Source organism: Xiphophorus maculatus, chromosome 19 (assembly GCF_002775205.1).
Source record: "Xiphophorus maculatus strain JP 163 A chromosome 19, X_maculatus-5.0-male, whole genome shotgun sequence".
NCBI classification, from domain to species: Eukaryota; Metazoa; Chordata; class Actinopteri; order Cyprinodontiformes; family Poeciliidae; genus Xiphophorus; species Xiphophorus maculatus.
In genome coordinates, this window is record NC_036461.1 from 18,602,612 (window position 1) to 18,843,684 (window position 241,073).

The following is a 241,073-nucleotide window of genomic DNA, read 5'->3' on the forward strand; positions in this document are numbered from 1 at the left end:
TTTTTGATTCATCTGTTCTGGCTGCATATATAGCTTACCTTGGCCACTTGGTTTAATGTAGTGTTAGAGTTAAACTTCACCACAGGCTAGAGGGAATATAAATTGACAGGAGTTTTTTGTTGTCAATTTCATTCCTGGCAACCTTTTAAAACATTCCTGGCCCCACATGTCTGGCAGACCGCATTTTTTTAGCGCACTGATTTATTGACTTTTTGATCCTTGCCTGGTAGATACATCATGAATAAATCCAAGAAAAGGAAACATTCTGAAGATGGCAGAACATTTAATGCTACGTGGACAGATCATTTTGCTTTCACCGCTGATGAAACTGGTTCACCAGTCTGCTTAATATGTGGCGAAAGACTGGCAAACAACAAGAAGTCAAATGTTGAAAGACATTTCAAGAGCAAACACTCTGTCTTTGCTAAAAAATATCCCGAGGGAGAGGAGAGAAAAAAGGCCGTTTCGGAGCTGATGCGAAAGGCTGAAGCGTTCGGAGCCCCCTAGAGGGCATGGGGGATTTTTTTTCTTTTGCGTTACCTCGCAAAACTTTTGCGTTACCTCGCAATACTGTACTGGTCAGTTATGCAGCATAATTGAATACTGTAAGCCTTTCTTATGGTGGGTGCCGTACTCTATGCTTTAATATAAGGTTATGTGAGGTTTTTCCATGAATGTTAGTATCTTTTTGTGAAATATCTGAAGTTTTATATCTTTCTTTAGGATAGAAAGGCACCACATACCTACGATATAAACAGAAACCTTCCGTAAGTAGGAAAGAAATAAAAATACATCCTAATTTGGACTATTTCTAAGTTATTATCGCGGGTAATAAATCATCTGACAGTTTGTAGGATGTATTTTTATTTCTTTCCTACTTACGGAAGGTTTCTGTTTATTTCGTAGGTTTGTGGTGCCTTTCTATCCTAAAGAAAGATATAAAACTTCAGATATTTCACAAAAAGATAGGCTACTAACATTTATGGAAAAACCTCACATAACCATTAAAGCAGAAAATACGGCGCCCACCATAAGAAAGGCTTACAGTATTCAATTATGCTGCATAACTGACCAGTACAGTATTGCGAGGTAACGCAAAAGGTTTTGCGAGGGAACGCAAAAGAAAAAAATTCCCCATGTCCCCTACAGGGCTCCGTACCGTACTACGGGACACAGAAGCAGACTGCGCATTTTTTGGTTTGCTTGGTTCGTTCAGTGCCGGTGGATAATATTTGGATAAGTTTTGATTTTTATCTCCTGAATAAGAGGAGGACAGGTGACTGCATTCTGTTTCTATTTTTCCTTCAGTGCGGGTTGGGTAAGTTTCGATTTTTATTTCTTAAATACAAAGACCCAAATAGACAGAGGGTATTTTGTTTGAAATTGAGCATCAACAAAGTGTAAAATGTGTTCTGTTACATGCAGAAATAAAATTTTTTATTCTCTGCAGCAGTTCATTGATTTCATAAACGCAACATAGTATCGATTTTTGTACATAGCATATAGGTTTTATATATATGACGTCAAAATGGGTTGTGGCTCCAAGTGCTTTCTTTGCTCCAAGGGAGGCGGTCCCAAATGGCTCTTTGAATAGAAAAGGTTGCCGACCCCTGGTCTAGACCACCTCTTGTGATGCCGTGCATGGGACTGGAACGAAGGACTGCAGCTAAAGCAATAGAGCAATTGCAAACAGAAGAGGGGAGAGTGGGCAGCCCTGACGGGTTCCACTGCCTAGATGAAAATATTCTGAGTGGTAATTATTTGTGTGAACACTGGCTAATGGAGAAGTATATAACAGTTTGATCCAAGAAATAAAGGAACAGCCAAAATCAAAACGTCGTAAGGTGTAAAATAAATAGGACCATTCTACTCGGTCAAAAGCCTTTTCGGCATCCATCGAGATAATCACTTCTGGGGTATCAGCTGATGTAGGTGAATATATTATATTTAGCTACTGCCTAATATTATGAAAGAAGTGTCTGTTTTTAATGAAGCCTGTCTGGTCAGGGTTGATGATTTTGGTCATGATTACCTCTAGACGTTTTATCAACATCTTTGCCAAAATCTTGACATCTGTAGAGAGCAATGAAATTGGCCGGTAGTTGTTGCAGACTCGTGGATCTTTATCTTTCTTTAGGATAAGGGGGATAGTAGCTTGTAGCATTGTGAGAGGGAGAACACCAAATTCATATGCTTCTTTAAGCATGTTAAGCAGAAGGGGAGATAGTTTGTCTGAAAAGACCTTATAGAATTCTGATGGAAAGCCATCAGGTCCAGGGCATTTTCCACTCTGCATTGATAATATAGCACTCTTGACCTCAGCGAGTGTAAAGGGCTTGTCTAAATCAGAGGCTGTTTCTGAATCAATTGTAGGGATAGTAAAACTATCAAAGAAACTTCCATAATGAGCTTGATTGGGTGATCACTCTGAGGTGTATAAAGCAGAATAGAAGTCTCTAAACTGATTGTTGATAATTTGTGGATTAATAGAAGTCCCATTGGAGATGTTAATTTCAGCGATGTGCTGGTTTGACTCTCTCTGCCTAATCTGATGAGCAAGAATTTTGCTAGGCTTGTCACCAAACTCATAATAACTATAACAGGTTTTTAATAATAGTGCCGCAGCTGCTTCAGAAGCTAGAGTGTCAAATTCAGCCTTTTTTTTATCAACAAACTTTTTATAAAGTCTGGAGCAGGGGACTCTGCACATTTTGTTTGCAGGTCAGATGTGGTTGTTTTTCTAAAATATGCTGAATAAGCTATTATCTCCCCTCGTAAATATGCTTTACATGTCTCCCAAATCGTTGCAGCAGATATATCTGGAGTAACATTAGAGGAGACAAACATGTCTAAACAGGATCATCGAGTAAAACTGAATTAAAACGCCATGGAGATCTGTGGAGGTTCCTCCCTTGATTCCCCAGTGTTAGTATTTATTTCAATGTTTTCACACATTTATAATTTCACTCTTTTTGTGTTTGTTGCATTAGGTTGTATACTATTATGGGTGCACACATTTAGTAAACTCCTTTTGTTTATTTGAATTATTAACTATTTTGTTTTGCTGAATTTGAAGGACTGGCTGAGTGAGAGGACTGGTTGAAAGGCAAACCAGGAAGTGGAACAAACCATCAGGCTGCTGGAAACAGGGGACTTGATGTTAAAGGACCTGCCTCTCTCTCTATTAATAGCATAACTCCTTACACAATTTTGGTGTTAGGTTGTTTTGTTTTTATAGTTGTTTTGTAGTCAAAATGTGTTGGTTTGAATTACTTATTTATGTTTATGCCTTGTCTGTCTTTGTCTCATTTCCCACCCCTCCTCGTTTGTGTAGGCTAGCCTTTGTGTATAAATTCCCCTGTGTGTTCATTGTGTGAGGTCAGTTTTTGGTTTGTTGTCCTGAGGTAGGTATGCCTTAGTTGATTTCTTTTGGGCCCATTTGGGCGTGCATCAGAAGCAGTTGCATTATCTTCCAAAGAGCAATGACCGTGATCCGTCATAGTAGAGTTGATGCTGTCCAGTATGGACTTCAGAGACTCAAAAGACAATTTGAACTCCACAGATAGGGCCTCTTTATGATTGCTAAGGAGCGAGCTAATGTCCGCCATTGTTATGCTAGCAGTAGCCGGGGGCACGTCTTTTTTTCATTCAGAGGATTTCCCTTTGGCCTTGGACATGACAAAGTAAGTTTATGAGAAACAATAACTACAACAAAAAAAAAAAAACAACTTTAATCTTTACGAAGGAGATGGGGTTTCAAGGAAGTATATAAAGCACAAATACAGCAGCAGTCCAATCGTGCATCTACCCCTCACGCATTCTACCCGGAAGTCCGAGCTGCAGTAATCTTTGGCTATGTCTGCTCCTCAGGCTGCCCACCATGCTGTAGAGGGGATGAAAGATAAAATTGTTATCTGCACATTAGATTTCATAGATACATCAAAGTCCTGTTTGTTTTTTTCTATTATAAAGGTAAAAATAATAAATTACCTTGCTTCAATATTTTGATTGATGTTTGGTTTTTGTAAATCAAATGGCAGTGATGGGGCAGCACAGAAGCCAGTTATCATTCAAATTCAAAGTGCTGGTCAGCTGACATCAGTGATTTAGACTAAAAATATGCAGTTGAGGTGATTATTTTTGATGTGCCATCTGAGATTCAGCCAAGTCAGATAAATTAGCTTATTTTTGATCCTGTGTGCTTTTACAAGCCAGGCTGTTTAACCCAACCTGATCAAGCCTCTTTTGTTTCTAACCCTAAACATATCCTCCATCTGTCTGTCGTCTGCAGACAAGCTAATCCAATCTAAGCTAATTAACAAAAAAGTGGATGTTTTCAGAAAGTAAAGGACAATGGGTTTAATTTGCCTCTCATTATAAAGAAAATTAACCCTCAAAGATCCTATCATGCTGACTTGATATCTTTATTTCACACCTCTTTGTTTTAGAACTGGGATTATTGTGTGGCTGGAATAGCAGACTGCATGTTGCAGCTGAATGCGATTAAGACTAGACTGAACCAATTGATGCCAGAATGTGATGCTGACCTGCAAAATACAGTGAGATTCTCTGAGGTGATTTCTACAAACATGAAGGAATCAATATATATACAGTGACGTGCGGTCAGGGGAGGCAGGTGAGGCAGTGCCTCACCAGCCATCATGGAAAGAAAGAAAATATATAATCATAAAGTAATTTAAATTGTTATATTCATCCGGTGGTTTGTACTAAAAAATATTTATTTTTCATGTAGCTTCACCAATTTCGATTTTTATTTGTTCAAAATCGCTGAATTTTCTTATTTTCCCATTCAAATGCTTGGAAGCGATGCCGGTGAGGCAGCAGCGAGCTCTGCCTCACCTTGGATTGGGCAACCCCTGGCTCTGCACTGGCTGCTAAGCGGAGAGAGCATGTTGCTGTACGGCGTCAATAAAATGGTTTAAACAAATTTAATATGTGAACTTATTTCCAATAATTTAGCTTATGTATATAATGTACAGTGCTTTTTGTCACCAACTGTGTTTGTGTAACGTGTTTCGTGTAATGAGCGATTATAAACGGCAGAGAACAGGTTCGAGGTGAGGCAGGCAGTTCTCTTGCCTCATGGCAGGGGGCGCTCAAGATCCCAGACGTTCGTCTTGTTCACTCCTCAACTGCCGAGTAAGTGACAGCGAGCTAGGCTTCTATCGCAAAGTGACGGATGTTTTTGTGCAGAAGGAGCGACGCATGGACTTCATTTATAAGTAAAGGTAAGACAGTAATAACATTTATTTTGTTTTTTAAGGAAATGTGTGTTTTGTGAGCTACAGTTTGTATGTGTAAGGATGCAGAAGTGAAACATAACCTGTAAACTGCTGTCAATCTATGCATCTATTTGCAAATCTGATTCTGATGACGTCAGTGCCTCACCAGCTATGAACCTCACCGCACGTCACTGTATATATATATATATGTAACATACAGTACACTGCTCTTTTACTGTCCTGGTAAAATCCAGCCCCTTGTTCTACACGTTGCTTCTTCCAGAAGGTCTGGGCTCTTGGCTGTTGAGAAACGATTGCTTCCTGGAGGAGTGAACTGTGTTGAGGTTTTACATTTTACCCAATCGCTGTGTTTGCCTGTGACGAATGTAATGCCACCCTAAGAAGCTTACTGGAAACTGACTGCACTCACTGTGAAGAGAGAAGAGCCAATCCAAATGGGGCGGCTATCAATGTTAATTCAGTATTTGAAAGCGTGGCCGACATGAACTTAACGGCTTCCTTCACTTCCTCTGCTGCCATTGCTAAAACTACAGGCAGACTAACATTTTTAAACGTTGTAGAAAACTGTCATCATCGTTCACAACTTCCCCTTCTGTCCGCTGATTGTCCTGATCAAAAATCTACAAGAGACAATCCGAGTTAAGGGAAGAAAGCCCAGATTGTGCTGGAAGCAAGAACTTTTTTGAGTGGAATTACACAGGAAGGCAATGGCCAGGCTACTCTTTTGCAGACAGACTTCTGTTTTCTACACATCTCCAGTGGCTGTTAGTCACATACTGTTACTCTATAATTCTCACAACACAGATCTTCTAACTTTGAGCACATAAAAATTAATAGTGAAAAACTCTTAAATCCAAGTAAAGCTGAGTCAAGCCGCACTGAATAGGCACTAGTGGAAAAGGGCCATAAACCTGTTTTAATTTTTTTTTCTCTTTTCAGTAATAGAATTTTACAGAAACAAACTATAGAAAATGTATTTAATTTGTTTACCAATTATTTTAATTTGTTTGCCTGTTAACCTAGTTTGGAGGTGGTTGGGTGCCGGCGTCACTTAAGTTTTTTTTTTTTCTTCTTTTTTTCTTACTGTATGGTATTGGGCCCATACACAGGCTTTTTTTCTAGTGTGAGCATCTTCTACACGTCACTGTTTACATCATTATGGCTTATATTGTATTAATAAACATGGCTTTTTATTTGAAAGGTTGCATAAATGTTTATGTACATTTATATTAATTTAAAAGCTTGTTTACTGTACCTCCCAGCTAAATTCCTCTCTAGATGGGTCTGGATTTGGAGTGTCCTCTCAGTCTCTCAGTGTCTGAAACTACACAGAGAAAAAATCTTGCAAATGCATAAACGAGGTCTGTGCAACCAAATGACCCCATCTCTTATGACCGGTGGAAGGCTAAACATGCCAAATTTTGTTTTAATTGCAGCAGCTTGGTTGTAAGTAGCAGGAGGAATAACTGTTATTATTGCTGTTAGTATAAGACACTAAGGGTGCACATATTGCAGCATTCTGGCAGATCACTGATATTTAAAAAGCCTGACTGAACATGTTTGGATTCTCTTTACTAATGGCCTAAAAACCTATGATTTGTTGTGTTGTTGTGACAAAGGAGACTAATTACGCAGATGAGCCTCCTAAGGGCAGCAGCTAAAAGTAGTAAGATTTGTAAATGTATTGGCTGATCTAAATGCATCAACCATAGATTTTTGACTTTCATGTAAACAATATTTATTTATTTTTGTCTATAAACTTCATCATTCAGTGCTCAGTTGTGGCACTGACACTGTACATTATGACCAATAAATAGAAATCAGTAAATGTCCAACAATAGTTTGATGGAAAGGGAAGAAAAACGACACTTGAGCAGCACAGAGTATAGTGGTAGAGTCTGTGCCTCGTAGGCAGGAGGCTATACTTCTTGATGTAGTCAACTGGGTTCAATTCCCAACCTTGGGAGCTTTGCAGTATATCTTTCTCTAATCTCTTTCTTAGAGTTTCTAGTCTTATCTATGTCGATAAATGCTAATCTTGCTAATCTCCATACACAAGATGAGACACCATCTTGTGGAGAAGATGGTATCTTGTGGATGGGCTTGGGCCCATTTGGTTCCGTCTTTGGCAAAGCCAAGTCTGAAGCATCAACTCTGAGCCATTGGCGAGTTTATCCTCTGATGGCTCCCTTCCCCCCAGCAGTCACTCTTCCACCAGCTCATCCTGCAGCCTGTGACTCTTAATCCCCTCGTGGGGCAGGCAGTAAAGAAAAGAGGGACGGGAGAGAGGGAGAAAGAGAAAAAGAGCAGCAGAGAGGGACAGTGTATGAGACAGGAAGGCCAACGCTTTGGTGTGGTTTTCTGTATGTTATGGTATGCAGGAGAATGAGGACTCCCTGGAGGACTGGGCTGAGAACCTGACGGAGCTGAGCACCATGAAGACGGATCTGTCCCAGTACATCATCGCTGATGATGTCCTGCTGCTGCAGGAGCAGGTGGAGCAGCTGCACAGCCAGTGGGAGGAACTCTGTTTCAAGGTTAGTCAAGTCACTCCTGCCTGAGGAACCATGGATGGACCGAGTGTTCGACCATTAACATCATCCAGTGCTTTGAAAATATATGCTACTTAGGTTTCCCAAGTCTTTCAAGAAAATTAGCCTCAAATACACTTTAAATAATCAATAAACCCTTAAAACATTTAAACTTTGATTGATTAGTGGCCAAGAGATTCGTCAGAAGTGTACAGAAACTTGTAAAAGTTTTTGCGTTAGATTTACTCTGTATGGAAGGAAGTTTAATTTTGGGACATGTTTTTCTGATCATGCCCTGAAAAGAGCAGAAATTTGTGTACAAAAGACAATAGGTATCAGAATTTAAATATTTCTAAGAGAGGTTCTGTGCTTTTAATGTTGCAGCATATTGTAGGCAATGCATCACTACTGCATACAATCTGACCTTGGGTTTAACAGGCACATTGGGTGTTTCAAGTGAGTCTCAGCTAGGCCTGTCGCCGATAAACAAATCAATTAATCGCACGATAAATGAAAGTCATCGACCTAATTTTAATTTATCGACTTTATCGTTTCTTCCGGCCTTTTTCTCTTTCTATTGATGACACTGGATGAAAAAAAGGCTCAACTCCGGTGCTCTCCACTGACCCTTCCCTTCCTCATTTCCTTATAGCCCAGTTCACACTACACGATTTTAGAATTGTCGGCCGATCGTCACCCATTTTCAAAACCTGAGACCACAAACTAGCAGACAAAAAAACGTAGGTGTAACAGGTCCGTTTGGGTTTTACCGTGCAGTGTGTCCCGCCACACGGCAAGAGCAACAGACCACACACGAACTGATTTCTCTCACCGACATTCACATTTCAGACAGAAAATCCTGTAAAAGTCCACAATATCACACGTGAATTTAGTGTAAAATTAATTGCTATATTCCATAAAACATTTCTCAGGAATAATTCAAATGAATTTTAAATTACAGATCAAATTAAAGTTACAGATCAAAGTAAAGTTACAGATCGAAGTAAAGTGCACTTTCAAGTTAAAATCAATTAAACTTAATTGACTTAAGTACTGTTTCAGTAAACAATGAATTGTTTTTTTGTTTTGTTGCACAACTCCAAATAAATGAACCAATTCCAGAGTTCTATAGGCCATGAACAAAATCAATGAAAAGTAACTAAAAGTATCCTAAAAAGGACAAATTTACAAAAATCAGGGCTTATGTTAATACTTTGAGGATATATCTTCTATTCGGCCACAAAATTAACAAAAAAAGAGAATGATCTTTTACTCTATAAGACCATTTCTTTAGTTACAACACATGGATTTTGAGTGGGTGTGTCGCTACCGCATTTCTACTATATAAAAAAACAAAGTACATAAAATAAATGACTTACAGTCGAGTGGTTGCTAGAAAACACACGATATAATTCTTCGGCTGTGTTAATTTGGCTCGATCTAGCAGTATTCTTCAGTGATTTTAGGAAAAGCCAAACACAATCAGTTAGCAACAGCAGCAACAGCAATGGAGGAGATCCGAGTTCACCTCTAACCCAGAACTTAAAGTGTGCTGTCAGTTTGATCTGCCAAAATAAAACACGGGTTGATTATTTTGTGCAGGTTACACTTTCATTGACATTTTTTATTTTTTCCAAAATGTTATTCCTGTCTTTCTGCGGGGAAAAAAAAATTGCTATTTTTGGTCATTTCACATCATGAAGGTCACATGAGTAAGCAAGCACGCATATATTAGGACCTCCTGCACCTTGTTTATCACTGTGGAGTTAGAGTTGAAGACGCTATCATACACCTGCTTCAACAAACCCACCGTCATCTGGACAAAGCAGCCAGCACTATGAGGATCATGTTCTTTGATTTCTCCAGTGCATTTAACACAATTTAACCTGAAGTGCTTTGTCAGAAACTCCAGAAAATACAGGTCGAGGCATCAACAATGACTACCTGACAAACAGACCATAGTTTGTGAGCCTGAAAGACTGTTTGTCTAACCAGGTGGCAAGCAACACAGGAGCACCACGAGACACTGTACTCTCACCATTCCTTTTCACTCAGACTTCCAGCACAAGTCTGACTTCTGTCATCTACAGAAATACTCAGATGACTCTTCAGTTGTCTGGTGTATCAGAGATAAATAAGAGGCTGAGTACATAGCTGGTGGACCACTTTGTGGCAACAGTGGTAGGGGTTTGTCCTACAATCTCCTACCACCTCAGGGGAGATGGTCCCCTGAGGATGTAGATACACTCCGTGGTGCATTAGAAGCCACTGACTGGGAAATATTTTATAAAACCCAAGGAGAGGACATCCACAGCTTAGCTGTGTGCATCTCTGAATACATTAGTTTCTTTGTGAAAACTAATGAAGTTGACACTTCACTCCAGTAGCTTGCAACTAAACTTTATGATTGAATGACTGAATGTAGAGTGAAGCACTTTGGGGTCTTCTGGACTTGATAAGCCCTGTACAGGCCATGGTGTGGAAACAATTATCTCATCATGAATATAAACAAAACAAAGGAGATAATTGTAGATTTCAGGAGAAACAGGGGTTAGATCAAACCTTATTTCCATCATGGGAAAAGAAATGGAAGTGATTGAGGACTATAAAACTTAGGTTTTCATTTGGACAACAGACTGGGCCATAGAGGTGCAACAGTGAAGCATCTATAAGAAGGGACAGAGCAGGATATACTTCTCGAAGTTAAGCTAAGGTATTTGAAGGCTTGTAGCAAGATGCTGCACATCGTCTACAAGTTTATTGTAGAGAGCGTCTTCTCTTCTGCCATCATATGTTGGGGTAACATTTAGTTTCCTTTTGGGATCAATAAAGTATTTTTGACTTTGAAATGAATTTGAATACACTCTGTAAGAAAAGGCAGGTAAACAGTGAGTCCTACAGGTATAGAGGGCCCCCTCTCAATTCTTCAGATTTCCTTCTACCAATGTCTCAGTTGCTCTTGTAATATTGTATACACATGTCAGGTACTACTACTTCTGGCTAGCTGTAGGTCTTTCATTTATTGCTCTTCACCTAAGTTCAGTCCAATAGCAGATAATTTTCAAAAGCTATATTTTTGGTTTGGTAAAGCTCCAGATTCAGATCTGTTAATCACTAAAATAGAAAAACAGAAAATAACCTTTCAAGCAGACATAGAATATCTAATTATCGCTTAAACATGGGAAATATTTTTAGAACTGACCAGGTGAATCACCTACTGGGACCTTCAACATATAAAATAATACAGCTAACACAATATGATAAAAGAAGCAATTCCTACATAAGGGAATACTCAACTTGCTCTTTATATTCTCTTGCTCTTGCTCTTATACTCAACTTGCTCTGGTTATATCTCAGAGACTTTATCTTTTAAGAAGACCTAGTGATCTTAGGGTGTACAACCTCTAGTTAGGTAGAGGTTGTTGAGTTAAAATGTTAAAACTTAACATTCTAACTTGAGTTTTAACTCAACTCAAGTTAAAACAACATTTTAACTCAAGTTTTAACTTTTCATCTCTTCAGCTGGTTTGGTCACATGAGCAGCAGACTGACAGACAATCTTCTAAGAATACTTTCAATGGCAGGTATAACAGCAGGTAAATAGTGGTGAAAACAAAAACAACTCTGTCTCAACTGTTTGCTGAAAGAACATGAAAGACGGCAAGAAATATTTTAGCAGATAGCATACATCCTCTTTATTCATCAGTTTGAACCTCTGAGTTCATGAAAGCATTACTCTGGGAACTAAGAAGATCTATTAGAAGTCATTATTGACAGTGCAATAATTATTCTTACCCAAACTAAATGATAACATTTACCTATAGCGTGCTAAGTGTTTTTGCTCTATTAACAAATTGAAAATGAAGATATATCACAGATTTCAAAAGAAAATAAAAATGGAAAACCGTGGATAATATAGGAAATAGGGCCCCCTTCATTTCCGGAGTGCAATGGCCCCATTTCCAAATAAGGTATGAGACTGACAGTGGTCTGTCCACGCCCCTTTCTGTTTGCTGCAGAGAGGTGTACTTGAACTGAGGTGGGCAGCACGAACACACAGGATGTGATGTGAAAACAGGAAATAAGAAAATAAAAGCTTCTTCACTAAAATAAAATACATTTCATAAACCAAGAAAAACAAATATACATAGATAATGAGGATGGATTTGGGGTGAAATATAATTTTTTTACACACTTGCTACATGAGGATGAAGAAGAGTTAGTGAGTTGAATTCATGAATTCCATTTATTAATACCAAATTACAGTTGGTCAATTTCTTATGCTACCTTTAGGAGTTAGCAGGACAAAATGGCACCCAAAGACAGATAGTAATTCCCTTTGTTAGCCTCTGTCTATGCTCTGCCCTAAATAGGGTGTTCCCTAGTGTGTCATTTCCTTTAACCCTAGCTTTAAAGGCATTTCCTAACATGTCATTTCCTTTAACTTCAGCTTTGCAACTAGCTAAAAGAGAGAAGGAAAAACACAGAATTATTTATTCTCAACAAATGACAGCAGTCCACTTGGCAATGTTTGCTAAATCTGTTGTGGAAACTTTGCCCAAAAATAAATCCAAACTAACCTGTGAATTTTTTTTAAAATGTGTCTTTTGAACAGGTATGACCAACACCTTCATTTGAGCTTCTTGTGATGCTCAAAAGAAAGGTGTTGGTCATACCTGTTCATCAGATAATGGTTGAAAACAAGGAATTTTGCTTACATCTGAATTCCTCATTCATATGTGAGCCCAAACAGGAGTGTCAAAGCATCAAGCCGTCACACTTTCACAGAGTGTCGAAAATATGATTCCTTGCCGCTTTTGGTTTGTAGAAGTTCTCTAATAAGACCTGTGTAGGTAAAATGAAGAATGCCTATAATCTGTAACTTTGTCACGCAATGGCTTTTCAGATACAGAAAAAGAATTCAGATAAATCCTGAAACTGGTCCTTCTACCCATATTTTAGAATATGCATTAAGTCATGAAGCCTGTTTCCTTTCTACCCTGTGGTAGGTGTCCCTGCGCAAACAGGAGATTGCTGACCGTCTCAATGCGTGGATAATCTTCAATGAGAAGAACAAAGAGCTGTGTGAGTGGCTCACACAGATGGAGAACAAGGCGGCTCACAACTCTGACCTTAACATTGAAGTGGAAAAACTAAAGAAGGTGAGAGGCTTCACCAAAAACACATTCACAGTCAATACTGTGAATGTATAAACCTAAATTAGTGATCATTACTAAAGCCACACACATTAAGTGATTGAGCTGGGAAAATCAAACCCTAAACAAATTAGGCTCGGTTTCCAAGATAATCCATTACTAAAACACTCAAGGTTTCATGACTAATGTTTACGAATAACTGACTGAACCATTATACCATACCATACCATACCATACCAACTTTATTTATAAAGCACTTTAAAACAACCACAGCTGATACAAAGTGCTGTACATCAAAACACAACATAACAATGAAAAACATAAAATAAAAACTTACAATTTAAAAACAAAACATACAATTTAAAACTAGATCCCGCTAGAGTTGAAAGCCAAATAAAATAGATGGGTTTTAAGACGAGCTTTAAAAGTGGACAGTGAAGGGGCCTCCCTGGCCTGCAAAGGTAAGTTGTTCCATAATTTGGGGCCCATGACAGAGAAAGCTCTGTCCCCTCTGAGCTTCCTTCTTGATCTCGGTACCTCCAAAAGCAGCTGATCTGCGGACCTAAGAGACCGATAAGGTATGTATGGGTGAAGAAGCTCAGAGAGGTAAGCCGGGGCAAGATTATGTAGTGATTTAAAAACAAACATAAGAATTTTAAAATGAATCCTAAAATATACCGGCAGCCAGTGAAGTGAGGCCAGGACAGGGGTCACGTGTTCCCTCTTTCGAGTTCCTGTCAGCAGTCGTGCAGCAGCATTCTGTACTAGCTGCAGACGTGAGAGCAGCGACTGACTAACTCCCAGATAAAGTGCGTTACAGTAATCCAATCGAGTTGAAATAAAAGCATGGATCACTGTTTCAAAATGCTGCCTGGAAAGAAAATTTATTCATGTTTTATCAGTATTTGTTTCTCATATTTATCAGTAGTCGTTTCTCATGTTTATTAGTTATTCTTGTAATCTTGGTCATACTAGTATTGTATTGCTGTTAACATAATTTGTCTAAAAGAATTAAATGACAGAAAAAGACATTCAAAACGACTCGACTACACTCACGTGGTTCTCTCATGCTGCTCCTATCTGAGGGGAGGCGACTGCTCAGAGGGGAGTTCCGCTTTGGAATTCCCAAAGACACCAGGGGATCTATGGGTGGAGCACCTGGCATCTGTGGAGCATGGCTGTCTTGGGGTAGTGTCTTGTGTCTCACATCCTGAGGCAGCTGCTGCCTTTCAGACTCAAGTCCATCTCTTCTTTGCTGCTCTTGCCTGATGTATTGCTGACCTTATACTGCCCTTGCCATTCGCGGAACTATCCCTTCCCTGGTGACAAACTTGCTTATGTACACCCTTTACATTAGCTTACTTATTTCTACACTTACGCTCGCCCACCACCCCCCTACACATACTGTACATGCACATTTTGAATGCCCAAGCAAAGTCCAGAGATAAATCCAACTGAGAATCTGTTGCAGGACTTAAAACACTATGGATCAGAGATGAATGGGTTGGAACTGTGTAATATACAGTTTCTGCTCAGATGAGGCTGTAAAGTCTGGACTGCTTTGTACTGGTGGGGTTGTGGTATGAAGAAAGGTATCAATTTCCTCTCAAACTCTTAGTTATAAAACAATTGGTTTTGTTTGAGCAACAACCAATGTTTGGTGTTTTGGTCATGGTCATTTCTATTTTTTGTGGTGCCGGTGGAAGGAACTGGAACGAGGGTGCCAGTTGAATTTTGTTATTGCTTGCAGCGGTATGGCTTGATACAACTTTGTCACTTTTTGTATAAAAGCACAGTGCTCCTTTCCTCCCCACCTCTTTGACCCCACGCCTACCCAGTAGCTAGTCAGGAGTTGGAGTAAGAGGCGTTGCCATGGCTATCATTGAGTGGCAACCGGGCATTTATTAATAGCATTATTCAGCTTTACAAATGTGTGATTTGTTTGCATTGAGGACATAGAGAGAAAGGCATCTGCTCTGAATATTGGTGAAGGTATGGTGTTGAACGGTTGACTGAGTGAGTCTAGCTGCAGTGCTGAGGAAACGGGAGAAGTTAATGGCTAATGGCAACAATGTTGCCATAAACATCTCCAACAACATAGAAAAAGAGTCGATAGATATATTACTAATTGTTGTTTTGATAAAGTAACTAGAGTAGTCTAAAAAATTAATAAATATAGCAACAAAATGAATAAATTGACAACCGTGCTTCTTTCATCCTGATCACAACCCTGCTCACTCTCTTTACTCATTCCCACGCTTGATTGTGTCTCTTGACTCCGCCCACTTTTCTGAAATTTTTTAAAATTTGCCAGGGAGGTGCTTAGCTTACAAACGTGGGTTATTTACACTTTAACCATTTTCAGTAGTCTCTCCATGATATACAGCCTGTCCATAAAGACTCTAAGGAAACTTAACAAGTGGAGCAAACAAAAAGAAATCATAAGTCTCCTCAGTATGAGCAGCATCTGAAAGACTCTTCATTATTAGATACACAGGTCTAGGACAGGCCTAGTGTGTGACCATTTTTTTGGATTTCACTTCTTTTCTTCATCCACTTCTTTGTTTTTTAATCAGGATTGTATGGAGGAGATCAACCTGTTCAGTGAAAATAAGACACACCTGAAGCAGCTTGGAGAACAGCTTATCACAGCTAGCAACAAGGCCAAGGAGACAGAGATCAACGATAAGCTGAAGGATGTCAACGACCGCTGGCAGCATCTGTTTGACCACATAGAGGCTAGGTAGGAACAAAATGAAATGATGATGGAAGGAAAATACTGATGGTCATATCTCAATGAAGCAGAAGCCGTTCATTTTGACATCTAATTGTAACTGTAGTTATGACTGGAGAGTGAGAGGATGTCTCTACTGTAAAAAGCTACAGTAATGTAATGTAACAACTGCTGCTGATGTTGTTCCACACTGGTCATACAACAGTTATAACTGGGTAAAGTGAGCAGGGGTTGCCTCTTTATGACTCTCACTGTGTTTAACAAGCCAAACATTATCTGTTGCTCAGTCATATCCCAGACATTAATTTACTGCTGATGTTGAGCTTCATCAGTGTTATATTGGAGCACAGCTGTTACTCTGCAGCAAAGTACCTGCAAATATTAAAATAAAAACATTTTTTGATAGAGATGAAACAGGTCAGCACTGGGTCAAAATTGATGTTCCAACTAACGCTTCATATATTTTTACATGGCAAAACACAGAAGGGTTTATTGAGTCATCAGCACTGTAGTGAGCTCAGTCATGTGCATACTACAGTGAGGACGGTTGTTGCACTCTCAGGAGGGGTACAATATACATACAAACTCAGTCACTGATGTAGCACTGTGTTATCAGAGTGCTCCGGAACCAGAGCTGAACCTCAAATTAGAATATTTGGTTTTCCACACTGATAAAGGAGTACCACAGCTGTGTCTCTCCACAACATGGTCAGGATTGGTCACCTGCAATCAGAATTGTATTATGTGTGCTCCAATGGGCCTCTGCTGATACAACATTTTACACATTTTATAACTGTGTGTTATAAAATACATAAATTCTCACAGGAGAAGACAGATGAGACATTTGTGGTTAAACTATCACCATATTGTGACAGTTTGCTGTCATGATCTCTGAAAAGATCTTTTCCAACTGAGCTGCTATTGCCTTCTGAAGAAACTCACTATTCCCCACCAAGAACATCTAGGAGAAGGGTCTTAATGTTGTCACTCAACCTCATGTGCTCACCGCTAGATGTGTTAATAGCAGATAGATGACATCGTTACAAGAAAATGCTAACAAGCCCAGCATTGACAACAGGATCTTCTGACAGGGAAATGTGTAGCAGAAGCAGAGATCAAGGGGGAGGGGAAGGAGATGAGCAATGACTGACAACACTTAGACCTGCCGCCAGGCTCTGATTGGTTATATCTAGATAGCACACACTAGAAGAAGGCAGAGGAGTTCAATTTTGTCAAAGATTATCTGTCTCATACCATACTGTTATGACATTGTGATAGTTTCAACAAATATTATGAAAGTTACATCTTGTTCCTCACAGTGGTGCAGTTGGTAGCACTGTTGCCTTGCAGCAAGAAGGTCCTGGGTCCTGATAATAACCTAAACAGCATTAACAGAAAACATATCCCGGCCTGGGATCTTTCTGCATGGAGTTTGCATGTTCTCCCTGTGCATGCATGGTTTTTCTCTCCGAGTACTCCGGGTTCCTCCCACAGTCCAAAAACATGACTGTTAGGTTAATTGGTCTTTCTAAATTCTCCTTAGGTGTGAGTGTGTGTGTGCATGGTTGTTTGTCCTGTGTGTCTCTGTGTTGCCCAAAATGTGTCACTGGAGATAGGCACCAGCACCCCTTCTGATCTCACTAGGGAAAAGGGTTTAAGAAAATGGATGGATGAAGTTACATCCTTTACATCAAGGCTAAACACTAGTTAGTTGTGTATTTGCTTGATGATTTGATGATGGAATTTGATAAAATGTAATTGTTTCATAATTGGTGATTTTATGATATTTTTATGAGGTAAAGCACTTTGAACTGCATTGTTGCTGAAATGTGCTATACAAATATACTTGACTTGTTTTGCCTGTATGTTTTAGATTTTGCCTTTGTTCATCACACCAAAATCAAATGAATGTGTCGTTAGCTTGTTCCTGGAGTGCTGAAGAGCTAATTTAGCCATATGAATCTGCTGGAATGCAGCTAAAATATCCAGGATGTCAGCAAAAACAGAAAACAGTTGTTTTTACTTATTTATAACCTAAATATGTTTCATCTGTATAATTTTATTCCTTAATTTATTTTCTGGATCCCAGGATCTCAAGACCCCATACTCATTGATCTATGACCCCAATTAGGCTCCTGACCCCATCTTTATGAAACAGTGACCTACAGCATTTGATAATGTTTGTCATTTTCAAACGAAACTCAGCTCAGGATCTGGGACTGGGTAGTGAAGGGGCAAAAACCCACTAAGCTGATAAATCTAGGGATTGTCAGTCCACATTAGTCTACTCAAGCTGCTTAACCAGAGCAGAAAACCATTTGCGTATAGCCAACGTTTTCCTACTGTAAACATTTTCCATTTTGTGGGCCTTTTGGGAGCTACATTACCTTCCAAAGGTATTAAAGCCTTTATTGGTTTTCACATTTTCTCACATTAGAACCACAAAACTTGGGTGAACTTTGTCTGGATGTTATGTGATAAACCACAGGCTATAGGGTGATCCTCCAGCAGCAAGGTAAACCTTCACCCCTGTCGGAAGTCTCCTGCAGAATCTAGCAGGATTTCTTCCAGAAAACATGTCACCAACATGTTTCAGTTATGGGAGATTGTTGAGTGAGATGTGGCATTTTAAATTTACACAGCTGCATCAGCTAATTGCTCTAATTCAACATATCTATTGACTGTCTCTTGAGCTTGTTTTTACTTCAAAGTAGAAGTTTGGTTAAAGTGGGTTTTAACTGTTGCTCTAAGAACAACTTAATGTTTTGAAGATGGTTTTGTAAAACCATCTTTCAAACATGTATCTCTGTCACCTGATTTACTCATTTAAACCTTCTTTTTAAAGCTCTAGTTAAGCAACCTCATTAGTGGACGGCTCAATCTAACTGACCCCATCTTTACGAAACAGTAAAGATGGGTCACGCTTTGCCTCAAGGAAGGATTGGAGGGAAAATGGGAATGGATTGATGGATAGAAAACATGTCTGTAAAAACATTCATGTTGCTAGAACCAAAATCTCATAGCCAAACAATCATCCAGATATCATAACAATGATTGCTATGACAATCAACCATGTGAGATGTTGAAAGGAGCTGAGAGGTAGCGTCTTTCTATCTTGTTAAAGATAAACAGCTACATGTCATGATTTGCCAAACATCCGCACCATGTGCCTCTAATTTAAACAAAGAGTAAAGTGGATGGTGAACCCCTCTCTGCCCCTGAGGATAGGGGACCTCTTGGTACAATGCTTTGTGTCAGCAAAAGCCAGCTGTTTTACTGGGTGATAAAGCACTGGGTTTGGTTTAGAGGGATAAAGGCAAATACTGGGGCAGTGTCAACGCTACTAATCCCTCTGCAAATCAGACCTCAGCAGTCATCCCACTGAACCAAGTGAAGCAAGCTGCAGACAAAAACAGGGATGACGTAGGCATGGCTGACTGAATCAGCTCCACCTGAAAACTCCAACCCTGTTTATCCAAACATGTGACACAAGACTGCTGGAAACTGACCAGCAACACTAAGTACCATCTCTTTGCAGCTCTATCAACATTTCACTATATCAATAATCCAGGGCAGGGGTGTCGAACTCCAGTCCTCAAGGGCCACTATCCTGCAGTTTTTAGATGTGCCACAGGTACAAAACACTGGAATAAAATGGGTTAATTGCCTCCTTCTTGTGTAGATAGAGCTTTGCTAATGACCTAATTATTCTATTCAGGTGTGGTGCAGCAGAGGCACATCTAAAAGTTGCAGGGCAGTGGCCCTCCAGAACTGGAGTTTGATACCTGTGATCCAGGGAAATATGTTGTCCACGGCTTCAGGGTTTACAAATAGTACCTGGTGGTTGAGCTTGTGGAGTTAACAAGCTCTAAACATGTACTGGATGCCCCCTTCACATGGATTCCCCATCTGTGGGGAGGGTTGTTATGGTTGGATGCTCTTGAAGCCTTTCGCAGGTGAGGACAGGGATCTGGACAGGCTTCTTCCAAGCATAACAATCTGGGTCCGTAAGCATTTATTCCTTTGCTTTTTTTATATATACTTTATTTTTATTCATTTTTAAACATGCAAGTACATACAATCAAACATGAGGGCTAGGGCAAGTAGCAATCAGTCACACTGATGAACATTACAATTTTACAGACATTTCACTGTATGGAGTCACAAAAAGTAAACAAAGAGGAAAACTCTCAGGTGTCTGTCCGAGTGATGTGGAGTCACAAAAATTAACTGTTACACACCTTTGGCAATAAAATAATCCCATTTTCCCCATTTCCCTTTCTCCTTCTTGAGCCGTATTGTAAAAGTCAACATTTCCATATTGTGGATCACGTTTATAATGTTCACAAGAAGCTTCAGAGTAGGGGTCTAGGTTGGAGCCAACACTTAGTAATCGCTTTCTTGCTTGCAATCAGAAATATCTTCAACAAGTATGTGTCCCCATTACTAAATCCCTCAGGAAGTATTCCAAGGTACATAGCAGGTAATGAAAAGACTAAAGTTATACCCAGAATTTCATAGATTACTTGATTAACGTCCTCCCAGAAGGTCTTTTACATTTTTTTTCAGTTTCCTCACTTAAAATTTTGTGAATCTCCTGCCTCATTTGTTAATAGAATGCAGCTGCTCCAATCTTTTTAAATTTTCTTGCAAGTCCGTTAGTTTTTTCGCTCTAATCTTATTCAAATTAGCACATTTTGCAATTATTTTACCCCAATATATGTTTTAGCCGCATCCCACAGAATTGTAGGGCTAACTGTTCCATTATCATTAAGTATCTCCTCGTTAGTATAGTGGTGAGTATCCTCGCCTGTCACGCGGGAGCACTGGGTTCGATTCCCCGATGGGGAGTGAAGTTTGTTTCAGGTCCCTCTTGAAAATGAGATCTAGATCTCAACGGGGTTTACCTTATTAAATAGAGGAATTTATAAATTCTAAGTAATTTTTAAACTCCTCTTTCATTTACGTTTTGAATGCAGTACCATTTAATAAACATGTGTTGAGCCTCCATATAGTGTTTTTAGGATTTCTAATTACCGTATTTTCTGCACTATAAGGCGCACCTAAAAACCTTCAATTTTCTCAAAAGCCGAGAGTGCGCCTTATAATCCGGTGCGCCTTATACTGTATATGGACCAATATTGAGCCACAACAGGTCTCGCAACTATGGTAAGCAGCCGCCGACTTCATTTTCCCCCGTAGAAGAAGAAGCACGCGGTGCACGCTGGGTTTTGTGTAAAGACCCCAAAATGGCTCCTATTAAGGGATATGCTTACGATGCAGAGTTTAAGCTCAAGGCAATCAGTCACGCAGTAGAACACGGGAATAGAGCAGCAGCGAGAGAATTTAACATGAACGAATCAATGATGCGGAAGTGGATATATATTGTGATTGCGCAAACGTTTGATTTACCGTAACAGTATCAGACTGTTTTTTACGTGTTTATTGAATCGAGGAAAAGTTCCCCTCCACTCTATGCTATACCTTGCTGTTGTTAAAAGATAAACTGTGTCACGAAAAAACCACGTCACTTACTTTACCTTGGGGAAAATAATAAAGCAGCTATTTATTAATTTTGGGAATGAACAGAGTTTTCAGAACGCTGGTTTGTAATCTATTAATAAAGTTTGACTGACCTGACTGTTTTGTTAACATTCCCTTTAGTTCCATCTAATGGATGCATAACGTAACCCCAGCCTCTACTGTAGCATCTATTCTATGCGCCTTATAATGCGGTGTGCCTTATATATGAAAAAAGTTTTAAAATAGGCCATTCATTGAAGGTGCGCCTTATAGTGCGGAAAATACGGTAAGTTAGTTTTCATATATAAACCGGAGTGATCAGAAATGTCTCAATATCCATTGGGTGGGTGGCGCCTGGGAACCCCTCGCTTTTTTTAGCAGGAAACTCCGGGATGCCAAAAAAAATATAGCACCTTTGATAGGGAACTGCTTCCCACTTTTCTGGCAACACGCCATTTCCGCTTCATGTTGGAGGGCAGAGATTTTACTGCTTTTATTGACCACAAGCCTCTCACTTTTGCTATGGCAAAAATTTCTGAACCGTGGTCGGCTCAGCAACAACAGCATTTGTCTACAATTTCAGAGTTCACCACAGACATTCAGCATGTGGCTGGCAAGAATAATCTGGTGGCTGACTGTCTGTCCAGAGCAAAGGTTGCTTCTGTGATTTTATTTGTGAACTACCTCGCCATGGCCACAGACCAGGATATTCTGACCTTTAAAGCAGCTGAATCCAGTTTGCATTTAGAGGAGGTCTCCAACTCTTCTTTGCGATGTCTTGACTGGCAAACCTTGGCCTTTGGTCCCTACTAGTTGGCGTCGGCGGGTTTTTGATGCAGTTTATTCCCTTTCACACCTGGACGTTAAAGCTTCTGTTAAACTGGTAGGGGCAAAGTTTGTGTGGCCGGGACTCTGTAAAGATGTACGGACATGGACGGCTTCCTGTTTGGCTTGCCAGCATGCAAAGGTGCAACGGCACCCTAAGGCTCCACTGGAGCACTTTCCTGTTCCGCCACAGAAGTTTGAACATGTGCATGTGGACTTAGTGGGGCCTCTTCCACTTTCCAGAGGTTTTACCTATCTCCTGACGATAGGACAGAACTACTTGGTGGCCAGAGGCAGTTCTGCTGTCATCAACCACTTCGGTTGATGTGACAAATGTTGATGTGGCATTTGTCTCCTCCTGGGTGTCCTGGTTTGGTGTGCCATTGGACTTGACCTCTGACAGAGGTCCCCAGTTCACTTCAGAGTTGTGGCTCAGCCACCTCGCCGTGGTCGTCCCCCAGTTTCTTTACCCACTCTTCCGGGTCCTTCCCTTACGTCTGGTTTGTCCCCCTTAGGTGGACAGTTTGGTAGCAGTTGATCTGGAGAGTCTTTATCAATTCCAACCCCTGTTCCTGTGAAAAGAAGCCGTGGTGGCCGACTTAAACTCCCTACTTGTTACCGTTGGGTAGTTTAATTGTTTTGTCTCTGCTGTTTAGTTTTTCCTTGTGTGTTTGTGATGTTGTTTCACGTGTTATGTGTTTTTGTGTTTGTGACATTCTGTGTGTTCAGGGGGGGCCCTGTGTAGCCATAGGCGTAAATCCCAGTGGTTCCGGGGGGTCCGGACCCCCCCAATCTTGGAAAAATCTAGAATTACCCCCTCCAATAAAAAATTTACTGAAGAAACGTTTGCATTTAATAATATCAATATGAAAAGACAAAAGAAACAAATAAACTAAATCTTCCATTTATCGCAGAAAAAATAAGAATACATTTTTAGGTCCCCCCACCATTGTTAGAACAATGGTTCAGTCCAACTTGAAGGAGGAGCAACAGCAGCTCAACGCACAGGCTCTATCAGAGCCGCTGAAGTGAAGAGTTAGCTGTTAGCTGTGGCTCTGCAGCACAAACAAAAAACCCTCCAGTAAGTAAATACTTAAAGCAAAAGACATGTAATACTTTTTATTTACTTTCATTGCTCAATAGGAAGAAACACATTTACAATAAAAATCTGACTGCAGTTTGTTATTTCATTACTTCGGCTGAATCTTCATGAGCTGCCTCATTAGAAAAACTGCTACACTGCTTTCATAGACTTACGTTTTTTTGTCAAAGGTAGCAAACATCTCATTCATATTTAACTCTTTAACTTTTAGTTAATTAGAAGAGTTTGAAACTACAGTAGAGGTCGAAGGTCCGACAGCTCTGTGTGTGGGAGTCGAGAACAGAAGAGAGAACAGATAGCAAAAAGAGAAAGCTGTGCTTTCATTTCTCACTGTCTTCAATGTAGAGCCTTTTAAACCACAAAATAAAATCTGAATATTTTTCTATATAAACTCTGGTGCTTTAAGAGTTACGTTTAAGTTATAATGCCCCCCGATATTCATTTCTATACCTGCTGGTTCTCAGTCATCCAGGACATGACAATTCAATCTGGAGAGACTCAGACGGAGATAAGAAGACAATTAGAAGAGTTTATTGACAAATAGAATTTAAAGTCTTTGGCGCTCGGGCCCCGGCTGGGGATAACGGTTATCGCAGCGTTAGCGATAGGCTTCAGATGAGCATCCCCGATGCTGTTAGGAACGTCATCCCCCCAGGGCCCGGCACTGGTGGTGGAGGTTGAAGAAGGGTGCGGGCCTCAGGACCGGGCGAATGGAGGAGAAGGGGTGGTGGTGGGTTGAGCTCGGCTGGAGAGCGAAGGACACCATGAATGAAGGTCCTTATCAGCTGGGACTTGGTCGATGATTGGACGTGACGTGGCTTGGTCCGGCGTTGATAGGTCGACGATTGTGGGCAGGTCGCTTCAATTAACGGGTCCCGGTGGGGATAAAAGAGTCTTCCAGTTTGAATTTGCGCCTAGGCTTCATAACTAAAAAAGGCTTAAAAATAAAGCAACTTAAGTTATAATTTAAATAGTCCATGACTTGTATTGGGAGCCATTACAATAAATCAATGTTTATGAGGAATTTTATTAAGAGCAGTTACTCATTAAAGCTTTTTTTATTTAGAACCTTAAATTTTTGTAAAGGTGTAGCAGATATGAGATCAATGAGACTGAACAAAACTCATATCTAAGCAACATTTAAATTTTAGTTTACTTCTCAACAGTTTGCTTACTTAGAAAGACATGTTTGATGTGCATTACTAGTCATTTTTGGTCCTGCAAATTGAATGTGGTTTAAAAACTCTTTAAACCACATTTTACATTACATTTAACTGTAACTTTGCTGACCCCCCCAAAATTGGTCTTAAGAAATTTTCCTGTTTATGGTTCCCCCAATAATGAGATGGGATTTACGCCCTTGTGTGCGGCATATACAACGTATATATTTCACACCCGAATGTATACATTTACTGTGAAGGGGAGAAGGTGAGATGAGAAGACACCAAGGTTTGTACTTCATTCTATTTTTGGTTTTGATTGGAAGACATTGAGACTCAAATTATATTTTCATCTTTTTCTTCTGATTTCCACAACCTGGTATAAATTCAATTTTAGCTATTGGAGTAACGCTTAAGAGAAATTTATTTAATCAAAGGATGTCATGAATGTGTGGAGCACAATTGCAGTTTTCTGGCCGATGCCTGGTTACGGATCTTTGAAAGCCTGACCTGCTGGTTTTTATTTGGGCTGATATGAATTTTTTTTGTCTGAAATGTCGCGAAATATAGCAAAAAAGTCACTGAGTTGCTAACACTGGAGTGAATATTGTCAACTCCAAACATGCAGACCTGACCTGGTGGACTGGTTTGTCAGTCAAACCTTTTCCTGCAGAGGAGAAGAGGACAGAGGCCGATTTTTAAACTTTTGCTGACGAAGGTAAAATTATGGGATAAGATGGGCTTCACGTGTAAGTATCAGCCAATCACGATCCCCCAAAATTAAGGAAATCGGCGCCCAGAAATCAACTTATCGATAAATCAGTTGGCCAATAAATGTATCCTATATTATACATATATATAATGTAAACAGTACTGTCAGAAATGCAATAAGTTTATAGCAGGTGTGTGAATAGAATAGAATAGAATTCAACTTTATTGTCATTGCACTGTCACAAGTACAAGCAACGAGATGTAGTTTGCATCTATCCAGAAGTGCTCTACGAGATATAAATATTTATTTACAGATGTACAAGACTTTGTATGTATGGACTATAAGGGGTTATAGCAAAGAGATATAGATATTGTGTATAAATATAAATATGGGAGCTATATGCACATATTATACAGAATATACAAGAATGTTAGGGAATGGATTATATATGTATATAATATAATACAAGACAAATAATGGCATATAAAATTTACAGGTTGTATGTGTGTGTGAAGAAAACAGTCCGTGATGTGTGTGTGTGAGGATAGTCCATGTGTTATTGTTGTATGAGAGGATAGGGGAGTACAGTCCTTATAGTTCATGTTTTATGTCAGGAGGCATTCAAAAGCGTGACAGCTGTGGGAAAGAAGCTATTCCGGTGCCTGGTGGTTCTGGTCTGTAGGCTTCTGTAACGCCTCCCAGAGGGCAGGAGGGAAAAGAGTGTGTGTGCTGGGTGAGTGGAGTCCTTTGTGATTTTCCTGGCCCTTTTCAAACACCGCTTCCTGTAGATGTCCTTGATGGCAGGGAGCGGTGCCCCGGCGATATACTGGGCAGTTTTCACCACCCTCTGCAGCGCCTGCCGGTCGGAGACAGAGCAGTTCCCGTACCAAGCTGTAATACAGTTGGTGAGGATACTCTCAATGGTACAGCGGTAGAAGTTCATGAGGATCTCTGAGGACAGGTGGTTCTTCCTCAGGGTCCTCATGAAGAAGAGGCGCTGATGCGCCTTCTTAATGAGTTTGGAGCAGCCGATTGTCCAAGTCAGGTCCTCGGAGATGTGGACTTCCAGGAACTTAAAGGTGTCCACACGCTCCACCACTGTCCCCTTAATGTGGATGGGTGGATGTGGGTCAGCGTTCCTCCTGAAGTCCACGATAAGCTCCTTGGTCTTCTCGGTGTTCAGCTGCAGGTTGTTTTTGTCGCACCACTCAGCCAGACGGTCTACCTCCTCCCTGTAAGCGGTCTCGTCATTATCTCTGATGAGGCTGATCACCGTGGTGTCATCTGCAAACTTGATGATGGCATTAGAGCCATGGACAGGTCTGCAGTCGTAGGTGAAGAGGGAGTAAAGGAAGGGACTCATCACATAGCCTTGTGGCACTCCGGTGTTTATGATGATGGTGGATGAGAAGTGGTTGTCCAGCCGGACATGTTGAGGTCGACTGGTCAGGAAGTCGAGCAACCAGTTACACATGAGTGGACTGATGCCGAGGTCTGTGAGTTTGGTAATGAGTTATGATGGGATGACAGTGTTGAATGCTGAACTAAAATCTAAGAACAGCAGTCTGGTGTAAGTGTTCTTACTGTCCAGGTGAGAAAGGACAGAGTGCAGCGCTATAGAGACTGCATCCTCTGTGCTCCTGTTCTGCCTGTATGCAAATTGGTGGGGGTCTGGTGAGAGGGGGTTGAAAATGTTGTAATGATCGGGCTGCTAATTGCAGCCAGTCCACAATCTTAGCAGAACTAGAGGGCCCCAAACCCACATTTCGCTTAGGGCTCCGTGGAGGCTTGGGCCGGCCCTGCATTTACAGAAGCAGAACTAAGGAAGGCTCTAACAGGTGATCGTTACCTTAACGAGCTAAAAATGAATGCAGTCCTGCTGTGCTGAGATAGGCAGAGCTGGCCGCTCTTTGAGATGCTAACAGGAGCTACACTGCCTGCGGTACTGACATCACCGATCCAACCGGATCCGTGGAGGTCCGGTGTCGGTGTGGCTGTTACCACCACACCAGACTCTACACAGCACAGTTGATGCCGAACTGGACACAGTGCTACAGATGCTAGGAGAAATGTCAAAGGCAAGCAGTCCTAATGGAGCTATTACTACTGGAAATGCTAATAGAGCTAGAACACCACTACTGAATGTGAAACCACTACCAACACCGAACACATTTCGGACCCTAAACCACTGTTGCCTAACTGGACACTGTCATGAGGTATGGTAGTGGAAGCGGTGAGGGAAACGCAGCAGACCCAGATGAGATGTATGATGAAGATTTAATGGTGACAATATTCCTGAACAGTCCAAAAACCTGGCAGCACAGCTGAGCGGAAGCTAAGGCTCAACACTGGTAGCGACAGGCTACACGAATGGACCAAAAGACAGACAGAGCACACTTCACACGACTGCTTAGACAAACGACAAGGACCCAACGAGGATGCAAACACACAGTTGACATTAAATACACAGAGGGTAATCACAGAAACGAGACACAGGTGGGAATGATCAAGGGGAGACAGGACAACACGGAGACTCAGACACAGGAAACTCAGAATAAACACACAGAAAAACACGGAACATGACAGTCACAGAGCAACTGAAGTACAAGTACTTCTGGTAAATTTACCAGATTGCGCAGTCCAACAAGAGGTGCCCGTCATTCATTGTTTCATTTATGAAGTTGAAGGCAGCAGCAGCAAAACACCAGCTCCTACAGTCAACTCTGTCCTCTTCCTCTGTTTGGTCCTCCTTCTCATCATCACCTCTTCTGATTTCAACATTCCGATCGATTTCAACGTGCCCCGGTTCAAATTAAAAAGGCTTAATAACGTTACTCATCACTGTTTGGGCTGGAGGAGAGAGGCAGTTGGAACATTACACGTCATTTACCCAGAATTCATTACAGCGTGAACAACATGGCAACATTCCTGTGAAAATATTTTATTAAAATTTATAAAAACTAAATAACCTACAGTTTTGTTTTTACATCTAAAATAAATATTTCCCAAATAAGGTCTATTTTTATAACTAATCGTGGTTCTCTTTAAAGTGAAATCTCAGCTTTATGTATCTTCATATATGTCCCTGCACTCAGTTGTTTAAAACTATTGGAGGAGAGAAAATGGATATAGAAGGAACAGGGAGACTGCAGAGCAGGATGGTGGCTGTTAGGATATGAGCCACCGTGGTGGAGTCACCTACTCAGCAGCCTGTAAGCACTTCTCACTCTGTTCTCTCTTTATGCTGTGGTGCAGCTGGCCAACATGAGGCTCCGAAGCCAGATCGGCTGTTTTGTTACAATCAAGGAAGGTGAGGGTGGATGGTGCTTGTCTCTCTCTGGGAACGTAGACACATCATCATTGGTAGTGTTGAGGAAAAATGATTATTTTTAGTGCTTAATACAGTTAATCTTACGGCATGTGTAAAAGGTATATTCAACACTCTTATTTTGAACAAATTTCTTTATTTTGAACAGGTTTGTGTTAAGCATTCAAAATTAAACCAGATGACCAAGAATTCAGACAACAGGGGCCAAATGCAGATCTCTCAATGGGGCCTCCCGCTGTGCGGCCAGAGCACAGGAGGCCATAAAATTAGCATATCCTGCAGGGCAGAATCACTGGAGCTTGGGGGAGAGAAGCCTGTTCTGTTCACAGCAGATCAAAAGCCTGTCAGAAACCAACATCTGGGATGGTGTGAAACTTAATACAACATAGAAGATTGAAACCGCTAACATTTAATTTCTAAGACATTTTTCTAAGTATTAATACCATGTTTTTACTGAAGATTGTATTATCTCATTTTAAAACTACTAATCTAGTAAATGATGAATGTATTTGAAAATTGTACTATCTGTGACTATATCGGAATCAAATGGAAATTGTTTGAATGAAAATGTTTTGTTTAGTATTAGAAAATTGCTCAGGAATTATACCTCATTTTGTTCTGTTGATTTTATGTGTTATTTTTGGCAGGACTCAGTCTTTTGAGGTGCTGAGTGCAGAGGAGCAAAACTGGGGTTTGTAAAGATAACCTTTCCTTAAACCAAAATTACTGGATGTAAGTCTCTTTGAGAATTTATGTAAGCAGAGATAATGGGAGAAACTTCGGGTTTCACAGGTATCTATGAAATCTTATCTCATGCTTCTCTGTACCCAAAATGATCGTAGAACCACAGGGGGTCAGGACGCAGCTGTTGACTCTTTTGTATTTAGCAGAGAGCAAATGGTCTTTGATCTTTGGCGTAAATTAGGGGGAGTTTCTAAGTTTCTCTGAGTGTCCAAGGTAGCTTCCAGTTGGTCAACTAGAGGAACGCCTTAAGTGAATATATTAAAGAGACAAGACACACCTTCAGTATAAGACTTAGTGTCAGGAGTAAAAAATTCAGAAAGCTGCCACTATTTTGCTTTTTTGCATCAGCTATCTCCAAAGACGCGTCTTTGCCTTTTCTTTGTTTTTTTTCCTTTCTCTATTTTTCCTGTCTCAAGGTAAAAATGTATATCTGTCCCTCTGCAGTTCTGTTGTTAATTAATGCGTTGTATGGGATTAAACTCTGTGATTCTGTGACGTCAACGCGTAGTGTCTTCCCTGTGGCGGCACGTCGCCCGCTGAGAGGAACCGGAAGATTGAGGAAGAGAGAGCCAAACGTTTTGTCCAAAGTTAATTTATAAAATTATTCTTCCTTAATATTAGCAAAGCTGGGGTTGTCTGGAATGTGATGGTATATCTGGATTGAAGCAGATTATACTTGCATATAGTTGGGAACATTTGATCACTGCACCTTGGGGCTGTTTTTACTGAGGCTTTTTTCTGCCCCTTCCTACCAAGCACCCTGTTGTGTCTACCACTAGGTGGTGTACAAGAATAGGGTAGAGAGGAGAAAGAAGAAGAAGAGATAAGATGGAGGAAAGGAATACCTGATGTTCCTGTACTGCTGAGCGAGTTATGAATAAACGCTGTTAAGAGTTCTTTGTCTACTTGAGCTTCTACCTCGTCCTAGCTTCCAAACATAATGCACCCGATTGACCCAGTAAAGCATCACTCCATTTGCAAACACAAGCACATCCATGCAGTGGTATCAGCTGCCAGAAGGAGGACAGAGACAGGCTTGTTACACTCCTGCTCTCTGAATTAATAATGTGTTACCCCACAAAGGGCAAAAATGGCAGCAGAAGGAAAGCAATGTTGTTGCTGCATGGTCACTATCTATATAGCAGAATTATTGATCTCTCTGTATTTTAGAAATTATTGATTTTATTTATATCCATGACCAATTTCATATATTCATATAGTCTTTGTGTGTCATTCAGATGACATTGAACATTTTGATATGATCAAACCAGTATTGTTTATATGCTTTCTATTACATTTTTGGCTCATTCTATCATCTAACACACCAATAGACTGAACTCATCAACTGTGTCAGGAGGAGTGTTTCTGTTTGGACGTGAGAGGTCGTTTAAATAATAAAAAAAAGTTTTTTGTTTGACTGAGCCGTAATCCTGTAAAACATTTTGTTTTTGTTTTTTGGGGGGGGGTTTTAGTGTAATGAAGGTCTTCATTACTTAGCCGGAAAACATTTAAAATGTGTGTTGAATGATAAAAGAAACAGGTACAAACAAAGTATTTTGAAGTATTTTATTGATTGTGTGTTTTTTATGCAGTGTCAGCTGAAACTGATGGTGTCTTGTTAAAATAAAACAAAAAAATAATTGGATTACATAAGCATTGTGACTGAAATGCACTGAAATGTTTAAAGACTTTCTGTAGATGTGGCTTACCTCTGACTCTTCCTCTGCAGGGTGTTCAGGCTAAAAGATTCCCTGGGGGCCTGAACATCTTTTAAAGGTTCTGGAAGAGACCATTGCAGATGAAGGGGGCAGCAACAGAACTATGCACTTTAGAAGTTTAATGTTAAATTTATTTTCATAGAAATGTGTTTTTAGAGGTGCTTAAAAGGAATAGTATTTGGCAAAGGCATCAGTTCATCTGTCCAGTCCACTCTACATCTGAGTGGATTCTCCCCCGCTCGTCTCCAACTGTGGCTGTTGTAATGTCGGAATAAATGTGAAAACAGTTTCTCCAAGCAATTGCACACTTCTCCAACAGCAAATAGACATTCTGTGAAAACCATGAGCAACTCCTCATGTGAAGCCTTATATAATGCATGTCCAGTTTTCTAATTTCTGTACATTATAGTGGACGTAATTACTTCTGTCTACATTTTATTTATAGTACACCACCAACAAATGGAAGACTCAGACACCTGTAGCCATCTGATTCACAAACTTATTGACATGGTTCAAATTAATATTGTCTTTTTAATGTTAAGTATATGCAAATTCCTTCAATCATTAGCTTGTTCTTATTTCTACTTCATTTTAAACAAATCTTGTAATAAAAAACAAAACAATAACAAAAAGATTAAAGATCAAATGTAATTGGAAAAACTACATTTAACGTCAAACAAAAAGTGTGAATTAACAGTCCAGTCTAAATTACTTTTACAAAACAAACTAGATCCTACTGGTTGTTTATCTAAAATATTCTATATAAATTTCCTACACAAAGTTTCCATAAAAGAATTAGACCTGAGTACTTCTACTGATTACTGTATAACTTAATCAATAACAGATATTTTGTCTACAGCTTGTCTGTTTTATTCAAAACATTTCTTAATCCATTAAATTAGTGCTCTGAAAATGGCTAGTATATTTTAAATTTCTATAATTTTTTCCCAAATTAATTAATCAAAATGTGCTTCATTATCGCTATAAATTTATTCAAATACACCATATACATTGGAATTATCTTTTTCAAAATACTTTTAGCCCATTGCCAGAACATCTTTTAATGGAGAACAACTCAAATTCATTTAAAATAAGCATATATTTTCACCAAACAATATCTTTCCTTTCACTTTTTGATTTAGTCCTATAACAATCCATATGCATCACTTAAAAAGACATGCAAGTTCTAGTAACTTTCTTCTTCTTGGTCTTAAATTTCCCTGTGGGTTATATTTAGCACAGATCAGACATGTTCTTCAAAAAATGTTATTTGTTGAAGTAATTTAACTTTCAGTAATCTAATTAAGTAATATAAAAGGTAAATCCATAACGTATTCTCCCCCGATGATGCATTACCTGCTAATGTATCACAATTTCTACTACTTTAAATAAAGATTTCAATGAAACAGGTTTATTATTGTCGTGGAAAAAAACTAATTCCAAGCACTGTTCAGGTAAAATCACTCAATCAGGTTTATTCATGAATTGTGCACAACTCAGAGAGCTCACAGGACAATCAATAATGAAGCAAGTCTGAAACGGAAACTCTGCCAGGCAGAGACAACACATGAGTTTTGTACCAAGGGATAAGGGATCCAAAGCCTGGGAATCAGACTGGTTCCCATGCAGCTGGGGAAAAATAACGTCCAAAACAGCTTTAACTTGGTAGGAATATACAGAACTTAGAATAAACATATAGCAATACAACTAGCAGGTGTGACCTAACTGTAATTTTTCCACATCAATTATTTTAGCTGAAAAAATTCTAAATGTATTCAATGCTGCCCTTCTAGTTATCCACAATCATTTTTCCAATTTAAGCCTTTGCTGTTGCATATCACTAAATATCTTTTTGTGTATAATAGTTTATTCTTTTATTTCTAACACTTTTATTTCTGCTGATGCTGCCGCTTCTATTCAAATCAGTTAACCTATTTCCATTAAAGACCTCATTGGTCTTTAACCCATTAAAGACCCATGGGTCTTTAACCCATTAACCCACACAGTTTGTAAGTGTGTACTACACACTTACAAACTACTAGGTTAACTGTCAGTTGTTTAGCTTATAGTAGATCTATTAGCAAAGAGGCGTTTTGTTACAGGTTTACCTGTAAATATTGACAGCTTTATCAAGGTAAAACACTTCTATTTAAATCCTGCCAAATGGCCATAGTTGGTTCTTCTTGCAAAACATTGTTCTTACTTTCTCAATGAAAATTAACCATTCCAAAATTAAATCAAGATCTCAAATTGCCTAATTCACCTGAATTTTATTAATTTCATTATTAATCAATTAATCCCAGATTAAAGATTTCTAAATTCCAGTCTAGAAAACACATTACTTTATCCACACTTTTTGCTTTTCAATTCAGAGTAACTAGTTACATTTGCTAGGATAGCTTAAAGTATCAAATTACACTTTATTTTTAGATATCAAAAGATTAATTTTATCAGTTACTCAGTTTCTATATACAATTTGTTTGCTATTTTTATTTTTCAAATTTTCTTTTCTGTTATAATCACACATATTCATACTATGTAATCACAAATAAACAACACAACAAACAAAACATGAAACATTTAGTCTAGTTGTGGTCAGTCACAAACTGTCAGTCTATTCACCTCATTTTTTTTCTTGCTCAAATTGTTCATCAAATTTTACTATAGCTACAAGAATTTTCCAAATGTTTTAGCATTTTTAATGTTTTAATATTTTAAACTTTAATCTCCAAAATCTTATATTAATTAACGTGCACATTCTAAAAGGATATCTCTCAAACTCATGTTAGGACCTAATAATTAATAATTTCTGCTGCAGAAACTTGTCACCAGTTTCAATAACATGTAGATTCATTACTTAGAATTAAACTCTAATTTAAATATTCAATTGAGATGCAGCAAATACTTCAATGATCTACAAAACACTATTGTATAACTCTATAATTATCAACACTTAGAGATTTTTAATTTAATTCTAAACAAACTTCTTCAATCAGGAAAACCCTAAGTGTCAGCTTATTTGCAAAACCTTATAGTCCAAAGACCTCTTTCCTTTTTATTTCCTTTTCGGGATTATTTTAATAATTTTCATAGTTAACTTTTATCTTTATTATTTTGTTTCGTTTTGTCAAAGATTACTGCCCCTTTTCCTAAAAGGTAAACTTTCAAAACAAACAGAATTAAAGCTGCGAGCAGCCTTGTGCGGCCCTCGCCAAGCGCCGCTCCGGCCTATTTGCCACAGCAGGGTTCCAGCCACCGCAGAAGCTCTCGCACAGTTTCCAGGATGACCACGTGCTTGCCACCGCAGAAGCTGTCACGCATTTTGCCCGCCTGTCCACCAGGCGATTCACATGAATGCGTTTGGCAGCGCTCCCCGACGACTCACAAAAAATCTGGTGCAGATCAGTCGATGCAGCGAGGAGATGTAGCTGATGTATTAACTTAGGGGGCGCAGTGGAGTCAAATTACATTTCAATACTGTTGGGCTGTTTAGAGATGAACAAAGGTCTTACATATCGAGTTTGGTGCCAATCGGATCATCCATGTGTGATTTAAAGACAATCGTATGAATATGGGGAGGGACTGATATTCGCCATTTTTACCATGTGCACACAGTTCAGCCAGCAGCGAGCATTGACAGAGTTCATCATCGGAATCATCTTGATTAGGTCAAGCGAGCCATAGATGGAACTTTCCAAAGAAAAAAATAGCACTTCCTGTTCTGAGGGGGCGGGGTTTAGATGACGTCAAACTATGACGATATAGGATTGTCAGGCATCCCACCAGGATCACTCATGCCAAGTTTGGTGTAGCTCGGTCAAAATATGTGGAATCTAGAGGCAAACGTATGGCAACAACGTTACAGGTCACTTCGCCACGACGCCATGGACACGCCCATCATTGAAAACTCTTGGCACTTTAAAGCAAGTGAGACCAACTTAATATCTGTCATCCAACACAGAATCACCTTGTACTTTTATTTTGAAAACGGCCACCAAAATGAGGCAGTCCCAGGTGATGCGAGGCGTTGTTTGTTGCCAGTCACGTGGTTCTCGACACAAGCATCGAAGCAGGGCTTCATTGGACACGCCCCCTTTTTACTCGGTATATGCCTCAAAGCCTGGCTTCAGATGGCCCATCTCTACATGTTAGCCACATTGGATTGTTGCTGCTGAGACCCTAGGCCTAGACCATTGTGAAGCAGGGTTGTCTGTTAAATGTTGGTGAATAAACACTAGAGATGGTCAAATGAAGACTTGTGAAGCAATGAAGCTTCCCAGCCCATTACTTTGCCCAAAGTTTCTTTACTGGGTGGTTCATTCATTTCTCACTAGTGACATCTGCTGTTCAAACTGTGATAGCCTTGTCACTCAGATAGACATACTTAAAAAAATTGTAAATGCAATATTGTCACAAAGTTTTTGTCAAACTCATGTATAGTAATAGGAGACAATTACATCCAATTTAACAAATCTTTTTTAGTTATTAAAATTATTTGTAGCCAATGCTGGTAAATGTTGACTGTCAGTGGCTGTTTTCTTTTGTCATCAACTGATTTGACAATGGGTATTTGTTTTAGTACTGGGTGTGCAGTGCCTGTTGGGGCAGACAGTATTCTTTGAGTTTTGATTTGCCTCCTAAAAACTAAAATTCTTCAAAAATTTTCTTTTTCTTGGATTTCTAGTTGGCTCTCTGGTCCCTTATATTTTTACTCATCAGGCCAGAATTTTACTCTTCCAACAACTTTAGTCTGTTTCTGCTGTGCAAGACTGAGATATCTATGCAGAACAAAGAAATAGTGGAAATTTCAAGAAGGTGAGAATTTTGGAGGTGAAGGGTTTAATTATTTTTATTTAAGAATCTTGTGAGTGATCATCTCAAGTATTCCCAGATGTCAGATTTTTTCTTCTTGCTGGCTCCATTTCAATCAAGTTTATTTGTGCAGCACATTTCAGCAACAATGCAGTTTCAAAGTGATGTACATAATAAAAACACACAAATATAAAGTCATAAAATATACCATGATCAACAATTGAGAAAATCGGTAACAAACATTACATTTTGATGAGTGCCATCATCAAAGTCATTAATACACATGAACTATGTTGGTCAAGGTTCCTTTTATTTTGGCCACTGCTGAAAACAAATACTTCTCTGATGCAGGTCAAATACAATAACCCCCAGTGGTCAAACTCCAGTCTTGGAGGGCCATTGCCCTGCAACTTTTAGATGTGCCTCTGCTGCACCACACCTGAATAGAATAATTAGGTATTTAGCAAGTGTCACGTAATGGTGGTGTTGAGGTGGTGAGGCAGACGCAGATGACCCAGGTGAGATGATAGATAGTTGTTTTAATAATAAATAAATGTCAAAACAGTCCAAAAACACAGGCAGCACGACTGAGCGGAAGCCAGGGCTCAACACCTGTAGCAACTGGTTTTACCAATGGACACACGAAGGACTCAGAGCACATTAGACAAGGACCCAACAAAGACACAGACACACAGGTGACACTAAATACACAGGAGGTAATCAGGGAATGAGAAACACCTGGGAGTAATCAAAGGGAGACAGGACAACACGGAGACACAGATACACAGGAAACTCAAAATAAACACAGAAAAACACGGAACATGACAGCAAGGCTCTGGAGAACTTATCTACAGAAAAGGGAGGTAATTAAGCCATTTCATTAAAGTGTTTTGTACCTGTGGCACATCTAAAAACTGCAGGACAGTGGCCCTCTGGGACTGGTGTTTGACACCCCTGCAATAACCCATGAAGCGGCACGGCTCATCACACTTTTATTTTGAAAACCGACACGCAAAACAAAGCAGTCACGTGACTAATGCAATGCGAGGCATCGTTTGTTGCCAGTCACGTGGTTTTCAGCAAGACGACACAAGCATTGGAGCGGGGCTTCATCTGACACGCCCCCTTGGTACAAGCCTCGAAACCTGGCTTCAGTTGGCCCATCACTAATAAACACCCATTGGGATTGCATTGTTTCTCTTCCTCAAGTCTCCTACTTAATCCAGCTGCTAAGGGCCATACTAACATTTTGTTTGGACAATTCTGAACTGACTGCATCTCATTGATCCTTTAGCTCAGTGGTCCCCAACCCCCGAGCCGCAGACCGGTACCGTCCGTGGACCAATTGGTACCGGGCCGCCCAAGAAATAATTTAATATTTCCGTTTTATGTATTATTTGAGTTTGGAGGATCTTTTATTTTGAAAATCCTTAAACCGGATTCTCTGTTTACGTCTTGTGCTCCAACATTGAGCCCACAAGAAGCAAAATGAGTAAGAAACAGATCCGATGTCTTTGGAAAGTTTCTTTGCGAAGGGAAAAAGGCCCAGAGAAGAGACAGGAGAATGGATTTATCTCGGCAGGTGATTCCCACATTCCAAGCCCGCTCTGCATGATATGGTGACTGGCTCGCTAATGAGGCAACCCTTCAAACTGCTTCGGCACAGTAGAGACCAAGCACCCTGTGCATAAGCAACACTTCGGGTGTTATTGTCTCTCATCACTCCCAGATGGGACCGTTTCATTGCAAGAAACAAGCTCAAGGCTCCCATTAGTTGTTATTGTGAGTTAAAATTTTCACGAAAGTAAAATGTTCGTTTTTGTGCCGCATCTGTATCTTATTTTGAAGGGATATGTAAATATTACCATAGCGACCAGAGTCAGAGAGCGTTGGGGCAGTGGTCGAGATGAGATGAGAGGAGTGGAGCTTGTGAGTTTTAGGTCGGGTTCACACGGCACGATTTAAGGATTATCGGCCGATTTTCGAAACTTCTGTGACCACAAAGCCGATAAAAGTACAACAGGTTCCATCGGTTCGTGTGTCCAGCCACACGGCAGTGCTCACACACGAACCGATTCTACTCATGAACATCCCGATTCCAGAAGAAAATCAAGTAAAACCCTCAACATATCATATGTGAATTTAGAATAATCAAACACGGATGACGATGTAGAAGCAGTAGTGATAGTTTGTGCACTCATTTTAAGCGATAAAAGACATAACAAAAAGAAAAGGCATTTGACAAAAGACGGCGGGAGCAGCCGCTCTATTTGCTGCACAGATTTGGAGGTGAATTATGTTTTTTCATAGTTAACATTTTTAACTGAGTGAACATAACCACATATAATAAACATATATAAAAATGACAATTACATATAGTAATAAACATTTCCACATTTCACCTCCGATGTACACAGGACTCTCAGTTGCGCCATGTCAACTGTTTGGGATTCCCCTCCGTGCTTATGTCACCGCACTTTCTGATTGGCTACCTGTCACATTCAACAGGCTCGCTCCCAGTCAGGAAAAACCCCACAGGCTGCGATAATTGGGCCAAGACAATGTTGAATATGCTCGATTTTAGATCGGGCATATTCAACACACAACCACGTAACACACAACACACTGCAGGAGGTCGTAAAATTGTCATAAAGGGAAAATCGTTGCAAAAAATATAAATAAATGTTTTAGCGGGAACATAAACATGCAGAAGCATTATCTGACGGTGCCCGCCCCCACCCGAGCTGCAGCAAAATTGCCAAGTCTTGACCGGTCCGCGGTAATAAAAAGGTTGGGCACCACTGCTTTAGCTCACTACAAAATAGAAGAGATTTATGTTGTTTCCAAATATTAGATTAATAGCTTCAATGTGTGCAATTTCTAACAAATAGCATTTATACAGAAACTTGTAAGCAGTGATATGAAAATGCCCAAGTATAACAAGCTTACTTCAACTTCACAGATTGTCTTCTGTGTAGCTAGTTACTTTTTCCCAATCTAATATAACCTCCATGTAAGATACTAATGTAAGGTAGTTCTCATCTATATTTCAGAATACTTCAACTACACCCAGTGTCTTCAGTAAATGAGTCAGTAAATGCCACTGATGTTGATGCTTTATATATAAATTAAATAAAATATGTTTTTTATCTGTATTTTATAGGATAAATATCATTGAGCAAATTCTCAGTAGGCAGCTGTTAATCAGTGCAGTAAAAAGTGTCCGTTTCTTTGCAGGGTGAGGAAGCTGAAGGAGACGTTGGTCACAATTCAGCAGCTTGATAAGAACATGAGCAACCTGCGAACATGGCTGTCCTGCATTGAGGCAGAGCTGACCAAGCCCGTGATATACAACATGTGCCACAGTGAGGAGATCCACAAGAAGCTTGCTGAGCAGCAGGTGGGGAAAGAAGAGGTGTACCGTGACCTTTAAATGACCTTTCAGATGTGTCAACAATACATACCTTTCTTACCCCAAATAGAATGACGATAAGAAATGTGCAATCACATGTCAGAAAGTTATTTGAAGTCTACAGTTATTGTTCTGACTTGAACTGATGTAGTAGATGTTGTCAAAAGAAACAGCTTTGTGAAATAAGAAAAGTGCCAGCAGTTGGAGCCTCCTGAGTATAGACTTTATTGAGCAGCTTTTAGAATATCTAGAAAAACATTGTATAAAAGGAAACTTTTTCATGGTCTGGAAAAAAGGTTAAAGGGTGGGAATACTTTTTCACAGTTCTGGAATAAGTCTTCCAGGCAAGCACTTCAGAGAAAAAACATATGCTCATCAAATGCGCTAAAGCAGATTCTCGTTGGTCTCAGAAGCAAAATGGTCCCGAGACCAATAGGTTTATATTGATCATTTCCAATATAAACCTAGCCTTTCAGCTATCAATAAACCACCATAAGACCGGTGTGCATGGTGTCATCTGGACACGTCGTAATTAGGTTAGTCAGGCCAAATAGATTCCCTAATGAGAATTAATTCTTAAATATCCCCAATATCCTGTTGTGAGGTATAAATGTGTTATCTTGTGACTGTTAATTTAATAAATGTTCCTAATTTCCTCAGATGAGGACAATATAAATCCAGAAAGGGTTTAAGAGGAAGACTAAACTAAAGTGGAGTTTCATACTGCACAGTGGCACAGTTGGTAGTACTGGTGCCTTGAAGCAAGAAGGTCCGGGGTCAATTACCGGCCTGTGGTCTTTCTCATGGAGTCTGCATTTTCTCACTGTGCATGCGTGGGTTCTTTCCAGGTACTCCGGCTTCTTCCCACAGTGAAAAAACATGATTTCTAGGTTGATTGGTCTCACTAAATTCTATATAGAGAGACATGCTTAATTTTTTGTCCTGTCTGTCTCTGTGTTGCACTCCGATGGACTGGCAACCCGTTCAGGATGACTCCACCTCTTGCTCATTGACCGCAGGAGATAGGCACCAGGGGTCTGGTGGGTTCACTAGACTCCTGGTGAACCCCTGGTCAATAGGAACCTGGTGCGTTCCTGTGAAGTCGTGAGCACCCCTCACAAATGATATGGAAATGGATATCATAATATGATTGATAGCAACATATTCAGAGAGTTTTAATCAAATTAAAATCAGCAGAATCAAATGGCCTGATGCCAATCTGAATATAGTTACAATCTGGAAGTAAATAATATGGTCTTGGACCTGACATGGATGGCAGAGTCTGGTGTGGATAAACTGGACTGGCCTGCACAGAGTCGTGACCTCAATCCGATAAAACACCTTTGGGATGAATTAGAAAGGAGACTGAGAGCCAGGCCTTCTAGTCCAACATCAGTATGTGACCTCAGAAATGTGCTTCTGGAAGAATGGTCAAAAATCCACTTAAAGTGGACCAAGGTTTAGGTCCACTCCTAAACTCTTGTGGACAGCCTTCCCACAAGAGTTGAAGTGGTTCTATCTGCAAAAAGTGGACCAACGTCATACTGAACCCTATGGATAGGAATTTCACTTAAGCTCATATGTGAGTCAAGGCAGGGGAGCCAATACTTTTGGCTGTACACTGTATTTCAATAGTAGGAAACAGTTTTAAACACAGTTGTGTTAGACATGATGATCAAAGATTACACACATGAGCCAACAGATCTAATGACAATCTGTGTCACTTTGACCGGTGGAGGCTCTGCATTTAGGAAGGAGGCAAGGCAACAAAATGCAATCGAGGTATCTTTATTTGGAGTTGCAGGTCACATTTACACCAACACCCATTTCACAGTGAGACAAAGAAGCTGCCTTTTATACTTTGGGCAATTCCAACACTCATACCAGGTAAAGGGGTGATAAAACAAAACAAGAAATAATTATTTACATAAACCTAACACAAAACAATAAATTGTACCAATAAATACACTGCCTGGCCAAAAAAAAAGTCGCCACCTGGATTTAACTAAGCAAATACAGTAGGTACAAGCCTCCTATTGGATAAGTACTGCATAGGCGATTATCTTTCAGCTGGCAACAAGTTATTTAACCCCAGCTGATGCAATGAGTAACTCCTCATTTCTTAAACAACCATGGCAAAAGACACATCCTGTGGTCGTGGAAAAGACGTTAGTCTGTTTAAGAAGGGTCAAATCATTGGCATGCATCAAGCAGAGAAAACATCTAAGGAGATTACAGAAACTACTAGAATTGGGTTAAGAACTGTCCAACGCATTATTTAAAACTGGGAGGATGGTGGGGAACCATCGTCTTCCAGGAAGAAATGTGGTCGGAAAAAAATCCTGAATGATCGTGATCGGCGATTACTTAAACGTTTGGTCAAATCAAATCGAAGAAAAACAACAGCAGAACTCAGGAGTATGTTTAATTGTGAACGCAAAAGCATTTCCACACGCATAATGCGAAGGGAACTCAAGGGGTTGGGATTGAACAGCTGTGTAGCCGTAAGAAAACCTCTAATCAGTAAGGCTAACCAGAAAAAAAGGCTTCAGTTTGGACTCTGGAGGAATGGAAGAGGGTCATGTGGTCTGATGAGTCCAGATTTACCCTGTTCCAGAGTGATGGGCGCATCAGGGTAAGAAGAGAGGCAGGTGAAGTGATGCACCCATCATGCCTAGTGCCTACTGTACAAGCCTTGTGGGGGCAGTGCTATGATCTGGGGTTGCTGCAGTTGGTCAGGTCTAGGTTCAGCAACATTGTGTGCCCAAAGAATGAGGTCAGCTGACTACCTGAATATGCTGAATGACCAAGTTATTCCATCAATGGATTTTGTCTTCCCAAATGGAACGGGCATATTCCAAGATGACAATGCCAGGATTCATCGGGCTCACATTGTGAAAGAGTGGTTCAGGGAGCATGAGACATCTTTTTCACACATGGATTGGCCACCACAGAGTCCAGACCTTAACCCCATTGAGAATCGTTGGGATGTGCTGGAGAAGGCTTTGCGCAGTGGTCAGACTCTCCGATCATCAATACAAGATCTTGGTGAAAGATTAATGCAACACTGGATGGAAATAAATCTTGTGACACTGCAGAAGCTTATTGAAACAATGCCACAGCGAATGCGGGCTGTAATCAAAGCTAAAGGCGGTCCAACAAAATATTTTTGGTGGCGACTTTTTTTTTTGGCCAGGCAGTGTATTTATATGCATGCAAATCAATAGAAGTAAACTAATCTAAGGTAAATCAAAAAATAAATTCAACTTAATATAACTTCTCAGAGCAGGGGCGCTGCCAGGAATCTTGGGCCCCCTGACAAAAAATTTGATTGCCCCCCCCCCCCCCCCCGCAGCTGCTGTTACAATTTCTTGAGTTTTTTGACCCATCAAAAGCATCACAATTTTAAAGGCTTGCAACTTGCTTTCTTTGGTTCAATGCCGATACTAGCACAATATTTACTGCTCATGAATTTTACATCCAACAGTGTGCATACAGTATACAAGTAGGTTGCTTAATTCTTTTCTATTAGTTTTAGATTACTGAAATATCTCTCCTCATGAGCAGCAGTCAAAAGCAATGTGCAAAATACACAGAAAGCAATCCAGACTTTTCAAGAAATGCTATGTAAGTGCATTTATTCAAGCAGCAGTACATAACTTTAATAAAAAAATATGTTTTCTCCATATTTGTTAAAGCTGTCACCATGTTGTGACAGTTTGTTATGAGACAGATAACCTGTGAAAAGATCAATCTCTTCCACCTGCTCCCTGAACTACTATTACTGGTAATGCAACGTTCCAGTCAAAACAACCAATCAGAACCAGGAGGAGGGTCTTAGTGCTGTCAATCAACTTCATTCACTCACTGCTAAATGTGCTAATAGCAGAGAAACAACTTATAATTACAAGAAAAATGTTTATCTGCAGATAATCTGCAGAGAGATCATCTACAACAGGCTACACTAGCTACAGCATAGCACAAAGCAAGAGGAGGGAGGATGAGCAGCCACATGAGACTGTAATTGACAACACTAAAACTCTCCTTCACTGACTGGTCGTTTCTAGAGAGCACTGGGAGAAAGCAGAGGAAATAGATTTTTCACAAATTGTCTCTCATGCTATACTGTCACAACATAATGACAGTTTTAACAAATATGTGATATTTCTTTTTTTTTAATGAAAGTTACGTACTGCAGCTTTAATTTCACTTAGGAGAGGCTGGTCAGGAGGGACATGGGTTAGAGCTGCTGCTGACTGACTCCTCTGTTAAGTGTGGTAAAAGGTAAAAGGGACAAGTTAAATATATTAATATGTTGATAATTTTTTTCCTTAATTCATTAAATCCTAGTGAAAAGGAGGCAAACAGTATTCTGTAGCTAAGCTAATTATGCTAAATGGTTGATAATCTCACACAGTCTACCCACCCCTTGGAGAAAAACTGGGTTACAAATTGACACTCTTGTCTTTCTCTCTCCCTCTCTCTATTTTTTTGAAAACCTTTTTTTATAATTTTTCTTAGCAACATAATAAGCGCCACAATCGTTCTTGTCTTCTACTGACTGCTGCATAACACCATGACCATCAAGTGCACCAAGTAGGAACGAACCATTTCATGCAGAACCAGGGGGGTGCTTAGGGCAAATATGGATGTTTGTTTTTTGGTCTCGGAGTGGGAACATACAATTTTTACTGATAAAAACAATCTTAGAAAACACAATATAATTCATTTTGTTATTGACAGGGCCCCACATTTTTTTATTTTAATTTTATGAACAAAAAATAAATAAATTGTGGAGGGCCCCCTGTCGATCAGGGGCCCTTAGAATTGTCCTAATTTTCTCCCCTAGGGGCCCCTGCCTCAGAGCATTACCCCTCTTAATTGAGATGGGGGTTCCAATCTTTAACAAAAGTTGCCACCAGGGTCCAGAGGTGAGCCAAGAAATAAAGTCAAAAGGCTGTGACCCCTGAGTTGCACTATCCACATAATTTTTAAGCTCTTCCAATTCATGCAGGGCGTCATGTATAGTTCCTCTAGTTCATGTTTCGTCAGGGACGAAATGTGTAGCATGCTGAGCATATGATCTTGCAGACACCTCCTTGAGAGGCTCTGAGAAGATCTAACATAACACAGTTTTGCAGAACTATGTCTCTCAATGCAGTCATCTCTTTTGCGATGCCATTGGCTAGCTGGCACGCATTGTTGATCAGACACAGCTGTTGAGATTATCTCAACATGGTCTCGAACTTCAGCTATTCTCACCCATGGGAATAGGCCTTGTAAACTTTTCTCTGCCACTCCAGATCCTGAGTTTCCAAGAAACTCCAGTTTTTGTAGTACAGCGTCCCCACCTTTGGACTTTCGGCATGACGTCTCTCCTAGTGCGGTAGCGTCCATGGCTGTGAGCATCCTGGACCTTTTCAGGAAAGTCACTGGGTTGGAGAGAGAACCAGGGTGCACAGTCCTCCCCAATTTCTGGGAAGAAAAACATAAGCAGTGTGTCCACATAGAAAGTACCAGTCTGCCATTGTCCTGGATCCTCTGTTCCCTGGAACGATGGTGCTGCACAAGGTTATAGCTGGTACAGTTGCGGTCAGACTTCCATCTTTTGGAACAGGCAGTACTGATGTGGTTCGTCGCTTGGCAGTCATCACAGTCGAAAAAGTCTGCCTTCTTGTCACAGAAAGTATAGATTTTGTTACACAGGTTCCATGGGACAGTCCCCAGAAGGGTTGTGCCATTATTATACACACAGACACCAAGGGCTCCTGGCTTAAGGCTAGCCAATGTGATTACTTCTGGTAGTCGAAGGTCCATCTGTGGCAGAGGCATAGTGTCACCTATAGGGGAACACAGAGCTGTAGCCAGTGGTGTTGTGTGTAGATACTCATTTGGAAATGATTTGGAATAGTTTCGGTTTTCCCAAACACCCCTGTATGTAGACGATTTGTTGTAGCCTGGATGAGTGCTTGCTCCATACAAACAAAATTGTTGTAGTTCAGTTATGTTTTCCGGTCTCAAACCAGAATTGTGTGTGGAGTAGGGTAGTTGTGCAACATACGTAGCAGTTTTATCTCATTCCCCTCATATGCAGTCCTGTTCATCAGTTGCCACCACAAATTTGCTGTAGTCATGTGGATGAATCTGGGGGGAGGATGTGTCTGCTTCTCTCCTTATCTTGTTGAGGGTGAAGACAACCCCCACTCTAAAACAATAGACATGCTGCAGTCACAGCATAGCAGGGATTCCACCTGGCTTGTGAGAAACCCATTGCTGCTAGGATTACAGAGATGTCAGAACTTCTAGGCTAAAAGAGTGAGGATCTGTTGATTGCTTCGCTGGCATTGAGACAATTTACTTCTAAATTAGTAAATTCCCTTTGTAGCCAAAACTTCCCCATCACTCAATCTAGAAGTCTAACACTTTCTGTACCTTACAGTGACTGAGATGTATCCATCTGGGTCTTTCAGCAATCTTTACAGCAGTTGGAGTAGTTATCAGCACTTGACCTGATATACACCCAGTCTCCTGGCTTGATGAGAGTGGTTTCCTGTGGGGGAGTTAAGTCAGAGGACAGTAAATTTGCATTTGACATCTCTTTCTGCTTCAGAGTCATGATCATGTACTCTGTCAGTGTTTGCTCCTCATCTGCTTTCTGCAAATCTTTAGAAAATATTGGCAATCTGTATGGTCTTCCATGAATTATTTCAAATGGTTAATCCTTCTTGTGTGGGTGTAACTTTCATCTACAACTTCACCAAATCTAAACATTCTGGTCACAGTCTGTTAGTTGTTTCCATACATTTTCTTAATCTAGTTTTCACTATAAAAAGTTTGTGGTATGCCATGTGATGGAATAATAGTTTTACATATAGCCTTAGCTACTGTCAAAGCATCTGTGTGCTTTGCTGGGACTATATCAACCCATTCAGAAAATGCATCAATCATTACCAAACAATATTTATATGGTCCACTTTGTGTAAGTTCAATAAAATCAATATGTATTGTCTGGAATGGATAAGAAGGTTTAGGGAAACTTCCTCTTTTTGGTCTCACGTTTCCCTGAGGATTGTTTTTAACACAAACCAGTCATGCAGTACAAAACAATTTTTAAGTAAGAATTTAATTTTTAATTCATTTCATTTTAATCCATATTTGGTAGTAATATAGTAGTCATCCTCCCTGTTGACACATTAACAAATATCCATGAGTCAAAATTGCAGCTGCCTTAAAGGGATTTCGGTAGAATAGGTTTGTCTATTTACTTGAAAAATTTTATCATCATTCAATGTTGCCCCTTTAATTATTCACATTTGTTTTCTTGCTGTTGGAGCATTTTCCTGCATGTCAGCTAGAACAATTTTATCTTTTGTTCTTCTTAATCTTATTTTAGGAAGTTTCCAGTTCCACGTTATCATGTTGCTGCTTCTTTTAACATTTGATCAGCTGACCTGTTTTCATTATTAAACCTCATCCTTTCTTGTGGTGTGCACTGCACACTTACAAACTGCCATTTTTAGCTGGCAGTTATATTATTTATAGGAGAGCTGTTAGCAAAGAGGCAATTTATTTATTAGAGATCTTACATGTGGATCTTGTCAAATCCATCAAAGGAACACTTCTGTTTACTCCTGACAGATGGCACAACCCAGAGTTTACTTTTCTGCAGAACATTGTCTTTCTCTTCCTAACTAATATGACCATCCCGAAATTAAACCAAAATCTCAAATCCTCTAATTCAGTATTTCTTTATGAATTTAATAAGCATCAATCAATCAAACCTAGATTAAAAGTTTTAAACTTAGTGTAGAAATTATTATTCTTATTCACAATCATCAATTTGGAGTAACAAGTTACTTAATATCAAAGTTTCTTTTAACCATACATTTCAAACCAGCTGACAGTTTATTAATTATTATTATTATTATTATTATTATTATTATTATTATTATTATTATTATTATCATCAGTAATTTGATCAGTCACTCAGTTCTTGAGTACAGTTTGTTTGTTCACTTGATCACACTCATGTCCATCAACGCAAAGAGACAACAGAAATATAAAAATTAGTCCGATTTTTCAATTAGACACAAATTTTCAGTCTGCTTTCATTGTTTTTCTGTGCTCAAATTATTATCAAATTTTCTGAAGCTTTAAGAGTTTTCCAATGTTTGTTAACATTTTTAATGTGTTAATATTTATCTTTAGTTGTCAGGATCCTGTTTTAGGTAACATGCACATTTAAAAAAGCTATCTCAGACATGTGTTAGAATCCAGCAGTAACTGATTTTCCTTCTGCTGTAACACTTCACCCCTTTCAATAAAATGTAGATTCATTTAAAGAATTAAACTCTAAATTAACTGCTTGATTTAAATGCAACAAATACTTCATGGTCTGTGAACACTGCAGTATCAATTATTTTCAACACTTAGAGATATTTAATTTAATTCCCAAACTACCATTTCCTTTAAAAAAAAGGAAAAAGAAAATTTTGCAAATCATTATTAGCTTAAAATCTTTGATAATTTTTAGAGATTTAAAATTGGTGTAATTTTGTGGCATAATTTTCATTAATTCTTTGCTCAGCTTTTAGTGATTTCAGTTTTCCCTTCACGGTTTCCCAACCTATGGCTTGTGGGCCCTAAGAGAACCTTTAGCATTGGTCCTGCTGTTCAGGACTCAGAGTTAACAGGGACAACTGAGAGAATTTGTCTATTGTTGAAAATAAAAGTCTCTAAGACTTCCTTTTCTGGCTAGATAATACATGTGCAGGGTTAGCAAGCAAGCACATCTTAAATGCAATAACAGTGTATAACAGCTGTGTGTGTGATACACTTATCTTTGGATGTCTCCTTTCTGTCTCACTTCTTCATCCTCCTCCTGGTGGTGGCGTCACTGAGGTGTAATCCTCCCTCCTCCCTCCAACTCTTTCTGCAGTTTCCTGTAAGTCCAACTGCTCTGGTGCTGGATCTTGAGTTGTCCAGACTGTCCCTCTGTCAATGTCCAAACAGTTCACAAATGAAACAATCATCAAATAGTTCAGTTTGTTGTCTTTGTCTCTGAAGCACATTATCCTTTTATTCTCCACGCTGATGTCAGAGAATAGATCAGCGGAGGTTGTAAGAGTTCAGTTGTATCCAAACACAGGAATGTAGTTTCAGTTCAATGTCCAGCAGGACACCATGCAGGAGTTTGCTGAATGGCAGTTCCCAGGTGTCAATGAATAAAAATCAGCAGATTCTTCAGTGTCTGGAGGTTATGGAACTCTTCTTTGTCTTCTTGATTGCCGTCATTAGCTAGTGACGAAGAAGGGACTTCATCTCGGCCATGGCAAGACAGGTTTGAGTTGAGGTCAGAGATCAGATGCACCACAGCGAGGCTCAGACAGAGGAAAAGGAGCAAATAGGAGTTGATTAGTTTGTTTTTCTTTTTGTGTTTTTTTATATATTTCTAAATATATATATATATATATATATATATATATATATATATATATATATATATATATATATATATATATATATATATATTCTCTCTTTAGATTATATAGTTTTAGCCACTTATTACCCAACATTGTTTATATTTTATAATTATAAATCACTTAGAACACATATAAACATGTTAGATTTTAAAATGTAGAATGTAAGTTAATTTACATTTAAATTAACTTAATCTGTGTAAACATTTTATCAGAGATCAATGAATTACTTTAAGTTTGTTGATCCTTAATGCTGAGGCTGTGAAGTGAGCGACATACAACCAAAGGATCATAGCACCAAGTTGGTGTTTTAATCTTTTGTAATTATTCTACCCAATAATCAATACATAAAAACAACATTGTTCTCTGAGGAAAATGTTATTTTCTTTTTATTACCATATTTATATATTGTTTCTTTCTATTTCTCATTTTTGGTGTATTTGTGTTTTGTTGGGGTGTGACAGGATGTACTCATGCTGAGGAATTTGACCTCGGTCTTCTTTTTCTTCCACCACCTCTTCTATTGTCTAATTTATTCTTTGGACATTCTCTTATCCAATGGTCGAAAGCACCACACTTCCTGCAACCATCTGAATTTTGTGGTGGATTACTTGAAAAGGATCTTCACCCCCTATAACCTCTTCTGCCTCTTCCTCGTCCCCTGTAGGGGCCTTGGGAGAGGGCAGAGGTTTCTGATTCTTCAAGATTACCCAGATGAAAAACATCCGGTCCTGTTTTAGTCTTTTTGACTCCTTTTTCAGCATGGCATGCCCATGTCATCAATTGTGAGACTGGGGCAGTTTCAACTTCAACAAAATGTTTCCTTACCCAGCCTCCAATTTCAGGCCAAAAACTTGACAGTAAAGCATTTTTCAACTGTTGTTGATATGCATTGTTTGGGTCGTCGTTAAACGTGGTCCCACTATGAATTTTGAATTCTTTTTCAAATCTAAAACAAAAATCATCTACCTCTTCTCCAACATTTTGTTTGATTCCTGACAGATGACTATAAACTGCTCCTTGAGGGTATGGAATTAGAACCAGACTAATGTTATCAATTACTTTCCCTAATGAGGACATGTATTTTTCATCCCCTTTGGAATCCTCAGCAGGAGAGGAATTACAACAATTCTTATTTCCCATATTATAGTACTCTGCGGTTTAGCTTAATACAGGTATTTTGTGCTTTTTCTTCAAAGAGAGTGCTCTAAATGAGCGCTTAGTGTCCCCTGAAGAACAGGCTTCTAGGTCAAACTAATTTTGACCCGGTTCTTCACTTTGGATTCTAATTCCGAGGACAGAAAGTTTTACTCTTATTGAATTAAGCACCATTCATTCAAACACACACACAAATTTCCTACCGGCTTGAGGGTCTTTCTTTTAGTACTCTGCGATTTAGTTCAATATGATCTGTTATTTTGTGCTTCGTCGTGGAAAGTGCCCCACGCGAGCACCTATTGTCCACTGGAGAGCAGGAAGCCAAAACTATGTTTTGGTCCGGTTCCCCACCTAGGATTCTGATTCCGAGGACAATAAGTTGTACTTTCAAGGAATTCAGCACCAGTCACACTTCACATTTGCATTCCTACAAAAATTTTGGACCTCATCCAGAACGGGACACGCACAAATTCAAACATACTCTGCCGGCTCAAAAGGGAGGGGACTCAAACCTGCTCTTCACTATTATTTGATGTTATTTTTTTAAGCCTCCTCCTATGTTCCGTGTCAAATTGACCTATTTTAAATAAATTATTTATTATTATTATTATTATTATTATTATTTATTTATTTTTAAATTGTTTGGAAATATTTATTTATTTATTTATTTTTTAATACTGTTTGGGTCAATTTGACCCACGAACATTATTGCTGTACCTCAGAAATGAACATAACAGGAGGGTTAATCAAATTGGGACGTCAACCCAAATTATTTTTTATTTTATATGGGACTTCAACCCGATTTAATAGCGCTTATCAACTCACGTTTCTGTCGGTCTGTCTTGTCTGCTCGGATCTCTTCAATCCGCTGCTGACAAACAAAGCCGGACCTAACCGTTGGCCCAGCGAAGAAGTTACTTCCCGGGATTTTGTTTCCAAGTCCTGACTCTGGCCGTGCACGATTTCAGCGCGTCGTTCTTTGTCTGTCAGCAAGCGGGTATGTTGAAAATCCGGGTCACGGCACCAAAATGATAGGTATTTTTGTGTACCTAAAATACAAAAAAAGAACCACAGACAACGTTTGAGTTTTCAACCAAGCTTTTGCAAAAGGAGAAGACACAGCGAACTGCTCCTCTGAACTCACCATGTGTTCTGAAACTCTGCAGTAGAACTTGCCTTTTATAAACGCAAAACAAAAGAAAGGTTAGGAGCCCCCAGGAACTAACACAAACAAAAGCAGTTTTACGACTAAGGAAACTCTCAGAAGACCATCTTCAAAGAACATGTTTTAAGGCAGGGGTCCCCAAACTTTCTCCTGTGAGGGCCACATAACTTGTCCCTTCTCTGATGGGGGGCCGGGGTCAGTTTGTAACAGAAAAAGTGTGACGATTGTAAGAGTGCTAAACATAAAAATGTATTGTTTTTCAGAAAGCACAATCAAATAACCTTTTCTGGATTCTTCAGACAACAAAAGTCAGGAAATAACACTATTTATGAAATAAATAATAACCAAATAACACTGGGTTCTCCACATAAAAAAAAGGGTTAGGGTCAATTATATGCATGTATAAAATAGTTACTAACTAGTAGTTAATAATAAATAAAGTTCATTACTAAGGAACATTTATTTTATTGCAAAAGTCCAACTTATCAAATAAAAATGCACATATATGAAAATACTCTGGTATTGTTCAGGGGGCCGGACCAAATGTGGAGGCGGGCCGCATCTGGCCCGCGGGCCGTAGTTTGGGGACCACTGTTTTAAGGGTTAAAGAAAGGTTAGCTCTGTCTCACACACATGTTCACTTTAACCAATAGATGACCCTAGTAACACTACTAATGTAACAATGATAATAAAATTATTCTAACAACAGCAGATACATTCTGGTAAGTTTTCAATGGAACTGACATTCCTCACTTCACTAATACAGGTATTACAGGTAACCTGTATTGATATCTGTTTAATTCACTACAATCAAGTGTATTTATTTAGACCAAATTCATAAAATATTTATATCATAAGATAAATCTTTATTGTCATTGTCACAAGGACAACGAAATTTAAAAGGTGCCATCAGTCAGTGTATAAGCTTAAAACAAAAAATAACTGTCTCACAATTCACACACAATGTAAGAATTAACAAATAACTGGTAAACCCCCCCAAAAAAACTAATAAATAAGAACAGCCATCCATTCAGTCCAATCAAACAGACAGATTAAAAGTCATTTACATACATCCCAGTGTGATTCTGGTTATTATTTTTGGTTATTTTGAGCTGACTACTGACCAGTTCTCTGTCTAACAGGTCCGGAATATCTCTAAGACCTGGGTCTTACCCTATAGGAGATCTATGAGAGATAGTCTGTTTAAACTGGTGGCGAGAGAGACTCGTCTAGCTGTAACTACCTTCGATCCAGAAGTTACGACCCTCTACAGTTAAGGAACAGTCAACTGAGTAGCCCTCACAGCTGCGTAGTCCCAATAACCACTTCTGTTAACGGTAGCCCCCTCTCTTAAATAACCTGCACTTGGGAACGGCTAGATTAGATTTAGTGACTTAGATTTAAGTCCCAGGGTCATTATTTTTACACTCACTAAAGGTAAGTCCGAAGCCACCACATTACTGGAATCATGTACACTAATTTTACTTAAATTGGAGAAACTAAAATAATCAATGACTCAATTAATTTCAATGTCCACCAACCTCTATAAAATTTTATAAAGATATATTTATTAAGCAAGCTTTAGCAGGGGCAAGTGACATACAGATTAATTATTAAAGATTACAATACTAATTCAATATAATAAAATCAACATAACCCAACCATCTTATCCTAACCTCCTTCCCTGACCTGTGTCACTAATGAACTGCTCCCCAAAAGCCTGAGAGAGGCTTTTGGGGAGCAGTTCAACTCATACCCAGTTGGCAGCTTATCTTGGCAACAGAAGTCTTTAATTCCTTGGTCCAGAATCTTTGTCTTTGTGCAGCAAAATCCTCTTTAGAATAGAAGCAACGCTGAATTGGTCCTTGTCCTTCGAACATCCAATTTTTCATCCCTCCAGGGATCTTTGTCTCTTCTCCAAGTCTGTTGCGGTTGGTTTGAGATCGTTGGGTTGAGGCAGAGTCGGCGGTAGAATCAGGAGCCAGGGCTGGGGGCTGATGGATCTTGTCCCTTCTTGGCGGCGTGAAGTCTCAATTTCCCCGTGGCTCCAGGGTGCGGTCCTCTGCTGATGTTTCCTCTGCGTCCTCTTGTTGAGTCGTCTTGGCGCCGTGGACTAAGAGTGCTCTCTTCCTCTTTCTGCCATCTTTTATACTATCTCAGCCCATGGTTGTGTATGGGGGAGATGTTGTACGTGACTTCTCGCATGTTCGATGAGTCGGTGGAAAGTCCCAACCTTTCCCAACCGTCAGCCCTTGCGTGACTCACAGCGCTAACATCATGTGAACTTCCCCTTTTCTACAAGGCCATCTGTTTGTACTTCCTTAAAATTCCCCTGAGTCTCTGCTCTGCTCAGCTTGCCTATTACTACACAGCCTGAGAACAGGGCCTCACCCATCACTTTAATTTCATCTGTTTAAATCATTACATTTCTGTTAATTCATTATAAATCATTAACACCATCATCTTATCATTTATCATTTACATTCATCATAACTTTAAGTATGTTTTTAAATCCACACGTTCTTATAATCCATTATTAATTATCAACCATGACTGTAAATCACATACATAATTATCAATCATAATCATCATGTTCTCATCAGTATTACAGATTAAAATACAAAGATACATTTCAGAAAATCATTCAGTGTTTAATTGTGCACATGTGTATTTATGTATCTTTAATTAAACTTAAATCAAACTGCAAGATTACTTTATTTTTCCCAGGCCTTTATGCTCTGTTTTCTGCGTGTACCTAGAAAGATCTCACACCCCTATGCCAGTTTTCACGACAATGCAGAGGAAAGGAAAACTCCCTTTCAACAAGAAGAAGCCTCCAGTAGAACTAGAATATGGCTTAAAACTTTCTATGTTGAAGTAAAGTAAAAGGTTAATGGCTGTTGTTATTCTTTTAGTAGCTTCATCAAAGACAGAAACTTAAATGAAATGGTGCTTCTTTAAACAGAATTCCTACATCCATACTCTACTAGTATAGGCAGACTTTCTCCGTACTGACATCTGACAAAATCGTTTCCTCATTTCAGACATTTTTTCTCTGGTCCTAAAGCTGAAATATGTCAATGAAGACTTTACCTGTAAAATGGGCAAAAAGACTTTCACAGACCAGATTGCACAAAGTCAATTTCAGACCAAGCAGTAAGAATTTGTTGACAAAAGCAGAGTTTGGAGGTTTGGACAAAAATTCCATTTGATAATATCTACTGTTTCCCAAAGACAGATATATTTTTAATCCACATCATATGTCATATTGACCTGTAGGATCTGCAATGGGACATTGAGCAGCATGCTGACAGCGTGGCATTGGTGCTAACGCTGTGTGATGTATTGCTCCACGATGCTGATGCATGTGGCAATGACTCAGCAAGTGACTTGATCCAGCAGACTGCTCGCAGCCTGGACTGTCGCTGGAGGAACATTTGCTCCATGTCCATGGAGCGGAGGCTGAGGTGAGACTCCAAAGAAAATTCTTTGAAAATGTCTTAAAATGTTCATAAAAAGGTGAAGGAACTTGTTTGGTGTACTCAGGATTGAGGAGACTGGGCATCTTTGGTGTAAGTTCTTGGATGATTATTCTCATTTTGAAGACTGGTTGAAAGCATCTGAGCTCACTGGAGCCAACCCCAATTCCTCTGATGTCCTCTACACCTGTGCCAAAGAAGAGCTTAAGAAGTTTGAGGTTAGACAATTATGCTTACTTCTCTGTCTTTTCTTCAGCAACATCCACTTTTGAGGAGAACTGGATGGGGTTTTTAATTAGAATTGTGGATTCTGAACAGCAGTAGTGTCTTTCAGATATTCCTCAAAGGTTTATCAAGATTCTGCTTTTGATGTACCAAGTTTCAATAGTTCCCGAAATATCACAAAAGATGTTAGCCACACTATAAATGCAAACATGGTATTTAATTGAAAAAGTGAGTTGACTTAAATGTTCAGCATCATGGGTTGAATGGTGCCAGACAATTTTGTTTACTTCTCGCTCTTGGAGTCTTCTGGACTTGATAAAGCACTGTGCAAGTACAAGTCATTTACTATTTACCATTTTTAAATATTTGATGTAATTACGGTAGTAATTCTGTGAAGTGAGAGAGAGCAGTACTGTGGTGGCACAGGGGCCTGTACAAGGCCTTAGTCCTTGATGCGGCTGTCACAGGTTCAAGTCCTGGCCTAGTGACCTTTGCGACATCTCTTCCCCCTCTCTCACCCATTTTGCTCTCTGACCACTCTCAAATAAAGACCTCTGAGCCAATAAAACCGTAAAAATTGAAAGTGGGATAGAGAGAGGAAAATTGGTTTGTTTAATTTAAGTGAAAAGTAGTAAGTCGTAGGTATTTAGTAATTCTTTTTTTTTTTATATTAACATTTTTATTGAGAAAGCACATTACAATACAATTATATAATTACACCGATTACATTCACATTTTTACATGCTTCCTCTGTTTTCTAATTTAGACAAGAGAGAGAGAAAAAAAAAAAAAAAAAAAACTTGAATGGGAGCGGCGGGGCGGCCTGAGTACCAACCCATAATTGACATATCAAATTAGAGCATAAATCTGAATGACAGCAAGGTTTACGAAAAATCAGACACAACAGGTTTGACATATTCTGTCCACTTTGACCATATCTTGTAGAAAGTATCTCTCTGCACATTAATGGAAAAAGATAGTCTCTCCAGTACATAGATCTCTTTCACTACATTTATCCAGTCATCAGTTGTTGGAGGTTCCCGTTTAAGCCATTTCCTTGTAAGGGCCTTTTTGCTCCCGGCCAGTAAAATGAACAGAAGTTTTTGATCGTTGTGGTTCAGTTTGTCAACCGGTATGTTACATAAAAATATGCATTCAAAAGTTAAAGGAAAATTAGCAGTGAAGATGTTCTGTAAATGATTATGGATTTGAGACCAATATTGCTGGATGGTTTGGCAGTCCCAGAAAATATGGAAATGATTGGCATCATCCCTTCCACATCTCCAGCAGGTAAAACCCCTTCCCTGGTATCGTTTCTGCTTTGGGGTTATGAAAAATCTTATAATATTTTTCCAGCAGAATTCACGCCAAACCTTCGATCTTGTTGTTGTCCATGGTATCTTACAGATGTGGCCCCAATCATCTTCTGAGATTGTCAGGCTGGCTTCTTTTTCCCACTTCACTTTAATATAAACAGTGCTGTCTTTCTTACACCGCAGGATGGCGTCATATAACCTGGAAATAGTTTTACCTGGTTTTGATTTAGTTAGTAATATAAACGTTTCCACAAATCTCAAATTATGTAAATGTACTTTTAGCTCTTTATTAAAATAATTTCTGACCTGTAAAAATCTAAAAAAGTCATCTGCACATAAATCATGTTTTCTTTTCAGGGTTTCAAAACATTGGAACGTCCCTTTATGGACAAAAGAATAGTAATTAGTTAGGCCTTTTGAAATCCACTTCTTGAATCTATCGTCATGTTGATTTGGGAGGAAATCCGAATCATAAGCGCACCATCTTAAGAGTTTAGAGGCATTTTCTAAACCACAGATTCTAATTGCTTCATTCCATGCAGATATCATTACTTGTGATATAGGTTCATCTGCCAAATTAATTTTACTCTGTAATTTTGTGTCAGCTATTATGGCTTTAATCGGCATTGTTTTGACCGTTTCCCCTTCCACATTTTTCCATCCTGCAGTGTAATCCGGACAGCACAAACATATCAAAGGTCTCAACTGAGCTGCACAAAAATATTCTTGTAAACATGGAAGCCCACAACCCCCTTTTTCCTTTTTTAATTGTAGAGTTTTGTATTTGACTCTGGCTTTTTTCCCTTTCCAAATGTATTTGGACAGCATCTTATCCCATTCTACAAATTGTTTTGACGGTACGGGAACTGGTAGGGATTGAAATAAATACAAAAATCGGGGGAGAATGTTTAATTTAACTGACTCAATCCTGGAGTGTAGGTCTAAGAAAGGTATGGCGTTCCATCTTTGGATATCTGACTTTATGGCTATGTTCAAGGGGGCATAATTGGCTTCAAACATTTCATTAGGGTCACGATGGATCACCACCCCCAGATACCTAATACTATTTGCCTCCCATTCCCATTTATAGCAATTTTTAATTTCAGCTGGTGGGTCATAATTCACCGTTAGTACCTGTGTTTTGTTCACATTGACCTTGTACCCTGAGTATAAACCGAAATCTGATAAGATTTTCATTAATTTGGGGAGAACCAGATTAGGATGAGACATAACAAGCAACAAGTCATCAGCAAATAATGCCAATTTTTGCTCGCCTCCTATGGTCCTTATTCCAATTATATCCCGTCTTTGTCTGATCCATTGGCTCAATGGTTCTATAAACAAGGCGAAGAGGAGTGGCGACAAACAGCAACCCTGTCGAGTACCTCGCTCGAGTATGAATGATTCAGTAAGGTCTCCATTAATTTTGATTTTGGCTGTTGGTTTATCATACAACCCAGATATAGTATTTATTATAGATTTATCAAATCCAAATCTCTCAAGAACCTGATATAAAAAGGACCACCTCACAGAATCAAATGCCTTTTCGGCGTCTAAACTTAGCACTAAAGTCTCTATTTTTTGTCTGTGAACCTGGTTCATAATATGTAAAACTTTCCTAATGTTATCTTGAGTTTGTCGATGTTTAATAAAGCCTGTTTGATCATTATGTATTAGTCCTGGTAGGATAGTTTCAAGTCTCTTAGAGATGATGGAAGTGAACAGCTTATAATCAATATTTAATACACTGATTGGGCGGTAGTTGCTACAATTTAGGTTATCTTTTCCTTCTTTCTTAATTATAGAGATTATTGCTTCTTTCCATGACGGGGGTACAATTTTTCCCTTCATTACCCAATTAAATGTTTTCTGCAAGGTGGGAGTCAAATGATCCTGCATTATTTTATACCATTCTGGGCCAAATCCATCTGACCCTGCCATTTTACCCCCTTTTAGTCTTTTAATTGCCGAGTGAATTTCTTCACTGGTTATTGTGGATACTAACAATTTATTTTGTTCCTCCGTCACTGTTGGTAGCTCCAATTTAGACAGAAAAGTATTAACTTCTTGATTATTATCTACATGGGTTTGGGAGTAAAGTTTTCTGTAATAGTTCTGAAAACATTGTTGAATTTTCTCCTCTTCGGTTTCTAATTGGCCATCTAAAGGATTTCTTATTTTGTGTATAGTCCTCTCTGCTTGCTGCTTTCTGAGTTTATATGAAAGAAGTTTTAATGATTTCCCGCCAACATCACAATACTGCTGTTTGTTAAAAATTATTTTTTTCTGTACTTCAACCATGTTTAGGTCATCTAATTCTTTTTTAAATTTTACCATATCCGATTTAATGCTGTCGTTCATAGTCACAGAGTGTTCGTGTTGCAGTTTTAACAATTTATCTTCCAGGTATGGTATTTAGTAATTCTAAGCAGGGTTAAATTTATATCAAGCAGTCCACATAAATAGAAAATGTAAGTTAACATGATGCACTAATGTGAAACTTACTTTGCTTATTTTGTTTGAGGCAAATAGTTTGCATAATTTTTTTAAGTAAGGAGAACTAATTAGATTTTACAGGACAAAGATTCTAGCAGCAGATAATGGGAATTCTCTCCAGAAGTGGACTTTTACTTCCATTTATAAAGGTCTAATGATTGCTCAAACGAGAAGGTATCTAAACTTTCTGGTGGAGATTATGTATTGTTGGAGGTGGAGGTTACATTTACTTGCAATTCTCCACATGACATGTAGTTAGACGTAATCTGGTAAAAAAAAACAACAACCCCTTGTTCTATCCTTTGCTTTGTACAGGGGATTTGGCCTCTTGGCTGTTGAGAAACCATTGCTTGCTGGAGGTGTGGACTCTATTAAAGTTTAAGTTTTAGCCGATCACTAATGTTTATCAGTGACTGATGTAATGCGGCAGTTTACCGCTGTGAACCTTATCGGAAATTGCCTGTGCTGTAAACAACCATCCACCACTGTCAGGACAGAAGTGAGTGAGATGCCTGTTAATGTTAATTCAATATTTGGAATCTTATCCAACACACACCGAAAGGTTTTGTCCATTTGCTCCACTTCCATTGCTAAAACTACAAGCAGAGTACAATTCTAAAACAGTGCAGAAAATTAATATTATCATTCACAACTTGTCTTTCTGTTCACTGATTGGCCTGGTTGAAATTCTACCAGAGGGATCCAAGAAAATGAGAGAAAGCCCACACATATACACGGTGTCAGACAGTTTAGTGTTTGTCATACTAGAGTTGTCTTGAGTTTCCATCCGTAATTCATGTTTTTCGTTATTGCCTTATCACTTCAAGACATTCCAGCGGCAGGTTCATGAGCGGCTAACACAGCTGGAGCTTGTTAATAAACAATATCGCCACCTGGCCCGGGAGAACTGCACAGATGCTGCTTGCAAGCTTAAGCTCTTGGTTCATGATGGAAACCAGCGATGGGACTTCCTACAGAGAAGGGTGGCAGCTGTTCTCCGCAGGCTAAAGGTGAGAACCAAGTTTAGGTCCAAGAGCTGATCAGATGTAACTTTTGAGAAACAAAAGAATGTCAATGTGGATGTTTTTATATTGCACATTAAAAATGTCAAATTCTAACCAATGACCTTTTCAAATCAGTCAAGCAAATCAGATACCAGCATAATGAATAAAATAAAAGAGGCAACAAAAACTACAAAGTATATAAAATAGCACCTCAAGCTATCAGATACATCTTCTGCTTCAGTGAAATGCCATGAAGAAAGAGTTTTGAATAACTGTACTTTCCCTCAGGGAGCACACACATTAAACTGGCTGTAGCAGAAGAAAACATTCCCATATAAACAGAAAGACTTCTGTCTTGGGAATATAAACAGAAAGTCATCTCTTTGAAAGGTAAAGTGCTGCAGTCAGAGTCCCATTTCTCTGTTGGTCAAAGAGAAATGGGATTGGGATAAAACTGTTGGGGAGTTATGTTGAGAAATGTATGAGGAACTGTTGTGCAGTTTACCCATCATAGGTAGCTATGATGGGTAATCATAATGGGTACTGTTGCAACATTACAACATTACTCATTAATGTTGTAATGAGTACAACAGGGTGTTACTTACATTGGCTCCTTAAATATAAGGAACCAAGGGGCTCAGTTTTGACCACTTATCCCTTTCTTCAGGACATGTTGACTGAAAGAAAGAACTGCTGGACCATGAGTGGAAAATACTTCTTGAATTTGAAAGAATTAGAAGAGATATTTGACATACAATGTTCTTTAAAACAAAAAGAAGCACCAGCTCAAATTGAACTAATAAGAATGAAGGATGTAAAGAGGTACCTTTGGCATAGACTGCAGTGTGTTTCAGAGCACATATTTTCTGTGAGGAATCTTACAGATACTTAAGGATTCAGCAACATGACCAGTACCACGTGGATGCACAAGTGAATTAAACACATTAAAAAGAACTTGTGAAGCAAGGCAATGGACAGGAAGCTGCAATTAACCATTGGCATCACCCTTCTACCTGATATTAACTCTTAGATTGATGTGATTTCCTTTTTGTTGTTTCACAAGGGATGTCATTATTATGACCATGTCATGAGATGGGGGTGAAGATGGTGTGGATTAACGAGGTAGGTAGTTGAAGATGATGGTGGTTTAATGATGAAAAACACAAAAATGCAGGCAGCACAGAGGAGCAAAAGCAAGAAACTAGTCTCTGGTAGCAACTGGTAAACAGTAACCAATAGACAGCAGACAAGCGACAACTAGACAGTCTAGACAAGGACCTGACAGAGAACAAGAAATAATGGTAGGTATAAATACACAGGGGGTAATCAAGGGAACTAGACACAGCTGGGATCAATCAAGGGTAGACAGGACAACACGTAAACTCAATTGACACAGAAAACTAAATAAACACAGAAAAACTGAAATCCTTACAGAGCATTTGTGTTTTACCTAACTTTCTTTCCATTTCCATTTCAAAATATATATTTCCTGAATTTTCCAGCAGCTTTTGCTGTAATTGGCTGATTACAGCAAATCAGCCCAGTTCTATTCCTGTCCCAATCACCTTCTTTCAGACACACATCTTAAAACTCTGGTGTTACTCCTGAAATGTTTATCTTTCTCATATGCAGCACTTTACCTTTCAAAGAGAGGACTTTGAAGGAACCCGTGAAGGGATTCTTGTCTGGCTTACAGAGATGGACCTGCAGCTCACCAACGTGGAGCACTTCTCTGAGAGTGACATCGAAGACAAGACTAGGCAGCTGAGAGTAAGACTACTTCCTGTTTGTTTATACAAATCTTCTTGATTCAAATTCAAAAATACTTTATTAATCCCAAAGGGAAATTAAATGTTACTGTAGCTCATTAAATCAGATTCTTGAAAGAATTATTGAAGATGGTGATGGCTGTTGGTAGGAAAGAAAGATAGAGGTAACCCTGCAGATGTTAAAACTTTTCAAAGGTTAGTCTTCAGTTCTACCCACATCTTCTTGACATTTTGCAGTCTAATTTTTGTTCTTATCAAAATATTGATAAATCACACAAAAAATGATCAATATCAAAAAAAAGTATTGTCTTGCATATGGAGTAGGAGAAAACGGTATCTGTGAATTGGCAGATCCACTGTAGATTCCCTGACCAATCTTTGCTGTTTGGCCCAATATGTCAAGCCGGTTATTACAAATTTAGGGGTCAAGATGGATGCTGGTCTTAAGCGGGAAGCACACATTAGAGCCATTGTAAAATCCAGCTTTTTCCACTTTAGGCACTAGCCTTAAGTAAAACCTATTCTTTCCAGACAGCACCTTGAAATAGTGATCCATTCATTTGTGACCACAAGACTGGATTACTGTAATGCACTTTATATAGGAGTCAATGATTTATATATTTCCCAGCTTCAGAGAGTACAAAATGCTGCTGCACGTCTTTTAACAGGTACACGAAAACTTGACCATATTTCCCCTATTTTCCTTTGGGCATAAGACAAAGGAAGTTTTCTCGCTGTTTTTAAGTCCCTTCTTGAGACCCATCTTTTTTTTTTGGCTTTTGGCACAATCTGAGAGGTTTCACTTTGTTTTATTGTGTCTGTATATTAATATCTATTTTATATTCAATCTTTTCTATTTTATAATTGCATTGTATTTTATGATTGTGTATAGCACTTTGGTCCTGTTGGTGTATAAAGTGCTTCATAAATAAAGTTCGTAAGGTATGGTAATAATGATGGAATATTGGCAGTAGTCGATTTAAAAATGCCTACACCCAAGTAACATGCCTAAAACAACGTAACAAAATACAAAGCAAACAGGCTGTAAGGCTATTTAAAGCAAAACTTTTCACTTTTCAGTGCTATCAGGTGTTGTGGTTTAAACTCGACGGACCCAAAATCTGTGAGCACACGAACAGGAAATCAGCCAACACAGAACAATCAGAGTTTACTTATTTTATTCTTTTTAGCGCTAAAAAGAAAGAGATGCTTACCCTTACAGGCTTATGTGGATGTCAAGTGTAAAGGCCCGAATCTATACAGCATCTGCTCAAACACGGAAGACACCTTGCTTATATCCTAAAGTCCGCCTCCTGGTCTGCTGGTGTGTTACGTCACTGCCTAGTGGTCAGACGATGAGCTGAAGTTAAGTTTCGTTTCTACAGAAAGTGTCCGTATGAAACAAAAGGCTTTTGTGCAGAATCTTTGTGTCCGTTGTTGAGTGTGCGTGCATGTATGGTGCGTGTCTGGAGTAAACGTCTCAACACAAGTTAGCAAAGCGAACCCACAGTCAGAAAATACAGGAGTTCTTCCACGACACCAGCAACACCAGGAGTATGTGGCAAGGCATAAAGTCGATCACAGATTACAATCCATCCTCCCCCTCAGGGGGTGAAGTTGATGCTGACTTTCTAAATGGACTCAATAACTTCTCTGGGAGGTTCGAGGCACTGAACAGTACTCCGGCAAAGAAAACTGTTCCCCACCAGGAAGAGGAGGCACTCTGCCTGGACACAGCCGATGTGTTGAAGACTCTGAAAAGAGTCAACTCACAGAAGGCCCCGACAACATACCTGGGCGGGTGTTCAGGGAATGCGCAGGTCAGCTGGCTGGTGTCCTAACAGACATTTTTAACACCTCACTGGACCAAGCCACAGTGCCAGCCTGTCTCAAAACTGCTTCCATCATTCTGGTGCCAAAGAAACCTCAAGTCACCTCTTTCAACGATTACCGGCCTGTGGCACTGACTCCCATCATGATGAAGTGCTTTGAAAGGCTGGTAAAAGAACACATCGTCTCCAGACTCCCCCCCACATTCGACCCATTCCAGTTTGCCTACCGCCGAAACTGCTCCACTGAGGACGCTATCTCCTCCGCCCTACACCTGAGCCTGGCTCACCTGGAGGAGAAGAACACTCATGTGCTGATGTTGTTCCTGGACTTCAGCTCAGCATTCAACACCATCATCCCACAGCATCCGGCAGAAAAACTGGGACACCTGGGCTTCAGCACCCCCCTGCGCAACTGGCAGGGGGGTACAGACTTCCTCACCGACAGACCTCAGTCAGTCCGGATCGGACAACACACCTCCGATGTCATCACCCTCAACACAGGCTCCCCTCAGGGCTGCGTCCTGAGCCCTCTGCTGTTCACTCTGATGACACACGACTGCGTCCCCAGGTTCACCACCAACCACATCGTGAAGTTTGCGGACGACACAACGGTGGTGGGCCTCATCAGAGACGACAACGACCTGGACTACAGAGAGGAGGTGGAGCAGCTGGTGGACTGGTGCAGAGACAACAGCCTGATCCTGAACATTGACAAGACGAAGGAGATGATCGTCGACTTCAGGAAGAACCGGCCCAGCCACGCTCCACTGCTCATCAACAGCTCGGCTGTGGAGGTGGTCAGCAGCACCAAATTCCTGGGGGTGCACATCACAAACCACCTCACCTGGACTGGGAACACCACGTCTCTGGTCAAGAGGGCACAGAAACGCTTGTATTTCCTGCGGAGGATGAGAAGAGCACACCTGCCCCCGCCCATCCTCAAGACGTTCTACAGAAGCACCATAGAGAGCATTCTGACCAGCTGCCTCTCTGTGTGGTGTGGAGGCTGCAGCGCCTCCGACTGGAAGAACGTGAGGAGAGTGGTATGGACAGCAGAGAGGATCATCGGGGCCCCCCTTCCCTCCATTCAGGACATTTCATCCCAGCTCTGCGTGTCCCGAGGCTGAAACATCGTCAGTGACCCCTCACACCCCCACCATGGACTGTTCTCCCTGCTGCCCTCTGGAAAGAGGTTCCGCAGCATCCGGTGCAAGTCCACCAGGTTCCGAAACAGCTTTTTCCCACTTACCATCAGACTGCTGAACTCTTAACTGGACTGCACTCAAAAACTGGTCTCCACTTTATACCTTGCACATATACATAGCTAAATAACTTCCATTTTACTGTCAGTCCTGCACTTTATATTTTATATTCATATTTATGTTCATATTTTATACGGTATTTTATTTTATTCTGGAGTAACCTCACAACATTGGCACCTCAAAACATTGTCCTGAGCCGTATGCAACGAAATTTCGTTCTGTATACACTTTGTGCATGCAAAATGACAATAAAGTCAGTCTAAGTCTAAGTCTAAGTTAATTGGCGATTTTATTGGTCAAGAAGCTTGCATTGATACAAGAGCTGTTGCTTTTTATAGTGCTTACACCCCTCTCTCCCACTTCACAGAATTACTAATTACATCAAATATTCTAAATACATAATGTATTCAAAAATATTCTGCTGACAATAAAGATGAATTTACTCTCGCTCTCGACTATCACTGTCTGTTTCAGGTGTCTCTTGTGAAACAGATTTACAGGAATACCAGAAATACAATACAAATGTTCTGGCTTGGGACTTTTGCATGTAGATAAAAATGTGTTAATTGTGTCAATACCCTCTTTCCCCCCTCCAAAAAAAATCCTAAGAATTAAGTTAGTTGACTGCAGTCTACCTTAAGATAATATGATACATAGAGACTTGTTCTGATGTTATGTGAAGCAATTCTGTTCATGGAAACACCGGGATTATCTCTTTATCATGAGTCAGATTAGATAAATTAATGGCTCCAGAAAAGGAACAAAACCTCAAATAAAGCATTTGTACTTGGATGCCTTCAGTATTGACTCAAAAGTACTTGGAAAAAAAGCACAATTATCAAAAACTTACTTTTTCTAGAGTGCAGAGTGAGTTGAAGAGACTTTTTAACCACAAATTCCAAGTAATGTACTAAAAGTGAGGATGGCATCTTGTTGGTAGCAACATGATCAACACCCTCCTGCCCCCATTTTTAGTGTCGCCCCCCATATTCCTCAAAATCTCTCTACCCCCTCCACACCCCTCCTCCCACTTTGATAAACAAATAATCTTAATGTCAACAGTGCCTAATGTAGAGCACCAATGCTTCCATCCCTGCCCCTGCTCAACAAATTTGTGAAGGGGGGCCAGGTGCCATAAGAAAGGTGGTTCGTCCAAGGCGTCAAACAGGCTAGGACCGCCTCTGGTCAGTGGTCAAGGTTAGTCAAGCTGATAATTGGCCAGTTTGAGTAAACAATTTCTTGATGCATCTCTAATCTCAATATGCCAAATAAAGATCCTTCTTTGCTTGTAGCAAAGAGGTAAAAACCTTAGCGATAGCGACCTACCTTAGAGTTGCAAAGTTTCATTGCTTGTTTGTTCTATTTTGTGTAGGCTCCGCCCTTTAAGGCTATCACTACTGGGCTTATCTCTCCCGTGCAACACTGGAAAACCTTTAGTCCAAGCTACTGGGTGGGCCCAACCTCGGTCTGTATACATAACTGTCACACAGGACAATCAGCTTCCATTTTTTTCTTCAGTGAGTAAGAAGCACTAAAAGCAAAGATGCCAGGGGCACCGCCAGGAATCTTGGGCCCCATGACAAAAATTTTAATTGTGCTACCTAATTTGAGGACACTTAATCAAGATCTAACAGACAGCCTTTTTTGCCCAAGCCCTTGCATGCTCCATGCTGATGAAGGGGTTTCTGAGAGGTGTACGCAGACAAAGACCTGTGTCATGCACACTTGTTGCTCAGTGGAATTTGGTGCTAGTCCTGCGCGCACTGGTTAAATCTCCATCTGAGTCTTTAGATTAAGCTCCACTTAAGTCTTTATCTTTCCAACAGTTCTAGTGTTAGCCCTGAAATCTGCAGAGTTTGCCTTTCATGTCTCAAGAAATGAGCCGACGGCAGCTAAGCTGTTCTGCGTCCTAACCCTGCTTTTACTCCTAAAAGCATCACAGATTGAGAGATAATTCTGACTGGCTTTTGCCCTCAGAACTCTGAGAAGTGAAGTGTTAATCTTAAGTGCCACACACAACTGCACTGTTGCTCTCATTGTCTGTCTGTGCATTACAGAGATAACTCTGCGGGACATTTCTATCTGTCCAGCACCTTTCATACTGGTTGTGTAAGGCTACATTTACTCTGGATTGGATCCCCCAGAGAATCCAGAACTCACTCCACCACCAGGATTTCATCCTTCACCGTTCTGCATGGAGGGATGCAGAACGGTGAAGGACATTTGCGGTCTCCTGGTCATGTCTGTGCTCAATTACTGTATGTGTTTTTACCTGCATGACAATTCCACATTATCTATGATCCATTTTGTTCTCTGGGTTCTGACAGAATGATTATTTTTTGGTACTCTTTAATACATGATCCAACTGATGTTTTATGTTCCTCTTGGAGAGTTCTATGTTGATTTACAAAGCACTTTGAAAACAACACAGTTGGCCAAAGTGCTATACAATATGTTGTTGACTTTATTGTTCATTGTTACGCTCTTATAGTTCATAACCTTCATTTTGCTTATTCACAGCAGCAGGTCTGTTATTTTAATCAGTCTTTCTCTGGCCAGAGTCTTATATCCTCTCTGGTCTTCTAGTACGCTGGACACCTTGGAGTGCGTACACAAAGCAGGGTTTTTGAGTTTCTGTCAATGTGCTGGCACGGTAGAGTGAGAGACGTGGTGAGACAGCAGTTCTGGAGAGAGTTTTGGAGACAAGAAGAGAACGGAGCGAAGTGACATTTTTGATTTTACTAGAAGTGTTTAAGGCGAGTTTTTTGAACTATAAGTGTGTTAGTTAGAGTTCGTGAATGTATGTGCAGAGTGGTTTGCTTCTAAAATATTTTCCTGCTCTAAACTTGCTCTCTGTAGGGCTTCCAGCAGGAGATCACTCTGAACACCAACAAGATTGATGCCCTGATTGTTTTAGGGGAGAATCTAATCCAGAAGAGTGCTCCACTGGATGCTGTGCTGATCGAGGATGAGCTGGAGGAGCTTCACTCCTACTGCCAGGAGGTGTTCGGCAGGGTGGCTCGCTTCCATCACCGCCTCATCAACAGAAGACCGGTGAGTAGTAGTAGTCAAAATTACATGAAACTATGTAGAGAGTGAGCATCTGATGCAGGATGTCTGAGCTCCCTCAAAGCTCAGATGTCTGAGTTCCCTCACAGCTCAGATGATGCTGATTAGCTGATGGTGTTGACGTGTTTATTAGCTGATGGCTGGTGGTTGAAGGCTGAAGGCTGAACTGACGTCCACCAACAGGACTATGGCGTACAATCTTGGGTGGTTTATCCCCGGGTTTATCTACAAAGATATTTGATCAGTCTGAGGTCAAGCTGCAGGGAGACCAGCTACTGGCCTGTGATGTAATTCAGAGATAGTACTTGATGTACGTATATGCAACAGGCCTGTAGTCATTTAATTCTGTGATGGTATGTTTTTGGGAATGGGGACGATGGTGGAGGAGAGACCTGAAGATGGAGGCCAATTGATCAGCACAGATTTTTAAGCATGAGGAGGAGACACCTTCAGGTCCTGCAGCTCTCCTGGTCTTCTGATGCTGAAAGAGTTTATTTACATCTTCCTCAGTGATCTTTAGAGGTTATAGAGTTGTTGATGAAGAGTGTAAGTAGTCATTTTGTATGGGTGTGGTGTGAGGTGTAAATAGATGGTTTTCAAACCTTGGAGAAGAGATGAGGTTCTTTAGGTCACCTTCCAGTCGAAGGGGTCTCCAAGGCGTGGTCTTCTTTAGTTAGTGATATTGCTAGGACTCTGCATTAGCTGTGAAGCTGTTCTTTAGCTTGTCACTGTAGCCTCTCTCAGCTGCCTGCTTATGCAGGATTCAGTTCCTGCTGCTGTAAGCTTCTTCCTTGGTGTAATGCAACTTCCTGAAATGTGAAGTGAACCATAGTTTCTTGTTGTTGCATCCACTGGATGTATGTGGACACATAGTCCATGTGCTGGATGATGTATGCAAATTTGTTTGCCTCCAAACCTTTAAAATCTGTGCAGCCAAAGCAGGCCAGGAAACATCTGCTTTGACTCATCAGTCCACTTCCAGACATTGCGTACCTTTGACTTGGAGGTTTTCAGTTTTTAAATGTAAGTTGGAGTGAGATGAATTACAGTTATCAGAGAGTCCTAAAGCTCCACAGGGGCAATGTCGTAGGCAGGACTGGACTGGCTCTCTGGCGTACCGGGAAACGCCCAGTGGACTGATGTCCATATATGAGCTGGCCTGAGATTGTCAGAATTTATCCCAAAAAATATAATAAAAAGCCAAAAATTTATCGATCGTGATGGCCCATTGGTTGATTTTCTTGCAGGACATTGGGCTAATCCAATTAAATCCTTAACTGGTTCATGTCCTCCGAGGTTATATATTCTGTTGACTGGAGTGACACAAGTGAGTGGATACATGGTGGCACTGATTAGCTCATAAAACCAAAATCGTCACTGACCCATTAATGACTAAAAAGCGGTGGAGGCAGAAAAATGTGCCAAACCAACTGATATGTTTACCTCACAGTTTGACCTCTGGAGCAGTTTCATCGCCGAAAGAGAGAGAATTAGCGTGACCCATGTGAGAAAGGGTCAGATTCAGGATGTGTGTGTGATAATAATAATAATAATAATAATAATAATAATAATAATAATAATAGTAAATGTTGTTTAACTGCAGGTTCTGGATGAGGATAGGGAGATATCAAACCATGAAACAGACCTGGACCAATCCTCCTGTGAGACCAATAGGATAGTTCCAGTTTTGGGTGGAGTCTCAGCTGGACGGCAGGCCATGTCCCACCTGCTGATACCTCCGCTAGAACGATCAGGAAGAGAAACCCCCGTCAGCGTGGACTCCATTCCCCTAGAGTGGGACCACACTGTTGACGTAGGAGAGTCAACATCGCACGAGGATGAAGAGGATGCCTCATTGTTCAGTGCTTTGTCAGGTGATCAGCAAATATGAATCATCCCTTTCTTTGTGAATCTTTTCCCTTTGGGTCTCCTACACATAGTTAACCTCCACTCTTCACCACAGATATGAGGAAGACGGAGAGTTCAGATTAATTAGTGAAAACCACAGTGAGCCTCTGGCTGGCCCTCTGTTTGCTGTTTGTGCCTGAATTACTGTGCTATTCCTTTTTGTTATTGGTTAGTTTTGATTATTAATATAATTACACTTTCCCCAACATGAAAAGTATGATAATTCAGCAACCCCTGAATAATCCAAGTTTCCAATTTATTAATCTCTTTGCATTATTCCTCTATTGAGTTTCACCTGATTGTACAGTTTTAGATTGAACAATTTTCTGGAATTTATGTCAACATGCCAATAGAATTTGCACTGTGATGTGCTTGTAATAGATGTTGTTCATTAATGGATAGTGATACTTCGTATTTTAATTTTTTTTATTTGTTTTGGATTTTTTTTTATTTTTATTTTTTACCAAAGTTACTCTGTTTCCCTCAGTGAAGTCAGTTACGCAGCGTCCCAGCTGGCACCACCCCAGCTTCCTAGAGAGGAAACGTGTCTGCAGAGAAATCCATAGTCTGAGCACCATGCCAGCTCACAACAGCAGCTCTTCACGACATCAGGGAGGCTATGTAAGAGTCTTCCTATAACCCAAATGTTAATGTTATTAGAGGTCAGAGCTCAGCTAGACTTAGGAAGCTGAAGTGTACAGATGAACTGTTTGCAGCTGACCTATAACACTGCAGACTCTGTCAGGAGACAGAGAGATTTAAATGCTTGATGAAGGTTTATAATTCACTGAATGCTATTGGACAAAAATTCCTCTTGGTCCAATAGCTCTTGAACACAGTTAACTTCCACTTTTCCCCACAGATATGAGGTGACGAAGATTTCATTTTAATTAGTGAAAATTACTTGTTAATTTAAGTTAGGTCCTTAGGTATTTGCAGCAAACAAGATGGTGTATCAGTTAGGATACAGGAAGGAGGACATGAGACCGAAACTTAAACTGTAGATGTGAGCTGGTTTATTTCATCTTGATACTCAGTGTTGCCGGCAGTCTGCAATAACAAATAAATAAAAGTTCAACTAATACAAACTAAAAAAAAATATCACATAATAAATAAACTCAACCATCCATGTGCATATAAATCCACAACATACACAAATAACCCAATTCACTTAAAGATTACATCATTAGGCACAACCTCAGTAATAAAACCACAAACAGACAGCCTTTTGGCTCAATTTAACATAAGAATCACTTTGGCGCCATCATGTGGCCAGATAAAATCCCTACTCAATGGTGGCAGCTGGCGCCACATGCCCTTAATCACTATATCTGCCGCAATAACTCAACGGAAAGCAATAACAGATGCAGCCGAAATGCAGTTACAAATAATGGGATTTAAGGTAAACCTACAAAGGCGGAGCAGGCTCAAATGAGTTCCCAGTGCTCAGAGAGCCCCACAACGTCACATACCCACTCTCCCATAGTTTACACATATAACAAACTGAATCTCGATTAAACAAACAGCACGCTAAATGCGATAACTTACTTTCTGACATCAACTTAACACTCGGAGCATCACTTCTCAGGACTGCACCACTCGCATGCAGAAAATGCAGCTAACTGACCCGGAAGTATATTAGATTGCTCTCATGAGCGGTAGTGCAGCACTAAAACTCAGGCTTACATCACTTCCTAGGATAATCTCTAAACCAATATTACAAAATAAAATACAGAAATGTCAGTGCCTTTTATACAGTCGCCCCCAAATGTGGTTACACATTTGCTAAACATAAAAGGCTTTACTAATTTTTGGGCTGTGACTGGCTGCTTTTCTCAGTGTCCTTTCCTTCAGCTGGCACAGCTGGTAAAACGACCAACCGAGCAACTGGCCTAGTGTAGACATGTCCACTAACTTTCACATCCGTTGATCTGATAAGTCCATCATCACTAAGATGAATCTTGATCACATGATCTATCAGCCATAAGGCTCGAGGCAACTGGGAATTCACAACCATAACGATTGCATTCTGCAGAAGTCCAGAAGGGTTTGATTGCCATTTGTGTCTTGTCTGTAAGCCAGGAAGATGATGAACCTTGCCCAGAAGTGATCAGGAAGAATCTGTGAGGGCTGCCAACGTCTTCGACTGAGGTTTTCTATGGGGTAGGGATCCATCCGGCCGCCCCATGAGGAGACTATTTGGAGTCACAGGGTCCACGTCTGCCACATCAGTTCATACATACCCCAAAGGCTTTGAGTTCAGTATTGATTCTACCTCCAGAAGAACTGTAAGAAGTACTTCCATCTGAAGAGGTTGGGAACCCACACAGGTCCGGAGAGCTGACTTCACTGAATCTCTCGCTCCCACACTCTGCCAAAGTGTGAGGCTGCTGGGGGATTAAACTGAAACTTAATCTTCTGGGAGGCTAGTTGCCCCTGCAGCATCTCTGACATGTTCGCAAAGGCTTCCCAATCCCCTCCCTTAAAATTGGTCCCACAATCAGACCATAGCTCTGCAGGCTTTCCTCTTCTGGCAATAAGTCGTCTCAGGGCCATAAGGAAAGCATCTGCATTCAGGCTACTTAGGAGATCCAAGTGTACTTCCCTCGTTGTCAGACACTTGAAAATGGTTCCCCAGCGTTTCTCCTGCCGTCTTCCTATTTTCACAATCATGGGCCCAAAACAGTCCCCACCAGTGGCGTAAAAGGCTGGCTTATATAACCTAAGCCGAGCAGCAGGAAGGTGAGTCATCTTCGGAATTGAGGGTTGAGCCCTCCATCGCTGGCACTCAGGACAGGTGTGCTGGTATTTGCTTATCACTTCTCTTCCATGGAGTATCCAGTAAGATCTCCGCAGCTCTGCAAAGACCCGTTCAGGGCCTGGATAATGGAGATCGATGTCATATTTTTGGATGAGAAGATGTGTGAAGGGGTGAGTAGCAGAAGTGGGGACTCGAGTCACATGAGTTGGACTCTAGTTAGACTCGAGTCATTAAAATCAAGACTTGAGACTTGACTTGAAAAAATGCTCAGACATTTTTGAGCATTTTTGACTGACTTTCACACCATTGACTTGGGACTTGACTTGAAGCTCTTTACTTGAAGAGATTTGATATTTTACTCAAGTCAAAAGTTTAAAACACATTATTTATAAAGTGGCCCCATTAATTCATTTCAGTCATTAACAGGCACAGACCGTCCCTCTGTTCGTTCACACTCCGTATGTATGTGTGCGTAGCTGCAGCACACCTAATCAAATTAACAGGATTTTAAAATAACAGCAGGGGGGAAAAACGAGAGACAAATAAACACTCGAAGCAGATATGATCCTGTTAGTAATTTCTTTTGGGTACATCAATCATGAAATATCCAACTAAAAACGGAGTGAAACATGCAAAACCTGCAAGACCAGGATCTCACATGGATATACAACAACTTCCAACTGTTTGGCATTTGAAGTTTCACAAAGAGGTAAGCGGTACTTTTCTTTTACTATGAGACAACTGACTAGCTAACGTCGTGTTAGCAACTCTGGGTTACGTTGGTGATACCGCTTATCTTTAACTTGTATGCTATGTTTAGTCATGCTGTATAAATCCGGTGATTCAAACGCATCCGCATTAATGTGCAGCATGTTAACTCAGGAAGCCGGTGGACAGTGAGCGGGGCTCTGGATCAGAAAGCAGGTTCTGGACCTGAACTCAGGGAAAAGAGTTTCTCTCTGTCCCTTCATAATGATGAACCGGGTCCAGTTCCATCACAGGATGGATGGTGTATTCATAAGGGAAACTATGGTTTCTTACACCCCTTTCCCACCCTGCTCACGTATTAGTATTTTCCCATAAAAATCCCATCATCCCCCCACTGCTCTTACGTTAGTTTTACGTAAGAGCCCTCCGCTGACAGTAGTACCGGACAGAGACATTTCCCATATTCTCAAATCCAAAAATTTGACAGCTATGGATGTATTTGAAGAAATCTATGTTGGGAAATTATATTGACAATAAATAGATTGTTTACTGCAGTCAGTGTATTAAGTCTTCTGTTTTTGCAGTTGTAACTCTTCAAATGGCGGTGTGATGGTCGTTGAAATACCATCTCCAAGTGGTATAATTTTGCTAGAAAACAAATCAAAATCCAGTAATTTTGCTATCCTTCAGAAATTGCTGTAAAAATAAAAAATTGTACAATTGTAAGGATCCTGAACGTAACGCTGTGGGGTAGTTCTGAGAGTTTCTGGATAATAATGCAGCATGTTATTTTGTGTATTGGTTAGTGATTCTGGCAAGCTTGATTCAGGCAACATGTTTTTATCAATACAGAGAGATGTGAAATTGGCTGTAGATTTAACCCCACTTGGACTGATGGAATATTTATTTTACCATCACATCCAAATTCAATACCACTGTGCTTTATTTGCAATGAGTGCATTTTGTGTTTGATTTTTAAAAGAACACATAGTCTATTATTTACATTTGGCATAATTAGAACATTGTTTTAAAGAAAACACAAAAAAGGACTCGAAAGGACTTGAAATTCCAAGCTCCCTACTTGAGACTTGACTCGACTTTTGCCTGTCTTGACTTGAGACTTGACTTGACTTGACCGTCAAGTTACTTCAGACTTGAGGACAAAGACTTGAGACTTGCAAAACAGTGACTTGGTCCCACCTCTGGTGAGTCCAGGACAATAGGATGCAGTGTCAATCCATCAAGACCTCCTATCGATTATAACGTTATAATCGACCTCCTACTCTGATAAGGCATGCTGAGGTATCCAGTTCAGGTGCCAATGTGAGTAAGTGACTTCTGGATAAAACCAAACAGATTTTGCTCTGGCAAGCAAACGACATTCCTCTGGAAGTGATTCCTGTTGAGCTCGCCTAAGGATGGCCTGTTTCGTAGCCTGATATTTCTTAGCACTAGGTGGAAAAGTTGAGAGCGTTTGCCTTTGAATTTCCTTAACAATAACATCCAAGAGCTCCTGGCATGTCTTGTACTCTATTCCATCCTGACAGGAGGGTGTGACCACCTGGTAATTGTTCCACAGAAGACAGTCTTTCGGAGCTCTGATTTCTTGTTAAAGGGCTCAGAGTTTGGCTTTCCTGGCTATGTGTTGGAGCTGTGGAGCAGAAAGGGGGGTCCATGTGACCACCTGTTTGGCACTTTGAGTTTTGCCAGAGCCTTCCCCCTTGTCAGGTCATCCGCTGGATTGCTTTCGGAGTCTACATAGCACCAGGTACAGTTTTCTGTCAACTCCTGTATCTCAGCTATCCTGGCTCCTACAAAGATTTTATAGCGACAGGACTGCGAGCTCAACCAGTTGAGGACATTTGTCGAGTCTGACCACAGGACTGTCCTTCTCATAGCCGAGGTGAGTTTTTTCTTCAGGATACTGCCCAACTGTGCTGCCACCAAAGCTCCACAAAGCTCCAGGAGAAGGATAGAGAGGGTCCGTTTTGGAGGTACACGGGAACGAGCTAGGATGAAGGTGTGATGAACCTGACTGCCACACTCTTCAGTCCTCATATAAGCTACAGCTCCATAGAGTTTCTCAGATGCATCTGCATGTGCACTTCACGGATGTCCTCTTCTAAGTTGGCTTGGGTAGGAGCGTAAACACATGGGAAGGTAAGCCGAGGTATAAAGTGTGTTAAGAGTGTTAAGTTGGGAAGCTTCCCAACTTAACACTCGGAGCATCACTTCTCAGGACTGCACCAGGAACGCGGTCTCACATGCGAAAAATGCAGCGAACTGACCCGGAAGTATATTAGATTGCTCTCATGAATGGTAGCACAGTCCTAAAACTCAGGCTTACGTCACTTCCTAGGATAATCTCTAAACCAATATTACGAAATAAAATACAGAAATGTCAGCACCTTTTACACATTACTAATTAATCTGAATTAATTTGTGGTTCATTAAACTCAGTATCAGAGATGTGGAATTGAATGATGGGAATTAGATTCAAGTCACAAATTTAATGACTTTAGACTCAATTTATTAATGTCAAAAATTACTTTTGGCATGTCTTGGACTTTCACTCCGATGACTTCACTTCCACTTGACCCCTTTGACTTGAAAATACATTTGATATCTTTACACCAAACAGAAAGTGTGTTTCAATGAAACAATGACGATGCAAGCATGCACAATCCTGCCTACTGTGTCCCTCAACCTTTGCCAATATGTTGTCTTCCTTTTGCTACAACACACACTGTGCATCTCCCGAATTGTTTTCATGCATTTCTCCTACTTCCTAAAATGATAGCAACAAAACAGAAAGAGGTGGAACAATCCTGTGTTCCAATGCTTTCAAAAAGGTTTAAGTTGGAAAAAGAAAAAACAAAACAAAAATCATCATCCATACAGGATGTAGGCTACCATGCAGCACAATGCATTACAATAATGTTAATCCACTTCCAGTGAGATCTTAGATACAGACAAAAACATGTTCAGACACATCCTTAACGACTGCATCTGTCATAAATATTAATATTATGTTGAATAATAGATTGAGAGGAAAAAGTTCTAAAGTAGAGAGAAGTGTGACATCTTTGCTGAGCTCGTAACGGTGAATAAGTGCTGTTTTTTTCAAAAAAAAAAAAAGAAAATTAAATAAAAGTAAGAAAATACTGTATATCTCTCTTGTCCCCCCTCTCCTTTATATTAAGCAGGTGGATCACCCTAAAAAAAATTGTTCTTTGTCTTAATTATTTAGGGTTAATTAATATGCTTCAGTGTCATTGTTTGGGCTTAGTGACACTATAATGCTCAGTATTACTTTGGTTTCTTTCTATCTGCCTTTATCGTCTTTTTCCCATGATACATGCCTGTTTAAACGAAAAAGTATTATCAAATGGCCAAAAAAAAGGTCAAATTATTTAAGATTCAAAGTGAAACGTGAAATGTTTAGGACTTTGACTCGACTTGAGATTTGTCTGCCTAGACTTTGTACTTGACTTGGAGTAAAAGTTATGTCCTTACTTGGGACATAACTTTTATGTCCCAAGTAAGGACATATGTCTCAATTCTTGAGGAAAGACTTGAGATATGTGACTTGGCTTCATTCACACTACAGCCTGAAGTGACCCAATTCCGATTTTTTGTCAAATTGGATTGTTTTGAAAAGGTCGTTCATACTGCCACAGCCACACATATGCGACCTGTATGCGTTCTGCAGTCTGAACGAGCAAACAACCTGAGAGTGTCCCGCATGCGCAGTAGAGGACGCAGTAGAGGACACAGTAGAGGACGCAGTAGCGTCAGCAGTAGTGTCAGCGTTCTCAGTGTTCTGCCAACAGCCATAAAAAGAAGTGCTCTGTGTTTGCGGAAGTAAAAATGGATGCTAACGGTGGAGCATAGCTTACATATTTAAAATTGTTGTCCGGCCGGAGTCAACATTTTAACAACTTAGTCCTCATTATAATCCATCATGGTTGTTGTTATTCTTTCCACTTGCGCGTATCAGGATGCAGAATAGTGATATTTGTTGAGTATTAGTGACGTTCAGTTCGAATGAATGCGACCCAAACGTTATTTTGCTTTTGAATCGGATACGTATCGGATATTCAAGTGGCTTGGGTCGCATTCGAAACAAATCCGACCTGTGCTGTTCAGACTGTCATGGAAAGATCGGATACAGGTCGCATTACGTCAAAAAAAAAAAATCGGAATTGGGTCACTTCATCCTGCACTCATTAGGTCCGAGCCTCAGAGGCCGCTTGAAATGAGGTCTAACAGTACTACAGTGCAATGCATTTTATTACTTTTTATACATTTTTTGCTGTTTAGATGTAGATATTTAGTTTTATATGATTAATACAATTTAATGCAATTCACCTGATGTAGTCAGTTTTTTTTAAATGCTTTCTTTTAATGTACTTAAAAGAAAGCTGTTCTGAAAAGCTTTATGATTTGCGTATAATAAGTGCAGAAAAAACATAGAAAAAAACTTCTCCCTGTCAAACATAAGGTATGAAGGCGCATCATTAATTCTGAATGTAACTCTGGTTCTGCTCATGTGTGTATTGGTGTTCAGACAAAGTTCATGTCAGACTGCAGTGGGAGCATTAACAATGTGAAAAGAGTCAAACTGATCCTCAATGATGACCAGGAAGTCGAGGAGGCAGGTCTGAGCAGCAGCACAGCCAGCGGCACAGGTATGTTGACCCAGTAACAAGGGTTGCATTTAAAGGAATGTCTGGTCACAAGTGAGACAATAATATTTTAATTATTCGAATAAACATACAAATTAAATGCTATTAATGAATAAATGCAATATTTTGTCACAATTCAGCTATTAATGTATGTTACTGAGATTTTATCTAGATACAGTCTACATAGAGCAGGGGACGTCATCTATATTTATGATAGTACAAGAAGACCCATATCCATTATGCAGGTTGAATCACAACAGTTGAGGGAATTGAAAGCATATTTTGTAAATAAATAACGTGAGTGTGGCTTAAGAAATTATGTGAGGTCATTATAGCTGCTTGTTTCTCAGCTTTATATTAAACTGAATGATACGTTTCCAATATTTAACTTTTTCATAGTTTGAAATTTTCTGAGACACGGAAGTTGGGATTTTTATTGTCTGTTAGCTTCTTAAATAAAGGTTTGACATATTTTACTCTATGCTTAATTAATATATATAAGTTTAACTCTCTGAGATGACTGAAATGATTGAACTTTTTTCATATTAGCCAGTTTTTTAAAGATGTTCGTGTAAGAACTGTGTTTTGATTCATCTACAATTCATGAAGCTAAATAGTTTCATCCAACTATTTAGCTGGATGCGTTCCAGCTAAATATATCCGAGCTATATCTGCTAACTGCAGATGTATTCATGATGAGATTGAATATAGATATATTTACCTTTTCACATGACCCTTGTATGAAGGACCAAAACTGACATAATAAGAAATAAAAGCATAATTACATATTTAGTTTTTCCATGTCCTTACACACGAGTTTCCGTCAAGAAATGTATATATTTTCTTTTTCATTTCCCCCAAACACGGGTTTTTGTCACGAAAGTAGATATTTTGTTTTGTCTTTTCCTTATACAAGCCCTCCTTCTTTTGTCATTGCCTCCTCTCCTTTTTCTGTTTGTCCTTTTTTGACTTGTCCTTTTTCTGCTTCTCCGTGTGCATCTTTATGTTAATGAGGAGAGCTGCCTTCTATGTCCATCTCCTCTACTATTGGCCAAAAGAGCTTTAGAACCAACGTCACTGCGTAAGGCGTTGACGGGTGTTTATATCTCCCGCAGTTGCTCGGTGCCATCTTTACAGGCCACAGACCAAAACAAACTTTATCCCGGGGTTTATATTGTGTGACCGACTTCAGTGAAGTTAGTTTCGAGTTGGATATTGGATATCCCAATATCCGCCAAGCAAGCGGCATTTAGCTCAAGGTTGATCCGATTTATGAACGCTAATGTCAGCCAGCCGTTCTCAAGCTCCCTCCTCAAGCGCTCAGAGGTTCACTTAGGGACTGTCAACTGTCAACAGGAGTGTTTGGTATTTTCCAAACCAAACAATCAAATGTTAATAAATGCCTTGCCTTGTGACTTTATGAATTCATGCTTTTATATGAGACACACTACCCTCTATTAAAATGTCAAGTCATATTCAATATTTTAAATAATTTTAATATTAAATAATTAAATAACCTATTTTTTTAGTTTAAATTTAGTATTTCTCTTCAATAGCTTCTAGGTCATGTGACCTATTGAGTCAAAATCTGTGTGAAATTGTTCTACCAGTCTGTACAGATGAGGTACACTCATTTTTCCCCATTTTAGATGTTTTTATATTTTTTACATTATTTTATATCAAAAAATATATGTGTTTAATAGGTCACGTCATGTGACCCACTAACAATCAATCAATCAAATTTCATTTGTATAGCACAATTCAGCAGCAAGGCATTTCAAAGTGCTTCACATTATCAAAAACATAAAGTCATGTTCCATAGTCATGTAACATTACATTAAGTCATTAAATTCGTAATTGATTACGTTTCAAATACAACTCAAAACAGGTGGGTCTTTAGTTAAGATTTAAAGGAAGTCAGTGTTTCAGCTATTTTACAGTTTTCTAGAAGTTTGTTCCAGATCTGTGGTGCATAGAAGCTGAATGCTGCTTCTCCTTGTTGGGTTCTGGTTCTGGAGATGCAGAGCAGAACCAGAACCAGAATCTGAGGGGTCTGGAAGGTTGATACAACAACAGCAGACCTTTACTGTATTGTGGTGCTAAGCTGTTCAGTAATTTATAAACTAACAGTATTTTAAAATCTATTCTCCGAGCTACAGGGAGTCAGGGTAGGGAAGTTAGAACTGGGTTTATGTGCTCTAACTTCTTGCTTTTAGTGAGAACGCGAGCAGGAGTGTCCTGGATCAACTGCAGGTGGAGGATTGATTTATTAGGCAGACCTGTGAAGACGCTGTTGCAGTAATTGTTAGGTAAATTGTATATACAGGTCCTTCTCAAAATATTAGCATATTGTGATAAAGTTCATTATTTTCCATAATGTAATGATAAAAATTGAACATTCATATATTTTAGATTCATTGCACACTACCTGAAATATTTCAGGTCTTTTATTGTCTTAATACAGATGAATTTGGCATACAGCTCATGAAAACCCAAAATTCCTATCTCACAAAATTAGCATATCATGAAAAGGGTCTCTAAACGAGCTATGAACCTAATCATCTGAAACAACGAATTAACTCTAAACACCTGCAAAAGATTCCTGAGGCCTTTAAAACTCCCAGCCTGGTTCATCACTCAAAACCCCAATCATGGGTAAGACTGCCAACCTGATTGCTGTCCAGAAGGCCATCATTGACACCCTCAAGCAAGAGGGTATGACACAGAAAGATATTTCTGAACAAATGTGCTGTATCAAGGCACCTCAGTGGGAAGTCTGTGGGAAGGAAAAAGTGTGGCAGAAAACGCTGCACAATGAGAAGAGGTGACCGGACACTGAGGAAGATTGTGGAGAAGGGCCGATTCCAGACCTTGGGGGACCTGCAGAAGCAGTGGACTGAGTCTGGAGTAGAAACATCCAGAGCCACCGTGCACAGGCGTGTGCAGGAACTGGGCTACAGGTGCCGCATTCCCCAGGTCAAGCCACTTTTGAACCAGAAACAGCGGCAGAGACGCCTGACCTGGGCTACAGAGAAGCAGCACTGAACTGTTGCTCAGTGGTCCAAAGTACTTTTTTGGATGAAAGCAAATTTTGCATGTTATTCGGAAATCTAGGTGCCAGAGTCTGGAGGAAGACTGGGGAGAAGGAAATGCCAAAATGCCAGAAGTCCAGTGTCAAGTACCCACAGTCAGTGATGGTCTGGGGTGCCATGTCAGCTGCTGGTGTTGGTCCACTGTGTTTTATCAAGGGCAGGGTCAATGCAGCTAGCTATCAGGAGATTTTGGAGCACTTCATGCTTTAGCTTTATGGAGATGAAGATTTCATTTTTCAGCACGACCTGGCACCTGCTCACAGTGCCAAAACCACTGGTTTACTGACCATGGTATCACTGTGCTCAATTGGCCTGCCAACTCTCCTGACCTGAACCCCATAGAGAATCTGTGGGATATTGTGAAGAGAAAGTTGAGAGACGCAAGACCCAACACTCTGGATGAGCTAAAGGCCGCTATCGAAGCATCCTGGGCCTCCATAACGCCTCAGCAGTGCCACAGGCTGATTGCCTCCATGCCACGCCGCATTCAAGCAGTCATTTCTGCAAAAGTATTCCCAACCAAGTATTGGGTGCATAACTGTACGTAATTATTTGAAGGTTTACTTTTTTTGTATTAAAAACACTTTTCTTTTATTGGTCGGATGAAATATGCTAATTTTGTGAGATAGGAATTTTGGGTTTTCATGAACTGTATGCCAAAATCATCTGTATTAAGACAATAAAAGACCTGAAATATTTCAGTTAGTGTGCAATGAATCTAAAATATATGAATGTTCAATTTTTATCATTACATTATGGAAAATAATGAACTTTATCACAATATGTTAATATTTTGAGAAGGACCTGTATTATTATCAAATATTTGTTGTTTCATGCGCCTTTATAATGTTCTTGTCTGATATGCCTTTATTTGTTTCATCTTAGCATAAAGAATGTTTCTTTGTTGATGAATTACTTTGATTCCTTTCTCAGAAGGCCTCTCTGAGGAAGAGCAGAGAACCGTTTTCAACAGGGTTATCGTTCAGCCGAAACCTCTGCATCCTTGACCTGTTAGATAGCTATAAAACTGTTGCCATGAAGCAAGTGTTGTATAAAGTACTGAAATCTCAGAGTCAAGTAAAAGTACAAGTACCTCTCCAAAATATGACTTTGGTAAAAGTCCAAGTCACTGACTGAAATGTTATTTGAGTTAAAGTCTTAAAGTATCTGAAACTTCTTGTACTTAAGTATGGAAATTACTGTAAAATGGATGTACTCAAGTAATGTAATGAAAAGTACAAGTAAAAAGTAAAACAAAGCAAATGCAGTTTGAATGACATTTTTTATATTTTGGTAAACTTGTCAAATACACTTAAAATAATGTACACAACCAAGTGCAGGCAAAATTAAACCTGCTAATAGATATACATGCAGGCATCATTTGGTTAAGAAAATTAGGTGCTTTACCTATAGCACAAGGTTAACTTAACCTGCTTTACAACTGAACCAGCTTCTTAGTATACCCTCCAGGACAGAAAATACAAAGTTTTTGTAAGCCTTAAGTTTTCCCTTCAAGTAAGGTCAGTGCTGAAAATGAGAAAAATAAATAGTACAGAAAATGCGGCCAACATGAAGAAAAAGAGCTGTTACGATTACTCTACTTCACAAATCAGTGAATCAGTCAATGCTACAGTCAGTAGGTGGTGCACACAACTGGTCACTATGGAAAAGAAAAAAAGAATTGGGAGGGAAATGCAGCTTATTGGCATCTGTAAACCTGGTTTTGAACTTGTATGCCTTTCCTATATTCGTTAAATTTAGTCTAAATTGCTATCGCTATGGCTTCTGTCCCCCCTTGAACAGAGGAGTCTAGGTAGCCTGCTACAGTCAACATTAGACCTAAGCTAAATACACCAAGTATGGAACTGAAACAATGCCAAACAAAGTTCATTTATGGTCAACGTTTCACAATACAGTAGTGCCTAGTGACCAAGCTATAGTTACTGAAACAGGAGGATTATAACCATTTCATAAGAAGTTACCTCGATGTGTTTCTTCAAGTTGGACGGGGAGTTTTTGTAAGATAGAATTTCCACATCTTCGGGCAGGAATAACATAAACTGCATCTTTAACACCCATGAAAGCGTGTATTGTGTTTAAATAAGGCCATGGGCTCTCATCACCAGCTGGTGGTTCCCCTGGAGCCGTGTCCGACGTAGTTGCAGTCGTTGTGGTCTCCGTCTCCAGCTCCATGTGACTGCTGCTGATTGCGAGACTTGCTTTGTGTTTAATGGGAGAAGCGAAACAGGTGTATCCTATTGGTGGTGATGAACAAGCACAGGCAAGCAGGCTACGGACTTTGTTCGGTAGCCTACTTGCTACTTGCTAATCAGTAGGTGGGGTCAAAACACTTTGTTTCTCTCTCTCGCTTTTTTGTAACGAGTAACTAAACCACACATTGAAAATGTATCGGAGTAAAAGTACGCAATTAAGTTCGGAAATATAGTGAAGTAAAAGTGAAAGTCATCAAAAATTTTTATACTCGAGGAAAGTATGAAGTACTCCAAAATATACTTAAGTAAAGTAGTGAAGTATTTTTACTTCGTTACTATACAACACTGTGAAGACGTACAACTTGCTCTGTGTTATCCTGTGTCTGGAACAGAATAATCTAGTGTGTAGATACCATGTGTTTTGTTAGTGACTAGCATTTGCGTTGCAATTATGTGATTGAAGTGTTTTCCCCACCCCTTTGAGACGCTCTCTGTAACAGGGATCCTAACAGCAATAAAAAGGGAGAACGGACACATATGTTTTCAGAACGGAAGAGATGTGTGACTGAAAACATCTCTGGCTGTTCTCCTCGTGAGTGCAAAAGAATCTAACTCTATTGTCTTTCTTGTGTGTGTTAAATCTGTCTCAGTAGGTGTTTAAACCTGACAGTAATCAATACGACTAAAGATAAACATGGATGAGTTTCTCTAGATCTCGCTGAAACATAAGTCCTCTAATGTTCTTCAGGTGATAGAAGGCCAACTTTGTGACTGTCTTAATGTGGCTCTGAAGGTTCAGGTCAGAGTCCATCACTACTCCCAGGTTTCAGTAACTGAAGTAATAACTGAAGTTTAAGTTTAAGTTCAGCTACATTCCTGGCATTGTTTCTTTGGTTTTAAAGCTCTTCATTTACAACAATTCAACTCATCTGACCTCTAGGTGGGATTGAATGCTGGGAGTTGCAGCAAACCCGAAAGCCCACTGCTGAGACAAAGGTTAAATGTCATGACCTTGAGCACTGGCACAAACTCAACTCTGACCTCTGTGATGTCACCTCCTGGCTGGGCAGGGTGCTCCCTGAGCTGGAGAGACTGCAGCACATTGCTCCATCCCCCAGCATCCAAGACATTGAGGTCAACATCAAGAAACTCAAAGTAAGGTCATGTGAATGCTGACCACTGCGTCACAAAACCTTTAATAAAAAACATTAATCTAAAATTAAAATGTTTCCTTTGTTCACATCTGTGAAGGAGATGCGGAGGACCTTTAACACCTACAAGTGTCTGATGATCTCTGCCAACTTGAGCAGCCATTACTTCCTGCAGGCTGACGATGCTGAGCTCCAGGAGCTGCAAGAGGCTCTGTGCTCGACCAATCACAGCTGGACTCAGGCCTGCAGCACTCTACAGAGCTGGGAGAGGAAGCTACATTCTGCTCTCATGCAATGTCAGGTCAGCCCCACACATTTCCATTAGTATCTAGAAGAATTTCACTTGAACATGACATATTTCTAAAATGTGGCCTCACACTGTTGATCTGTTCCTGCAGGAGTTTCATGAAGCATTGCACTCACTGCTATTGTTGCTCTCTCAAGCTGAGAACAAGTTGCATGCTGTAAACATTTTCAAGCTGTCAATTCCACCGTCTAACCTGATCCAGCAGCAACACACGCTGATGGTAAGAAGGCTCAAATTCAGTTAATCACAAAGTGGGGCTGCCCTGATCAGGCTTTTTGTGATTTGAGGGTTGCTGCTGTGACAGGCACCGACAACCTTGTGGTCACAGCTCCGATAAGCCACCTTGACAATGGAGGCATGGAACACAGTCCACTCAGAGTCAATGTCCCTCATCTCTCCCGGAACGTGTTTGAAGTTCTGCCGGAGATGGGAGTTAAAGCTCCATCTCACGGGGGACTCCGCCAGACATTCCCAGCAGACCCTCACAACACGTTTGGGCCTGCCAGGTCTGACCGGCATCCTCCACCACCACCGGAGCCAACTCACCACCAGGTATTGGTCAGTGGAAAGCTCCGCACCTCTCTTCACCCAAGTGTCCAAGACATATGGTCGCAGATCCGATGAAACGATGACAAAGTCGAACGTCGAACTGCGGCCATATGCTTGAACATTGTGTTCGTTATAGACAACAACGGAACACTGCTCGAGTTCAGATCGGGGGGGTCGTTCCTCCTAACCACTCCCCTCCAGGTCTCACTGTCATTGCACTATGTGCAATGAGGGCAGTGAAGTCCCCCAGCAGAACAAGGGAGTCCCCAGGAGGGGCACTCTCCAGTACCCCCTCTAAGGACTCCAAGAAGGGTGGGTAATCTGAACTGTCATTCGGCCCGTAAGCACAAACGACAGTCAGGACCCGTACCCCCAACCGTAGGCGGAGGGAGGCTACCCTCTCATTCACAGGGGTAAACCCCAACGTACAGGCGCCAAGATGGAGAGCAACAAGTATGCCCACTCCTGCCCGACGCCTCTCACCGTATGCAACTCCAGAGTGGAAGTATGTCCAGCCCCTCTCAAGGAGACTGGTTCCAGAACCAGAGCCATGCGTCGAAGTGAGACCGACTATTTCTAGCCGGAACCTCTCAACCTCACACACTCCGGCTCCTTCCCCACCAGAGAGGTGACATTCCACCTCCCAAGAGCCAGCTTCTGCAACCGAGGATTGGACCTTCCCTCGGCCGCCACCCATCTCACATTGCACCCGACCCCTTTAGCCCCTCTCATAGGTGGTGGGTCCATGGGAGGGGGGACCCACATTTCCTCTTCGGGCTGAGCCTGACTCCAAAGTGGAGCCCCGGTGACCCGCGTCCAGGCAAAGGAACATGAAGTCCAAAGGTCATTTCCATCATCGGGGCCTTCGGGCTGCGCTTTGTCTGGTCCCTCACCTAGGACCTGTCTACCTACCAGGGGCATAAAGCCCCAGACAGCATAGCTCCTAGGATCATTGGGGCACTCAAACTCCTCCACCACGATAAGGTGGCAGCCCGAGGAGAGTAGAGCATTGAAACTATCAATGCTGTTAAATTTGAGTTAATGGTTTCAGCATCGGTAAATGAAAAGATTTTAAATAGTCTAAAATGAAATTCAAGATTTTAGGTATCTAGTAAGTATATTTTTTAAAATTTCAAAGAGCAATCTTCATAGTTAGATTGTTTGGTTACCATAGCAATAATCAACTAAGCATGGATCCCTCTTGAAAGTCCACTTAGGTGGTACATTTTTATCTTTCTATTATTTTAATTTTGCTATTCTGTGCCTTGAAACTTCAAGTGCTGAAGGAAGCTGAACTTATCTCAGGTCATAACTTGACCTGAGATTTTCAACAAACTCCCAGACAGGATTTCACAGTCTTGTGTCACCCTCTGTTGCAGACTCTGCAGGAGGAGCTTCATTCCAGACATCGTCAGGTTTCAGCTTTGCAGGAGATCTCTTCCCAGCTCCTGTTGGAAGCCACTTCTGAGGAGAGTATAGAGGCCAAGGAGAAAATTCATGTCATTGGCAACAAGCTTCATGTGTTGCTGCAGAAGGTAGCTGCAGCCCTGTGTTCACTGCAGGAAATAGTGGTAGGTTCATGTTTATTTTCTGGGCATTTTATTTACTCATTTTTCATTTTCTGCATAAACACAAATAAAAGCTTTGAATAAATAAACTGGTCTGTTATGTAGAGCTAAAACAATCTCAATATTCACAAATGCAGAGAATGCATAAACTGCTGGCCCATTAACATACTAAGTGGGCCGGCAGGTTCACATGTTCACAGGATAATTCAGGGTTTCCGCAGTGTACTATAGGCCTGGCGGCCCGCCATAATTTACTAGCCCCACCACCAGGTTAAGTCTTTCTTGTTTGTTTTCACAAAAATGATCATAAAAAAAAGTTGTTGTTTTTTTTTTTTGAATCCGGTGTTCTGTTTGTCTGTGCTACCTGTAAATCCGTCCTACCTTGTGGTAATGCACATGCACACATTGATGCTACGTCACATACTGCTTAATCAGCAGATTTCTTATAAATACGTCCTACCTGTGGAAGTGTCGTTTCATGTGTTTTATTTCATCAAAGATTACGGTAAGCTTTATTTAATTTATTTTATACCTGGCTTTCATTAAGCTGATGTATTACTTCATGATTTTAGTTTACATGGCAGCAGCTTATAAATATATTTATGGCTTTAAACAAGTCATTGTTTAGCGGTTAATCAGGACAAAATATGTTGTTTTGTGGGCTATTTTGTCCCTATATTTTAAAAATATTTTAGTTTAATTACACCTTTTTTTATTTTTCTAAATAGATATTGGTAGCAATACTATGTGGGATTGAAGCTGTCTAATAGCAGTGTAATATTAGTGTATATTAATCATATCCCATCATTTCAGTGCCCTGCACAGTTTGGTGGACGCATTGTGGCTGTGCTGCATCTGATAGCAGACATACAACGTATTAATGCTCAAAAAAGATCTGCGGTGATCTGCATATGTCTGTGTTTAATTTAATTCCAAGAAAAATGTGTTTCCCCTGTTTGATACTGTTTTATTCTTACAAACACCTCTGTATTCATAATATTTTTTAACAAGTAGGATATTCTTGTAAAAGGATTAGTGCTTTTCATTTTAAACAGGTAGAACATTCAGATGAAGGAAGTGATCTTCTTGTGGTTTCGTCATGTATAGAAATTGTTCCAATGCTAAGCTAAGCATAACTCCTAAGCTTCCACTTCAGTCCCGTCACTCAAATAATGTTATCCAATATATTTAACATTACCACAACCCGCTATAGTTTTCTGTTTGTAAACATGACCGTAGCAGCTTTGGACGCATAGCACCGACAGACAGACTTAGCTGTCTATCCATCCTACGGTAGGAAAATTTGAGGAGGTAGCAATGATAGTCAGAACACCTGTCTTGTGCGAAATTCTGTTCCCCTGTGTTTTTGTTTTTACAGAGAAATTGGTCAGAAGCACTGTGAAAATGGTCACATCTGTCTCTCTGGCTGCAATGCGCGGTCCCGACACAGGGGGAACAGATTTTCACAGGGGAATAGAATTTCATACAATACTGGTAGTCTTTCTTTCTCTCTTTCTCTCTCTGTCTCTCTCTCTCTCTATTTTTTAAGAATTTTTTTGGCACTAGTTGCCTTTATTTGACAGCAATCTGACAGGAAGGGGCAGGGGGAGGGGAACTGGAAGAGTGAGGAATGGGCCAAACTAACCAAGTAAGGGAGTCAGACTCTAGACACTGCGGTCTACAGTCTCTTTATGCGGGCGCTCTCTAAGCACTGTGCCACGCAAACACCCGTATTCCGGTAGCTCTTGCTGGAATTTTCAGTTTCTTTTTGGTAAATTATTTACATTTTTACACAAGTTGGGCTGTCTGACAAACTCACCTAGTTTGCCTTCTTTCATTTTCTTGAAAACATTAGTTTTGTCACGTGATTATGACTAGTCGGTGCAACCCCTAGAATATACAAATATTGACTTCTACCCATATTGAGGTAGGAAGCAATAAAGGTAAAAGTGGCAATAAAGGTAACTGAGGTGTTAGTGAGAAGCTAACAGAGCCTTCACCTGATTAAACCTGATGTGTTCAAAGTGATTAAGATTTATCTGTTTGTCTTTACTTCAGGAGGAGGCTGGTTTTCAGGCAGCTACACCTGTTAGGTAATGTCTTTATTTTTCTCCATCCACTGACATGTAGTCATGTAAGCAGAATGTTGACATGATGAATGTCAACATTCTAAAATAATGACATTCATCATTTAACTTAAACGAAATACATGTTGTTTGAAAAAAGAGAAATTAATGCAACTGTAAATCTGGAAATTGCTAATGTTTTTAATTGAACAAGTCTATGAGCATATATTTCTAGGTGTAATTTTGGATCACAAGTTGGGAAACGGTATATCTAACATGTATGTAATAATATTAGGAAAAACAAGGCATATGTTGAACAACTAAACTTTGCACACTCCAACGTTATCGTATTGACACAATGCAAAAAAGAGTATTAAGAAAGATATTCAATGTTTGAGATCGGGAGCATACGAATCTTTTTTTTTTCTTCAAATCACAACTTCTGAAATGTATGTATTAAGTACAATTTAAAGCAGCACATAATATGTTCAAAGCCAGAAAGAATATGCTTCCAAAGAATATTCAAAATTTATTTAAAAGTAAAGATTGAAGGTATGATCTGAGAGGAAAATATAATTTAATAAACCATGTGTAATAAATTACACATTGTGACCTGCACATACTCTTAAAAATATGTGCAGTTCAGCTTGGATGATAAAATTAAGCAAAGTAAAAATGTTGCACAATTCAAGAGCAAAATTAGCATAAATAATGTTTATAAAAATGAAAGTGATAGAATGCTATTTTATTTCTAAGCTGTGTGTATATGTGTATTAAGCTTTGATCAGTAGATGATAGAGGAAAATTTTAACAAACTAATTTAAGAACTTGTATTAAAACTCGGAGCATGAAGAAGCAATGGCTTATCCAGTCCTCTCCCCCATACTGAAAATGTTAGTTGCTGCTAATGTTTATTTTCCTGTATTTGATGTAATTTAATGTTTATATACATTAACACACATACAATGTTTATATACATTTTATGTATATAAACTAAATGTTTATATACATATATATAAACATGTATATATTTATATACATGCTTACTGTATATAAGCATGTGTATAAACAGAAATTAGTATGCATACTAACTTCTGTTTCTGCTAATTACTGTTAACAAAAAGACCTTCAAAAGAGAATAGCAATGCAGTTGATGTTAGAGCAATCAATAAGCTACTTAAGGACCACTTGTCAGGTTCTGTCTAACCACTGATAGAAGCAGTGCAGGAGACAGTGCTAGGTAGGAGACATTCTCCAGAAGAGTTTCTCTGGTTCCATTAGTGCGTTGTAGGAACTGCTAGCTGACCACTGTGATTAGGTTCCAGCACTTCCTAAGCTGACTTGAATTTGACGTAAGCAGCTACGGGTTTGAGAAGTATTTATATTTCTTTATCTTTTTATATTTTGTTAAATTACATTAAAGACAAACATGTCTATCTCTGTCTGCTTGCAGGGGAGAGAGAAGAGATCTGTCCCTCCATCGACCTTTGCTCTGCTGGATCATACGAGCTGCCTTCTCCCTCCACATGCTGTTCCTGGTGCTGCTGGTCCTAGTCTTTCTGGTACCGCTGTCTGACCAGGACCACAGCTGTAGTCTGTCCAACAACTTTGCCCGATCCTTCTACCCAATGCTGCACTACACCAATGGCCCTCCACCAACATAAGAGCTGCCAACCCAAGACACCTGTGTCAGAGATCTCAGCCATACTCTTTACTATATCGTAGTTAGAACTACCGTTCTCCTACACAGAACAAGTGATGTGTTTTTTGTTATAATTATTCCCTCGGGATTTAAAATAGATTGTTTATTATTTTAATCTAAAGCCATATTGGTTTATTTTGAAATTTTGTAATTTTTAAACCAACATTTTTCCACATGAAGACCCTGCTGCAATAAACTATATGACACAAATAAAGTCCCAAAATACATTCTAATATATTATAATATATATATACAGTATATAATATATAAACAAATGGGGTGCAACTTAGAAATATTCTAATATTTCTAAGTTGCACCCCGTTTGTTTTTCAATAACTGCCCTTCATCCTTTTCCACAAACAACACAAAGTGTCAGCAGAGGAAGAGGAGTAGCACCCTTTTATATCACTGCCAGTTTGTTTTGTTTCAGAAGGCACAAACTTTTTATACACTATTAAAATGAATGTTCTTTGCTTATAATATTGCTGTTTCAAAAGATGACAAAGTGGAGATGTTTTTTAAATGCACAGAATCCTCTAGAGACAACAAGTAGCATAACTGTAGATGCAATAATTCTGAATGTGGATTATGATGGTTAAAATGCATTTTAAAGCCATTGCATTATTTTCTTTTGAAAAATACAAAAAGACACACATTTGTTCTGATTGTCATTTTTGAAAATTTTCCTGTTAAGCAGATTGTTGACTCTAATTTGACAACCAAAGAGTTGAAGAGTTATGCTTTGGCCATAGTTGACCTTTTTGAGGATTTTAGTCAAGTTATGCTCCATTTTATTGTCTGATGCTTTCAGTAAACATAGACAGGAAGTGTTAGGTTGAAGCTGACATTTCAACCTGACTGAAGATGGCTTACCCCCTTTTTGTGAAGGCTAACAGGGGAATATGGGCTATTTAGATAACAAAGCAAGAGCTGACCTCATTTTCTACAACATTTACATTCTAGCCATCAGGTAGAAGTCATGGTCAGGATTAGGAAAAGGAGAGCCCAGATATTACCAGCTGTTATCTGGGCCCCCAACAGAGAACTGTTGGGGGCCCAGTCCATCAACCTGGAGGTGTCAGAGTAGAGGTACACATCCATCTAGCCTTAGGAGAAGGTTTGGCTATTTCCTGGACGTATTTTAGAACTGAGTTTTCCTGCTTTGAAGCCCAGCCAACAAAAATGGAAGGGGGTGTTGAGCATCCCTGTGTAGCAGGATGGTGTTCATTTGTTCTGGTTGCAAAAACATCTGGAACTGACCTGACAAAACAAGTATAATTTAAGAGTTGTCTTGAATGTTGCTGTGAAGATAAACCAACAAAGTTCCCCCAAAACATAAATCTGTTTAGATAAAAGCATCTCACAGACATTCTGTAAATATAAATAGAAGGTTTGAATGTAGCCACTCTAAAGGCAGACAGAATTGAAACAGACAAGAATTGTAAAGTTGTTTTATTTTAGGATCTTTTATTTATGAGATGCAGAGATTGTCATTTTTACCCGATAATAAACTGCTATTTTGCTGTTCTATGCTTGCAGTGATTCTGGGTTTAAGAAAAAGTTTTCCTGACAGACAAGTTTGACAGACATTAACATTAGCAAGACCTGATATTTTCAGTAATTGTAGACAAGGTGATCTCAGCATCTGATCTGGTCATATGTGTCCGTGCGTGTGCAAGCTAAAGACAGGATAGAAATAAACCATGACACAAAGGCTGAATTTACACATTTCATGGATAAACATATAAAAAGCACCTTAATGTTACATATTCAAGATATTTGGAAACAGCAGCTGTTCAGTATACACACAATCCCAAAAGTTTTATATCTGTGAGCTATGAGTTTATGAACAACTCTCATAATATCCTTATTTTCTACAGAAGGCACAACACAAGAACTTTAATTTTAAAATAAAAGTGAAAAAGATTTCAAACCAGTATGAAATTCCTGGCATTTTTTACAACACATAAAGTTAATTAAAGCAAACCCATGTTTACTCACAGCAAGAGAGCTTGCTATGAGTAGAAGATCATCTGCATATCATCAAAGGACAATGAATTAGGGATGAGCACTTATATTGTTTATCATAATAATTTTTTATAAGACTTTTATGTATCATTGTCATGATATAATTAATGTTTAAAAGCCCCTAAATCTGTCTGCATTGTCAGATTTACTATTTTTCACAGCTTGTTCATTAAAGGTGTATTAATAAAATGCTGTTACTGTGTGCAGTTTCGTGATACAAATCACGCTTCTCTATGTAACGGTAACCTAAAGAAACGCATTACAGATAAGTTGTTTTTTGCAAGAGCAGTATTTGTTTGTGGGTATGACATACAATTAGCTAATTGTACTTTTAACTCTTCTTCCACAAAATAACAAATTGTTCTTATCGTTACTTTTGGCAACCACAATAGTTGCCACAAAATATAAAACTTTAAGTCCAAATTGTCCACCCTACATTGATGCTGTGAGGCTCAATGTAGGGCCTCACCCCGTTAGTCAGACACTTCTGAATAACAAGGTCTCGCTAAAGTGCTGGGCTTTTTTTTTTTTAAGGTTTTAGTGACTCTAGTGGTCTTTATTTGATTGTTAATTGACACGACGAGAGAAGGGTGAAGACATGCGGCAAAAGGTCGCCAGGCCAGGAATCTAAACTGCGACAGCCGCGTCAAGAACTACGGCCTCCTTATGTGGGTTGTGCAACCTCAGCACATCCCTGTGCTTGTTCTTTTTGAACTTTTTCACATTGTTACCTTTTGACACCAAACTCCCTCGCCACCCTGCAAGAAGAAGCATGATATGAAATGCCAATTCTGAACTGCTGCTGCTGTAGAGATTTTTTTTCTTTTGCAGAAGATGGTCCGAGCTGATGGAAAAATAGATGCAGCTAAATCCAGGACAATCCTGGTAGAAAATATTTGAAAGTGGGGTTGAGGTTCATCTTCCAATGACCCTAGACATACAGCCAGAGGTACAATGGAATAGTTTAGTTCAAAGCATATTCATATTTTAACATACCCCAAAGTCCAGACCTAAGTCTGTGATAACTATATGGACATCCTGGTCACCAAAGCACTCTATCCAATCTGACTGAGCTTGAGCTGTGTTGAAACAGAGTCTCTCAATACTGCCAGAGACATATCCCCAAAAAACTTACCTTAAAAATCTTTTAAATATGTTTACTGATCAGACTGGCAGAAAGCAATTTACTAGGTTAAATACATTGTGAAATTAAACACATTTCACGATGTGGGGCACACTGTCCCCCAAAACACTGATATGGCTGGAAACGTAGTTGGTGAGGGCTCCACCCACTCCTTCAACATATTGGGAGACAGGAATTTTTTTGGAGGCCTTGTCTCATCAAGGCCTGGATGGCTCATCAGAAATGTTATCACCTTAACGTAGATAGATCGTCAATTTTAGTTAGGTACTTCTCCCCTGAGCGTCCAAAAAGCATGTGTCATGGATAAAATGAACAAGTAGCTAGTTCAAACTATATTTCATCAAAACACCTGGCTCTGATTCCCCAGATTTCTCACCACCACCTCTGTTGGTCAGAGGTCTGACACTGGGGTTCAGATTTTAGTTCTTCACTCCAGAATGCGTCTGGCCCTCCAGCAGTACAGGACACTACCTGTCCGGCTTACTAACAAAAAGCAGAAACACTAAATGCAGCAAAATCAAACTTCATGAACTACCTGAAATCAAGTCACTTTATCACAGAGCGAATACTGATACGTTTCTGATAGAAACATGATTGGATGTGTGACGATCCCCTTCTGTCCATTAGGTGTCTCTCTTTTTCTTCTTTTCAGGAAGCAGGCGGATGGACTGCTAATTGAACACACCGGGCTGATGATAAAAACTGATGTTCAGCCAGTTACCAACCTGCTTAGTTGGCCTCTGGATCAGACCGGAATGGGCAGCAGCATTGGTTCACACTCCTGTTAGACTGGCTGTGCACTCCTCCCAGAGCCATATCATTTTGTAAATCAATTATTGTTTGTATAGATTTGCTCGTCTGTCTCCCATTTTTGTCATGCCTTTGGGCTAGGCATGACAGATGACAATAATGAATCACCTGTACTAATTGAATCAGCACCTCCTAATTATAATTTTATATGTGAAAATAGAAAAGATAGAGGAAGAAGGGTTGCTACAATTTTTCACGAGTCAGAAACAGAAAATAAGATTAGCTATCATAACTACACAGATGATATACAACTCTACATTACAATGTCACTCTGAACCCATTCAAGCAATGAACAGATACTTAGAACAGACAAATGTGCGGATGTGTCATAACTTTCTCCAGCTGAACAGAAACAAAACGGAAGTTATTTTAGACCCTAAAGAGGGTGTTGTTTATCTGACACCCTATGAATGCATCACTAGTCTCTCCTCCCTCCCAGCCTGAAAATGTCCTACCTGACATGCTGCTCAGAGAAAAAAATATGGCCACAAAGAGACTTTCAGGTGAGTGGGTGAATGAAAATTTGTTAGTTGTGCTTTTGAAAGCTGGCTTTGAGCGAGGCAAGGCAAGACAACGATATGGCATTTATAGTTAACGTGTACGTTGGAGCCCTATTCTCAAATGCAAGTGCAAAGAGAGCTGCTCTGCAAGAGCATTTTCCAAATCGTCCGGTTTGTGTGAATGGTGGCACGTGAGAGCCGAGTTACAAAACTTCAGAGGCGCACTACCAGGCGCTGCAACAACATTGCCTGAACTTGGCACTGTTTACCATTTTTGCACTTGTGTGGTTGTTCAAATTTGGCAGCATGTGACTTGTTCTGGGTCTGCCAGTTTGATAGTCATTTAATCTTTTGTTTCTTTAATCTGTTTTTTTTTATTACTATTTTTGCCAGGCATGAGGAGGGGCAAAGGGAGCTTGAGCCCCTGCCCCTTTTATCCTTGATGTCCCCAGTGCCCTTTTTTTTTTACCCCACCAGGGGGTCTTTTTGTGGGCTCTAGAGTCCCTTTCTACGAAGGAAAGGGGGAAGGAGAGGAGGGAAGACATGCGGTAAACGTCGCCGGGTCCGGGAGTCAAACCCACGACAGCCGCGTCGAGGACTTGAGGCCTCCAAATGTGGGTCGCGCTATCCCCTACGCCACCACGGCACGACCCCCCAGTGCCCTTTTTGAGTTTTTTTTTTTTTTAATTTTTCAAATTTTTATCTATATGTCAGAAGGCCTGCTTGTGCCCCTCAACAATAATATTTTGCCAAAATAAACTAGTCTGGCTGCCCTCAGTGTAATAATGACTCTCAGTTTCTCTGCCTCCATGTTGTTCAGACAACAGGTCCATGGTGGGGGGGGGGGGGGGGATCTGTACCCTCTAACTATCAAATTATGGGCAAGAATTTGTTCATACATTGGTTTGTAAATAAAAACGTAGGTCTGATGTTGACGTTAGAAAAACTGTTTCTGTTCATATTTTCACAATTGTCCTCGCAATAGCGGGAAAAAACCTGCCTCACCCCTAAACACAGAAATGCTTCAGCTGCAGAGAAAACTTCTGACTTTAACTTGGCTACAGGCCCGGTTGGCTACAGGCAGTCTGAGTTGGTCCCCCCGACAGATATAAAGAATGTCTACCTTTATATCAGACATCCTGATATAAGACACTGACTGTCACCACCAGTCGTGACGCAGCTCAAAGCGCCGGTACCACCTGCTGACTGTTCGCTCTGCTTCTCCCTAACGTTACTACCAGGCTAGTTAAAGCCACTCCTGGTGGGACTTGGGCTGGTGGTGAGCGGCTGTAAATAGAAGTTATTGCAGAACCTCAAGTGTTAAAGGAATTGCCCATGGACCTTACCAAGCTCCGCCCACAACCGACCTAGAAAATCCCACCTGGCCGCAAGTCTCAAACAAAGCCTTGCGGCACTTTGTTTCTATGTAAACATGGCGTCTTCCACTTCGACTGATTCTCTGCAGTGTATTTCTGACTCGATTAGTGCATCATTTCTACCGGATTTTCACAATATATAAGCTACTACAATGGACAGAAGAACTAAGAAGTTCATGTCATCTTTTTTGGATGAAATCAAGGTGTTTGAACCACGCGATGCCTCCAATATTGTGCACGTCACATCAAACTGCTTTCGCTCGATGAGGAAAATGGCAGATCCACACACTCTCTACATCAATATAGCTGTGGACAAGATCACTGATGCCTATTGTTCTTGCAAGGCTGGGCATTCATTGTTTTGTAGGTTACTTTTGAAATCAGTGGGTGATTCCTGTGGTTCGTTGGCAAATGTTTGAGTGTGCCTAGGCCTGATACACTGTACGTGTTGCTAGAGTGGCTAACATGAGTAACAGGGGCTACCAGGGGATTCCAGGTAGATTCCAGAGATGCACAATGCAGAGGCTGTTCATGCAGGGCCGGCCCAAGGTAATATAGACAAAATCCTCTGTCCCCTCACCCCCAAAACCTGTCCTACTAAGAACCTTAGCATCACTAACATGTTTAAATATAGATAAGGTGAAGTCTGTGAGAGGGAGACCAGGTTTATTGCCGAGTTTAAAATCAATCACTGATTATTGGTTATTTGCTGTGATGTATTTGTGAACAAACCCAACTCAAACACAAAGATTACACCATATTGTAGCCATGGTAACACAACAATTGTTTGACTGTCATCAAATCATCTTGATAGTTTTATCAAGGTGATTCTTTAAACTTTTACAAAGTAAACTACCTAATTAAATCCCAAATGTATTTTTTCCCCTCAGCTTAATGCATTAAATAAAATATATAACATTGTCATTCTCTATGAATGAATGCTACAGGTTTAGATCTATAGTCTGTGTTACAATTCAACCATTTCTAGGGGGCCCTGAATGCCTGGAGGGCCCCTACCAGCAGCTACCGAGTTTTCTTTGCCTTGATATCCCAGTCTTATAATTCTAGACCTCAGAGGTGCTAACATCAAAAAATTATATATTGTTCACCCCTTTGAGCTTTTTTTGATCTATAAATCAGTCTGCAGCCAAGTTGTTGTAGAGGTTACATAGATATTATTAGGGCTTAATTAGTAAAATGGCAGCAAATTTTCTTATTTCATAACTTCATAACCAGCGACCTTCTCTCCGATGGTCGGAGAGAAGTCTGAGACCTACAGTCTCAGACGAACTCAGCCCTGACGGACTGTCAGCAGCAGAAACGGCAACAATATACCTGTTGGGGAAAATATACTACATTTGCTTTGCATTGTCCCCACGTGATGGCAATGACGTGGGGACGTAGGATCCAATTAAATTCTTGATTAATATGGGTTGTTGCTATGTTGCTGTACAGTGTTTTAAGATCTTGTTCAATATGCCCTTTTTAACTTTGAGACCCTGCCCCTCCAAAGGTCTCTGCACAGCCCTGATGTTTGCAATAGTTATATTAAAAGCACTAAAGGACTCCTTTTTATATTTCCTTGTCCATTCTTGCTTGGTGATTTATTTATTTTTTTGCTGTGGTATTGTTTATTAAAGGTCTAGTGTTGACCAAAGAAAACTAATGAAGTTAATGTTTCACTAACTTTATTAGTGAAAAACATCTTTGTGCAACTGATGGCTACATTAATAAATATTTAAATTTTGCAGTGCCAAAGTGTGATTTTGTATGCAAATTAGAAAAACATTATCAGTCCATTTCAAAAGAGTACACCAGTGACAATTTACATGCTGTATAGTTCAAAATAACATTGGAGAAAAATATTGTCATATATCTCATGTATCGTGATATATTAAAAAAATTAATAAATAAATAAAATACTGGTTGACGGGGTGCTGATGCATTTCAATCATTGAACAAGAGGCAGGTACAGATTACCAATCCATGGAAAGTAACAAGATAAGCAAGCACACAGGCTTTCTCACATAGGGCCAGTTAACTTAACCTAAAACAACTCTCATGGCTACTCTGCAAGGAGAAGCCAGGGTAGCCAGAGAAAACTCATACATGCATGGGAGAAAATGCAAACCCCATCCAGAAAGAAGCAAGGCTGGGATTAGAACCCAGGACCTAAGTGCTCCAAGGCAACAGTGAAAAGTGTTAAGAAGTGTTTTAGATTGATTTTATTTTTACAGTATCAACCTACTTTAGTCTTGGCATCTTTACATAAAGATGCCAAGAGAGTCATTTCTACAGGCAATATGGTTAGATGGTTCCAATAGAACCTCACTTCAAGAATCCAGCCCTATTCCTTTAACGTTTAACAAGTTCTGATTAACTCGTGGAACATTTATCATACTATTGCTAATTGTTGTGAAATGGAATAAAGTGAATCTAAATACTTTAGTAAAGAAAGGTTTCTAGGTTAAAGATACAACACTTCAAAACATTTTACTTAGTTTTGTAGTCAGCTTCTGTTCACATTTTATATGGATGTAAATGAGACAATGATTAAATACAAATTTTAAATAAAAAGTCTTTACAACACATAGGAATTTAGGAATTTTGCATCCCAATTAGCAAAATTATGCATAATTGGGCGGAACTCCAACCAGAAGATGGCAGCAAATGGCTTCCAGTACCAGGATTGTCAAAACTACCCAGTAACAAGCTGCAAAAAATAAATGAATATTAAGAATGTCTCTGCATTCATTGAGTACTTCTTGAAAGTACTTGTAAGTATTATAAATTAAATATTAAACAGTTTTTTCACATTTATGTAATTTGGAAGAATACAGATAAAACTGCTGTGATTTGATAGCTAGAAGAATATTCTATTCAACAATTTTATCTCTAGAGTATAGAGGGCCACATAAAATTTTTGGCAGGCTGGATTTGTGCTTTACATGACCAACTAATGCCTGCCATAGTTGATTGCATACATTACCTTTTCTTTGTGGTGGTGTGATCCACGTTTTTTTCCTAATGTGCCGCTAAGACAGAAAAACTGGCACTACTCAGGTCTCAGCATCAGGAAATGGCTTTGTACTTTTTTGGCGCCTTATCAAGAGTAGAGGACCCCAAAGTGCTTCACACTATAGTCATTCACGCACACACTCACACACTGTTGGCAAGCTGCCCTTGGGCAGTCTGACAGAGGCCAGGCTGCTTCCAGGTCCACCTGAAGCACCCTGGCCTCTGACCTCCACCAGCAGATAAGTCAGGTGAAGTGTCTTGGCCAAAGACAGAACGACAGAGGCAGGTGAAGCGGGGATCGAACCAGCAGCCTGCTGAATGCGGAGCGAACTCCTACCATTGTTGGAACCCAAAATATGGGATTTTGTGTAATTTCGAATCCTTTCACATCTTTGAAATATATGTATAACATTCTCCTGCCCTAGAGCTTGTGTCTTGGAATCATATGTAAAATTCACACACTTGTTCTTCATTAAGAACAATACTGTGCACTAGGTGCACAGGGTAGAGCTTTTCTTGCTAAGTTTTTCTCATGTTGAAGAACCTCTGAGTGCCTCCATGTGGTAGATAATTACTAGCCAATTCATTCAGAAAACAGAAAAAGCTGTCAGCTTTCAGTTTTTAATGCTGCAGTGCCAAAGTCCATACTTTCTAAGTTCACACTTAGAATGATTATAGTTGGTGGTTAATGTTTTTGGATTGCATTTTAAGCTGTGGCTTCAAACATAAACTTTAATTGTATAAATTCAGCCTTAGGTGAAGCAAGCAAACAGAGAAATCTTTAACAGTCACTTTGGTAAAAGGCCACGTAGCATAGTCCTGCTCCACTGACAACTTGCACAAAAGTAGAAAAACACTGAATGAACAGGCACCAATGAGACACCAAAGTACGCAAAGTATAGCATTAGTGCAAGAGGAAATTTTCACTGCAGAGCGACAAAAACAGTACCTTGTCCTCAGAGTAACAGTCCTCATGGAAATCATAAATGTTAGTTTTGTGGTCTACATGCACCTTTAGATATCAGAAGAGATGTTTGGATATGACTTGTTCTGAATATTACATCAAGATGAAGAGAAAGGATACCAATACTGCACATTGAACTGCTGGGTAGAAGTTAGACGACATTCTCATGAACACTTGACATAGTGCACAATCACAAAAAATACTTACACAGACGAAGCCTGGTACAATCAAAATGACCAGAAAGATCTAAAAAAAGAAGAAAAAGAAAATTTCACAACAGCACCTGGTGCTTTTTTTGTGTTTGCTTCTTTTTAAAGTCAGTTTTCTTTTTCTGATCTTTTAATCATCTTCCAAGGTGGTTTCCATGACAACTTGATCAGCGATTATGTAACCAGGTGGTTCCACTGAAGAACTGGCATCCCTTCCATCCATAGACCAGTGTTCAGGAGCGGTGTAGCTGTGGGAGAAGTGTATGTGGTCACTTATAGTTCTGACAAATAAAACCCAGGATACTCACCCAAAGCTTATCTCGAAAATGGATAAGCAACAAGAAAAACATGACAACACATGCAGGAGCATCGGAGACAGCTAGTATTAGAAGCAGTTATGAGGCCAAGTTATGGAGGTTTTCAAAGAAAGTTTGAATCTTAAGGACCATTTGGCAAAAAAAAGTCCAAATTCAAAATTCTTATAGGGGCAGTAGTCTGTTTTCCAGCCACATAGCACAATCAAGTAACTGGTAGTAGTTATGTTACTTTAAAATGTTATAAAAATGCCCTATATATCAAATATGACTTTAAAGAAATTTGACTTTATAATCTAACATATTTAAATTGAGCCACAGTCTCTTTAAGAATGTTCTGCTCCTTCCAACACTACACCTACAGAAAGTCATCACAGCATCGCTCCTCTTTAACAATGTTTTAGGCCAAAAAAAATGTCGCCACCTGGATTTAACTAAGCAAATAGGTACAAGCCTCCTATTGGATAAGTAGTGCATAGGCGATTATCTTTCAGCTGACAACAAGTTATTTAACCCCAGCTGATGCAATGAGTAACTCCTCATTTCTTAAACAACCATGGCAAAAGACACATCCTGTGGTCGTGGAAAAGACATTAGTCTGTTTAAGAAGGGTCAAATCATTGGCATGCATCAAGCAGAGAAAACATCTAAGGAGATTGCAGAAACTACTAGAATTGGGTTAAGAACTGTCCAACGCATCATTAAAAACTGGAAGGATGGTGGGGAACCATCGTCTTCCAGGAAGAAATGTGGTCGGAAAAAAATCCTGAATGATCGTGATCGGCGATTACTTAAATGTTTGGTCAAATCAAATCGAAGAAAAACAACAGCAGAACTCAGGAGTATGTTTAATTGTGAACGCAAAAGCATTTCCACACGCACAATGCGAAGGGAACTCAAGGGGTTGGGATTGAACAGCTGTGTAGCCGTAAGAAAACCTCTAATCAGTAAGGCTAACCAGAAAAAAAGGCTTCAGTTTGCTAGGGAGCATAAAGATTGGACTCTGGAGGAATGGAAGAGGGTCATGTGGTCTGATGAGTCCAGATTTACCCTGTTCCAGAGTGATGGGCGCATCAGGGTAAGAAGAGAGGCAGGTGAAGTGATGCACCCATCATGCCTGGTATAGAATAGAATAGAATTACTTTATTCATCCGAGCAGGGAAATTATTTAGCAGTTACAGCAGCATAGAGGCAAGACACACAACAACCACCACTGAGTAGCAATTGTAGACAAAATAAAAATTAAACAGTAGTGCCTACTGTACAAGCCTGTGGGGGCAGTGCTATGATCTGGGGTTGCTGCAGTTGGTCAGGTCTAGGTTCAGCAACATTGTGTGCCCAAAGAATGAGGTCAGCTGACTACCTGAATATACTGAATGACCAGGTTATTCCATCAGTGGATTTTGTCTTCCCAAATGGAACGGGCATATTCCAAGATGACAATGCCAGGATTCATGGGGCTCACATTGTGAAAGAGTGGTTCAGGGAGCATGAGACATCTTTTTCACACATGGATTGGCCACCACAGAGTCCAGACCTTAACCCCATTGAGAATCGTTGGGATGTGCTGGAGAAGGCTTTGCACAGTGGTCAGGCTCTCCTATCATCAATACAAGATCTTGGTGAAAGATTCATGCAACACTGGATGGAAATAAATCTTGTGACACTGCAGAAGCTTATTGAAACAATGCCACAGCGAATGCAGGCTGTAATCAAAGCTAAAAGCGGTCCAACAAAATATTAGAGAGTGTGACCATTTTTTGGTGGCGACTTTTTTTTTGGCCAGGCAGTGTATTTGCTAATTGCTGCTGGCTAGTCTGAAGGAGCTGAGAGTGGGGGAAGGCAGAGGGGTGGAAAGTAGGAAGTAAGAACCTTGGAAACTGCAGCTCTGAAGTGGACGTTTGTCCTTGAAAGCAGTGCTCAGTTCCTCCAAGCGTTTTGTACAGGATTCTCTTGCCACAAGAGATTAAAGGATTTCTCAAACATGCTATAATCAAGGCTATATTTATAAATCAAAAACATCCAGGTATGTTCTTGATAATGGAATAACATTACAAGGAAAAGCTAAAACAATCAATTATGCATAGTACTACCCCTTTAAGGTATGAAAAATGGTAAATGACTTCTACTTGTACAGCACTTTATCAGGTCCAGAAAACCTGATAAAGCGATTTTCTTTCCAGAAAATCTGACTGAACAGAGTCCAGTCAATAAAAACAGGATGCTAAGATAACCTAGTCTAACAGATGATTGAAGGTTCCCCACTAAAGAAAGAGCTTCACTGACCATTCCACTCTCCTGTTGCTTAAACACAGTTCAGATCAAGGTAAGCATTGGGAAATTTACTGTCCTTTGGTCCAAAATAGCATTTTATCTAAATTACTGTTCAAGCTTGTTTCTGGGCATTTGCTCTGGGTGGGGGTTTGGTGGGATGGGGGTACACCACAGGTTAGAATCAAATCTTGTAGTGTGGCTGTTGTGTGAAGACACTACATTCAGTCATTCACACATTATATCACAGCTACCCTTGCCCCCCTTACCACCACCACCAGTAAGAAGGATGAAGTGCCTTGCCCAAGGACACTTTGGGGGCTCAAACCAGAAACCCACACAGTTGCAGGACAAACTCCTACCACAGTCGCCATGGCTACCCCATGTAAAAAATATTGATGTATATCCAACATGTCATGTTAGTATTATGTGAAAGCACATTACATTAATGTTGAATGACACGAGTGCTAGACTTCTGAAACTTACTCCTCACTTTTCATTTGAAATCCTATTATAGGTAGAGGAGAGGACAAGAGGCCTTGAGACTGCATGTGTCTAACCATCATATGGTCTTCAACTTGTTCCCCTGGAGGCACCATAGAATTATCATTACTGGAACTGGTGGTGAAGGTCTGATCTACATCAGCCTGCAGGTAAAATGGAGGGGGAGGGTGGTCACAGTAGGTCTCAGAGGTCGGCGAGGACGCAGCAGTTTGATTGCTGCTGCTGGATGTGTTGGCATCCAGCATTTCCAGGAGAAGGTTGTACACCAGAACCACGTTCTTCTTCTTCATGGTCGACAAGTGGTCCATGCCTTTGTTGCTGTGGAGAGAGAAGGTGAAGAACTGAAAAAGCCATGTTCACTATGTCTTCTCTGAAACTCAAAAGAAACTGTCTCATGTTTCATTTGATGTATTTCAGTGTATTGTAATGGAATTCTATGTTACAAATTACATGGGAGGTGTTAAAAGTTTGAATATTGTTTTAGAACTTAAGCCTGCTTTAAACTTCTCCATAGCCATTTCCCTGACCTATCTGCAGTGTTTATGATAACGGTTGATTGCTAGTGTTCCCAAATACACTAACACTAAAATTAGTGTTAGTGTTCCAGCTGGTGGAGTTTAGGTATCACTTACATAAACCAGTAAGTGAAACATTTTGATGTTAAACTTAGAAACCAAGTTAGACATACGATCACACATTTCCCCTCTCATTACAACCACAGAGTGGTCAAAAAATTCTACAATTTAAACTAACTGGAGAAAGTAATTAAAACATTAAAATACTTTGTAGCAGTTATACTTGAAAAGCTCCCACTCCAAACTGTGAGGAAATGGGATGGTAGAATGCATTCTACTTTGCTGAGCTTGACAACAGGGGAAAGAAACAGCAGAAATCTGATTGGAATTACAACATGCTAAGATGTTAAGACAATGTTAAGACATGGTAAGATATCATCACAATAAATGGGTGAAAACAGAATGGCACACTATTTGTGAAAAAAGTTCAATTGTGAACAATTTTGTGTTGGTCTGTTACATAAATCTCAGTGATATACACTAAGGATTGTGGTTGGAATGTGACAGAATGGAAAGTTCAATGAGTGAGAGATTCTGTCATATATGGATGCTTCTTCATTATGTCATTTTCAGACGTGTGCACCTGACATGACGAATGTGGGAGAGCAGCATGGTGAGGTGGCCAAGGCGAAGAGTTTGCTGCTGCGTGGACAATCCCAGTTTGGAAATGGCCCAAACTAGAGCATCAATGACTGAGTCCAGAAGGTGCAGCAGCTTGTTCCTGCTCTCTAGTTCCTCCGTAGTCTGTGGGGAGTTTGTACATAGATCTGAAAAAACAAACAAACATATTTTACATACATTTTTAACTCAACAACACTGTCCTTGGCAGCCCTATCCCAGTAAATTCAACCCAAAGTCAAACTCATAAAACCTACAATATTGTCAAAGATTTACTGACCTAAGCATGCTAAATACTGCCATCAGTGGCTCCAACTGATAGCAGCTTGACTTACCTTCTCAATTACTCAGCATTTTTAATTGCCTACTTTGGGGCACACACAGTTGATCTTAAAACATAGAAAAACATTAATAAGTACAAGTTAATATCATGGTCATCTTGATAGAATTGATCATTGTGGATACCTCTCGCTTCATATTTGTTTGTGCATACATCAAAGCAACACACACAAACAATTCCTCATTTCCTTTCCTCACATTTAGATCTAGATTTGTTAGATCTAGATCTGTTTGATCTAGATCTGATTTCCATAGAAACAGTTAACAGTCTTCCTTTGCTGGAGACCATGTCTCTGGTCCCTCCGCCCAAGCTGCTTCTCCACCTACATCTGCCATCTTCAAACCTCTGAACTGTTTCCCCCTGATTTTATCAAAAGATGTTTTTTCTCATGATGTTTTGACATCATGAGAAAGATGAAACCCTCCACTTGTGAGCCTTACCCAGCCTCCTTCGAAAAATCACAAATCACCGCCTCAAGTTCTCCGATACCTCTCTTAAAAACCACTCTCTCTAATCTGGTCATGACCCCTTCATCTTAAAGATAGCCAAAATCAGATCATGCTTCAAAAAATCCACTCTTGACCCAGAAGTCCTTTCAAATTACAGACCTATATCCAATCTGCCCTTCATATCATACAGCACAGAGACCGCGCTTGTGAGTCGGAAATGACCTCCTGATGTAATATGATGCTGACTCTCCCTCCCTCCTCATCCTCCTGCTGCTTTCAACAGTCGATCATGGCATCTTATTCAACCAGCTTCAACTCAACACAAGATGCACTGACATTGCCCTCCATTGGTTCCAGTACTTACCTCCCAAATCAGATAAAATTAATCGCCATGAGTTAGTCCACATCAAATCCAAACACAGTCATCCTCAGTATTCCTCAGGGTTCAATCCTTGGTCCCAACCTCTTTATTCTTTACCTCCTTCCCAATTGGTTAAGTCATCAACCGTCATGGTTTGTCCATTCACTGCTATTTCTGATGACACGCAGCTTTATGTGAATGCCACTGCTGTAACCAGGATAGATAAAGTATAAAGCATCCTCATCAAAACTTGTCTAGAGAAGATAAGGTCATAGACAGCGCACTATTTTCTCCAACTCAACAGCTCCAAAACTGAAGCCATTCTAGTGGGTACATCTCATCATCCACAAACAGCAAGAGACATGTTGTCTAAACATTGTTTTTCAAATCCATTAATCTTGAATTTCGAGTTTTAACTTAATACTGCAATTTAAACTAAATAATTATTTCACAATATAAAATAAAAAAATATCCTGACCTAGTTAAAGAGCACACATTTCTTTATTTTTTCACTCACAATATAAAGATAAAATGAGTACTTAATTTACTATAGAATAATTTCAATTTTTGTTTCAAATTGCATTAACAAAACGTCTGACTAAATAAAGAATTATATTAAACATCACAATGAATTCTGGAATGCCCTCCCTGACGCCACAATGCACTGACTATTTTACAAAAGGCATTTCTTTTTAGCAAAATTTTGGTTCATTTTCTTAGATATTGGCTTTAATCTCTTTTATTTATTTATTTAATAATTATTCATGTTTGAGAAATCCTTTAATCTCCTGTGGCAACCATTCACCTGTGCAAAATGCCTGGGTGGACCTTGGAATCTGAGGCTCCTCCTCGGAGTTACTAACAAAAGTCTGAATTACAGCCATATAGTAGAAAAAAACAGCTATAGTAAGATACTACAGCCTCATGAAGTGTGAGGTTTGCATGTTTCTACAGAGCCTTTATTCTGATCATCTGGCTCATCAACAAACCCAAAGACTGTTTGTTTGTAACAAACACTCAGGATGAAAAATTAGACAATGGACGAGAGGATAAGCTATAAATCAACCTGTCCACCTATAATGAGTACAGAGGACACATGAAAGAGGAGAGACACAACTTTCTTCTTATCTAAATTCATCATTCCCGTTACCTCCGGATTTTTCCTCCACCTTTCACCATATCTCTTCTTGCACAATTTGTCCTCTTTTGGAAGACCAGCCAAGCTGCAGCAGAGCAGAATCAATAGAGAGCAGACCCTGGCAGAGTGGTGTGTTCTGTTGGGAGGAGGAAACTTTGTTCGAAAAGGTCAGTCACCTCCATGAAACCTGTAACATGTCTGCTGGTCAGGAGGAGGGGCAGGAAGAGGGTGCTGTGACCACTGGAAACCACTGCATCCTGTACTGGCAGGTCATTTCATCCACATATTCCTACAAATCAGTAGAAAAAAGCTCTCTGCATGGGTGTTTACCCAAACCTAACCATGACTTGTGGTGATTGCTGCTAAATAGTGCTGCAGCCAACAAATGAGCCACTACTCCTTAAAATACTGAATTTTATTCAGCAATATTGTAATTCGATATGGGAATTCCATATGGTGCATAATCTGTACTTGTATAATACATTATGAAGTCCAGAGGACACCAAAGCTCCCCACACTATGTTCAGTCATTCACACACTGATAGTGGCAAGTTACTGGAAAGTAGCCTGACCCCCACCAGCAGACAAGGCGGTGAAGTAACTTGCTCAAGGACACAAGGGCAGAGATGGCTAGAGAGTGGACTGAGCCAGTGACCCATTCCTGCCACCAATGTTTCATGATTGTTGTTCCTTGTGGTAATAAAATAATGCCACAGCCACCATTTTCTTTGTTGTCAAATGGGGAGGGAAAGTAAAATATTCTTTCAATAAGCTAGCTTAGCAAATCATCTTATTAAAAGAATATTTCATTTTCCCTTATGCTTTGCACTGTGAACAAGTTGTTTGAACACCAAATACAAAAAACAAATATGTTTTTTTGTTAGCTTTCAGAGCTAATCATGCCTCATTTCAGTTAATCAAAACAAACCTCAGTACATATTTACATTGAACTGTGATATTATTGCATTGTTTATTAGTTATTGGTTTCAGTTTATCTTGATTGGTTCCTTTTTATAATTTTTTCCCTCCACAGTTTATTAGTTTTTCTTAATTTTTTCATTTTCCTTGGTATTTTAGCATGCTGTTTGAGTACATCAGTTCACAAGTTCCCCTTTTCATTCAATGTTCATACCACATCTTACCATGCAGTTTTTCATAAAACAACAGTTGAAAGAGACTGAAAGTTGTTTAGCTATTATTTCCCAATAATCAGGTGGTTCCCCTGCTTGATAATTTCTTTCAAATTATTAACTTTGTTAGTAATTGCCTTTAGCACATATTAACAGTTATTTATAGCCAAACCAATCTATCGTTGCACAATACTAGCAGACTGCTAAAAGTCCTGCTTTTAGAGAGGCAGTCACACTAATGATGATCAGTTGATCTTTTCATTCTTTTTTCTTCAAATTATACTATTGAGAGAGTCTTGTGCTTATGCTGGGGGTAAAACAATATTTTACCAATTTAGTCAAATGTTGTTTTCCCCCAGCATAATAGTCTTGTTTCTGAATAGTCTTGTTTTCATTTTAGAAAATGTTGTTTTGTGTTTCAGCCTTTTATAATGTATGTGAACCAGAGATGTGGTGACTGTCACTAACCCTCCATGTTCAAGATTATGACAGTAACAACAACAAAGCTGAGGGTCAAACTTATCTAGGTTATGTAAGGACCTAAAGCACACATTGCTTTACTGATTACACAGCACCAAACACACTTTGTATCTTCACGCAACCTTGGTACAGATTTGTTGTCATGATGTTTTTTTGTGTGTGTGTGTTGGTGATACTCACTAGAGTTGAGCAGGATCATGGCCTTGAGGCAGACATACTCCTCCCTCTGCAACTTGAGCTCCCGAAAGCGAGAGGTTGCTGCAAGAAGCATGTCGAAAATCTCCATGATGCCCTCCACACACTGTCCCTCCTCCCTGAAGAGACACAAAGTAAGAAATAGTAAATTACTGGGATAGCACTCTATCAAATCCATAAGACCCCAAAGCGCCTTACTCTACATTCAGTAATTCACACATTGAAGTAGTCACAGATGTCTGGCGCCACCTGTCTCTGACCACCACTACCAGGCAAGGCACCTTGCCCAACGACACAACGACAGAGGCAGTCAGAGCGTGAATCGAACCAGCAACCCACCAATTGTGAGGTAAATTCCTACTACCGTTGACGAAGAAACAAAAAAAGATAGATGCTTGGTTTGTCCAACAAGATGGCGATCGGGAAAAAAAGCATTAATAAACCAAAATAATCCCAGCACTTCATAAACACCGACTAGTTGGCCCGATTGCAAGACTGATTTATAAGGTTGAACATATTGGGGAATTTTTCTGCTATAATCCAAGAGCACACATTTTCAGTCTGGAAGTTTTGAGAGCAAGTTTTGAGAACAAAAGACATGAAATCAGGATTTCATGCCCATGAAATCCTGATTTCATGTCTTTCTTCTCAAAACTTGTAATGAGTGTACTCAAAACTTCTCCTTGCACTCAGACTTAGTCTCTGCTCGGAGAAAATCTTCACTTGCAAAACTCTCTGCTTGCTTGGTCGATTTTTCCTGCCATAATCCCAGAGCACACATTTTTATTTTGAAAGCAGGACTTCATGTCTTTCTTCTCGAAACTTGTAACGCTTGTACTCAAAATCTCTCCTCACGCTCACACCTAGTCTCTGCTCGCTTATGAAAGACGGAACTGCCTTTTGGCACAATCACCTGGCAATCTCTCAGCCAATAGAATGGAAATGTTGTCCTGGGTGCGCTTATTTCCTTCTAGCAGGTGTGGCTGTGTGGCTATTATCAAGTGTAGCAACCAGCACCACCCACTGGATGTGGGTTTCTGCTCCGTGCTACACTATACATCTGCCAGCAGTGTGCTACTAATCGCTAACAGCTACTGATCTTAGGCAGGATTTTGTTCACCCAACCAAAGGCAACATAGTCATAACATAATAGATAGATAGATAGATAGATAGATAGATAGATAGATAGATAGATAGATAGATAGATAGATAGATAGATAGATAGATAGATAGATAGATAGATAGATAGATAGATAGATAGATAGATAGATAGATAGATAAAGGAGAAGTTTTGAATACAAGTTACAAGTTTTGAGAAGAAAGACAAAGTCCTGCTTTCAAAATGAAAATGTAAGCAAAAGTATTAAGAGTTCTGAGAATAAATAACATGAAATCCTGCTTTCAGACTGAAAATATGTGCTTTTGGTTTATGGAAGGAAAATTCCACCAAGTAAGCAGAGAGTTTTGCAAGCAAAGATTTGCTCCAAGGAGAGACTAAGTCTTAGTGCAAGGAAAGGTTTTGAGTGCAATCATTATAAGTTTTGAGAAGAAAGACATGAATCCTGCTTTCAAAATAAAAATGTAAGCAACAGTATTAAAAGTTTTGAGAGCAAAAGACATTAAATCCTGCTTTCAGACTGAAAATGTGTGCTCGTAAACTTTTAGTCGTCTGCTTCTACAGTCAGAGCGAGGTGGGTAGAGTGAACCGAAGAGCGAGAATGGGGGGCCAAGGGAATGGTGGCGTGGGAGGAAAGAGGGGAGGAGGATTTGAAGAAGAAGGAGAGACGGTGGGGGAGACCTGGTGGGGCTAGCATATCGTTAGAAAGGGGGGTATGGGGGGGGGAAGAAGAATGGGGCCCTGGGGATTGAAGGAGAGATGGTGGGGGGGGCTAGCATACCATTGAGTGCTGGAGGTGGAGGTGGACGGACGGACAGCGTGTTGCAAGAAGGAGGAGGAGGTCTGAATGTATGCTAACCCCTTTGACTCCCCAGATATGCTATTTTATTTATATAATTATAAGTAATTTCCACCATCTGGTCATTATCCTCTGATAATGACCACCCTTACAAAAAAATCCCATGAAAATCACATGTGACTTTCATATGTTATCACATGTGACTTTCACATGTGACCACATGAAAACTCCACATGTGGTTCACACAACTTTTTCATGTGAATGATGTGTGAAAGATGTGAATCATATGTGAAAGCACATGTATACGTGTGATTTTGGAACGTTTCGTGGTGAAATCACGTGATTCACATGCAATTCATATGCAACATCTTCATGCATTTCAACATAAATTAGTGTTGTCACAAGTTAGGATGCATAATCATATTGGTTGACCTACAAAGTTTGGAAGTGAGATGAGCACAATATAATCCAATCACTGTTGCAAGTATTTATTTGGTACAGAAAGAAAGTCTGTAGTTCAGTCTGATTAGTGCATCCAAATCTGACATTGTAGGAATTCTCTTTCACTTTCAGAGGGGATCTTCCTGCAGATGTCCTTGTTTTCTTTAGAGTGGTTGTTTGCTTTTGAAAGAAATTGCAGACGCATTCAAATTGCATTCAGTCTCCGTGGACGGGGTTTGTAATCTGGCAGTTTTGTCATCCATCAATGCTATGAAATCACAGTTAATCTGTAAACAGATATAAAAAGCAATTATTTTCTTCAATGCACTGTAGAACAATAATAAGATCACCCAAAATAATGTACCTTTAGTTCACTGCTTATGGTAGTAAGAAAATACTGATAATACTGATATTGCAACATAAATGCAATCTCCTATATTGGGGAGAAAGGAAGTTTGCCTTTAAACAATAAAAGACCGGATTGATTAGGATATTGGTACCAACACCGGTTTATAAATGCAGTTTAGTTATAGTAAAAGGTATTACACATGGCACACAAAAAGAAACATTGTATGTAACAACAATGGGGTAATTTTGCTATTTTCATTATTTATCTATTTACTTGCCTATTTATTTACATCCATCCATCTATCACAACATTCTGCTTTTCTATTGGTTGTGCAGACAACATCACATCACCCTGTGGTCAAAGTTCAAGGCGGGAGTGATCCTAACGAGCACTTTTTATTTTACAAATAACTTTAAACATTAATTTTGATTTAGTGAATTACAACTGCAGCCTATAACATTTCCGCACCTGGACGATAACTGTACTATTTGCACTGGGTATGTGATGAAATTTCAATCTTGAGATGATATATCATACAGTGCAGGTAAATGATTTTGTGATTATGAAACAGTTTCCATTTTTTTCCGACATTGTACCACTAACATAGCAGTGCACATCAGTTGATGTTAGCTAAACGGTGAGGACGTCCCACGATCAGAACAACCAATTAACCTTTCTCTCTTTCGCAGAAGTAAAAGTTATTGGCACGCCAATCATATTGATCGCTATATCTGTAATACAGCCTCTGCTATAATTTTTCCTTGGAAAACTTTCAAATGAAAAAAGAAAACAACCCCATCAGGGATAATTCCGGCAAACAGCTGTTTACAACCTTTATTAAACGCATGTGATGTAACATTGCGAGACACATCCTCCGTTGATGTCAGCTAAAAACATGCTAACAGCTAGCTGTAGCCATTACACTAGACATTAAACTATCCATCTTGTTTCACCCACCTTTTGTTCTTTAATTTAAAAATGGCATCTTCGAAGACTACGGAGCCCCCTGGGGGACATGGGGAATTTTTTTTTCTTTTGCGTTACCTCGCAAAACCTTTTGCGTTACCTCGCAAAACTTTTGCGTTCCCTCGCAATACTGTACTGGTCAGTTATGCAGCATAATTGAATACTGAAAGCCTTTCTTACGGTGGGCGCCGTACTTTATGCTTTAATTTATAAGGTTATGTGGGGTTTTTCCTTAAATGTTAGTATCTTTTTGTGAAATATCTGAAGTTTTATATCTTTCTTTAGGATAGAAAGGCACCACAAACCTACAATATAAACAGAAACTTTCCGTAAGTAGGAAAGAAATAAAAACACATTATAATTTGTATTATTTCTGAGTTATTATTGCGGGTAATAAGTCATCTGACAGTTTTGATTGTCTCTCTGTTGTGTTCGTAGTCTGAATGGTTTAAAGAGCTGCTTTCAGTGCCGCTCCATCTTAGCCTTAACAGACATAAACATACAATAAAAAATAAATCGATTTTCAATCAGTGTTTTGCACCAAACAGTTTTTACTATTAACAAGTTTTTATTGTTAAAAACACGACAAACGAATGATGGTAAAGGACCGCACTGGGTTAACTTGGGAAATCTCATCTGTCCGTGTATCAATCAACTCCAAACCCAAATCGATTTTTTTACTGTATGTTTATGTCTGTTAAGGCTAAGATGGAGCGGAACTGAAAGCAGCTCTTTAAACCATTCAGACTACGAACACAACAAAGACACAATCAAAACTGTCAGATGATTTATTACCCGCGATAATAACTCAGAAATAGTCCAAATTAGAATGTATTTTTATTTCTTTCCTACTTACGGAAGGTTTCTGTTTATATCGTAGGTTTGTGGTACCTTTCTATCCTAAAGAAAGATATAAAACTTCAGATATTTCACAAAAAGGTACTAACATTTAAGGAAAAACCTCACATAACCTTATATTAAAGCATAAAGTACGGCGCCCACCGTAAGAAAGGCTTTCAGTATTCAATTATGCTGCACAACTGACCAGTACAGTATTGCGAGGGAACGCAAAAGTTTTGCGAGGTAACTAACGCAAAAGGTTTTGCGAGGGAACACAAAAGTATTGCGAGGGAACGCAAAAGAAAAAAAAATCCTGATGTCCCCTAGAGGGCTCCGTACTAATCCTCTTCTGTATTTTGGAATGTATGAGCAGCAAAAAAGAAAAGGAGGTGGATTAGCAGTGTTTATGAACAACAGATGGAGTCATTCAGCACATGTTACTGTGAAGTGTCGTCTCTGTAGCCCAGATTGGCAGTAAATTTCTGACCATATTATTAACCAAGAGAGGTCACCAGTGTTGCTTACATTCCACTCTCAGCTGTTGCTAATGATACATGTGAAATCATCAGTTCCATTGTAATCATCAGGTTCTTTGATTCTCCAGTGCATTCCGACTGGAAGAACGTGAGGAGAGTGGTGCGGACAGCAGAGAGGATCATCGGGGCCCCCCTTCCCTCCATTCAGGACATTTCATCCCAGCGCTGCGTGTCCTGAGGCCGAAACATCATCAGTGACCCCTCACACCCCCACCATAGACTGTTCTCCCTGCTGCCCTCTGGAAAGAGGTTCCGCAGCATCCGGTGCAGGTCCACCAGGTTCCGAAACAGCTTTTTCCCACTTGCCATCAGACTGCTGAACTCTTAACTGGACTGCACTCAAAATCTGGTCTCCACTTTATACCTTGCACATGTACAGAGCTAAATAACTTCTATTTTACTGTCAGTCCTGCACTTTATATTTTATATTTAGATTTATATTCATATTTTATACTGTATTTTATTCTGGAGTAACCTCACAACATTGGGAGCTCAAAACACTGTCCTGAGCCGTATGCAATGAAATTTCGTTCTGTATACACCCTGTGCATGCAAAATGACAATAAAGTCAGTCTAAGTCTAAGTCTACTTCAACAAACCCACTACCATCTGGATAAAGACAGGAAGCACTGTGAGGATCAGGTTCTTTGATTCTCCAGTGCATTGAAATACAATTTAGCCTGATCTGCTCTGTGAGAAACTCAAGAAAAAACAGGTGGAGGCCTCAGTAATCACCTGGAGATATGACACCATCACAAACAGACCACAATTTGTGAGACTGAAGGGCTGTGTGTCTAAGCAGGTGGTTTACAGCACAGGAGCACCACTCTTCTCCTCCAAGTCGAGACTATGATCTTAGGGCCATGGTCTTGAGATGGAAAATGTTTCTTTTTCTGGGTTTGGGATGAGCTCCTGTCCCAAGTGGAGGTGTTCAAGTATGTTGGGTTCTTGTTCATGAATGAGTGCAATGTTGCAACTTGGTTGCCTAAATAAAAAGGGATTGAAAGTTAACTAAAATATGTGGACTGGATAGAACAAATGCATAGATCTTTAAATGCTCAAGAACTAACAGAGTCAAGGAAAGTAGACATTTTTATAGGGGCTCTAGCTGGAGAACCAAGACCAGGTCTACAAGATTTTCAATCATTTGGACACATTGTATGGTGACAATACTCCACTTGCTGTATTAAGGTCACACATTTTTGGTTGCATTCAGAAGGTTGATGAATCTGTAAAGTCCTTTACTTTAAGGTTGAGAGAATTGTGCTGCAGGTTGCGGCAGCACAGCCCTGCTGATGCACCTACCGACAAAAGCTTATTGGACCAGATGCTACTTGGCCTGTGAGAGGGTCCCGTGTCCCACATGCTCGGAGCATGATGTTCTGAGACTATGTGTGGCACAACCCTCAAGAGGACTTTGCCGCCGTCCATCAAGAGGCACTGCGGCTTGAAGAGGAACATGACAGCTCACAAAGACTACAGATTATGGGTTTTGCAGAAAGTGAGTCGACACAGAAGCGATGTTTGTCTGACTCCAACTGGAAAGAAGACTTTAAAAGAGAAATAATGCATAATGTTAAAGAACAAATGAAAGATTTGGCAAAAGAAGTAATTAATGATATCAGACCTCTTTTACAACAAAATCAGGGGGATGTTGTTGCTCCAGGGGTGTCAAGACTTCCACAAAGACGGCCCAGGTATTCCAATGGCTGGACCAGAAATGGACAAAATATTTGCAGGCAGTGTAAGTGGGCAGGTCATATTGCCAGGTTTTACCAAGCACCAGATGGGGAACAGCCACCTTTAAACTAAGTAACCCTACTGCTGAGACCCAGGCATTGGGGATGGGTTAAAAAGCAAATGACCTAGGGGCCACTGCACCATCCATTGATATATAGAGTTATATATTGGTGGGGTGAGAATGAAAGTTTTGTTGTATACTGGTTCTCAAGTTACATGGATTCAACAACAAGGAATGGATTCTTATTTTCCTCAAATGACAAGAGACAGATATTTCTCTGCAAATGGCCACACCATCCCATACTCTGGATATGTTATCATGGACTTTGAAGTTGAAGGGCTTAAAATACCTGAAAAAGGTGTTGTGATTGTAAAAGATGACTGTTCTGCTCACCCACTTATTATGGGCATATTTTGTGACATATTATTGGTGTAACAGAAGCTGTGAATATGGACAGCAGGTGAATGAATTTCTAACTTCTGTGTATTTACCCCCACAGCAGACCTCAGACCTCTTTTACAACAAGAGGTCTGAGCCTTTCTGCAGAGGTGGAAAAAAGTGTTTTCTGTGGATGAAGAAGATTTTGGCAGAACAGACTAGGTCCAGCATAGCATACACACAGGTAACACAACACCCATCAAGGAGATGTATCGACCCTTGCCCCCTTTAATGTACAAAGAAATGAAGACACGTTAGGCAGATATGCTGAACAAAGGAGTTATCTGTGAGAGTAAGAGCCAGTGGGTGGTACCTATTGTTCTGGTGAGAAAGAAAGACGGGAGCCTATCATTTTGTTTAGACTACAGGAAGCTTATTACTTCCTGAAGCTTATTACAAAAGGATGCTTTTCCGTTTTCGAGGAGTTCGAGGAGACCTTGACATCCTTAACAAAGGCAGAAACCATTCTGCCTGAATTGAAAACCATTTCAATGCTGGATCTGGCCAGTAGCCGCTGGCCACCTGCCAGAGATAAACCCTAAAGACCAAGAGAAGACTTGGACTTTACCACACCAGTTGGCCTTTTTGAGTTTGTATGTATGCCGTTTGAGCTCTCTATTGCTCCTGCCACATTTCAGCGTTTAATGCAGCAAAACTTAAGTGGCCAACTTACAGATTCTGCCTTGGAACCTGGCATCATTATATTTGGATTACATCATTATATACTCACCAGACTTTTCCTCCCATCTGCAACACCTAGAAACTGTTTTCCAGAGACTTTGGCAGCATGGGCTGAAACTCAGATTGGACAAATGCAAGTTGTTTAAGTCTCAGGTAAAGTTTCTTGGCCATATTGTTGACAAGAATGGGGTGAGACGTAATCCTGAAAAAAATTTGTGATTTTAAGAAATACCCTGTTCCAAATACCATTTGCCAGGTCAGAGCTTTTCTGGGCCTGGCTGGGTACCATAGGAGGTTTGTCCCTGGTTTTGCCAAAATAGCCCACCCTTTAAACTCTCTGTTGATTGGGGTACCTGCTAATAAGAGATCAAAAATAAAGATTACTTGGACAGCTGATTGTCAGGAAGCATTTGAATAGTTCAGGTGTGCACTTACACAAGCCCCTGTTCTTGCTTATGTTGACTTCTCCCTACCATTTGTTTATACTGATGCACGGAATCATGGGTGGAGGCCCAGGTGCAAAGTGGGAGAGAACATGTGATCACCTACACTAGTTGAAGTTTGCATCCTGCTGAAAGGAACAATGCAAATTACAGTTCTTTCAAGCTGGAGCTGTTGGCCTTAAAGTGGGCCATCACTGAAAAGTTTAAAGATTACCTGATAGGAGCCAAGTTTACAGTCTTTATAGATAATCACCCAGTGCCACACCTTCAAACTTCTCACCTGGGGTCAACAGAACAACACTGGGTAGTGCAGTTAGTCTCCTTTGATTTTGTTGTGAAATATCAGGCAGGGAAGGAAAACATTAATGCAGATGCTTTGTCCAGATTTCCTGCTCCCCATCATCAGAGGTTCAAAATGCCTATGTAACCAATGTAGCAACTTCTCCAAATCCTCAGGAGCCTGGACTACAGACACAGGATTTTAAGACTGCTCAAGAGTCAGATATGGACCTGAACGTTGAGACTTTGGCAATGTTCAGGTCAAAGTATGTGAGACAGGGGACTTTACCTGAAGCACAAAGTGCAGAAAGGACTTGTCACATGCAAAATTTTGAAAAAGTGAGGGAAATTCGTGCTCCAGGATGGTGTTCTTTGTCAAAAAAATGACAGACTGCAAAACTATTGAAACTCTTCTCCAAGTTGTGTGCCCCTCAAGCAAGCACAGAGAGGTGTGCATGGACAGAGAACTTTGTCCAGAATTCATCAGTTCTTCTATTGGCCCAATATGGAGAAATAAGTGCATCAGTTTCGGTTGGGCTTTGTTGCCTGTAGCCTGCAAAACAGGGTGGGGCCTAAGGCCCCACTGCACCCCAGCCCAGCTAGATTTCATACAGAGAGAGGACCAAATTTTGAGTCTGCATTAATGCAAGACCTTTGTAAGTGCTATGGTATCACTAAAAGCAGGACCACTCCATATCACCCCTCTGGGAACAGTAGTGTGAATATATTGCAGTCTCTTCGAGCAGAGAGATAACATAGGTGGCCAGAATATTTACCTGAACTGTTGCCGGTTTATAACAACACTATCCATGGCTCTACAGGTTATGCCCCTTCATTTTTGGTGTTTGGTAGACACTTGAGGCAACCAGTGGATGTGGGTTTGGGAGTGGGACAACTCCAGTATCAGCATGACATGGGAGGATGAGTTAAAGACAATAATTCAAAGCTGTCCTTTGCCTATGAACTTGCTAAATGGCACATGACAAAATCTGTTTTTTACAGCAAGAAGGTATATGAGAAGAAAGCGCAAACCCTGCCTTTGGCACCTGGTGGGAGGGTGAGGGTGAGAGACAGAAATGGGATAGGACAAGGTAAATTGCACCCAGGACGGAAAGTTGAACCTCATGTTACACTGGAGCAAGTAACAGAAACGGGGGTGGTGTACAAAGTGCAGCCAGAGAAGAGAGGCCGTGAAAAGATGTTGCACCGCAATTCACTGAAATTGCTTCTTTAAGGGAGGAACCTCAGCTGGTAGCTAGCAAGGAGAGTGTAGTAGGGACTAGTAGAGGTCCCCCATTTTATGGTGTCATGCCTACCCCCTCAGCTCCTTTTCAGAAAGAGTTTTTAGGACCTCAGCGCTCTGCAAGAGAAAACCTAGGACAACTTCATGCTTGATATAGACCGGAAGAATAGTGCTAGGGATTGTCATTGTAAAAGTGTGGGGGGATGTTGCACAGGGGAAAATGTGATTGTATGGTATTTATTTATTTTTTGTTGTACTTTGCATGTTTAGATTGTGTTGGCTTTTGTTTATTTTTCCATTTAACAACCCAAACACATTGTACGGAAGGTGGAGCGCAATAATTGACCGCCGATATAGCTCCTTTTATTGGAGGTGCTCGAAATAAAAGGAGCTGTAATAGAAGGAGGGGACTAACTAATTCTGCATGCTACAGAGATGGACAGGCTACAGAATGAGGGGCGGACGGAATCCCCATGCCAGGCGCAAGATACCGGAAGGTAGAGAGTCGGCCCAGTATGGAGGATTAGGCGTGTAAATAGCGCTTTGTCTCGATCAGAGATTATCAGCAGAAACATGTCCTCCGACAAAGTCTTGGTGTGGGGACGCTGGTGTTTTCCTGCTTCTTCCTTTTAGCTGGATCGGGCTGAAAGGAGTTTCACAGCTGAGGGTCAGCAAAAAAGAATGCGCTGCAGAAGGATCGCCTCCACCAGAAGCAGTATAGTAAGCGGGGGCCAACTTGTGGCTCTGGTTACCAAAAGGCTCTTAACTGGTGACTTTTAAAGACAATTATTGAATCCTGGACTTTATTGGGGAAAAAAACTGTTTTATTGGGTCACCACTAAGGTGATTTTAAGTGGTCATCTTGAACTTGACTGTTTTGCTCCCTGTATTTTTGAGTTGGTTGCTCCCCCTTGTGCCAAAGATAGAGTGCGAGGCCATACTAGCCACACTCATCAGCAGAACCAGCTCTTGGAGGAAACTGACATGTTATGTTTGTTTTTATCAAACAAATATGATGAAAAATGATGAAAAGCTACTAAATGTCAAGAATTTCACTGCCATCCACCAGAAAACTTAAACCTCTTGTTTATATTTTCAGGACAAAAATGGTGAATACCAGAGGCAGACACAGACTGCACAAAGTTGAATGTCTGTGTGGAAGAGAATAGAGAGATAAAAGAGTTATTGTAAGGTGAACAGCTTAATTTAGAAATGAGAGGTAAACTATTTATTTTTTTTCCTTTATCTGCTTTATAGTAACAAATTGCTTACTTATATATGTTTTAAGTAAATTCTGAACCTAAAAACAAGGACCATTCCTGACAAGACTTCACAAATCCCAAAGTCTTTTTTGAAAGTAAGTTCAATAAGCCCACCTTCCAATGTTTTACAGCAGTGGTGCCCAAAGTTGGTCCTTGAAGCCTGGCATCCTCCATGTTTTAGTTCTATCCCTGGTTTAACACACCTGGATCAAATGATGGCTCATTAGAAGGCCTCAGAACACTGACATGATGAAAAGGTTGTTACTACCACCAGGGAGAGAACTAAAACATGCAGAATGTCGACTCTCGAGCACCAACTTTGGGGTCCACTGTTTTAGAGTGTGTTGCTTAAGTGTGTCCCTTTGCATCTTTTACACCAGTACATCTCTTCCCAAACAGTCATTTAAAAATAGCAAAAAAAATTATGTTCCATCTATTCTTTGTTAATGTTTTATGCAAATGTACGTCTTATGGTTAGCTTAGTTTCTAGTCTGCAATGTTAATAGCTGGTATATATAGTATACAGGAAACAAATCAAGTCATGTGATGTATACAATAGAAAAGATTGCATTTGCAGGCAATGTGGCTCAAGCAGAAGTCACACAGAGAGTTGTGTAGATGACTGATCTTACTTGTGATACCAGATGATAGAAAGTTTTCTGACCTGCTGAGTTTGAAATCTGGAGAGAAGATGAGTTTCCCAGGATGATCCACAGACCTCCACATAAGACCGAGCATCAGGATCTCCAGCCAGCAGCACTTCAGCAGGTGGATTTGGTCTGCTAGACTTAACTCCACAAAGCCTGTGGAAAATCATGCAAAGTAAAAAAATTAAATAAAAGACCAGTTATGACCTAAAACAACTCAAAATATAGTTAGGGTCAAAATTGTTATCCTCCCAAGAAAATGTAAGATTTTAAAAAAAATTCCCCAAGTGTTGTTAAGCAGATCAACAATTTTCTAATGCAGCTTTAATTTTTGAAAAAAATATCCTAGTTTTATTTTGAGTGGTTACATTACAGTTTTTCTCAATTACTTTAACCTGCTTGAAGGAACTGGAATCCACTCAGTTGTCATCATCACTGCTTCAGCAGAGCAGAAGACAACTCTCTCAAATGTATGAACTATTTCTCACTACTTTGACACATTACCCGTACCCTTCTGCCAGTAAACACAGATGTCATTCAAGCAGTCCAGACTCCATTGTTTAATGGTAACCAAACAGAAAACACCTGTTCCTGACCGAACAGGTAGAAGCTACCTATATCAGTATGAATCCACTAAAGCACCTGTTTAACTCCACATCCCAAATGTTCTTATATTTGACTGCAGGCCTTTACCTGCTTGTTGGTCTCTGTTGGAATCAGCAACCAAAAATATGTTGTTCTTTACCAGTATGTTAACTTTCTTATTCCGTTTTTTTTTTATTCAAGTCAAGCAAATCTCAATCTCGTTGTAATCTGTTGATGACCATGACAATAAATCTTATCTTATCTTATATCTCTGTTTACATTTATAGTATTTTCTGTAATATATGCAGTATTTCAGTTTTCAGTAAAGGTTTGAAAAAATGTTGTACAATCAATACTTTTTTTTAGATTGTTTACACACATTTTCTGAAAGCATGCCCCAAACTTTCAGAACCCTACACACAAATCAAAAAACCCACAATGGGCAAAATGTTTCTATAATACATGACTTGCATGTTGTGGTCATTGTGTCTCAAGTTCCAATAAACACTCAAGAAAAACTGTAAAATTTGCATCAGAGCATTTCTGATTTTGGATCAAATCCTTTTCAGAAAGGATAATCTGACACAGCTTATGTAGAAAGATAACAAATGGTATTCGCATGAAAGCAATGTAATGGATTACACTAGGAATTTTCAAAGTGTGAGCCATTTCTTTACAGGGCTGTCTTATTTGACACTACATTTTCGTGACAGAGTCCTTTACAGTGAGTTAGGAATGTAGAAGTTTGTTCTAAATAGAGGAATCATGTGTATAAGTTGCACATGATTCCTCTATCATGCACAGCTTATACACATGATAAAGAAATCATGTGTATAAAATTATGCACATCTTATAAAGATGTGTATTCTGTATAAGATGAATCTCAGCTGATTCCTGATTCACAGGAAAGGTGTCTGATCACCTTGTTGTTTGAATGCTCTGCGGTTCAAACATGGATTTTCACTTGGATTTATTTTTTTCCTTTAAAATTTATTATGTTTATTTATTTTTTGTGAGGTAACCTTGGGTACCTTAAAAGCAACTTTGAAATAAAATATATAAGAATTATTATGATAAGCATTTCTAATGCTACAAGCAAGAACCGTTGCCATAGTTATTGCTTCATGTAGTGGCAGTCATGCGAGGTATTTATGCTAATTTAACATGTCACCTATTTAAGGGTGGCGACATAGCGGACCAGCAGCTGCCCTCTATTTCGAAAAATTGGGATTCATAAAGGAAACATGCGCAGGTATATGCAGGGCTTTATACATCAGAATTTTTTTGTGTGCCGCACTTTTCTAAATTTGTCTATGCGCCAATTTTATTACTATGAAAAGAACTCTTTTATACATGAAACCCTTAATCTTTTCAAATGTGACCTGCATCTTGATATGTGCAAGAAGGAAGGAAAACAACAATGATAATGCAGATTAAGCTGTTAATGTCCTGGCTCCAGTCAGACAACAGTTTTAAAATCATAGGATGGCCAACAGGTGCAAACGCACAGCAAACAAGTGGAGAACAAATTCAACAAAAAAGAGATGCAAACAAAAAAGACTATAACCACAAATGAAATACAGCAAACGACGGAAGGAGATTTTTTTGTTTGCATCTCTTCTTTGTTGCATTTGTTTTTGACTTGTTTGTTGCGTGTTTGCACCTGTCGGCCACTGTAGGATATGCTCCACAATAAGCGTCCATGTTTATTTCAGCAAACACTGAGCGTGCTTGCAATATGTGACATTACTGTGTGCACATGCTCTTCTTCAACATTTTTTAGGTTGTTCGCAGTTCACACAGTATATCATGTTCAAGTCACATACACTCACCGGCCACTTTATTAGGTACACCTGTCCAACTGCTCATTGATGCAATTGTTATATCAGTCAGTCACATGGCAGCAACTCAATGCATTTAGGCATGTAGCCATGGCCAAGACTGCTGCAGTTCAAACCAAGCATCAGAACAGAAGGAAGGTGATTTTAGTGACTTTGAACATGGCATGGCTGAATACGGGCTGGTCTGAGTATTTCAGAAACTGCTGATCTACTGGGATTTTCACACATAACCATCTCTAGGGTTCAGAGAGAATGGTTCGAAAAAGAGAAAATATGCAGTGAGCGGCAATTCTGTGGGCACAAATGCCTTGTTGATGCCAAAGGTCAGAGGAGAATGGTCAGAGGAGAATGGTCAGAATGGTCGTACTGATAGAACGGCAACAGTAACTCAAATAACCGCTCATTACAATCCAGGTATGCAGAAGAGCATGTCTGAATGCATAACATGTCAAACCTTGAGGCGGATGGGCTACAGCAGCAGAAGACCACACTGGGTGCCACTCCTGTCAGTCAAGAACAGGAAACTGAGGCTACAATTCGTGCAGGCTCACCAAAATTGGACAATAGTAGATTGGAAAACTGTTGCCTGCTCTGATGAGTCTCGAATTCTGCTGCGACATTCGAATGGTAGGATCAGAATTTGGTGTCAACAACATGAAAGCATGGATCCATCCTGCCTTGTACAAACAGTTCAGGTGGTGGTGCAATGGTTTGGGGGATATTTTCCTGGCCCACTTTGGGCCCATTAGTACCAATTGAGCATCGTGTCGACACCACAGCCTATTCGATTATTGTTGCTGACCATAACCATCCCTTTATAACCACAGTGTACCCATTTTCTGATGGCTACTTCCAGCAGGATAACATGTCATGTCATAAAGTGTGAATTATCTTGGACTTGTTTCTCAAACACGACAATGAGTTCACTGTACTTAAATGGCCTCCACAGTCACCAGATCTCAATCCAATAGAGTACCTTTGGGATGTGGAGATTTGCATCATGGATGTGCAGCCAAGAAATCTGCAGCAACTGCATGATGCTATAATGTCAATATGGACCAGACTCTTTGAGGAATGTTTCCAGTACCTTATTGATTCTATGCCACCAAGGATTAAGGCAGTTCTGAAGACAAAAGGGGATCCAACCCAGTACCATCAAAGTCTACCTAATAAAGAGGCTGGTGAATGTATATTAATAAATGTGAACAAACATGCAAAAATATTTGAATTTCACAAAAAATCAGAACCTAATATTAAAGCCTGTAGTTTGAACATAGTCAATGGGAATTTTATACTGCGTATAAAGTATAGCACAAACCTTAGATTTACCTTGATTTATTGATTACAAACGGTGATCATAACAAAGTGAAAGCACACTTTGTTATGTGTGCTCAAAGCAGTGGTTTGAATTGTTCAATAAAAATGTCAGTTATTACGGTGACATTAAGTTCATTATTTATTGTCAGCTATTATTTTGACCTGGGTAGCTTTTGTGAAATAATTTGGTTTTTGTGTGCAAAGTGCGTCCAAAATAAAAAACTAGGATTTTTGTAAAAGTGCCACTGGCCCCAAAGGAGCTGGCCCAAGTGGCTGGGAAGAGAGATATCTGGCCTTCCTGCTTCAATCAGACCCCAGATAAGTGGAAGAAGATGGATCTGTTTAACAGTGCTTGAGAAATTTTTGAAAAACCTCAACATTTTTATTTATTTTTACCTCAACTGTACATACAGATACAGTATACAACCTCTGATAACCAATAACATGGTTGAAATCAGGCAGATGATTTCAAGACCACTTGCTGAAGTTCAAAGTGAGCATATGAATGAAGAAGGTGGATTTAGTTGACATTCAACATGGAGTGGTCATTGGTTCCAGGTCAGAGGATTTAATAACCTGCTGATCTCCTTCAGCAGATTTTCACAACAACTATCTTTCATCTTTATCTGTTTACAGATAATGGTCTGGCAAACAGAAAATATGCAGTAACCAGCAGCTGTACAGATAAATATACCTTGTCAAAGATCACATAGGAATGGGTGACTGTTTTAGGTTATGGAGGAGCAACAATGGCTCTAAGAACCATTGGCAGAGCACCAACTGTAAACCTACAATATGTAAAACCTTGAAGTAGATGATTGACAGCAGCAGAGCACCAACTCAGCTGCCATCCTCAGCTAACATGGACTTGATGATACTATTCACAAAGACTAGTCATGTTAACAGCAACATTCAGATGACAAGGTCAGAACCTTGTGCTAAAGGGACAGTATTATGTAAAATTGACTTTTTTAAGCTTTACATCATGTTACAATGTTATTCCCTCATCAAAAATATATCTAGAATGTTGCCTTGATTCTTTTATGCATGTTTAAGAAATCTTCTAATTTACATGGCAACCATTCAGCTGTGCAAAATGGTTGGGTGGACCTAGTGCCTCCATAAGTGAAGAAGCTCTTCCTGGAATCTGCAATTTCCAAGTTTCTGAGCTTCCACCTCACAGAGCTACGCTCTCCCCGTGATGCCCCTACTCAAGTCCTTCAGACTAGCCAGCAGCAACTAGCAAACACCTGGTGGAACTGTACATCTGCTGAGCTCATCATAGGATAGGGTGACCATATTTTAATTTGGGAAAACAAGGACAACCTGGAGTGGAGCGTGGTGGGGGGGGTTGCGAAAACCAGAACACCTTGGAGCGGGGGGTGCTCTAAAAGCGGGGAAACTCCATACATTTGCGCTTTGGCATGTTGTTGGCGTACTGATAGCCACACTATCTATCTTCTGATTAAGAACAGGATTGCCCGCACTGACGCGTCGCACGTACGTCACACGCAGCGCAGTGCGCAGTGCCCTAGTGCCTGTAAATTTAATGGTCCAATGAAGGAAATTTTAAAAAACAGGACATTTCCTCACTTTCTAAAAAAAACCCGGGACGCCTGGGACAGGACGTGAAATACGGACATGTCCCGGGAAATACGGACGTTTGGTCACCCTATCATAGGAGCTACTTCTTAGAGCAACACTGATAAAATGTTTTTAAAGGTTAAATAGATAAGCGATGTTGTGATGACTTCCTGAACCCAGAGTGTTGGAAAGAGGAGGAGCTGCTTAAAGAGAGACCCAATTTTAAGATATCAAATTTTTTTAAGTCATTTGTTACTGAAGGTAACAGCGTTACTTGATTGTGCTATGAAATGATATACTATGTGGTTGGAAAACACATAAGACTGCCCCTTTAAACAAGACAAAAGCCTAGATTCTGTCTTGTATCAATGACTGGTGGTGGTGGTTTTATGGTTTGAGTGATATTTGTTGGCATTTTTGGGCAAAAAATATTAAGCTTCCCAACTTTTTTCAAATAGGATTGTTTTCTTAGTCTACCTTCACCATTGTGTTTCCACAGCAGGGTAAAAACAAATGGCAGTTCAGTTAGAGGCCCTGGCAGCAAGGTAATAGGTTTTTATTTAGTCCTGTGAACTACTTTGAAAGTAGTATTGTGGGAGAGTACTTGCAATTTAAATCTTGTTCAAAATTTTCAGCACTATAATTCAGCCAGGTCAGCTATAGGTTAAAATGGTGTAGTTCAAAGATTGTTTAGCTGTAAAAGATATTCAATCATCTACAGCTGTTCACAAAGAGGGAAGACATCCTGCAATCGAACTAGTATTTTAACTGTGGCCACATTTGAACTTCTACGCCCAAAGAAGCTCTCTGTTAAATCAGACAGAGCTACAGCTGTTACACAAAGGAGATTGGGCAATATCAGTCTCTTTGTTTGAGATTTGTCTCTACCAGCTGATCAAAGCTATTAGAAACAAATGGCAAATAGCCAGTACTTGTATAGCGCTTTCATAAAGTCCAGAGGAGCCCACAGTGCTTCACACTACATCCAGTCATTCACCCATTCACATGCTGGTAGTGGTAAGATCCAGTGTGCCCCATGGTTTGAGTGTGGCTACTAAGCCACAGTTGCTCTGGGGCACACTGACAAGAAGCAATGCTGCCATGCACCAGCACCACCCGTTGGGCTCTCTGACCACCCACCAGCATGTTGGTGGAACATGGTTTTATAAAGTTCTCACTTGGAGCCTGAAAACAGTGACAATTTCTTTATATAAAAAACTGAAAACCATGTATCATATTCCTTTTACTTTACACCTGAAGAAAAGGAGGCATTACTTAGTCTTCGTCTGTCACATAAAATGCTAATAAAATACATTGAAACTTGTGGTTATTACATCACAAAATGGGAAACAGTTTAATGGGAGGGAATACTTGATGTTAACTGCAGAAACATCTACATATAATTTATGCTCTCCTCATAACCAATTAAACTTTTCTTAGTGCATCAATGTTTAAAACAAGGAGAGACCAACAAGAAATAATTACAATTTAAAAATAAAAAACTGAACAACAGTTCTGCATTTTACTTGACAGACAGTACCTAGATCACTTGTAGCTGGCTGTTAGTCCTTGTCAGAGCAGAAAATGTGCACTCATTTTCACTTCAGAGGGAAGGTACAAAATCACACAAATCAAGTAAAAAAAAAAACTTCTGGCAAGATTATTTTTATTCAAAACCACTGGTTTGTAAGCTACCTGCTGGGCTGAACTGTGACTGAGGGGGAGGATGAGAGAGAATATGGGGAGAGAAAAGAAACAGGGAGAACACAGAGCAGAATGAAAGCAGAACAGAAAAAAGATACAAATGTGAAGTGATCTGGACTAAAAGCCAGCTTGATGGAAAGATCAAGAAACAGGGAAAGGAAGCCTCCAGCCTTAATGTTTTATGTGCTTCCATGTTAGAGGTGAAATGATAAAGTCAGGATTTTCCACCTAGAAACCTTTAAGTTTCTATCTAGCTAAAGACGAGCAGCAGTAAATAATCTGAAGACATTTGAGCCATCTCACCAGGAATCTTTTTGGCCCAGCTGATCATGAGTACCAGCTCCTTGTCCGCCAGGTTGGTAAGAGACATCATCATGCTAGCCTGAGTGAAAGGTTTCTTCAGGTCCTCCATGAGGTAGATCTCAGGGGGCTCTGCCTCCATGATTCGGGAGATGAACTCTGCTGGGCTCATGAATGGCTGGTTACCTTGGCTTGGCTGAGCCAGAGGGGGAAGGGACAGTTCCATCGGGGGGAGGCGCTGAACCTGTGGAGCCATCCCGACCCTTACCAAACTCCTGCCTGCTGCATCTCGAAGGTGGAGTCCACTACGGCGATGTCGGGTCCCTCGATAGCTGCAGCGTTCACGCCTGACACCTAAATAATGTAGTGGGGCAAGGGAAATGCTTCTCCTTTAATCTAGCAAATATATATTTTAAAAGAAGGTCATATTTGCGAAAAAAAATGTCAGCTGCTCGACTTCACATCATGGCACACTGGCCTGAAGAGAAACAGACTCCTCAGTTTGAATTAATAGCGTTATAAATGTGCGTTAGATCTGCGTCTTCAGTGGTTGTGATAGTTGTTCAGAGCTTCATTCATGAGGAAAAGCGTTCCTACATTCTTTCAACAATAGGTTTCCACATGCCAATTACCCACAAAGGCCCCAAAATATCCACGTAAATAAATGTCCTGAGTTGTGTAGCTGATGTCATTAGATGAAAGAATCAATATGATGTTCCTGTAGAACTTTATAACATACTGAGTTTGTAGATATGGAATCACCCAGCCTGATATTGTACTCCTTAAGCCTCTTTAACACAAATGTTAACACTACCGCAAGATGGCAAAATGAAAAGAATATTAGTAAAATTATGCTTACCACACTTCATCATGCCTACTTCGTAGCATTTCCGTAAGCGGCAGGCCTGGCAGCTTTTACGTCGGTTCTTGTCAATAGTGCATTGATTTGTGGCAGGGCAAATGTAGTCATTGTGTCCTGGGAAAAGAGGAACAAGACCTGATAAAGTTTTTTTTATAGTTAGAAAACAAATAAATTCATAGACAGGAGGTTCAGAAAGAGTTAATACCCTGAATACTTCTCTTGAAAAAAGCTTTGCAACCTTCACATGACCACACACCGTAGTGGTACCCAGAGGCATAGTCATGGCAGACAGCGCAGAAGTGCATGTCAGCTTTCCCTACAGCAGATGAACATGCAGAGGACTTTATTCCTTCTCCTGCTTCTTCTGATTTCTTCCTCTGCAGCTTGTTACAGCTGATGACAGAGCTGCAGGAAGAAGCACAGACTCAGTGAAAAGGACAACTTGACATCATGGACTTTTGCCTCATCATTCCTTGGTGATTTATCCTCCACCAAACTCTATTACCTGAGAAACTGCATATATCATTGGTACATATGAAATCACCATTGCAGTGGTCATGTTGTCTGATATATGTAATGACTGATTACATTACTTTGCAAAACCATTTCTACCCATTAAAGTCAACAAATTTTATATACAGTATGCTATAGACCAGCACAAAGTGGTCCATATTTTAATGTGGATAGTAAATTATTCTTTTGAGACTAAAAGTGGGAAGTGGAGATATATTCAAAACCCATTTTATTGAATATAACAGAGAAACTAAATCACCATTTTTAAAGTTGTACAGCAGAATGCAGAATTCCTCACTTTATTTCTAGATGTCTAGGTTCTTTATGGGTTCAGGTTTAAGACAACTCAGCATTTGTGTCAAACACTTTCAAAAACAAATCCATCCAATATTACACCATTAATCAGTGTATTTTTTTCATCCTACCTGTTGGGGTTCATGCCATGGGATTTTGACTCAAGCCAGGGTCCTTGTGGGTTTGGTTCATTGTAGACAAGAGGTTGGGTGCAGTGCAGAGTCAAAGAAGGTATGCTGTGGTGATTGTGAGAGGGCCAAAAGGAAGGGGGACTCATAGGGGGACACATGGATGGTGGGCTGTCAGTGATAGGTGCTCTGGTATAGCTCAGCACCGAAGGACTGTAGAAAGTTAAGGGAGGATGTCCATGGTAGTCATGACTACTGTCTGTGTATGGAGAGGGTATGCAAACGGTGTGGCTCTCTATGCCCATTGGAGGACTGTACATAGTAGGGTGAAGTACTGGTGAGGTCGGCCTCTCTGAAGCTTTGCTGTAGTCCTCGTCGTGGAGCTGAAGCACGAGTAAAGGGTCAACACTTAACCCAGGGGAAGACGCCATGCTGAGCGGATAATGATGCCTTTATTGATCTGTATGACTTTGCAGCTCGTTGCTCTACATGTTCTGCTGGACATAAATCCTGTAGCAGAAACAGAAAAAAATGTGAAATAGAGTAAATGATATAGCTTTTATTCTCTCTATTTGAGAGAAAACTTTTTTAGCCACTTTCACCTAGTAACTCATCAACTTTGTCATATTAATTCTAATTCATCTTAACTATGCTCAACTAAAATGATAATAAATAACAATACATTTTATTGGCACATTTTCTAACACCCAATGTCACCTTACATCATTTAACATAAAAACACAATATAATAGACACAATAAAAATAACTACAAAATGAATGAGATGATAGAAGAAGAGGATCTGAGGGTGGGGGCAGGTGTAGCAATGTGAAGGAAATCCAAAAAATATGGAGGAGTGAGGGTTGTGGACAGCTTTGAAGGTAAGGAGGAGTAGTTTCTACACTGTAAAATACAACTTATAGTATTTATCCATAAAAAGATTTGCAAACAATCCGCTTGGGTAAATTTGACCAAAACATTTTTGTAAAGAGTATCTACTATGCCAGCAGCTCTGAAACACTAAAGGAAATTTGGTCAAATCTATCTAACATTTCTGGTAATATTTCAAATCAAATTACCTTAAAAATCTGAGTAATAGTTTTCCTTATTCTTCATTGTTAATGTAGTTAATAATTGTACCTATTTATTAATAAAGATAATTTACTGTTACTGACTTGAAAAGTTACATAGAAATGCAATACAAGGTCAGACCAACCTTTATTTAATAAACTACATGCTTAACAAATAAACATCATAAATAATTATACATGCTAAATTTCACGCAGCTTTAACCTGCCACATTTTAGTAAGTAAAATAATTGTAAAGATACATATCTCTTGAACAGTTTTTTTACAGTGCTACGCAATCATTGGCAATCAAAAAAATAAAAAATCTTTGGTTCGGATTCTACACAAGTTTCCATTTCCCTCAATCACAACTGATATTTCTGCTGGATCAATTAAGTTCAATTCAAAAATACTTTATTGATCCAATAAAGAAATTTAAATGTTGTTGCAACTCATTTAATTAAATAGTTATTGTAGTTAGTGATGGGTTTAGGAAGGAAAGATCTCCTGTAGCGGTCTGTATTACAGCAAATTTGAAGAAGCTTCTGGCTGAAAACACTGTTTTCCCAAGTCAGTCTCATGAAGAGGATGGTCAGGGTTGTCCATAATTTTCTTGATTTTTTTTAAGAATCCTTTTTTGCATCATGATCTCCAGAGGTTCCACAGTCGTCCCAAGAAGAGAAACAAACAGAATCAACCTTCTTTATCCAATTGTTGAAGCTTTTTAGCCCCCTGACTCTGATGCTGCTGCCTCAACAGATGACAAGAAGTCCAGTCTGTTCTGTCCCTTCTTATAGACAGCTTCACTGTTATGTCTCCAGACCAGTCTGTTGACCAGATGAACACGGAGGGATCCACCTCAGCCGTAGGATTATGAACCACAAGTACCTTCATGGTGTGATCTGTCTTGTCGGCCTGTTCGTCCATGACATTAAGGGTGTAAAAAAAAAAAGCAGGGACAATTTTAAATACAGTATTGATTTGTATTTGTTAACTTTATGTGATAGGTACAGAGCCCCTTAGGGGACATGGAGGATTTTTTTTAACTGTTGAGTTTCCTCACAATGCTTTTGCGTTCCCTTGAAATAGTCTTTGCATTTAACTCGCAATAATGTACTGATCTAACTAATCCCAGCTGTCATATAGTGAAGTTTGCCGACGACACAGCAGTAGTGGGATGCATCATGAATAGTGATGAGTCCATATACGGAGAGGAGGTGGTACAGAGAAAATAACCTGTGCATTTGTGTTGCACATAATGCTAGCTGAGAAATAACCAAAGTTAGCTTTAGCAAACAAGCGAGAGTAGCTCAATATAACCACATAAAATATATTTTCGTACACAAACACAAAACTGCAATACAATGTTTCTTAAAAAGTACTTACCTGGTGAAAGTCATTGTTGGCCTGCCCTCTAGCCGCCTCCAGCCGTTAAAAATCCCACAATGCAACTGTACATTAAAAATTTACAGTACAGCTGTAAATTTCCGCACGTGATCCAACGGTCCAATCACGTCCCATATACTTTCCATGCGCATTTCAGATCACAGTAAAGAACTGTATTTTCAAAACCCATCAACCATTCTGTATTTTCATTCTGTAGTTTTTACAGCCAGTGTAGGAGAATGTAAAATGTATATTTCTTTTATATTTCAGATACCCAAGAAGATGCGTTTGACAAAAGAGCAAAGAATTGAAATCATACTGACAGCTGGATTAGGAAGCAGTCACATGGTTGCATGAAACTTTAACAGAAAACATGGAACAAGCATCACACACACAACACTGTGGCAAAACATATTTGCAAGTTTTAGTAAACTGGAAATGTTGCAGATCAATCACGAAGTGGTCCAAGACGTGCAGCGATTACACAGTCTCACACAAAAAAAAGGTTGCCCAATATGAAATGTTTATTTTCTCTATGTATGGAAACTGATGACCCACCCTGCAGATTTTAAATTGACACGAAGTAAGTTTCAAACTCCAGTCTTCTCACAGAAAGAGCACTTTGAGCAAAAGTGCTTCTGATGTTCTAAGGGAACCTTAAAATTGCTGTTTAAATTTACTCTGGTAGATCTATTGTTACCCTTCAATTTCTTTATAAAATAGCTTAATAGTTTAGGTGCAATTCCTCTTAGACATTTAAAAATTTATTTTAAAAAGTTGAGACTCATAAAATTGGAAAAAAAAGATCCAGAATACCAAAATTAGCCAAGATATGACAGTGATTAAATCTGATTGGCTTTTGCTATAAAACCTTTAGCCGTTATACTCCATTGGTTTAGTTAGTCTGTGACGAAACAATAGCTCTGTAAGAAAGCATGAAGCATGACCGATGATTGAGTGGAAGGACATCTCTTTATCTAACAATTAATGTTAACAAAAATGTTTTTTAACTTCTTCCAAGCGTTTAATCTTTCTTCGCTGCTCTTCAATTGCTTGCTGCCTTTCCAAATTCTCACGTTCCAGTTTTTGTAACTCAATTGTTTCCTTTTCTTGCTCTTCCATAACTGCTAATATTTCTTGTGATGCAGTCTCTTGGTTGTTTGTGAGCTTCCTGAGCTACTTTTAGACCTTCTGGATTTTGACCTTGATGTCATACTTTCAGATCCTAAGCATGACCCAAAATCTGGCCATGGCTCTTCGTTGCCTTCTGCAAAGTCTCCTTGCAATTGTTTCTCAGCTCTTCTGACAATGAATGCAGAAAGTGATGTACATACATCTACTTTGCGCCTTGCGTCTGCATCAGGAATTTGTATTTGTCGTATTTCTTCATAAATGGTTTGCATATCTCTGCAGGTGATGTTTACATTGTTAATCAGTTCCTTTAATTCACTGTCTGAAGCTTCTTTTCTTAGTATTACTTTGCTCAGTCTTGCTTCATATCTCCATTTTTCAAAGCCAACTGCATATCTGTGTTGAAGCGTTTTAAGTTTCTCCTCTTGAAGCTCTTTACCTTTTTTGGTTAATGTTCTAACTCTTTCACTTCTTCAAACAGTCTGTGGTTCTGAGATTTGCTCAGTATCATTTTCCTCCACTTCAGTACATGATACAGCATAGAGCTCTTTATGATCTTTGTCAGTCATCTTATAAGTCTGGTTAAATGTCACTCAATGCTCTATTTAAATTGCAAAACACTCCTTACAAATTCTAACTTAGGTGACTTGAATATTACTTTTTACTATACCTGTAATGAGCTTCACTCTTAATACAGATGTATTTCAACTTAAAGAACTTTGTTAACTTCACAATTAATTTGACCTCAAGATAAATACACAACACTCTTTTCTTAACAACAACACATCACTTCGAAGTTCAGTAGAAAATAAGTAACCTTTTGACAAATGTTATAGAAACTTATTGTGGCTTTAAACATCACTTAAACCACCCTTATTTTACTCTTAACACTGTCCTTTCTTTATTTTCACCTTACTTCAGTTGTACAAGGTTGTTGCTGCTGTGCTTGACTTCTTGTGAACGGTGAGCTTGTCAAATGGCGCCCTCTTGTGTTACACCACGGTACCGTCACTCACTGCAGCTGCCGTCTTCTTAATGAGCTTCCTACAGGCGCTGGCTGGGCGAGTTTTCACTGTAGCTCCAAAGTGACAACTCTGGCACGGCTTTCTTAAGACGGGCTCTTTATTAAATGCCGTGAAAACTACAGAAATAAAAGACAAAGCTTTAGACATAGATACATTCACAGACAGACACTTGACACGTGCTTTGACAAAGGTTACCTCGTGGCCGCCTGCCACTTCAGAGGTCTTTAACGATTAATTTGTCGTTGTTCACTCTAAACCAAAATATTAAGTAATTAAAACAACATTAAAACACCATAACCAATAAATTCACAAAACATTACAAACATAACTACAAAACACCTTGACAACAGGACATGAGGCTGCTACACATAGCTCTGGCACAGGCTTCTGCTTCTATGCTTATTTAAGTGCTGCAGCCTCACACATGCACACAAATCTCGCGATAACGTTCGACAAAAAATAATTTGACACGAACTAAAATACAATCATTTAACACAAATCTTAAAACGTGAACCAAACAACTTAAAATACATTATTCTGTCTTTTAGAAATAAACATACATTTTTTCAAGAAATAAACTATTTTATTGACACTTACAATCGGTAACACTTTGATCACCAGTGTAGACCAGATATGCATTTCCTGACACATATGCACGATGTGATGTATACATCACATCGTGTACATTTGGATAAATATTATGATATTTTGTTATGTTGCGATTTTTACTGTCTACTACTGTTAGACAGTAAATAGTGTTAATAGTATTTTGCCATTATAATAAAGTTTATTTGATGTCTAATATATTAATATAGTCTTATATGAATTACATTGTATTTACAATCCTCCAAAATTGTTTCGTGTAGTGTAGTTGATGCAATATAGGATTGAAAACCATTGGAACTGTTGTAAAATAGGTGTAATTTAGTGGATTGAAGTTTAAACCAATTGTAATTTATGGAGGATTTTCTGTGGTAGTCCAGAAAGAAGGGAATTGCAGTAATTTAAGCAGGACAAGACCTCACTGGGGAGCAGAACAGCAGTGGAGTGAGGAGTAAGAGAAGAATGAAGATAGAAGTTGGCAGATAAAGTAAAAACTGATTTATACTATCTTGTTTCCTAAACAAGATAGTGTAAATCTTGTTTAAGATTTATAGGGCTACACCAGACTGTATCCATTTTGTGAATGGAGGAGAATATGTGAAAATTATACACTACATTAAATATATCTTAACACAAATGCTACATTGACATGGTGATACCATTGAGCAGCCTCAATGGTTCACTGATGACATCAACATCTGTAAGTTTCCATTAATATGTTATTGGTTTAGACAAATATATTTTCAATATTTCATTAGCTTGTAAGTTGTCATAAATGACCAAAACTTGAGGGTTACAACACATCAATGCAAATACAGTATATATTTTTGAGACGACCAAAGGCCAGGAATTGTCTTTGTGGAGTAAAATGTGTCCTTTGAAAAATTCCTCAAAAAAGGTTTGAATAAAACTTCCTGAAAGTTGTTTTTTCTGATGGTCTTCCCTGACAGATTTATATTTAAAAATATTTTCATTTAGTCAAGAAGTAATTGTTTAATCACCCAAAACTATGGAAATGAGGAAGTTAGAAAGACATCACTCAAAATACAGTACATAAAGAGCAATATTTAGTGGTAATTAATTATTATTGGTAATTATATATTGGTAATATACATATATTTAATGATACCTCTCAAACTATTAAAAACAGTCACTGTTAATAATGTATTGTTGGTTATGAGATCAAGGTTACTGAGTTTGGAAGGACTCCTTACCATCACCCTAATCTAAAGCTTCCTCATATTCTCTATCAGATTAAAGTCAGCACTGTAGCGGGGCTGCTCCACAACATTAATACTGCTTCCAGGAGAAACATGCTGGTCAAATTAAAAGATTGCCTTAACCCTAAACCTGACAGGTGTATGAATAATTGTGGGTTTAACTCTAAAAAAAGAGTGCAATTACATATAGGCCCACGTTGGTTTAGATAGCTTACCTCCTTTACAGCTGTTTGTACATATTTGTATAGCCTGAAACGTTAAAGAGTGATAAAAAATCTAAAACAAAACCAATCAGTATGTAAGCTTTTTTCAGCACTCTACATATCGAATTACTGAGAAAAGGATTGCTGAGAACAGATATTTGTCTTTTTCTACCTCTGAGTTTTCTTGTTGTGAAATGGATCTCAGTGATGGTTTAGTCACAGAAGAAAACTGAGGGAAAATGTTCCTTTAATGCTCAGTGAGCTCAACTATGAAGAGCCTGAACAAAGAAAAAAATATATTTTTGCAAGGAACAGACAAAACAACACCCTGGTTCTGCAAGCAGTATTATTCAAGGACACAACACTTTGCAGCATGTTCAGACAAGTTTGGACAAGTGGTTTAAAGGAACTAATTGGAAGTGCTTCACTGTGTCTGATACTACATAAGAAAAGCATTTTTAACACTTTTGTCACATTTTCTTATATTATAATCACAACCTTTAATGTGTTTCATTGGGATCTTATGTGGCGGACACCAAACAGTTCATCATGATTACGTAGAAGGCAAATGATACAAAACTTTTTTCTCCTTATAGTATATACATAAAAAGCTGAAAAGTGAGGTTAACATGAGCTGCAACTAGGCTTGTCATGATAAATTTTGCTGGATGATAAATTGTCCCAGAACTTATTGTGATAATGTTGTTTTGAGATCATTTCCAAGCATTAGGTTGAAAATGAGAAAATACAAAAATTATTTTCTCATTTTCTCAATGGTTTAATAATGCAAGAGCACATTCTCAAAGATCAGTAAACTTAAAATTATAATGAACATTTAAACACGGGAACTTTAAGATATTTGAAATATCCAAAATAAAACAGAAACAACAAATGAACTATTTAGTCTATGTAAACAAAATTATATTTTTAAAAAATGGACAGTTGAGACCAAAACCCCAGATTGATAACTTGTATCAATCAGTTTTTGGTAAAAAGAGAGAGAAAAGATAAAAACAATAAATCAAGCAAATGAAAATTATTGAGTTTCTTTTCATTTATCATGTGATTAAATGATTTACCGTTTATTGTGACAGGCCTAGCTACAATAATATTTAATTTCCCTTTTGGGGACATTTCTGTCTGTGATGGCCAAATCCATGGCCACACTCTGATGTCAGTAACTCTTTTTTTTATGCACAGTTTATTTTTTCATATAAACATAACAACACTTTAGTTTCAATAAAAACATTTATTAGTTGATTTGAATGCATTTGTTCTATTTGTCAGTGCACACATTTAGTTAGCATATGTATTTATATCAACTTAAAGTTAATTTTGTTTGCTTAAGATTAACTCTGTATGTTTTCCCACCGGTACTTACCTGCCTTGGAGTTGCCAGACAAAAGATGGGGGCCAGGGCTCAACAGGCTTAAATGCTGATTGGACTGCACCACTAGTTCCTGCTGGCAGGGGGAATTTGTAGTTTCTTTGTTTAGGTAAGTTTTCTATTTAAGTAAATAATAGTATTTAAAGTTTAATATTTTTGATTTTCAGTTTTGGGTCTTTAGTTTAGCTACACTTAGCTGTACTGTTATTTGTTTTTGTGTTATTTGTAATTGTATTCTGTTTAGTTACCCCTATTGTGTCTTAATTGGTCTGATCAGCCAGTATATAAACCCCTGTGTGTCATTTCTTTGTTAGGTTAGTTATGTTTGTTTGTGCAGCCAGTTTGTTTACATTTTTTGCCTGAGTTCAGTTTTGTTTCTTTGACCTCTTTTATGAGCTCAGTTTATCTTTTATTTATAATCTTTGGGTTAAAAATAAAAAACTCTATTTTTCTAATATGTCCTGTGACTCCTCCTGTTTTTAACTCGGTCCATCACACTGTCCATTCTTCATTGTAAAAGGCCGGTCTGACTGGATGGACAACATCTGTGAACATTAATCTTCCAGTCTTGCAACAGATTCGCAGCTGTATTTATTATCTGGCATAACACCATGAATGAGGGGCGCCGCTGTTGCTTATGTCGCCCATATCAGTCACTGGCCCCAGGTCTTTAACATTGGGAGGTCTCCTTACATCTCCCTAATTTGTAGCATCCTCCACAGATTCTCTATCAACTTCGAGTCTAGTCTCTGACTGGGCCGCTCGACAGCAATATTGCTTTCTTGAGTGAAAAACGTCAGTAAAATGTATAACATTTACTTAAGCTGAAATCTACCTGGGAGGTAAATTAAGCTAAACTTTTTGAGCTTAAATGTTGTGGTAATCCATTGTTGTTCACATAACAGCTGAACTGCACTTCTCAGCATTTCTTGTATTGGAGAGCCAAAGTTCCCATCCTGCAAAATAACTCTGATAAGAACTGATCCCCAGAACATAAAAAGTTGCACCTTTGGAGCCAGCCTCCAAACAGCTCTGTGCAGCTTAGAAGAACCTGGCCAGAAAAGAGGACTTTTAAAATCTTCAAAGGGTTCACTGGAGAACTTTAAAGAAGCTGGCCATGCATCCACCTCAGTTCTTTAGATGTACAGAACCATTTTGATGCCTATTTTCAGAGACCTCTGAACCAGGCCTCTACATCCGTCGACGAGAAGGTGCCTCCTTAGTTTTTTCCCTTTTCATCATCATTTTTTTTTTTTTTACTTCTAGACATTGCTTTGACTCGACTGACCGATTGACTCAAAGTAAGACTGTTCCATTATCTGGGCTGCTGCAAGCTTGAAGGGAGACTGAGTTTGACTTATTATTCCAGAAGTACTGGATGGTGCCCTGATTAAGCTAAAAAAATTATTATATATTATTATTTTATTTTAATAATTATTACATATTATTTTATTAATATTTTAATTAATAATGAATTGTTAATTACAATTCTAAATAATTAAATAAGCCAAAACACTGATTCACAACAGCAAAAATAGTGCAGTCTGTGTATGTGCATGGTTTGTACAACAGCTTAGCTCAAGCAGACCCAGAAACAGTCGACTAGTTAATCAGTAGCAGAATAGAAGACACAGCAGCTGGCGTAGAGGCTCAAACTCCTCCACCATGGACTAAAAAAATGGAAAAATAAATCTAAAATGTCTTGGAAATGTGTTACATGTCTGTGGAGAATCAGTTTTTGTCTACAGTGATATACCATCAGGTCAGGGTTAAAATGATAAATTTTGTATTTTCTCATCCAGTGTTGACATTGGAAACCATTTGGTTTCCGATGTCAACACAATGACCCATGGGTCAAAAATAAATTTCAATTATCACAAGTAATTACAGAAAAAACATTGTATCAGCATTGGGCATCAGACCACAAACTAATCAATCCCTGGTCAACATGTGTTTCATGTGGGTCAGGTTGAAGTGACCCTGAGCAGAACAATGCTCGCTCTTTGGATCACCACTGCAGTGCCCTAATTTAGAGGCTAGGCCCTTCAATCCAGATTGCCAGTTCTCTTCCACTTTGTATTGCCTTGTTGCTGAAAATGTGCTATATAAATAAAATTACCTTTATCTTTTACCTTTACCTTCCAAGACACAATATACAGCCCCACAACACTGCTTCTTGTGTCTTCACTTGGAAAGATGAATTGCTCAAAATTTAATTTAAATCAGTTCTGATTTATAGATTGTTGGTAAAATCAGCACAAAGAATAAGGAAATGTTTTTATTCAACACATTTTTAACATGTCGCTAAGTTTTAGAAAGAGTAATTGCCTGGGGTTTATTATAAGTAAATCAAGCTTTTAATAAGTCAGTTTTAAATAACAGACTCCTAATGTTCAAGTGAATAATATGCATACCTTTAATAGAATCCATTATTACAATGTGAGGTCAATACAAAAATGCAAGTGCATGCATACAATTTATCGCCAGGGAAAACATAACACACATACAAAATAAATAAAGTAGAAATGAAAGGATGGGAAAATTTAACTCAAATGTAAATAGTAAATTTCCTCAGATTTTGTGTCATAAAAATGTAATTGGTCTGTGCGCCGCCAAAGCACGTGATGCATGCATTTGTTTTGTGAGGTAATTTCATTCTCACAGAAAAAGAAAATGGGGTTGGATCAGCAGATTAACTCCAATCAGGTCAGTTTTGATTATTCTTAAAGTGCCCAAGGTATGTAGAAAATCATGAGTATATAAGTAGCTGCTCAAAGAAGTACTGTGCAATCATGGAACTCTTGAGAAGTGATGGAGAACATTGGCAATTGAAGGATTTATAGGGAATGTGTGTTCAGAGAATATATTGATCTGCTGGGACATGTTGTTGATGGTGTCATGCTGTGTGGATGGTGATGTAGGAACGAAATGCAGGAGATGGAGGTGGCCAATGAATTTGAAGATTTAATAAAAGCATATGGAGAAGCAAACTTACTAAAATATCAAAGGAAGCCACTTCAAAAACAAAAATCCATAGAAAGAAAACAGCCAGGGAGAACATGAGGAGAACTTGGGGCAGAACAAGAAAAAGACCAGGAGCTGCAATCTATTTCCCGCAAATTGGGATTTATAAAGGAAAGGTGTGCAGCCATGTGCGTGCACACAGTTTTATACATCTGAATGTTTTTATGTGGCATACTTTTCTAAATTTGTTTGTACGCTAATTTTTAGAGTGAAAGCTACACACTCTTTTCTACATGAGACCCGGGATCTTTAATTCCTTTAGATCTGGATATATGTTGCTTTTTTCAATGTTTCAGACTACTTCACATTGTCAAACAGATTCTACCGGAGTGGTTTCTTGACTCTACAGGTTTGACAGGTTTGTGGCTGAGAAAATTCACGTTGCTTCTCTAAAAAATTTGGTCATATATCAATAATTAAAGACTTACCAATTGGGCGATCACTTCTTCAATTAACTTTGTTCACTTCCTAAATGAAATCATCATTTGAGAACAGCAGAAAAAAGTGTCTAAAGTTTGGTTAATCAAGTGTGATTATTGACTGTCTTAGGCATAATTTCTCATGAAAGCAAATCGTCAGGTGGGAGCTTGAGCTGGTAGCTATTAGTTGTTCAATGAGACACGCTGAGCCAACTCTTCCCCTGACCAAAAATGACTCAAAACACATATGAAGTAGTGTGACATTCTCTGGGAAGATTGTCCAAAGTGTCTGTAGATGCAACAAACCTAAGCATAAAAGTAGTAATGCGCAATATACGTATACGGTATTACTATTATTACGTTTATTTGCTAGGGACAAACACACATCGACATAGATAAACTGAACAAAACAGCAGTCCCATGTTTGCCTCATAGTGCAATAGCAACAGCTAATTCACAGTATTTGTCCCTAGATAGGCTTTTAAACAGTACCTCTAAAAAAATTTAAGTGATAATCATTTAAAGTAACACAACATAATGTTGACAACATCTACAGACAAATAATGAAACATAAAACATCAAAAATGGATACAGTTCTGTTTTTGACATAACCAGAGTTTTGTTTGTGTTTTTGAACATACTAAACTGGTTACGGACTTCAAATCAACAGGAAGTGAGTTCCAAACTGCAGATCCTCTCACATACAGAGCACTTTGAACAAAAGTGGTTCTTTGAAAGGGGACCTTACAATTTCCATCTAAAGCCGCTCTAGTAGATCTGCTATTGCCCTGCAGTCTCTGTATGCAATCACTTCATTTTGTAGGTGCATATCCATTTAAACACTTAAAAATCCATTTTAAAAGATTATAATTTATAAAATTAGGAAAGTCCAAAATGCCAAATATAGCCAGAATATGACAATGATGGAATCTGATTGGCCTTTAAAGCCCGATTATAGAGACTTGCTAATGGTTTGAGTATAGTTTGACTAGTCTGAGAAAGACTAGTAGCTCTATAGGGAAAATGTGAGACGATCATTGAGTTCAAAAACATCTCTGCAAAGTGAAAGTGTTTAACAATTTCTAATAATTTTATAACAGTTTATATTTCATCTAACAGTTTTGCTGATTTTATCAGCATGGCTCCTAAAATTTAACTGAGCATCCAGAATTATTCCTAAATATTTTTCAAGTGATACTTGTTCGATAGAGTCCCCATTGATCTGGATATTCAAGGACTGTAATGATGCTTTCTTGATTGAAAAGCAAATGCACTTTGTTTTCTTTGTATTGAGTGTTAACCAAGAATCCTTTAGCCATGATGTTAATATCTGCAGGCTGTTCTGAAGTTTTTCACTGACTACAATACTGCTTTTGTCCGATGTGTAAACAATGGTGTCATCAACATACATTAGAAGGTTAACTTCAGGACAAATTTCAGAAAGACTGTTAACATACAAACTTAAAAGGACCGCACCTAAGATAGTTCCTTATGGAATCCCTGTTACAATTTAGCAGAAGACAGATTTACTATTATTAATGACAACACATTGTTCACAATCTTTCAAAAATGATTGAAACCAAGACAATGACCATCCTGAGAAATTAAATAATGAAAGCCTTGAGATCAGTAAATTGTGACTCACATATCAAAAGCCTTTTTCAAGTTAAGGAAAACTGTACCAGTGATTTGTCCCCTGTCAAGTGATTATTTAACCTTTTCAAGCAGCAGACTTATAGCAGTCTCTGTGGAATGATTATGTCTGAAGCCAAACCAAAGAGGATGCAGAAGATTGATACTTTTGAAATACAATAGTAGTTGTTCTAGAATAATTTTCTCCAGCACTTTTGACATGACTGGAACAAGACTTATTGGGGGACTTCCTGTTTTAGAAATCGGTTTCACCAAAGCTTTTTTCCATGCAATGGGAAATTGCCCTGTTCTGATGGAAATATTAACTATGTGAGTTAAAGGTTCTACTAAAATATTGCTGTATTTTAAAAAAAAAAAACATAGTGTCTAAATTACACATGTCCTTTGCGTAAGAATTGCTTAAGATATTGATAGCTTTTTGAACGTCAGAGTAATGAATTTCCTTTATCTCAAACAAATCAGAACACTTTTTGGATGGTTTTGTACCGTGTATATCCATTGGAGCTGGTAGGAACTTTGATGCCAAGTCGTTAACTGAAGAGAGAAAAAAAACATTAAACATTGTTGCTAGCTGAGCAGGATCATTTATGATTTTTCTTGCTACTGCAAGTTCATATTTGTAATTAGTATGTGCATTGGGATTCAGTAAACTGTTTAACTGTTTCCAGATCGTCTTACTATTCCCTCCTGTTTCTGAGAAAACATTTATGTAATATTTAGATTTAGATTTGTACATTTCTTTAACTACTCCATTCCTCAAACTTTTAAAAAGCAGCCAATCTGTGGTCCGTTTGTTTTTAAGAAAAGATTTTACGGCATAGTCTCTCTTTTTCATTAGCAGCCGAATGTCATCCGATACCCAAGATAGCTGTATTTTTCTTTGTCCCTTCATTTGAGTTTCAAGAAACTAATTCATAGTATTACAAACATGGAGAATATACAGTATGTATTGCAGCAATAATTTATTTGATTCTACCTTGAAACGTCATCCCAATTAACCCTTGCTAATTTAGCCTCAAATTTGGGTCCATCCTTTCTTGGAATTTGTATTACAATCTGTTTCTGTGTATTTTAGCGACTGACAAAACGATTTTGAGGTAATTTTCTTCCAATGAGAGTGGTATTGTGGTCAGATAAGCCACACACTAAGTTATAGGATTTTATGACTCGACCAGGTTTATTTGAAAAAATTAAATCTATTACGGTTTGACTGTTTTTGGTGATACGAGAGGGACCTTTGATTAACTGGTGAAAATCGAATTTTCCTGTCAGTTCTCTAAGTGGTTTTTTCAATTTATTGTCCATCCAGTTGATATTAAAAGTTCCCAAAATGATTACTTCACTGTTGTATTTAAATCCTATACGGTAAAAACAATAGAAATTTGGCCTATGTTAGAGATCTGTAGTCTACTGGCTAACCACAGTAATGCTTGTTAATGACATAATTGGCTGGCATCAAAACAGAGCAAGCGGAAAGCAGCATGGAGGAGAGCACAAAGCAAGAGCTCATTAAAAAGACAGGTGCAAAAATGTCAATTATCCGGACATGGTCCGAGTTTAAACTAGGACATTAACGCATGCAATTGATCTAAGAGGTTTGACTTGTTTCTATTACATAATGCAGATTAATTATACTACCTATTTTGATCTCAAGGCCTTGCTCCCACAGATGGTTAACTAGTTCACAACAGTATGGTCTTGCAAATGGCAGTGGAAAATGAGTGGAGAGAGTCAGACTGATGTGCTCAGTGGCAAATTTCACTTTAAAAATATAGTGATGGCAAAAAACAAGCTAGTATGTAGCCAGCTTATTGCAGTGATGAATTAAAGTATTACTCCACCAAAGCACAACCAGTTTATATCTAATATTTCTAAATAATTTTTTAAACAAAATAACTTATTTTATACAGTCCTGAATATAAAATAGGAAATGGAAAATTGAGATGTTTGGTTTTAGACAAAAAACATTTTTTCAACATTTTTTTTACATTTCATGCAATAGAGATTAATAGTAATTAATCACGGTGCTAGAGTGTGATTAAAATGATCAAGTTTTTTCAATTGCTTGACAGAACTAATCAAGTCCAGCACCCACAGAAACACATTAACATTTGAAACCTGCAGTCAATGTATTGATAGATTGGCAGTTCTGCTGCAGAAGCTGTGTAGTCTGCCATCTTCCATTGTGCAATGTAACAGGAGTTAGTCTCATGAAGCACTCACACAGTGTGACCCTTTGTGCATATAGCTTTTCAGGGCAATGTCAGGGAGTGTAAAAATCTGTCAATATTTTTCACTTGAACTGATTTGGTATTTCTGCTTTTCAGACTGCTTTGCTTTTATATCAAAAAGGTATGGCCCTTTCTCAGTAAGTTTCACACAAGGCGACACAATTAGTGGAATACTACCTCCTCCCTGCAGTTTACATGCAGGGTTATTTACACAAGCATTTTGTAAATAACCTCCAGTGTAAACATGGTGGTGGTTTAAAGGCTCAGAAAAAAATATTAATAAATATCACTACAATATTTTCTAGATTTCTAGTTGTCCACTTAGGACTTAGCCCCTCTCAGATTAGTTGTTATCTTTGATTTTTGAACAAACTAATCTGGATTTAGAGAAAAGTTCAGAGTTAAATATCTTCCCAATGTAGGAATCATCTCATGGTGTTTTTTTGTTCTTTTGTTCTTTTGTTAGACTGTCTGAAAGATAAGAATGTTGTTGCAAAGAAGCAGAACAAAAAGATGTCTCTGTTATTGTGTCCATGAAAATTAAACTCTGAGAGAAAAACATGATCAGTTCAAGGTTTCAGAAAGAGATGGGGGTGGGGGGTGAACCACTGACAATTAACATGAAACTTTGAGCCAGTTTGTATTTTCTCAGACTGGATACAACTGAACATTTACAACATTTTGTCTACTAGTAACAGCCAGGCAATTTAGAACTAAGTTGGGACAACAGTATAAGCTACAGGACAATATAGACACTCCAAAAGCTGTCCAAATAAGATTTAATAGTGCACTTACTTTGTGGGCTGTGCAGACCAAGAGCTAGGGTTTCAGCAGCAATTACCAAAATGCTGCTTTGTTGAAACATGCACCCGAAGGTTGAGCTTTGAACAGATTAGTGTTGATGGCAGCCACCCATGGTAAATCACAGCACAAGCAGCAAAGCGTCAAAGGGCATAATCTCAATACACATTGAATTCCACTGTTCATGGCATCAATGATCTGTCAAACTGGCTTACGTTGCGTTCAGATAGAATACGATTTAAGTGTCAGGGGCATCTGGTTTACATGCAATCTCTATGTGGATAAGTGTCAAAGTCTTGCGGCACATTTTGCGCATCTTTTGTGCTCCGTGTTTGAAGCATTTTGAGCATTTCAGGTGTTCGACATGAGTCAAGCGCATCCAACGCGGCTGACGCTGGACTTGGAAAATCTGAACTTTTGCCACTGGACGCAGAGCATCAACCAATGAGGGAGTACTCCACTATGTGATGTAATGGCCTATAGCTGGCCAGGAGATGCAATGACCATTCATCAGCCCCCAGCTAGGATGTGAAACACACAAAATTCACAGCACCTTTGAACTATCAGCTGAATAAGGTGATAATTCATTCTCTTTCTTTCTGTAAATAAAACCAAAACACTCTGTCAATACTTAATTTGCCATTGTTCAAAATGGGGGAGGGGAAAAGAAGGTCAAGAGGCTCTTCCTGGCACACATCTACAGCAAAATGTCAAGCGTCTGAATTCAAATTCTGCAAGCATCCAACTTGAGGCATTAAACACGTTTTTGACGCCAAACGTGTTCAGTTTGAACACAGCTGTAAGAGCCAGTTAATGGGGAATTCATATAGAATAATAATTTAGATTAAAAATGTATAAATATGCTTAATTTAATTTTAAGAAATTCATGATGAGTATATTTTTTGGAATGTATAACTTAGTTAATATAAAGGGATACTTTTATTGTGAAAAGTAATTTTGGCTTCCACTACGTAATGCATAACATTAACATTGCCCGTATGCACGTTTGAGGTCAGATTGCAGTTGGATACGGTGGAAGCAACACAATTTTTTGACCGATCTGGACCGAGCCTTTCATTTTTTCTGTAAGTGTACTTTTGGAGTTCTTTAAGTAAACATCATAAAAGAAGACTTGGTTTCAGTCGAGTGATTCAAATATTTGTTGTTAGACAAACTGCAAAGGTGGTACAACGAACTTTTGGGACGCAGAGTGCCACTACAACAGCATTAAAGTAGAGCAGCTTTGTTTGTACAAAAATAAGAAAATGTTGAAAAAGCCCAGATTCAGAAACTTTTCTTCACAAACAAAACATAGCAAATTATTGGTATCATCATCTAAATGTCTAAAAATTTTAAAATACACTAATTGAAATAGATAACTTTCCTCTCATGGTGATTTTAGGTTGTGCTGGTCTGTTTTCTATTTCCAAGATGCCTGGCTCAGATTTTTTGTGGTACAACAACCAGAATAAAACCAGTTTCATGTTTCCACAGCATTACCATAAAATTTTACAACAAAAGTGTAGAACATGATCAAATTTATTTTTATTAAAACAGAAAAGCCACAATTAGTACTATTAGTATGATTGCTGCAAAATTATTATAGCTGTTGGAGTTCTACGGACGTCATTATATTTATTTATTTTAATTGTGATAGGAGGAAGTCCAAACCATCTCTTCTATCAATCCTAATGGAAAAGGATCATATCACAAACTCCAACTCAACGTCTAACCATGCAGAATCAACTGACATGAAGACACCTGATCCTCTGACAAAGTGTTGGGGTTTATCATTACAAACTCACTGCATTCATAAAGGCTGGTTGAAAATAATCCGAAAAAAATGCTTAAACATTGTCAGTGTGGAACATGCACTTAAAAAATGCTTTATCCTTAGAGTGCGGAGTAGAGTTTATTCTATTACCAAAACCCAAACGAAGTCTGGAAAACAGAAAAGACGGATAAATGTCTGCAGAAGAACTCATGAATAACTGAATACTACTGTGATCAACAGCATAACTACACCATGTTCACATGAAGGTTTTTGTCACAGTGTATGCTTAATGGTTAAATCATAGATTAATGTACCAAGCCGGGTCCAAAACAATAAATGTGTGATGTGTCTGGGTACAATTTCTTTGTAAAGTAGTAACTTTTCAGGCATGTGGTACAAATATTCCTACATCACTTGACAGACACGATCAAAACATAGTTCAGATATGTACCACTAAGTTGTTACTCACCTGCTTTTTGCAAATGCGCCTGAAATAAGTAGGCTGATAAGGACCCATAGGAACATGACTGGTCAGATACTTGCAAAGTTAAATGAATTATTATTATTATTGTTATTATTATTATTAATGAGAATAATAATACTACAATATATTGACCAATATTCCCCAGCAATGCCAATTCTGAGCAGAAGAACAACCTAATAATTCCAGCGCATCTTCATGTAATGGCATAACACCGTTATGTCTGGGTGGTCTGGATCTAAAGCCAGAAAAGATTTGGGACTGCTGTCCATATTTATGTAATAAAAACAAAAATGAAAAAGACCATGGTTAAACTTTAATTGTACCACGCTATTTAACAAACAAAAATTTATTTCAACCACTATCAGATATTAATAATAATATTGGCTGATTAGACAAACATGCCTCATCAAATGTCCCAGGTAATGGAGAAAGCTTCAGTGCCATCATCCTTATAACTGTGTTTTTTTTGTCGGTGGTTTGCTTTACTTCTGCATGGGAGGAGCAGTCTTGTATTGACTTCATGCTAAGTAGTGTGGGAATGATGTAAACCATTTCAGAAGAGAAGCGTCTGGGAATCTTATTTGTTCTGTTTTATATACATAAATCAGACAAGATATCATACTCTTCATATGATGAATAAACTTTGTGAAGACATGTATTCATGTAGTATTTTGTTCTACTAGATGAGAATGGGCTCCTTTATTTCAGCATCTCATTCAAACCATCCAGACTTTAGGAAGTATTCAGTAGACAGTTTATAACAAACTCATACTGGGAAGAAAAAACACCCACAAGGCTCTATCAATGTCAGGGCGATCTGCTCTGACAAACAGCACATTTTTCTCTTGTCGCAGATAATTTCACTCTGAATTACGCTACAACTACAGTTTGGGATGGACAGATGTGGCCAGAGCTACTTTCCCCTCCATTTTCTTGGTTAGCAGAGTGATAATCCCTTTGGGAAAAAATGTAAGCAATGACAGAAAAAAGTTTGACGGTCAGCAGGTTTCTGGTGCACACTAAGTTTAATAGTCTTCACTTTTTAAACTAAAAGATCAAAAAGTGTTAATTTATTCTAAGACTATGAGATGATTAAAGGAATACATTTGACAGTGGTTAAGCACAAGTTTTCTCTGAACTATATTTGCACACAAGCATTGTCACAGTGATGTTCCTCCACAAAGCCATTTTGATGTGCTTTTTCTGATGCCTGGGGGAATGATTATTTCTGATGGATTTTAAAAAATATCTTGCAGTACATTAGCTAATTGCAAGGTATTTTTACATTTATTAAATTTCTTTGTAATAAATGTGTTTTTCCAGTTTTTCTTCATGTTCATGACAGGTGCCATGTCATGTTTATGACAGTGTCATGTCAATCTTATGTACAACTCGTCAAACAAAGTGTTATCCTCTGCATATCAATGAAGGTATTTCAGACAAAGTCTACATTTTAAGGGATAGGATGTCAAATAATTGTGGATAATGAGTAAAACAAAGTGAATTTAAGGTTTTAGCCAGTAATTAAGTCCCTTTCTTAAAAAAGCAAAAACAATAAGAGTACTCTATGATACATTTCTTGGTAAAGAACTGCATTTTTAATAGGGTGTCAAAATTGTTTCCTCACAACTGTAAAGGATTTCTGATTTTTTTTTTTTAAAAAGATATAAGAAATGATCCTTCCTCATTCTGACACTAAGACAAATAGAAATAATCTTGGTAATCCTAACTGAGTAAGGTTGAAATTCATTGAACTAAATTGACCCAGTGTTCAAATCAATAAAACATGAGAACAATTTAGACTTAGGAGCCTCAATGAAGAAAAGGAAAAACTGCCTAAAAATATTCCCTCAGTGGAAGATAGAAGATGGAAGATTTGATCTTTTATGGCAGCAGTGATATCAATAGCTTTGTGTTTCTGATAACACCCATAGCTGAGACTTCTCTAATTTCAAATCTAAAAACTTTTTCAACATTTCAATTTGTGTAAAGTTCCAAAGAGCACACACTGCTATTACACTTCAACAAAGCATCTGTCAGCAAGAGGAAATATCTAAAAACTTTACCATGAATGGAAGAAAACATTTTGTTTGGAGAGCATCTTACACTGGCTTCCACATTACAAGCATGTTTATGTTGTGAATAAAAGAAGCCTGGACCTTTCTCCCTTCAGCTGTCAGCCAGAACCACATACCAAAGCACAATGAGAACCCTTATAACCATTACACAGCCTCTATTCCTGCATTCTCTCAGACTCACAAAGCCAACAAGGAGTTGCTGGAAGAGAAAAGTTGAGCTGAACTGTAGAGGTGGACGGATTACATGGGAGAAAAAGCTGCTGGACGGAGGTGCTTCTGGCTCCTGGGGATGCTTAGCAGTGAGAGGCGCTAACAGAACAGACAGCCTAAATACAGTGTCAGGATATAGAGTCATTTAGCCTGTCACCTGGAACTGCTGTGGCTCCATCTACCTGCCACACACCTCGCTTCCTTCCATTACTGGACTCTCCTCCAAATTTGGGGGCACATCCTCTGGAAGTCAATTCCTGTCATCTGAGCCTTTTGAGCAGCTATACTATAACAGAAAATAACTGCAGATTGAAGGATTGCTGATGTCAGACAACTTTATCTGTTAAAATGTTCTCATCAGACACAGCAATAAAATTCACCAAGCAAATGATCACAACTCTAAACTAATATAGAACTGTTAATGGCTGGTGTGAAAGTCTTCTGGTATGATAGTCTTAAGTAAAAATATTGCAGTTTTCACAATATTCTAAAACTGCACACATTTAGTACAATAAGGCAGAATACGATCTAGAAAGGAAATAAATATTTTTACTGATTTCCAAAAAAGTTTGTTTTTGCCATTTGTACTGTCATTATTGACTACAAAGTCAATATTTTAGAATGGCTGCAGGAAAACCCAGCGTGTAAATGTGGGAGATGCTGAAAATTTGTGTGTGAAAGAGGTGTCCAACAAATCTCATTTAGTTCCATGTGGAACTAAATGAGATTTGTTTGAAATCCAGAACATCAGACCCAACTCAAGACATATCTACCATGTGTTGAGTCCCTTACAGAAAAAAGAAACCATACCTTCTTACCCATGTTTCTGGGTGGTAATCATATCTTTGTGCCTGCAGTCAACTGTAGACAAAACTGTGACAAAACGTGCAGACAAATTTTCTCCTGCACTGAGCTTCGAGTTAATTCATTTTCTGGGGAAGATGTCTGTCTTTCACAGATTTTTTTCACCATGGCTGACAGCTGAATCAGGTGAAGGTGTGGAGAGGAGAGCCAAGCAGACGCAGAGCCCAGGGTACAGGAGCTGCTGTATATCCTTCTGCAGGCCTCAATTAAAGACAGTGAGGCCTGCATTTTTAAAAATCATACTGACAATAAAACATCGTGGTGGCAGAGTGATAATCTGTGGTAGATTTTGCTGCTTTAGGACCTGGAGGAGGCACTGTAGTTCATCGTGCATAAAATCACGAAGGAGAATGTCCAGCGAACAGTTTGTGACCTTAAGCTTACATTTACTTCAGTTATGCAGCGAGGCAATAATCTAAAGAGCCCAAACAAATCCACTTTTGAATGGAGCAAAAAACAAAATGAAGCTTTTGGTCAGAGATAGTCAAAGTTTTGACCTAAATCTGAGTGAGATGCTACAATAACCTTGAACAGATGTTTCTCATTTTCACTGCAGTGAAGCAAGCAAATCTCACAAACTACACCAAAATGGTAAATGATGCTTATTACTTTTTGGATAAAGTACAGAAACAAGATATGGAATTATTTGCAAAAAAAGAAAAACATAATTTATGACTTTGTTGGCACCAGCTTTCCTCCAGAATTCTTTGAGAGATGAACTTCAATACTTATCATCAATCAGGTTTCAGATCAGCAGCCTAACTCCAGCATTATGATTTTTCTTACTTCTTACTTCACAAGTGTGCAGAGCTCAGCGGCTAGAGACGAAAAAGATTCCTGTGAAGTCCATAAAACACATGCGGTGTGTAAAACTGGATTACAAAGAAAAATTTTATGTTCATTTTACAACAAATATCAGAAAGAACAGCAGCTGGTTTAACCTGGTGTACAGAAGCCAGCGGGAGCCATCAGCTCAGAAATAAAAAGGTGCTATGAAACTTTACTCTCACCCCCTGAGAGAGGAAAAGTATCATTAACGCTGAGCTGAGCTACTGCTGCCAGCAACTTTATCTTCTCTTTCAGGAGAAGACTGTAGGACCTGTCTTTCTGGGTTTAACTTTCACTCTCGTCTACACAATTTAACTGAATTGCATTTAAATAAAGGAACTATTGCTATGTATTCTATTTTCGTTTACTTAGAAAGTACTCTTGGATCCATTCTTGTGAGGTTTCTTTGTGTTTTTGCTCTATTGTCTCAAGCCTTCAATCAGGTGAAGCAGATGGCTGTTAACATCGATTAGATTCTGCTGGAGGTTAGCATTTTTTATTATCTTTAAGCCATAATCACCAAAATTATTACTTTATTTTTTATTTGCTAAAAAGGAACATTGTGCATTAATAAATGTTTTGAACAGCACAAATGTAAATGCACCCAATTACAGCCAAAGCTGATTTCTATTGTTTGTCCCCCTGCCAGTTGTTACAAAATTCACAAAGTAAAAAAGGACAAAGGAGGAAACCATCAATTTCCAAGTTCCAGGGACTACAGCAGGCATATTTAAGAAATGTGTTGCCGGCTCTACCAACAAATTCTTAGTTTCGCTGAAATAGCTGGAGCCCAAATCAAAGGCATCCTTGGACTTTAACATTTCAAAGTACTGAAAGCTGCTGCATTTCTAACACTCTTTCTGTGACAAGGTACCATCCTCTCCCCTCCCTTGGTAACCACCTTGCCATTTGGAAAGGTTGAGTTTCCCAATGCTCCTTGGAGCTAAATTTGGAAAGGTGTCAGCTGGCCGTGGTTGGGTCAAAACATGTCAAAAAGGTTCTAGGTGAGGAATGAGACAAAGTGTAGCCTAAAGACTTGTTTTGGTACTGACCAAAAGAAGAACAGAAATGTAAACAGTGTTCCCTTGCCTGGACGGAGATAACCAGGGCCACCCTCTGGAGCAAGGCATGGAGGTAGGGCACACTGGCAAGCACCTAGCTTGTTTAATTTGACAGCCAGACTGTCAGTTTATTAAAATGTTGCCATACATCCTTTTCATTATTGTGCATTTTTAATAATTTCCAAAAAAGTCTGTTTTTACCTTTCATTGTTCCTGAGTTTTATTATTTCTGTCAGACATTGACACCCTACGTTCCTCCTGTTGCCCTCTGGAAAGAGGTTCCGCAGCATCCGGTGCAGGTCCACCAGGTTCCGAAACAGCTTTTTCCCACTTGCCATCAGACTGCTGAACTCTTAACTGGACTGCACTCAAAATCTGGTCTCCACTTCATACCTTGCACATGTACAGAGCTAAGTAACTTCCATTTTACTGTCAGTCCTGTACTTTATATTTTATATTCATATTTATATTCATATTTTATACTGTATTTTATTTTATTCTGGAGTAACCTCACAACATTGGAACCTCAAAACACTGTCCTGAGCCGTATGCAACGAAATTTCGTTCTGTATACACCCTGTGCATGCAAAATGACAATAAAGTCAGTCTAAGTCTCATTTACCCAAAGGTAGAAAGTTACACTTTTTCCAACACTCTCTACAGATATAAAGGTGCCATAATCTCCTTGACTGACCTTTCAAACAGATTAACTTGATTTGTCTGCTGAGGGTCTCACAAGCTAAGTGGGTCCAGTTATACCCACTTAGCACTGGAACTAAACTGCTGCATTCTTTTGGGAACAAATTTATGTGACTTGGGTTTTCCTAATTTGAAAAAGCACTTACAAAAATTTAACAATTAATTTTTTTGAGGAAAAAAAAAGTTTGTCAAAAGATTTTATGTGGCAAGATTTTCTTTTGGCTCTATTAGTAAATAACAAATCGATTACAGTTTACAATTTATTATCCTGCTATGATGTTATTCTAACTAACTCCATGGTTTGTGTAATAATTTTTTGATTTTAAAAGTCCCCACCTATTTTCCAAATCTTCATTCTCACAATAATCTCAGTCGCATGAAACTTTTCAGTTTCATGTCTGTGGTGCTGAAAGATCTTTTGGCTGAATAGAGTGGAAAGATAGGGGTGAGGGAGATCAGGGAGTTAGGGTGGCCTTGACGAGTTTTCAGCACCATTTGAAAGAATTCCTTTCAACGAGAATGACGCAGCGCAGCGGAGAACGGAAAGGGATGTCCTCAAAGTCTGACTTTTTATTTCAGGTTATGACAGGATTTCCCTCTACCCTCCTATCTGACACACAAGTAGACACTCAAACGTTCAACTCCCCGACACGTCAGTTTTTTGCAAGTGGAAAAGGAATCAGATATTTAAAGCCACAGACAGATTATAATTACATTGTGAGCAGTCTCAAGGCTAATAGGCATTGGTTTCCAGTAGACATATTGGAAAAATGTTCCTATTCAGCACAAGGACAGACCCTGGACAGAGTCTAGTTAATCAGTTCTGTTTGTTTTAAAGTACCAGTTGTTGGAGACAATGTGGCCATCAGAACGTCAATCACTCTCATGTATTTTGGTCCTGCCCAAAGTTGGCACCTTACAGGATTGGAATCTGTCAGACTATCGGGATAATTTTGGGGTATGTCATCCCCAAAGACCCCAGAATTTTTCTGTTGGGGCTGATGTCTGGAGAAGTATTTCTTTTTTTCATTTTTTTTTACCCTTCCAGGGGGTATTTTTGTGGGCTCTAGTGTCCCTTATATGACAGTGGGCTGACAGGAAACAGGGAAGGAGAGGGGGGAAGACATGCGGAAAATGTCGTCGGGTCCGGGAGTCGAACCCGCGACGGCCGCGTTGAGGACTCAAGGCCTCCAAATATGGGTCGCGCCAACCGCTATGCCACCACGGCACGCCCCCTGGAGAAGTATTTCAAAAAGAAGATGAGTATCTTTGTAAAGTTCTATCAATTGCAAGCAAAAAAGCTGTTACACGCTCTTGGCTAAAGAAACTCCCTCCCCAGCTAGACCATTTGCGGGAAGTCGTGGAAGAGATTCACTCAATGGAAAAACTGACATATCTTTTACATATAAAAGGACACTCTTACAACAAACGCTGGTCTAAATGGCTGTCATACAAGAACAAGGAAGCATAACTAGATGTAACATCTTGTAATTATTTTTTATTTTCTTTTTATTTATATATGTATCAGTGCCCCAAGTTCTGTTTGTGTTTTATGTTTCATTGTAATGAAAAATGTTAAATAAAGAGTATAAAAAAAAGTACCAGTTCACAACTGCTATTATCTTAAAACACTCAGCTGGTCTGTACTTGTATAGCGCTTTATCAAGTCCAGAGGACCCCAAAGAGCTTCACACTATAGTCAATCATTCACCCATTCACACACACATTCTCATACTGAGGGTGGTTAGTTTTGTTCTTTACCTGTTTATCAGCTTAATTGCACCCTTATTGCGGCACACTGAAGCCACTGCAATTACTAAAAGTTAAACAAGCGACAAAAACTGAACTAATTCACTCCTTTGTTCATGGAACATGTATTTATAACAGTCATCAAACTGTGGCTCCTACAGCATATCTAAAATAAAACGATTGACCAATATAAGAAAAATTGCACATGCTGCCACCCCTGAAAAATCCTTGCCCCCCTTTTGCCACCCGATAGATATTTTTCTTGATCCGTCACTGATTACAGCCAACAGTGACACAGTGTGGCATTATCTAAAATTACAGCAGACACACACAATATGATAAACAACAACTCAGATAAAGTTAGCCTTCCTGTTTTTACTCTGTAGATTCTAATACAGATTTGACCAAAACAGCACCATCAGGTGAAAAAATGGCGATCTCCATGGGTGAAAAATATAACAAAAGATATACATACATTTGTATAGTAATTATGAATTTTGGCTCATCACAAACACCATTTTCTTGCAAAATAGTAAAATTACAACATATTGAGGTCAGCATGTTCAACTAATTCTGGATCACTTTAAGGCAATTTTTCACTGAACCGCCTCTAACCGGGCAGCCAGATTCATTTTCCATTAGCAGATCCGGTGCGGTTCTGCCCAGCTGTTCTCAGATTTTCATACCTACTTGATGTGGAAAAATCAGGTGTAATACTAGCAGCACCGAGCAGGGTACGGCACCAAAGCCATTTGATTGACTGCTGACCACATTCGTTGATTGGCTCTTGCTTTATGTCACTGAAAACTCCAAACATTATTTAGTTTAGCTGCGGATCGCGAACATGCTGTCTGCTATCAGAGAGCTCCTCATTAAGAAGAAGTTTAATTATGAGTTTAATCAAGAGCAGCACCAGGCAGGCATGCAGTAAGTTTAGCAGCAGAATGACCGTGAATTAGCAGCTCTGCTAGCAGCTCATCTCACAGAAACATGAACAGTAATAAAGAAGAGAGAAACACTGCAGATGTGGTCAGCTTTCTGATGGAGCTGCAGTTTTGCGCCAACAGTGTGAAACACCAGAACTACAGTACATAATATTAACTTGTGATGTGAATTTTATTTTTCATTTGGGTTAAAAATAATAACAATAAAGTTCAGGCTTGATTTACATCTTTTTCCTGCTTTACCTAAATCCAAAAGGTTGCACATTTAAAAAAATAAAGTGTCAGAATGTTATTACTGTATATGTATAGCAAAAAAATCAACTAATTTGAGCCTTTTTCATTATGCTTGGGTCAGCAATAAATTTTTATAAGACAAAATGAAATATCTGGGTTTGAGTTCATCAGAACCAGAACCTCAAGGTTCTCCTTTGTGTCGCTGCAAACATTAGCAGAGAGCTAACTACAGCTGCTGCTGCTGCTCATGTCCCGCCCACATTAATGAGGAACAGAGTGTATAATGGAAAAGCTCACTATGTGGGGTAGAGCCAGGGCTGCCCCAAGCCTCCCTGGGGCCCTAAGCGAAATGTGGTTTTGGGGCCCTCTAGTTCTGCTAACATTATGAACTGGCTGCAATCAGAAGCCCAATCATTGGATCATTCACACAGCTGCTATAAACTTATTGCATCTCTGACAGTGCTGTTTACATTATATACATGTATAGCATAGGACACATTTATTGGCCAACTGATTTAAAGACCAGCTGATTTCTGGGCGCCGATTTCCTTAATTTTGGGGGATCATGGTCGGTCGATACTTACATGTGAAGCCCATCTTATCCCCTAATCTCATCTTCGTCAACAAAGGTTTAAAAATCAGTCTCTGTCCTCTTCTGCTCTGTAATGAGAGGTTTGACTGACAGACCGGCCCACCAGGTCAGGTCTGCACGTTTGCAGTTAACAATATTCACCCCACTGTTACCAACTCAGTGACTTTCTTGCTATATTTAGAGATTTCAGACAAAAAAAATTCATATCAGCCAAAGTCAAAATCGGCAGGTCAGGCTTTTTAAAGATCGGTAACCAGGGATCAGCCAGAAAACTGCAATCGTGCAGCCCTACACACATATTCATGACATTCTTTGATTAAATGTGGACTGGTACTGGACTGATTCTGTGCCTTCAAATGATTTTAACAGAAGTTTCACATAACTTAGAAGTTGATGTAAAAATAATGTTTGTTTTAGCCACAAAATGATTATGCTCAGCAGCAAACAACAAATCCCCAACTACAGAATAGAGTAGCTCATTACAAAGGCGCATTGAAACAAACCTTTATCTTGGCTTTTTTCTATTCTTCCTCTTTCTTTTCTCCCTCCCTGAAGGATAAGTCCTTTTTTGAGACATTGTTTTGCTTACTTAACTTCTGACTGGAGCTTTGGAAATCTGGATGTGCACAGCTCTTGTTACCGGCAAAGAGTGCGGTACCTACCGCGACCACCAGGGGCCCCAAGAGCAATACTTTTTTTTTCTTTTTATCAATAATTTAATTTCTACATACGTTATCAAATATATATTATTGTAAAAACAAATCACTTCATAGTGAAATTGTATGTTTTTGATATAATGACAGAAATTATTACTAAAAAAAAATCTGTTCCACTGAGGGGGGGCCTTAAGCGGCTATTTAGTTTGCTTATCCCTTGGGCCAGCCCTGATTAGAGCCCACAATAACTAGTCAGAGCGCGATGTGCCTGTGGAAAAGTATCTTTAGGCTACTTCCTCTTGTTCCTTCGCCATATGAATCAGCAACAGGAGAGTCATTCCATCTACTACTTGCAGGACAGCAAGTCATTAAAACAAAATTTGGTTTGTTTACAAAATGCAGATATCCTTGTCTGCAGGTTTTTGTGATTTTCTTTAATTAATTTTTTTCTGTATGCTCTCTGCCTGCTGGGGGGAGTGCACCTGCTGGTGATGCTCAGAGGGCCCAGTGGACCCGGTGCATGGCACCTCGCTTCTGTCAGACTGCCCCAGGGCAGATGTGGCTACTATCCTGTGGCTCACCACTTTTATTCTGCTTTTTCTCGCTCTGTGTCAGCTTTACCCTACATGCTACACGTTTCCATAGCAACCAACAGCTAAAACAGAAGAACAGAGTTTACGTTCAAACCTATGAGGGAGAATCAATACCAAAAAACAGACATTTCCCACACAAAAAAGTACGTAAAAACACCAAAACAGAACATCCAGTCAGTTACATTATGCTGTCAGGCTTGATGTCTACATTGCGATTATTAATAAGCTTTCGCCTGAACACAGCAGTGGTTTATTAGCTGATTTAAACACCTGCTCTACTGATGAGTTGGTGTGTGTGTTATCTTATTTCAGTGCTAACAGAACCAAAACACACCGAACAGCACAGCACGTAGGTTATCAAAGTCAATAGTAGGCTGGCAACAGTTAGGCTAGCATAACTGATGTACTTTTCACGTTTTAAACATTTTCTTTAAATTAAAACTTTTTCCTCACCTGTGAAATGTACATTTGTACATTTTTATCTATGGCTGTCATAGGCTTAAATTAACCGCTAAAAATTGAGTCCTTTTTTCAGATTCTTTGCGTGACTGTGGTTTTTTTGCTGACCACAAATATTCCTGACTCAATGGATAGCAGTGGCGGATGTGTGGCACACGATAAGTCAAGTAACGTCCAGTCCAGTAATATTGATGTATAAAAATACATCAATGCTGCTGCCTCGCGCTCTGTCCTTGCAGCTTCTCTCGCACTTTCTACTACTCAGGAGAAGGTGTCAGGTTACATTGTGTTGCATTCAATGTTGCCAGAAGAAAGATATTCATGTTCCTAATGTCCGATTTGCCATAACTATTTCTTGAATTCATGATCGCCAGATGGGGTGGCAACAGGAGTGGCAAGGCTCTCACTTGGGGTGGCAACTGCCACCCCATGCCACCCGAATAGATCCACCCCTGACTGTAATATAAAAAAACAAACAGTGAGGTGAATCTGGATAATTTCTCACATGAAAAAAAGAAAACATACCGAACTGTGTTCCAACACTGGAAGGACCTACATTTTGCAGCCGGTACTGAATATGAGACCACTGATCTAACTGGACTACGACAGGACCCTAAATAGCTGTTACCGGACTGGATCACACAGTACAACCAGAGGTACGCATCATTCATTGTTTCATTTATGAAGCTAAAAATAACAGCAGCAGCAAAGCACCAACTCTGTCGTCTTCCTCTGTTTGTTATTCAGTACTTGAGTAGATTTTTACCAAACACTTTTCACACCTGCTAAGGTAAATGCAGATAAGTAAAAACTTGCTGAAAGTATACTACTGATTGAAGGTCAACAGTGCCTCGGTTGATTTTGTTCCAGGCTTGAAAATCAGACTGGGCACTTTACATGTTCTCCTTGTGCATATGTGGCCTCTCTCAGGGTACTCCAGCTTCTTCGCACATCATGTTTTCACAGTTTGAAAACATGACTGTTAGGTTAAATGGTCTCTCTAAACTGCTCTTAGATACAAGTGTGTGCATAAGTGCATGGTTTTCTGTCCTGAGGGTCTCTTGTTTATTTTCAGAATTATTTTTTTGCATTTATCAGAACTTGATCTCTGATCCAATTTTTCCCTTCTATTTTTGTCTAGAAGAGCCCCTGTCTTTGCTCTCCTAAATTTCTCAAATAGGAATAATTCAAATTACTTCATGGGTTGATTTAATTTCGCACATTATCTCTGTAGAACTGAGATAATGAAATATGACTGAAGCAAACACAGTCATAATAATACAGAAAGTCTTCCTTTCTTCAATGCTAGGATTTTTTGCTCCTCAACATAATACCCTGTTCTAAAAACATAAAACCCTAAATTAACAATAATATAGAACAGATTTTATGTCACTTTTAAACAAAGCTGAGGCTAAAGTTTTTGCACTGGTGCAAAAAATTCTGTACACCCCAAGACCTCCTTAGTGTGAGCTCCTCTGCTAAAAGAGTAGTTTCTGTAGCTTACAGTTGCAGGTGCCAGCTCCAGAAAACTGTAGCAATGTCCCAGTCAAAGGGCAGACCTCATTCTAACTGAAATGCAGAGAAAAACTCAACAGAGCTGTTATATAATGATATCAACCAGTCTTTCATCTCTCGTTTACAGCTTGTACAAAACTCTGCCACTCACTTGATCACTCACTCCCATAAACATAAAAATATCACTTGTTTTCATCTCTGCACTGGTAATACAGTTCAAACTGCTGCTGTTTGTTTTTAAAGCTGAATGGCCTTTCACCACCCTATCTAGCTGAACTTTTGAAAACCCAGCAGGTCAACACCTGCTGGAAAATGAATGCAGCAAATTGTTGAACTAAATATATGGAGCTATGCTCAAATTAAATGATATATACGAGTTGGAATTTCAAACATAGCTACTTTAGTAAGTTTAACTTACAGTTTTTTGACTTGTTAAAGTAACAGAAACTGCTTTTTTTTTAATGCAACATTACTGGGCTGAGCGAATTCAACAACCCAAACCTTTGTGTATCGTGTTAAGGAGACATTGCGCATGTTCAGAAGCTCACCCTGAAGTTACTTTAGTGGTATGACTGTTTTTATGAAGATATTTTTGGTAATTTTAGTTTATAACTGAGAAGCTGAAGTTTTTGGGAAAAATCCTAGGGGAGTTTTGTAACTATAGATTGTTTTTCAGTTTTTCAGAAATACAAAAGAGCTGTTACACTTCTTCAAATTCTAGTGAAAGTCACCAGCCATTTCCTTCTTTCATCAATACATAACTGCAGTATTAATGTGAGAGTGTAGAGACCCACTTTTTCTACCAATTTGCTCTTTGGTGAATATTGTTTAACATTGTGAAGACAAATGAAGATGGAAAAAGTTGATTAATATGGTAACTGAAGCCAGAATTTATATATTTGCATTATTCTGAGGTGTTTGACAGTCTGTCATGTGGCTTCAGTGAGGGATTGTGGGTAAGATTTATGTTTATTGATAATCATTTCAGTGAATTGCTTAGCATTGTTCTTTAAGTGATTAGTCTGTTCCTATAACTCTAATTTATGGCCCGTCCCAATACTCACACTGCACCCTACACCCCTCTATGAAGTGCACAGCTGTCAAGTTTGGATTTAAAAATAAAGGAAATATTCCATCGCAAACCGTCCCATCAGCCCAACTGTCCAAGGTCTAGCATCCCTTAAAGGCAGGTTTACAAGAAATCTAAAATATCTACCTATCCAGCACTTACAAGACACACTTAGGTGCTCAGACCTTTGACACTGAAATGTAGTGCCGATTTCTATGTAATTCCTATAATACAGCCTAAATGAAAAGGAAAAAGGGAATTGAAGCACAGTTATTTTGCATATGTATATCCTGCATGATATAATCCCTTTGAGTTAAACAGTTATTTCAGGTATAAATTGCATTTCACTGGACAGGAAATGGACATATATTGGGCATTTTTGGTAGCTTTTTGGTGTGACACAGAATGCATTCCGCTATTTAGTGCATAAAACATATGCTTTAATTTTCTGAATTAGTAGAACCCAACAGTTAAAAAAAACTTTATCATTATTATTATTATTTATAGAGTTCCATCCATTGTGACGGACTGGCAACCTTTCCAGGTGACCTCACCTCTCACCCACTGACCGCTGGAGATAGACACCAGCACCTCTCATGACCCCAGAAGGGATAAAAGTGTTGGATAATTTATTGATGGATGGATGGAGTTCTATCCATCACAGAACAGTGGTCACATAGTGGTTTGAAATGTAACCTAGCTTAATGCAAATAACCCATGAAAAAGACATTCCAGCAGACTAAATGCGCTCCCTAGCGCACTCCTTCATGGGGGCGCTAGGGGCCCCATCGCACGCGATCAGTACTGTATTTGACCCACTGTCACTTTTTGGCACACCACCTGGTTTGTTCCCGCTGTCTGCACTAATCTCGCACAAACTGCCTTCTAAGCTACTGTAAGTGGAAGTTCTCACAAAGTTAATGACTTAATTCAATATGGAGAAGTACAGAAATTCTTATTTGAAATGATTACATTATAATACAGGAAATTTACGGGAAAATACTAATTCGGAAGGATGGTGGGAAAGAGGGGTGAAATACAGTAGTTTCCTGGCTAAAGCGAGACTTGACAATTATGGAAGTGTTTACTCACAATAAAAGTCTTGGCGCTGTGGGAGACGGCTGCCTCTCCAGTAGCTCTACAGTTTTTAGCTTTTTTTTTAAACTTCTTAAGTTGCTGTGTGTGCTCTTTATTTATTCCATGGATAATTTCAAACTAAATACGCAACCAGGAGACTTTTTTCTCACTTATTCAAGAGAGGAACTACTGGACTGTAGAACAATGGGACAAGCCGGCATAAGGCACAACATTCCGGTGGAGCTGAGGAGGAGACCGAGGGGCTGCAAGGCTGGGGCTAAACTGAAGGCCAAGCTAGCGGACAATAGGAGGCTATACAAGCCATCGATTCCCACTGTAATCATGGGGAATGTGAACTCGCTGCCGAACAAGATCGATGAGCTGTCTGCACTGAACAACCAGCGGATCTACAGAGAGAGCAGCTTGTTCATCTTTACAGAGACATGGCTAAACCACCTCGTGCTGGATGCTAACGTGGACCTGCCAGGATTCACCGCTGTGAGGGCTGATAGGGACACGAAAGCGAGTGGTAAAAGAAAAGGTGGGGGACTCATCATGTATGTGAACAACCGATGGTGTAACCCAGGACATATCACTGTAAAGACTGTTTGGTGTTTCCGGGACCTCGAGCTACTAGCCGTTAGCCTGCGGCCATACTATCTGCCGAGGGAGTTTAATCACGTGATCTCCATCTGCGTTTACATTCCACTGAGAGCGGACGCTACCACTGCATGTGAAAAAATCCACTCTGTCACAGCAAGGCTACAGACACAACATCCTGATGCTTTTATTATAATTTCTGGGGACTTCAATCATGTGACTTTGGACTCTACTTTGGCCACTTTCCACCAAGCTGTTGACTGCCACACTAGGAATAACAGGACAATCGATCTCCTGTATGCCAATGTGAGGGATGCATACAGAGCAACACCCCTGCCCCCACTAGGGAAGTCAGATCACAACCTCGTTCACTTACAGCCACTGTACACCCCCCTGGTCCAAAAGCAGCCTACAACATCCCGCTCCATCAGGAGGTGGTCCCCTGAGATGGAGAGTGCTCTGAGAGACTGTTATAACACCACGGACTGGGATGCACTGTTCAGCCCGCATAGCAAGGACATAGAGGGGCTGACACACTGCCTGATGGACTATCTGAACTTCTGTGCAGATGTGGTATCCCCTGCCAAGACTGTCCGCTGTTACCCTAATAACAAGCCATGGGTAACGCGGGAAGTCAAAACTGTCCTCAATAAGAAGAAGGCTGCCTTCAGGAGAGGAGACAGGGAGACCATGAAGGCAGCACAGCAGGAGGTGAAACAGTGTGTGAGGGAAGCAAAAGACAGTTACAGGAGAAAGGTGGAGCAGAAGCTGAGAGAGAACAACATGAAGGAGGTCTGGGAAGGTGTGAGGACCATCACTGGCTTCAACACAAAGACCAGAGTCGTTGGGGGAACAATGGAGAGGGCAAACGAACTGAACAACTTCTTCAACAGGTTCAACCAGTCCATGGCCACCTAACCCCCTCTCTCACTGCAGCCACCCCTGCTCCTTACCACACACCTCCCCCCAGACAACACTACACTGACAACCCCCCCACACACCTCAGCACAACCCCCGCCCCACATCACCACAGACCAGGTCAGAGAACAGCTGAGGAAGCTTAAGCCCAGGAAAGCAGCAGGGCCGGACCAGGTGTGTCCAAGGCTGCTGAAGACCTGCGCTACTGAATTGGGAGAGCCACTACAGTGGATCTTCAACCTCAGCCTGCAGCTAAGGGAAGTGCCCACCCTCTGGAAGACATCCTGCATCGTCCCAGTGCCCAAGAAGAACAGGCCCAGCGAGCTGAATGACTTTCAGCCCGTGGCACTCACTTCACACCTGATGAAGACGTAGGAGCGGCTCTTCCTCGGCCTCCTCAGACCCCAGGTGGAACATGCCCAGGATCTCCTGCAATTCGCTTACAGGGAAGAGTTGGTGTTTTATCCAGATTCCGTCAGAATTTGGTTCTTAGTGCCAAAATGTTTCCCGCTTCAGCTCTGCCTTCATGGTCTCCCACCTACACACTCCTGCTCTACATCCAGCTGCCTGTCTCAGTGCTACTAAGGGGAACAAACAAAACATTTATTTTAATTTCATGTTGATTTGTACCCTGCATTTAAACATAACGCCAATAACTCATGTTTTGGCTCAATTGTCTGCTTCAGTTGAAGTGCATGTCTGCATAGCTTTGAAGTTTGAGAAATAAAGATTCAAATTTCTTATAGGGCCTGACTGGCAGCATTCACTGGGTGAGCATGCAGCAACAGCATAGCGGACTTACAGAAGCAAAGCCAACAACATTAAAATAACCTTTAGTGAGCATTACATTAAGAAATTAATATGCTTGAAAAAAAATTTCAATAATTTGAATAACTAATGTTTAGTACCGTTCAAAAATCAGTTTTGTGTTGATATAAAGTTTAACAAATATTTAATTTGTTTAAAATATAATATATGTGTAAAATTAGACATGTAAATTAACTGAATTTATATTGCCTTTTTCTAAACACTTAACACTAGAATCACATTGACCCGGTCACACTCACAAACACATGCATTCCTACACTGATACAATTTAGATTTCCGATCCATTATTATGGTAATGTTTAATATGTAAAAATATTTACCTAATTTACTAAAGACAATTAAAAAAAAAAACGCAGAAAAAATTTACAATGCTCTATTAAGTGAAATCTTTACACACCTCCATGGTATACATGCATTCTTCACCCAGCCTGGCTTCTGGGTTTAAAAAGTTCCAATATAAAGTACTGATAGAAAGATGACAGAACTGTAAAAATATTTGTGAAGTAGCACTGTTTACAGTGGGCAAACTTTGTGTGGCATGTGACTGCATCCTCTATCAGAGAAGATAGTCCAACTAATTAACCAGCAGACATCAGCTCCTTAGACTCCTAGACTTTCTCTAGAAAGACTAAAAAGGGGAAAAAAAGTTCTTTGGCTGCTTTGAGCACCAGGCTGTTCCTGCTGCTCTTGCCTCCTTTCACTCCTCCATTGTAGCCGCCCTCCGCTTCGGCTCACAGATCCTTCCCACATTAGTGTTAAAGAACAGACCTGCATAAATGGTTGTATTCTGCACAATAGCACTTTTACTAAAAAAAAAAAAAACACTTTTATGCTAACACTTTTTTTTAAAAGTCACTGCATCCTTTAAAACCTTCGACTGTTTAAATCAGTAATGTTATTAAAATAACCCTTAATCCATTATTTTTGAAATATATTTTGTAAAAAGAAAAAAAAAACTTTTTTGTCAAAAATAGACAAAAAGCCCAGGGAAAAGGTAATAAAACTTCGATTCTTATTTCAATAACATCTTATTTTCATTTCTGTCCATCTTATAAAACTTTTTTTTCCATTCATATTTCATTTATTTCTGTGTCTACTAGAAAACATGCCACATTTAGTCACAGTTGATGAAGTCTGAGCTCCGGTATATTATTTTAAAAACAATTTATTTTCGGTGTTCTATTGTGAGAAGCTTAGACGTACAATTTTAAATCAAACTATTCTTTTCATACTCCAGTTTAGATCTAAACGCAGTAAGTTATATTAGTTATTATTAGTCTTAGTTATGATCTGAGAAAACTTGCCATCTGTCTAGCCCAGCCCGGAACCTGTTCGCAGCAGAGCTTCTCTCAGACTCCTGGTGCGGCTCACGGGCTGCAGGAGGAGCACCTGTCGGAGTGAACTCCGCTCTCTGAGCCTGACATGACGGGAAGGCATGGAGTCACTAACCTGTCACTCAGTTGATGCGCTGCTCACACCAAACCAACTGCCTCTGCTTCCTCTGGACTTGCAAACGGTCTTTCTGCGCCTTCAAAGCTGCAGCACCAATGAGCCCAAAAAGACGGAAACACGGGACTGAAGTACAACGAAAGTTTCAGACAACCGCAGCGCCTCTTCCTAAGATTTTTGTCCTCTGAGAACTTCATGCCTGCCGGTATGTTTTCGACCACCTCCCTTCTCCCCCTCCCCTCTGCCGAATCCAGCAATCAAAGAGCAAACATGAAGCTTTGGCCCATTTCGAAACGTCAGCGGCCACGCCCCCTCTTGCGCACAGAGGAGGGAGCCTCAGCAGCATCCCCCACACTGCTGCTGGTCTTGCCTCACCTGCAGCTACAAGACCATGTGCTGGATAATAATGCTAGTGTAGAGAGAGAAAGAAAGAAGGAGCATGATTTGGACGTGTCTGAAGCGCACCAGCTCTGACATCCATTAAACCGTTTAAGACTGTTTAAGACATGTTTAAGATTTCCATCTTAAACAAGATGGAAGTCAGTGAAATGGCCGTTTAGCTTCAACCTCAACTTGACAACTTGACATTTTCATTGGGATGCTATGTGATAGGCCAATTCAGAGTAGTTTGTAATTGTGACATGTAATTAAATTTAGTTTGATATGCTTTTCAAACAAAAATGTGTGGCATGGGTATTTGTTCAACCTCCTTAAGTCTGATACCCCTAAATAAAATCCAGATGGGGAGTCCAGAAACCACATAAGAGCTGTTAAGGCAAAAACACTGAGAAGAGCAGCAAGAGGGACCAGAACATCTGCAGGCCATGACATGAGGAAGCAGGAAATCCTTCGCAGAAAGGAGGCGCTGGTGGCCAAACCTCCAGAGACAAGAAGGGTTAGGCTGATGCTGGGAAAGACAGCAGAGGAGAGCTTGCTGCTGATGATAAAGGCTGTCCTTTAAAGGATGAAGGTGCTGTAGGTGATAAAGAGACTAGAAAGTTACAGAAGTTGCATGCTACAGTACTTGGTCTGAGGTGCCATCAAGTATGTGCCTGGGTCAAGAGTGATTTTATAGAGCAATGAATGCAGTAAGCAAGCAAAGCAAACACATTAAGAATGAACACCTTCTCTTGGAATCACACCCAGAATTTATTAACAAAATACTGAAACTTTACAGTAAAAATTGTTAGTTTTTCTCAGTCGCTTTGATGCATTTCTCAAAACAGAACTAAAATTCTCAAAAATCTTCAAATCAATTTGTCAGTTGTGCACATAGAAAAAGCAGTTTCCAGATCCTTGGGCCAAGTTACAATTGATTTTCTACATCATGCTAGAAATTTGTACAATTAATTCTCTGCTTTTTCCTACATTTTCAATTGCTTTTGTCATGTTGGTCAAAATGTATTACCGTATATGGGTTTCTGTGGAACAGTCTCGACCTCCCTCCACAATATTTAATTTCATTGTATAGGTTTATAGCTATATAATTCCATTAGAAGTTTTTTTCTAAGTTTGTCCTGAATTGGTAATTTGCTAATTGTTTTCAATTTAGGAAAATATGTGGAGCATTATATCAACCAATGATTTACTCATTTTCTGGAATAGAATGAAGGTCCTAGTGTGACCGGTTGACTTCTGAGTTTGTCTGAGTTTGTTTGTTAGGTGATCAGACAAACCACAAGACACCAGCTCTGAATTCAGAGGTGGTCTTCATTTATTCAACCTGACAACCTTGAGATAATAGTATCAGCACATAGCATTTGTCAGAGATCTCCAAGCCTGATCTATACAAAATAATAGTCTATGTTAGCTTACATTGCACATTGTGGTCATAACTACACCAAGTGTTTAGCACCATCAAACGTAATAACGACTCAAGTGAAACTATTCATTATCTATCAGACCTATCATTAATGCAGAAAGCAAAGATAAACATTTGAACAGTATAAATAAAAGGATTATGGTAGATTATAAAACATGCCTCTTCCAAGTGGAACAAATAACAAAAAGGAAGAGAAGATTAACTTGGTATTTATAACGGTCCTGAAGAACCTGTACAAAAGATGAAGAACATGAGGCGGAGCTGGATGATCAAACCCTCAATAATAGATACAGTGGAGCACAGGAACTGTCAGATATGAACAGATCAATGCATTAAAGAAACACATTTTGTGTAATTATACAAATATTAATATAGACACATTTACACATCTCATAAACCATGAGCTGACAAGTGTTTAAACCTGGAAAACAACACATTCATACATTTCTGACAATAGAAGGACACAAGAATGGAGTCAACAGACAGAGAAGAAAGGGAAGAGTAGTGAGGCCTCTTTCTCTGTTAGGAGCAGTGATGGCATAGTTACTTTGAAAAAGTAACTTTAATTGGATTACTGATTACTCCTTGAAAAGGTAAACTCAGTTAGATTACTGACTACTTGATTTGGAAAGTAACTAAGTTGCATTAAAAGTAATTTTTTTAGCTACTTTCAGCAGCTGCTAACAATAATGTTGTGAAAATTACATTAATCTTTGACAATACTTAATTGTAAACTATTTTATAATGGTAACATCAACAATGTATCTCAATTTATAAGGTTGAACTGAAGAAGAGATTGGTTACAGTACAAAAAAAAACCCGTTAGTAATTTGTGTATGTTTTTGTGTGGTCCACTGTTGTCTGGAAAACTCTAAGAAGGATTTTAACCCCCCAGCCTCCAGGTTGTGCGTTACGGCCCTGCGTTTGGTGTCAGAGCGCAGCACACAGCGCTCCTCCTGCGGCTCCACAATTCAGATGGCTGCTGCACAGATTTGTGACACTTATCTTAATATTAATAATTATAATGGCGTTTAGTTGCACAACTTTACGGACTCGTTCATTCGTGGCTGTTTTCACGTTTATTGCTCTGTTCATATTAGTCTTGATGTTTCCAATGTTCTGGATAGCTCGACGTAATTAACAGGTAAATATATTAACTTGACATTAACAAAGACGCAGCGGGACGGATCATCCGGGAAATGATAGATAGGGAGAGCCTGACTAAAACTAACTGGAGGTCAGACACATTCTGGGGTTTAAGTCTGCTTATTTCCAAGCCCAAATGAGCAACTTCACGTTCAAAAACGAGCCCAAAAAGCGCAACCCGCGACTCATTAAATTTGCTAGCGACTTAAAAAAAAACAAAAAAAAAAAAACGTCCACAGCCGCTTATAATAGTCGGACTTGGCGACAGAAACTCAAAGTAGTTCCTGTTTTTCTACCAACAAAATGCGCGTCTCCCTCTTCCCTCCATTGTTTACATTTCTGTCGCTGCTGAGACTGTCGCATAAAAACGGCGGTCACTCGACAAGACGCGTAGAGGAAATAAAATGAAATTCCAAAATAAAATAGTAACGCAGAGTAACGCAAAATGATTTTGATAAGTAACTGTAGTCTGACTACTGGATATCAAATAGCAACGCGTTAGATTACTCGTTACTGAAAAAAGTGGTCCGACGTCAGTAACGCGTTACTAAGTAGGCTATAGGGCGTTACTGACATCACTGGTTAAGAGGCAAAACAAAGGAAGGTGCAGAAGAGACTGGGGACATAATGCCAGTTTCCAACACTCCATAATCATCAGGTAATGATTTATGATCCACAACAGGATTCTGATGAAGTACCTCTCACCTTGCTCTTCATTCTTTAACCCCACTGAAGATATTTTTTCAACATACAAATGGAAAGTATAGAAAGACTGCACTGTAACTCCTACAAACCTAATGTTAGTTTTCAATAAGGAGATGGTTTTATGTTCCCATTTCTACTTTTTTGGTTGTACAGTCTTTTCCTTTTAGCATCACAATGGCACAGTCTGTCAAACATTTACAGTAAAATCATAAATGTGAATTTTGTCCAGTCCCTTGCCATTGATCTTCCACAATTACAATATGCAATACTTGTCATCAATACTTTAGCCATAGTTTACAGCAGGATATCCCTCCAGAGTAAACCGCTACAGTATATTGACAACATGACTAATCAATTTGACTGTCTTATCTGAACACAATGAATCAGGAACTTGTCATTCTGGGACACTGATGTGTTCATTGATACACATATTTATTTTTGAGATATGAACTACTGATTTTGAGAAAGAAACTGAATTATGCAAATAATCCATTGTGTTTTGCTGTTTGAGAAATGTACTTACTGTTTTGCAAATGTCAAAAATTATTTGAGAAATGCACCAAAGCCATTGAGAAAAAACTGTAATATCCATTTACCAACCTATGCAGCTTCTTTCCGTCACCTCTTGGAGTACCATATAGTGGACTTTGTTCTGTGAAAATCACAATCATTACAAAGTTTAAAATAAATTGCACTGGTTCATATATTTACCATGTATATGGTAAATATATGTACACCATATAGGTTAATTTAGCATTAACCTGAATCCTACATATTGCAAAAAAGAAAAGTAATAGGAAATGAGTTCCAGCTTGTGACCTGGATAACTATGAACCTATACTGACACGGGAGCTTTTTGATGATGTCAATGTAGATTTGATAATATATTCCACCTTAATCTTTCCAGACACACCTGAAATATTTAAGGTCACTCTGTCTCATTTCAACTGGCTTTTCCTAAACTCATTTTATGGATTTTTCTCCTTTTTGTGTATGCAACAATTTTGCTTCTGACCCCCACTCAACATGCAGCTGAGGGGTTTAGTGAATAGATTTTATGCCTGAAATCAGTTTTAAATAGCTTTGAAAGGGCCAAAAGGGTAACTCAGTGTCATTTGGTTCTTTTGTTAAAAGTTTGGTCACTAACACAACTTTTTGTCTCAACTCTTTTACTCTGGAAAGTCAAATCAATTTATCTTCTTTTTCTGAAAACAAATTGTGTCAAAAGCTTAATAATAGAGCCTTTACTTTTAGCCTTGTTCAGAAATTATGAAGTTGTTGTTATCGTGACTACTGTGATAACAAATTAAAGACAGACCTATATTACTCTAAATGTATGTATTTCTTGACAAATAAGACAAAACTGGCAAAAAATTAAAGAACTATTTAGATTTTCAGCTCTTGCAGTCTTTTTTGGGATTTTATGTGACAGACCAACTCAAAGTAAGGTTACATCATCAGGCAGAGCAGGGTGGTCATGAAACAGCATTCAATTCAGTCATGGTGCAGTTTTATGAAAATATAAATGGTACATTTTCATAATGTAAAATACAGGCCATAAGGACATAAATGGTAACGGTCATTTTGACCACTCAAAGTGCTTTACCCTAGCATCCCAATCACCCATTCATACACTGATTTCTAGGTAATTTGTGGTTAAGTGCCTTGTCCAGGGACACATTGACATGTGGCAGGAGAAACCTGGAACCTTCCAATCACAAGATGACTGCTCTACCCACAGAGCCACAGTTGCCCCACACATAATGTGCATGACCCACAAAAACAACAAATCTAATCCACCACAGGAGGAAAGATGGAGGTTCCCAGGAGTAAGAATGGAGGTTCCCAGGTTCAGGCAGTGTGTCTGACATTTCCAAAGCAGGAGGAAGTGAAGCAACGTTTGCTTCATTGCTTCTCTTTGGGCAAAGTTTCGACTTGATTGAACTATTTAACTCCCCTGCAGTCTTAGAGTTATGTTCAGAAAGACAATGACAGATGTCAAAGTCGGTCAACTGATTGACCCGTCACACATCAGCTCTTTAGTTCGACAGCAGTCGAACTAAAGAGCTGATTTCTGGGTTCTGGTGGGGCACAGGAGGATTCACTTGACCTCTCTAAGAACTACCGGCGCATTTACATTGTGCTTATTTCATTTTAGCTAACTTCACTACATAGTCACATTTAGCTTACAGAACAAGCGCCAAGCTGCCAAATAAACAAATAAAAATAAATAAGTAAACTGACCAATAACATTTAGGCTCAGGATGTACATGTTCCCACTCCCATAGAGTCACACAGATGTGGCTACATTTAAGATGTTTTGACACAAAAGGCCTTTTTTTTCTCTCCACAATTTTGCTTATAGTAAAGAAGGTTAGATAATAAAAAATCCAATCCCATTTTTCTTTTTTTTTATACTTAAAGGAAAATCTTAAGGTACGCAGTGTGTACAGCCGTACAGTTGCAGGCGCTACTGCAGAATGTGGCTGGTGTCCATAAGAGCAAGGATATTCTCCGGTGTTCTCCTCTCTGTCACTGTTGGCAGAGAGTCCAGCCTTGTGCCGACCACTGGGACGGCCCACCTGATTTGTTTCTCCAAGGAGAAATAGCGATAAAGTATAGCAGAGAGTTTTTTGGAGACAGACCAGCAACAATAAAGAGAATGCTACAACTGTTGGCTGAACACAGGGAGAAATGCATTGAAACGTGTGAGCCTAAACAATGGGAAGATTCAGCTGACTGAGCAGCCGTCACCTGGGTAGCTCACACTGGTATGTGGACATTGCTAATTCTTTAGTTGTTATGTGAAACAGGTATTTTGAAGGTGTTTAGCAAAGAAATATTTTTGTGGTGTCTTTATGTCTTAAGACAATTATTATTTGAAATCACAATTTTTGAAATTGATGCTTATATAAATGGTATCATACATTTTAGAACTGGCATTTACAGCAAAGAATAATTATTCCTAATAATAAAGCTGAAGCAATCGTAAACAAATTTATTGAATAACATGTCTCCTCCTTTGCTGCCGCATATTAGGCTCCAGCATATTAGCGCTCATGTTGTGTTTAAAGGCGGCTCGGAAAAACAGGTTACGACGTGTTAACAATGGATTAAACAGTTTTAACAGCTGAAAAAAGTGACAGAAGGCACAGATATGGGAAGTCCGGACGCCCCTACTGTATCAAATTGATATAGGAATAACAGAGAGTTGGCCACTTTACGGTAAAAACAACAGTTTCCAGTCCAGGGGGGACACGGCTGAGTACCCGCCCATGCCGCTGGGCCTGATGGGGGGGCTCATGCCCCAACAATATGCTGCCCTGGGCGTTGTATGTTGTTATGGGCGACATGGACAACCATGTCGCCCATATCAGAAACCGCCACTGACTTGTAGTTCATGCTTATTCAAACTATACTGATATGTTTCCACAAAACTTGTCAACAAAACCTTTTGGTATTTTGAAGACTTCTTTTAGCACCCTGAGGTTTGTTTTGAGGGGGGACTTGCTGAACATCCTGACCATGTTGTCAGTTGCTTTGAATATCCTCAGATAAAAGTTGTCACAAGGTGTCCTAATCTTTTCATGGCCTCATATTAAAAATTTTCTTAAAGGAGGCATTTTGTCAGTTATTGCCAGATATATCTTTTTTAATTACTTTTATTATAAATCTTGGATTTTGTTTCTTACTGATTTGTTATTTTTTACGATACTTGCCATCTTGGCTACTATCATGTGTTCTGAGGATTGTTCAGATACTTTAATGATGATGTATTCTACATGATCCTCAGTAAAATCCTTGCAAGGCACAGAAAGGAGAATGCTGCATATGAGGGAGAAAGAAAGCCTGGACAGTATCCAGCTCTGCTGGTGTCTGTGATTACTCATTCTGGCTTATTTGCTCTTTTAGAAATACGTATTACTTTTTCTGATTCGTTGATTCTTTGCCATCCTACTTCAATTATCTTTTGATATCTACTCAGTTTGCCAAATTAGTGACTGACTCTCCACAGTAGGATGTTACATGCTACAAAGCAGCACCAGTTCACCATTTCCATTTCCCCAAATCCTGGCTAGAAAGAATCAGTACTGTGTGTTCCCTCTCATGTCCTGTATCTCCTTTAGCCTTTGCTCCAATAGACACCAAGTCACAATGAAGACAAATATGTACTCCCCCTCTTATTGGGAAACTTGTTGAGTTGTGTGTATGTTGGAAAAAGGCCTATGAAAGTCTCCAGATAAAGATTCTGCTCTAATATTGAGTTGCTGTGTAGTGTAGGTCCACAGGATTCATCCTTTGCCCAATGTTTTTTTCTTAATCATGTCCAAACTATTTTCACTGGACCTCTGTGCTCCAACCTTTCAGTCAGCAATGATAGATGGGGAGAAGACGTTGGATTCCAGGTGCTTTCATTTGGCTGTTGCCTATTACACATATAATAGACTGAATATTCAGCTGCATGTACTCTATGGAGACATGCAAGTTATTTCAGAGGAGACTGATGAATTATATCTGTATAGCTCCCAAATGACACAAAACGAACACTGCCTCAATGTAACACCAGATGAACCCCATGAGTTGAGCTACAACTCAGAGTTTTCCTCAAGCAGGATCTGCAGTTAATCATTTCAGTAGAAATTGACAATCTATTTAGATATACAGTAGTGATATAATTAATAGTTCCTGGCATTATAATGATGATGCCATCATTATAATGGTTCCTGAATATAATGATTATAACCAATATAATTAATGATTGAGTATGAGAATGAGTACTTAAGTTTAGGTACTCATGATACCAAGTAATTGCTACTTATATAATACGCAATAAATTTTGAAAACAAATTTATTTTATTTATAACAGGGTGCCCCTTCTTCTTTTTAAGCCTACAGTCCCACTGACTGTTTTATCCATCCATCCATCCATCTTCTTCCGCTTATCCGAGGTCGGGTCGCGGGGGTAGCAGCTTCAGAAGGGAGGCCCAGACTTCCCTCTCCCCAGCCACTTCTTCTAGCTCCTCCGGGGGAATCCCGAGGCGTTCCCAGGCCAGCCGAGAGACATAGTCCCTCCAGCGTGTCCTGGGTCTTCCCCGGGGCCTCCTCCCGGTGGGACGTGCCCGGAACACCTCACCAGGGAGGCGTCCAGGAGGCATCCTGACCAGATGCCCGAGCCACCTCAACTGGCTCCTCTCGATGTGAAGGAGCAGCGGCTCTACTCTGAGTCCCTCCCGGATGACTGAGCTTCTCACCCTATCTCTAAGGGAGAGCCCAGCCACCCTACGGAGAAAACCCATTTCGGCCGCTTGTATCCGCGATCTCGTTCTTTCGGTCATGACCCAAAGCTCATGACCATAGATGAGGGTGGGAACGTAGATCGACCGGTAAATCGAGAGCTTCGCTTTTTGGCTCAGCTCTCTCTTCACCACGACGGACCGGTACAGCGCCCGCTTGACAGCAGACGCTGCGCCAATCCGCCTGTCGATCTCCCGCTCCCTTCTTCCCCCATTCGTGAACAAGATCCCGAGATACTTAAACTCCTCCACTTGGGGCAGGACACCCCCCCTGACCCGGAGAAGGCACTCTACCCTTTTCCGGCTCAACACCATGGCCTCGGATTTGGAGGCACTGATCCCCATCCCGGCCGCTTCACACTCGGCTGCGAACCGCTCCAGCGAGAGCTGCAGATCACGATCTGATGAAGCCAAAAGGACCACATCGTCTGCGAAAAGCAGAGATGAGATCCTAAGGCCACCAAATCGGATCCCCTCAACACCTTGGCTGCGCCTAGAAATTCTGTCCATGAAAGTGATGAACAGAATCGGTGACAAAGGGCAGCCCTGGCGGAGTCCAACTCTCACCGGAAACAAGCCCGACTTACTGCCGGCAATGCGGACCAGACTCTGACACCGGTCATACAGGGACCTGACAGCCCGTATCAAAGGGCCCGGTACCCCATACTCCCGGAGAACCCCCCACAGGGCTCCCCGAGGGACACGGTCGAACGCCTTCTCCAAGTCCACAAAACACATGTAGACTGGTTGGGTGAACTCCCATGCACCCTCCAGGACCCTGCCGAGGGTGTAGAGCTGGTCCAGTGTTCCACGACCAGGACGAAAACCACACTGCTCTTCCTGAATCCGAGGTTCGACTATCCGACGGACCCTCCTCTCCAGGACCCCTGAATAGACCTTGCCAGGGAGGCTTAAGAGTGTGACCCCTCTATAATTGGAGCACACCCTCCGGTCCCCCTTTTTGAACAGGGGGACCACCACCCCAGTCTGCCAATCCAGGGGAGCTGCCCCCGATGTCCATGCGACATTGCAGAGTCGCGTCAACCAACACACCCCCACAACATCCAGAGCCTTAAGGAACTCCGGGCGGATCTCATCCACCCCCGGGGCCCTGCCACCGAGGAGCTTTTTAACCACCTCGGTGACCTCGTCCCCAGAGATTGGAGAGCCCAACCCAGAGTCCCCAGGCTCCGCTTCCTCAGTGGAAGGCATGTTGGTGGGATTGAGGAGGTCTTCGAAGTACTCTGCCCACCGGCCCACAACGTCCCGAGTAGAGGTCAGCAGCACACCATCCCCACTATAAACAGTGTTGGTGCTGCACCGCTTCCCCCCCCAAGACGCCGGATGGTGGACCAGAATCGCCTGACTGTTTTATAAAAAATCATAAATAGAGAAATACAGATTGTTTAGTTTAAAAATGCTTTATCAAATTACTTGTTAAAAGACTTTTTGGTAGAGTTCAAAGGTGGAAGATGGAGATTCCCAGGTTCAGGTGACATGTCTGAGATTTCCACTTGACCCGCCTTACAACTGCGGGAGGGTTAAAAGTCCACTTATTCGTTTTTAGCTAGGTTCACTGTATATGTAACTTACAGCCAAGCTGCCAAATAGACAAAACTAAACTTCCCAATAGCAGGGTGTAGGACGGACATGGCACAGACTCACACAGATATGGGCTACGGGCAGGATGTTTTGACAAAATACTTTTTTTTAACTTAAAGGAATATTTCAAGATATGCACAGTGCTTACAGTCGTACAACTGCAGGCGCTACTTTGAACAGAGGAACAGGTTATTTCAGGCAGCTAAAATATTTGGTTCCCCCTCATAACTTTGGCAAATATTGAGCAAATACTTTCAAACTTACAGGATTTATTGTTGATGAAGAGGAGAATAAGCATGATAAAAGACTTGCTGGTAATTTAATTAACTCCCACGGGGGGCGGGAACAGATTATTTCAGGTGGCTGAAATATTTGGTTCCCCCATCATAACTTTGGCATATAATCAGCAAATGTTACCATGTTTACAGGATTTATTGTTGATGAGAAAAATAAACACAGTTAAGAGTTTGTAAAAAAAATAATTAGCACCCATATTATAGAGGAGGAACAGATTATTTCAGGTGGGTGAAATATTTTGTAGCCCCTCTCTCCCCCCAAGTAATTTTGGAATATAGTCAGCAAATGTTACCAAATCTCATCATGGATTTTTCATGGATTTATTATTCATGATGAGAGGAATAAACACAGTTAAAGACTTGCTGGTAAATTAATTTGCTCCCATGTTAGATTAAGGCAGCTAAAATATTTTGTTCCCCCTCATATCTTTGGCAAATAAAGAGCAAATGTTTTCAAAATCTCAATGATTATGTGTGATAGTATGACTGAGCCACCAAAAATTAACAACTAGAAATTTATTTTATTGAGTAATCTGTCATATTTTACAGTAGAACTGTATTTTCCAGAAAGCCACACTCTCATTTTTAAGGAAGTATTAATTTTTTGTGCCCTGCTATCAATCAGCTTCCATCTTCATATATCAGCAAGGAAAAATTATAAATACACACAATGTGTTGTAACCCTGTGTTTGGTGACTGACATTTAATTCTCAGGCTTCAGTGAAGAAAGTCGGGAAAAGACAGATTCTCTTGGCAATTTAAAAAACAACACAAAACAGTATAAGAACTCCACACAAAACCTTGTATATTTATTTATTTTACAATTTTGTTAGCTGCCGATTAAACTTAAAGTTATAACCTTGGCATGATTATATGAGTTGTTTTACCAAAAAATCAATCAGAAGCTGCGTGAAAATGAGTGGATCTACCTCTCTGGTTGCCCCTGACACAGGGGAAACAGATTTTCACAGGGGAACAGAACTTCGCACAAGACCAGCATGAAAAAAAAAAAAAAAAAGCATAGTTTAGAAAAACACACCTTACTATAAACCACAGTGTTCGAAGTGTGAAGTAGTAGCAGTTTATAATCCAAAATTTAAGGTAATTATGAGTTTTGATGTATCACAAACAACAATTGTTTAGTTAAAAGGAAAATTACAACATATTCAGGGCAACATGTTCAACTAATCCTGTATCCCTTTAAGAAACTCTTGCTGTTTCTGACACTCTGCCTTCAGCACATCATCGCATTAACATTCCTCTTTTAAATGTTTACGAACATTCTATGGAGGACTGGACTCCATTCTATGGATGTCCTATAATATAACCTTCTCTGGAGGTTATATTATAGTTATATTAATAGCAGTTAATATACCTTCTATTAACTAAGCAGTTATGTTAACTGCTTAGTTAATATAATGAGCTAAGCAGATGTGGAGTTCCATTAGGAGTTTGCTAACTGCTGCTGACTAGTCTGAAGGAGCAGAGTGGGAGAGTAGCGGGGGAGGGTTGGTCTGTAATGTAAAAGCTTGGCAAACTGCATCCCCGAGGTGGAGTTGCTTGTGGAAGGCGGTGCTGGGTTCTCCCAAGCCTTTTGCAAACCTGAATGGTTGCTATGGGAGATTCAAGGATTTCTCAAACATGCATGAAAGAATGAAAGCAACAATCCAGGTATATTTTTGAGGAGGGAATAACATTATAAGATTATATAAATCTCAAAAAAATAAATTTGACATAATATTGCTCCTTTAACACATTTTCCTCCATTTTTTCCTGAACTTGGGATCCAGAGGCAAAGCCAGGAATCTTGGGCCCCATGACAAAAAATTCCATTGGGCCCCCCTTTTGCAGAGGCTGTTACAGTTTCTTAAGTCTATCTGACCCATCAGAAGTGCCACAATTTTAATGGCTTTCAACTGCCGTGCTTTCTTTGGTTCAATTCTGATACTAGCACTATATTCACTGCTAGTGAATTTTACATGAAACAGTCCACATAAAATACAGCAAATAGGTTGCTTACATTTTTTATTATTAGTGTTAGCTTATTGAAATGTCTCTCCCCAGTCACAAGCAATGTGCAAAATACATGAAGCAATCCAGACTTCTAAAAAAATGCTACGTAGTTGCATGTTGTTCAAGCTGCAGAATATAACTTTAATTAAAAAAAAAGTTTTTTTCATATCTGTTAAAGCAGTCACCATGTCATGACAGTTTGCTATGAAACAGATAATCTGTGAACAGATCAATCTCCTCCACCTCCTCCCTGAGCTGCTAAAGAAATGCAATGTTTCGACCAAAAACAACCAATCAGAACCAGGACAGTCTTAGCGCTGTCAGTCAACCTCATTCACTTACTTCTAGAGGGGCTAATGGAAAATTTTATAAAGATTGTTTGAATTTCTGTGAGTAATAAATACATAGTTTTTGTTGTGTAATTGTAAAGAGAGTAGAGAGATAGGAAAAATCCCTGTAGTGATGCTAACTAGGTTGCCACTGAACACAGTGTTGCTGGATGGGGGGGAGGCATTATGCTGGTATCGGGGTTAGAGCTGCTGCTGACTGACTTGTCTGTTGTTAAGTGTGTTAAGAGGTGCAATGACATGTTAAATATATGAATATGATGTTAAATTCTTTCCATCATTAATTAATTCTAGTGAAATGGAGTCAAACAGTAGTCTGTAGCTAAGTTAAATAATCTCACAGTCTACTCACCTCTCTTGGAGAAAAACTGGGTTATAAATTGACACTTGTCTTTCTCTCTCTCTCTCTTTGAAAACCTGATTTTATTATTTTTCAAGGCAGCATAGTAACTACCACAGTCGCTCTTGTCTTCTACTGACTGCTGCTGAACACAGTCAAGCTCATTCAGCAGGAACAAATCATTTCAGTCAGACACAGGGGCTTCAGTGAAAATATGGATGTGTGATTTTTGGTCTGGGAGGGGGTAACATTTAATTTTTTACTGATAAAACTATTTTAAAAACACTATATGATTAATTTTGTAATTGACAGTGTCCCCAATGTTTTTCTATATCTATAAGAAAAATAAAACAACTTGTTGTGGATGGGTCCCCTGTCGGTCAAGGGCCCTTGGAATTGTCCTAACTTCCCCCCCCCCTATACAGTGCTCCTGCTGGGATCAAACTGTAACTTAGTGGAATGAAAAAGAGCAGCACGACCACAGCAGGCATGTTTTAAGCTGATAAGAATGTGATGATGGTGTGCCAGCTGCACTAAATAAAGTGCAGCTGGCAGTAACATATCAGTTACATATCAATGATCAGTTCAACTAACTCAAAGCTGGTATGAAATCATAGTGAAACATCCTTGATGAGCATCACCTCCTTTAACTCTTCCCAACAAAAACTCTTTGAGCTTTTGTTAGTTTATGGTAGTGATTCTGACTCACAGTGTGTGTGGGAGTTTAGAGGAGCTGCAGGAGAGGTTACCTTGAACTCCTGTACCCTCAGTCCCCTGGAAATCCTTTCCTTGTCTGGGAAACCTATTGGGTTTTTTATTCTTCGGCAGAACATGAGCTGCTCTCTCACATGATGGCAGAAAGTCCTCAATGAGAATGCTGAAGTAATAACAGATCCAAAAATGTTACTTTTGAAAAGGTTTATATTCTTACAAAACCTACTTCCTTATACACATAACATAAACATAGACATGAATATATGTAGATATAGAAAAGTCTATCAGTTCTGCAATAAAAGTTTAATTGACATTTTTCATCTGTTTGCTGAATGCACGTTTTTGAGTTTGGTGCAAAGCCTGAATGAATGGATGTATTTCCTTCTAACACAAAGAGTAACTGTAATTCTCCAAGACTAAGTGGCTGTATTATCATTTCCTGAAATGCTGGGTAGAGTGGTTCAGAAAGACTGATATGTTCTTTGGTCCTACAAGACTAAGCATGGTTCCTCTTTTAAAAGTGCAGTACCAAGGTTTAAAGTATACATATTTTTCAACAAATAAAACTTGTCCTCATGTTTGTTTGTTTTTTTCAGTTTTAGACTATTGCTAATCCTGTTTTTTCTCTGACCATTGCACACTCTGACCTTGAGCTTAATCTCCTGGGAAGACCGACATCTTATTACATCACTTTTTTTTTATCTAAAGTGAAAAAGCGTAGGCTACAATTTGCCTTTCAATGTTTCACAAATTGATGTGAAACAGCAGCGGTATATTATATCAGTTCAATAATTAGTTTGCTTAATTAGCAACATTCACCTGGTTCTTTCCTTCTTAAATCCTATGCAAACCAAAACAGTGTTCTTCATATTTTAAACACGGCTTCTCCATTTTAGCTTCATCATTTTTGACAGTGTGGTATCTCCTGCTTTCTGTTCACACTTAAACAACTTTACCTCCAACAGAACAGATAATTTCATTGCTTAATGAAAATGTATGATACATGTACCCTTAAAAGTGAAAAAAGGTCTCCTTCCTTTGACTGTAATTTTTCACAGGGACAAAAAATTATGTCAGCCAAAGACTGATGACGATAGGCACCAACAGTCAAGAATGGACGGATGGATGGATGGATGGAACCAGACTTGTAAGGAAAATGCATTCATTGGTTTAACAGTGGAATTGGGTAAATGGATTGTGACAACAAAAACTTGCTAAATCTCTGACCAAAGCCAAACAACTTATTTTTAGTACAGTGAAATAAATGCTATTTGATCGGATGATTTTACTTCACAGAAACAAGAAATTTTAACAGTATATTCATTAAACAGCATAGAGACCTTAGTTTTTATTAGAGAACCACCCACAACAATCCCATTCTTCAACTAGCATTCAACAAGCAAGTTAAGTAGCAACTTGTTACTCAACTTGCTCGGGTTGGTCAATCTGACATGTGATCGATTTGATCCTGCAAGTTTTCAGTAGGGTGGAAGTCAGAACTGCAGGCAAGACAGTCTACTAATTCCTTCATAGGAAGTACCTCTGGATCACTGCTTCAGTCTTTTTTTGTGTCTGCTTCTCAGAGCCCCGGTCGCTTGTGGTATATATGACTGTTCACACTGAGTCAGGTTCTGCTTCTACTGGAGGATTCTTCATGTTGAAGCATAGTTTTCCTTTACCCTGTAATTATTTGCGTGCTCAGTATGAGGGAAGTCAATGACAGTAAACAAATGTGTATTAGCTTTACACATTTGTAAAGTTAATACTTTACAAATGTAAAGTTATGTTTACTTATATAGCACCAAATAACAGATCTCAACTCAAGAGCACATTACAAAAAAGTCAATTTAATCCAATCATACATCCTATATAACAGGAAGAAACCAACAGCAGAACTTGTCTCAATTTGAAGTGCCATCTCACCCAAGTTTGACAATACAATGCATACACACAAAATAAATCAAAATGCAAGGTAAGATAGCTTTGATATTAAACTTTTTAGAGACAACTCAAAGGACTTGCACATAGAAGATAAAAATTACATCAAGCAAATTACAATTACACAGGTTTTAAAAAAGTAGCAAATATATTTTTTTAAAACCTTGTTTTAATTGACCTCAGGCTGGATACAGTGAACAGGAAGCTTATTCCAGGTTTTTGGTGCATAAAAACTGAAAGCTGATTTAGCATGTTTAGTTTTAACTCTTGGAATGTTGAGTAGGTTTGATTCAAATTATTTTGAAGGTCTTAATGGTTTATAGATTTGGAGGAGTATTTTACAGGGTTTACCACTGAAAGACAGGGCATAGTGTACCTCTTGTCTGACAGGCACGTGCATGGGGGGGAGGCTGCGAGGGGGGCTTGAGCCCCTGCCCTTTTTATCCTTGATGCCCCTAGTGCCCTTTTTGAGTTTTTTTTTTCCAAAAAATTTTATTTTTATTTTTAATCTGTATGTTAGAAGGCCTGTTTGTGCCCCTCGGTAATAATATTTAGCTAAATATAATAATTTAGTAAAAATAAACTAGTCTGGCTGCCCTCAGTCTAATAATGACTCTCAGAGCCTCCATGTTGTTCAGACACCTGGTCCATGGTGAGGAGGGGAAGGAGGAGGGGGCAGATCTCTGTCCTCTAACTATCAAATTATGGGCAAGAATATTTTTTCATACACTGGTTTGTGAATAAAAACGTAGGTCTGATGTTGACGTTAGAAAAACTGTTTCTATTTATATTTTTCTAATCGTCCTTGCAATAGCGAGAAAAAACCCGCCTCGCCCCTAAACACAGAAATGCTTCGGCTGCAGAGAAACTATTGACTTTAACTTCATCATTCTGCTAAAGGCCCGGTTCACTACAGGCAGCTTCAGTCGGTCCACCGACAGATATAAAGAATGTCTGTCTTTATATCAGACATCCTGATATAAGACACGGTACCGACTGTCGCCGCGAGTCGCAACGCAGATCAAAGCCCCGGTACCACCCCGTCTCTGTTCGCTCTGCTTCTCCGTAACGTTTCTACAAGGCGGTTTAAAGCCGCTGCTGACGGGATCTGGGCTGGAGGTTCTGGGCTGTAAATAGAAGTTATTGCAGAACCTCAAGTGTTAAAGGAAGATTCGGCCCAGAGCATTTAGAGTTCACAAAATAAACATCAGAGAAAATATTGTAGCAATAATTAGAATCGCAGCAAAAAGCCAAACATGCCACAATGAAATGAATCAAAATGTCTCCAAAGCATCGGGGGACTGACATAGGGGCCACCGAGGGATTCCAGGTAGATTCCAGAGATGCGCATCGCAACAGCTGTTCCTCCAGGGCCGTCCCAAGGTAATATGGGGCCTTAGACAGAACCCCCCTCCCTCCGGAACACGTCCTACTAAGAACCTCAGCATCACTAACATGTTTAAATATAAATAAGGTGAAGTCTGTGAGAGGGAGACCAGGTTTATTGGCAGAGTTTAAAATCAATCACTGATTATTGGTTATTTGCTGTGATGTATTTGTGAACAAACCTGTCATGTTCTGTGTTTTCTGTGTATTTATTTAGAGTTTTCTGTGTCCCCGAGTCTTCGTGTTGTCCTGTCTTCCCCTTGATTGTTCCCAGGTGTGTCTCATTCTGTGATTCCCGCTGTGTTTAACTCCACCTGTGTTCCTTGTTCCTTGTCGGGTCCTTGTCAATTCGTCGTCTAATGTGCGTGCTGCCTGTTTGGACTGAGTTTCAGCATTAAAATTCATTATTCATCTTACCTGGGTCTGCTGCGTCTGCCTCACCACCCCTCACTGCACCGTCTTATGACAAAACCCAATTCAAACAAATAGATTACACCATATTGTAGCCATGGTAACACAACATTAAAATTATCAAGATGATTCTTTAAACTTTACAAAGTAAACTTCCTAATTAAATCCTAAATGTACTATTTATTTTTCTCAGCTGAATGCGTTAAATAAAATGTAATAACATTGTCATTCTCTATAAATGATGCTACAGGTTTAGATATATGGTCTGTGTTACAATTAAACAATTTCTATGGGCCCCTGAGTGTCTGGAGGCCCCTGAGTGTCTGGAAGCCCCTGAATGGCCCCTACCAGCAGCTACTGAGTTTTCTTTGCCTTGATATCCCAGTCTTATAATTCTAGGTCTTAGAGGTGCTAACATCAAACTATTATATAGAGTTAACCCCTTTCAGTTTTTTGATCTATAAATCAGTCTGCAGCCAGGTTGTTCTAGAGGTTAAATAGATATTATTAGGGCTTAATTAGTAAAATGGCAGCAATTTTGCTTATTTCATAACTTTATAACCAGAGACCTTCTCTCCTCTGATCTGATTAACAGCTACAGTCTCAGATCAACTCAGCCCTCCAGGACTGTCAGCAGCAGAAACAGAAACTTTATACCTGTTGGGGAAAATATAGACTAGATTTGCTTTGCATTTCCCCGCATGATGGCAATGATATAGTAGGATCCAATTAGATTCTTGATTAATATGGGTTGTTGCTATGTTGTTGTACGGAGTTTTTGTTCAATGTGCCTCTGGGCACAGAGTTCAGCATGTCCAGGAGGCCCAACACAGATACTCAGAACAGAGGTTCCCCTCTGCCCGCACTTGTGAGTTGTGCTCCATCTCAGTCTGGGATAATCAGAGATTACCGCCGGAAAGCTCGCTGTCAAACTAGAGCAGGGGTGCCCAAAGTCAGTCCTTGAGGGTCGGCATCCTGCACGTTTCCGTTCTCTCCCTGGTAGTACCAACAACCTTTTCAGTGTGTCAGTGTTCTTCTTAGGCCTTCTAACAAGCCATCACTTAATTCAGGTGCGTTAAACCAGAAAGAGAACTAAAACATGCAGGATGCTGGCCCTCGAAGACCGACTTTGGGCACCCCTGAACTAAAGCTTTGTTGCGTGGTTGCTGGCGTAACATTTCCCTGTTATAGTTGTTTCGGGCTGGAAGGGGCATAGCACGCCTGAAGAGTGGAGCGGTGCCAGAGCGTCACGGCATCAACTGCATGTGGGCAGGAGGAGTATGTTTCAGACAGATCAGTCCAATCTGAGACAACACAGCAAGCGGGACTCAATCAGTGGCTCCCGGTACCAAATGTGGTGACTTGGACTGTGCTTTTTATCTAAAAAATTGTTTTGAGTCCACCGCTAAAGGTGGCTTGAAATAAATTATCTTGGGTTTTGGAGTTGTTTACTCCTACTTGTGCCTGAGACTGGGCATGGGACCATACTCGCACTATTATTAATACAAACATTGCAAAAAATATCGGAAAATTTGTGTTTGGTTATTACTTTGTTTAAAAAATGCTTCTTGGTGGTACATCTTCTAAAACAACTGGAAAGCATGTTTATTCCCCTTTAAAGAATACCAGATTTTTACTTTTTTTTACCCCTCCAGGGAGTCTTTTTTTGTGGGCTCTAGTGTCCCTTATATGAAAGTAGGTTGACAGAAAGGGGGAAAGAAGGGGGGAAGACATGCGGCAAATGTCGCCGGGTCTGGGAGTTGAACCCGCTTAGAGGACTCAAGGCCTCCAAATATGGGTCGCGCTATCCCCTACGCCACCCCGGCACGCCCAGAATACCAGATTTTTAAGGAGAATGCTTTTGTGGATTGAGCAGCAGAATGTCTTTGGGTTGTAACTTGTGAAAATCTGGATGAATTTCTGCTGTTAACAAAATACATCTTTTAGTAAAGGCCATGTTATGGTGTAGGGTGGCATGTCCCTGACTGGAAATACAGGCCTTGTAGTAATTCAAGTTTTATCTGTTTATCATTTTGCCTGGCATTTAAAAGGCAGTATACAAGCTGCAGGTCTGGTGTTCTGTTTAGCTGTAACACCTTACTGGAGAGGGGCATCAGTTGAGCTACAGCTCCCTACAATCATATGTTCAGACAGAGTGAAAAGGTGGAAAAAAACTTCCGGCGGACTTAATCTACCAGGTTTCGACATTTCTCTCCGTAAGACTTTGAGTCATTGTACAAGCAAATCTCATGAAGGCTCTAACAGGTGATCGTTACCTTAATCAGCTAAAAATAAATGCCATGCTGCCTTGCTGAGACAGAGTTGGAATCTCTTTGAAATGCTAACGGAGCTATAATGCCTTCCGATGACCAGAGTAAGACCACTCTAAACCGCTGAACAGGACACAGCTCTACAGATGCTGGGGGAAGCATCAAAGACAAGCAGTGCTAACATAGTTATTACTACTGGAAATACTAATGAGCTAGAACACTATACTGAATGTGAAACTACTACAACACCAGACGGAGTTTGGATCCTAAGCAGAGCCTGTTGCCGAACCGGACACAGTTCTATAGTATTGACAGGATCACACAGTCTGACCAGAGGTACATGTCATTCATTGTTTCATTCATGAACTGAAGGCAGCAGCAGCTAACGGCCAGCTCTGTCCTCTTCCTCCGTTTGGTCCTCCTCACCTTCATTACCTCTTGTAATTTCTACATTGCGATTGGTTTCGAAGAGCTTCAGTTCAAATTGAAAAGGCGTAACGTTACTCGTCACTGTTTTGGCTGGAGGGAGTCAGGCAGCTGGATTGTTACACGTCATTGACCCAGAATGCATTGCAGCTTGAACAACATGGCGACATTTCTGTGACAATATTTTATTAAAATTTACAAAAACTAAATACCCTACAGTATCATTACTGTACTGTTTTTACATCTAGAATAAATATTTCCCAAATAAAGTCAATTTTTAAAGCTAATCGTGAATCCCTAATACCTTTAGTATTAAGTTTTACATTGAAAATGTTTCTACTGTATTTGCAAAGTTTGACCATCAAAAGTTTAATAAACCTTTGTCCTTCAAATTATGACAACCTGTTAATTTAATTTCTGACATTACTTAAATCTGCCTGGTGAAAACTTTTCAAAATTTCCTTTTCTGCGAAGTTTAAGTCACGAAACTTCAAAGTCTTTTCAAACAGCTTAAATACCTTAGTTTCTTATATAAAGCCAGCAAACCATTTAGTCTCATTAATTCCACGGCACATTCTGTAAACACAGCTTTATTACAGCAGAGAACTGTAACCTGAGAGTAGTGTTTGCTCACTTTTAATCAACTCACTCTTTTTAAAATCTGGAGAGCTTTATAGGAGAGAGAGGGAAACGTGACAGCTGAATATTCGTGCAGGCAAATCCTACATTTCTTCAGAAGACTTTTAATACCTTTCAATTGACTAACTTTATTGGTGGAGCAGCTAACAAAAAAGGAGAAGTTTCTTTTTGACAAAAAAAAAAATCTATCAGCTTTTTTATTAGACATGTCTTTCTTTTCCTTTCCCAAATATCTGTCTTCAGTCTGAGCTGACAGATACCTTAATGCACTGAGCAAACCTCTCCCTCCCTCACAAAGCAGCTACAGTATTCAGTTCAGCTTTTTTCTTTCAGTGTCGCACTATCCCCAACACCGAAATAGAAGTTTGGCCCTGAGAAAAAGTAGCTCCTAAAATCAGTTCTGTCTTCATTGTTCCAAAGTTACAGAATAGCTCTTCTAAATCCAGATGTTGTGAAACAGAAACGGAATGGAGTTAAATGTACTAAAGTTCAGAATAAGTAAAGACATGACAGAATGTTAGCAAGCAACCATCCAGTTCAGGTTTGACAAGCCTATAAATCCTACAGAATTAAATAAAAATCCATTTATCATGATTCACATTTCTGGCATCTGTGTTTTCATTTTATGTCTTGTCACCATGTTATTTATGCCAAAAGTCTGTTAATCAACCCATTGCGAGAACTTAGGTTTCTATGTATGTATTTTGGCTTATTTAGTCCACTGTTGTCATTTCTGGCACTTGATTGTTTCCAGCTGTCTCTGGACAGCTGTGTATCTAACCTCACCTGTGTGCTCTGTTCCCCACTGGATGCTAGACATTTGTTAGTCAGTTTTGTGTTTGAGCGTCACATACCTGTGCCACCTGTTTCAACCCCTGTGTCTGGACTTTGTCGCAGCTTTGACGGCATTAAAGAAAGAAAACTTACTACCTAATCCTGGACTTCAGTCATGCTACTCTTCTTCCACATAACCAAATTATGACACCCATGTTTTGATTCTTGGCCACTGATTACCACCTGAAGACTTCCACATATTTAATATGAAAATGAACAGTCTACGTGCAGTCATGGTTACAGTCTTTTTGTTGTAGCACACACCTTTCATACAGCGTTGCAGACCACCTAGGGAACACTTCTCTTGCTGGATACCCACTAGGGTCCACACCTTTCTGCAGACAGCCTCCTCAGTGGATGATGTTGCAACTTCCATCCAGGAGTTATTAGCCATTTTGCAATCTTATTATTATAGTAATTATTTAGTAAAAAATGGGACAAATGTACATAATTCATTTCTTTTTTTTCTTTATCTTTCTTTGTGATGGTCATGTCTCTTGTCTCTTGTGTACGTTAAGATTAAAAATCTATAAATAAAGCTTTGAAATAATTTGGTCAGTTCCTAGTGTGGAGAAGGGGAGATTGATGCCTCTCTATGAACAAAATGATGCAATTTGCATCATGTGTCTATGCCACTAGGAGCTGATGACTATGTGGGAGTCTTAATTCACTTGTAAAAAATGGTAACCATTGAGTGCTTATTGACCATATATTAGGATTTTGTACTCTGGAGTCTTTCAGTGTACAGAACTCATGCTTTGTTTCTGAACTACCTTGCCTGCTTTCATCACTGACAGCTGTTATTGTCCGTGTCTGTTATGTTACTGGAATAGAACTCTACAGCCTGGATAGGACTGCTGTTTAGTTTTAGCATCTACTTTTCACATGATCAGGCTATCTAACCAGAGTTCCGTTATCACTCGCTCTCTGATGCCACGGTGGCTGCTGTATCCTCAAGTTGTGTTCCTAGACCAGCAATAACCTACACATAACCTATACATTGTAGCTCAATTTCCACCATAGGGTCCCTTTAAAAAAAATGCTCCAGCATTCACTATCCCATGAATGCTGGAACAACTGACCTGAACTGATTGGCTAACAGGTTGCAGGTATGAAGGGAGAGAGCAGAACACAGACTGAGAGAGAGAGAGAGAGAGAGAGAGAGAGAGAGAGAGAGAGAGAGAGAGAGAGAGCAGAACACAGACTGAGGAGAAAAAGAGAGATTTCTGTAACCTTCAGGTCAGATTATTTTCCTTTGTTGTTTCCAAGTTTGTTTGCTTTATACATACGCCTGATAAAGAAACCCAAGATGTCTGTTTTCAATCTCCAAGAGGACATAAAATAACCTATCTCCACAAAGGATTCAAGTAACAAGAAAATATTAATTGGTTGCACTTGTCATTCTCCCTTCAGAGCCTATGTGAAGGTCAAGAACTAGATTTTTGTCTTTGACAATTTTCCTTGATTGTTTTCTAGTACTTGAGACACAATGGCCACGACATTCAAGTCATGCACTAACCCCAACAACTTTGTGTTGGCTGGAATGTGCAGTGTGCACATTGTTTTTTGTGGAAAAAATTTAATATATTTATTACTGTGTATTTGTGTGTAAAAAGAATATTTTACAACACACTTATGTATGTACTGTCTGTAGTAAATGTAATACTGAGCCATTATGATGAAGTGTTTTTCATTCATCATAGTGTTTTACATTGAGCACATCAGTGTTCAACTCGTTCTTATAAAAGTCTATTTATATGAAGCTGTGTGTGAATCTGTAAAAAAAAAATACAATTTTAAGAAGAAATAACCTTTCTTTGAATGTAGTTTCATTTTGCAGTATACAGATTCTTGAGAAGTGAGACAAAATGTTTAATTTTCCCCCAAAAAATTTAAATTATTCCTCAAGCTTATGTATACAAATAAGACAAACAATATATTGGAAATGTAAAGATGCAAATGTGCAGGCTACTAGTTGCAACATTTTTTTGAAAATTACATTTTTAATGGACTTGACCCAGAATTTTGTCATCACCATCTGACAAAAATAAATGTAAAATTATTTTTTAATGACCCTATTAGTGATATTTTTGCTCAGTTTTACAGACAAATGCTTCTCAAGAAAAAAAAATTATTTAAAACAAAAAACAACATAAAGTCCATCTGACGGAGTTGACAGTGCATGACAGAGTTGGCGCAGAACTGAAGGTGGTGACAAACTAGTGAGTAAAAAGAAATACTTGATACATGTGAAGTAATGTTATTTATGTAGAATACATTAAAATGAATTAACTGCACATTTAAGTGAGATTTGTCAACACTATCACTTAAAGAGACACACTGTCAGTTGAAAACTGATGGAGTTGACATCTGATGAAGTTGTCGAAATGCCAAACTACCTCAATTTATATGATGTTCTTCTGAATGAGGCCATATTGTAGCTCATCAGGTCCATGAAATCTGTACAGTATGCTAAAATTAAGCATTTGCTTCACAAAATTTCATCAAAGTTTTGTAAATTGTCAGTTATGGTGTTGACACATTGTGGTTGTGACGAGCAACTGTTAAGGAAAAATGATTATTTTTAGTGCTAGTTAATCTTACGACATCAAAGACCTCAATACAACTTAGGAATAAAACAGAAAAAAACCCTACAAAATAACAGAAGCTAACCAGAGCTGCCTACCCCTCTTAGCAAAGGAAGAAAAAGGAAGAGGTAATGGGACCTGATTTTTTTTTTTACATTCTTTTCATGTGTGACGGTGTTGACAGAAACTTGGGACAAATTTCAATTGAGTTGGAAAATATATAGAAATGTTTTTTAATTAAATTTATTGATACTTTTATAATTATTTATTTGAGTACTTATACTTAATTTTCATGATATATTAACTTAGTATTCCTTTATTTGTTTTAAACTATTATAATGTATTGAGTTCTGCTCCAGGACAAGGGATTTTACAGACACCATCCACCTGCTACAATGTTTAAAATAAAAAATATTCAGCAAACACCAAGAAAACATACATTGTTATGCTCACATGGCCCAGGTTAGTTTAGTCAGTGTGAGGGATTTACCCCCCTCAACAGGTGTTGTTGTTTTTTGTGCTTCCTGTATTGTTGCTTTATTTAATATTTTGTTTTGATCATCCTCTCTTTCCTTTGAGGTCATGTGTTGCCATGGAGGCGCGCCGATGAGCAGTGATGCCTAGGACCTGGTGTTTCCAATTTACCTTACTGGGAAGGTCCATTGTTTGAGAAGGAGGAGAGATGTTTGTTTTATTTTTTGTTTGGTCCCAGCTTATTTTTGTTTTTGTTAAATTGTTAGTTGTAATTCTGTAAATATTTGTTTAGGAATATTGTTTAGCACAAATGTTTGTTCTTCGTTTACCTGGAAATGTAATTGTTGTCTCCGCCCCTTAATTAGTCCTGGCCATGCTTTAAAAGCCAGGTGGTTTGAATCAGAGGGGTGGCTCTCTCTTGTTTGGAATGCTTGTCAGTTTGAAAATGGTAGTGTAATGTGCAAAGAACTGATAAAGAAAAGATTTAGAGCTCTATAATGGCTGGACTTTGTCTGATTTTGGATCGAAAACCAACAGTCAGATATTTGAAAAAATTATATTTTGTGTATATTTTATTCAAATTTTGTGCTTTAACCATAGGACCTGTTTTGTCTCCCTTCTCAAGAATCACTGAATAGTATTGAAGGGTTTTGCCCACTGTGTGTGGTTTTTGGTTTGCATGTAAAGTTCTGAGTGTATGAAGCATGTTTTCAGAAAATGTGTGTAAACAGTTGAGAAAAAACATTACATAAATATTGTGGGAAACAAAACATTGCTGTCATCTTCACACCAAGACTAACTCTTCTACTCAAACTACTGAAATGCAATTTTGTGTAAGACTCAGAGAGTACAAAGTGGATTAATTGTGCCCTCTGGTGAAAGGAGATGAAATCACCTGTGCTGCTTCGTTCAAAGACAATTATACTTACCACTGCTTTCTAGATGAAAAAGAATCAGAACAATCCTGGAGGATCTGTATTTTATTAATTTTAAACAAGCTGTTTAAAGCAGCAAACACTGCTTTAAGGGTAAGCACATGAGGCATGTGTTCCTCAGCCTTTGAGGAACACATGATGGTAGAGGAAGAGCAGAGAGTTAATATATGTCTTAGGTTAATACAATGACATTTATAGAACAGGTCGTTTGCTTTCTGATTCTGAAGATGAGAAATTTCTTTTTATGTACACATGGAGCACACCACTTAGATCATACATTCCCTCTATGAGCTGGATTTACAGATTTACTGGAAACTGGAGATTCACAGGTTTTCTGTGAATGTTCACTAATCTGTGTGAATTTGATGGACAGATTACCACTAGTCTGCTGACTGGTTTTTCTTTAGTAGTCACTGTCCACATAGATTAGAACATCTGACATTAATCTTCAAATGTCCCTTTTATATCATTTTATTTTCACTTTTAGTTTATTTTCTTATGAGTGTTCAGTACTTTAATGTATTTTTTATATGTTCATCTTTTGTTGTTTCAGTTTCTGAAATATTTTTAAAATTCTAAACACCATTAAAGTAAGAAAATTATGAGAAATAAATTAGATTTTACTAATTAGAAGCTGTACCAAACTCTCTTACTTACAAATGTTTTCTATCAAATACCATGACAGCACACAGGTTATCTGTAAAATGACCTGAGCATCCTCTTCATCAGACGATCATACAACAGTCTTCAGTCAGAGGCTTCTTCAAATCTTGCTCTTCTTCATGAACCATAAGCATTTTTTGTTTTCAAAATATGGCTGAGGAATTCTTTGTAGATTTACAAAATATAAGGGAACACGTATCAAGAACAATAATTAAAAACACTAATAAAACACAAACAATGGCACTGTCATATTCTAATGTGCTACTGCTTTTGAAGAATAGAGCCACTGCTTGATTCAGGCAGCATGTCTGGAAAATTCCATCTTAATCTGCTATTCTGGTTTTGTGAAAACAGCCCTTTGATTAATTAGATCAGTGTTTTTTGTTTGTCAACATGTTTTTTTATTTATTTGTTTTACCTCCATTCCATCTGCTCCATGTTTTACCTTTCCTCAGTTTCTTTTCCTGCACAGCTGTTATTCATCTCCTTATTTCCCTACTGCATTATCTCTGTGCTGTCTGCCAGGTCTTCCTGGTGAACTCTTCTAGTTCTTTTGTCTCTTCCACCTCTCCCTCTGTTTAAGCTTTCTTATCCTAATCACTCCTTACTGGTTCTATTGTATTGTCTGCTTATCCAATATCCTGCTCATAAAGTCATCTTTTGTTGTCCTTATTAAAGTTTCCTTGCAGTTTCTCTGTGTTTAGATCTTCCATTTAAAACTCACCATAACATTTACAGATGTTTGTTTTTTAGTCTTTGTCTGCTCAGTTCATTCAGCACAATACATAAGGCTGATTATGTTATATGTAGATTCACTGACATCAGAGTCAGTTGAATATAAAAGGCCCATGTGTTGCTTTATAGATTTCCTATGTTCCATTTCCAGGTCACCATGATGCACTGCACTTTTTACTTTCAAGTACATTAAAATATGTGAACAGTTATAAGTGCTCAAGACATGTGAGACAAATTTATTTGTGAAACAATATAGAGATTTGAAAATATTTTCTTTCTTTTGATTACAGGAGGTGAAGTAGTTTTTTGTTTTTCCTGCAGAGGGTGGTGTGGTCAAAGAAAGGTTGCAGATGCCCCAAGCAGTAAATCATTTTTTTACTGTATTAAGCTTGTGTAAAAATAAATAAATAAATAAATAAAAAACACACAGACACACGGTTGTCTTGTTGTCTATGAAAAGCTAGCAACTGTGCATACATGAGAACATCAACACAACTGCTTCAGGCTCAGAGGATAATAATGTGCTGATCACTTTTACTTATGTAGGTTAAAGAATGCAAATAAGTGGAGGGCTTCACATTTTGTTGCTTTGCAGTTTGAGTATTTTATTAGAACTTTATGTGATGGATCAACATAAAGGATGGCTTAATTGTGAAGTTGAAATTAAATGGTACATGACATTTCAAAATGTTTTCAAAATAAATATCTAAGAAATGCCTGTTTGAACTACAGGGCTCAGGCACACCGAGGGCTATTTCACAAAAATAGGATTACAAAATCCAAAATAAATGCTTGACATCAAGCATTTGATGTCAAGCATTGCTTGATGCTTGCAAAGACATGTTTATCCTGTCTTTACCCGTTTCACAAAAACCAAATCAGGCTCACGAGGAGCCACTATATTGAGCCTAATTCAGGCAAAAATTGATCTCTTGAAGAAACCTACAGATTTCCTATGCAGACCAATGAGATCAATCACAGACACACTGCTATGCTAGATAAATTGGATACGCCATACCTCACACTAAACGAACAACATTCTTTGACTGAGGGCTGAGGAATTTAAGCACTTCACACCAAAGAAATGACTGTTCCTACAATAGTAAAAAATAGCGGTTCAATTAAATGCATAATTACCTCAAAATATACACTTCCAAACTATTCTTAACTAAAAAAAATTACAATCATACATGTCATAAACAACTTCCGCCTAATAAACGGTGGAAGTCAATATAATGTGTGAATCTGACAGTGAATTCATTCATGTTACTCTTTTGTTTCACATCCTATTGATATTTATACAGAACAAACATGGCAGTTCAATAATAAATATAAGAACATTCCACAGCATGTTTGAAGTATGTGGATAAAATGCTGACTATAATATGCAAATGACTTAATAACTTAGAAGCAGGGTTGGCAAAAGCCTCCATGGGGCCCTAAGTAAAATTTGGTTTTGGGGCCCTTTAGTTCTGCTAACAATGTGGACTGGCTGCAATTAGCAGTCCAATCATTTGATCATTCACCCACCTGCTATAAACATCACCCATAAGGATGTGTGGCAGTGCTGTTTACATTATATACATGTATAATATAGGATACATTTATTGGCCAACTGATTTATCGACCAGCTGATTTTTGGGTGCTGTTTTCCTTAATTTTGGGGGATCGTGATCAGTCCATCTTACCCCATAATCTTATCTTCTTCAAAGATTTAAAAATCAGTCTCTGCCCTCTGGTGCTCTGTAGTGAGAGGTCTGACTGACAGACCAGCCCACCAGATCAGACTTGCACGTTTATAGTTAACAATATTCACCCCACTGTTGCCAACTGAGTGACTTTTTTGTTATATTTAGCGACATTTCAGACAAAATAAATTAACATCAGCCAAAATCAAAATCAGCAGGTCGGGCTTTTTAAAGATCGGTAACCAGGGATCGGCCAGAAAACTGCAGTCGTGCAGCCCTACACATACAGTATGTTCATAATGTTCTTTGATTAAATAAATGTCTCTTAACTGGGAGTACCAGGGTTTCGACCTCTCCCCTGAAGTCCCGAAAGAGGGTCAAAAGACCTGAGTCCAAACTGACGATTCTGATGGCTCAAATTAGCATCCCTTCTTCAATTGTAAACGTGGCCACTGACCGTCAGGCCAGAAAGAAGGAGTGGAAAATCATGCAAAACTGCTTATAGGATGCTAGCTAAAATCCTTCAGGTCAGTCGACCTGTCTCTGGGCTCCAAAGGTAGAAATGTTAAAATAGGACCTTTCTCTGGTACTCCCAGTGTTTTAAGCGTTACTCCAATAGCTACAAATTGTATTTATACCAGGTAAGTTTTTCTCCCCTGAGAATGTGGATTGGTACTGGACTGATTCTGAGCCTTCAAATGATTTTAACAGAAGTTTCACATAACTTAGAAGTTGATGTAAAAATAATGTTTGTTTTAGCCACAAAATGATTATGCTCAGCAGCAAACGACATATCCCCAACTATAGCATAGAGCAGCTCATCGATGTAGCAGCTATGTAGCCTGACATAAAAGCATTTTGCTAGACAATGTCAAACATTGAGAAGTTCTAATTATTATCAAATGTTATCAAACATGGCATTGTGAAGCCAAAAATACCTCAGAAATATACAGAGCCAACCATGAGAATCAACTCATTTAAAGTTTAAACTCAGTTTCAGTGTTGTATAGTAATGAAGTAAAAATACTTCACTACTTTACTTAAGTATATTTTGGAGTACTTCATACTTTCCTCGAGTATGAACATTTTTGATAACTTTCACTTTTACTTCACTATATTTCCGAACTTAATCGCGTACTTTTACTCCGATACATTTTCAGTGTGTGGTTTAGTTACTCGTTACAAAAAAGCGAGAGAGAGAAACACAAGTGTTTTGATCCCACCTACTGATTAACAAGTAGCAAGCAGGCTACCGAACAAAGTCCGTAGCCTACTTGCCTGGGCTTGTTCATCACCACCAATAGGATACACCTGTTTCGCTTCTCCCATTAAACACAAAGCAAGTCTCGCAATCAGCAGCGGTCACATGGAGGAGGAGACGGAGACCACAACGACTGCAACTACGTCGGACACGGCTCCAGGGGAACCACCAGCTGGTGATGAGAGCCCATGGCCTTATTTAAACACAATATACTCTTTCGTGGGTGTTAAAGATTCGTCGTACCGCATGCAGTTTATGTTATTCCTGCCCGAAGATGTGGAAATTCTATCTTACAAAAACTCCCCGTCCAACTTGAAGAAACACATCGAGGTAACTTCTTATGAAATGGTTATAATCCTCCTGTTTCAGTAACTATAGCTTGGTCACTAGGCACTATTGTGAAATCTTGACCATAACGTTACCTGTATAAATGAACTTTGTTTGGCATTGTTTCAGTTCCACACGTGGTATATTTAGCTGAGGCCTAATGTTGACTGTAGCAGGCTACCTAGACTCCTCTGTTCAAGGGGGACAGAAGCCATAGCGATAGCAATTTAGACTAAATTTAACGAATATAGAAAAGGCATGCAAGTTCAAAACCAGGTTTACAAAAAAGGTCTCCCTCTTCAGATGCCAATAAGCTGCATTTCCCTCCCAATTCTTTTTTTCTTTTGCATAATGACCAGTTGTGTGCACCACCTACTGATTGTAGGATTGACTGATTCACTGATTTGTGAAGTAGAGTAATCTTAACAGCTTTTTTTTCTTCATGTTGGCCGCATTTTCTGTGCTATTTATTTTTCTCATTTTCAGCACTGACCTTACTTGAAGGGAAAACTTGAGGCTTACAAAAACTTTGTATTTTCTGTCCTGGAGGGTACACTAAGAAGCTGGTTCAGTTGTAAAGCAGGTTAAGTTAACCTTGTGCTATAGGTAAAGCACCTAATTTTCTTAACTAAATGATGCCTGCAGGTATATCTATTAGCAGGTTTAATTTTGCCTGCACTTGGTTGTGTACATTATTTTAAGTGTATTTGACAAGTTTACCAAAATATAAAAAATGTCATTCAAACTGCATTTGCCTTGTTTTACTTTTTACTTGTACTTTTCATTACATTACTTGAGTACATCCATTTTTACAGCAATTTCCATACTTAAGTACAAGAAGTTTCAGATACTTTAAGACTTTAACTCAAGTAACATTTCAGTCAGTGACTTGGACTTTTACCAAAGTCATATTTTGGAAAGGTACCTATACTTTTACTTGACTCTGAGATTTCAGTACTTTATACAACACTGCTCAGTTTCACACAAACACAAAGACCCAAGAATAAATGTTTGGCTGTTGAACTGGACCATTCCAGGTTGCTATCAAGCTAGAAGCTTTACAAATCTTTTACATTACACTACATTACCAAGGCAAATTAAAACAAACCTTTATCTTGGCTTTTTCTATTCTTCCTCTTTCTTTTCTCCCTCCCTGAAGGATAAGTCCATTGTTTGCTTACTTAACTTCTGGTCGGAGCTTTGCACGTTTGGATGCACTCTGCTCATTGCACGGCAGTTCATGTTACCGGCAAAACGTGCGGTACCTACCGCGGCCACCAGAGGCCCCCAAGAGCAATTTATTTATTTTTTTTGTTTTTATCCATAAAATAATGATTTCTACATACATGATCAAATATATATTATTGTTAAAACAAATCACTTCATAGTGAAATAGTGTGTTTTTGATATTATAATGACATAGAAATTATTACTAAAAAACAAAAAAATCAGCTCCACTGAGGGGTGCCCCTTAGTGGCCTTGTTGCCCTAAGCGGCTGCTTAGTTTGCTTATGCCTTGGACCGGCTCTGTTTAGAAGAGCCGGCCCAAGGCTCTTCTACAGGTTAGTAATGTAACCGGGAGAAGTTTTCATTACTAAAGTTTTTTTTTTTTGTACTGTTTTAACCATTAAACAATCTCCCTTCAGTTCAACCTTATAAGACCAGTCTGACTCTTATGACTCTATTAAAGTTGCTGTGCTATCTAAGTTTAATGTGACAGAATAGACCTACAGATACCGATTTCAAAGCACCAATGAACCAATGGGAGAGTGCACCTGAAACCTACAGTCGTCAACAGGGACTCTACAAGCGATGGATGCGGCCTGACAGTCGGAGTAAAGAAGAGATTGGGGAAACAATCATCTTGGAGCAGTACCTACATGTTCTTCAACCAGACACCCGCACATGGGTGAAGGAGAACAATCCAAAGACATGAGAGGAAGCTGCAGATCTGGCTGAACGTTAACCTGGCTGCTCACCGACAACCTTCAAAGTCAAGAGTAACTGTGGGGAGACCAAGGTTTGTGGAGGTAAAACCTCCAGATGCAACTAATGTTGACAACTTGGACATGTGAATGTCATTCTTGGACAGGTACAGGTACCTGTACAGGTAAGAAACCTGTACAATCCAGCCTACAGTATAACCTAATTTGTTACTATTGTCAGCAGCCTGGTCACAAAGCTTCTTTATATTCTTTAAGAAAACCTAAGTCAGTAGAGGTATGTGTGGTGCCTACAAAGGAACATAATTCTAAACTTTTTGATGGTTTGAATCCACATAAGCATAAACATGTGGTAGATGTGGTGATAAATGGCAAAGCTGTAAAGGCTCTTGCAGACACTGGTAGCTCACCAACTCTTTATGAAATCTTCTTTGTTGAGCAATGTACTGCCTAACTTTAACAAGCCTGTAAACATTCCTTGTGTTCATGGAGGTCAGAAAGAGTATTCAAATGCAGATGTCACTAGTGAAGTTGAAAACCAAGCTTTTATGTTGACTGTTTGAGTTTTGAATCAGTTAGCATATGATGTTATCCGAGGGGAAGATTTACCAATCCTAGACAGTTTGGTTCAAGAAAAGTCTGTGGCATATTCCTGTGCTGTCATCACGTGTTCCATGAAAAAGGGCTTAGAACCTCTACCAGATGCAGATGATGATTTGTATGAAGGAGGAAGTAAAATCAGGAAATTCCTAATAACTTTAAAGAGAGTCAAGAAAACATCCATCTTTGAAACCTCTCTTTAATAAAGCACACAAACATGGTGAAAAAGAGTGCAGTAGAGTTCAAAAGTTTAGCAGGAGAACCTTTCATTATAAAGGATGAACTTTTGTATCTAGCAGACATTGAAGATGTTTATCCATTACGTCTTCTGCAGGTCAAACACATTGTCCGGTGATTAGTAGACCTTTTTTACAGTGTTTGGTGTCCCAAAGGCGATTCTAACAGATCAAGGTACCAATTTCATGTGACAAGTGATGAAAACTCTTTATGATCAACTGGGTGTAAAAGGTATTCATACTACTTCATACCATCCAGAAACCAATGGTTTGGTATAATGATTTAATGGCACATTAAAGCAAATGTGAGAAAGTTTATTGATGATACTGGCAAAAACTGGGATAAATGGTTGTCTTTTCTTTTGTTTGCATACAGAGAAGTACCACAAGTACCAGTTGAAGTGCCGCTTCAACTGGTTTTTCTCCTTTTGAGTTGCTTTGTGGGAGACAGGTTAGAGAATTGGGTGGCTGGAGCGGCATCTGGATCCAGTGAAGTGGCTTCACCAACAACAAACATCATTTCCTACATACTGCAAATGAGAGACAAACTGGAAAAGTACAGCGAACAAGTTAAAGACTATATGCAGAAGGCACAACACAAGCAAAAGGTATGGTATGACAGACATGCCGGTGAAAGAGAGCTGAAGAATGACCCGAAAGCTTTAGTACTTTTGCCCAGTGGACCGAGTAAGTTGCTAGCTAAATGGCAAGGACCCTACACTGTGGTTAGAAGAGCAGATCCAGTGACTTATGAAATTTTCTGTTCAAGAAAAACAAAAGTCAAAGCAACTGCTCTATGTAAATCTGTTAAATGAGTATCATGAAAGAAATGTTCCAGAAATGGATGTGAAGCAGATCCTGATGGTACAAGATGTTCAGCTTTAAGACAGTGCAATGTTGAAGGACAGATAAGCTGTAATGAGTCCATGCAGAGAATTGGCCAAATCTGAAGAGGGAGAAGCGAGTGGTCAAATCCCATTATGCTTGTTCCTAAGAAAGACTCAACTCAACTTCGCTTTTGTTCTGACTTAAGAAAGCTGACACCATCTGGACTTGCTCCCATTTGTCAGAAGACTTTCAACTACTGAACATTTTAGTTCTTTCCCTGGTGGTAGTAACAACCTTTTCAGCTTGTCAATGTTCTTCTTAGGTCTTCTAAGGAGCCATCATTTGATCCAGGTGCGTTAAACCAGGGAGAGAACTAAAACATGCAGGATACCGGCCCTCGAGGACCGACTTTGGGTACCACTGTACTAGGACAATCTGCAAAAAGAAGCATTTGTGAATAATGACATTTCTGCACTGTTTTTGAGTTAGTCTGCTTGTAGTTTTACCAATGGCAGTGGAGGAAGTAAACAAAGCCGCCTCATTTGGATTGGCGCATCTTTCTTCACAGTGGAGGATGGTTGTTTACAGCTCAAGCAACTTTCAGTAAGCTTGTGACATATGTAATGCGCATTGAACTGGCACATTACATACATCACAGGCAACCATTAGCAACTGAATAAAATTTAAAACTTCAACACAGTCCACTCCCCCAGGAAGCAATCGTTTCTCAGTAGTTTAGAGCCCAGATTCTTGGGATGAAGCAAATAGCATAGGACAAGGGGATGGATTTTACTAGGCTAGACTAATAGTTGTCCTATCAGGAAGTTTTCCCACCTAAGATGGGGCATCTTTAAACTTACCCCCTGGCTTGTCTGCTATGTTCTTTGGTCTTCATGATACCCTTTGTTCTGTAAAGTTCTCTAACATACATCAGGGGCCTTCATAGAACAGCTGAAGTTATACTAAAGCAAACTACAAGCAGGTGGACTGTGCTGTCTTATTTCTGTAGGTAATTGTTGCTCTGGATTTTTTAGGGTTAAGGACAAGTCCTGGTGGGTAAGTGTATCTGCACACCATACCTTGTTAGATTTTTATTTTTCAAACAAATGGAAAAGTTGTTTATTTTCCTTCTACTTTATAGTTATCTGCTACTTTGTGTTGATCTGTAACATAACATACATAAATTATACTGGAACTTGTGGCTTTTATGTGAAGGAGTAGTGTGAGTATTTTGGCAGGGCTCTCCATTTGTGTCCATACTGAGGCATAAATTAGAATATATGAGCCGGAACAGGTGGGGACAGATATGTTAGAGTGCTACAGAACTACCCAGTCCAAAACTAAAGATTAAGAAGCAAAACAGATTCTAGATATCAGTCTGCCTTCACAGCTGTGTCTCTGGAGCAACTGGAGACACACTGAGGTCTTAGTTATGCCGCCAGCCACTTGAATGTTCATGTTAAGCCCACAGTGTTTCGTTGGCAGTAATAACACAGCTTTTACTCATCAGTGGTCACAGTGAATGGATATTTTGCGGTGGTCACATGTATTTTGTTGGTTGAGGCTGTTGGCGTGCCTCCTTTACTGGACTAAAGGGTAAAGTTTCAGAGCAGCTAAAGTTTCTGATCTATTATTCATTCATACATGTCAGATATCAGAGGAGCACAGGCATGCAGTGCTGCACCATAGGCTCAGAAAGTGGTCACAAGCAAGCAGCAGAAGCACAGGGACTGTAGTGCCTTGTTTGTTTTCATGCATGTGTCCAAGTGTTCCCCCAAGAACACTGTCAGCCCACCTCTGCAAACATGGACACCTGTCTCCTGACAGCTGCTCTTCAGTCAGACTTCAACAGTAAGTGTGAAATTCATTTAAATGATCTTCAGATTCTATTGAAAATAAATCATATAAACAGTAACAAACAATGAAACAAAAAGGATTTTTTCAGATAGTCCAGAAAGTTAGTAAGACTGGTCTAACTGACCAGTTTGACTGACGGAACAGTCAGTAAGACTGGCTGTTAAAGATGGAACAGCATGTGTTCCATCTTTAAAGACAGAACACATGCTGCAAATACACACCTTCACTTCAGTCTCCCATTTCATTATGTTATGTCAGAAGTCTCAAGACTGTCTTGATTTGAGATTTCTGACTAAATGGATTAAATTAGTTTGTCCACAAAACATTCTACACATAACATATAATAAAATTTACTTTATTACAAAAAGTAAATTTCAGTTGAAAACAAATCACATCTAAATGAGCAGTCACAATGTTTTTCATAAGTCCCAAAGCAGAACTCAGCTGCATTCTGTCTGCACTCATCATCCTTTAGATGTTTTTACATTTTCATAACTCTTCTGCTGTGGTAGAAGAGGTGACATGACTTGGAATGGAGTAGCTTTGTCAACATAAAAGTCTCATAGCTGACAATGCATTTCAGAGCAGAAGCCAAACAATGAGGTCAAAGGAAATACCTGTAGACTTCCAAGACTCGACTGTGTAGTACCCCACATCTAAGGAAGGACACATATAGTTTTGACTTCAAGGAAAGTTCCAGAAGCTTTTCAGTATTTAGATGTGTCCAGTTCTAATGTACATTTAAAGACCTCTGCGTTGGTAAACCATATTGAGAATAAATATATTTTTTACTGCAGTCAGTTCACTGAGTCTGAACATGAAGTTCTAATTTAGCATTTTTAATGGATAATCTGGTTAATCTTCCAGGTTAACCTGGAAGATTAAAGTTTAAAGGAAAACTGCTCTTGCAGCTAAGATTAGTTGAACTGTACAGTATAGAGGTGCAATTTTAGAACTACTTCTTTTATACTTTGTAAATTCAGTCACACATGTTTTATCATCATTTGAGATAAACGCAGGTTGCATAATGAAAACATGGTCTGTTATTTAAACCTAACATTTAATTGAAACATTGTTAAAATAAAAGTCTCAAAAGGAAGTTCTAAATTTCAGGCTTAGGACTTGACTTGACAGTTGCCTGTCTTGATTTGAGATTTTTGATATGCAGGTATATTTTTTATATGTTTAGTTTTGTTATTGGAATATTTTACATGTTTTTTTTCATGTTCTTCTAATGGGTTCAGCTGCAACACAAGAATTTACCCCTGGAGGTCAATAAAGTATGCCAACTCTGATTCTGAAATGTTTGCAGTCTGTTCATGTTTTCATCACCACACGTCCAGTAAGGAAAAGGTTTGAATATGCAAAATGTGACCTTTTTCTGTAATATAATTGGGGATAAGTAGCAAGCATAAATTTCGTTGACCAGTGTTACTTTGTTGTATGATCATCTGAGGCCCCAGCAAAATGAAGTTCAATGTGCATAAACCAGGTATGTGTTTGTTCCCAGTGAGTGTTACTGCCTATGCCTTTACAGTGTGAGCACAACATGTGGAGGACGGGGAGAGAAAGCATTTTTTTCCCACAGTTATGTGAAAAAAAGGTCAAACTTCACTCAGTCTGTCCTCACAAAGCCCAGGGGCATGGAAGGGTTATGAGAGCAATAACGGGCTTGCCTAAAAATAAAAGGGACAAAATGACAGTTGGGGATACTGTTACAAAGAGCTCCACTGGGCAAATAGCAGGGCTGGTGCTTTGAAGAATTTCTCACAAAAGAGGCAACCCCATCACCTCCTCCACCCTCTCTGAGCCACCTCCGATTAAGTTCCCATTATGAGCAAGGCCACATGGGGGAGAGGGCAAAAGTAGCTTTAAATGACAGTCAAAAACCACTCATCTGCGTCCACATACAAGCACCCAGTAGATACAAAACATACAGTAGAATAATTTTTTTTAAAACATGTAGTCCACCAACAGGTTCAAGAGTTCCCACCATGACAGGCACAAATAACCTTGCGGCCACAGCTCCAAGAAGCTGCCTCGACAATGGAGGAGTGGAACATGGTCCACTCTGACTTGTAGGTGGGAGTCAGGGGGACCCACGTCTCTTCATCGGGTTGTGCCCAGCTGGGCTCCATAGGTGGAACCCCGGGCACCAGGCACTCGCCAGTGTGCCCCACATCCGGGCCAGACTCCAGAGTGGGGCCCCAGTGGCCAGCGTCCAGATGAGGGAACAATGATTCCATTGATTTTACTCAACATGAATTGTCTTGGGTGATCCTACTAGGGGGATGAAGCCCCTAACAGTATTCTTCCAAGCTTCACTGGGGCACTCAAACCCCTCCATCATGGTAAGGTGGCAGCCCAGGAAGGGAACTGTCTATACAATTGAATTAAATTAGCTATAAATGTTAACAAAATGTGTTGGTGTTTTGTGGTTTATTACTAATTATGGAGCCCAAATCTAATTTGGTCTACATTAATATTTGTATAATTACACAAAATGTGTTTCTTTAATGCATTGATATGTTCATATTTGACAGTTCGAGTGCTCCACTGTGTCTAGTATTGGGGGTTTGATCCTCCAGCTCCAAGTCATTTTATTCGTCTTTTGTCCATGGGTTCTTCAGGACTGTTATAAATACCAACCCAATTTTTTTCTTCCTTTTGGTTATTTGTTCCACTGGGAAGAGGCACGTTTTATAATCCACCACAATGTTTCTATTTATATTATTCAAATGTTTATTTTTGCTTTCTGTATTACTGATAGGTCTTCGAATAGCTTCAATTGTGTCATTATTACATTGTAGCATTTGACAGTGCTAAAAGCTTGGATTTGTTATGACTAGGGTTGCTACCTTTCAGAAATTAAAATAAGGGACACCCACAAGTTCCAACAAGTCAACAGTCATTTAGTGCTTCTTTTGATCCTAAATACTTGACCAAACCTGAAACTAAATGATTGTACTCACCAGGCTCTTTAAAGATTTCATCTAGCTCGTATAATATGAGATCTGCAGCTCCAGATAGTTAGTTATGTCAATCGCCTCCATGCCAGGTAAATTCTCAAGATTATAAGAGAAGTCTTTTTTACAGATCATATCCTAAATGTACGCATATTTTTTTGAGATGCCTCGTCTGTTTCAGTCTATTTAGTGCATTTGTGTATTCGTGATCAATTTTGCTTTGTTTTGAACCAGAGAAATCCACTTCCGGACCTCCATCTGAATTTCATCCGGGTCACATGTCTGCAACCCTGCAATACATTCAACAGGTTTTTACTTCAGTAGAGATAGAAAGGAACCAGCTAATAATTTACTCAAGCTTTAATTAAGCAAGTGTAAAAAATATTTGTTATATACAAGTACTGAGTATCACCTGATTATAACACCAGATATAATATTTTACATTTAAGTCATCAGGCAGCCAAAATATAAAGGTGCAAATTCTGGTATTTTAAGGGTATTACCAAAATATTTATACAAGTAAGGAATTAGGTTTGGAGACTGGTTCTAGGCCAAATTTATCATGGGGACCAGGGTAATCAGTGACGTGCGGTGAGGTTCATAGCTGGTGAGGCACTGACGTCATCAGAATCAGATTTGCAAATAGATGCATAGATTGACAGCAGTTTACAGGTTATGTTTCACTTCTGCATCCTTACACATACAAACTGTAGCTCACAAAATCTATCGCTGCACTTGACTTGCTTCCCGAATCGTTTAGCCTAGCTCGCTGTCACTTACTCGGCAGTTGAGGAGTGAACAAGACGAACGTCTGGGATCTTGAGCGCCCCCTGCCATGAGGCAAGAGAACTGCCTGCCTCACCTCGAACCTGTTCTCTGCCGTTTATAATCGCTCATTACACGAAACACGTTACACAAACACAGTTGGTGACAAAAAGCACTGTACATTATATACATAAGCTAAATTATTGGAAATAAGTTCACATATTAAATTTGTTTAAACCATTTTATTGACGCCGTACAGCAACATGCTCTCTCCGCTTAGCAGCCAGCGCAGAGCCAGGGGTTGCGCAATCCAAGGTGAGGCAGAGCTCGCTGCTGCCTCACCGGCATCGCTTCCAAGCATTTGAATGGGAAAATAAGAAAATTCAGCGATTTTGAACAAATAAAAATCGAAATTGGTGAAGCTACATGAAAAATAAATATTTTTTAGTACAAACCACCAGATGAATATAACAATTTAAATTACTTTATGATTATATATTTTCTTTCTTTCCATGATGGCTGGTGAGGCACTGCCTCACCTGCCTCCCCTGACCGCACGTCACTGAGGGTAATCAATATTTTTTCACCGCAACACTTAAAAAAGTTAACCAAAAAGACACTTGTGTCTCCAAAGATCCAGGTTTCAGATCCTGATCTAGTAGATGGAAAGGGTAATCCTATCTCGATACAGCAGCTAAACGTGCAGCCCTAAAATTTTTAAGTCATTGTTAAAGTAAAATTGTAAGAGTTAAAAATTCCACCACTAAATATTAACAAAAGACATTTATTTGGGATAATTTCTTTGGTACCCCTGTTGGTCCCTGTCTAGAACCGCCCAGGGGCTGTGTATGGTGCATTTTTAATTAACATGTTTTTTCTTTATTGATAAGAAGTAAGGTTATCCAAAACTGGTAAACCACATTAATAAAATAATAGTAAGATAATACATTAATGACCACTGAGCAATGTATGCTGTTACATGCTCATATTTGTTTCCTACGGAGCCCTCGGGAGGCCATGAGGAAAAACATTTATTTTGCGTTCCCTCGCAATACTTTTGTGTTCCCTTGCAAAATTCTCAAAATAATACTGATTAGTTCATGTGGCATAATTGAATATTGTAAGCCTTTCTTATAGGGGGCCGCCGTACTTTCTGCTATAAGGGCATGTAAGGTTTTTCCATGAATGTTAATATCTCTTTGTGAAATATCTGAAGTTTTATATCTTTTTTTTAAATGCACCATGAACCTATAAACAGAAACGTTTCATAAGTAGGAAAAAAATAAAAATACATCCAAACTATCTCTGAGTTATTATCGCAGGGTAATCAGTCATCTGACAGTTTCGATTGTGTCTCTATTATGCTGTTAGTCTGAATGGTTTGAAGGGCCGTTTTCATGCGCAGTTTCATCTCTACCTTACACAGACAAAAACATGCAGGGAATAAACAGAGTTTCAATCAGTTTTTTGCACCAATGAGTTAAAAACACGTTTTCACTGAGGCTCTGTAAGAGCCATATGAAGTAATTATTGATATGACAGGAGCATGCGGCTTTGACACTTGGGTGGTGGATGCGTATTACATTGCGTCGATGTGGGCGTGACTGTCACCAAGTATGAATGGGAAGGTTACAGGGATGCTGGCCTTGCGTGTATGAGGAAGCGTGTGCGCAGGGTGGTCATAGTTTCTGATGACCTTGTTGTAGTGCCATTGATCGTTGGCACTTGCACATGGTTTGGGATGGTCAGTCTGTGTGCAGTCTTTGCAAAGTTTGGAGCATGATAATCAAAATGGAATGAATCGATTATTGTGACAGAACAAAAAAGTGGTCTGGAGTTGACTGATACACGCGTCGAACAGATGAGATTCCCCAAGTTAACCCTCCGCTGGTTTAAAAATAAATATAAAAATAAAAGTAAATATACCAAGTATACTTATATTTAAGTATAGTTAAATTTTAGTGTACTTGACCATACTTTAAGTCAGATTAATCATGAGTATACTTCAAGTTCACGCAGGATTAGTTAACTTTAAAGTGTGACATTTTGGAACAACTAATTTTGTACTTAGTGTATTTTAATAGTATTTAAATTGTATTAAAACACAATTTAAAGTGTACTAAGTGTACTTCAACGTACTTTTTTGGGACAATCTAAGTTTAACTTAGTGTACTTTAAGTATATTGCTTTTTATGCAATATAAACTTGCTTGATTAGTATATTTTGAGTGTACTATTTTTGTGATTGAATTACATTTAAAATATATTTAGAATGTATTTTAAGTATATTGGCATTACAATATGCCAATATAATTGTAGTACACAAACCAAAAGCATACTACAATTACACTTTTGGTTTGTTATAATTGCTAATGAAGTACACTTTTTAGTTACTTAATGTCTTTTATTATTCTGCTTTGTCACTTTGTAAATTACATGCTTCATACACACTGCAGTACTGCAAACACAACACCAGAACACAGAGGGATGAATTACAACACATTTTCCAGGTGAAACTAATTACATTGCGCTTTCATTAAATTACCATTTTGGTAACACTTTATTTGATGGGGTGTGCAAAAGACTAATATGACACTGTCATGAACATGACATAACACCTCTTTATGAATGTCTATGACTGTAGTCATGAAGTGTCATTTGGTAAATAATGACACGTTTAATGCAAAGTTACTTTAAAAGTTGGATTAAAAGTCCATTAAAAGTGTCAACTTTGCATTAAAGTGTCATTATTTACAAAATAATGCAAAGTTGGCACTTTTAATGGACTACTACTCAAACGTTTAAAGCAACTTCTCATTAAAAGTGTCATTATTTACTGAATGACACTTCATGACACCTGTCACTTCATGACTACAAGCACTTTGAGAAGGTTAGTGGCTTTTCTTATTGAACCTTTTGACTCTAATAATACAAGCCACTAACCTGCTTCTCTGTCCTCAGTGGTTCCGGTCCTGTTGCTGGTGGTAGCCTGTCCCATACTCTCATTTTCAATAAACCATTTGCTTTTCTATTGTGTCTGGCTGGAATTCCAGGTCCTCTGTCCTGAGCATTAAACTTTGCTCTTGTGATGTTCTGCGTATACTGCAGTAGCTATTATTTTATTTAATTAAAAAAAAATAGATTTATTTCATTGGCGATACTTGATACTGGTTAAATTTATTTCAGCTCTAAGTATTTAATATCTAGGTGTTTTATGGAAATGTGGATCTTTCAGATCAATTAGAGAAGCAATTTTGATAGGTACACTTAATTTTATTGTGTCATGTAGCGTGGAGTGCTGGTCTTGACTTGGTCTCAGATTAGGTGGTCTTGGCTACAACAAAAAAGTGGCTCGTTGGATGCATGTTCTCCCCCACCCACCTTTTTTCCATCCCCTTTCTGTTAGATTTATTAAAAATTAATGCCACTAGTGGCAAAAAAGTGAAGTTCATGCTATGTTAGGACAGGAGACAAGATGAAATTATGATGCACATATCGAAGTCTAAACTATGTGACAGAGAGTAAACACAAAAACATGCTTTATCTGTGGCATTGTTCATTAAAATGGCACATTTCTGATGTATTAAAATTAAATACGATAGGTACACTTAATGATATTGTATTAGCAATTAGGTAATGGATTGAACAAGTAATTTTACTTTTAATACTTAAGTATTTTGAAAAGCCAGTAATTTTTTACTTTAACTCAAGTAAAAATGTTAATGTGGTACTTTTAATTTTACAAGAGTACATTTTTGTCTCTGTATTTGTACTTTTACTTAAGTAAATTTTTTAAGTACTTTCTCCACCACTTATATATAAGTGTGTGTCTGTGTTTGCATGTTAATGTGCAACTGTACGTATAACCACGATTAACTAGGGCACCACACCCTCCTAAATCTAGCCCTGATAGTAGCTCAACTCAGCTGCAAAGTGTCCATCTGTAGACAACCATGACAACATCTTCGGACCGCATATCAGACCGTAGCGCTCTGGGGGTCCTGTGTAGTTCCTGCCATGACAATTTAGCTGACTGTCACTTTGACTGGCGGAGGCTCTGCGTTTCAAGAAGGAAGTGAGGCAACAAATGTCTTTGAGGTGGATTTATTTGGGAGCTCCAAATCTTCATTACACCAGCACCCTCTTTTTTAGTGAAACAAAGAAGCTGACATTTATACCTGAGGCAAGTTGGATCACACCAGGTAAAGGGGTGATCCAAAAAGAAAAGACAAACAAACACTACTTACACAAACCTAACAATAAATGATCCAACAAATATTTACATGCATGCAAATTATTAAAATTAAACTAATCTAAAGTCAATCAAAAGTAAATATAACTAAATATAAATCCTCAGAGTATTCCCCCTCTTAATGGAAGTTGGTATGCTCCAGGAGCATTCGTCTCCCTCTCTGATCCACCTTGCTGAGACACACCCAGAAAGGCAAATACTCAATTAACTCAAATTGAACTAATCTAAATCAAAACGAACTGACACCCCCCCCCCCCCCTCCCACATTCTCCGAACAGGAAAGATGGCCAGTCTCCCCACCCACAAAGAATGTTCACCAAATGTCACAATATAACTAAACAAAGAACTAATACAAACACATTTGAACTGAAAACAACATAATATCAATAATCAACATGGGATGGAACCCGTGGTCTCCATCACACTGACCTTAGTATTTCCTGTGTTTTACTTTGGTCATTATTGTTACACTTGGTGTTGATATGTGTGTGATAAGTGTGTCTATTAGACATTTATAGAAATACGAACAAATCACGTCCTGTATTAGTTCAATACGGGATGCGACATTTCACAGCCAAATAAGGGTTTCAAATTAAATTAAAAAATCCTTTATTGAAACCTCCAGTTTTCTATTAATTAAAATTAAAACATTGCTCAACATCTTTGAGCACTTGTGATCTACCAAGAAGCTTACTACTGGGGTTCAGTTACAGGTGTTTGCTTTGATCACAGAGTTGGACTTGCTCATGTCCAGGCATGCATCCCTGTCTTTGTCTTTTCCAGTTTACCTCTATAATTAAGATCTGTGAGACATAGTGTGGGACATGGTCATGATCCCACACTACCTCAAAACTCCCTTCAAGTTCTAATGGAGATCAGTTGCTCAGGAAGATACTAAGAAAAATTGAAATCTTAAAAAGCTGTGCTTTGTTTAATTTTTGCGATTGCAAAACTCAATGCAAATGAAAAATGTGTTTTCCTGACTTGAGAGGTGATATATCATCTCATTAGAGACATGCTTTGAACAGCTTTGCTTTGCTAATTGTTTCAATTCAGACAAATTTAAGAATGACTTGTTTAAGGTCAGATCACTGTATCGCCATCACATTAATTCAGGACTTTACTGTCATTTTTCTTTCTTAGTTTTACTCCAGATGTAATCAGAAAGACATTAAAAAAGTTTTATTTTGTAACTTTAGTCAGAGAATTTCTCAAAGAGTCTTAAGAATTATCCATGGTAGAATGGTCTCTCTCTTGTACTGCTGAATTGTGACCTCTGAGGCAGTGAGGCCTGTAGAACGTAAGCCTACTTTACACTGGTTCTATTTAAATAACTTGTGGATTCTATATGCCAGGCCGTAATTAAGCCTGTGTGTGGATAGTGAACCAAAAAGTTCACAGTTAATCATCATTTAAAAATTGCATTTAGCATTTTTCAGGTAATCCTTTTGTGTTATCTGTCAGGTGCTTATCAGGCCCACCAGCTGGACAGTTCTTTCACCCTGGACCAGGGCCGCCCTTGGGTGGAATATAACTTAGCATACTCCCATTTTCAACACTGCATTGTTGTGACTGGGAGCCTGGTAGACCTGATTTATATCTTGCAGGAGAAATAATTATTTCTTGATATAAAACCCACCCAGGCCCACCTTGCTGCACCTTCCTAAGAAAGCAGAGATCATATATTTCCAGTTCCAGTCTGTCATTCATTGAAACATAAAATGGTTATTCATTAACAGTACTGCTGGTTCCTCCTGTGATCTGCTCACTGATAAACAAACAAGAACACACCCATGAACTTATGGAATCACACAGCATTTGGATGTTATACCTTCACAAACAAAAAAGGTTTTTACGCTTCGCGTTTCATAGATATAAAAATAAAACAAGCAATAATGTACAGTACCTCGTTCAAGTATTCAAGCACCTTGAATGTTTTCACATTTCTTTCACAGGCTTTGATCTATTTCATGGCCCTCTGGATGTTATTCAAGACTACTGGGTTGGCAAGAAGGATCAGTCGACAAATATCAGCTACATTTTCTAAAACAGAGAGAAGATGGAGGAGACAATCAACCTTATGAGAAGGAGAAAGTTCAACAGCAACAGACCTGGTATGACAAAATGGACACAGATCCTTCGAGCCAGGTCAGAAAATTATTTTACTACTTCCAACATCTGATATCCGACAGTGAATGTATCATATTCCAAAAGATGTCTTCTGTAATTCAGGAGGGAATCAAGGTCATGTTGAAGTATATGGTGTGATAGAACCATTAAGTGGTGAATGGAGCAACCCTGTAGTTTTGATAATTAAGAGAGGATGGCTCTGCAGAGGGTGGTTAAGGCTGCACAGAGGACTGTGGGGAGCAGTCTTTCCTCCACTTCAGATCTCTACACATCATGATGTAGGAGGAGGATGCTCCTCATCATGAAGGGCTCCACCCATCCTGCACACAGACTTTTCCAGCTGCTCCCTGCAATCAGGAGGCTGTGGAGCATCCAGAGAAAGACCACCAGGCTGAGGAACAGTTTCTTCCCTTCAGTTATCAGACTGCTGAACTCAAGCTGGACCTAATTCAGCTTCATCTCAAGTTATTTACACACACAACACAAATTCTTGAATCCTCCTTGAAATTCACCAGCAAATTGGTGATTTGCAGCTGAAGGTGTCCTGTCATAGTTGGGCGTTTGATGAAGGATGTAACAGATGTTTGACTGGATTTAGCATTAGCAGATGCCTTTACGAATGACTATGCATTGAGGTCGAAGTTTTGTTGTACTTCAGCACAGCTTTGCAGATTTTGCATGTTACAGTAGTTGAACCAGAATAGTCATCTTTAGTGCAATATTTTTACACTGTTATTGAATTCCTACCTGTTTGCCAAGACGCGGTCTGCTCCTTGCCTCCCATCTGCTTGAAAGAATCCATTTTGTAGCCCACAATCACATGACTGATAGTCAATGTGAAAATTAAAAACTTAAGAAGATGTTCTAGAATGAGAATAGCGGATTACGGCAGAATTTTCAGAATATCCCAACTTAATTAATCCTTGATTTGGTTTCACAAACTCGGTAACATAAGTTATCATGGCGATTGTTTCTGTGCAGCAAAACTTAGTTATGCATGGAGCCTTAGCAGAAACCAATGGCATTTGCCCTCTTATTCCGTTTTCTTATGTCTGTTTTGGTTTCCTTTTATTGCACTGCATTAAAAAAAACATTAATGCATTTTGATATTCATTCACATACTATTAACATTTCAATATTAGAAAATCATTTTAAAATGACCCACATAAACTCTGTTACTGTTTAGTTGTGTTTCTGAAGACCACTGTTCTAGTTTGACAGGAAAGCCTTTTTTTGATAGACTACTGTATCGATGAGGGTATTAGAAAAATGACAAAGAAACAAAAGAATAGTTATAGCATACATTACTACTTTATTGATTAATTTTAACTTAACTCCAAATAAATTAACATTTTGGCATTTAATTAAACAAGCGTGCAGTTTAAACACACATTTAAAACATACTTATTTACAACATAAATATATATATATATGTATATATATATTTCTATCAAAGGTGCTGTTAATCAGATACATTTCATAAGCTCTGTTACAATTCATTTTCTGTCTTTTGATTTCCATTAAGCTGCCTTTGCACTAATAATTAAACAGCAAATTGCCCCTTCAAAACAAAAGCGTCACAACTCAAACAGTAAGTTAGCTATAGGTCAAACTAATTAAAGACAATATAATTTAAGTCTTATAGCTTCTCAGCTAAGTCTTTTGCACATTCTAGTCATCATTTTACCCACATACTTTTTATCCCAGATACAGCAAAAATGTTCTCATATTTAATCTTGATCTGTCATGTTTGACCTGTGTAAATATTAAGAGGTGGAACAAAAATAATAACAGTAATGAATGTAATTAATGAATCTGCTGTCAGAAAACAAATTTGATTAGAAATGCAAATGTTTTCTCCACCCGACACTTAGAAATTGTACAGCTAATTAGTTGAAAGCTACACATACACATGCACACCCCCCCCCCCCCCCCCCCACGCACCCCCCCCCCCCCCCCCCCCCCCCCCACACGCACACACACCCACATATACAGTATATATATATATACTGTATATATATGTAGCTTTTAAATTCTATTTGATTTTTCTTTTTGGTGTGCTTTTTTTTTTGCTGCCCTGGTCATTTTTAAGCCTGATAGATTTTGATAGGTTTGTCCTCAGACCTTACAGTGCCTTAAATAAAAGCAATGTAAATATGAAGACATTGTATACAAAGATATAAAGTTGCCACAAGGAGAAGAACATATAAACTACAAATCAGTGTTTGTGGTGTGATGTTGGTAAGGTCAAGAGAGGTATTCTATTCCGAACAGGTGAATTCTGAGGAGAGACATGAAAGTGTGCAGGGAGCACTTATTGTTGACAATACCAATAGACCTTTTTCAGAAACATCCCTGCTTATTCCATCGGGACAACAGTGTGGCTTTCATAGTAAAAGAGGGCACATATTAGCAGAACTGAAGACCAGATCTGTCTCCAATTGAAAATGTGTGGAGCATATGCAACAATGGAGACCCTGGACTATTGAGCAAATGAAGTTGCAATCAAACAAGATTGGGAAGGAATTCCATCTATATAGCTTCAACAATTAACTTCATCACCTCCCAAATGCTTGAGTGGAAAAAAGTGATGTAACAGTGGTAAACTTAGCCCTGTTTCACATGTTTGAACATGTTTCAGGCCTTATAATCCAAATTAGTGCATATCTGCAAAAAATCAAAGTTTATTCGTTTGAAAATTTGATATCTTGTCTTTGTGGTGTATTCAATTGGATGGTTGAAAAAGATTTGCAAAACATTGTACTCTGTTCTTATTATTGTTTTACATAGCATCCTAACTTCATTCGAGTTGGGTTTGAGATTTTACTTTCACCTCCTGCAATAAAACCATCCCCCCATGATTGTCAATGTATAAAATGCTGTGCTACCAGGCACACCCAGTCTGGTTGTTACAGAGCAAATTCGGTAATTTTTTTCACACAACTTTAGAGCAGGTAAGTTGTGTCAGTTCCTGAAACTGCATTTCAACTTCCTTATCACAAAGCAATCAACATGTGTCCATATGGTTTGGGACTAAATTCCCAGTTTTGTCCTAGGGTATAAGATAAATCTTTATTGTCATTGTCACAAGAACAACGAAATTCAAAAGGTGCCATCAGTCAGTGCACATGCCCAAAAACAAAAAATAACTGTCTCACAATTCACACACAACACAAGAATCAACAAACAACTGGCAAAAAAAAAACAACAACAAAAAAACAAAACAACCCCCCCCCCCACCCCCACTAAATAAGAACAGCCACATTCTCACATACATCATTTATGATGATTAATGGTTGTTTTTGATTGCATTTAGTTTTGTTATTGCTGTCGGGTAGAAACTGTCTCTGAGACGATTGGTTCTTGTTCTGATTGCTCTGTATCTTCTGCCTGAAGGCAGCAGTGTGAACAGAGAATGTCCGGGGTGAGAAGTGTCCTTTGTGATGTGTTGTGCTTTTCTTAGACAGCGGTCACTGTGCAGGTCCTCCAGTGAGGGGAGAGGGCAGCCAATGATTTTTGGGGCTGTATTCACAACCCTTTGAGAGCTTTCCTTTGAGCCGTAGTGCTGCTGTTATACCATACGCAGATACAGTAGGTCAGTATGCTCTCTATGGAGCACTTGTAGAAGGACACCAGCAGCTTCTCCTTGATGTTGTTCCTGCTGAGAACCCTCAGGAAGTACAGTCTTTGCTGGGCCATATTTATCAGCTCGAAGGTGTTCATGTTCCATGTGAGGCCCTGCTCAATGTGGACCCCCAGGAAACGGAAATCAGCTACTCTCTCCACACGTTTTGCCCCAATGGTCAGTGGTGTAATGTCCGTTTTATTCCCCCTGTAATCTATTATGAGTTCTTTTGTCTTTGAGTTGTTGAGGAGCAGATTGTTCTCCCTGCACCACTGCAACAGCCGCTCCACCTCTCCCCTGTAGGCGGACTCGTCGCCTCCTGAGATGAGCCCCACCACTGTGGTGTCATCAGCAAACTTGATGATGGTGTTGCTGTGGTGGGCAGAGGTGCAGTCGTATGTGTACAGACAATAGAGCAGGGGGCTCAGCACACAGCCCTGTGGAGAGCCAGTACTAAGGCTGAGGGCAGTGGATGTATGTTTTCCCACCCTAACTCTCTGCTGTCGGTTGGTCAGTAAGCTCAGAATCCACATGCAGGTGGAGTGAGGGAGGCCCAGGTCCCAAAATTTGTCCACCAGTCTGTGAGGGAGGATGGTATTAAAAGCAGAGCTGTAGTCTACAAAGAGCATCCGCACATAGCTCCTCTGCTGCTCCAGATGTGACAGAGCAGCATGGAGGGCCGTGATCACAGCGTCCTCTGTGGATCTGTTGGCTCTGTAGGCGAACTGGTGGTGGTCAAAGCCAGGAGGGAGAAGTGCTGTGATGTGACCCCGGACCAGTTTTTCAAAACACTTCGTCACCACAGGGGTTAGTGCCACTAGCCGGTAGTCGTTGAGGCAGGAGATGCGAGGTTTCTTGGGTATGGGGACTATGGTGGAAGATTTCAGGCAGAATGGGACTGTAGACAGGGCTAGGGACTGGTTGAAGATCCTGGTGAAGACTCCAGCCAGCTGATCGGCGCAGTCTTTCAGGACACGTCCAGGGACGCCATCAGGTCCAGCAGCCTTCCTTGGGTTGACAGCCCGCAGTGTGCGCCTCACCTCGTGCTCCTCTACAACGAGGGGTGTGGTGTTGTGGGTCGCTTGGTGTAGTGTGGCTGCCTCTGTTGGCTTCACCTCAAAGCGAGCAAAGAAGAGGTTCAGCTCCTCTGCCAGCATGGCGTCGCCTTCCGCAGCTGCGAGGTTGGTCCTGTAGTTGGTGAGATGCTGGATCCTCTGCCACACCTGCCTGCTGTTGTTGCTGTCAAGGTAGCCCTCTATCCTCCTCCTGTAGTCAGACTTAGCCATTCTGATGCCGCTCTTCAAGTTAGCTCGGGCTGTACTGTAGACGGTCCTGTCCCCAGACCTGAAGGCGGCATTCCTGGTCTTTAGCAGTCGCTGGACCTCCTGCGTCATCCAGGGCTTCTGGTTTGGGAAGACCCGGATGCGTTTATCCACACCTACAGTGTCAATACAGTTCTTGATATAGCACAGTACACTGTCCGTAAAAACCTCCAGGTCCTGATGTTCACAAACATCCCAGTTTGTCTTGTCGAAACAGTCCTGCAGCTGCTGTGTCGCATCCTCGGGCCAGGATTTGATGGTTTTGGTGATGGTTGGAGCAGTTTTCCTGAGGGGGGCATAAGCAGGAATTAAATGCAGGGACAGGTGATCCGACTGACCCAGGTGAGGAAGTGGTCTAGCCCTGTAGCCTAGCTTGATGTTGGAGTAGACTTTGTCCAGAGTGTTAGCCTCTCTTGTAGCACACTTTACATGCTGGTGGAATTTGGGGAGCGCTGTCTTCAAGTCTGCATGGTTGAAGTCCCCCGCTATGATATGCACAGCATCTGGATAGATGCTCTGCAGATGGCTAATGCTGCCATGCAAAAGTCCAATAGCTGTTTTAGCATTAGCATCCGGTGGGATGTAAACAGTGGTTACCATGACTACGGTGAACTCTCTGGGGAGGTATATTGGTCTACATCTAACAGTCACATACTCCAGGTCTGGGGAGCAATGGCTGATGACAGTCGCTGTGTTAGTACACCAGGTGTTGCTCACGTACACACAGAGCCCCCTCCTCTGCTCTTATTGGAGTCCTTCGTTCTGTCGCGGCGTTGTACTGTGTATTTGTCCAATGGTATGCGTGTTTTGCCTGTCAGCATCTGTGTGTTGCAGCTGTGTAGTGATTTGTAGTGCAGGGCAGTTGAGACTTTATGGTTTAATTGCCCTGGTGCTGCTGTCGACAGACAGACACACCCAGTCCTTTCCTTTTATGTTGCATTAGGATATTTTCACAGGAGGTGGGCACCTGCCTCAACTTCCTAGCCGATTGTTTTCAGGGTTGGGGGCCTCTGTAGTCCTGACATTTTTTGCACTGAGGTAGCATTTCCTTGCATTATGGTCACAGAATAGCTCCCCTTGTCCATTGTGGAGCATGTTAAAACTTCTTATGGATTTAGGAAAAGTGATGGGGAGTGGGGGTGGGGGGTGGAAAGTTGAGGGAGGGAATGTAGGGATATTCCGGGGGATTCCAGTGGCATTCCTTTTAGATTGCCTTCCTCACTCTTCTCTGGTTTCCTTTTCAGTTCAGCTCTGTGTCAAGGTCATGTCAGCCCTTTACAACAGTCAAGCTTTATTCCAGATGCATAGGTTTTCATGTTTTTAATGCTTTCAAAAATCATTTGTACCCTTTGAGCTTCAATTCTTTAAATTTGGTCAAACTACAACAAACAGAAGTGCATTTTATAGGAGTTTTTGTGGTAAATCAACACAAAGTAGTATCTAAAAAACTGGAGGGAATATGATGCATGATTTAAATATTTTTATGAACATAATAAATTGTAGCTTTGGCTGTATGTTTAGGAGGACTGTTTTGCTCCAAGGAGTGTCAATTCTTTTGCAGCTTTTAGCAGGCTTTCTCCCAGGATTGTTATGGATTTAGCTTCATTCAACTTTTCATCAACCCTGACCTTGTTCTGTCACTTCCAAAAAATATCCTCCCTACATCAAAATCACAACGCCATCATATTTTACTGGGGGTTTGTGTATTTAGGGTGGAAATGATCATTACTGTTTCTGCCCTATTGTATTTTTAGATATGATTTTCTCTCTGACCTATCTGCTCTGTTCCTTGTTCTTCATGATGCTGCTTGTTCTTCAACAAACCTTTGAGGCCTTCAATAAACAGCTACATTTATACCCAGATTGAATGTTTACCAATTAGATGACTTCTGACTCTAGTGAAGGGCACTGGATTTTATCAAGAAGTATCAGAGTGAAAGGGACAAAATCCACCAACCAGAGGCTTAGTCGTGAAAACGGTCCGGGGTCATGCACGGGAGGGTCTCAGACAATGAAAATCCAGTAACCAGAAGGCAGGAGGCAGGGTCAGAAACAGGCAGGGTTTAGCAACAGGACTTCCAACAGCAGAAGGATTAGGCAAAGATCTGTGGTCAAAAAACAGGCAGGATCAGAAAACCAGAAAACTCTTTGGAACATGAGACAAGGCTTGAAAGCTTTGACAGTGGCAACAGATTTCTAAAGACACAGACCGAATTTCAAGGTGTTAAATCAGGAAGTAAAATTTCTTTTAAGTCATATTTGATATGTATTGCATTTTTATAACAACTAAAGATAACATAGTTACTTGATTATGCTATAAAATGGCACAATGTAACTTGTTAACACATAACACTGCCCTTTAAGCACACATAAACACAGTCAGCTTAAAGTTTCGCATTTGAGCGATGTCAATGCATCGCTCAAAGTTTTAAAGAAATCAAATTAGGACTTCTTCAACAAAGAAGAATGCATTGACAGTGAACACAATAGTTCACTTAGTCTAGAAGAGAGAGAGCAATGGCATTTCAGCCTGCGTGCTACTTGGCTTTTGTTTTTCACCTGGTGATGCTTGGAGTGACTTGAAAGCTTCAAAGGTATAAGACCCCACTCTGATAATTGAACTGTCCCTTCATCCATTCGTCTTTGATGGTGGACTGAGGAGGTGTGCCCTGGATCAATTGGATCACAGAGCAAGCATCCACTTCGGCCATGTGTAACAGGAAACAGCTTCTGTGCTTTATGGATTCCTGAATCTCAGAACATCTTTCCTTCAGGAGCCAGGTTTAGCAAAGAGAAATTCCACAATGCTTCTTGTTCTGATTCACGGTTTGAGTGTCTTTTGCACATCAAATATCCTGGCTTCTTGTTAGTTTGTGCACTTTATAAGCACCTGCATAAATGCAGACAACTGAAAACTAAGTGTTATTGATGATAAATGCTACCCTTCAGTAGCATGTGGTTATTTCTCCCTCTGTGTCTGCACTGTGTTTGCAGACTTGTGTGTGCTCAGAGCTCCTGATAGCACACAGGAACATTTTCCCACTGCTCTGTGGAGCCACTGTTCTGTTGTCACCATGCCACAGCCATGCTGATCATTGTATTTATGTCCTGGGTATAACTTCCTGCTTCAGACTGTGGATTGTTAGGAAAACAATGGTGTGCTTTGCCTTGAAAGGACACCTCAATCGTTCACCACCATGCTGTAAATGCAAAAGTATACAGCATGATGAAACAATATGTATTTTTCATCCCTGCACTGTCACTTGAATGGAGGTTGTGCTGACATAATGAATCAGAACGGATGTATGTGTGAGATATTACTTTTTTAATAACATCTGAATACAATGCAGTGAACAGTTCTCCGTGCAGGCAACAGGTCACCAAATTTCAGAAGCCTGGATAAAAAAAGAAAAATGATCAAGAAATCTTCTTAAAGATTATATAGACAAATATAATGTGCAATAAAAACTGTCTACGTGGTATGAACCAGTCTGCAATGTGGCAGAGAAATCTAGCAAAGCTATTCAAGTGAAATTGGGGGTAAATGTGACAAGGTGGCAGCGTCCCTGGGCTGCCACTTTATCATGGTGGAGGTGTTTGAGTGTCCCAGTGATCCTAGGAGCTATGCTGTCAGGGGTTTCATGCCCTTAATAAGGTCACCCAATGCTGACAGGTTCTAGGTGAGGAACCAGACAAAGTGCAGCCTGAAGACCCCTTATGACGAGCAAGATTGTTGGATCCAATGTTCCCTCTCTCGGGTGCGGGTCACCGGGGCCCCACCCTGGAGCCAGGCCTGGAGGTGGGACACACTGGTGAGCACCTGGTGATTGGGCTTTTACCCATGGAGCCCAGCTGGGCTCAGCCGAAGAGGCGATGTGGGTCCCCCTTCCCATGGGCTCACCACCTGCGGGAGGGGACTAAGGGGTCAGGTGCAATATGGAATGAGTGGTGGCCGAGGGCAGGGACCCTGGCGATCTGATCCTCGGTTGCAGAAGCTGGCTCTTGGGATGTATAATGTCGCTCCTCTGGTGGGAAACTCTGATGGCCGCTGTTACAGCTACACAAATGTGATAACATTCAATCACACCACACACAATAGTTCATTCAGTCTCACCACACTTACATTTGGGCTTCTTGAAAATCTAAGATTTAATTTACAGAATAGCTGTTTTTTGTTTAGAATGCAACACGTGATAACACTGTATTCTAGAATAAGTGCACACATTTTAGTTTACACTGTTATATGGGGACTCCCTTGTTCTGCTCATGTGAGCAATGACAGTGAGACCTGGAGGGGTGTGAATGGGAGAAACGGCCTCCCCGATCTGAACTCGAGTGGTGTTCTGTTGTTGGACTTCTGTGCTCGTCATGAACTGTCCATAACAAACACCATGTTCAAACATAAGGGTGTCCATATGTGCATTTGGCACCAGGACAACATGGGGGGATGTCCTGCCTTTACCAGTCTGGTGAAGAGAGAACTAAGCCAAAAAGCAAAGCTCTCAATTTACTGGTTGATCTACATTCCTACACTCATCTAGGGTCATGAATTTTGGGTCATGACCAAAAGAACGAAATCACGGATACAAGTGGCCAAAATGAGTTTTCTCCGCAGGGTGTCTGGGCTCTCCCTTAGGGATAGGGTGAGAAGCTCGGTCATCCGGGAGGGACTCAGAGTAGAGCCGCTGCTCCTTCTATGTCAAGAGGAGCCAGTTGAGGTGGCTTGGGCATCTGGTTAGACCTCCCTGGCGAGGTCTTCCGGGCACATCCCACCGGGAGAAGGCCCCAGGGAAGAACCAGCATATGCTGGAGGGTCTATGTTTCTCGGCTGGCCTGGGAATGGCTTTGGGTCCCCTCAGAGGAGCTAGCCCAAGTGGCTGGGGAGAGGGAAGTCTTGGCCTCCCTACTTAGGCTGCTAACCCCAAAACCTGACCCCAGATAAGCGGAAGAAGATGGATGGATGGATGGATGGATGGATGGATGGATGGATGGATGGACCACATTTGATAGAGTCTAAGTGTCAGAATGAATGGACAATTTCTTGTCTGATGTGATTCACACATAATATTGGTACAAAAATCATTTTGATCATTTATTTTTTTGGTTGGAAAAACTGTTGTGTCATGGTTGAGGTAGAGCCAACTGCAAAAAACACATCAGAAAAAGCATGGAGGTGAGGAGATTTTAACAAGGAACTTCGAGAATACGTAAGAAGGAAAACGGGACATGATCAGAATGGGACATGATCAGAACTATAAAGCAATGAAACAAGGTAACCTAAATTCTATAGCGGTATGATTAAGTGACCTGAAAACACTGTGAGAATCTAAGCAGGGAACTGAGCGAAAGAATAAATGCAGCAAACAAGGAAAAAGGATCATACTCTCCAAAAGCATAAGACTATACCTAACTGCTTAGTCTAAAGCCAAATATACAGGCAGTGGAACATGAGAAGAAATTAACAAACAACACAAAGGACTGGCATTAATAGACAACCCTAAAATCAATGGATGATAGTGGCAATGGTGGTAGGAATCCAGCCTGTAAATGTTCCATCGGCCTTGTGTCCATGTGAGAAACTCTTCACTCACCTCCCTGCTTCTGGTGGTCAGAGGGCCCAACATTGGTGACTGGCAGCATCGGCTCTGTCTGTCAGTGTGCACCACCAATGGGTTAGTGAATAATGTAAAGCACTGTGGGGTCCTCTGGACTAGGTAAAGTACTATACAAGTGCAGACCATTTACCATCAATACAAACACAGGTGAGAATCAGAATACCACACTTGGATTATCAGGAGATCAAGGTTGTCACCATTAAACTGTTGTCACCATTAAACACACTTGTTCTGGGTTACTCAGGTTATTGTTATCTAATATTTAAATTGATTTTAGGGTTAGCATTTTTTCACAGCAGTGTCTATTAGCAGTATAAGTATGTTGTTTACTTGGACCCCTTTTTAGAAAACAGTAAAGATCAATTAGTTCCTAAAACATTTCTATTTTTGCTGACAACAATAAGATAAAGAGGCCTAAATGGAAGTGATCCTTACATTATGCAGGTACTTAAATTCGTTCCTTTTTTTTCAAGAAATACTGATAAAGTACCTTGTTGCATTATAACGAAACCTTTTACAAGGGGCCTATTTCATGTAAATTCGTCAGGGTGGTGTATTGCCCACTGTACAAAAGCTGAAATATTTGTTTTAGCCAATGCAAACATGCCCACCTCCACAAATATGCAGTCAAGCACACACTTGTTCTTGTATGAATGTGGTGATGGTGGTGCGAGGGAAGCTTCTCCCGCATCCCATCTCACCTCCCACCAAAGATGTTGTGCAAAGTAAAGTTAAATAATAAGTCAAAGCAAACTAAAAGCTAAATGCAAACCTAAGGAGAAAAAAGAAAGAGCAAAGCTAACATGTTCAGACTCAAAGGAATTCTTGGAGTCAGAAAGTCTGCTTTAATTAGGCCACAACATGTCGGTGCTTCTACTGCTACAATAGGCAGTAACTTTATAAGAGCTGTAAGGAAAAAACGATTTATACAGATTCAAATTTATTACAAGCATAATTTGAAGACATAAACCCTCTGATGACACTAAACTTTCTTCTTTTGAATTTTAACCTTTTAAGGTCGACGCCCGCCCTGTGGCGGGCATGACGTCATGTTTCTGTGTGTGTTTTTTGCTCCAATGTGATAATAAATTTTGTCAAAATGAAACAAACACTGTAAAATCACAAAGTTTAGGATGTTCTGAAAATAATGATACCAAACAAGGTAAGGTAAATAGTTTTTATGGTGAAAATATAAGGGTAAATTCAAAATTAGACCAAAACGGCCATTTAGACCCAAGACTCCAAAGGGCTAACAAGACAGAAGTTGTCATCTATGGACCAAAACCTGTAAAAAAGAAACTGTTTGGTCAATCACTTGATCTGGATGGTCTTATTGATCAGAAAACAACTCTGATAAAAAGAACCTCTGTGTTATTTTTGTCCAGAATATGTCATTTAAATTGCATATTGCCAAAATTAGAAATATTCTGAGTGACGCTGCAAAACTAGTGTATGCATTTGTTACTTCAGGGCTAAATTTAAGGAATGATTTATAACCAGGAAGTCCACAAAATGTGTCAGTGTTTATGTTGCCTCATTTTTGACTTTCTGCATGCAGTTTGCATGTTCTCGCTGTGCATGTGTGGGTTCTCTCCGGGTACTCCGGCTTCCTCCCACAGTCCAAAAACATGACAGTTAGGTTAATTGGTCTCTCTAAATTCTCCTGTCTCTGTGTTGCCCATCATTTGATTTATTTTCCACACATCCATTCTCATACATGCTTATCCCATTGTGGTCACCAGGGGTGCTAGTGCCTATCTCCAGCGGTCAACGGATGAGAGGCGGGGTCACCCTGGACAGGATACACTAATATTACATGACTATTACACAGGTTCCATCCCACATAGTATCACTAACATCTATTTAGCAAAGTTTAATAATAAAAAAAAGAGTGCAATTAAACTAAAATATTAAAAAATATAGGGACAAAATAGCCCAAAAAGCAACGTATTTTGTCCTGATTAACCGCCAAACAATGACTTGTTTTGTCATGGTGAGGGGTTACCAGGACTCGAAGGCAAGCAACAACTACGGACACCAAGCGCAGTTTAACAGATTTATTGAACAATGAGTGCAAATGGGGAGAGAATAGAGAGGCGTTGATCTGCGGCAGCAGGGAGGAACCGGGCCAGAGGAGGAACTGAGGAAAGGTGAGTGGTTAAACAGGGAAGCAAATGAAGGGAATGATGGTGTAACCTGGTGATGGCTTACTGTCTGAGGGTTAGGATGAGCAGAGGAGGGTACAAGGGTTTTCCAGCAGTCGGTGCAGTGTGGGATTTCCGGGGGGAAGAGTTCCAGCATGAGACTGAGGGTGGACAGGCAGCAGCTGGCTGGTGGTAGTGGAGGTATCCAGGAGCTAGTTTTAGCAGAGCAGCAAGGATCAGGTAATCAGGTAGACTGAGCACCAGGGGGTGATCAGGGCTGGTTCTCTGAGGAGGGAATAGATGAGAGAGGAATCAGAACAAGCTAAACACAGTAACAGCAGCACAGAGAGCCAGAGTATACCACTATAGAAGCAAAATCATCTGGCGTCTGCCTCAGGGAAGCCGCTCCTATTAAAGGCCTTTGCTGATTGGTCTTGATGAGCACCAGCTGGATCCCGTCTGCCTGCCACCCTGTAAATGTAGAGAAACCACTCCCCTGCAGAACCCAACATGTTTACAGTAATAACGACTTTGCAGAGGCAAACTAATTTATAAGCCATTTATAAGCTGCCTGTCATGTAAAGTAAAAACATGAAGTAATACATCAGCTTAATGAAAGCCAAGTATAAAATAAATTAAATAAAACTTACCATAATCTTTGGTGAAATAAAACACATGAAACAAAATTTCCACGGTAGAACGTATTTATAAGCAATCTGCTGAGTAAGCAGTATGTGATGTAGCATCAATGTGCGCATGCGCATTACCATAAGTTAAGACAGATTTGCGGGTAGCACAGATAAACAGAACACCTGTTGCTACAGATAACTCCCAAAGTATCAATCAGAAGCCAACTTCAGCGGCCGCTTCGTCCAAAAACTATGAAAGCCCCGGCGGTGAACCTCTGAGTTTGAGAGCCATTAACTGAAACATACGTTCTGGGGGTGGGTCCACAAGAAAAATAATAAATTCTGGAGTTATAACACTATTTTCTAATAACGTTGCTGAGCTAAGAGGAGATACTTCAGGAGATGCTTGTATAAGAAAAAGACAAAACAAAATATATACTTTTCTTGACAAAAATGCATGTTTAAGGAAAAGAAAAATTAACATACATTTTTGGATGACAGTGCATGTAAATAGGAAAGGAAAAACAAAATATATACATTTCTTGAGAAAAACACGTAAGGACAAGGAAAAACGATATACATGTGTATTTCTTGACAGAAACGCATGTGTAAGGACAAGGAAAAAGAAAATATATATTTATGCTCTTATTTTTTACTATGTCAGTTTTGGTCATCCATAGCTGGCTTTCCTCGTTCACTTAAAAGAGCTGACTCTAACAGTTGAATTGTTCACGACCAACCCATCACTACATTCCATGTGGTATGTATGTAGGATGTATGCATGCTGAATGTTTGTATTTTAGGGACATCTTTACACAGTCTCTGGGTCCTTTCCAGTTCAGTGGTGCTCGGCCTCTGTTGCTCCTGCCTTTGAGCCTTTTCCTTGGCTCCTATTAGGTTCTCTGTGCTGTCATTTTGTCCAGCCCTGTAATCACTGCTGGGACTTCACCACCTGGGAATTAATAAGGTTTATTAAAGTATATTCATTCATGTACAGTATATACTGCAGTTTAAGGCTCCTAAGCTGTAGTATGTCCATATGTATTATTCAAGTAGTTCCTTTTGGTTCACTGGTCACAGTCTGGGTTTGGTTTTCTGCCAGATTAAGGGCCATCTTCCTCTGTTGTTTATGTGTCCTGTCATCTTCACTGCTGTGATATCTAACAGGAGTGGTTGGTAGTTGGATGGCACAGCCCCTTCATGGGAATCCTTCATAATCAGTACCTTTGGTCAAGCATTCTGGGTGGGTCCCATTGATTAGCAGCTGGATTATCTGAATTGGCAGTTTCTCAAGAAGTGGTATTGAGTTTTTTGTTTGTTTGTTTGTTTTGTTGCTAGTAAAGGTGTGGTGGAAATTTTGTCTGTAGTTGTTTACTGCATATGTAGCACATTTTTTTCATGAGTGTTTTTTCATGACAATGAATGAAAAGTTGCACTTTGGATATGTGTGGAGATGGAGAGCAGTCGTGAGGAAGTCAGGCAGAGTTCCTTTCTTGTTAGTTCTTTCTACCAGCATCAGGTCAAGTCACATTGAAAGCTGAGGAGCAGACGTTTCTGTCCCCAGGCGGATACAGGAAAGTCTAAACCTGTCAGAATGTCTTCTCTATTAAGCTTTATCCACATTTTGGAAAGGTCAAGTTTATAAGAGCTGACCAACAGTTCTAAATCCAAGTTCCACAAGGCTATGAGTGCCACAGTTGTCCACACTCAAAGATGAGCATGAAGGGGTTGATCATTTTGTTTTTCTTTGGATTCTCTGCTTGTGGGTATCAGCTCAGAGGTTTACTGGTGCTCCTGTTTCCATGCAGACGCTTATGACATGTTCACCTCAGACTGTCTGACAGCTTCTGTTTAATCAACACATCTGCCCTGCCTGGTGAGCAACCGTGATCTGTCATATTAAGCATTATTTTTCTCATCTTCTGCTGGGAATTTCAGTGTGAATCATGTTTCTCTTCACACTCCCTTAATCATCAGCAGCTTCATAAGTGTGGGAGAATTTTTTTTTTCTTATGACCTCCCTTTAGCTTGCATTGTCCTGGGCTCTAAGCATAAGGATCCATTCTAGGAAGCTATTACATGTCCTGCTATATTTGTGGCTGAAAGACCACACTGGCAAGCAGGAACAAGACTTAGTCTAAAGTTTGCTCTTTTGTCAGATAAGAGCTGCACTGACTTGCGTTTGCATTCTTCAGGACGAGACTTGTAAACGTTTCCATGGCAGCTCATTCAGCCATCTGTCTGTTTGCATGCTGCTGTAAGCTGAGGGTGAAGGTGCAATTGTATACTTCCTAAAAACATACACTTTGATTTCTGACACAAACCTTTATAGAAACAGTAGCTCATGAGTCATGAAGAAAAAAAACGTGGAGGTTGGAAGAACCACCAGAGAGAGAGAAGGAATGTGTGAAGAGTTTCTAATTTTTCTTGTACGAATGAGTCATCACCATAGCTTTGCTTTTATTTTATAAGTCATCTGAGGAACAGAAGCTGATTTCAAAGTTTTAAAATAAACTCACTGGATTCTTCTCCTGTCCTTGTCAACTTTTTAAAAAATTGTGCTTTTCAAATTATATTGGATAAATTATGCAGAGAACATGCATTCCTAGCAAATTGTGGTTCTATGAGCCTATATATGTTTCCTGATGTTGACAAAAATACCTTATTTTTATTTATTTGTTTTTTTTGCATTTTCGTCTTTTTACAAATTGGTCCATAAAAACATTTGTACTTCTGTTTTATTATAATGTTACTAGAGGTGTAAAGTTAGATGAGTTCATCACAGATGTTCGCCTGAAGAAAAAATAGGATTCTCCAAAAAACAACACCTGACACGCTATAATAAATAGAGAATAATTCGACCCCATTTTGGCTAATTTACTAACTAGCCTAAGAAAATGTGTCCTATCATCTGTTAGTGCTGATGACATACAAGCCATTCCACCTTCACCACAGCTGCCGACAAGACCTGAGCTAAAGAGACCATCATCTCACATCATGGACAACAACTCTTCGACCAACTCATCAAATCCCAACTCACTTTTTGCACCGATTCAAGTGAGTACCCTTGAGCACTTAGGGATTACCCTGGCCTGGGTAGTCTTCTGCCACACCGGTCCTTGGCCCAGGGGACATCCTATGAGGATCTTCGTCGCGCTACAAGGATATGCCAAGCTTGTCCTCCGTCCAATCATTCTCCACAAATGGGGGTTGGCTTCGTCCCTTTTCGCTTGTTACCTGATGGGCCGTACTCGCATCAATTGGCGCAGGGGCGTTGTGGTCTGCCTGTGGCTCATCACCGATACCGCAGCCCTGATACTGGAATTGGTCCTGGGGGGCGCACAAGCTACACGAACCGCCCCATTTAAGATTCTCACAGCCATTCTAGAAGGGCTTTTCGCAGTATCTATCCTCATCTACTTAGCGCGCCAGGCCTTGGCTATCAAGGGTCGAGGACGGCGAATTTGGATGCAAAAGTGGGTAATTCTGGCTCTTTGGGCAACGGTTTGGGGGATCCTGGTGGTCCTCTACTGGCTTCATGAGACCTCGGACCTCGCCATTGTTGTATGGCTGATGACCTACGCGGCAATATTCCATGATTCAGCTCATGTCTATGATCGAGGGGAACCAGCTCCGGATCATGACATTTCGGCTCCTGTGATTAATTCACCTTGGCTCGCAAAACAAGCCGGCACACGGGCTTAAAACCAGCCTACTCTCTCAGCTTTCGCTTTTGCATTTTCGTCATTGTAAGTACATGTAGTTAATCAATAACCACTGATCATGAAGTTACCTGGGTTACTGTTTCTCCTCAGGCATCAACCTGCTGTGTGGGATGTGGGATCACCGCAGAATCCTATGGATTCATTTGGGTGGCATCGTCCGCCCGCTGGTGTCACAAATGCGTGAGCAGCCATTTTAATGATGTAACGGCAATCCTCTGCGCCACAGGGCTGGAGGATTTGCCCTACATAGCGGATTCCACATCTAGATCCCTGGAACGGGTGCACAAAATCGTGTGGACCTCTGCATTTGGCCTAGACGACGACGACTTCACAACATCTCCTTTGTATACGGGGCTACGGCTGCCCGTAATTCATAAGTTGTGGGAACACCAACTTACTCGGCAATGCCTCCCAACTTTACATCTGTTGGATGGCCGAATTGTGGCGGTGGGCGACTATCTTCCGCCTACACGTCCCGTGTCTCCAGATTTGTTTATCGACGTCGGATGCCAAGCCAGCAGTGCGACTAACGAGAGAGGTACCCAAACTGAGAACCTCAGTTCATCTCCCCAAGCATGCCAGACTGAGGACATCCTTTCCCCTTCATCTCCATCACCAAGTGATATGGATTTCCAGGATCTGCTGGTAGAGTTGGACGGCTACTGCAATAATCCATCCACGCTGCCAGACTTCGGCATGGACTTGCCTTCGCCTCTGCCGCCTCCGCTGGAATGTTCCACCCTTTCCGTCTCAGGTGACCCTACACTTGACAACGATTTGGGCGCAGAACTCTGGCTTTCTCCGCCATCCAATCTGTCGGAGTATGCGGTTGTGGATTCCTGGACACCTTCATTGTCTCCAGTTACCTGCTATGAGCGGGACATCCTCACTATCACTTGTGATGATGGACTTGATCTCTTTTGACTTTGGACTCTGTGTTTTCTGCGAAGCACCGTCCGATCTCATGGAGGGGGTGTCAAGAAAACTGGCATAAGGGTATGAGATCTTTCCAGGCACACGCAGAAAAAGGTGCATAATGGCTTGGAAGAAATAAAGTAATCTTGTAGTTGGATTAAAAGTTAATTAAGTTGAATATGTCTGAATAATATGAGTATAAGTAATCGCTCAATAACTGTCTACAAAAAATCTCTGATTAATGATCTGTAATGATTTAACAATGTGATAATTATGTTTAATGATTAATAATAAGAGAAAGATGTGATTTATTGTCAATGAATGTGAAGTTGTAATCATTTGAAATTAATTCAAACAGGTTTAACAACAGGTTGAATGTGTTTAATGAGTTATAATGAATAATAGTGAGTTATAGGAAAAGAGAGGAATGCAGTACAGCCCTGAAACAGGAAATGTCGCAAGCAGTTCTGAACAGATGGCCAAAGCGCACAGGAGGGGTGGTGTGTTGAGTTTGGCAGAGGCAACGGAGAAAGGGGAAGTACGGGACTTTCCACTACGGTCAGCAAAAACAGGTTGGGCAAGGTGGGGACTTTTTCATGAGACACAGCAGATGTGGAAAAAGTCACGTAGACCAAACCTCCCCATACACACACATGGTGGAGAAATGTATAAAAAGGGGCTGCAAAGAGGAACCAGTTGTTCCCAGTCCGGCGGCGCAGAAGGAGAGACAACTTTCAGAAGCAGATTGAGCCACGGACCGCACTTCAGAACCACGGGGGAGCTCGGACTTCACCACGCCAAGAAAGGACTGGGTTCCATCGCCCCATCTTTGGTTCTTCATTCGACCGTCGGTCTCGTCTCAACCCAGCAATTTCAACTCTGCAACAAGACTTGGAGGAAGGACAAAGGCCCCTCAGGGATGAGGAACTGGGTTTTGCAAAAGGATTCGGACCCGTTCTGCTTTGTTTCCTTTCTAAGGAGGATTTTTCCACACAAGGCAAAGACCTCAACCAAGGATGCTAGAAATTCCTGTTGCCAAAAAATCCATCATCGTCTGGGTATGAGTTGAATCTGCTCATTAAAATTCCATTTCAGAACGTGCGACTTAAAGTTAGGGAAAGGAGACAGGGTAGTACGATTGTACATGTAAATTTTATTACACTGTTTTTGAATTATATACGATTGATTATTGATTTGTATGTCGCATATCCTTGCTTAAGCTTGCTTAATAAATTTATACTATAAAATTCTAATGAGGTTGGTGGACATTGGAATTAATAGAGTCATTTAATCTTTGTTCAGTTCTTGTAATTAAGGTAAAACTAATGTACATGATTCCAGTAAATAGGAGGCTTCATAATTTCCTTTGGTGAGAGTAAATAATGACCCTGGGACTTACATCTAAGTCACTAAACATAATCTAGCTGGTTCCAAGTGCAAGTTATGATTTAGAAAGTGGGCTACCGTTAACAGAAGTGGTTATTGGAATTATGCAGCTGTGAGGGCTACTCAGCTGATTGTTTCTTAACTGTAAAGGGTCATAACTTCTGGATTGGAGGTAGTTAGAGCTAGACGAATCACTTTCGCCACCAGTTTAAATAGATTATCTCTTATAGAGTACTTTTAGGGTAATACCCAGGTCTCAGAGATTTTCCGGACCTGTTAGACAGAGAACTGGTCAGTAGGCAGCCCTGGGACGTAGTGAGGAGTGGGCGGGGCTGACTATTGCAGGATAACCTTCACGTCTGATCACTAAGTGTTCTTCCAGTACTGTCTGAACTCCAGCAGAAGGTTGTTGTACAGCAACTATTATGTTATCAATAAACAAATTCATATTTAGTTTGGTTTTAAGCATAGCCTTGCAAAAGAAACTGCTACATCGCATCTTTCAAAAACCACTGAGATCACTTAAGAAAGAAATGTAGAGGGGGCGCTATTGAGAGTACTATTTAAATGACATTTTATGTCTAATAGGGAGGAAAAATAATGATAAATGTGAAGTATGTGTAGAGAAAGAAAATGTAGAACATATATTGATGAATTGAAAACATATGAGCCTGAAAGGGAGAAATTGAGAAGAATGGTTGGAAGGGCAGGACAGAAATGGCGTCTTAAAAGAATATTGGGAAATGAAGGAAACGTGGATATTTACAGATTAAGAAAAGCATTATTTATTTATTTTCAGAATACAACATTAAAAAATAGAATTTAATAGATGTAAAGTAATGTTGCTACACACTCATGTACAGTAGGTGGCGGTGTGCACCTCAAAGTTTCTTGCAATCCGCCATTACAGAAAATAATAAGAAGGCGCGATTGAGCAGTTCATGGAGTAGGATGTTAGTTTTTAGGCTCCCATCAAACCTACATTTTTTCAAGTTAAATAAACGCTCTTATTGAAGAAATACCTGTAATATTTTTCTGTAAACGCAATCTTATGTGCAAGTCAAGAAGTGGAACATTAAATGGCAACGAAGAACCAGAAAAACAAAAACAACAAACCAGCTAAGCTAAAAACCTAGCATAACTTCAATGCTAGCTACAACTCCAGTTGACTCAAGATACAAGACAAATGCTGAGACACTAAAAGCCAAAGTCTTGCTGTCACTTAAGTAGAAGTAATGAAGATGGAAACGAGAGGCATAATTGCTGTGGATTTAGCTTCTCTAAAGAATGAGCTGAGTGCAGCAGTGAGGCAGGAGATACACAGCATCATGGACTCACTACGAGCTAATACAGAACATGTGAAATCAGGAGTCAAAGAATTGGAAACCGGTCTATCCGTCTGGTCGGATTGTGCTCTACAGTAAAAACTCTGACAGATGAGATGGTTGTACTAATAAAGAAATGTGAGGACATGGAAGGCAGAAAGTGAAGAAGTAATATCAGAATCCTGGGGGTAGCAGAGGTAAATGACTCCAGCTCCACAACTGCAGTGGCGAAGCTTCTCAGAGTCACTACAACTGGACAAAGACGTGCTTGTGGACCGGTCACACGGAACCCTAGCACCTGCAAGGCACAACCGTTGCCAAGCTGCACTACTTCCAGAACTGCACTGAGAGCCTGATCCAAGCGAGAGTCTTGGAAAGTCTGCAATATTTTATTTGTTGTTTTAACGCTGAAATTAAAGTTCATAAAGTTGATTTAACAAGAGACAAGTTGTCTAAACATTGTTCATTAATCTTGAATTGTGAGTTTTGACTTCATGCTGTAATTTAAACCAAATAATTGTTTCACAATATGCAAAAAAAACCTGCCCTCACCTAGTTAAAGAGCACACATTTCTCTATTTTTGCATTATCCAGTTAAAACTACTATTTATTTTACTATAGAATCATTTAAGTTCTTGTTTCAAACTGCATGAACAAATGATCTGATATGATAATGAATTGTAGCCTATTAAACAATACAATGAATTCTGCTCAAAAACAGTATGAACGGAACATTATCCTCAAGCTTTACAAACTGTCAGTTGCATTAAAGTAAACATTTTCTTTAATAACGCACAAGAGTCAGATCAGTGTAACACACTTCCATCTCACTCACGATGTAACAAAGGATGCAAAAACATGCCGCTAAGCATTCTGGGAAATACTTCACACTCCTGTCTTTTTCTTCTTTCAGTATTTTTAAGTGCTAACCTAAAAACTCTAGTTTATTCTAGTCTTGGAGGTTAATAAAAAGTTAACTACTTCTCTGCCCAACATCAGTAGTTCTAGATAACAGTTATGACACTGTGATAATCAGTGATGGCATAGTTACTTTGAAAAAGTAACTTTAATCAGATTAGTGATTACTACTTGAAAAAGTAACTTAGTTAGATTACTGACTACTTGATTTGGAACGTAATTAACATAACTTTGTGTATGTTTTTGTGTGGTCCACTATTGTCTGGAAAACTCTAAGAAGGATTTTAACCCCCCAGCCTCCAGGTTGTGCGTTACGGCCCTGCGTTTGGTGTCAGAGCGCAGCACACAGCGCTCCTCCTGCGGCTCCACAATTCAGATGGCTGCTGCACAGATTTGTGACACTTATCTTAATATTAATAATTATAATGGCGTTCAGTTACACAACTTTAGGGACTCGTTCATTCGTGGCTGTTTTCACGTTTATTGCGCTGTTCATATTAGTCTTGATGTTTACAATTTTCTGGAGCGTGACGCAAAGCTTGACGAAATTCACAGGTAATATATTAGCTTGACATTAAAGACACAGCGGGACGGATCATCCGGGAATAGATGGACCTGGAAGGCCTGACTAAAACTAACTGGATGTCAGTCACATTCTGGAGTTTATTATGAGTCTCTGCTTATTTCCAAGCCCAAAGGAGCAACTTCACGTTCAAAAACTAGCCCAAAAATGCAGCCCAATTTGCAAGCAACTTAAAAAAAAAAAAGAAAAAAAGACAAGCTTCGGGCTTGCCAACAGAAACTCAAAATAGTTCTAGTTTTTCCTCCAAAAATGTGCATTTCTCTCCTACGGTGGCCCTGAGGTGCAAACCACTACAGCAAATTGAAAGCGCAATTACAACTTACAAAAGTTGTAATTGTTCGTTATAGTGCATTAACAAAAGCACTATAACATTAAGGAAGCACAATTACAAATTACAAAAGCACTACAACATTAACAAAACGGAACAGGTATGTCCCAGTGGGAGACCTAAGAAATCGCTGATTAGACTACAGCTCGTTTTAATTTTGAACCGGAAGTTACTCTGGTGTGCTTCGTTTTAATGAGAAGCAAAGGAAGCGGGAATACGGTCATGTCGCCATGTATTGCCCAAACTGTGGAAAAGAGCTGGTTGAGCCATCACCAAACTTTTGTAGCAGTTGTGGCAAGAGGCTTTGGATCACTGAGAACATTCATGTTTTTAAAAAACACGTTAAAGCCACAATAACTTCAAAAGTAAAAATGAGCTGTAGTCCAATCAGCGATTTCTTAGGTCTCCAACTGGGACATACGCCTTCCGTTTTGTTAATGTTGTAGTGCTTTTGTAATTTGTAATTGTTCTTTCAATTTGCTGAAGTGGTTTGCACCTCAGGGCCACCGTACCATTCTCCCTCCATTGTTTACATTTCTGTCGCTGCTGACACTGTCATATAGAAACGGCAATCACTCAACAAGGCCCGTAGAGTAAATGCAATTAAATTCCAAAAGAAAATAGTAACGCACAGTGACGCAAAGTGATTTAGATAAGCAACTGTAGTCTGACTACTGGATTTGAAATAGCAACGTGTTAGATTACTCGTTACTGAAAAAAGTGGTTCGACATTAGTAACACGTTACTGACATCACTGGTGATGTTTTAATTGATGATCACTACCACCAGTTTATGTTCAGAAAGCAGAGATTTGAGACAGATCAACCATACATGCATTAGTGCTCATGTTCCAATCTGCAAAACACTCTGTACAGACTTTCTCTGTTAAGAGAAGGAAAACTCTGCATTTCTGCTCATTTGACATTTAAATGTAAAACTTCATTGTAAATTTTAATAATTTTTTTTAATTAATAAAAAATTGTCCATTCATGTCATGAGGTGCGGTAGTTGTTGGTGAGGATGAATGCGGAGGAACCAGGTTGTGGAGTGGAAAAAAGATGATTTAATCAAAGCTCTGACAGAAAAACAGAAGTCCAGGCAGTACTGGTGAACTCAGAAGGCAAGGAACTCAACACAGGTAGCACTGGTGAAGACAATGACAACTTAGACAAGGACCCAACGAGAAAACACAGATACAGGTGGGATTAAATACACAGGGAAGGTAATCGGGGAACACGAGACACAGCTGGCAGCAATCAGGGGCATGAGATGACACCACAGGAACCAAATAAACACACAGAAAAAAACAAATGTCTTGCTTTAAGGCTTTCCTCTTCTTTAATTTGTGTGCACAATTTTTACACTTTATTCTTTATTCTTTAAGTCATGTACAGCACCTCATCAAAAACATTGTTAACTGTTTTTTCCTTTTAAATGAAATGCCCAACCAGGGTCTGTCCCATTTTCCTTACACATTTACATTGTGGGGACCCACTGCAAGGTTATTTTTGGGTTCTGGGTTAGGTTTAGGACTAAGGTGTGAATTAAGTTTTGGTTAGGGTTAGGCTGTAGAAATGAATGGAAGTCAATGGAAAGTCCCCACATTTATAGCGTGACAAACATGTGTGTGGGGGTGTGTGTTTGCACCTGCCATCCTGGGAGGAAACATCTGGTGGAGAGTGTCAGAAGCCATCTGTTGAACTCCATCAGGCAGTTAGCTGACTGACCTGTCTGCATGGTAGGATTAGTGTCTGCACATGTTTGAGTTGCAGAGTGATGGTCTGTGTGAGAACAAACTGCCTTCTCATTAAACTGCCTCATGCCTACCACACGAGGGAGTACAGTTTTACCAAAGGCATGTTTTAGTTCTCTCCCTGTTGGCGGGTACCTGTTCAGCATGTCAGTGTTCTGCAGAAACCAGCTAATAAGCCATATTTCATCCAGGTGTGTTAAACCAGGGAGAGGGAAGTGCATTAAGAATAAAACCCTGAAGAAGTTAATTTGCAGTTAGCCACAAGCCTCTCAGTAGAGACCAACACTGAACTGTATGACATAATTGCAAAAAAACGGGTCTGTACATCACCCTGGCCTGAGCACACTGTCCCCATGGTGACACATGGAGGAGGCAGCATCATGATGTGAGGATATTTCTCTTTAGCAAAAAAAAACTCTCAAATGTAAAGTTGGTGATATTCCCAAACTCTCTCCATCCAATCTGTGCAACAGATTTTATAGAGTCCTCTTAAGATAGCAAAAATGACTGCCTGTCATGTCTATAATTAAAATCTTTCACCATTTGCCTTTCATGATGCAATGCTTACAATGCACTGCTTAGTATTATTTTCACTTCTTGTCTGTTGAAACATGCTACCTTGGAGTTGCAGAGGGATTGCAGAAAGATTGTAAAGGGGTATTACCACATTATCCCAAAATGTGTAAATAGGTGAAAGGCTTCAGGGCTGTGAGCAAACAGAGTTCTTTTGTGCTGAGCAGGTGGTTGTAGATTGATCCAAACCTTTCTAACTGATAGAATAAATGTCGACATCCAAGATGAACCAGTAAAATATAATCCTAAGTCAGAGCCTCCCTGATGATTAGTCTAAAGTTAATCAGCAATATACGGTAAGTCTGATGTCAACAGGCCCTGCAGTGGTAAATGGAGTTTGACACAAGCAAGTTATTGCAAGAAACATTAAAGCTTCAATGTCTGGGAGTCAAAGTATTCGACTCCCAGACATTGACCCTTGGCATGTATTGAGTTTGTGGAGAACAGATAACCGTCTCTCAGCTCTTCGGCTTCAGTTGGTATTATCAGGCTAAACATACAGAGAAACACAATAACTAAACTGATAAGAAGCAGGTACACTCATCGTAAGCCTGGGCTAATACATCTTAAAATCAATGAGGCCATTTCAAAATATGAACATTTCCTGCTATTGTTTTATACCTTACAAATATGTGAAATCTAAAGTTTTAATGAATATTATGACTTTCTGTTTTCTGACTAGTTTAATCAAATGTTATTTATTTATGTATTCAAATGTAGTTAAAATAGGCCACAATTTGAACTTGTTGAAACACACACTATTCTTATATATCTGTGTATGCAGATGAGTAAATATATTTGAGTGGTATTCCATTCTTAATCCACCCGTCTATTGTTTATACTCACTTTTTCCGTACAGGCTTGTGGGTAGTGGGCCTGCTGAGACATGGCAGACCCCTTGACCTCAGTCATCTTTATTATCATTATTATTAGGGACATCCATCCATCCATCCATCCATCCATCCATCCATACATACATACATACATACATACATACATACATACATACATACATACATACATACATACATACATACATACATACATACATACATACATACATACATACATACATACATACATACATACATACATACATACATACATACATTCCTCCCACCCTCCCTTGTGTATTCTATTTAATGTGTTTCAATTCATATATATATAGTTGGAATCATATATTTACAAACACTATATTGCCAAACGTATTCGTTCACCTGCCTTAACTCACATAAAAGCTTAAGTGACATCCCATTCCTAATTCATATGGTTCAATATGACATTGGTCCACTCTTTGTAGCTAGAACAGCTTCAACTCTTGTGGGAAGGCTGTCCATAAAGTTTAGGAGTGTTAATGGGAATTTTTGACCATTTTTCCAGAAGCACATCTATGAGGTCACACACTGATGTTGGACGAGAAGGCTTGGCCGACAGTCAGCACTCTTAATTCGTCTCAAAGGTGTTCTATCGGGTTGACGTCAGGACTATGTGCAGGTCAGTTAAGTTCATCCATTCCAGACTCTGCCATCCATGTTGTTATGAACTTTGTGAACTGGTATAGCTGCTTCAGCTGTAGTGGTGGACTGAAAAACAGTTCCTGTGACGGCCAGGAGGAAGACAGCTCCAGAAGTTAAGCAGCAGTGAGGGCAGCTTCTTCTGCTGCTGGTAAACAAAAATGCTGCAGGGCAGAAACTGATGATGTGGAAGCAGACTGAGGAGCATTGGAAGCAGACATGGGAGTAAGTTTCTTGTGAGAATCCTTAGAAACAAGAAACAGCATCAGCTGCTGGTGATGAGGAGTGGGCTCACGTACTCGGAGGTGATAAGGAGCAATGAAGGCGTCGGACAGACCCACTATAGAAGTAGCGGCATCTGACAGATACACCGGAGAAGAAATCAGTTTTCAATTTGAAAAAGGTCAAATTTTGTTGATTATGACAGAGTAGTGAAAGCAATAAAAATGATATAGTATCCAAGGGGGTGTATACATTTTGGAGACACTGCATACTTGTTAACGGGAAAATTGGAAATATTTATTTTTGGACACTGTCAGTTTTTAAATGATTGTTAGCTGTTTAGAAGATTTTAAAATGTTTTTCTTGTTTTGGAAAGCAGCAGAGCTTCTGTCAATAACTCAGATTCCCCCACAAACAAAAGAAAAAGTGTCATCATAGTTCTACTAACACAAGCAAGGTCTTTCAGAAACAATTCTTCTTCTAAAACGATTCAAACACGTTAGTATTTTTTAAACAAAGATGGTGATAAACTGCACCAACTCAATGAAACTCATCTCACTACATCTGCTGTGATTGCTGCCACATTTGGACTAAGAGTATATATTAAAGATTTAAATACTTTATTGATTTACAGCTTAATGATAAATGAGTTGTGCTAAAAGTGGCACTCTTTCATCAAAGTGGTAACATTTCATTGTTTTTATGGATTTTGTTTTTCTTGTTTCTGACCAGAGGAAGCTGGAGCCTTCCTCTGGTACTGTTTGTAATTACAGCAACTACAAATGAAGATCAAGACAGCTCTTTCTTATTACATGGTGTCATTGTAGTAGTTAAACATGAACTGAATTTAGCAAACCACTTGTGAACTCATCATGGTTGTGACAAATGGAGTGAACAGTAGCCATGCTGTAGACTCCAAACACTTCTTGAAGGTGCTTCAGATTAACTTTCTCCAGTTGAATCCTTACAGACTGCTGTCATGAATATATCCTGGACAGTAAAGATAAATAAGCACAACACAATCTTTTTAAGATATGTGAACAGATAAGACACGTCAGTAGTTTTACTTTTTAAACCTGGAACCATTTTGGTTGTTCTGCATTCTTCCAACCTCCAATTTAGTAACTAGATGATGAACTACTGTTCAGTCCAACTTTGGGCTAATCACTTGCCAGCTTAAGAAATATCGCATTGTGTCATTATATATAGGATGGGCACAAATGATTTATAGAACTTGGATTTACTGTAAAAACACAAAGATGGCATTTCTAATAGTTTTTTAGTTTTAAGGTTATAAAGATTTTAATTTCCTCTAAAAAATGTCAACTTCATCTGATTGTAGGAAACCAATGTATCATATCCTACCTATAATAAGCTGGTACTAACGGAGCAGAGATTACAGGTAAACACCATCAGCCTCTTTCTGTTCTTTCTTTTTCAGTTTATTCATATTGCACTGATTTGTAAAAAGTTATAGTTCTAGTAATGGTTTATTTTAAGTCAGATTATCTTAAAGGTGGAATGTAGTACATTTTGTTAAACGTGCATTTTTACATTTGGTTTTAATGTAATTATTTGATTTAAATTTTCTTAACTACTTTGATGAGATTCTAACAGTGTTTTGTTTTTCTGTGTATGTTAGTGAATCCATTCACATAGGTCTCATATCCAAGACTTTGCCATAGTTAGCTGTCAGTAGAGGGCGCTTTCGGCTGTACTCTGTCCCAGCGGACTGAAAAGGACGCAGGAACACAGAACGACACTGAACTGAATGTGTTAATTGATCATTTATGGCCCTCATTTAGAGGATAAACCTTTAGTCAGCTTCTTATCATAAGAATATAAGAATGGAAGCAGATATTGTATCAGGACCATCCTTACGTTCAGGTTTTAAGGGAAAAAAATTCTAAAAG

General features: G+C 39.5%; 2 protein-coding genes across 12 annotated transcripts; one reads left to right on the forward strand and one right to left on the reverse strand.

Annotated features, from left to right (window-relative positions):
* The first annotated feature begins 7,564 nt into the window (after positions 1–7,564).
* Positions 7,565–90,130, forward strand: syne2 (spectrin repeat containing nuclear envelope protein 2). Of its 2 annotated transcripts, XM_023353279.1 has the most exons (17): positions 7,565–7,801; positions 38,847–39,009; positions 47,960–47,965; positions 54,103–54,290; positions 54,370–54,520; positions 59,167–59,349; positions 60,976–61,113; positions 67,066–67,260; positions 68,879–69,149; positions 69,671–69,804; positions 77,223–77,343; positions 83,586–83,800; positions 83,897–84,097; positions 84,195–84,323; positions 86,032–86,223; positions 88,279–88,313; positions 89,740–90,130. In XM_023353279.1, the coding sequence occupies exons 1-17, from the start codon at positions 7,734–7,736 to the stop codon at positions 89,948–89,950; spliced, it is 2,601 nt and encodes an 866-aa protein (XP_023209047.1). In that variant the 5' UTR covers positions 7,565–7,733; the 3' UTR covers positions 89,951–90,130. The 2 variants fall into 2 exon arrangements, with proteins under 2 accessions (XP_023209047.1, XP_023209048.1); XM_023353280.1 differs by lacking the exon at positions 47,960–47,965.
* Positions 90,131–99,576: 9,446 nt separating this feature from the next.
* LOC102221770 (estrogen receptor beta-like) lies at positions 99,577–166,379 on the reverse strand. Of its 10 annotated transcripts, none has more exons than XM_023352693.1 (12): positions 166,154–166,379; positions 134,127–134,182; positions 133,823–134,047; positions 129,326–129,832; positions 128,593–128,792; positions 128,385–128,501; positions 127,529–127,879; positions 120,212–120,350; positions 108,398–108,531; positions 104,285–104,468; positions 103,109–103,444; positions 99,577–100,285 (listed from the first exon to the last, which is right to left on the reverse strand). In XM_023352693.1, exons 4-12 carry the CDS (start codon positions 129,751–129,753, stop codon positions 100,168–100,170), a joined length of 2,007 nt encoding a protein of 668 aa, XP_023208461.1. In that variant the 5' UTR covers positions 129,754–129,832; positions 133,823–134,047; positions 134,127–134,182; positions 166,154–166,379; the 3' UTR covers positions 99,577–100,167. The 10 variants fall into 10 exon arrangements, 8 of the variants coding, with proteins under 8 accessions (XP_023208461.1, XP_023208463.1, XP_023208462.1 ...); XM_023352695.1 differs by having other exon boundaries at positions 133,818–134,047; XM_023352694.1 differs by lacking the exon at positions 166,154–166,379 and adding an exon at positions 142,927–142,947.
* Between the last annotated feature and the right edge of the window lie 74,694 nt (positions 166,380–241,073).

Bases quoted from the DNA above. Each gene is read 5' to 3' on its own strand.
- LOC102221770 (XM_023352697.1), bottom strand. From the start codon at position 129,753: ATGGCGTCTTCCCCTGGGTTAAGTGTTGACCCTTTACTCGTGCTTCAG. The intron at 128,793-129,325 runs GTAGGATGAAAA...TTCTTCCTGCAG, and splicing joins CATGGCATGAACCCCAACAG to CTCTGTCATCAGCTGTAACA. The intron at 128,502-128,592 runs GTATTAACTCTT...CTCTTTTCCCAG, and splicing joins TTTCAAGAGAAGTATTCAGG to GACACAATGACTACATTTGC.
- syne2 (XM_023353279.1), top strand. From the start codon at position 7,734: ATGATGTCCTGCTGCTGCAGGAGCAGGTGGAGCAGCTGCACAGCCAGT. The intron at 7,802-38,846 runs GTTAGTCAAGTC...GTTTCTTTGCAG, and splicing joins GGGAGGAACTCTGTTTCAAG to GGTGAGGAAGCTGAAGGAGA. The intron at 59,350-60,975 runs GTGAGAACCAAG...TCTCATATGCAG, and splicing joins CTGTTCTCCGCAGGCTAAAG to CACTTTACCTTTCAAAGAGA.